This window comes from Hippoglossus hippoglossus, chromosome 14 (assembly GCF_009819705.1).
Source record: "Hippoglossus hippoglossus isolate fHipHip1 chromosome 14, fHipHip1.pri, whole genome shotgun sequence".
Lineage (NCBI taxonomy): Eukaryota > Metazoa > Chordata > Actinopteri > Pleuronectiformes > Pleuronectidae > Hippoglossus > Hippoglossus hippoglossus.
The window spans coordinates 18,964,741-19,238,939 of NC_047164.1; the positions used below are offsets into that span (position 1 = coordinate 18,964,741).

At 41.5% G+C, this 274,199-nt stretch overlaps 8 protein-coding genes across 36 annotated transcripts; 4 read left to right on the forward strand and 4 right to left on the reverse strand.

The window, feature by feature from the left end:
• Positions 1 to 2,897: 2,897 nt before the first annotated feature.
• Positions 2,898 to 11,350, reverse strand: ca4a (carbonic anhydrase IV a). Its single transcript, XM_034606133.1, has 8 exons — positions 11,193 to 11,350; positions 7,989 to 8,033; positions 7,226 to 7,390; positions 6,952 to 7,097; positions 5,727 to 5,819; positions 5,568 to 5,634; positions 5,315 to 5,478; positions 2,898 to 4,652 (listed from the first exon to the last, which is right to left on the reverse strand). Exons 1-8 carry the CDS (start codon positions 11,326 to 11,328, stop codon positions 4,473 to 4,475), a joined length of 996 nt encoding a protein of 331 aa, XP_034462024.1. The 5' UTR covers positions 11,329 to 11,350; the 3' UTR covers positions 2,898 to 4,472.
• A 2,755-nt stretch (positions 11,351 to 14,105) lies between these two features.
• Positions 14,106 to 54,082, reverse strand: mtmr4 (myotubularin related protein 4). 6 transcript variants are annotated; one of them, XM_034606127.1, is made up of 20 exons: positions 53,808 to 54,082; positions 49,045 to 49,145; positions 33,591 to 33,680; positions 28,145 to 28,261; positions 27,124 to 27,153; positions 25,776 to 25,858; positions 25,095 to 25,261; positions 24,814 to 24,910; positions 23,078 to 23,191; positions 22,529 to 22,728; positions 21,949 to 22,077; positions 20,893 to 21,004; positions 20,560 to 20,755; positions 20,251 to 20,436; positions 19,724 to 19,894; positions 19,143 to 19,297; positions 17,524 to 19,012; positions 17,252 to 17,362; positions 17,022 to 17,110; positions 15,742 to 15,919 (listed from the first exon to the last, which is right to left on the reverse strand). In XM_034606127.1, exons 2-20 carry the CDS (start codon positions 49,045 to 49,047, stop codon positions 15,742 to 15,744), a joined length of 3,717 nt encoding a protein of 1,238 aa, XP_034462018.1. In that variant the 5' UTR covers positions 49,048 to 49,145; positions 53,808 to 54,082. The 6 variants fall into 6 exon arrangements, with proteins under 6 accessions (XP_034462016.1, XP_034462020.1, XP_034462021.1 ...); XM_034606128.1 differs by lacking the exon at positions 53,808 to 54,082 and adding an exon at positions 50,175 to 50,303; XM_034606125.1 differs by lacking the exons at positions 49,045 to 49,145; positions 53,808 to 54,082 and adding an exon at positions 42,184 to 42,228 and having other exon boundaries at positions 14,106 to 15,919.
• Positions 54,083 to 55,658: 1,576 nt separating this feature from the next.
• Positions 55,659 to 61,822, forward strand: hpda (4-hydroxyphenylpyruvate dioxygenase a). The gene is made up of 14 exons (XM_034606132.1): positions 55,659 to 55,750; positions 56,179 to 56,205; positions 56,457 to 56,519; positions 57,381 to 57,485; positions 57,573 to 57,615; positions 57,719 to 57,801; positions 58,696 to 58,785; positions 58,879 to 58,985; positions 59,666 to 59,743; positions 59,943 to 60,105; positions 60,341 to 60,412; positions 60,526 to 60,648; positions 60,733 to 60,849; positions 61,534 to 61,822. Exons 1-14 carry the CDS (start codon positions 55,748 to 55,750, stop codon positions 61,645 to 61,647), a joined length of 1,188 nt encoding a protein of 395 aa, XP_034462023.1. The 5' UTR covers positions 55,659 to 55,747; the 3' UTR covers positions 61,648 to 61,822.
• A 1,686-nt stretch (positions 61,823 to 63,508) lies between these two features.
• Positions 63,509 to 151,180, reverse strand: LOC117774089 (E3 ubiquitin-protein ligase RNF43). 8 transcript variants are annotated; one of them, XM_034606177.1, is made up of 12 exons: positions 151,056 to 151,180; positions 149,412 to 149,691; positions 148,962 to 149,030; positions 148,524 to 148,780; positions 93,554 to 93,667; positions 70,299 to 70,373; positions 70,021 to 70,155; positions 69,502 to 69,603; positions 69,227 to 69,397; positions 68,496 to 68,598; positions 66,631 to 68,133; positions 63,509 to 65,922 (listed from the first exon to the last, which is right to left on the reverse strand). In XM_034606177.1, the coding sequence occupies exons 2-12, from the start codon at positions 149,665 to 149,667 to the stop codon at positions 65,897 to 65,899; spliced, it is 2,811 nt and encodes a 936-aa protein (XP_034462068.1). In that variant the 5' UTR covers positions 149,668 to 149,691; positions 151,056 to 151,180; the 3' UTR covers positions 63,509 to 65,896. The 8 variants fall into 8 exon arrangements, with proteins under 8 accessions (XP_034462068.1, XP_034462067.1, XP_034462065.1 ...); XM_034606176.1 differs by having other exon boundaries at positions 66,631 to 68,139; XM_034606174.1 differs by having other exon boundaries at positions 66,631 to 68,139; positions 68,475 to 68,598.
• A 3,344-nt stretch (positions 151,181 to 154,524) lies between these two features.
• supt4h1 (SPT4 homolog, DSIF elongation factor subunit) lies at positions 154,525 to 155,978 on the forward strand. Its single transcript, XM_034606226.1, has 5 exons — positions 154,525 to 154,712; positions 155,015 to 155,121; positions 155,226 to 155,281; positions 155,557 to 155,610; positions 155,724 to 155,978. Exons 1-5 carry the CDS (start codon positions 154,644 to 154,646, stop codon positions 155,789 to 155,791), a joined length of 354 nt encoding a protein of 117 aa, XP_034462117.1. The 5' UTR covers positions 154,525 to 154,643; the 3' UTR covers positions 155,792 to 155,978.
• An 11,474-nt stretch (positions 155,979 to 167,452) lies between these two features.
• LOC117774081 (peripheral-type benzodiazepine receptor-associated protein 1) lies at positions 167,453 to 230,835 on the reverse strand. Of its 15 annotated transcripts, XM_034606148.1 has the most exons (36): positions 230,641 to 230,835; positions 227,889 to 228,891; positions 221,931 to 222,188; positions 203,402 to 203,509; positions 202,310 to 202,438; positions 200,704 to 200,880; positions 199,770 to 199,952; positions 193,690 to 193,857; positions 191,305 to 191,388; positions 191,098 to 191,187; positions 190,769 to 190,891; positions 190,589 to 190,693; positions 190,311 to 190,361; positions 189,584 to 189,616; positions 189,169 to 189,189; positions 187,601 to 187,784; positions 186,879 to 186,983; positions 186,261 to 186,466; positions 183,481 to 183,587; positions 183,279 to 183,388; positions 182,321 to 183,202; positions 180,879 to 181,030; positions 180,288 to 180,767; positions 179,789 to 180,196; positions 178,621 to 178,776; positions 177,538 to 178,350; positions 176,106 to 176,205; positions 174,145 to 174,287; positions 173,555 to 173,723; positions 172,623 to 172,691; positions 171,907 to 171,954; positions 171,039 to 171,169; positions 170,874 to 170,945; positions 169,786 to 169,905; positions 169,532 to 169,566; positions 169,055 to 169,186 (listed from the first exon to the last, which is right to left on the reverse strand). In XM_034606148.1, exons 2-35 carry the CDS (start codon positions 228,729 to 228,731, stop codon positions 169,534 to 169,536), a joined length of 6,861 nt encoding a protein of 2,286 aa, XP_034462039.1. In that variant the 5' UTR covers positions 228,732 to 228,891; positions 230,641 to 230,835; the 3' UTR covers positions 169,055 to 169,186; positions 169,532 to 169,533. The 15 variants fall into 15 exon arrangements, with proteins under 15 accessions (XP_034462028.1, XP_034462029.1, XP_034462030.1 ...); XM_034606137.1 differs by lacking the exon at positions 169,532 to 169,566 and having other exon boundaries at positions 167,453 to 169,186; positions 227,889 to 228,736; XM_034606138.1 differs by lacking the exon at positions 169,532 to 169,566 and having other exon boundaries at positions 167,453 to 169,186; positions 186,894 to 186,983.
• A 5,929-nt stretch (positions 230,836 to 236,764) lies between these two features.
• On the forward strand, positions 236,765 to 248,376 carry LOC117774092 (scavenger receptor cysteine-rich domain-containing group B protein). 3 transcript variants are annotated; one of them, XM_034606190.1, is made up of 12 exons: positions 236,765 to 237,202; positions 239,739 to 239,878; positions 240,588 to 240,620; positions 242,097 to 242,135; positions 242,633 to 242,935; positions 243,039 to 243,107; positions 245,408 to 245,722; positions 246,232 to 246,300; positions 246,542 to 246,610; positions 246,756 to 247,070; positions 247,752 to 247,835; positions 247,919 to 248,376. In XM_034606190.1, exons 2-12 carry the CDS (start codon positions 239,743 to 239,745, stop codon positions 248,233 to 248,235), a joined length of 1,749 nt encoding a protein of 582 aa, XP_034462081.1. In that variant the 5' UTR covers positions 236,765 to 237,202; positions 239,739 to 239,742; the 3' UTR covers positions 248,236 to 248,376. The 3 variants fall into 3 exon arrangements, with proteins under 3 accessions (XP_034462081.1, XP_034462079.1, XP_034462080.1); XM_034606188.1 differs by lacking the exon at positions 236,765 to 237,202 and having other exon boundaries at positions 239,721 to 239,878; XM_034606189.1 differs by lacking the exon at positions 236,765 to 237,202 and having other exon boundaries at positions 239,721 to 239,878; positions 243,045 to 243,107.
• Positions 248,377 to 257,141: 8,765 nt separating this feature from the next.
• On the forward strand, positions 257,142 to 269,141 carry ywhag1 (3-monooxygenase/tryptophan 5-monooxygenase activation protein, gamma polypeptide 1). Its single transcript, XM_034606224.1, has 2 exons — positions 257,142 to 257,449; positions 267,972 to 269,141. The coding sequence occupies exons 1-2, from the start codon at positions 257,363 to 257,365 to the stop codon at positions 268,626 to 268,628; spliced, it is 744 nt and encodes a 247-aa protein (XP_034462115.1). The 5' UTR covers positions 257,142 to 257,362; the 3' UTR covers positions 268,629 to 269,141.
• The last annotated feature ends 5,058 nt before the right edge of the window (positions 269,142 to 274,199 follow it).

Consider the following 274,199-nt stretch of genomic DNA (forward strand, 5'->3'; position numbering starts at 1 on the left):
TTTTATTTGAGTGATTTTCTCCTTTCACTTTGGCAGAGTTTTGTGCATGCACCTCTCTCACTGTATCTCTCCAGGAATGACCACAGTGGGACAGACTAATCCAGATCCCTTTCCTAAAAGCTGCTGCTCCTGGACGGATTACTGTGGTTAACCTATCACTTCAGCTGAATCTGTCCGAGCAGCCTCAGAGCTGCTTTACTGACTCCTCTTTCAAGGGTCAGACACCGGGAGCAGCGAGCCGCCTCTTCATCTCACCGGCCCCTTACCAGACACCGTGGTGCTCCTTAAACACCTTAGACAACCTTGTCTTCAAGACGCTGTCAGACATGCACTGAACTCTGGATTATCTCCTGACTTTCTCCGGAGAGGCTGTATGTGAGAACACAAATGTCTGAGTGAAAGCGCCGGGACTTTCTCCTGTGTTTTTCCTGTCAGCCCCCATAGTAAAAACTTTGGATAATGTCTGAATGAGCCCATGTGAGAACACAGCAGGAGATCCCCCGCAGGATTTATTGCGAGTGAGTGGGTGTGATGATGATGTTTCTATCACAACGTCCCACCTTCGTTCTCTGACCCTTGTGTTAATTTGGACCAAGACGACCTTTCGACCTTCCCTGCAACTGGAGCTCAAGTGTCATTGAATGGGAGAATAAGGTTTTTGAAGAGGCTTTCCAATGATTTACTCGGTCAGATCAAAAGGCTTTTGGTCACTTTCATTTATCACAGAGCTTGATGTAAACGGATGTCAGCTGCTGTGTATAAATGACAGGATATTCCCCTCTGATCTGCGCTAACCACTGAAACATATAACATAAACATATATATGCTATATATATGCATATATATGGTCCCTTTGCTGTATTTATACGACTTGACTAAATACCATTGTGTGCTGTACTTTGAAGTAACATGAAAGTTCTGCTCATATCCTATCTCTTCTGAGGAAATGACCCTTTTTGATTGTGTCCTAAGGAGCATAATGCAAGAAATGATGGGTTATTGTCCACTGCTGGTACACGTTGCATCATGACCACGGTCGCTGACACACACCTCGGTGGGTTACAGGTGTTAGCAGGTGTGTGAATTTGATTAGAAGACAGTAGAAATATCTCTTGTTGACAGCTTTAGTGCGTATAGACACTCTTAGGGCAGCATCGATCAACATGCTGCGTTGGATTAATTTCAAAATGTGGATGCAGGAAGTAGGGGCATCACATAGATGGCCAGTTAAGGTGACAGTGTTTGTTTTTCATGGACAAAGAGCGGCCCAGTGACCTTTCACTCAGCTGGCTATCTGATGGGCTGCTGTGTGTGTTCCAGGGAGGGTCACATTCAATATGAGGATGCCTCTGGTTTCTCACAGGGAGAATGGTGCCCTTTGTCCTGCAGACCCCTGGGACAGGAGGCATTCGAGGGGAGATTTAGGAGTTAGTGGGGTTGTATGGGCGCTGCTGTCTGTTGACTAGAAGTCTGAGGTACCTCTGCGAGATATTAAGCATCCACCCTTTGATCCCCCAGTCTGTCCTGAAGAAGCTAAAGAAGCCAGGGGAATGAAGGGGAGGCTTTCATTCAAACTTTTGTGTACATTCTCTGTCCATGCATGTCTCTGTGAGAGGCTACTGTCTTCTTCTCAAGCCTGTCCATCACAGGCTTGAGAAGAAGCCTTTTGATTTCTTAATGACGAGGAGGGGGAGAAGTTTGAAAAAGCACCTGCTGTCTCAGAGGCCAGTTGCCTTATACCTTTATTGTGTTTGTGTTACTCCGGCAGCTTTGATAGTGAGCTGTGTATGATACAACATTGTTCAGTGTGTGTGTGTGTGTGTGTGTGTGTGTGTGTGTGTGTGTTTACATAGACTGTATGGAGTGAGGACATTTTGGTCGGTCCTTACTTCTGACTTCTTTCAAAGGGCTGTTTGAGGGTCAAGATTTGCTTTTAGAGTTAGGTTTAGGTTGTGTGTGTGTGTGTGTATGTGTGTGTGTGTGTGTGCGTGCGTGCGTGCGTGCGTGCGTGCGTGTGTGTGTGTGTGTGTGTGTGTGTGTGTGTGTGTGTGTGTGTGTGTGTGTGTGGTCAAGGTATTACTTTTGTTGTGGGGACGTAACTGAAGATACGTTTAAGGTTAGGTTTAGGTTAGATTTAAGTAGTAGCTATGGTTAAGGCTAGAATAAGTCTCCAGGAAATTAATGTAAGTCAATATAATGTCCACTGAAGTCATCGAGACATGACGGTTTGTGTGTGTATGTGTGTTTTCATTTGTGTTACCTCTTTAGGAGCTTTTGCAACATAAACTCGGACCTTGTTAGGACCAGTAGAGCTAATGGGGGTAGCAAATATGCTACCCTGAGGTCCTGGTTGAGGTTAGTGGTAAGATGTGTATTGGGGTTAGGTCAAAGTTAGGGTTAGGCATGAATTGGCCGTGGTAAAGGAGGTTAAGGTTTTGCTTAGGCTGTCCACAATGGATGGATGCCAATGCATAGTCCAAATAAGGATTGTTGCACAAACGTGTGTGTGTGTGTGTGTGTGTGTGTGTGTGTGTGTGTGTGTGTGTGTGTGTGTGTGTGTGTGTGTGTGTGTGTGTGTGTGCGCGTGCGCGTGCGCGTGCTTGTTTGTGTGATCTCTGGCCAATCACGGCCTCCATAACAACACGAACAAGTCAATTAGAAAAGGATTAAAGGCCTGAGATGCATCAGTGTTCTCTCCCGACAGTCTGATGGGGGAATCGGATAGGAAAGTGAGAAGCTGGTCTGTGCGTCTGATCCAGCAGACAAACAACAGAGCCAACACAGTGTGTTTTCTAATATCAGTTTTCACAGTGCAGAGACGCAGGGGCAGGGCCGGCACTGGGGCTGAACCCGGTTTTGATCAGTGGTTCAAACGGCTTGAATAATGCAGAGGAGACTGTGTTTAAAAAGGCATGTAGGTAGTTTATTGTTCAGTTGGAACACATTCTCCATATTATTAATGACATTTTCAAGCATTACAACCTGACAATCTCATCCACATCATAAGTAAACTCGATTGGTCGTGAACAACTTGATACTTCATATATGTATTCAATGCTATATAAACTTTGCAATACATAAATAACAATGACTGTGCGTCTCATATTAATATACACATTCAATACTTAAATACATGTGTACAATGACACAGCATAAAAATATAACTTGATAACTTATGAAACAATGGAAAATATACAGATTCCTTGCTTGATCATCACAATAAATCCTGCTGTCGAATTGCACAGATCTCTCACTAGAATACATGACGAGTCCCCCTGAATAAATGAGCGAGAACTCAGTGTTGTGTAATTCACAGTCGATAACATTCAGTGCATCCAAGACCCTGTAATACAAGCCATGAACACGGTCACATGCTCTCCAGATAAGCTCACTGAACTTTGCAGGTCAACAATGGGAAATGGGAGTGACAGAGGAGTGTGAGTTATGAATTTGGCGAGCATGGTTTTGTGTATGCAGCGTCACTCCAGCAGCCATGTGCATGTAGTCAATAATGAACATCTAGAACATCGAGACATGCGGATTTATGCGAGTGCTGATGTGCATGAGGATAATGTCGCTGGTTTGGAAAAGAGAAGTGACACACTTCGGTGGATTTTTCATAAGTGTTGCTGTGCCCTCTTCCCTGAGACATCACTCTGTGGCCCTCTGTTAGCATAAGCATCTCTGTAGCATCATGTTTGTCTCAGGTAGCCTCTGACTGTAGGAGGAGGCAGCCTGTAGCACTGCTCTCAGAACAGCGTGGCTGTTCATCATGGATTTTCATTTTCTGATTCCTGTAGAGAATGGCCCAAACCTACTGCTGACTGAGTGACTGTGAGGAGTTCACCTGACGGCTGTGCTGTGAGCTCCTGGACTTTGAAAAAAAAAAGTGCTGACTCCTTTGACCGCTGGCTTTGAAATGGAGCTTGACTCAGTTGTGCTATTAATAGCTCTGTGCCTTTCCCATGCCCCATTGAGAACGACACGTCACGTGCGGTGTCATGGGGCTGGCTGTTGTGCTCAGAGCACAAACCATCAGCTACTCACACTGACATTAGCGGAAACTAAATTAACCTGACATTGGACAAGGTGGATGTGTTTATGTGCTGGTGTTTAAAGGAGCAGACTGTGAAAAATTAAGGGCATGACTGAGGGTCTGTGGTGTTGAATTCAGCTGTCACTTTGAGTGCTTGTTTACCTGCTGCTTTATGGCACATTCATAATGTTAAAATAAGACCTACTTCTTCACTACGCATGCATGAATGCTGATCAAACCCTTACGGCACCTTTCATAAGGCATTTCTCCAACGCCTTTGTCATTTGTGTCGTAAGGGAAGACTACCAGGTGAGTTATGCCTGCACTACAATGTGGTTGATCATCTTAGCAACCATGCAATGATGAAGTTACAAACTGGGGGTTCAGCTGAAGAGTGATACAGACGTATTGTGTTCATGGATGTTGCAGAGCAGCTCTAGTTGGGACGGGACAGTCCCAGGGCCGTGGCCATGGCGGCGACAAGGAGGGCGGAGCTGGCCAGGATCACTGCACTTCCCGACCGGAACACCTGCCGGCCGTTCAAGGGCTGGACGGGCCTGAAAGTCCCAACCATTGGCTTTCCGTCGCGAAACTTGAGGTCGGAGAAGACCCGCAGCTGGAGGAACGAAAAATAAAGATGAATGTTTGGTCCCAGTCTTTTTTGTGTGAATTTGTCAATTTGTTTATGAACTGTACATGGGAGTCTGTGGGTCAGGAGATAAAGCGTGTGGTCCGCTAATCAGAAGGTTGGAGGATTGATCTCAGTCAACCTGACCCACCTGCCTGAGTCACATTTGGAAAGCTAAAAAGTTGTTAGCAATTCAATGAAAAGATTTTCCGTATAAACTTCTCCTTTGATTTCATTAAAATCACAGTTGGAAGCCCAAATGGTTAAAATTATCCCAATATTTCACAAAAGATTGTGGATCAAAAACAATCCCTCTGCAAACTCTAAACTTACTAACTGTGTATAAGGTAGTTGCCACTAGCTCCACCTTAAAAAGCAACAACTTTAAAATGCTACTCATGCATCTATACACCAGTAAATATATGATTATGTACAAAAATATATTGGTCACCGGGGACATTTTACATTTTGCAGATAATACTTCTTCAACTTGATGTAAAAGTTTGAATGTAGGACTTTTATATTGTTGTATTCGTAATTTTACCCTATGTGATGGGTGTGGTTTAAATTTTCCATCAAACACTGTACCATTGCAACAAAAATAGGGAAAACATATTAAACATAAACATATTATTATCTTTTTTCCTGACCTGGTCCATGCTCAGAGGGATGGGGGTCTCAAACAAAGTCCAGATCACAGCCTCGGTGCAGCCTGGGGTGGTCAGAGAGCCCTTGTAGCGGTAGTAGCTGGTCAGATTCTGCTCAGACGGGATCAGCTGTGTCAGGGAAATGCTAGACAGAGTTGTGTTGTCATCTGAAAACAGAGAAGCCACAGATGAAACTTCAGTACAATAATATGCTGCCATGTTTTTAAGCTGATCATATTGAACTGAAAATACCTACTTGTAGTTGTTATGCTTCGCAGAGCGTTGATGACTGGGTCGTACTTTCGGTTTCCACTGTTGGACCTCTGAATGTGGAAGGAAAAACATTTCATTTGGAGGTCTGGCGTGTAATATACTGTGAGTTTGATTTCAGCGATACAGAATTAAAAATGGTTACCTCATAGAAAAACCCAAGGACAGCAACTCCTTCTGGGTCTGACAGGGCTGTTGTCAGGTCAGTGTAATGGTGCTTCATGTGAACAATGTGCAGCTGTAGATAAAAGATCAACAGAGTTACACATTGTTCACACAAACTTCAGTCGCTATATCTTCTTTTAACAAAATATATGTAAAAAGTTAAGCATCAAAAACCTGTCTTTAAACAATAAACAATAATTGCCTCATCGATGTAAAGTCAACAAATTCCATTAAAAGATCAAACCACCAATAAATTGATCAAACTAACTTGTCCAAAAAACACACCAGTCTGCCTCACTGCTAGACTGGGTGACATCCAGGAGAATTGCAACAGGGCAGGCAAAGCAGGGCCCCTGAGAACAGCTGATTACGTTAATCCACAGAAATAAAAAATTTGTGAGAACCCCATTAAATTTACTTTGGTATTGTTATCATGTTATTCTTCTGGCAGTTTGGTTTGGTTTAATTAAGGGTCCCCTTGTTCCTTTTGCTTGAGGCCCCTAAAGTCCCTTGAAACACTCCTGATGACATATTTCTTCATTATAATGAACATGGGCTGTTGCTCCTACACCTCCCTTATGTAACAGTACACCTGCTGTACACACACACACACACACACACACACACACACACACACACACACACACACACACACACACACACACACACACACACACACACACACAGTTACCAAACCTTCAGTTTAAACACTGCTTGCAAACAGGCCAAAAGCCTTTTTATGTCTAATTTTTTTAGTTGACTCTCTTTTGAGTCAACTCTTTCTCAGTCAGTTTTGACAGATGAAATCAACAAGTTGGTTTAGTTTTTTTTAATGACATCCTTATCATTCAAATATAAGTTAGTGTATTCAAATGTTTATATATTTTATATATTCCTATATAATATATTTATTTTGTACATTTTTGAAAAGTTATGGAAATCAGCAGTTTTATGATTTAACAACTCATTACTGTTTAAGTGAAATGAAGGAGATTGTTATGTGAAACACAAGTTTTTAGATGACCCATTTTTTCCTGTAGTAAATGAAAAATATGATGTTTTTGTGCATCATGGTTTTTTATTTAAATCTTCTGCTTCATATAAACATATTTAATGTCTTTAAGATAAAAGAGCTGCCTTCATGTGATCAGATCAACAAAGACAGAGACAGTCTGTCTGTGTAGTGTACATGAAGCTGAAGATACCTCCATGGGATACTGCTCTCCATCGATGGTATGCTCAGAGCCAGGCCCTCCATTGTGGCCCCAGTGGAGGTGGAACTGTACGGCCTTGTAGATGGTCGGCAGGTGTCCACCTGAGATGGTGCTGATGTGGGGAACTCCAACCTGAACTGATGGACGCATACACATCAGATATTAAGAGTTCAAGCAACAGCTTCAAGCATGATTGGTTATATGGCTATTACGTCATATAAATTATATAAACGCATATTATATGTTCATCGGAAGATAAACTCACCTGAGTGGCCATTGTTCTTGAGTGTGCCTCTGAAGGTCTGCTGGTAGTTGTTGAACTGAAAAGGAGTCAGACGATCGTCTTTCAGAGTCTTTCTGGTGACGACGTTGATGGGCGACTGGAGTTTTCCCGCACAGTTGCTGTTAGCGTGGTTCCACTTTTCAGGTACTAGAGCAAAAAAAACAAAAAATGTTGAGATATTCCTGTGGCTTTTGATACAGACGGCCACTTGATTAGTTTAGGAGTTCCTCAGGGATCAGTCCTGAGTCCTCTACAATTCTTCATGTTCATGTGACATTTTGGACAAGGATTTCAAAATCATGCTGATTATTCTCAGATCTACATTTACACAATTAAAACTGCTTCTCTGCTTAAATTCTTTAAGCTTTTGAAAAATGTTGTCTGTGCTTTTATTAAATCCTTATTATATTACTTTAGTCTTTATATTCAACCACTGCATAAACAAAAATTACAAGATCCAGTAAAAAATACGTATACTGTGGAAACAAGGCCAAACACCAGAGTAGACTGGACTTGTCTGAGGAGAGACGTCTTTTTTATTTTTATTTCTCTCCTTAAACACGTTGTTTTGAGAATTACAGAACTACATTCTCTTAAGTTTTTTCATTCTGTACTTTTTACAGCGTTTATTCTTTTAATTCAATCCTTTAAATCACTCCTTGTTTGAGTCATATGTATTTGTATACACTTACAATCTGTTGGTATGATAGTTGCCTTTGAATTTTTTTTTTCAAAATAAGCTTACCATTGCACTGATGATCACAGGTAAACTGGGACTGATAGCACCATTCTGAAAAACAGAAAATGAAATACATTTAGTGAAGACAAGGTTTTCATGTTACACCTCTATCGTGAGTTATGATGTCACCAGCTAATAAATAGCAGGACTGTAATACAAATGATTGTGTGGCTGGCAGCTATCCAGCCAGATTTAATGTGTATTTACATTTGATTAATAGTTTCTTTTTCTTTCATTACTGCAAACTGAATTGAATTGTTTTCCCAATGGTTTAAGTCAACTGTTATTTCTGACCCAAACCCCTCAAAACACAGGAACTGTCTTCCTATTCACCCGAACCTTGGTGTTTGCACTTTATCTTTCCGTGCAATCATAATAAATAGCGAGACAATCTTTTGCATCAGCAAGGTCCCATTCTCACATGTTTGTCTGCGGGGGTTATTAATATTTCACAATTGGTTTGCATGTTACCATCCTGTTCTCAGAGACAAATATCTACAGCTATCACTCAAATCAAATATTTACGAAAAACACACATACCATTGAAAAAATATGGGGAGGGTTTCCCGCTCTGTTATTACAATTGTATGAGGACATGAAGGAAGTCAGTGCTTTTCTTCTTTGGTCAGTGCTTTTCCTTGGTGAGCCTTTTCCTCCTGCTCTGCCATGATAATGGGAACTGAAAATAAACGAAGCTGGGGGGGCAAACCTTTTGGGGGCATGGGGGTCAGATTGTGTTCACTGATACCATCACAGTGGTTCCTCTAATTTACAGGTTTGTATTTATTTATTAATGAAGCCTTTGTTGTGGTGTGTGTAAGAGGAGCGTGAAGAGGAGGACGAAAAACAATCTCACTAATCTCCTCTGTGCAGAATCAGGATTCATTTCAAACCTCCACTCACTTTTATTTGAAAAGTCTCACGGCGAAGATGTTGACTTTGACTTGAGGCCACAGTTTTACTTTACTAGAGTGTTTCCATTTCATACCACTTCATACTTTATCTGCAGTTTTCCAGAGGGAAAACAACATCACACTTTTCACTGCACTACTGTTTAGATTTGTTACTTAACCAAGATACCAACATTTGCATACAAAACATGTGATGACTTTATATTATAAATATTTAATTTATTCAAATAACACTTTTATAGATAAATACGAGATTGCAACATAACTAAATTACGAAATTACTAAATCACATTTATATACATTCATATATATATATATATATATATATATATATATATATATATATATATATATATATATATATATATATATATATGAATGTATATGTATATATATATATATATATATATAAATGTGTGTATGAGGTAATACTTTTACTAAAGTCAAATTTTAAACGCAGGACTTGTAAGGAATATTTTTACAGTGTGGTCCTGAAGTAAAGAATCTGAAACATCCCAGCCAATCAGATTCCTGTCCGCACTATTTCTGCCCAATCGACGCTGGGCTTTGATCCATCGTGGCGCAGAGCAGCTGAACGGTATGAATGAGATGATCAGAGCTCTGTCTGCAGTCAAGTGAGGGAAGTGTCAAGAAGACAAAGACACAAAAGAGGAAACTAATGGGCCACGCCCGCGTGCACGAGAGCTGAGCGCTGATGTTCACGTGAATACACATCGTGTGGAGTCAGACGTTCTTTCACACACACGAAACACGGAGCACAAGAGGAGGACAGATCAATGCTCTGACAGAACCTGCGCAGAAACACCAACTTCTGGATGTGGCGCTGAGAGTCCGGGTCTCCCACAAAGTCAGGATTGGTTTAATTGATTTAAGAGCCAGTGCGTCCTCACTCCCAGAGGACAGGTTCACTTAATGTGATCAGCTTCTCTCTCCCTCGCTGCAAACACACTGGTTTCTCACTGGCACGCTTCACCTGCAGCTGCCCCACACAGGCTGCACATGGCCGCGCAGGCGCACGGTGCGTCATTGGATGAGAGAGCGGAACATCCACTACACTGACTCCACACCTGAGAGTTCCATAGTGTCCAAGGTGCTTCTTTGCAAACTCTTATTAAAATATACTAAATTATTATCGCTAGTATATGGATGGCCCGTTGTGGAGGATTGTATTTGTCACTTTAAGGGTGTAATTGGATTCAACTGCGTAAAATGATTATGAAGCTAAATGGTTAAAAAGATGCATTTCGAATTTACAGCAAAAACAAACAGTGGAGCGTCAGTGAACGTCCTCTCGGTGCGCATCTGAAAACCGTAATGACTAACCACTGACCAAATGAGCCTGATAATTTAATTTGCGATCCCGACGGCTGTTAATTTACTTCATCACAGAGCTGGTGCCAAACCGAGAGGCTTTTATTTCTCTCAGTGGATTTCACGCCTCAGAATCTCCCCCCCCGCTGTGAACCTGGAGACGCAGCGCAGCTTCATTACCGCGCGCCTCTGCGGCAGCAACAACTACAAGGACGCACAAGTCTGTCACACACACACACACACACACACAGGCTCAGTTTGCGTCCGAGCAGGTGCACGAGAGAGAGAGAGAGAGAGAGAGAGAGAGAGAGAGAGAGAGAGAGAGAGAGAGAGAGAGAGAGAGAGAGAGAGATGTGCGTCCTGTCATTCTCTCTCTCGGAGCTCAGAGGTGTGAGGGCAGGTACGGAGGAGCAGCCCGGTGCCACATCGTGACGGACACGGTAGGTGGAGGACAGCGTCACGCACACGCGGGTTTAGTGCTGTTTTGGAGCATGGGTGGGGGTGGGGGTGGGGGGGAGGGGGGGCTTTAATTTGGGGAGCCTATTGCACTATAGTCTCTCTCTCTCTCCTATTCGATTCTGGGATTTGTCAATACACATTTCAATCTCAACTTTCTGATTGGTCGCATGAAGTGACTGTGAAAAACTTCAGCCTGCTGGTCTCACTGAGAAGATCGATTGATTCCATGTACAGTTTTGAAAGGAGGTAAATATAGTCATGTTCATACATCAGCAATCGATCAATTACACCATGTAGGATAAGCTCACAGATTTTGATCAGGAAAATGAAAAAGCCTGTGTAAGAATCACTCATGTCCAGATATTTATTAGTATTAGACATTTTGATATCAATTAGGCTGTTTAACCCATTTGTCACTGTATGCACAGAGGCAAGGGGAATTCAAATAGAGACAGCATTTTTTTTAAGTTTGTCCATATTTTGCATGGATGAATGAGAAGAGACTCACCTCCGGCTCCTGTGCACAGGGTCCACAGGCAGGATGCCAGCAGAGCGGGCACGATGAGCGGCTGCATGCTGGAGCGTCTCTGACTCGACCGACTGGAGGCGACACAACGACTTGTTTTTTTACTATGTGGTCGCATTCTTGCAGGGTGGGGGGTTCTTATACCTATCCATCAGCATAACCCCACAGGAAAGACACAGTGGTGGCCCCTCCCCCTCCAGGCATCGCCAATGAAGATACAACCATTGGGGGGGGGGGGGGGGGGGGGGGGGGGGGGGGGGGGGGCTATCAATGGGCTCCTGGTGAGCAGGAGCCTGTGGTGAGGGAAAACTCTTACTGATGATCTGAGGAGTCACTGTACAATAATGTGATTACAATAGTGATATTAACCCCATTAGTGGACTGAACATCAGCTTCACACCTGCCCTCATATTCAACCTTATTCCTTTACTGTTAAGGTTAGACAACAAATCACAGAGGCATTTCAGCCTGTTCCAGCTGTTCATTGAAGTTAAGGGATTTTTAATATTCATATGTCCCACGTTTATTATCACTGTCGTTATGATTATGATGATGGTGACTATTATTAGTACTAGCGTCATGGCTGCATCAATTTGTCTGATGGAACTATTCTCAATGTTTAAAGTTAAAGTAAAAGTAGCACAATATTGAAAAACAATACAATACAAAGTCCTGTATTCAAAATTGTACATACAGAAGTATACAGGCTTGTTAGTCACGTGTTCAACACTTTGAGTTGCACTAATCTGTACTAAATGTTCCACATAGATTAAGTTAAATTGATTGAAACAACCCAATGTGCACAAAATATCAAAATTAAGAGAAACTAACAACCCCTGTAAAGTCTTATATTATTACTCTATTGAACTTTTTTGATTGGTTAATAAGCAAGAGGGTTGTATTTGGGGAAAGTGGAATTAACTCATGTTAACAGTTGGGTATAGTCCATAATAGAATGATAGAATAAAGCAATAGGGTGATCTATAAAAACAGATTGTTAAACCCTATGAGGCAGATTGTGGTTAGTGAACATGGGCTGCATATATAAAAAAAAGTTTAATTGATTGAATAATGCATCATATTATGTAAAATTATCAAGGTTTCATTTATAAAAATATCAACGTGCTGTGGAATTTATTAATGGAATAAAGAAACAAACAGTGGAGGAGAAATATAATGTTGTATTAAGTAGAACTACTACAGTGTACCTCAAAATAGTACTTCGTTATAGAAGAGGAGATTTACTTTTCACCACTACATTTTCTCCCCAAAAGACAATTGGTCAAAGGGATATCTTATAGGGACAGCATGACACACACACACGCACACGCACACGCGCACGCACACACGCACACACACACACACACACACACGCACAAAGACAGCCTCATATCTAAAATAAGATATCAGGCGACATCTTTAAAAGGTTTTTTTTTTCCAGCTCAGTTCACCTTGTCCAGGAAAACCTATCAAAGTCCCAAAAATAAATAAATAAATCTGGACATCTCTCTTCAACTTTTTGGAGAAGTTGGAGCTGTCATCTTCATTTTCATTCAGTGAGTGGAAACGCTCAGTGTGAATTATTGATCCTGCTGAGTGAGGGACATCAGGGTTTTTCCCCCCAAAAAACTGTGAATCAGCTTGTGCTGCTCTTCTTGAAAACTCGGACCACACAATCAGCGAGTCTGAGAAACTGCAGCTGAGCATGATGAGGGGTTAAAGTTCTCGTCTCCATACAGACCGTGTGTGTGTGTGAGTGTGTGTGTGGGGGGGGGGCGGGGGGATATATAAGTGAGAAAGATATACGTTATATATAGTATAACTATGGGTTTTACTTCCACCCCGTATATGTTCCTGACTCAATGTCTCCTCCACCACTGTTTACAGAGAGGAAATGGCTTTAGGAACCTAATCAGAGAACAAGGATACTGTACTTGAAATATTCCACAGCAGGGGAATTATGCAACAATCCCTTGATATGATCGGCTCAAAGTGCTTAAGCCTTGTTGCAGGAGTAATGGCTGGTGTTTCTTTTGATGGAACAGCTCCATCTAGTGGACAGATGGAAGAATTTCATCTGTGTCCCAGGACTGGACTAAGTGTTCAAATACTTTAAAGCTTCTCATTATACATTTTAAAACCTGACTTTAAGTTATAGCAAGACCAGTTACACATTCAGTGTTACTTTAATGTGCTAAAGTGGAAAAAAACTGTAAATACTTCAGTGAATATACACAATATTTTCCTCTAGTTTCAGAAAGAACAAATAAATGAATATGAGCAAAATCACCCACAGGATATCTGTCACTGAGAGTTTGAATAATGAATAAAGCTGTGGTTTATAATCCTGTCTGTCTCACTTTAGGTCCATCTTGTGTTGTTCTGTGATGACATCTATATTTTGAACCTGTGCCAAGGAGTTTGTTTTTTTATCTGCATTTGATTGTTAGTTAGCAGGATTACGCAAAAACTACAGATCTGATATCTATGACATTTTGTGGAGTGGTGGGACATGACCCAGTGAAGAACGTGTAAAATTGTGGTGCGGATTGGGATCAGATTCAGGATTTCTTTTCACTTTCTTTAACATTGTGAGATAGGGCATTTTCAATATTTTCATTGTTTTCTCAGAGTATGATTCATGGATCGTGATGAAACAACATAAGACGTGTTTAGGGGATGGATCTAGTGAATTTAAATGAGGTTTCATAAGGAGACTTTTGGGCCTTGGCAGAGACATACACTCTTGTAAAGGTTTTTATTGCCTCTAATCCATTATCATTTACCACATCATTTACAGTGCAGTCCATCATTGTAAGGACAAAATAATCCACATGTTTAGACCCTTTAAATACTGTAACTCAAAAGGTAAATGATGAGGCTGAGAAACAGATGCATATGATATAATCTTTTATTTTAACCCATGGGATTTAACTTTTACAGTGCATTTCTTTACAACAATATATTCATTAAGTGACAGGGTTTAGCCACCACTACAGATCAGATAACTATGTATGTTACATTTCTGAACTCCTCTGAACGATTCTGACTTCATGAACACCTTGTGATAAAATCCCAGTGATCAGATGATGGATAACCACATGAGTTTAACTAATTCACTCACATCCAATCATCCATTTGAATAGTATCAGTATCAGATTGAAACATTTGTTAAAGTTTAGTTGCCTCAGTGTTATTGAACAGATGACTCTGTACCGTTAAAACATACAGAGGTGGCCAATTGGAAACCTGCTGCCATCCAGAAGAAAGAAAAAGGCTTTGAAAATAGACAAAACAAAATATGGCACCATTGTCTCAAGGAACAACCAGTAGACAAACACTTTTTTTTTTTTTTTTTTAAAGGGGACCGTGGCCAAACTCCCCTAAACAGAAAGAGAACTCCAAGCACTTTGTTCAGTCTTTTCCCCGAGCAGGCCTTACTGCTAGTTAGCGAGCAGTCGGAGGAGTCGTCAGTCAGATGGACATCAAGCTTTATACGGATGTTGAACCAGTCGTTCTCAAGCATCTCAGCAGAAAATATTCCCTCTGTCACGTCAAAGAAAACCAGCGCTACCTTCACTTCACTTCACTTCTCACATCAGGAGACACGAGACATCTGCAGTCTTCCAGCAGTGTTATATTCTCCTCCTTTCCACATATCAAGCACATGTCCCACAAAACAAACAACACGCAGCATTGCATCAATCCGTCCATACGTACATACGTACAATAACCCCCCACGAACCCCAGAGCATCGAATGTCGCAAAATGGCTATACTGGAGAAAAGCGTCGATAAAAGACAGAACCACATTGACTGTGCATATACATCATTTTGAGAACACATTGCAGCAATGAACACATATACAACCCACCAAATACACAAGAACATAAAGTCGATCCAGTTACCCATTACATATTACATTCAGGCTCTAAGAAAACAACAACAAAAAAGATGCGATGGCAAAGTAAACAGCAGATTTCTCCCTTTTGCTCAAGTTTGGTCTCAAATTCCCTCAAATACATGACAGCTAGTAGTGCACAAAATAAGAATACAAAATTAGACTTTTAAACACTGTAGCAGCAATTCTTTTCTTTTTGAATTTAGCCTCCGATAATAGTACTGGTGAAGGCTTTGGAGTCCCCGTCACGTGGAAGGGGGAGCGATTGTCCTCTGAAGCGCGAGACGGTGTCTGTCAGGAGGGTGCAGGAGTTTGGTACTAAAGGTGGGTGGGCTCTGCCTCGAACAGCAGGACGCTGCAGCGCTCCAGGCTGGAAATGTCTTTGAACAGAAAGGGGTTGTTCTGGAGGGAAACCCTCCTCCAGCTTTCACGACTCCATCTAAGACCTTCAAGTTCCTCGTCACCGCCGCTCAGACAGTCTCACAGTGCAAACTGAGCGTCACAAACAGTAACAATTCCTCCTCATATTTCACCCCCAAAACCCACGGCAGGTTTACAACGGGGCTCTCAGCTCATCCGTCCAAAGCGAGCAGGACAGAGCCGAGGCAGGCCACGCTACACGATAAGTCTCTCAGCTGGAGGCTGTGGCGATGGCCTTCTTGAGCTGCTGGCTGCGGATCTCGCGGGTGCGGGCCTCCAGGAGCAGGTCGTGGCAGGTGTTGCAGACCAGCACTGGGTCGTACAGCTGCTGGTCTGGGATGGGCAGCTTCAGATGACAACAGTCTTTACAGAACACATTGCCACAGTTCCTGTAGAACAGAGGACACAGAAAGTTTAGATCATTTGATAAATAGATTGGACGACTTACAGAGTATACAACTGCATCAATAAACTACCTCCGATGTCTGTTTATTACCAGCAATGTGTTGTAAGTCTGAGAGTCTTAAGTCTGAGAAAAACTGCTCATTTTAAACACTGATTCAAATCAAAATGAGACCTTACACCTCTTACTGTCTCATTTTCTCAGTGGAGCATATAAATAATTCTCTGACTAACAGAGGAGCTTTGATGCTGAAATCAAAGCTTCCCTTTAAAAATACAAAGCAAAGTGTTGAATCTCAGGCCGACACTTTGGCAAAACTGTGCTGCAACAAGAGTTGTGAGAAAAGTGGGATCCAAAAAAATTGCATTTTAAAAATTCATCAAGAAAAGAAAATATGAAACTACTCCATAATGAATGAGGATATTTGACAATCGACAGGATTTGATGTTTAGAATTGTGCTGTTACATGTTTCTTGATTCTCTCATATTTTCAAAGAAATCGATTTTGACGACTTCTGACCATTTTACATGGTATTTATTTGTAAACAGCTAATAGCTATTTCAATGTTGTAATATTATTTCAACATTGTCCGCTGGGATCCAGGCACGAACGCGATCAGAGAACATTTAGACTAAAAACACGGTGTAAATGACCCCGTTTAGAGTCGAATTTGAATGTCGGGCTTACGGACACTCGGATGACAAGACAGGAGCACTATGGAGGCATTTCATTTTTATTTTATATTTAAAGAATCGCTCACCATTTACTTAAATTCTATTGAATTTGGCTGCAACTTTGTTTACCCCTGAAATTCCGGAAGTGTTTTGTGGACTCAAACACTTCACCCACCCCTCCATCGGTATAGTGGAGGTTTACATTTTTCTGTAAACTATCCCTTTAATAGACTGTCCCAGTTTACCCAAAGCATTCTGTCCCACATTATCAATCATATTTGATAAAGTGAGACAAAAATAAATTTGTTTGAAAAAACCCCAAAACTAACTAAAACACATTTATAAAATATAATGTTTTACATTCAGAGTGTGGTGTATTTATTCATGTCAGAAAAAACACAGTGAAGCCCCACCTGCAGTGGTGACGTCTCTTGGCAATCCAGAACTCACAGTCACAGTTGAAACAATGGGAGGCCATGTGGTCAGGCACCCACCTCGTGACCTACACACACAGACACACAAATCTATCAGAACAGTGCGTGGCAATACGGGGTGCTCAAAGCCATACAGGTGAGGAGGAGGAAAGAGGGTGAGGGAGTAGAGTCTATATTAGAGTGACATTAAGCCTCTAAAGGCCTCTGACCTCAGTGTCCCTGGGCTCCACTCGATCCCAGCTGCCCTCAGACAGACGATCCTCACTGTGGGTGGACAAAGAATCCTCCTCGTTGCTGTTGTCCGATTCCCGAAGACACGTCTGAAACAGAGAGACCAGGGAGAGATCAGAAGACGGATGGAATTAATAGAAGAGCTGACACTTCTGGATATAATCTAAAGTAAATATTTTTGAACATGAAAGACAAAATAAAAACGTATAGGCTGTCAGACAATATTGTCATGACTGAACAAACTACTCACAATGTCATCCTCGTAGTCGATGTCTGGCTCTGAGGGAGGGGTGCCATACTGTTTACTCTCCAGCCTCATCTGCAGCTGTCGCACCTGCTGCCGCAGCACCTCCACCTCCTGCTTGTAACCTGCCTCGATTTGCCGCAGCCTCTGCTGGACGGCGTCCATGGGCACCGGCAGCCCGTCATCATCGAGGTAAGCTGGGGCCTGAGGTGGCGGAGGGGAGCTGGAAGCAGAGGGTGAGGTGTGGGACACCGGTAGGAGCTGATGGCCTGCTAGGGCGTAGCCATTGAGGGCAGCAGCGGCGGCAGCAGGCCCATACAGGCCGATGTATCCTGCAGTCCTGGCTGCAGATAGCCATCCAGGCTGCGTGTTGCTGCTGGGACAACCAAGAGCCTCCCTGGGGCAGCACTGGGACCCGTTAGCAATAGCAAAGCCCTGGGAGCGGAGCAGCTTGCTGGCAAGGCGGCGGCTCTGGTAAGAATTGGGCTGCAAGGCCCGGCTGACACCAGAGTGACTGGCACTGCTGCAGGCAGACTGGACTAGACCTCGAACACTTTCCCAGTGAGAGCCGAGCAGTGACAATTCTGAGAGCTGGCTCTGGGAGATCAGATGGCGAGCTGCTACCTGAGTGCAATCCACAGAAGCTGCTGCAGCTGTTAGCACACGCTCTCGTCCTTTCACTACATCTGTCCTCGTGTCCTCCTCCTCCTCCTCCTTCTGGGGTTGAACCTGGGGCTGTGACTCAGGCTGCTCCTCACTGTTAAAATTCTCAATGAGATCCTGGCTCACTGTGGGGGGCGGGGTGGGGGGAAGCTCTCCCTCATCTGTGATGGTTTCGGTGGAGTCTTCCATGGGAAGGAGTGGTGTTAGCTGCTTCAGAGCAAGCAGGCCTTCAGATTCTGGGAGGCCATTTGCCTGACTGTCAATGTGGCCGTTAAGCAGCAAGGTGGGTGTGGAGAATGCAGGTTGAGTGCCGTTGCAGGGAAGAGGTAAGCACGGCTCTGATTTGTGAGTGGGTGAAGTGGTGCTCTCAGCAGTCCTATGGGGGCTCTCAGCTTCCGGCGGAGGTGGTGGGAGTGGAGGGTTTGTGATCTGAGTCAAAGCCTGCTGGAGGACAGGTGTGGGGAGAGGAGTGTGAGCGAGTGTGACCTGCTTCCTGAGAGGGACAGGGGGGAGGGGCAGAGAGGGCAGAGGCTGTGTGGTCAGACAGGGCTCCTCCGAAGTCTCCTCCTCACAGCTCTCTGCACCTAGAACATCCTCCGGGGTCTTGGTAGGACTTTGTTGTAGAGGTTCCCCCTCAGCAATGTCCGGTCCAGTGTCAGGTGTGACCTCGTCAGAGTCTGAAGAGGTTTCTTCCATAGCAGGCGAAGGCTCCAGGGCAGAGCGACCCTCCTGGCAGTGCTTGTTGAGATTGGGGTCACTGGATGTGCGTGTCAGGGGTACCCCATTCTCAAAAGCTGTTAGCAGGTTGTCCATGGAGCGGGTCTTGGGAAGCCTGGAAATGAGACATATATGGGGATTTATTTGTAAAAATTATACAATTATGTGTTTGGGACTGAGAGCAGTCTGAAAAATTACTTTAAATCTCTGCACAAACACTACCAAGAACAGAAATGACAACATACCTGTCCAGGGAACGGGAGGTGAGTTCGTCTCCTGTGACATTTGGGGGGAGGTAGAGCTCCATTGAATCATCCACAGCTGTGCACGGGGAGGAGGTGGGCAGGTAAACAGCTGTCCACAGCTGTAATGCTCGAGTGTGGCAGACTGGCTGCAGCACCTGGCAGACAAATAAGTGATGAGGACTATCTTAGAAGGTCACCATGGACACATGATGATGCTCGTCAGGCTGTTATTCCACTTCTGTGTGTAATAATCACGTTGATGCTGTCTTTGACAGTGTGAATGAGGAAGTGGGATAGATTTAATCTTCGATGTCAAATCTTTGATCTAAAACACAGTTAAAGTTAAAATTGGAGTCACACTATTAATGAATCATTAATCAAGCCACTTATTCTGCTCAGGATAAAAAGAAGCAAGGCTAGAGATACTTCCCATAATTCATGTTATAGCCTGAAAATACAACTATTTCTTTCAACAAATCACCTTCTCATCACTAACAGTAGGAGCCGACCTCCAGTTGTTACTGTATTTAAGTGGTGGCTCTATTACAAAGCCATAAATAATAATGTAAATCTCTAGGTACCATATCATGACTGGGGATGTAGAGGAAGTTCTGGAAGTTCTTGTTTCCTGTGCGAAGTAGTGACCACACAGAGCAGGTGCGTTTGTAGATGTTCCGCGACTCCCTCTCGCGAGCGTTGTTACACAGAAATGTGCCGTAAAGACATGAGTATGTGTGCTGCACCAACTTGACCTGGACACACGGGAGGTGGAACATGAATTCAGGCATTTTATAACACTCAATTCCCAATTCAATGCAACAACTTATTGATTGAATAATATAACTAGTTATATACAACTAGTAACTAGATAGTTGTAAAACAACAGCATTAGATCAAAATTATTTTTCGATGGAGCAATTTCAAAGCACAGACTCAATGCAAAAAAGTAATTTACTAGTTAACTGGTAAGATAACTACTTAACTTTTAGCATGGTTTCATGTTATGTCCAGCAATATGTCTGACACTTCTGAGTTTACTGGCGAATTAGTCACAAGAAAATACATCGTGGAGACAGGGAGAAGTAACAAGTGCAGTATGACCACCCACCAGGAAGGCCTCGTTGAACTCAAACAGGCAGGGGAACTGTTTGAGCAGCTGGTGAACACAGTCCAGCCACTGCAGGAAGACGGGACACTGCTCGCTCACATCGTCAGCATTCTCCTGGTGGCCACAGCGGTCCCCGAACTTATGGCCATAGTCGAGCCACTCGGTCTCTACAAGCACCTGGAAACCCTGGGGATGACAAGCTAGTCAGTATTGAGGGTAATAAAATTACAGCTTTTATTCTACTTTTAAAAATATGCATTTACATTTAATCCAGACCAAATATACTTAAAACCCTGTGCAGACTCTCACCTCTAATGTTCTGTAGTAGGGGTCCAGCAGGACCTTGGCGAGGGCTATAATTTGGGGTGTGCGGTCCCACCCGTCCGAGCAGTGAACCAGGACCGGACGGCCGTCCCTCTCCACTGCTGAACACACCAGGGTGGCTGCCTTTAACATGACAGACAGGTGCTGCAGCCAGCGGGTGCTCTCGAGTGCTGAAAGCCAGCTGGAAGCAATAGATAGGACGGATTAGATGAGTACAAATCTATATAAATTAGGTACATCTCTGTGTGGTGTCGCACTACTGTGAGCAAGAGCCATTAAAATAGGGGGGGGTGAAGCTGCTCAGACAGATCGACTTACTTTGCCGGATCCGGAATCTGACTGCATACAGCCCTCAGAGCCTGGAAGCTGTTGCGGATGGCGTGGATGTTGGCCATTCCCATGAACATCACCTCACAGTTGGGGTAGTACTCTGAACACAAACAAACATCAACAAGTCAGATCAAGGTCATCAGACATAAATAATGCTTAGCTTGTAAGCTACGATAGCCTCTTGTTCTGATGTAGGCATTACCTCAGTCAGATGCAAAAATCATAGTCATAATAATGGTTTACGTTCCCATAGGAAAATACTTTAGCTGTCAACAGCCAACTGGAAAATTGACAGCCCTGTCAGCACTTAGTTTTTAGTTTAGTTTTTTGTCCTCATCGTTTTTAACTTTGACCTCTAAACAGATTGACCTTTATAAAGCATATCTAATGGTTTTCTAGGTCAGAGGAGTTATAATTGTTGTAGGTGACACACACCTTTGAAGCAAAATGAAGAATTAAATGCATTTGGAAACCTACAGTTGTATTATCTGCCCTGCAATCTTACAAAACTGGGTAAAAACATTTGTTGCATTAAACCGTTTAACCATCGTTTTTTTGTTGGCAGATTTGCAGGAAGAGAAAAAAGTGGAATTACAATGTGACATATTTATCGCATGACATATTTTATTGTGTTGATCCAACAGATGAGGTTAAACTTTAGGATTTATTGGAAGTTGCACATCTAAAGAATATAAGTTTAAAAAAAGTTCAACAACCAGCTGAATGTTGAACTTTTTTCAACAGCTAGTTGTGACATTTGTCTGTTTGTCATTTGGACTAGGAAGACACTGTCTAGTGGGTCATTTTGCAGAACACATCTGCCTGCTGCTGAGGTTTAAGAAACATATTACTCTTGCTGAGGGTTAAGGGCAGAGGATGTTGCACCTTATTAAGCCCTATCAGACAAACTGTGATTTGTGAATATGGACGATACAAATAAAATTGTATTGATTGATTGATGTTATTAGCGATGTGAAAATGATAACTGAATCTAAATATAGAAATTAGTTGTTGAGGGCTGTTTGAAAGTTCGATCACACTAACCTTCACATTCACAGCCTCCGCCCTTGGCTCTGTTAGCCACTGCAGCAGTGTATGAGCGAGCATCCAGAATCAGTAGCTTCTGTGGCACAGTGTTGTCATCGCAGCCAGAGCCACCTGTCAGAGAAGAGTCTGGAGACACAGAGATGTTTTTATCATTAGGAGAGGATGGTTTAGTTTGAACTGAATGGCAAAACACAGGAAGAGAAACAATGTGTGAAAGGAAACAGAGGGAATCAAAGAAGTGCCAGGGATATGATTAACATAAACTGCTGAATATCAGTATCTCCTCCTGATAACACAAACACCTTGTTGCTATGGGTAACCATCACAAGCGATTAGCTTTCAAACGGACAGAACAGCCGTCAGGGGCAATTTGAGGTTCAGCATCTTGCCAAAGGACACTGACATGTGGACTGGCACAGTCGAGGATCAAATCATTGACCTTCTAATGAGTGGACGACCTGCTCCTGAGCCACAGCAGCCTGCCTAAACAGCAACCTGACTGCAATCAACAAGCCACAATTGTCCAACAGTGCCCACATACATGAGTCAACATTCACAAATAAAGCTATAGTTTTACCAAAATCACTATCCGAGGAGTCAGGAGCTTCCCCACGTTGTCTGCAGGCTGGTGCTGCACAGGTACCCTTGGCTCCGGCGTCCATCTGACAGGCCTTGGCGATGGACGTCACCAAGTACTCATCATCCGTGTTCCTCCAGCCCCACCAGCTGATCTCAGGCTGGCTGCAACGAGCGATCACAGCCCCGTTCTTCTGGTGTCTGGAATTAAAGGATGTAGAAACAATAAGCAAAATAGGAAAATGTTCCTGTTCTTGTGTGAACAGGAGAAAATGTGTGTGTGCAGGTTTTATTCCGGCATAGAGAATTGCTGCCTCTGTCTAATTTCGTGCCGCCTCCCGACAAAATTCTATTAGAGTGGAAAATGCTTATAGAGATCAAGTTTGTCCCGGGCCAAATTGATCACTATAGGCGGTAGATTACTATAAAAGAAATGCGTAGCTTCTGTATGATAGTCCCGTACGCCCAGACTGAGTGGCTCCCTGGGTGTCTGCCCTGGAAGACAGGCCAGGAAAAACCCTGGTGTGTGTGTGTGTGTGTGTAAACCTACCTATAGACAACCACAGGGATCCTCTTCCAGGATCTGAAGGAGGCCACACTCTCCAGCTCCTTGTCTGTGATCCATATGGGAACCAGAAGCTTCTGTGGGTAGCTTGAGCACAGCCTGTGGACAGGAACAAGGAACATGACGTTAATGGAGGTTATAATCCTGCATTATACTGTCAGTCTGTTGGAGGTGACTTTAGTTAAGTTTGCAAGTAAGTCTTATAATGAGAAGAAATAGATTAGTGTTTTGATATTCAGCAAACACACATCTGAGACAAATATTGTGGTTTTCAGGATGATTGCTGCATCACTAACTCTCAGGGTCAGCAGAGAACAAATCACAATGTGCTACTGCCTCACTCCATCTGTCTCCTCCTCCTCTCTCATGATGCTTCCTTCAATTTCTATTCACCTCCTGACTGACACACCTGGGACCGTGTGTTTATGTGTGTGTGTGTGTGTTCCTGTACTTACACCTTTGTGAGGACCATTTTAAGCAGACCCGACAGAGTGACGACATTTTTGGAAAGTAAGGACATTTTGGCCGGTCCTAACTTCTTCACTTTCTCACTGCTAGGGAATGCATTATGCCAATGAGTGTCCTCACAAAGATAGAAGTACAAACGTGTGAGGGAAAGTAAAATACTGTGCTGAGTCACGAGCCTCAGCAGGCTGCGGCTTGTTTAATTAGTCAGTTGTCCTGTGAGTCTGTCTCCCTCAGCAGGATGTGCTCTCCTGGGCGCTCGGAGCAGACTGACCTTTTTTTATAGCATTTATTTGCCAAGACAGAAAAGGAGATGCAAAAGTCTGCAACATGCACACACACGCACACACTGCATTATTTCTGCTTCAGAGAGTGCCACAATGTTATTTTTGTGTGTGTATGTGTATGTGTGTTGGAGACTTGGCTTGGTGGAAGTGTTTCTGGCTTGAGACGAGGCAAAGGCAAGTGTACACATTAACTTGTGTTGTTGAAGATATTTAAAGGAACAGTCTGATATAAATGTGTCTTTTGGGTAATAAATATTCACCTACTGATGTGATTCAAGGAGCAAGTCAACTGTAGTCAGCTTGACTTTGTAACAGTTACGATTACTTGAGAATTATGTCCTAAATGTGTCAAAATGTCCGTAGAAACTTCTCAGATCACTTCTGTATTCCAAACAAGCCTAGACTCACATATAAATTACAAATTAAGATACATCATGTAGAGCTTCCGCACTCTGAGGATGCAATTGTGTGACATGGGTAGTGTTTTGTCCTTTATCGGTAAAGTGAAGATTGTCTAGAACATAATCCACATATTGATTATATGCAGAAAAGATGATTATGCTGCAGATGTGGTTTAAGAAGTTTCTCTGGGTGTCGTGATACATCTTGACGTTATTTTTTGCCGCAACTCTGGGTAACCACTAGAACCTAACCTCACTGCTCAGAATCTACACCAAGGGTCTCAAAGTCTGACAGTGGACTAGAGACAACTGCGCCTCCCCTCAGGAACCCCATCTGTGCTACTGACAAAAATATACTGACTGCAATATGAAAAAAGCTGATACGAAAAGATTTTGTCACTCATCCCTCATGGATCCAGTCCTGCCCGATTCTGGGCCTACTCTCACTCTCTACTCGTAACTCACCATTCACTTTCCAAACAACCATCATGACACCTTACAGTATTTTGTAGCTATCTGCAAAGAGAGAGGTGTCATGCTATTTATAGGTGACGTATCTGTGACATACTTGAAGTTGCAGTTTATGTCCGACACTCTCCAGATGTTCTGTGTGTCAAAACCCATCCTCTTGACCTCCATTTCCATTCTCTGACGCACATGATCACCTGCTCTCACACACACACACACACACACACACACACACACACACACACACACACAGAGAGAGAGAGAGAGAATGGAGGGAGTAGATTATTTCAGGAATGTTAATAGTTTAACAAACTACACAATGCCAGAGGCGCAACTGTTCTAAACTTTTGAGTCATTATCTGTTTGGATTGTTGTGTGTACCCGGGCGACAGAGATGAACGTGCTGGTCCTCATCGTCAGCGTTGCCTCCTAGACACCATGCATGGTAGGCCAGGGCGAACAGGTCCTCCAGCCGGGACGGGTGAGCTATGGCCCGGTTCAGACGCTTGACCCACTCCTGGCACTGCTTGAATGTTGCAAAGTGGCATCTGTGGTGAACCCAGTGTGACGATTAGAACAATAAAGTGACAACTTCATGCTTTGGCTGAAAAACTAAAGAAAAACTACTTTTTGTGATTTTCCAGCCTTTAAACAGGGGTAATATTGTGTCTGTTTATGATTAGGAACCAAGATGCCGCTGGCACATCTGCTGCTGAAAGACTGAAGGCTCCACTTGGTTTGACCTTTTCACTCTGCTGTGAAATTAAAGCAGGTCTTTTGTCTTTTGTCTTTTTTTCTTGAAACAGTTTTTAAGCTAAAAACCACTGGAATCATGTTCATTGTATCCCATTTTATAGCTATTAGAGTTGTAATGTAAATGTAGATATTGCAAATAAAATATTGATTATTGGTTAAATGTGGCAGTATATGATATTATTTTCCTCTTTAAGGGAAGACAAAGTTACACTATTGTACTATTAATTTAAAAGACAACGACAGCATTGTATTACATTTGATTAATAGCATGAATGGATAATATGGTCAGTCAGCTGCTTTCCTCACCTGACAACTTTGGAATCTTTGCAGATGATGTGCAGCTGGAACATATCTCTGCTCTCCACACCGTCTATCAGCCTGAGAGGGACCTGTAGGGGGAGACAGAGAACACGTGTGGATCAGCCTAATGGCCCACTGTCAGAGCAGTCAGCACATCTGCAAAGAGGTTACCACCCCCTGTCTAGTACAGACTGAATCCAGGTTAGATACACATGGCACAGTTTTAATCCCACTGCAGAGGAGAAGAGGAACTCTGCAGTATTTTAATCGTGTGTCTAGATCTCTGTTATGATGCCATACCACAGTCACAGACCTAGCATTGTTCACAGGATTGTCAATGGTAAATTAGGTAATTTTACATAGCACTTTTGTAGTCTTAAAGACCACTTTAAGTACTTTACTCTATGAGTCACATTCACACACACATGAATACAGCTTCTACGCTTTCTTTATATATTCATATAGTGCTTTTCTATTCCAGTCACACACTGGTGGCATAGCCATCAGGGGCAATTTAGGGTTCAGGATCTTGCCCAAAGACATTTCGAAAAGCAGAATGGAGGAGACAGGGATCGTCTACTCCGCTACTCTTTGTGGATTGACATATTAATGAAAGCACTTTTCAGATTTACAGAATCACCCATGCAGCTTAACCTTCTGACCAATATTTACAACTTCACAAGCTCCAGTGTGTGGGATTTAGAGAGATCTATCAGCAAAAATATGAATCATAATATTTGTAATTATGTTTTCATTGGTGTATAATTATCAGAAACTACTGTTTTCATTACGTTGGAATGAGTCATTTATACCTACATTGGGAGCTTGTCCTGTTCCAGAGGCCGCTATGATACACTGTTGTCTCTCTACGGTAGCCCAGAAAGGACAATCTAAACACTGGATCTAGATGTTTTTTTAAATGTTTCTATGTTACCTAAAGGCAACCATAGGTTATCCTCCATGCTTGGAAAAGGTTGGTTGGACGAGGGATATTTGGTTGTTTGTAATATGCAACTTCATCACAAGGTGTCACTAAATCCAACACACTGAACCTTTAAGCAACAAGGTGCCAATGTGCATCTTATATGAATGAGAGAATAACTATTATTTAACGTCATATGGCTGAAAAATTGCCTGTTTTTCTATGTTTCAAGGTCAGCCAACATTCTGCACTCCAATCATTTACCAGGAGCTTTCATGGAAAATTATTGTAATAAGTCCAGTGTAACCACTCCGTTGAATGTAAATTACAATTTGTCCTTAGAGCGCTGTAATCGTGTGGAGTGAAGAAGAGCTGAATGACTAAGCTGTCTAGACGGTAGCAGAGGGTGGTGTTTTATCATATGGTACTCACAGATATCTCATTGTCCACACCTGGGTAGGTCTAAAACACAATGACACCATGGAGCACACACATACACACAAACAAACAGAGAGGGAAAGAAGGAGGGAGGGAAGACAAAAGACAGAAGGAAATGGAAAAACTATTAAAACAAAAACACTTGGGAGACAAAGGGAAATGAAGAGTTAAAATGAAAGAAAAACATCAAAGAGAATGAAAGATAACCGGGTGGATCACGCAGTGAGCTACTTGCAGCACATGACCAAACCAAATGGAAATCATGGAGAGAAAGACAAACATGAACAGGAGCAAAGGGCATGAAAACAGCTTAGAAGTAAGGGATGAGTTGTGAAGGGGTTGGGTGGGGGGTTCTGGGTGAGAGGTTTTGGCCTGTTGGCATTCATACAGAGTTCATTCTGTGCAGCTGGGGTCAAGTAAGGACTCTGCCTAGGAAGAAATCTGTTTTAGGTTGTGCTGCCTGAACTCAATGCATTAATCAAACTCTTCTCTGATAAAGTAACTCCAGGTTAGTTGTCTACCTTCTCCTACTCATCAACCCAATGTCATATTTTCCACAAGGATTCAGCTTCTGGAATAAATGGCAGGGATTTGGGAAGGAGAGGGAATTTCTCTGCCAGTAAATGCAAACAATTGGCCCGTTTGTCTTTGAGTAAGGTCTGACGTCAGTCGGAGCAAGCTGGTGGACATGAGTGCCAGTGGGGGGCGGTTCTTTGGAGCCTCGATGTCACATTAAAACTCTCCTGCCTAAAGATCAGAACGCAACTCCTGAGGTACAAAGTGGTACAAACAACTTCACGCCAACTGTGCAGGGGTACCTCATTTAGACACTTATAGGTTCATTTGCTTTGCTTGTACAATTATGTGTTTATTAAAAAATGATATGGAGAAAAGGGGACAAAGCCTCAAACTAAACATCAAAACCTCCTCTTGCCTGCTGTTGGCTTCTGAGGTGGCGAAACATGGCAGCAGTAGTGACATTTGTGAAAATTTAGTGTCTTTGATGTGCACTCACATTGATGACAGAGTCTTTGAACTTGATGTGCAGCCTGTAGTTAGAAATGGCAATGATGGCTTCATCAGCACGGCCGAGATATTCCACCCCTTCCCCCTGAAGAACTGGGAATGGCACCTGGAGAGACACAAAAAACATTTTGTTTTATTGTATTCAAAAGTTAATTCTGCACCACAAAACATTGCACCAACAGCTTTTTCTTTTTACAGATTTGTCTGATGACAATGTTTATGTGTGTCAGTGTCTCAGCGTGAGTGAGGGAGAAAAAGAGGAAATGGAGCGAGCAGAGTCAGGAGGGACTGAATGAATAATATGCACAGCTATGAGGAAAGGCGTAGAAAGTTTTGACAAACAAATCGACGTATGGACACGCAGAAGCAAAAAAATATGATTAAACTATAGCAGGTCAGAGACGTCAGTTTATTAGGCGGTCCTTCATATCTGGCCAAGGATACATTTGCGTTCACACAGAAAATAATGTGGGCCATATGTGTCTCAGACCACCTCTGAATGTGGTAATCTGATCTCTGGACGCATGTTAGGGTTCAGCAAGTATAATCATAGGACATGAATGTTTGGTCCAACCTTCATGACAATAAATCCAAAATCTGTTGAGGCGACCAAATCTCAAACATCAAACTCACTGAGATGCCAGATCAAAAGTCTGGAATCACCAAAGGCAGGAGGATTCATCATCATGGAACCATGATTATCATCTTTGTACCAGTAGCACTAGAGGAAAGGTCAGGGGACCACAAAAGGCACCATGAATAGTTGTGGACCAACAAACTCGCTGTTGGACTGACCGCACTGGATGTCATTGGAACCCCTTTTAGCGACACTGCTGGTAGACCTAAAAAAACATTGTAACTAGTCCACAGATTAGCATTGGGATGCTTGAAAAGGGTAATTCTTAATGTTTACTTAGATTATTCATTTTTTAATTTGAAATAAAAAATGTGCATTTAAGACTGCATTTCACTCAGGCAAGGACCAGTACAGCTGCTTTGTTGAAAGACTAAATTAAGCACTGATCCATTTTTGGACTAAAGAGTCTTTTAATAGGAAAAGAAGGTTTTGTGGAACCATTCTGGTAATGTTATTGAAACGCAAGTATCATACTGGCAACAGCATAAAACATTTTCAAACAATACCCAGGCCAGCACTAAACATAATGACTGTTGTGCCATTACAGAGATGATAAAAAGGGGGGAACATGAGAAATTGTGTGCATGTGTCGATGTCCAATTAGCACATCGTAGTTTTACAGAAGGACCATTGTGAGTGCAAAGGGCTTGTTGGTGAGCCTGAATGAGCAGGCAGACAAGAGGCAGCCAGGACTGGGAGGGAGACTGTCTCCACCAGTGCTGGCGGTACACGGAGGGATCCCAAACTGTCCATTAACATTCTTACTCCAATTTTTATTATGGGCCCAGGCTTTGGCTCCAACAAGACTCCTGCATTAAGATAATTAAGAAATTAAAAGAACACATTTTTCTGTTAATTCTGAGACAGGGCATTATATTTAAAAGCCGACCACGTGGATGAGATGCATAGCTACAGTTGCCAGCTTCTAAACGATCCTGAAAATTGAGGCATCAAATCTATTTCACACTGGTAAAAGTTGTTGTACTGACTAGTGTAGCTACATTTTCAACTGATTTAAAAGGAATGGATTCATTGAGCTTTGAGATTTTATGAATGCTGCTAATCAGGGAGATTTCTAGGTAAGGTTGTCAAGTTGTTTTTTGAAACACTTTTTTAAAATCGTATTTGTTGGAATCTTCTTCACGTCCCAATAGCCATCAATAAATAAAGTGGTCAGAAAAACAAACACAACCGGAGTCTTCACAAGTCAAAGAGACATACACCTCTGAAGTAGAGAAGATGGTCAGAAGTTGGCGAGACGAGAGGGCCGATGGGAGGAGGTGGGTTGTATTGATTGCATTTTTTCCAAAGTGCTAATGCTTACTTTTCCAGGATTACCAACCCCGTCTTTAATATACAATGTTGAGGCTTACTTAGCAGACTATATATTATCACTCCAACATCACTTTTTCCCATCTGAAAAAATGAGAATTGTGTTATGCACATTCATTCCTTACTTAGGTGATCTCTTCACACTTGAGTTTCTCTTAGTCACTGCTGCTTAACCATGATAATTATCACTGGGGACCACGCACTGCGACCCAGCTCTCATTGTTTAGTTGCTGGTAGTGATGTTGCTTAGAGACAACATTACCTCATCCTACATCAGCATGCATTGCTGAGTCACGCAGAGGAGGACCCACTGGTGCATGTTAAAAGGGGCCATGCAGCCAGGCAGATGGGGGATTATGGTGAGATGCCAGGGAATCAGTCTCACTTGAAACAACATTAGCCAACATGGTTAAAAGCACAGACTTTGTTAGTGCACTTTGTTAGTGACTTTGTTTTTACCACTTGAGATAGAGGAGAAAATAAATTAAATAAATCAAAACTATTCCATTTTTTAAATTGAAATGCTACATTGTTGATTGGCAAGAGGTCAAAAGCCATCAGTACATTAGATTGTTGATGCCTCCTGGTCCAGAGTGCTTAAACAAAAAACAAAAAAACAAACAAACAAAACAAAAACAAAAACAAAAAAAGCCTTGACATTTATCACTGCAATTGCTGTTGCTCATCTCGGACTGAGAATGTGTGCGTGAGCCCGGACAGGAAGCACACCAAGGGAAAGAGTACAGCTTAAGCTGGGAAATGGGGCATGTAGTATCCGCACTTAGACACCATCAAAGCCAAATATCGGCAGCGGTCCCTCTGGCACCGTGTGCTTGGACTTCATAAAAGTGGAATATTTAAAATGCAACAGCTGTAAGTCAATCAACTTCAAATCTACAGGTGCAAAAGCAAACCTGAAAACCCTGAAGCTGTTGACTGTGACAGAAAAAGCTGTACAGATATTTTATCAACATGTCAAAGGAGAACAAAAACTGAAAAGCCCAATCATTTTTGCAGAAGTAGTCCATTTGTATTAGAGGCTGCCTTAACAGCAGCAGAAATGGCGGCAATGAGAATGTGCAACTGAGCCTGCGTGCTGCTTTGCTGTGGAACAGACCGAACACGTCCTGCAGAGACTGCCATAGTTAACATGCTGTACAGACCGGGAGCTGCATTAAACAAGCTGTGCTCCAAAAGTAGTAGCATGAATCACCGGCAGCCAGCAAGTGCAGCAGAAGATACTGTGTCACGTTTCCCCTGTGAAGCCTTCAGCGGCAGCATTATAGAGAAAAGGAGAGGGGAGGGGGAGCTGAAAGACCCATGAATAACACTCTGACTTGTGAGTCGTGACTTCCGGTTCAAGCAGCCTCTCTGTGAGGACATGCACATGTGCAAATTCACACACAACTCTGAGCATGCACCATGGCTTGCACGCACACAGGGGGGGAGAGTAACTTGCCTGCAGGAAAGCTGTGGTAAGAAACATCAGCTGTCAGTAAAACTATCATGGGAGCGCATAGAAAAAAAGAGACAATGTGTGCATGCAGGGGGGGGGGGGGGGAGTAGAAGTGAGCAGAAACAGAAGACGTTGCAAGGTGACTACAACAAGAACAATTACTAAGTATTTAGTAGAGATAGCTTTGCCTTTGGGCTCCTTAAGATGCCGCCTCATTAAGTCTGTTAGACACCGTGTTACAGATCCCTCCCAGTCTTCTGACGCTGCTTCTCATGAAATGAAGAAATCTACCATGACCGTTGACACACAAAATTAATCATAAAAGAGATAAACGCCTTTGAAAAGGTTGGTACACTCTGTAAGGTCGTTGCAACCCAAACGGATACAGGCTTAGAATGAAAACCACAAAAGAAGAAACAAAGGATAGTGACCCCAGGCTGGGCGTGACCCAAGGTTGGGCAACCCCCCCCCTTCCCTTTTTCCGGTTCTCTCCAGACACATGATGCTCAGCTCCATTAACCAACAGACAGCCAGAGCACAATCTCAAAACCATGGAGGCCACAGACCAAGTAGCCCATCACAATTTTGCTACTGGCGTCTTCACTGTGGAATAGACTTACAATCTGTCTCACTTCACTGACCGAAATGCTTTTTAGCATCCCGTTCTTTATCTGTTACTGTGACTCTGCTTTTTTAGTAGGGGCAGTGTATTTCTCCATAGATCTCAAACGGAAACAAACTAGTAAAATAATACTTGCTGATCTTAAATGCCCTGACAAACCGTCATTTTACATGTTGATAACATGTAAATCAAAACCGGGTAGTCTACAGCTATAAACAAGTTAAATTTAAGAATTTTAAGACCATTTAACACCACTTAAAATTAAATTAAAGACCAAACCTGCAATGGAAAAACACACCAAAAGTGAAAACCTATGTATGTCCATTAGATTCCACTACCAGTGTCCTAAATTTGAAATACTTTCCACTCACAGTGCAATTTGCTCATACCCAAGTCAATTATTGTTAAACTGGAATTTCCCAATGTTCAGAAACTAGCTAGCAGTCTGGCTAGAAAGGCATTATCCTAACACATAAACTTAAAGACACAGCGCATGCAGAAACTAATAATTCTCGTTTTTTCTCGTTGGCAGAGTAGAGAAATTTCGTGGGGATATGTAAAAAAATTAAGACTTATCCAAACTGAATTCAAGACAATTTAAGACTTTTTAAGGACCTCTGGCCACCCTGAGAGACACAATATTCATCAAAGAAGTTGTTAAAAAGGGGGTTCAACATAATACAGAGCCACTAATAGTTTTGTATGGGTGTTGTTGTACATGTACATGTGTGTTTACATATCAAGCATGTAGTTACATAATTTATTTTGTAGAAGTGTATCTGTTGATGCAATCTAGACATACTAATGTGTTTGTATTTCTATGGTTTAAATGGCAAAAAAAACAATCTGGACAACTTGAGAATAATGTAAATACTCTGGGTTCTTGTTATGTAGCATGCAGCTTTTCATTTTCCTGTATTTTTGAGAGCCACACATGTGAAAAGGAAGATTACTACAGAAAGGCGTGAATCACACCTTCATAATTTTTTTAATTCCTGGTTTCAAAACTTTCCCTCTGGTCATGGTAACGCTTTGTATAAATATTCTGTATCTATTGGCTAAATAATACTGAAGACAATTTGTTTCATTTATGATGCCTTATCTGTCCAGAGTTTGGGTAGAATGTTAGACTCCACCAACTTGCCTAATTCACGTTTTCCAATGTCGAATACTGATAAAGCAAAATGATGAGAAAAATGTTCTCCTCTAGGCCAATGTTTTTATCTCTCCTTCAGTGTCTGGCTTCAATCTTGGCAACTGCCATGACTCTTGGCAGTCGCAAGGCATTACCAGATACTACCAAGCTTCATCAAGGTGTTTCAGAGGAATGCTCTGATGGCACCTCTGGATCTAGGGCTGATCATCTGCTGATTCACAGTTCATCTCACCTGTAGGCTGTCATCCTCCTTCACCAGCTCCTTCTGGGGGAACAGGTCCTTGGCCTTGATGTACTCCAGACTGGGAGGCCCCTCTTCACCCTGTCGGACACAAACACAACGCAGATAAATACTTCAGTTATTATGTAGGTTGACACAACAGGATGGAAACACCACATAAATCTACATTAGAAAAAACTAAACACACAAACCCCTGAGCTAATATAGTTTAATGATAGCAGGTCGGACCACAAGGGAGAATACTGAGAAGGTTTATGCAAAAACAGTTCACATTGTGCTGAGCATTAATCAGGGTGGTAAAATACATGCCAGGTGGAATTTCACAATCCCCATCAGCTAACTCACAGACATCACGTAGCAGATTAAATATTGACTACAGGAGATCCAAAATTCTCTTTAAATAGGGACACACAACCTTGTGTAAGGTCAAAGAAACAAGCTATTTCAAAATGGTAGTTAAGATCAAGTAGTTAAGATCAACTACTTGATCTTAACAAGCATTTTCATGATGGATTGATAGATAATAATGCAGCAGGATATATTTATATTCTGTTTGCTTTGGCACTGTGCAGGCAGTTATTGCATATGAAAAATGATGAAATGACTGAACTCTGCAGTGGATACCTAAAAACCTGTAGACTTTGTGACTGGGTGTTACAGTCTTGAAAAAACACAGATACTGGGACTATTTCACACACATGACCAGTTTTTCACGAGGCTCGGGTAGGGCTGGGTGATATGGCCAAAAATCATATCAAGATAAAAACATTCATATCAGTCGATATCGATATTTATCACAATAAAAATAAATAAAGGACCAATTTTAGCTTCTGAGGGAAGGTTGTGGTTTTAAATTCTTCTTAATGAGCAGAGAATAACAAACCCTTGATAAACAGCAAAACATTTTACAAATCCAGGAGAGACCAACTACAGATATACCTCACTGTGTATCAATATATAATTGACCTTTGTTATATTGCTATTGATGAAAAAGATACTGCGATAATTAGCGATATTGTTTAATTGCCCAAAGCCCGAGGCATGGACATTGATTTCTATGGTTTAATATCTGGTATAATAAACTGGTTTAATGTGTTGTTTCAAAGGTTGCTAATAAATAAAAACATCCAAATGCAACCATATCAAGTGCACACCTGTTATAATGAAAGATTGGCTAATATTAGACTGCAACAACTCAAGGAGCAGCAGAGGCGAGAGTGAAATAGGAACAAAGAGGGTGGCAAAACCTGTCCTTGCAGCTAAGGGTGGCCAGTGCCCTTTCATCAGGTCACACTTCAATCACTGGAGAGAAAATGGGAACAAAGTAAATTGAATGATGAAACTGAAGGATGTGCCCTATCGGTAAAACTCCCCTGCACCACATAGACACTAATATCCTGATATTGAGTGACATCCTTGTTTTGCTCAAGAGATGTAATATATAAATGGAACATAAACTCTGTTCCCTATATTCAGTACACTATGTGACCCTAACTTTACTCAGGTTTCTGACCATCTGCTGTGAAATGTGCCGGCACGTCTTCAACCCCTCCATATCTAGTCCGTCTGTAATTTCTGTTGAACCCGAGATACCTCGGCATTTGGGGGTGAACCCAGTTAGGTTTCTGGCTGCCTGAACACCGATTGCTACTCTGCTGGACTTGGCTTCTCCAACCAAGTGTGACCGTATGTCGATGCCAGTTCTTAATGAAAATAAATATGGAGTCGTGAAGGGGAACCAGAGGGTTGCAGAAGACAGTCATCTGTAGTTTATTTCAGTGGACCACATCCATGGACTCGGGTTGGTCTTTTCTTATGTCCCAGAACAAAGGACACAGCAAAATAAATAATAAATACATTTATATAATAATATAATAATAATAAGCTCCAACGTGTGATTAAACCACATGATAAGCATACCCACTGGGCTGACTGGTAACAGATGGGGATGGATCCCTACAGTGACAGCCCCTCCCCTATAACTCACCAACTCACCATCTGATTTTCAGTGTGTGGATCATTAGAACCTGCTAAACAAAGTATAATTTATCTGCCTTTGTAGGGCTGGGCGATAAAAACAAAACGATTAATGAATTATAATTTTCTTTGATTGGGAATATAACTTAAGTTAAGCTTGAACAATTATTTAAAATGTAAGGGATGTGATGCTTTTCTATGTCCTTTATGTTAGTAAAACTAAAATCTGTGGTTTTTCAAAGAAAACATGAAGATGCCACCTTGGGCTCTGTTAAAATACAACATTTTTTTTATAAACAAAACAATTAATCACAAAAATACTTAGCTGAACAATAGATAGTAAAAATAATCATTAGCTGTAGCTCAAATCCAAGTATAGCGAGGACAGAGTACAGGTGCTAAGATCTTGGGGTCAGCGCAATGGAGAATAGTTTGCTGCTGCTGTCTTTGAACTGGTGGCTTATTATGGCTATGGGGAGTGTGTGTGTGTGTGTGTGTGTGTGTGTGTGTGTGTGTGTGTGTGTGTGTGTGGGGGGGGGGGATTAACACAGTATATCACTACACAAAGCCAGGCTAACTGCTACTTCTACAACAGTAATTGCAATAAATGGCAGTGCTGATGGCAGCCATGGTGGAAGGGTTCAAGGCTGTGCCGAAATGGGATGTCCCTCCAAAGTCCTTAAAAAGTTGCTCCTACATTAGTGCTGTCTGCTAAATCTTCCAAGCGATGCCATTATGTTTGTGCTACTGCTGTGTTTCTATCTGCACAGACATACTCAAGGTGAAGGTGAGTAGGAAGCTGGTTTCTAGCATAACACAGCCACTAAAATACTGCATTTACAACACAAATACTGGTGTATTTCTGAGAAGAATGAAACTTTGTAGTAAACTTGTCTGAAATCCCTCTGCATTGCAACACCCCTAATCTCTTGACCTATGACCCGAGTCAGCCGACGGCATCACACTGGCGAGGCAGCTGTGTATAATCAATTTGACTTATTTTTACCTGAGAATGGGCAGGCTATGACAGTGGCCATCTGTCAAAGGCATCCTGCGAGAAGGTTGGGTCATTACAGTTTGATCTCCCACACTGTTGCCGGGCAGTCTGAACCATCAGTCTGCCATCCAAGCACAGAATAATTTACTTTCCTTAAGGCAATAAAGTTTACCATAGCATGCCAGAACGCTGCCATAATTTACTCAAGAAGCTATCAATATAGTGTCTCCCACTTATTACGGCAATGCCAATAAGTAGAGTGGAGCATGCGCGCGCACACACGCGCGCACACACACACACACAAATCAATAATCCATCCATTTTCTTAGTTCCATTACATCTTGTTCTCTACTACCTGGTAGATACTTGGCATCTTTTACTCCCTTCTCTTATAAAGCACTCCTGACGTTGCACTCCTCAGAGGTCTGCTAGAACATAGTGTACTTTAAAAGGCAAAACTCAGCTGACTAAAAGATGAGTGTATGTTGTACTGCTCCATAAATCCAGTAAGACAGTCTATACACACAGACAAACGTATATAGATGTTTTAGTGTTAAACATCAGGAAGAAGATATTCCCAATTGTTTACCAGACAAGTTTATATGACAGAGGATGTCAGGTAGAGTAAAACACAGACGGAGCTGCACTAAAGCACAGACGTCAGTGTGGCAGTGTTCGGAGGAAGCCTTGTAGCATCGAAAGCTGGTAACCTTGATATTTGAGCCTCGCATGGCAGATAACACAGAAACAAGACGGGGCTTAAAAAGTCTGTCATTACATTTGCAAATGTACACAAGTGGTGAAGCACATCTGTTTTCAGATTTTTGGTTCATTTCAAGGTGTCCACAATCATCTTACAGGAGATTATAAGGAAAAGAGAAATGCTCTCACTTCCAGCCGACCCGTAAAGATGGAGCACAGCTTGTCCTGCGCGACACGTTTTTTGCTTTGTCACTGCTGTGAGCCCGCGCACCCTCCCCCACCTCCGTCCAACCAGCAATCAAAAAGCCGGAGCTGACAGGCATGCGCACACACATGCATACATCTCTATGCATATATCAAATACAGTATAAATGTCACAGTTGATGGCACATACAGTGTCTTGATAACGTGTATCGCCATATCAGTGACAGTATTGGCCAGCAGCTGAGTAGACAGCTCTCACATAGCTGATAAACAGTGTGCATGTGGATGTAAAAACATCTCACTTCAGTTTTTCATGCACTAAAATAAAGTTTTTAACAGTCTGGGGAAAACGTGTGTGAATGGAGAAGCGAATAAAGCAGATGGCAGGACAACACAAAGGTAGAAAAGGTGGAGAGATTGAAAAAAGACACTGGCACGGTCTTCATGGATAAGTGTCTGGTTGCCATGGATACAACAACCTCTTTTTGCAGCCAGAGTCCCTTTCTCTCCAAAGCTTCAGGAAATAATTTGCTGTCCTTACTCACCAGATTATTTAATCTCACTGCAGCTTTGTCCTAGAGTTGTGCAGATTAGAGAATCACTAGATGATGCAGAGGTGACCTCCTAAATTTGCCAGCTTATACGTCTGCTTTTATGTGTCCAGTTATTTACTGGGTGGCGCAGAGTAAAAATAAGGACGAGGTTGGAAACAGAGGAGGCAAGGACAGGGCAGAATGAAAGATGAAAAACAACTCTTCTCAGAGTCAAGTTAGGCAGGGCAGTTTAGGTAATCGGTCAAGATCAAAGCTGGCAGAGTATGACAGATCTCTTTGAATGCATTTCTTTCTGCCTGCCCTCTCTCCAACTTAATATTTCATAGACCACCGCGTTGTAAATGATCAGTTCCATTTTAGGCTGAACTTCGAGAGCTGAGGACAGGGCCAAGGTTTTCTACAAGTAAGCAGAATTCAGACATTCATATGCTGAGGTATGAGAAAACAGTATTAAAAGGGATAGTTCACCCACAAATGGTAATTCACTCATTATCTACTCACCCCTATGACAATGGAGGGGTAGGTGAAGTGTTTGAGTCCACAAAACACTTTTGGAGTTTTCAGGGGCAATATTTGACTTGAAACACTAAAAGTCCATCAGAAGTGGCTAAGCTAGCGGATGATAGCATTTCCGATGGTCCCTGAATGCGCATCGTCGGAAGATATCAGCGGACATTTAGGCTAAAAACACGGTGTAAATGAGGCCGTTTCGAGTCGAATATGAATGTCGGGGCTCGCGGACACTTGGATGACACCACACGAGCAGTATGGAGGCATGTTATGTTTTTTTTACGTCTGAAGATAGTTCACTAATATCGTCAAGTTGTAGGGGATTCGGCTGCTACACTGATTGCCCCTGAAACTCCAGAAGTGTTTTGTGGACTCAAACACTTCACCCACCCCTCCATCGGCTTAGGGGTGAGTAATGAGTGAATTATCATTTTTGGGTGAACTATCCCTTTAAGTGCCACCTCATCACCACTTTTCCCTTTAAAACTCTTCTTCTCAGTATTAAAATCCAAACTGCTCTGTCATTTTGCTGCCTTTAGTTCTCCGTCACGACGCTGTGGTCACGATAGCTCCCTTTATGTCGTAGCACACTGAATGTGTCACCTACTAAGTACTTCTTACGGGTGTTACTGCCTTGATGTCATGCAGAGTGGTGAAGCCCACTCAGCCTCACGTGTGGCTGAAGCACATCCCCCGAAAAAAAGCTTTTGGCTGTACTTGCACTCTTGATTCATTTAGCTGGTGGGTATAATAGAATCTGAGTCATGGAAAAATCTTACCCAATTCAATTAAGCTTTTTATAGTTCCATTTAGTTCAGACAACATATCACAGAGGGAGATAAACATGATATATTAGAACACTATCTGAAGATCTTTTTTGCTGCAGCTGGATCACAACAATAGTCACGGTGATGAAAACTTGGCAGAATGCTGCAGCCCTCTTCCACATGAGAAGACTGACAGAGCTGTGGTCCACTTAAGTTAACAGAGGGCCTGGATACTAAATTATACAGACTCTGACGCAGAAGAGGAACTGCCAACTCAGCTGCACTACAGACATAATAAAACGGAGATCATAAATTGTGTAGCGACTGACCAAGTCTGGTCACAGATAAAGAAGAAGAGGAACCGACTGAACCAACATGGCTCTCTGGAAGAACTGTGATGGAAACTTATGTAAAGCTTTCCTTATATTACTAACATCTATTGTTGTTAAAGATAGCAACATAAAAATGCAAAACAAATCTCTCAGTCAACATAGTGGGTTCTATTCTGTGACCTGAATATGTATAGTGCCTGTTGCAAGGCTTAGTGGTGAGAGATGGGAATAAACAACCCGTTCCAGTTGAGGACCAGGATCCAAATTGTCTGATGCATCAATTATCACCCCCCCTTTATGCTTACTGCTTTTCAATAATTTTTTCCCATGGGTACAATTGCATTAAATAATCTTTAATCCCATCGATGCTGGCTTGTTTTTCAGAGCTGGATGGCTCCAAATGCTCACTATGCAAGTTTGGTAATCCTCCCCCTGTCACAATGGGTGTCAATGTTTACAACTTTGATGAGTGGATGAATCTGTCTGTCACAAAAGGTTTAGTTAAGTTGATGTCTCGCTAACCTCACTGGATAATGTGTCTCCTCTTGGTCTGACTTTGTTTTGCCTGCCAGTCACTTCCTGTATTATCCTGTGACTTTATGCCCGACGAAAGTGAAATAAAACAATTGATCATGTTTGCTTAACACCAACAGTCATATTTCTTCATGAGCAGCAGCTCGTTAAAGATAACCATGTTGCACGTGGACATGCGTCCATATGCACATGCTTGAAAGGAAACTTGTGCCACCATAAAACGCTGTGGGGATATGTTCAGATGATAACAGGCTGTGTTGGCACTGCTTACAAGTGCATATCATTTTAAAACAAGACAATGATTATCTAGTATCTCAGTCAAAGTTTAGTTACAAATCTGGCTATTGCAAGATTGAAAGTAATGAATTAACACTAACTATTGATTAAATATTGAATTTAAAATGTTGATTAGATGGGCATATTGGGAAATATGGATTTAGCCAAGCCAAGCCAAATTATATTATTGGATACATGTTATTTAGTAATTCTGTTGCAAGTATTTGGCCCTGGTCCATTTGCATTGTAGAGTATGAATGATATGAACTATGAACTCTCTATGATAAAGTAGTTCTGGGTGCCAAAAGAGAATACTCAGTTCGTTAAGACACACACGTGATTTTTTAATGTTTTTTAATTGGTACATTGCATTGATTTCTTCATTAATGTGTTATCAACATTTTGGTTTAGAAAGAAACTGATGCTTAGGGGTGAATTTTGTCATAGGCTAAATGTTATTAGCACACATGCTCCTTAACATATTTCACAGATAGCAATCTATTTTTTGGTTTCTCTTTGGTGAGGTGTCTGATGTAAAATGGTAGTGAGGGTTATGATGATAATCCCATGCTTGAAAGATAGTCATATTAAAGATGTTCATATCAAACTCAGCAGTATCCTCATAAAAAAAGGAATGGCTAGTTGTTTCATTGCAGGCCACAAAGAGAAGCAGGACATTTTGTGTAGTCTTTCAGTATCTTGTGCCATATCAGTATTAAATTCTATCACAGTTTTATGAGACAAACCAGTCACTTGTCTGGTTCATCAGTGACAACAAGGTTCCTTACAAAGTCTCCTTCTGAAATAAGTTTAAGCTCCTTAGCTAATAGCTCATAGCCTTTGTAACATTGTCTGTCAGAATGTGGTCTGGTGAATGCTACATGTTTGGTGCACAAACTCTGCCAAACAGAGTTAACTTCATCCAAGAGCATTTGTTCTTGCAACTCATCCAGTTAAGCTGCAAGTTTCCAGCTGTAATGATGTTCAAGATTGGCATTTTTTATCACTGTGAGCATATCCAAACAAAACAGACACTGGCTTGTCCTCATAATTTTTCCATTTCTCTTGGAATACATGACAGTAACCATGATGCTTCACCCTGACAGTGAGCTGACAGGCATACAGCCAGGAGGGACCACCCTGAAGGACATGTCTGTCAACCAGCTTTTTTGTATTTCTGCATTGCTGTTTTGCATTTATGAATTGCCTTGCAGGCATTATATGGCTCCGAGGCCAGAGGGTCCGGATCCCTGCCCTACCATGTACAGCCCAGTACCATAACTACTACTCAATGCAGGTAGTCCACTGCAGTGAACACACTTCACTGCAACAGTGAGTGCACAGTGTTCTCACTCTCAGCAGCAGACGCTTTACATGTCGTACTCCTGATAGGCCCTTCTCTCCTCCTGCCAATCAATGTACTGACACCTCAGAGCACTTCATACAACACAGTTAAGTAATGATGGCAATAAAGTAGCTTTTCATCATCACATGTATGAGAGGACTCTGAGGAAATTAAATTATCTGTATGTGGAGTCTGTGTTGGTTATTTAATAACCGCAGCGATCACGTGTGTCGACCATACCCCTACGCCCCCCCATCACCCACTGATTGGCAGGCTAACACACTCGAGCCAAGGTAGAGAGAGGAGCACTTTAATACACACCCATCAGAAACCAGGGTAACACAAAAAAAATGAAAAAAAACACACAAAAAAACGTGTTGACTTACAAAGCAGTTGAGCATGGAGCAGGACACCCTTCCTACGACTCTCATGTCGAGGAGAGGCAGGGCTGTGCCAGAATGACACGCAGCCTATGGAGCAGCAGCACGACCAGAGCACGAGGAGCCGGCATAACCATTCTTCTCCTCGCCGGAGCCTCTCCACCCCTCGTCCACTCCGAACCCCTCTAACTGCCACCCCTCTCCTCCCCCTCACCACCTTTTGCACGTTTCCCCTTCTCAAGAGGTGCTATGGGACAACACGCCGGTCCCAGCTCTCATTCAGGAACTCTCCCCACCCCCCCACCACTCCCAGCGAGAGGAGAGAGCGAGCACACTGGTGTCTGAAGACAGCCCCTGTTGCACTGCTGAGAGAAGGATAATCCAAGGTGCAAACGCCAGCCGCAGTCCACCTGATCAGCCGATTTAGGACTAAAGGGGAAAGCAAAAGTGATGAAATGACCGCAGATGCTCCTTCTCAACTGTAGGGAGTGGATGAGGGGAAACTGCGAGAAGGGAAAGCAGGAGAAAAAGGAAGAGAGAGGGAACTGCCTGATGATAAGCTCCACCCTCTGCATGCGCATCTACCTCCCTCTCTCACATTCACATGCTCGCACACATTTCTTACCGTCTCCCTCTCATCCCTTACTCCTCCCCCACTCCCTCCTTGTTCACCCTTCACCGACATCTCCTCATGAATATGCCTCTCCCTCAGCAATGAGGTGGTAAAGCTTAGAGCGTACCGTTAGCAACCAGAGGATGCTCTGACTGCCATGCACGGTCCATCTGACATCAAACGCAGCCCACTGAAGCAATTGCCCAAGTACACACTGTGTGCTTATAGCTGTGTGTACAAGGTATGCTGAGCACAAAAACACAGCCTGGAGCAAATTCAGCCCCACAGACAGAGAGCAGAGGAATACTCCATCCAGGGGTTGGACGGTATCCCATCACAAACCCGTTGCACTGGCTGCAGCTGATCTAGTGCAGGAGGATATTACGTTGCAGAGGACAGATGAGGGAGGGTGCTGAGGAGAATGACTCTATGCGGAAATCTCTGATGACACAGCAATCTACAGACAAACTCTTCTTCAGTGTCTTCTTGGCACCGTCCGGCACAAATGCAGTACATATTTGAAATGCTAAGTCCTATGCTTGACATCTGGGATGGGCACTGCATGTACACAGTGTGTACATCGTCCTGTATACGATAGTGTGACATGCAGCCCCTCCCCCTCTTGCCCCCATCTCCTCGCTGATGGAGTCGTGACAGCCACTTGTGGGTATGACCCCATATTATATAACACGTTTAACGTAGTAGACACAGCACGGACTGGGTACAGAATACAGCAATTTTAGAATGGGATTAATTGTACTAAGGAAAGTCCCATTAAGAACCTCATTTTATATTTGATGGGATGAATTTTAATTTGTTGGCCGAGGGTGGGTGGGGGGGGGGGGGGGGGGGGGGGGGATTTACCTTTAATTATAGACATACTTCTTAATATCTGCCTGTGCTTGCAATATCATCTCTGTCTATAAAAAGGAAGGTGGACTGAAAGAATTTGATAATGAGATACTATACCTATACTGCACCTTCCCCTATAACGTACCATTGGAAAATGTTCAGAGAAATGTGTAAAATCACAAAGGAACAAAATTATCCCTAATATAGCATCTTCTTTATATCCGTTTTAACCTTATTACTGAAAATATGATACCCTGTAAAACCTGTATGTGCAAGCCATCAAATGACAATTCACTTTTCTGCTGGATTCAAAAAATGCAGATATCATGGAAACTTCAGTATGGATGAATTTTTCACATATCGGATATATCACAGTTTTTGTTTCATTTTGACCTCACTGCTTCAACATATTGCTTTTTATTTTGTTTCAGTTTCAGAATGAATTGGCTCAGCTGCATTCATACAACTATCCAGTGTTCAAATGTGCAACTTTTATAGCCTCCATCAATACATGATTACTAATAATTTCATTGTTACTTTATTGTATACATCACACTTTTCAATACAAAAACAATGATTATTTTATGCAGACTGAACGGATTCATTATTAATGCCTGTCATGCTCACATAACTCTTACATATTACGACGATGTCTATATTTCATAAAAGAGATCCTTATGTTGCAGGATTAATGATAAATTACACTCAAATGCACGATGACTTTAATTTATTAATAAATGAGCTCATGCATCTGCTGCTATAAAATGCACTTCCATTAATCAAGCAGAAGTTGAGTGAGAATCATTTTAATGTCACATAAAAAACCTCAGAGTTGTTAAATGTATATTCTTCTGGTTGTGACAGGTTGACACATAAGGCACATGGTGAAATGAAGTGAAATGGAGCATTAAGTATTACAGCGAAGCACAAACACATGAGCCTTACAAACATGTCCTGTTTGTCATTATTGAAACATTGTATTGAGATTGTGTTTCATCAACCTTTGTTGTTGTTTTTATAGTCACATTATTCAAACTTGTTTTTAAATGGAACATAATAGGCATGAATAAACTTGTCAAATATACCTGTTTTTACATTTGATCTCAGTGTAAACCTGTATATGCAGTTGGGAATTCTTTCAGGTTTTTTTCTATATTAAACAACAATCTTTGATTTAAGCACACCTTTCATGTCTTTTTTCCAGTTTTCAGTAGTCGTCCATAAAAAAGTATACATCATACATTCAGTATATCTGTAATGTATGATGAGTGGGTCCACAGTCCAAACACTGGGCTTTCAATTCCTCCTTCCTGCCTGCCCAGCACAGCCCCACCCAAACCAGCTGCAAAAGTGAGCACCAGATTTGGCCTCCTGTGTCTTACATTTTATTTTAGGAAAGGAGGGCAGCGTTTCACCAACACAGTGTCAGCCTACATGTTAACACACAGCTATAGAAGTAGGATATGAATAAGACATAGGAAACAGGAATGGTCTATAAATCTACTCATATTTATCTTCATCTTTTAAGTATCTGAAAATGCTGCAATGATTGCAGCACACAGGCTGCATATGTTTATTCGTTTTATTACAGTTATCTGGGGCGAACTGAGCCATTAGCTTGAAGAAGCTGAGTGCTGAATGATGCATTAAAAGCATTAAAAAGCAAGCTGTCCAATATTTCTTAACTCACAATTGATTAGCTGCAAGGTGACCATTAAAAAGTTGTACATCAGAACATCTCAAACATATGGTATGCTCTGATTAAAAGACACACACAGTACCCTGAACAAAACAACATTACCAGGAAGAATAGGGAACCAGACAATGACAGCCTGACCTCAGGAACCAGAGCAAGGTCAAACAGTACTAGAAGCAAGAGATACAGTCAAATCATTAAAGACAACCTGGAACAAAACACAGGTGACTTAATCCTTATGTAAGAAGGTGACATCATATTGGGCAGTGACACAAAGACCAATTTTTGCATGTTGTTGGTGGCACCACAAACTTCTCTTGCTAGTTCTGCACAGCACCTACAAGGTAGTATTACAGTGTATTGTGGGTACCGAGAGTAGGGTAAACCAATCCCATTGTCCTCATTTCTATGCTCGCATTATCCTGCTAACAAGATCGCAGCATGAGTGGACAACAGAATGAACTCAATACTTCCCAGTTTGTTTCAGCGAAGAAGCTGAAGGCTGAGAGGCAATTGAACACTGCTTCACACAAGATAAGATTAAAAGGATCATATTACCTGTGGAACAAACTGCAGGAGCAAATGTCTGACAAGCCGAACTGAGAAAATGACCCTTAGATCAACAGCAGCTAAGGACAGGTAGAAGTATAATTAGCTGTGGCCACAGGGCGACTTTAAAAAAAGGACCAGCTAATGGAGCTGCACATCTTACAAAACAATAGACACGTTTAAATGGACAGCAATATTCTGATATTACCCAGATTAAAACAATGGTCTGATTTCCTATTTCTGATTACCTTAACCTAAATAAGATCATACTCAGATTAAGCAACAATCAAATTTAGACATGGAGCACTCTGACCTTAGTCACATTTTGCAGACACAGTTTACGTCTTATTCCCATGAACATCCAGTTGGAGTTTTCACAGACTTTTGCTACATGAATGTATGGCAGTTACCAACTGTTTGATGGTGCGCGCCCTGCGTTTGAGTTTAAACAAGTAGTATCTTATACCGAATAAGGTCAATAGTTTGAAAATTGCCGTCCATGTGAACATACTGAAAATCGATCAATCAGAGTAACTTCAAATATGGGGTTTACTGATCCCTAGTGATTGAAGTAGTCTACAGTGTGTTCTGAGTGTGGCTGTGCTCTATCAGTTTCTTACCACACCCAAAATGCAACATGCTAAACATAAGGATGGGTCAGTCAAAAGATGCATTTTAGAGTCAACTCAAACAAAACTTCAACACAGGACTAGCCGAGGTCCACGTCCTCACTCTATGTGCATCAGTGGGCACATAATTTGTTCTTCAGTTCTGCCATTAATCAGGCCCATAGCTCGACCATGTGTCTCACAAAAAGTCAGAGCTGGGCATGTGGCCATGGTGGCATTCTGTGGACCCAGCTCACAAGAACCTCGGAACACACGTCCTCTAGTTACACTTCCTATTTCTGTCCCATAAAAGCTCATTAGTTTCAAGAGGAATTTGTCGCTGCTTCCCGTCTATTAGGGCTTAAGTACATTTGCTGTGGGTTCAGGAAAGAGCAAACAGACAGAACATATCTTGGATATTCTATGCTAGAATTACAGAATAATATGCATTTAACACCTAATTTGAGAAGCATTACATGGCTACACAGATCATAATCTTTGACAAATGGAGCACTTTGGTCAAATATTTGTGAGACACTGATCAAGTCACTGTAATGGCTGACGACAAATGCTAGTAGAGTTGTGAACTTAACATAACCCATCTCTCACATTATATATGCTATGCTTCAGTATAATTACAGTATAACCCTCTGGCCTTCAACAGCGGCAATGATTAGACAAACTATACACTTGTCTCACAAATAAATCTGAAAGTCAGCATTCCCACAGCAACACTCACATTCTAAAAAAATGCATGTGGCAACTTGAAGGTGCACAGATTTATTTAATGGATAAGTTACATTACACAAAAATGTTTGCCTCAGAAGTGAACAGTCTTCGACTTCCACTAGAGGGCAGATATCTATCCATTAACTCCTGTCGGACACTCAAGTCAAGGTCGTCTTGGGAGGGTGTGTACTTAAAAACCATCAGCACAACAGAGAGCTGTTCCAGAGACATGTGGCAGGAAGCTGCATCACACGTAACACATGTAACATCTGTTCCCTCTACAGAGCATGGTCCTGAATAAAACAATCTGTTACCCTGCTGCAAAACTACTTATGAAATGTAGAGAGATTCTGACTGGGGAAAGTCAATTTTCACTTAAACTGGGCTCAACTACAGGAATTTGGGCCAATTTAAGCCGGACTCAAGGCCCTGCCAAGGCTACCAAGGCTAACGTCAGCTAGCATGCTAATGTTGACAGATATTAATAAGTTACAGTTAAAATCTAACCTGAAGAATAGGTTACCAGCATTATGCACATCTCTCTGACCACTTTCTCATCCAGACTCTTTCAGCATTCTGCTTTTACATTAGAGGACGTTGTCGCTTCATGCCACTCTCCATTTTCGTTACATCTTCTTCACCATGAGGCCACATGAGAGGGCCTTTGAAGAAATAATCCTAGTGAAATCCTGTTTGTGTGATGCGTTATTATTTTTAAATATTTAAGAATATAGGGAAGAATATTTCTGAATTTTCTCCTTACTGGGATTGGGGCGGTCCGGCCAACCCCCCAAGAAAATAATAATAAATAAATGAATAATAAATAAAAAGGGAAGGCACTAAGGCTTCTGGGGTGAAAAACTCTTTTAGCCTTTACTCTATCTGGGTGGCCCCTTTGGCAGCATCCCTCTTGGCAGCACCACTGCATCCAGGTGCATTACGCAGCGCCGGTCAACAAGAGTCTCTGCTCCTCTGCTCTTTTCTAATCACTCACACTTTGCACTAACCTTTATAAAAAGCTGCTGAGTTCATAATTTTGTTCATAGATAAACGGGGCGTCACTTCTTCCCCAACAATAAAGTTAAAACACTGCGTTGTGTCATAATCTGCAGGAAGAATTTCTCTCCTGATCCTTCACTGGTTTCCCACCCAAATACATGGCCTAGCAGACTTGAACATGCTGGAGATACCATCTCTAAGAAGTTAACCCAGAGTTTCTGTGACGATAAACAAAGCATTGTTGGTCACTAATCATATTTAGCCTTGGCTAGCATAATCCAAAATATTTGTTTCACCTGCATTTATAAACTAAGAGCACAGACTGAAGTGGAAGCTGTGATTGAAGGTTTGTTTTTTTGTTATGTCTGACAAACAAATGAGACATGTACACTTCCAAGCCCAAAAGAGGGCAGGTGTTGAGCTTGTCTGTTTAAGAGCAACTGCGCACATTTTCACAATGACTGAAAATGTGAGTCCTGCAGTGTTTTTTTTTTATTTGATATGTGATAGATACATTTATATACTACTGTTTGTAAAGAAACATCTGCAGTGGTAAATGAGAATATTGTTTAAAATAATATGGAATCCTAAACCGCACTGTGGGGAGTTGAAACAGTGACAAAGGTTTGCTAAGTGTATCCTATTGTTAAGCATATTGCAACACCCTGCACTTGGTTAAGGCCTGTAACAGTATTGTGCCATTTCCTATGTGAGAGTTAAGAAATCCCAAATTGCCATTTCACCTTCATAAAGCAACTAGTTTACTATCAACCACAAATCTGCAATCTACAATCCCCAACCAAGTAGTGTGATTGGCTCACCATGCTGCCAGCCCGTGCTGTAGACAGTTGGTCTGGGTGCTCCTCTTCAGATCCCGCCCTCTCCTCCCGTCTACTGGGCTCTGCTGTGCCAGCGATGGCTCCTGCCAAGATAAAGACACACTACCTTTAGACATTGGGTGTGTATAGTGCGGGGGTGTTTGAGGGAGTGTGTGTGATTGTGAAAAATGGCAGGATTTCAAATCTGCTTGTAGTTAAGTACAGCATGCACAATGAATGCTGGCACTAAAATAATGTGTAATGTACTTTTCACTTTAATAGAACTGACCACAGTCCCAGCAGCTCTCAGAGGAATGTTGGGGTATACATAGTGATGGTTAGAGTGGCTGGGACAAGAAGTACTCTCGACAAATCAGGTCAAGTCAATGTAAACACTCCACACATGCAGCGCTGCAGACAGACGTGCATGCACAAGCAGGAAGTCTGTTGCCACATAGCAAACCTTGGAGTGGATCACATGACATGACCCGACGGGAGAAACTCCGATTTAGGGGAAACACAAACTCTACATTCCTCATCAGTTTATCGGCAGCCAATAAGATACCAGCAGGAGACGCAAGTACAACAGATGCAAACTCCACAACTCTTTTTACACACTCAGCACACCATGTCCTGATCCGCTTCAGACATGACCAAGAGTTTCTGACATTCATTCCAACACTGAATAGAAGCTTTGTCACAGTGGCTGCTCACATTATAAAGCAACAAGTCTAAATACTCAAAATAAAAGACGGTGAAACACGGAGCAGCCTGCACCTAATGAAATAACTAACTACGGTATGAAAAAGCAACACAAATAATGCACTGCCTTCTCTTCCTGTGTGCACGCAAGCTCTGTCAGGAGGGAGTGGCATTTACTACAAAGTCTGTGACAAATACACACAGGCAGCAAGACTAAACAGAGATATAATGTTCACTCCCTTGTGTTTATACTGAGTATACTGCAAAACATTGCTTCCAAGGACATGGATTGAAAAGCTCAATGTGCAGTGCTGTCATCTCACTTCCCCCACTGTTTATTTCAGACACACCCCCTTTTGCACACAGTCTCACAAAAAGAAAAGGAAAACTATTACTCTCAAAATAATATTTTCCACGTAACCTTCTCTTACCTGTGCAAAGTGGCGAATCACACTTTGTGCTGAAACTTCTCTCTGCCTTTTAAGCTTGAACAAAAGCTCAATGCCTTGCAGTAGTGGTAGTCTCATCTACCAAACACATACTGGTTGTAATCCACTGCATGACATACCGCCCTCCCTCCCTTCCTCCCTCCCTGGCTCCGTCTCTATTGCTTACTCTTTTTCCCTCCCACTCTCTAAGTGCCAGGCTTCTCAAAGTGAAAGGGGCCATACTACAGGGCACGGACATTTCACCCACCTACAATAAACTAATGACTCATTTTATCAAAAAGGGATGGTTCGATTGCTTACCAGTTATAAATAGAGAAATCTCCCCGTTTAAGAAACCAGTAAGGATTGTTTACAAAAAAAAAGGTTAAATGTTACACTCAAAGCAATGAGACAAAGTGTAGTGAAAAGGTAACAATCGGATTTGAATAACCTTTAATTAGCAAGTTACACATTTAGCAGAGAAACAATCTAGTTTAGAGTAAGGAGACCAAACCTTTAAAGGAACAGTGTGTGTGTGTAGGATTTTGGGGGGGGTCTACTTGACAAAATGTTTTCACCCCTGTCCGTTTGTTTGTAGATTGGTTTGCAGGATTACGCAAAATCAATGGAACCGATATTCATGACATTTTGTGGAGGGGTGGGACATGACCCAAGGAAGAACCTGTTACATTTTGATGGCCAGAGAAATGAGAAGGCGGATCCATAAACTTTTTTTTCCTTAACATTGTGAGATAGGTCATTTTTAAACATTTTCATTGATTTCTCAAAGAATAATTCATGAATCATAAGAAAAAAATCTGGATCTGGTGAATTTAAATGTGGTTTCAAGAGAGGACTGTTTGGCCTTGGCAGTGAGTGCCAATCTAGTTAATCATGTTTTTTTTTGTGTATAAACATCATTGTGCTTTCATTGCCTTAAAATGAACCTTTCGAAATGTACATAGTAGCAGGACCTCTTCCAAGGAGTCAGACGTTCACATGCTTTGTTTGCAGTATGGTGCTGGGAAGGTAATGTGCAGTGGGTTTATCAGAGGTTGTTTGCTGAGAATAGCTGCCCGCTGTTGCTGGAGACTGGGGTAAAGAGAAACGTGATGCTGTACCATGCACTGTGTACCATACAGTACATTTGTGCTCTGACAAAACAACAAACCAAAACAGGTCAAAATCCCTGCAAACTCATGTTTTAGTACCTCTTCTATCCAATTAGTGTACGTTATATTAGAAACCATTAATTTTTCAAAAGATGCAAAAATAACTTTCCCAAATACTGTTTTGGCAGCAGTTACAAAATAGCATAGTTATTTTTCCATCTAGGTAGGTACACATTTGGGTGGATTAATTTGTGCAAGAAATCACTTTGTCTAAAAGTATAAGCCAACATTTTGTCCCCTTCATTTACTCTGTCTTCATATGAAAACACAAACATACACTGATGCAAAAATTACAATTTGCAATCATTCTGCTTTAAAAAGATTCTGAAGAAATAATACATATGGAAAAAAATAAAAAGTAAAACTTGTGTGATCTAATCTGTGCCACAGCATTTGCCCTCAGTTGACACCAGCTTATAGGAAATTCTTTAGAAAATAAATGACACACCAGAGACCGCAGCTTGTGTGAGTTCAAATTTACCATGTGATTTTTTAAAATTAAATGTCTTGGCAAGAATTGGCTTATTAATAAAAGGTATCTACCACACCCACCTCTGTATTATGCAACAGGCATGCTCATGCATGTCAAATCCTGTGTGCACATAGGGACTGCTGTGTTCTGTACATGATACTGGTTCATTAAATGGTAAATTAGTCTCAATTTGATGGCCTTTTTAGCTTATTAAAAACTATTGTGTGATAACTCCCCACGCAGTTTTCTGCTTAATGAAGACTTCACAATATGCCACATTGATTTCACTCAATACCAGTCATATGCCTCCATGATACATAGCTACACTGTATGCTAGTAGTGATTGAATACCTGTTTCTGGGTAGGTGGTAGCATTGCAATGTTTTGAGTTATGATTAAAATAGGTAGTGATTATTGTTTATTAACATTCCAGCAATGTATTATTCCACCAACTAGTCAGTAACTTACTACAAAGACCCCGCTAGGCACCGTTCCCCTGTCTGCTCAGCTGAGACGTGTGGCAGACTGACAGGAGGGCTGCCTCTTAAAAGTCACAAATTTGAATCATTTTAAGAATCTCAGTGGAATGAGGGGTCTCTGTCAGTGTCCAGCTACTTCAGGAGAGATTTGGTTTCCTTGAGGCATGATGATATGTATGATGCTTGTATCTAGCCAATGCCTTGTTGCCATGGCATGAACACTCATTTACCAGCTCATTAGGTTCAGCTAAAACTAATGCAGGCTAAGACAGCAGTCCGGCAATATATATCCTACCTATCCTACACTTGTCCTCTATCCTATCCTACTTTATAACAGTTATAATGTTCAAAATATGTTGAAACAGCTTTAGAGAGGGGCTGATTCAACACTGGAGGCTATGATATGAACTCTATGGGACAGTGGATCTACAATTCAACAGGAACACAAACTGCATTATTCTGAACGGGTAGAATTTACTGAGAGGTACTGTAATATTAGAACGCATTGGTTTGAAATGTTTCATAATCTTTTACCCTCTTCATTTAGTTTTACTTCAGTCACGTGTTCAGTTGCATTCCATGTGCACTAATTACTGATAATGTAAACTTTTAACTAAAGTTGTACTTTAGTTCCTTGTGGTGATTTAAAATACAATAAATAAATCAATAACTTCCGCTTACGTGACAGCAAGTTAATCTTTGTTGAATAAGCAAAATAAAACAAAGGGGAAAAAAACGGGTGGCATCAAAAATGCATGATGGACTTCACTATTTTCACAATATCAGTGCAAATGCTTAAACAAGAAAACAGCCATTTACATCTAAAGTAAAAATTAAATGTCCGATTCCATAACTTTGTGGCCATTCGTGTTGATAAACCCTGACTAAAGCTACATTATGTGGATCAACAGAGTTGTTAGATAATAAGCACAAATACTCAAAGCAGCTGCAAATGAAGCATCACCAGAGACAGTAGCTGTGATGAAAGGACTTTTGCAATACCAGTTCCCTTTTCTCACTCCACGGTGATTTCCACTGATCTAAAAACAAACAATTTGAAATGTTCCATCCTCCCACTGCACTGCTCGCTCCTCTGGGCAGAGAATAACAGGTGACAACACAACAGGTGTTAACGACCTAACACACTCAAAGTTTAAAGTCGTGCTGAAATGGGGAAAGTGAAAGTGGACGACAGCCTCACTATGTAGAGAGCGGCTCGTTGACAAACCGAAAGTGTGTGTGTGGGAGTGGGAGTGTGTGTGTGTGTGTGTGTGAGAGAGAGAGAGAGAGAGAGAGAGAGAGAGCACTGTTTGCAAACGCTAGCATCCTGCTAGCTACCGGTTAGCACCACTATTAGAAGCTAGGGTGTAAATTCCTCCCTTTTTCCAACAGGAAACGGCAAAACGACTTAATGTTCAGATGTCCAACACATGTCCGACAACCCGAGGACATGTCAACCGCGATATATTAGACACAAGTTCGCTTATTTTAAAAATTAAACCGAGTTACTCACTCAGAAAGAATCAGCTGACACAACGGTGACTCAGTAGACTACGAGACTTCCGCATTCTTGCGTGATGACTACAGCGCCAACCAATCGTCGGGAAGGAAACTCAACCCTCTGGTCCAATGGCGTTAGAGAATGCGCACCAGCCAATGAGCGTCAACAACAGTCGAGAGAGCGGCTTGCACACACCCACAGCACAGCCAATCAGGTGCCAGAAAGCTCCTGAAGCGCACCAATGGAAAATCACAGCGCGGCACAAACTGGATGCACACGTACACTGAGCGGAGAGTGCGCACGTAGAGTTGTGTCAGGTCAGCAGGGAGTTCGAATACTGTGAACAATTAAAAAGTTAGTTTCAGTTTTCACACAAGACTAAATAGAGAAGCGTGAAAAGAGAAGTGAAAATGACATTTAAAGGTCATAACAGAAGGACAATACATTTGAATGCCTGATCAAAACAGCTTAACCTCCGCAGAGCACTGATCTGAATCTGAAGCCATTAATAACTGATCAATCCAACAGGAGAAAATTATATCACAACATCTTTTTTATTATTATAATTGATTAGCTGTCGAACAAGCAAATAAATAAACATTCCAGTTCCCATTGTTTTATCTAACCTGATGATTATCTGTGTTTAATTGCTATTTTGGATCACTGTAAATAAAATATCTGTTAGATAGATCTGTTTAGATATCTAAAGAACTTAGACTGTGTTCTGGGGGGATTTTGGGTGGATTTCTGACATGATGAACCAAAAAGATGAATCAGTTATTAGATCAATCAATGATCTGGTCACTTCATGTTTTGAATTTCCATGACAAACAGTATTCATGTAGACTTCAACAACACCCGTCTGCAGGATTCTGTTTTAGCTCCCTCACACAGACAGAGGACTGAATGTGTACATTGTGCAGCTGACGTGCCCGTGCAGTTTACAGTATACTGTCACTGGGGCCAGACACTATTTCTGTTCAGCAGCCTTGTCTGTCACAGCCTGGGCCTGACCTCACATGCTCTCCTGCACCAGTCAACAGCCACACAGCGACTCACCTCTTTGTTGCTTATGTTTGCACAGCAAGGAAAATATATAACTCTCCCTAATGTAAATGTTATTATTACCTGAAATCACATGCAGATTCAGCAATGTTCAGAATTATGCTGCAGTTAATCTAAGTGTTAGATCTTGATTCACTTGTGATCACAGCCCTCAGTGTGTAAATTATTCGTGATTAAAAATAAAAACATGCAATTAACAGGAGTGGTACACACTGTTCATATGCAGCAAGAACGTTGTGCCTCTTGTACACACTGACCTCACAGTGCATGGCTGCTGATCTTTTTCTATTTATGGTGGTTATATTAGACAGGGTTGCTCCCTCTGGTGGTGGAAGTCAGACACCAGAGAGGGAGAGGGTCTGTCCTGATAGAACAACATGAGTATTTGTCATTTTGTATCCTCAACCCTTTTACTTCTGACGTTTTTTCTCAGTGCAGAACTCTCAGGTCAGAGCATGTGCCATTTTTTCTCCATACTTCAATAAGCTTCTTTTACCTAACATTAAAAATTCTTCACCTGATCTGTAGTGCATGTTCACGTATGAACAAGAGGTATATGAAGTATCTCATCTAATCACTGTATTGTGATTGTAGTGTCTGTATTTCAATGTTTTCCCTAAGCTGTGGAGTGTCTGTCGATATGAGAATGGAGGCCCTGAGGACGATGGAGGGCGCCTAGAGAGAGAACCCTACACAGGGGCCACTGCTGTGGATCTTTGTAGCTCGAGTGCAGCGGGGAGCGAGGAGGTGGACAGGTGGGTGTAGATCCCAAAGGACCAATCACAGCTGGTCATCAGGTCAGTACTTATCTGCACAGCCTCAGGCCAGACTCTGATTTTGATCACTTTTTTTCTTTCTCTGGACTGTGGCCCATCTGTAATCACAGCATGGTAAGAGACTTCAGCATTATCACATGCAGTTATGATAATAATGATAAATATTTTTTAAACTTTATTTGTATAGCACCTTTCATACAATATGCGCAGCTCAAAGTGCTTACCATACAACATAGATACAAATAAAAACATGTTTAAATGTAATTCAGAGAACAGATTTAAGTAATATAAGAACATATAATAAAAAAAATAAATAAATAAAATTGAAAAAATGCATAGAAGTCATAGAGTTATGATGAGCAGGTGCCTTCTGATGTAAGACATAGGATTGTTTCACAGCCAAGTAATTTAGGACATAATTGGATTTTCCCTGGATAATAACCAATGAACTCATATTAAAGTATTAGATCTATCTGCTGCAGGTTAGTCTGAGCAACTGCTGATGAAATCATGATGACTTACATTCTTTTCTTTCTTTTCAGACCAGCTACACAGATAAAGGGGAGAAGGTAAAATTAAAACTGCTTCTGAAGGAGTCTGGTGTGTGGTAGTAGTTTAATGTGTAAACTTGACCGTTCTGTCAAGTTACTTGTTAAACGCATTGTATAAATCATATTGTTTTGCAGAAGAAAGGCCTGAAACATTAACAAAGAATAAATAAGTCATTTAAAACTTAAAGCTGAATTTCAGAAAAACAATCCTCTAAAACACATAAACTGATTAACTACTGATTTCTCCTGTTGTTTTTTTTGTCTTTTAGCATGAAAGGGGAAAGTTTGTCAGGTTTCATCACCTCACCTTCTGGGTCGGCAATGCTAAACAGGTCAGTATGCAAACACTGACATCAGCGAAGCAGCTAAACGTTCACATTGTTTTTCATCTGTGACATTGTCATGATCTCAGTGCAATCAAAGCTAAATCTATTAGGCAAATTATGCACTTTTTAGAATCAAAATTAGGTTTAAAAATAATTTTAAATAGTTGTATGAATTTTAATCTTTACAGAAACATCTACAGGTTTTGGTTTGTTAATTATATAATAATTCTAAATGTATTTCCCATATAAAGGTTTTGTATCTTTAGCCTCTGGAACATTTTTTTCCCTTGCTCTGTTTCTGCTTTTGTTTCTCAATAAGTCACAGTCTGCATTTTACAGCTCACACAATTAATCCAAATTAAACTACAAGAAAAAAACAATTCTTTTAATAACTTTTCAAACACGATTTCCAAACTAATAATATTTCTTTGTCCTAAATGGAAGTAAACTGAGTATCTTTGGGGTTAGGAGTGTTGGTCGTTCTGGTAAAATATAAAGGGGCATCTTTCATGATATTCTGACACTGACGGATAAAACAATTAATTTAGATTAGATTTAGTTTAGATTCTTAGGCCTATCTCCAATTATTATCCAATAGATATACATTTATTATGAACATCTTAGATTTAGAACAATGAAGTAGTTGCAGTGCTGTCAGATTTATACATTTGAACATAATATGGATGATATGTCAATTTACTGAACCCACCAGTTTCTCAGACTGGTAGTGTATTTGATCAGTCTGGCTCAGACGACACACATCCAGGGCTGGTTGATTGACACTGGACACATGTGACAGTGTGTCTCACTTTGTAAAATTCAATGAGAAATGCTCTTCACATTAAAGACAGTCTGATCACTTTGCAGGCGGCCTCGTTCTACTGTGATAAAATGGGCTTCGAGCCTTTCGCCTACAAGGGTCTGGAGACTGGCAGCCGAGAGGAGGTGTCTCATGCTATCAGACAGGATAAGGTAAGCAGTATAACATGCTAATGGCATTACTACACACTGATTTTACAGTTTATCTAAAAGCTGACCATCTTCCCTCTCTCCTCACAGATAATATTTGTTTTTGCAACTGCACTAAATCCTGGAAATGAAGGTGAGTTTTCACATAATAAAACTTGAGACTATATGAACATAACATACAAATATATGAAGCATATACATGTCTGAGTTTCTGAATGTCTTTCATCTTTTCTCAGAGATGGGAGAATACTTCATTAAACACGGAGACGCAGTCAAAGACATCGCTTTCCAAGTCGAGGACTGTGACTTCTTAATCAAGGTACACTGATACAGAGGGCCTGTGTTGGACGGTGATGTGCTGGTGGATGTTGTACAGGAGGAAGTAGAATTAGACAGAGATTTCATTGCAAGAAGCAGTCATGATTTTCATAGTTTCATTTTGTTTGACAGTTCTGGCCAGTGTGTTTTCTGGAACATTATATACTACACAGTTCTAACTATTTGACACAGTTCGTAAAAGAAGCACTTAAGTGTTTTAATTAAATAAGAGTAGCAATACCACAGGGTAGAAGTACAAAAATGTATTAGACTCAATGAAACTTCTTTTGAAAATTTGCATTGTGCAGAATGGCCTGTTCAGAAGCTATATATCTAATATTATTAGATTATAATTACTTATCTTATCTTATTTGAGCTAAACTTATAATACATATATTTTTATAATCTATAAAATAAATGTAGTTGAGTGAAAATACAATATGTAGAAGTATTAGTATTAGTAATAGAAGTAATAAGTAATAATAAAGTAATATGTGTAGGTAGTGGATTTGAGTCTCACTACATATAAATGCACTTACTTGTATTTTTTGAACATCTGAATCCCTGAAACAGGGGTAAACATGTTGATGTAACAGGCTCCACTAAAGGGCAGCCTTGATGTCAACTGGTTGATTTGATGTCATCAGTTCAGTCGAGGTCAGATTGCAGGTTTGGATAAACTCTCTGTGTTGACCCTCGTTTTCACAAAGAAACACAATTACTACTGATTTCATGCAAAGATCTACAGCAGCAGCAGATCACAACCGGCACTGAGTAGGGAGATATTCTGTCCCCAGCCACTGGAGGGCTTCCCGGAGCTGCGTACACACAGAAACACAGAGTGTGAGTTTGCTTCTGCTTATCTGATCTGATCCCAACACCCCTGTGCTTACAGACAGCTAAAGAGCGAGGAGCTGTGGTGGTCAGGGAGCCCTGGGTGGAGCAGGACAGCCATGGGAGGGTCAAGTATGCTGTGGTTCAGACGGTACGTAAAGACTGACGCACATGAGAGAGTCTCACGTAAATACACACATGAAACTGGAAATGATTAATTATTGTGTCAATGTTTGGTCCTCAGTATGGAGACACAACACACACACTCATTGAATACCTCGGACCCTACAAAGGCCTTTTCTTGCCCGGCTACAGAGAGCCTCTGTTCAGGGATCCTCTGTTAGCCACACTGTGAGTCAATAACATTTTATTATCACATAAAACGTAAACAAAATTTATTTGAGGGACCTTTCAGTATAAATTTGTAGCAAACAATTAAATACTTTAACATACCTTGTCTTTATACCTCCTCTTTCAGTCATACTGAAATTATTGTAAAGCTCCACTCAGAGTATATGTAGCAATACTACAATGTCAAATACTCCTCCACTGGTACATTTTAATATATTAAAATATTATATTAGGTTAATATTCATATTTTTAATATTAATATTAGGCTAACTTTACCCAGCACCCATGGCTAGAAAAGTAATCAATCAATCAATCAATCAATCAATCAATCAATCAATCAATCAAACCCAAGGCAAGAATGTATGTTTCAATGTTTGTGCTATTTTGTTTACTAATAATATGTTTTGTTTTCACTTGGTGTATGAGTTTTTTTTCCGATTTTGTTATTTTTCAAGTGGTAGAGTGAATGTACTTAGTTACTTATCACCACAAGTGTACTGGTCTAATTTGGCCTGACCTGCTGGAAAGTATAACGCTCGGTTCTTATAAACTGAATAGTGACTCAATAATGAATGAATAGTGACTTTTATTTTGTTTCCAGAGTCTTTTCCGTTTTTACACTCAAACAAAAACCAGTCATTTAAAAAGCTCATCCGTTCAGTGTTTTTCTATCTCTACAGTCCACCAGGAGGTTTGAACTTCATCGATCACATTGTGGGAAACCAGCCAGATGATGAGATGGTGCCAATTTCGGACTGGTAAGACTCCTGTTTGAGCGCACGTACACACTCGACGGCCAGTGGGGGACACACGGGGGCAAGAGGAAAAGCAAACACTCCGCCTCTGTCTCAGGGTCAAACCCAACATCACTGGTCAGCGAGAGGAGAGGACACATGTATTTCCACGTAAGTCCCAGTTAGCTTATCATCAAATCCTCTGCTGTTCTCCAAACTCCAGGTATCAGAAATGTCTGATGTTCCACCGGTTCTGGTCAATAGATGACAAGCAGATACACACACACTACAGTTCACTGAGGTCCATAGTGGTGGCCAACTATGAGGAAACCATCAAGATGCCCATCAATGAGCCGGCCAGGGGGAAGAAGAAGTCACAGATTCAGGTGCGTCGTCAGCTCATTTCATCAATAGAGCTCATTAAACACTTATCACAGCAGTTAGTTCTGGTAACTGGTCCTCAGGGGTCCACATGTGGGGCCCCAGCACAATAAGTTCTCATATATGGATCCATGGGTCCAGCTAATTGTGGTTTGTGACATTAGAAATTGTGACACATCCTGGTCTACAGCCCTGTCTCAGTGGCATTGTCATTCATGTCCCTCTTGTCCCTCTGCACAGGAATATGTGGACTATAACGGTGGAGCAGGTGTTCAGCACATCGCCCTCAACACGTCAAACATCATCCAAGCTGTGAGTCCCCCAACGTTTAATCATCATCAAAAGTTGATCCACAGACTTCGAACATCCTCCCCTAAATCTACAAGCAGAGGCAAGTTTTACGTTTTTTTTCTTTCTCAAAACAGATCGTGAACCTGCGAGCCCGAGGGATGGAGTTCCTCGCAGCGCCTGACACGTACTACGACAACCTGCGGGCGAATCTCAAAAACGCCAAGATCAAGGTGAAGGAGGACTTAGACCGTTTACAGGTGAGGAAGTGTCAAGTTGCAAATGATTCACAGGCCTTTTTTTTGCTCATGTTCTAAACTATTAAAAATCTGTTTCTTTTCAAGGAATTGAAAATCTTAGTTGACTTTGATGACAAGGGCTATCTCCTCCAAATCTTCACCAAGCCTGTGCAGGACAGACCGACCCTTTTCCTGGAGGTCATTCAGAGGAACAACCACTTTGTAAGTGACCAGTTATGCAATCAACAGGTAAACCTGAGAAGCTGGGGGAAAGCCTTTCAGCATTTCATCGCCTCACTGGTGGGACTCACAGGCCTGTGGTCTTGTTAAAGAAGCCAGAGCGGCCTGAACACCTGTTTAAAGCTCCCACCCAGTGTGAACAGAGTAACAGCAGCCCACTTGTAAAAGCTCAGTAAATCTATCACAGGCACAGATTAAAAGGCTCACATGCTTCTCAGTGAGGGGGATCTTTGGATTGTGTTGCACCCTGTGGCACTCAATTTATAACACCCGGCGCCCATTCTTGCTTGTCAGAACAGGCACGTCTTGTCACTCTCCAGCGTTTCAGCAAGCCTCCAGATGTGGAGACAATGCATGAAAGTAAGAAACCGAATCCGAACCACCGCAAAGAATCTCTCAGAGCAACCACCAGCACTTGATCTTTTTGATTTCCTATGAAAATATTTACATGATTAATTTCGCGAGCTGCCGGCGAGCTCAGCTCCCTGTCGGAGGGGCCCATGTGGACGTTTGAACCCTGTGAGAATATGTATCCGCTGTTCGTTATCCAACATCAAAGTGGTGAACTGCGTCTGGGAGAAGAATCCCCAGAGCCATAAGGAATGACACAGAAGACGGCAGATCTCTGGGTAATTAGCCATCTGTGTGTGCCTGTTCTCTCTCCAGGGCTTTGGGGCAGGGAACTTCAAGTCTCTCTTTGAGGCCATTGAGAAGGACCAGGATGCCCGGGGCAACCTCACTGTGCTGACACCCCAGGGCCAGGCCAAGGCCTTGTACTGACGCTCACCCTGCTGCCGCCGCCAGACCGCACTGAGGCCGTCGGATATGGATGTACATTTCAGCAACGCCAGCAGTATATCAAACACAGTCTTCATGTGACAAGCACCATCAGATAAGCTCAAAGCTGTCTGAAGATTTCATGCTGTATGGCTAAATAAAGAAACTCATGCTTGTGGCTTGTCGTCAGTGTGTAGAATTTAGTGATATCTAGTGGTGAAGTTGCATGTTGCAGCTGAATACCCCTCACCTCACCCTCCCCTTCCAAACATGAAAGAGAACCTGTGGTAGCCTTCAGTTGTCATAAAAACTCAAAAGGTGTTTAGTTTGTCCAGTCTGGGCTACTGTAAAAAACATGGCTGCCTCCATAGTGAGGACCCGCTCCCGATGTAAATATAAACTATTTAAATATAAAGGACCCATTCTAGGGTAAAGAAAACCATTGGTACAATTTAGATGTTTACACACTAGTTAAAACATAACTATTACTAACATAACTAAACATAACTATTCAATTTCTGACAATAGATTATTTCACCTAAATCTTACACACTGCACCTTAAAAACATGATGTTTTGAATGCAGGGATTCGCTGTTGCATCTCCATCACTTAAACATACGACTTAAGTAATATTTCTTCTAAAAATTTCAATTCAGTCATCATCTACTCTGCTTCGTGTCAGTCAACCTACAAGTGAAATTTATCCAGCCCTGTAAATTAGGCAATTGTCTATTTAACCTGTTGGCGTTGGGCTATCACAAATATATCGAATTAGCGTTTGATATGAAAACTTATACAACAATATACAGAAAAATATGCTGTTGGTAATTTAAGTGGTGAATGGTGACAATACCTGAATGGATAAATACAAAAATAAAAAAATAAAAAATTCCCTATTCCCTAATTTCTATTTGTGGTCCATGTACAGATACAACTTTTCCATCTACAAATACAGACAGAGTCTTATAACAGGTGAACACTGTTTCTCAGTTGAGTTACATGATGACTGAGTGTCATTTGAACACATGCGTCAGTGGAGGAGACACAACTCAAAAAAAGGAATTCTTAGCGTTTTGAACATTTTGAAAATTACGTTGGACAATTTGCCAAATCTTTTAAAATTCTACAGCCGACTTAGAAATATCTCTCCTTCATTTTAAATGACATCACACCTTGTGTTTTAAAATGTTTTTGAATCCTAAAACTTCCTATAATTTACAGGTTTAAATACTAGAGAATTTTAACCCTATAATAAACCATATAAACCCTGTAAATTATATCCAACATTCTTCTTCCAAGGTCTGATAAATTGGCCCAATTAAATTTAATACTTTGAAGGACACTTGTGTGTGTGGGGTAATTTTGGATTAACTATTCCACAGGAGCCCAAACAAAACACATAAGAAAAGATGTATGTAACACAGGTCTTATTTCAAAATAATTTATTTGCATATACTTGGAATGAAGACAGGTTGATACATCTGTGATGGCACTGGTCAGTTTCCACATAGGAACATTCAGTCTATACAGAAACCACTCTTTCAAACCTGGACAAAATGGATAAATATATTAGTAAATAAATATATTAGTGACATGTCACTATATTGAAATGTTCTATTATATATAAAATACAACACTATTTCATTTCTGTTTTTGTTGTTCTCGTTTTTGTACACAAAGTATCCAAAATATACTGACACATCCCTTAAAAGTTCTGGAGGGATTTGTTTTTACTCTATTAGAAAAGGCAGTTTCAGCTCATTATTCTTGCAAAACATAACAAAACAAAGACATGAACGATGTACAGAGAAAGAATGAAATCACATCAGATATTCTGCAGCATCAGTAGATGCTATTATTACTATGCTGGAGGTTTTGGGATTGTTTTTAAATTAATACTAGTAGATTTGCGTTTTTTTTATTTCTCCCCCCGCCCCAATATAAAATGTTCTATAACCAAAGTGCTGCTTGTGATTCAGTCATTTCCATCTCAGAGACTGTTTGGGCATAACAATAAAACTGGGATACTTTTGCTAGAGGACGCTGAGTTGATTCATTCAGAGTGAGGTATTATTTTTAAGGAAATGGATACGTTAAGTTCTGTATGATTGTCCAAAAAGGATTTCCACTTCGATTTTAGCATGTTCCCTCGTCTCAGTGAAAGTACATTTAATTCTGAGATTTCAGGATGGGAATGAAGCAGGAAAAAAAGGCATATCACAGACATACTGTGTTACAAGGCCACTGTGTTGACGATTTTGCGTCTTTGGTTAGACAGGTAAGAGCTTAGCGTGTTGGGAGTTTCCCGAATCAGGATTACGAACAGTTTTCAAAGAATAAGGCACATGGAAGTCTTTAGTAAGTGCTACTGGTTACATTGCAAAACCCATGCGTTCTCAGTGTGCTGTTTGTGCTGAGCTAAACTCTATCTGCAGTCTGGCTGCAAAGGAAAATCCTTTCACATTTTCACTGAGCCTTTCAGGGAAAGTCCACGATAAAGCTGAGATCCCAGTTACTCTGATCTCAGATTATTTAGTTGAGTACGTGCGTGCATGAAGACGTCTGTGGTGAAGCCAAATGTAAGAGAGCCATGTTTGATGGCATGATGATGGCTGACTTTTATCTACATAATTTAAATGTACAGAGTCGTTTTCTTGGAGCATGAGCAACGTTCTGTATCTGTCAGTCTGCCAGAGGCTAAATGGGAACAGAGGGGCGACTTGGTAAAGATCTAAACATAGATTCTGTCATTTATGGCTTTCTAACATTTTAAAAACTATTTATCAGAATGTAAAACATCTTTACTCAACACTGCATTCGATTTCTGGTAATCTTCCTTTAAGCGCTGAAAGTGACTGGAAATGCACATTTACCTCGACAAAGGATTTTTCACCATTCTGGATATCATTTCTGTGACTAACATGAATTCTTCCCATCTTTCCAGTGTTTGTTCCTGAGACATGTTCTCAGACTCGACTCATTAAAGTTTGAAATCATGGGATAAGCACAGCAAGCTCTCATCAGACTGTTGCTAATGCAGACAGACTCATCTGATGCTCAGGACTGTAAGGACCACTTGGCATGGCTTCACTCCATATAACATTATTATTATATAATCACTATGTGTTTTCTATGGTTGCAATGTAGAACATTTTTCTAGAGCTTTACTTGCTGGAAGACAGCGGGGGGGGGGGGGGGCATTGTGATGAATTGAGCAGCGGACATGATGTTGTCCTTCTGGTGGGGGGGGGGGGGGGGTAACAGCACAGACGTCACACATGTGATGAAACCGACAGAAATTATGCAAATGAGACAATAGCTTGTAAGGACGACAACATAATTCAGTCAAACAGGTTCATTTTGAAAGGTGAAAAAATAATTACAGGCTACAAAAAAATAAAAAATAAATGTTAAAAACAGCTGCCATTATTGAAATAATGAAAACAAGGCCCATGCATGGTTCAGCAACCTCAGTGAATGCTCATTGTTTGAGGGGCTGAGCATCAACCTTTCTCTCCATTTGGACAAGAGGATAACTTTTAGTTGGGTTTACGGGAGCTACATGGTTGTGAGAAAAAAAAAAAAGGAAAAGTCACTACAGCAGTACCTTTAAAGACCCCGTGTGAGGCGTGTTTAGGAATCTGTGCTGAGGTAGGCTGGAGAGAAGAGCTTCTCTCAGCTGAGACTGGACTCAGCGAAGGAAGAAGAGGAAGAAGTGAAAGTTAAGTACCTCAAAGATAAATCAAGTTGTAATAGAGTGAGTGATGCAGAGGTGGAGTCTCACTTCATTAGGGCTCCACACCCAAAGCAAGGATCATTCATTAGATGACATTAAGGAGCATGGAACTTGTGATGTCATGTCAGAAATGACTATTGTTCCTATAACTGATGAAAAGAAACACGGAAAAACAAAGATCAAAAACATTATTTCCCCTTTGTGGTGCATGAGCTGTTTCCCTAGTGACTCCCTCTCTCTACACATTTAAATCATTCACTGTATTCTGATATAAAACATTGTAAGCAAAATCTAATCCCAATAATTTCACTTTTAATGATAACCCAACTAAGTCAGCTAAAAGCACATTTCGGCGTGCGAGCGTTGAATCCTGGCGGGGAAGCATCGGGGCGTCATCTGAAAGAAAAGGCATTGCGGCGGAATCATGTGGAAGACATGAGAGCGATTGGCCAATGAGAGGCTTGTCCATTCTGGCTCCTGTGTAGCAGCGTGATAATGGGGATGCAACAAGTTTGTCAAACACCAGACTCCTCTTCTGATCCTGTGGACACAGACACAACTCAAGTCAGATTCAAAGTATGTCAATAAAAAACTAGTCCACAGGTTTTTGACGAGGTTAAAAAAACGTAAAAAGAAAGAAAAGTGAATTTACTGTTCTCATTGTTATTACAGCTATTCTAATTTACGAAGACTACCCTGCCTGCTACATGAAACACTCCACTCCAGTTTGCTGCTAAGCTCAAATAGCTCACAATTCTCCCTGCAACACACACATTGCATTATGCCAGTGCGCACTCTGCTCACTGTTTTGCTGTCATACTTGCTTACTGCTGCACCTCTCACCTGAAAACTATGCTGCTACTGTTGCTGCTGTTGACATAGCTTTTTAAAAGCCACCACCTCTACCCTACATCCACCCATAGACTCTGAGGCTACACAGTTATTGTTGGCACTCCTCACTCTGTGCTGTGTTAAGCCTGCTGTTTCATTTTAAGGAGCCTAGATACCAAATATCAAAGTTGTACATACCCTACAGCATATAATAATCCAGTTGGCTAATTGAGGTGGGTTTAGCTCAGGAAAAAGGATTTCAGATTTTGATTTGAGCATTTCATGATCTGACAACTTTTTGATGTAGTAAATTCATTTTTCCAAGATCTTACAAGATGTGTTATTAAAGTGTGAATAAAAAATAACTATCATTTGACACCTGGTCATGTTATTAAAGATAAATAAGTGAGACACTCACCCTGATTGTGGTGTAATGTTTGGCAGTATAAACAAATGTCTGTGTTGCAGTCAGCAGCAGGCCCGTGGTGGAGCCTGCAGGGTGGCCTGTCCATAGAAGTCCCAGGCCCCAGTAGCTGAGGCTCTGAGCGAGCCTGCTGCACCCGTTTTTGCCACACGACATGGGCCCCGGCACAGCAAGGCCACTCCTCCATCCCTCCGGAGTCCAGAATGAGGGGCACGGGGAGCAAAGCCGGGTGCAGCTCGGGGGGAGAGCAGCAGAAGCCTGGGCCCTGGCCGTAGTGAATGTGGATGCTACGGTCATCCGGCAGATCCAGGCTCTGGTGGAAGCGAACAGAGGGGCCATCAAGAACACAGCCACCAACTCGCCCAAGAGGAGCGGGGGGGTGTCCATGTCCCTGGTGGCAGCAGTGGGGTTGGAGCTGTAAGGGGATCGGGGACATCAGGACAGGAGGTCCTGAGGGACTGCTGGGGTCATGGTCATGACGCTCTCCCTGTCCTGGGCTGGGCCGATCTGTGGGGTCTGGCTTTGGGCACTGGCAGGGACTGTGCTTAGCAGGGCCCACAGGTGAGTCTTTGTCCAGGACAAGAGCAGCAGGTGCTGCAGCAGCAGCGGCCCCCTGCTCCTCGTCCGAGCCTCTGCTCGGGCCCTGGCTGTGCTCCCCCTCCTCATAGTGGTGGTGTCTGTGGCGGTGGTAGTGGATGTGGCTGAACACAGTCTGTGGCTGTTCTTCAGGGCAGCCCGCTTTGTTCACCACAGAATCCAGAGACCTGGGCCGGGCTTGCGCACCAGCCTCTAGGCTGTTTCTCCGAGGGCCCCGCCCAGGACCTGGCCCAAAATATACAAATGGATCGTAGTCACTACTCAGAGAGCTACGGAAGGTGGACCAGCTGCCATAAACTCCCTGCAGGGACACGTCAGTACAGTTAAGAACTGAGTCGCTGGAGGAGCCATGGCAGGGCCCTGAGCTGGAGTCACTTGCTGGCCCGTCAGCCAAATATCCACTGCGTTCTGTGTGGTAGCTGCCACCTGAGCAGCTGCCCTCATCCTGCCGACTGTGGGCAGGCGCTCCACGGGTCTGTGGCGTGCCAGAGGCAGTGTGATGCAGTCTTGAGCAGGATGCACTGCGCTGGGTCGGACAGGACAAACGATAGTTGTGGCAGGAGCGACGAGGCGTGTAGTGGTGAGTGGACGTCCTGCAGTTACCTCCAATCCTGTGGGGCCTCCCGGGACCCTCTGCAGGAAGGCGGTACCCACAGCCAGGGCCAAGCGGCCTGCTGGTGAGGAAACGCAGAGTTTGCGTGTCCATGGGAGAAGAGCCACTATAGTGGCCCAGAGAGGGATATGGTCCAGAGGGTCCACGAGGATAGTGGGGCCTCATAGAGAAGGGGATAGCATGTTGAGGGAAAGGGTGGTTGTGTGGGCTGCTGTAATGCTGAGGTTGGAGGAAGCCTTGACTTTGCTCTGGACTCTGCTGGAGTCTGCTCCTCTGGGGCTGCCGCTCTGTCCCTGTGGATTACAGCAGCAATTAGAATCGACACAGTACTATACACCTACAACAGTAACCTCTGCTTATAGAGCAATTATCAAGATTAAGTTCACTGAGCTGAATCTCAGTAAAACGTCTGAAACAAACCTAAATTGTCACTTACAAAAGTGTGAACATATTTAAAAAATGTTATTCTACATTTCAACATTTAAGCAAAAGATCTTCTATATTCTGCCTGTTCATATCATTTTGAAATGTGTCATGATTTGTTGATTAATGCAGTTATTGAAAACATATATATCCTTGCAGTCTACAGTTTGATGGGGCTTTTTATTAAAAAAACGAAAAACTTAACTGTAAATATGCTTGTCCTCACCCATGATGTTGTGCATGCAGAGGGGACAGGTGCGGTGCTGCACCAGCCAGGGGTCGACACAGTCTTTATGGAACTCATGAGCGCAGGAGATGATCCTCAGGTGCTGAGAAGAAAAGGAGACAGAAGTAAGATTTAAAAATATGTGACAAAAACAAACTGCACATTTCAATAAGTAAGTAGAATGGCACTCAGATGAACGCATAACTCTGCCAAGGCGCAGCAGTTCCCGTAAAATCCATACCAAATCTGTCATGTTCATTTGGACGTAGTTCTAAAACTACTGAAAAACTGTTGATTCCTCACTGAATCCACATTATCTCAGTTAAACAACGGTGGTAGTTATAGGCTGAAAAAAGCTCACCCTCTTATGATGCCACATTTACATCGAATAGATCCAGATTTTTATTTGGATCGGCACACTCACATTAATCAGTTCCCTAAATATGCCTGATTTTATTTTCATTAAGATCAATGTATCATTCACTAGGATATTGCCAAAAATGTCCTGTCTTTCAATGTTAATGATTAAATAATTTTAAGTTATTCATGCCAACATTTTATCAGTTCTTTCGTGTCCCAATGAACCAAGTTTCGTGGAAATTCATTCAGCAGCTTTTGCGTAATCCTGTAGACAAACAAACAAACCAACAGACTAACAAATGGACAGGGGTGAGGACATAACCTCCCTGGTGGAGGTAACTAACCACAGACATGTTCCTCTCTCCTCTTACCTGCCCGTCCTGGAACTCCTCCAGACAGATAGCACAGACGGGGCTCGAGTTGGAGCTGCTGGCTGAGCCCCAGGCCGCCCGGTGCCGCTGCGAGCCCGAGCAGCCCTGAGAGTTGTAGGTTTTGGTCTCCAGGCGATTGATGGCCCGCATGGTCTGCTGGTGGACAGAGTCCTGCACGCAAGAAGGGGAGACTTAGAAAAAACATTGAAAGACCTCCAACTGAGCTGCGTCTGTAAACTTGATACTTCCACTGATGCTATTATTGTTTCACTCACCCAGGTCCTGTTGGACTTGCACTTGTAACGGAAGGCAAAGATTAAGACGATGGTGAGAATAGCCAAGATGATGGTGAGCAGGATACCCATGTCATAATGGGGCTGACATTGGAAAAAAGATGGAAAAAGAGCAAATATTTATAATAATGTCAAGCCGACAGTTTTCCATATTTAAAATCTAGTTAATTTATTAAGTTAAGAAAATCCTAGATGCTCCTGGGCTCATGGATATAAAAATCAAGTTCTGTCTCTGATCCTCTCCTCTCTGTGCTTGATGGGCCATTTGCATCCTAACTCTCAGTCCACAATAAAGTCTGATGTATTTCACACCAAACCACCATTAAACACAGAGCCTCGAGTGGCCCCTCAGCTAACAGGACGTGAAATTTCCCCCCAGCTTCATTTCTGTTCTGCTACCTCCCAGAGGGGTTTCTTCCTTATTCTTCTCCCAGCCATTTAAAAGGGAAAGTCACAGCTCATGAGAGCTCATGACAGACGAGCGTGTGCGGCGGTGCTTACCCATCGAGACTGTTCCACCTTGATCTCAATGCGAACTTTGGCCTCCTCATTCTTGTTGACCAAACCCATCAGCTCCTCTGCATGCTCGGCCTCCACCAGCACGACTGGTCGCGGAAGGGCGTCTGTTTCTCGCAGCTGTGTGTGTCGTCCCAGCAGGTGTGTAAGCGAGAGGAGAAACAGACATCATAATGAGTGTGGTAGAAAATGGCCATCTTCTCAATGCTAATTAATCTAAAATGTTAATATTATTAAAGGTGTAGCTGTGGCTACACACTCACCTCAGCAGCAGCATTGGCATCATCACTGACGTCAAAGATAACAGCCTGAGCTCCTTTGTCCAGCGCCATGCGAGCCTGAAGGAGACAACACACCAGATGGATTCATTAACTCCTGTGATCTTTGTAATGGACCAAAGTGACAGAAGACATTGCTCCTTGAGGGGTCAGTTGACTATACAGTGGACAGGTGATAAAAACTTGTGTCAGTGTCTTAAAACCATCACTAGGTGGCAGTCATGCCACGAGCCTCTGGCCTTTCAACACAGACCAAAGTGCAGCTCCTCCTGCCGCTTTTCCACCTGACTCTGGAAGCCAGACACCCTGACTAGAAAGAGTGTTTTGAGGAGTAACACAACACTAATCTGCTGCCTCTGTCTAATGCTGGAGAGAGCGGCTAAATGAAACAGTGGAGAATTATCGAGTGAAAAGGAGAAATGCTGAGTGACTGAAAGAGGATGAGGCAATTAAGTCTACCAGGCAAATAAGTGATATTTTGTATTCGAATTAAGATCTGAAAATGTTCATTCATTTAATTGTGTCGTCTTACAGTGTGTCAATTATAATTCAAAGCTGAAAACCTGCTAACCTAGGAAACAGCCGGATAGGGGCATCAAAACACCATCGAATTACCATTTGATTATCAAGTTGTAGTAACTTACATGCAATAGTATGAGCCAACAGTTTCCTATTCCCACAGCCAGCTGATGTGGATCTACATTAATATTCACAATGTTTCTGATAAGTTCAATTCCTGCTCTGCTTGTAGCTCAGGTTTTGTTCTCCTGCATCTCCCAAGGAAAAAGCTTTGATTCTTTAGCTTCTAAATGCTCCACTGTGTTTCATCATCACTTCATCAATATGAGCTACTACTTTTATATACGTGGTCACGTACAGTTTCACTGTTTATTAAAACAAGTTAAGCACAAGTGACAGTAAATAAAAAAAAAACACAGTGTTATATAGTACAAGTAGATTAGAGTAGTCGAGTCAGTGCTTCGGTGGTCAGCTAACATTAGCCAATATTAGCCATCATTAACTACTGGTCACACCAGTCGAAGTTGTAACAGCAAAATGTACTGACTGGATAAGGCTTCATTTTGATTCAATTAGCTTTTTAGGGTTAGGGTTAGCTCTTTCTCAGAGGTTACACTTAAACATCCCATAGATTGAATTGTATTTAACAGGGATTTACATTTATATTTTTCTACTGAAAGCTGCAAATTGCACAAAATGTATAAGTGCTGTAGAAACAGTGCGCCTCAGACAAGTTGATCAGCAGGACAGCCAGTAAGTCAGTGAAACATTTTTGTGTGTCTGCTGGTTAATGGTTTCAGTTTTTTGAGTGTGTATAATAATACATATAAAGATATTTTCAGTTCTAAAGGCTGCGGTCCCTGCATACTTTATGTGTTGTGTGTGTGGGTGTGTGTGCTGCCACTGCTATTTTGTCTATTTTCGCCTGAATGTTGTTTTTGTTGTCAGCAGGCTCTTACAAAAATCCCAGAAATGCTTTCGCCAGCATCACCAGAAGACGAAGAGAAAACAAACAGCAGCCTTTTCATCAGTGTCTAATCATGAGCTTTCAAGCGTCTGGCATCTGCCATCGCTACAGAAGGAGCAGACACACGTTTAAACACCTAATCACCCAGGTCAAACAGAACACTAAACCGTGACTCCTCGCCTAATTCTCCAGGCACCAGGACAGGAAAGTGTGCACCCTCCCACACACAAAAGCAAATCAGGTAAAAGCATCACTCAGCATCCATTAATCAAGTTAATGGGAAAACACTCTATTGTGGAGTGGTGGCACTGATCTAGGATCAGTTTTTAACACTTCAGAAAGAGAAGGTCGACACATGACAAGGAAGAATCTGGCTTTTCCTTTGTATACATAAAATATCTAAAGCGTACCCCTGCTTTATTTATTCCCTCAAAGCAATGTGTACTCTGAATTGCCATGTGTATGTGCACACAATATGGATGTGTGTGTGTTTTTGTGCAGTTGTGAGTATGTAACATTGTCCCACTGAACCTCAGTTGGTATTCAAAGGCCACAGTATCAGTGGTCAGGGAGAGGTCAAATAAGAATTCATCATATCCCCTCTGATCTGGCTTCCAGCTCTCGAGCAGTAGCTTTTTTTCTGCCTTTCATCGGAACAGTAAATGTAGTCCGTGCGTGGGTCTAAATGGGGTGTGGTCACAGAGGAGAGGAAGAAAAAAAGAAGCTGGATCTTTGACATGTGGGATTTTGCTTTACCTGGGGTTCACAAGTTCTCTGTGCAGCGCTGTGCCCAATACGTCCTGTAGTGGTGGTAATAAATGCAACACACACACAAATACACACGTTTGTACTTTTATCTTAGTGAGGACACTCATTGGCATAATTCATTCCATAGCCCCTTACTCTAATCTTAACCATCACAAGTAAAGGCCTCACCCTTACCCTGACCCAAACCTAACCCTAACACTAAAACCAAGTCTTAACCCTCAAACAGCCCTTTGAAGAAGTGAGGACTGGCCAAAATGTCCTCACTTTCCAAAAAATGTAGGGTCTCTGTAGGGTCTATGCTTAAAATGGTTCTCACTAAGATATAAGTACAGTAGCACACACACACACACACACACACACACACACACACACACACACAAAAGAGAGTTCTCAAATAGCCTACTACAGTCCAGTTTAACAACGGCCAGTTCGAAAATATATCATCCTATATGTCTCTACTGGCTGCTGCTGCGGTCTTATTATATCACAGTATTAGCAGTAGCGGCACCAGTGTGGTTGCAGAGACATACGCCTCAACTGAGCCACAGACCTGAAAGAGGCCTGAGAGATCTCATTACATGATTAATGGGTGATATATTTAACTTTTAACACTGCGATGAAAAGTGCAGGTTCGGACGCTAACAAGACTAAGTGTTTCAACATCTCCGCTTTTGTTCTAGATGGAACTGAAACAGACATGACTAGACAATATTTGGCATTTCAGGAAAAACAACTGCGGCGTCGGAAATGACTGTGGTTTGCTGAGCTGAACAGTGCAGACGTCATCACTGGGAAACTAACAAACAATGCACAGGCCACAATGGAGTGTTGCTACTTTTATCGCTGTCGGGCTTTTGAAGGAGGGGAGGACATTCTGCTGAGAGTTCTGTGACACTGAGTGGGGATTATTTCAGTGAGGAGGAGGAGAACCAGGTTCATATAGAGCTGCTGACACAAACATAAACACACCTGAGGGCACAGAGATAGGAAGAGGCACCGTGAGGTCACAAACACATGCATGCGCGAGCGCACGCACGCACTCTCACACACACACAGTTTGACTTTTTTGGTGCTATTACACAGCACACACAAAAAAAACATGTGTTTTACAAAATGAATACTGACTTAGAGACTAATCAGTAACACTTTAAATCACAACCCACAACTTACAGTGTGTTTACCATCAATTTAAAGTATTTTTTGTAATAACTGGTTATAAATACTTAGAGTATAAGTGCTCTATATTTTATACTGTTGCTCAGTAAATCAGAGTGTAGCCTGTAATAATTGATTATTTATGTAGAGATTAAGTTCCCAGATTGTTAAGCCCACATTTCCGAACTTTACGTGTATGTATGTATTCATCTCTTGGACTTATGTATACATATTAGTACATATGGTACTGGTACATAAAGATAAATAGGAAAAAACTATAAGCTGTAGGGTTAGGTCACAATTTAAAGCATTACTCTTTAACTTGTGTGGCACACTGCATACTTAATTCCTGCTATACTAAAACTAAACTAAAGTAAACTCCATCTGCTGATGACGGCCATGAGCATGGATCAAAGCTCTGTTAAAAGTGGTTCTTGTTCTTATGGGGTAAGTTGGTTGAATGTTCCACATTTTCTGCATCACTTCTCACCAATAGTATTTCATGTTTCTACAAATCAAAGCATTTGCTATCAAGAGAGTTGAAATAAAAAAAAAACTCCAGCAGCTGACAGGAAGCAAAGATTCATAAAAACAGACCAATCAAGCATCTGCTCCACCTGCAGTGGGTGGCCTGCTTGGGGCCAGGCAGCCAGCGCTGTTTGTTTACATCGCTGGTGAAGTGCGGTGTGTGTGAGCCAGGCCTGGCATCACAGTGTGTTCCCGACCGAGCAGAAACAAACTACGCTGCTGTGATGACTTTATTTCACATGAGGGAAGGGACAAGCTTTTTTTCCCCATCGCCTGACAAGATCGCTCTGCTGGTTAATGCCACAGTGTTTGTCGTGAGTTTAATGTGGTGCGGATGGCACAGCCGGGCCAGCCGGCGGCTACCTGCCTTCATCTGCAGCCAAGTTCCGACGTAACAGGGAGGAAAAGGACAGGGCAATAATGATAATGTTACACACACATACACGCATTCGGTCTTACCTCGGAGAAACATCTGTTATATTATTCTGTAATTATGATTACAGAACAAAGTGACCCAGTAGCTTCATAACCTTTGACTTTTGACAGTGGGTTTTATGTGAGTCATACAATAAAAGGCCATAAACTGTAGCAGTGACCACAAATCAAGAGCTCAAATATGTATCTGCAAATTGAGCCATTGACATTTTTCATATTTTGAAAAGAATCTGTGAAACATTTCCACCAGAAGATGGAAAAAGAAAGAAAAACAATCTAACAAGAACATGAATGTTACGAGAAATTTATTGAAACTGTTGTTTTAAAGACATTTTTACTCTAAGGACCAAATGATGGCGCTATAACAGATTTTTGGCAATACACCCAGCAAGTTAAGACAATCTCAATCTCAATTTGTGAGCATTGCTGCTTTTATTTTGAAAATCTTTATTGCAGTTAATTACAAAGCACCACACACCAGGACAGAAAACTTTCCTGGGCTCTGAAAACTCCTCCTAACCCTCCTAAAACATGATGATGCTGAACCCTGTTTAACTAGGTCTAACTTTACTTGTGGGGACCCAGTTGGTCTGGTTTCCCAGCGTGACTCTCATTCACCATGACTAAATTATAGCATGGAATAATATGTGTGGGAATAAGGAGTGAGAGTGAAAGAGGTAAAGAAAAAAGAAAAGGACAGGGAGAGGAGGGAGGCGAGCACGCTGTGGTGCTGCTGCAGCATTAAAGCGTCTAATGACAGAGTACAGAGCTCCGGGCCTACAGGTCTGAGGGCGAGACTCTGCTCTGTCATTTCTCCTGAGCGGCCTGGCACACTGGAACCATTACTGAGGCACTGGAACAACACCGCATGGTTAAATGAGGAGCAGCCGGAGGCAGCCGAGGGGGTAACGATGACTGGTGACAATGATTTGGGAGCATATCATATCAGTTAGGAGGCTTGCCCTGCTGGTCAGCTTTAGCTTTTATTTGATGACAGCATGAACATCGCCATCATGTGTCCGTGGTACAAAGTTGACTCACCTCATGTTAACTTCTCAGTGAAGCGACAACCTGCTAATCATTAATCAACACTGAGAGTTTCCTGCCACGTGTTGATGCTTTGAGCTACATGCTATCGTCAGCATGCTAACATGCTCACAAGAGCAATCTAAATATTTTGTCAATTACATTTATAAAAAGTAGTGCAGTGCCTGTTCTAAACCTGCCTGTTTGTTTGACCTGTGTTAATGCCATTAGCTACTTCAGAATTATTCACTGTCCTCCTCAAACAGTTCTAGAATATATTGTCACTTTTTTATTTTGTGTGCTGGACTTTGTAGCTTTTTATAAACAGTCTATGGGACAGAATTAAGTTAGAAAACGTTGTGTTCATCCTACCTGGTTTATCTGCAATGAAGACTTTATAGTCGATGTTTTCATGAAATGAACTGAAAGTTTAACATTAGGAACACATCTCAGAATAACCCTGTACAACGGCACCGGAAACTGTACTGTAGCCTTCAAAATGACCATAACAATAAACCAATGGACTCAATAAAATCTAATCTTCGTTAAGAAAGGATTTATTGCAGGGCTGTTTTATTATTTATTTTCAAAGACCAGTGTATAATAATAAGTTGTGTTTGCACCTCCTTCACCATAAAACGTTGTGCCTAACCTGATGATAAACACACGGTAGATCATTTTCTAACCAATATAACATCAAAAAGGCTTAGAAGTTTACATCCATTCAAATCTAATGATTATTAAAGTATTTGAATTGTCCAAATACTCAGGTTTCAATAATACTGAGGCACAGACCTGTGTGTCAGACTCATGGCAACAAAAGGAAAACCTGCCCTATCAGATTTAATTGAGAATAATTGGACCTGGATAAACTTGAATCAGATCTCAAGTTACAACAGAGAGTCAGTGACCCACGAAGACCTCTGCCTTGCATTTGCACAAGTGAAAAAACAAACATGACTACCCTTATTTAGCTTTTTGTGTAGCCTACAGAAGAAATTCAGGGATTTGAACGCCTTACACACAAACAATGTAAGTGGCCCATCGCTAACATATTTAATCGTATTATATATTAGTAACCAAATCACAAAACTCAAATGGACAATTGAGAACCCAGGAATGATTTAGTTTTTTTGAGTATTAATCCTGTAACCTGATAAAAAATCCTGCTGGTACTACAGTAGGGCTCTTTAATATTAAATAAATACATTTGTGGGGTTAGTGTTGTTCGTGCTTTTTGACATACGTGTACACATCACATGTATGTTGACCAGACCAAAACGCAGGTTCAGCAGCTCAGTGGTTTGTCATCCTTCACCTATATTATTTTGTTTCACTTCTATGTAATTTATTTAAAATTATTTAGAATTGTTTTTGTAAAGAACATAAACAAACAAATATGGGTCAGGAAGAGTTTAAATTCTCTCACTGATATTCATTTAACATTTTACATGAAAAATAACACAGCCTCGCTTTAAATGTTGTGTCCATTTTGTTTAATATTTGGGAACAATTGTGTGTGAATAATTGCTGCATGTGTGTGTATGTGTGTGTTTGTATGTCCGCGCTGCTTGATTGCCGGGTGCTTGCCACTGGCTGTGCGGCAGCTAAGTTGGTTGGAAGGAGGGAAGGGTGTGGCCGGTGCTGGGTATCCATTACTCACAGGGGTACTTTGATGTGGGGCTGCTGGAGGGGTGGGGGGGCAAGAGAGAGAGGGGGGGGGGGCAAACAAGTCAGGGCAGGTGAGCAGATTCTACGCTCTCAGGAAAAGTATTGAGCCTGAGGGGGTGGACCTGAATCACATTCTCCTCCTCCTGCTGTCTCCCATTCATCCTGACACACACACACACAAACACACACGCACACGCACACGCACACTCACTGTTTTGCAGAGGAGAGAGAGACACACATACTGGAAAAAGTTATGAACCTGAGCGGGCTGTCTGGAGGTAAGAGGGGTCATTCAGAGAACTCACAGTATTGAAGCTCACCCCTCCTCTTCCCACTTTCCTTGTCTCTCACCCCCCCCCCCCCCCCCCCCCTGTTAGCAGGCACTGGCTGCCCTGTGACGCATTGGAAATGCAAAACACAGGTCGACAGAGAAGGACCAGTGTCATCTGATACACTGCCGTTTGCTAAACACATCCTGGAAACATCAAAGAGCTGGGCATCAAGTGCCGCACCCTCGGGGGCAGAGGAGACTGATGTGGCCTCCAGCGACGGCCGTGATGATGGAGCTGAGAGGCCCTCAATCACACACACACACACACACACACGCACACACACACACACACACACACACACACACACACACACACACACACACACACACACACACACACACACACACACACACACACACACACACACACACACACACACACACAGCAGCTCACTACCTCCTGGTTGTAGCTTATAATATAATAATGTTGCCATCAATTCACTCATCGAACAATTGTCAAGACAACAAATAAATGTATTTCCCAAAATACCAAACTATTATTTTGAACCCAGCTCGATGAGAGTGGTTTTAGCAAACTAAGTAGTGTGAGCATGCTTAGCTATCCAGGCTAAAAAATATGTTTTACATAAACATATGAATAATGCAGTGTGAAAACAGGGAAGAAATAATGAAAAAAGATAAAAATGGGCATTGATGCTTTGTTAAACATTGTTCAACATTATTCTATACAGAGACTAGAATATGAGAATATTAAGACACAACAAAATATGTTATACAATTGGGCTGAAAATAATTAAATGAAGTATCTGCACCATATTGCACACACTCATAAATATGTTCATCTAAACATACCAGATTTTTCAAGATCCATGAATTATTCACTGAGAAATCACAGAAAATGGTGAATAATGCCCTATCTCACAATGTTAAATAAAGCAACAACAAAAAAATCCTGAATCCGCCCCCTGATCTGGATCTTCACCAAAATTTTATGGATTTTCTCATGACCCATATTGTATCCTTACACCACGTTTCGTGCTAATCTGTCCAGTAGTTTTTGCGTACTCCTGCTAACTACCGTACAAACAAACAAATTCAAATGAAAACAAAACCTCCTCGGCGGAGGTGGTTTCGTGTATAAAATGTAAGCACGAGCCCACACTGACATTTTAAAATGTCTTACTTTGTCCGACCAACTGCACAAAAGCTTATAAAAATACATCTGATAACAAAGTGTGAACTTGTAACATACTGTTTGATTTTGTTATGAAATGGGAGAGAGCTCTGTTTCTGAATGTTTGGCACTGTAAGTTAGGATTTCCCAAAACCACAGACCTGGCTTCTCCAGAAAGAAATGAATTGAAAAACACCAGAGTCAGAGTATAGTTTTTCACATTGTCAGTCCAACGGTGTTTTACCAACACTGACTGCTGCCACACTGACATCACATAACTAAAGCTGCCTACGCATATGAAACTGTTCTAAAATTAATCACAGTGTTGACTATCATGATATACCTTAATTATGGCATCACTTGACTTTAATAAGTATAATTAAGTCAACCACCTGGATGTGATGGCAGCGAGTGAAATGTAAAGACAGGAGTTAAATCCCTGGATGTACAGACTCTTCTGATCTAGTGGGGGAACATAAACATACCGCACCCCACCTCCAACACTTTCTTCTCACTTCTTAAAAAAAAAAAAAAAACTTGGCTATGAAAGGTCCCACATGAGAAACCGTCTGATTTCCACAGAGCAGCAACTATCTCTTTTATTGTTTGTATTGCACCCAATGAAGAGATTCAGGTGGGAATAATCCTCCTTTGAGTGGCGAAGGACGCCCTTTTTATAGCCTCGGTATCAGTGTGATGATACATTCCTATAGTGCTGATGAAAGTAAAACTTAGAGGGAAAAGTGTCCTGTATGAAATCTCTCAGTCTGTGGCTGACAGAGGATTTTCTTTTCCTCTCACCAATGGGCGGCAACGCAGAGTCTCGGGGGAAGCCAATTAGAGGGCCTTTCCCGGCCTTTTAAGAGGCAGATAATGTTCTTGTTTTCATAAAGCATCCTGTTATTTAATCAGGCCTGTAAGTGAGAGCCTGACACCCCTCCTATAGTGTACAGCAGCCTCCCCCCCCCCCCCCCCCTCTCTCCCGCTCTCCCTCTCTCTCTCTCCCGCTCTCCCATCATTCCTGCCCTGAGCCCTCCATCTCATTCAACAGCCCTTGTAAGCCTCCAGGAATTCATTCTTGGAACAGGCCGTGCAGTAAGCCATGTCTTTCTGCAGAGCAAACGCACACTCACATGTACACACACTACTGACGACTAACGCTGCCTGTAGATGAGGGAGATATATATATAAAGACTTTGATTTGAAATTTCAGGCATATCACACGTTTCTACCATTGCACAACTACTGCGAATCAGTGCAAATCACATTTCACATAGACAAGGGAAAGTTGTTTATGAAAATCAGACCTGCCCCATCTTCAATGCTCATAGTCGATATAAACATACAGAGAGAAACAACTGATTTTACTAGTTCACACTTCAAGGCTTCTACATGGCACAGGTGTGTTTTTATCCTCTTAAATTCAAATCATTGACAAAGAAGACGAAAACAGCATGTAAATCATTTACTGGCATTGGTGGAACACGTGTCCACAGCCTTTACTTTTCTACACCACATTGTAGTAGCATAAATAAAGTTGCATTCAATGTAATATTTCAATGTATTACTTTGGAAATAGTATTATAAAAAATATAACTAAAGTGTTATATGTCATGTTAATGTAAAATAAGATTATTATTGATGTATGAAGAGGTGGAGCTTATTAACAGTTTTACATACTGTTGACTGTTAACAATGTATCATTTATAATAAAATGATAAGAGGCTAAAATATAAACATTACAATAATATAATATAATATATATAATATATCTCTAAATGTATAAAAAAACATCAAATATATAGAAATAGAATAGAAAAGAAGTATTCTTGTTGTTATGTTTCCCCACTGTTCATTAAGTATATTCATACATATAACTCTAACATGCTTATGTCACAGGAATATTTAGCATGAAACCATGTTATCATGCTAACACAATAAGCACAAAGGTAGATACGAGTGTCGGGAGTTTTACTGGTTTTTGGTCGTAAGTAAAAAATTTTACCTGACAATGATGCCAGATGAAGGTTTTGGAATCACCAAAGTCACTGAAAATTTATCCTGAGGGGAAAAGGAATGTCTGAGCAAAAGAAATTCATGAAAATCGTTCCACTTGTTGACACTTACCACTCTAAAACACAAATGTGAGCCTCAAGGTGGCGCTAGTGCAACAGTCAGGCGATCACCAAAGGTCAACAGAATTCCCCCCTTCATGAGGAACATGAATGCCTAAACTTCATGATGGTTGTTCAAATATTTCAGTCTGATCAACTGACCAACAACCCTTCAGCTACAGCACAAGTATGTATCCTTCCTTGTGTACTGTGTTTTTGTTGTTTGTTGTACCATGTACTGTTCTGCAGCTGCTGTAGCACTTTGGCCTAAGACAAATTTCCCTATGGGACAATAAATTAAAGGAAAAAAAAAAGAAGAAAAAAGTGTGCCTTGAAAAATAAAGAGTGACATGTTGGTTCATAGGCCTCTGAATGTAAGTTTAGCAGCTTCATCACCATCACCCAACACAAGGATGGCGTTTACTCATTACCAAAACAAGGTTCATGTGTAAGTTGACATGTACACCACAGTCTGACCTTTTGGATTTGAATTGGCATCCAGAACACCATCCTTGTGGGTCAACATAAAAAAATTATAATAATAAAAATAATAAAAACCCGCTTGATAGCTTTAGGGCATTTAATGCTTAAGAATAACTAGTCTCATTGTATCCTGGGTGAATTCCATACTGTAGAGGCACACTGTCTGCCCTGTGAGTCTGTTTTGTCAAACCCCTGTTAAAAGCAAGTGAGGGGGCAGTTGGCACTGTAACCAACCTGAGTCAGAGTTAAACAGGTTCATACTGCAGAGGAAAAACAAGAGCTCACTCCCTCCGCCTGCAGTGTCGGACTCACAAGACCTGTTTGCTGCTTCGCTTTAAACCCCTGGAAATGCAAAGTGCTCTCTCGCTTGCCTGGGGAAGTAGTTATTGGTAACACAAACCTGTCTTCTTTGCACTTTACTTTCAGCAGCAGCGTGCCCTTGCCCAAGCCTGAGGCGAGCCAGAGCTCACAAAAAAGGGAGAGGAAAAGAGACAGATGAAGAAAGAGAAGACAGGGAGAAAGTGAGACAGTGGTGGGTGAAGGGACAGGGGGGAAATGTCTTTTTTTTATGGGAATGTTTCACTTAATCTCATAAAGGCAGCGTGAAAACCTCCATCTGTTTGCCGAGCAGTTCAAAAGAGACTCCACATGCCTCCGCTTGCTGCTATATAAAAACAACATTCTAATGCAGATCTTAAAGAGGGCCAGCGGCTCAGCCTGCACAATGGGCGCTGGGATGTGCCAGACGAAGCCATGGAGGATGGGAGGGTGGAAGGAGAACTCGGTAAACAGAGGGGAGCAGCAGAGAGCGGGGGTCTGGCGGGGATGAAGAAGTGGGGCGAAAGACGTCAGAGGGTTAAATCAACGCAACACATTTTTTCCTGTCAACAGTCCTGTTTCTGACCTGCTAGATATGACCTTGAAGCGGTATAGACAGGACTGGTGCGGATCACCCTCTGGCCTCGCCTGCCACTCCTCCGAATCAACCCATTCACCTCTCCACCTCTCCCGACTCTCTCCTGCCTTCTGTTCCCTTCTCCTCTGCCTCTTCATGTTTCACCATGAGGCTTATACCATTCGCCTTTGTCATTAATGGAGGAATGTCCTGGCGCTGAGCAGGGATCCAAGGGCAGCACCTTCACATTAAGGGTCTGCAACGATAAAACCCTCCCTCTCAATAAAAGCTTCTACAGCAGGTGGAGGCACCATGAATCTCCCGACAGAGGAAATGAAGGAAAATCAGACACATCAGTTTAAATCATATGATGATAAATTATTCCGTCGATGTTATTCAAATACAGGGAACCAACGGTCCTCGAGACGGCAGCGTGATGCCTGTGCAGTCAGGTTTTCCTGCATGCTAGCGCCTCTGCACACCTCCAGGCCTGCTCTCCCCACAACCGGGGCAAGACCAGGCCCGATCCCGTCTGCAAAGCTATTCCGACAAGCCGCCCCTCTGAAAAACTCCAGGGTTCAAACTGCTGCGAGATCAAAGCGGCAATACTGCAGTAATAATACGTTACTACCCTATGAGCGTCTCATTCATCAGGGAGAGGCAGTGATATAGTACAGTTGTAACTGCAGGGCCACTAAGCACTCATCATATGATGCTAAACTTGCTGTGCCCGTGTGGAAAAACATCTTCAGCTCTGTAGGCAGATTGAGGACCAGGGATGGACTCTCACCAGTAACGCTCCCAAAACATTGATCTGATAAGGAAGGACACAAAAGTTGCACTCTCCGGCAGCTGTCCCAACTTTTCACACATCCTCCCTCACCCCAACTCATCATCAAGCTGCGACCACACCATCACCTCCCCCCCACACACGACACTCCTGCAGCCAGCTCGAGGTGTCTCCCAACCCTTTGGGATGATGGCGGTATTTTAATAGCAGCAATCTGGCACCGAACTGCATCATCTGGACTCCATCTCTCCTTATGAGCATGACATGGCATTCTATTTTTAGGTATGCATTCTTCTCAGATCATCTGCGCCGAGCGCCGACAACAGTCTGATGAAACCCTGACCTCCACACGCTCCCTTTGAAGTGACAAGTGAGAGATGTGCCGCCTTAAGAATGCCTAGAGATGCTTTCTCGAATGCCAGGAGCAGCTCTGCGAGACGGCGGCGTGCTCGCCCTGGGGGAGCAGATAAGCAGCCTTGCGTGCGTAGACGCTCACATGGGCCAACGTAAAAATGTTTGTAGGTGTGTGTGCAAAATCACAAACACACAATTGCTTGTGAGAAAAATGATTCTCTCCCTTCTTGAGGCTTCATTAGTGCCAGTCAGACAGCTGAGGTTAAACATAAATTACCCCATTACCACGAACTGTAAAGCATTCAAACCAGTTCAACTTGAGTTTAAACATTTCAAACAATGTAAGCTAACTGAATTTCAGCTGAATAATTCACCATCTCATCTCCTGAAAATGGGCAACTACTGATTTCAGTTAAGTTAATTTGATGTGAAAAGATTAATAAAGTTAAAACAGCTTGACATCAACAACTGTTCAATCACAGTGACAAATATAACTGTTGTATTCCTTTTCCATTTCCTCAGTTGCAAGAGTCAACAAGAGTGTAAAAGGATTGAGAAGGAGTTAACAACTAACCCTCATTACTGTTAGCACTGCTTTTATTATGAAAACCTCCATATCATCAGAGGTAGAGAGGCAAAGGCGCTGTATGACGTGAAAGAGGGAGGTTCATGCAGGTGTATTAAAAACAACGGAAAGTTAGTTGGATTTTTTAAATAACGGATGACTCTTTTCCCATTGCCAAAAGAGAAGTTTACATTTCTGTTTTTTATTCACCCCCAGTGTGTCGTCTTAAACATCAAGAATGCACTGACAACTGAGGCGCTTCTCACCTCGCTGCCTTGTCAAATTAGAGCGTTCACCCAGATGTCATGTTTCCATCGTGGATGCTGATTTTATCCATTCTCATTGCAGACAAAAGCCAGATTTTAGTGGGTGTTTGTGGGTTTTTTGAACAGTGGAAAAAGGGCTTGAGACAAAGGTCATTTGCGTCAGAAAGTCATACACCTTCTCAGAGTCATAACGCTGCTATTTCTAAATTCAAAAAGTTTGATCCTGCATCAAAAAAAATCTTGTGATAGTTCACTGTGCATCTACGACCTCAGTGCACACATGAGCTGCTCCACTCAATCATAATATAATGGTCTTAGTTTGCTCAAATGTAAACTAACAAGGCTAAAGCACAATGCTCAACTTATAACACCCCACCAGTGTAACTTAAAGCTTAGAGCATGACTATCCAAAAAGTAAGACAAAGGATTACAACATGAATACTATTAAAGAAATATTATGTATAGCATTTTTATTTAATAGACGAATAATAACATTTACATATTTAAGTGAGCATTGAATTAGTTTATCATAATTTTAATTCAACTGAACTGGAAATGTAGAGTTCAATTAAATAAATATACATATTTACTAAATTCACTAAGTTCCTTTATGTTTAAAAATATTGAAAATTTGTGAAACTGAATTGGGAACAATTCACACTTTCTTCACTTTTCATAAGAAAAACAGTGCTCTGTACAAAATATTAAGGCGGGCATATTTTGCAATCCAAACATATATACACGAGCATGTGATATTCCAGCTTCTATTTTGGAGAGGTACTTCCCACAAAGTGGCACAGCGGACATCTCACTGTTTGTGTATTGGAAGTTTTGTGGTGATGCTGCTGACAAACTAAACCATGCAGAGCCAGAAACGAGGAAGAGCAGAAAAGTGAGAAAGCGGGAGCAACACTCTGCTAATGGCCATGCAGCCACCGGGAAAAGACAGCCAGCATCTGAAAATCTCCTCTCACAGCAAGCGACACATCTCCCACATTGTCCGTACGTGTGGGGAGGACAGTTTGCCATCAGCTCAGAGTCAATGTTTAGCTTAGCAACGCTGGCATTAGCCGAGAAACTAACGAGAGATGTGGATGAGAACAGCAGCCGCAGCTGGGGCGTGTTAATGCTGCTGAAAATATCCTCCAGAAGTAGCACTTGCACCTTTAGGCTGGAGAATTTTCCACCTATTTAAGGTGACAGGATGAGTGCATAGTGCGCTGCAGAGAGCAGACCCTTCTGCAAATCATTCACACCTCATTGGTGGAAGTGATGACATCGCTGAACTGAGCTGAACGACAGCGGCGCTGCAGGTCAAGGTGACATCTGTTTAGCTGTGACCCGAAGGCCTCTCTAACCACCGGACTTTCAAGTCTCACTGTGTTGATGATCCTCTCAGCTTGACGACCTGCAGTTAAAATGCTCCTTGTCAGCTGCAGGTGGAATTGTGCATGACTGATTTTTGAATAAACAAACAAACAGATGTGGTCGCTCGCTTGCGCTCAAGTTTGCAGCAGCCTTGGGCCAGCAAGTGTGGTTTTTGGAGATATGTAGGAATGCAGCGGTGAGGTGGACCTACCTCAGAGGTAACATACAACAGGCATGTGATGGATTTTAACAGCCTCCTCGTGGCATTGAGTGATTTTACCTCTAATTCCTCCTCCATTTATCTTTGTGTAGACTCACCTTGTTGCTCCAGAGGTCAGAAATATATCACCAAGCATCCCAACCCACTTTCCTTCCCCCTCGGCAAGAAAACAGGACGTAATTCCTTCCATCCTCGGAAAATTCTGTGACCACCTGTCTTTTTGTTTCCCACCTGCTCACCTGAACAGACACATTCAATTCAGTGCTTGTTTTGCTGCACACAGACCTACTGTTTTTTTTTTTACAAAGCCAACACATGACTGCGAAATGCAAAGCACAGAAAGAGAAGAATGCACTTCATCCATCGAGGAAAGAAACCTGACATATTACTGTAAAGCCGTTTTCAGATGTGAACTCTGGAGAATGTCCACACAATTGGGTCCGGACTTCTCTGGAGTTTGCCTATTACACAAGAACGACACCGAAGGCGGTTCTCAGCTTAGACGCGTTCACAACAACACAGAAATCTCTGGAGCGTCCAGGTGAGGGATGGTGCAGCAAGCATACACAGGACATAATGTATTGATTTCGCTGTGAAGATCCCTTGTTTATAATACATAGACACAAGCATTGGACCATATCACCAAACACTCTCTTGACAACTTCGTCAGTGTCTTCTACGAGTATAGCCTTGCTTTTTCATCCTGAGATATTTGTATTCCTTTTGTGTCTTTTTCAGTTTCGTGCCTGTCACGTGTTAGAAACATCATCAACAAGGCCACTCGCAGCGAATTCTCCGGAGGATCTACCGCTCTATTCTCACACTGGCTCACTCTGACATTATCTGAAGTCTTTACAAAGGGGTTTGGCAGGAGAAACTCCGGAGCCTCTTACTTGGACATTTGCGTTCTCACATACAGTCCCTCCGGTGAATGTAAGGAGATTATCCGGAGTTCAATACATGTCTGAAAGAACTTTAATTTTTGAGCGGCTCACAAAGTCAATTGAACAAAAAAATATACTTCTGCACAGCATAGTTACTTCCTCGCCCCTGTCTACAGATCCATGTCTGCGAACTTGCACCTTAACCATCTGGTGACCTTGGCGGAAAACCAGGTTTCCCTCTGATAAAGAGCCGCTTGAGTGGTGAAGGCTGGACACCTGACAACAACAACAACACAGAGCAGTATGAATACAGCAACTATCTGGACCTAATGAGCAGAAAATCCTCCTGAAATTGTGTACAAGCCCTCCCACCCAGGCCGAGGTGAACAAGCAGCAACCCAAGGTAATTTTGGCGGCTGGAATGTGAATAACATTCCTGTTGCTCAGGACTCTTCCTCGTCCAAAATATTCTTTGGCCGAGTCCCATGGGAAAGCATACTCCAGCGTGTGTGACGACAACAGGCAAGACTTATCACCCTGTTTTCCTGTCCTTGGACTTCTGACACGGCAGATATCTCATGAACAGGCTGCTGCTTTTCACTCTCAAACCAACCACAGTGGGCTGAAGCTGCCTTAAAGAGTTTCACGAGTAAGAGAGGAGGGTCTGATTAAAAACAAAGTGTAAACCTCTAAGTGTAAACTGGCCTTCTTCACAGTTAGGAGTTTATCTTCTACAACATATTAGCACTCTATGCGTGACGTTTTTTTTTCATAAATATCTCTGCATTAAGTGAAATTCCTAAAATTCCTTAAGCTATTGCAAATCTCAATGTTAAAGAATGTTAAAAAAATAAATAATTGCAGGATCCACCCCCCACAATCGAATCTGCTCCAAAAGTTAATGGGTTCTTCCTCAGGTCATATCACACCGTTCCATCAGGTTTCAAGAAAAATACACAAATGTTTCAAAAATATACATTTGAAACATGGATGTATATTATATAACAATTCCTTACATACATAAAAATAATAATGAAATGGATAAATAAAAAGGTGTTACTATAAAACGTGCACTATGAGCTTTTTCTGTCATTTTTTAAGATGACTATTGAATGTTAACACACTGACTAATTTAGAAAGCCTGCTGCTCCACACACATTTAGTATATGTGTGTGGATACATGTACTGTACATACAAGAGTGCAGTACCAGCACTGTCACAACAGCAAAGGATAAAAGCTGACTGCAGCCAATGTTACCACTGTTTGCCGTGGAGTGTGGATGGGCGTGGGGGTTGATAGAATTCTGCTTGTGTAGGACGGTGGATATAAGGGAACAAACTGACAAAGGTGCCCATTGTTTGGCTCTATTAAAAACCCTGTGTGTGTGTGTGTGTGTGTGTGTGTGTGTGTGTGTGTGTGTGTGTGTGTGTGTGTGTGTGTGTGTGTGTGTGTGTGTGTGTGTGTTGGTGACACTTCCCTTTTAATATCTGAAAGGAAGAAGAGGGAGAGGACTGGAGGCCTCTACAGTCAGAATGAAATCTATCTCACAGACAAAATAAATACAACTGTCCTCAGAGACATGGCTATCAAACTACAAATTACATCATGGCTACAGTAAGAACCATAATGAGTGCACTGACTGAAATGAAGGCAGTCATTAGGCTGCTGGACCCAAAGCTAAGTACTTCCTACTGGGTTATCTTCACTGTGATATGGCGAGCTGAGACAGCGCCTAACTTTAGCAGCAGAGGAAATGGCAGGGAAGAGACTGCGTCGTCCGGGTCAAACAGGCACAAACAGTGGAACGTGGTGAGTTAGTCTCATCTTCTCTGAAGAGAGAAGGAACGATGCTGAAGGGAGGAAACAGTCGAAAGACACTTTCTCTCAGCAGTGAAAAGCGAGAAAATAATATTTGGTACACTTGTCAGAGCTTGACAGAAAGGGAGGCCTGAAAAATGAAAGCCCAGAGCGACTTTCTACATCACTTTTGAAGCAATTGCATTCAAGATGAGATGATCAAAGCAGTGTAAACCGATCTGACAGGGAGCATAAAGAATATGACCCTCAGGATAACAGGAAGAAAAAGGCTTGTACCTTTCGCTCAGATGAGTGAAAAACAGATTTTGAAATGTCCCTGCGTGGTTTGCAAACTTTTTATTCAGTGATTTATGGTTTATCTCATATTGAAAACAGTTAAAATGCTACGGTGTGTTTTTTTTGTACGCTTGGAAGATTAAAGGAATAATCTAAGGTGCATGCAATGGTTTAAGAGGAGCACGGTCCTTGCCGGTCGATTAGTGAGGCACGGCCGAGGTTGCATATGTTCGTGTCCACATTTGACTCGCAGAAGAAAGAAAGAGAGAGTCATATTTTATCCCTTTGAAGACAACCATGCAACTATCTGGCACAGACAAGCAAATAATGACTTTTCTTGGGAGAGAAATCAAAGTGAACCAATTCTTCTCACACTGACGCATTTCATACAGGCCAAAATGTCCATTGTGTACCTGCTGCTTTTTGCATTTGCTCTTAAAAGCTGAAATTTCCTCAGTTTTCCAGATGTTTCCCTGTGTTCCTCCTCCTCCTCAACTTGTCTCTGATGAACTGGAGATGTTGGACTCTGCTACTGGAGGAAAAGAAGCCAAAGGCAGCTGCCATTGCATTTCCAGCCCCTGTCTTTGCTGAAAAACAGCAGGCGGGAATAGCCTGAGGTCAGTGTCACCCCCTACAGATAATCAGACATGAGAGGACAAAAACATTGTCATGAGGGCCTTGATTTATTCCTCCCTGAATGGGCTTCCCTTGTTTTCAAGCACTTCCCATAGCTGGGACTATATTCTTCCTGGCCTAAGAGTTTAGGCCAAAGTGGATGACAGATTTCACCGCAGTTGGACTAGTTTTTAAGAGTTGTACTGGACAAAGTAGAGTGTTTTTCATTCTTTACTTAGTCATTCTGCAGTCACAGATGGAAGCTTTCACATTTGCTGTTTTAATATGCACGTCTGTTTCCTCAGGAGAAAACAGACTTTATTATGAATCAGAGGACTCACGAATATATGGTTGGAGTGCATTACACATTACTGCTTGGTATGATCACGGCTGTGGACCTTTGCTGCTCTGTTTTTATTTTTCCATTATTCCATATTATGCATCAACCTTTCTTTTCCCTTTGTGTTAATCTTTCATGAGCTCATTATTTAAATTTCAATTAAGTGTAATTAAGTGTATATATATATACTTAAGTGTATATATATTTATATTTAGTAAAATAATAAGCATAAGAGTGGCTCTGTGGGGTTGTAGGTGCAGTGCTTTGAGCTTCATGCTAACCAAGCTCACAATGACAATGCTAGCATGATTATGTTTAGAGGGCATAATGTTTATCAGGTTCACCATCTCCAAACTTATTATACTACATCCTCTGATCTTCTATAAAAAATATGGCACAAGACAGACTGATCCACATATAGAACTTCAACTTGATCTAAAGAGATTTCAAGCTTCAGGCTGTTTGGCACAATATTAACAACATGAATGTATCTTTAGTATTAGATGTATGCTGCCAATCATGTTGTTTAAGAGCATATTAATCTAAGGTATCATATTCAGTTTGACAATCACATTGTAAAAGGACATTACAAATACTAGACAGTGTTGTTTGCATCTCGATCCCTGTGTGACTGACGCTGGTCTTTGGAACGCCAAGCTTGCCTCCTCACAAAGTGGCCAACAGGTAGATTTGGGAGATTTGATGTAATGTGATCCAATGACACATATGCACAAATGCGGGCGTGTACACATGAAAAGCCCAGTTAAAGAAGCAGGATTAATGCACAATCAGGCCCAAACCCCCTTTTTTATCCGAGAGGAGCAGAATCAATAAGCGAGGCCCTCTGTGAGAGTCAACAAGTTCAGACACGGGCCAAAACTTCAATGACTGTAAAAGAGCTGTTTCCACAAAACCATGGATTCTTCATAGGTTGATGCAGTTTCACAGAACTGCAGTGTGAGTGGCAGAGAGTCAAGAAGCAGAGATTATTAAATCGGAGGTAAATAAGCTCCTGGCACTGCAGTGATGCTGTTTCTCGTCGAGTCATGTGTCGCTCTGTGACTTCGCTTGAGAACATTTTCCAGGGCTTTGGTATAAACAGAAAAAAACTGGCCGGCCGGCTGGTGGAAAGCAGACGGATCACGTCTACTGTAGCAAAACATGCTGGCAGAGAAAGCTTGTGGCCTCTGCTTGTGTTGTGTTGTGTAATGATGCAAAACCACTGGAGCAGAGGAGGGTTTTGATTCATGCATTTGCATAGAGAAAGATGTATCTGAAGCAAAGATCGGTCGGAAGAAACAGTGCGAAGTCTAGGTACTTTTTGGATTCTTCTGATTTGAAATGTTTAATACCTACAGTTTGTGTAAAAGTTAACTAGATTAAGCGAACTAACAACAACTTTTGCAGCATAGTTATTTGCTGACTTTTTTGCTGTCACCTAACCTGTTACTTACAGGCTAGCCTACTTTATTGATAGGGCGGATGTGGCTCAGGAGGTGGAGAGGGGCGTCCACCAACCAGAAGGTAAGTGGTTCGATCCCTGACTCCTCAAATTTGTATTCTGAAGATACTGAACCCCAAATTGCCCCAAATGACTGTGCTGACAGTGTTTGCATGGTGTGATAGAAAAACTGTTGCGTATGAAAGAACCAATCCCAGCTGACATTGGGCGAGAGGCAGGGTACATCCTGGACAGATTGCCAGTCCATCACAGGGCCTGGATGTGTGTGTGTGAATGGGTGAATGTGACTTGTACTTTAAAGTGCTTTGAGTGGTTGATAAGACTGTAAAAGATCTATATAAGTACAGTCCATTTAACATTGATAGAGGTTGTTTGGATTTTTGCCTGCAGGTGAAAAAATTTGATAAAACCTTAATCTAAGTGTGGTTAAGGTGTAGGGTTAAGGTAGTCTTACCACTTTAAAACCCAACCTACACCCTCATAATATTAAAAAGCCTCCTTAAATTCTTTTAAACATCAACATTTCTGAGAATTAAGAACTCCTACTTGAGAAAACAACTCATTTCATATGTATGTGTCAATCTGGGTGAGAGGTTGCCAGAAGGAGGGGGCGATGCTTACAGGCCTCACCAACCACTTTAATTTGAGGGTATCTGGAGAAAGTGTATGTTTTCCTCCTAATTTGTCCAACTTTCCAGTATGTTCAGAGATACTGTGAGACCCATCCAGTAAAACCAAGAGCAGCAGAGAGATGTGCCAGATCACTGCCAATCAGCAGAGGAATCTCCCCGCGCTGCCGGGGGTAGGAACCTCCGCAAACCCAAAATTCAAACAAAGGACAACAATGAAATCTTATCCTTGATGGTACTGCGTTTTTGCTTTGTTTGGTTTACAGCCTATTCTGAGTGTGTGCAGTGCAACACGAACCCTCTGTGGCCGTCAGGGTATCTATAGATCAGTTGGGCGGGCTGCTACAGTCAGGCTAAACTGTAAACAAGTCCCATTGAGAGAGAGCGAGGCCGACCCATGCACCGCACATCCCAAAGCGTCTGATTCATCGCCTTCAAACGGCCAAGAGCAAACTCCTCAACAGCTGCATGATGAATCCCCAATAAATCCACCACGACCTGAAGCTTTGAATCTTACTGAGGAAGCAGGGATGCAGGTGGCTGGAGCGGAGTTTATTGCAACACATACTTTCCAGGCAACCAAAACAACAAGAAGGATGCCCCCCCCTCGCTCCCTCTTCTTCCTCCCTCCTTCACTTCTAATTTCAAAGAGGATCTGCAGGGAGGGAGAAAGCACTCGGAAGCAGCAGCCTTTTGTCCGCGAGTTCTTTTGCATGAGGGAGAGCCGGTGTTTTGTTTACGGGACAACACAGTGTTGCCATTAAGGCTTTAATCAAAACTGTTTTTTAGAGCCGGCCCTGAGTGACAGCCCTCTCTCCCCCCGGTCGGCTCCCACTGAGGGAGAGCGAGCGACAGGAGGAGGAAGAAAGGAGCAGGGAAGTGTGGGAATGTCTCTACATCGTCGCCACGGCGGGAAGCTCCTAAACATGGCTTTAAATTAGGGGAAAAGAAAACACAGGCTAAAAAAAGGCAGTCGCCTAACTATACTCCTGCCTGCTAATTTGTCACCACTTGAAAAACAGGGAAAAAATAGCAACAGTTTTAAATCATACTGCTTTAAAGTTAGGATGTGCCAGTCTGTGTGTATGGTATAAAACTTAAACATAAGGGAGATTTAGGTCAACTCTGTTGCACTTATACATACATCTAAACCATTGTGGGTGGAATCTATGGAGCTCTGACTGCGCTCATATTAGAGGGGAGCAGAGACGGAGAGCACCAAGTGTCTGGTTCTGGCTGGCTGGCTGGGCTCGGACCAGTGACAGCTGCTGCTTGAAAGCCTCACATCCAAAGCCAGGGCTCACTGCCACTTGCTACATAGCAGTGCTGCGCTAAGCCCGTCCCCTCCTGTCCAAGCCCTCACTCTGAAAGATCAGTGTCCCGAACAAAACATTACACTCCTGCCAAATAATTCCCTCTAAAAACCATCTTGTCTTTAATGTCCGAATCCATGAGCGGAAGGGATACTGCGGGAGAAAGACAAGATGGCGAGATGGTTTATCTGTCTGCTGCCGTGTCTGAGATGGGATGGGTTCATGGAGAGGGACGTTTCTCAGAGTTTTAATTGGGGAGTAATGCGTGAAACACTCAAAGCCACGTGTGTAAGTGAGTGTGTGTGTGTTTACCTTATCGAGCAGCGGCAGGCAGCGGGGTACCCTGTGCTCCAGCTTGACAATGGTGATGAAGTCACTCTCTTGCCGTTCATCCTCGCTTGTGTTGCACAATGACAAAGGGTGATACTGCAAAGGAAGTGAAGGAGAGAGAGACAAAGGTTATGAGAGGAAAATTGGAAAATGTAAAGCTACACATGTGGTGGGAACATTTTTCTGTCCACAGTTTTAGGTGTATGGCGTTCAAGAGAAGCCCGAATGCCAAGGTACACAAACAGCACATCTGCAACTCCTTCCACCTCAGCACACTGACATTGTTCTTCTGACCCAATCCAACATGTTTGATTTATGTATAATCTTAAAAATACTCAGACATTCAAGGGATTTGCTTTTTTTAAACAGTGCCAGCAATAAAAAGTTACACAAAAGCTTCTTTTTTCAATGATAATAATCTAAAACAGCTGAACACAGTGATAGATCCTCCTAAGACCAAGAGACAGGACAGAACAAAAATAACAGCTGCTATTTTTAACATCACTTAAAGGAGGAAGAGAACATTTTTAGAGGAATAAATGTAGAAAGGAATAAAGATATTGTTCTCTGCTGAAAGGAGATGGAAACTACAAACCAAGGATAAGAACCAGATCACACTGACATCTATCTATTCAGTACATTTTAAATCCCTTCGATTTGTACCGAAACCACCACATGTAACCTGCAGTCTGTGACCGTACACATATCAAAGATTGGACCATAACCAAGAATTAAAAGAATGTTTGAGACAACCATTCAAAAGTCGGTCTAGACAGTGAATCCAAAGCTGGTTTTCACGCCATTAGAACACAACAGTTGCACTTGATAGAAGCTTTTATGTGTTCAATTAAGGCGTTTCCTTCCCAGTTAAAATCAAGAGGAAAACTTTGGCACCCAAGGTAATCAATTACATGGATGGTGATGTTCTCTCCCACTCAAAGCCTCGAGGACTGAAAGAATGGGAGATGGTTTTTTTGGGAGGAACATTTGATCCCCTCTGAAAGGCAGGAAATTCATAGCTGCTGAAAGGCTGCATTTAAGAGCTCAAGGGATAGTGGTGGTGTTTGCAAGTCACAGGCAAGCTGTCACGGGTACGAGGGGTTGCACGGCAGTCGAGGAGGAAGCGAGTGGCTCCGGAGACACCCCCTGTGCTTCGCTAATTTGCTCACATGACATCAGTGCGAGCAACTGCCAGTACACCAATGCTCCTGGATGACTCCTCTCATTGCTGCTCACAGATTTGCCCTGCTGCACCCTACTCTAGCTGCGCTCACCCACACACCAGCGGAGCGGTCCCACCCTGCCCTGCCCTGCCCTGCCCTATGTAGGCCCGTTCTGGCCCGGTTCAGCCCCGTTGGGCCTCTTCATGTGGCTGTGGGCTGACTTCGTGGGGCTCCCCCTCATCTCACCCAGCGGAAATCCCTAAATTAAAAAGACCCAAGGGTGACATCAACAGCTGGCACGCCGGGGCCTGGGGAATTGACGTAATGTGCTGCAAAGGGCTGTTGCATGTCTGTCAGAAGAGGAGAGGAGGAAGAAGAGGACTATGGGGGACCATGGTGGGGCGGGGACATAAAAGCCAACATTAGATGTGGGGTCAGTAGGAGGGAAGCACATTGTCCAGGGACTGTGCAGGGCAGGCGACTCACAAACCACTTATAATTAATGTGACAAGTTAAACCAATACTAATGATGAATCTTATTGAAGTAACCAAATATATTAATGAGCTATATATCAATAATTTCCTACCAGGGCTAGTTGTATCCCAGGGGGTATGTGAAAAAAAAGAGGAGTTTCTCAGCTAATTTTAAATGAATACTATTTATGAATGATCGTACATATATCCCCATGTTTTTGTCACAGTGCCCAAACTGTGCCAGAACACTAATGCAAATTGCAAGTTGAAATTTGACATATTATCTGTTAAACTATACTAAATATACAATAAAAAACAAGTGCACACCTGCAGTAATTTAACACTAAATACCAGTTTCAGTACTGAATACAGCCAAACAGTCTCACCTCCACACTTAATTGTCTCTCCACGGCTGGGGCCAGGGACGCCCACAATGACTGATTTGCTTGACAAGGATTTACACCAGCAGTCAAACATGGAGCATCACTCTGCCTTTGAATGTGTCCTGTGCGTAACCAGGCATTTTAATCTTTTTCTTCCTTGTGCCCGAGTCTGTTTGCCTGTGTTTCCTGTGAGTTTTTAGTTTGTTTGTTTTTGCCTGGCTGCAAAACAGTTTACCTTTAGGCATTTTGTTCGACTTGATTTTGAGGTAACTACTAGCTAACTGCAGGCTATGTTCCATCTTGTCAGGGCCAGAGTAGTATTAACCAGGGTAAGGTGGGGATGTTCATGTTGCAATCAGAGCAACTATTTCAGTACACAGCTCAGGCACGGGATTCTGTGTTGTGATTTGGCCCAGTAGTTACTGGCCATGTAGGAAGCGGTGCCTGACTGGCATTGATTTTGCTACCCAAGCCTAGAAGGGATGTGCGGGTACATCAGACAAAAAAAGCTCTGTGCCACCGCAGGGTCATATAGACTAAGGGGCTAAAACATTTTGGAATCAAATCTAAATACCTCCCTCTTCCAAAGGGGAAGGTGAAATAGAAAAACACTTGGTTGAGGATTGTGGCCTTAGTAAAGGCTTTTGAATAACAGCCCCTATGCAGGAGGGAAGGCACGCAGTGATGCAGCTTGAGCCCCTGGACTGGGCTCCATGCTGCTCTGCCAGCGGCCTCTACCAGTCTTCATTTACTAGGCCCAAATTAGAGGACTAGAGTTGAACTTGGCCCTTAACTTAGAAAAAAATATCCTTTTCAATGACGCTATTTCACTGATGCTATGACCTCTGCTCTTTTTCGCTGTAGCTTTGTGGGAAATGTTGGGAAAGAGCTACATTCAGTGAGAGGAATCAGGTTTTACAACACTTATTCTTTAGGCTTACTTGATTATGTGTGGATCTTTGTTGTGACATTGAACATGTTGATGCACGGGGCGGTGCAATCATAGCTAATAAAGCAGATAATAATCCGAAAGCTGAGCCAAACAGGCTCAGGAGGAGCGGCTGCGTTCAGTTTCTTCTGGCTTTCTGAGGCACAGCGTCAATGTTTTGCATCGTTGACAAGACTGAGCCTTATCTTCTATTTTAGATATGCCCACACCACTCACAATCAGAGGGCTGTGAACGCTCTCTGTGTGCCACCACTGGTGCCATCCACCACTTAGAAACACGCTGCCGCTGGACTATAAATGGCAACTAGGACAGACTGAAACTTCTTCATTTGGTTTTTGTATGGCCCTGAGAAAAAGGGGCCTGGGAAACCAAATCACTGAGTCTCCATTTCACAGAGACTAGTAACCACAGGGCACGCAAACAGTTCCCCACAGACTGTTAACAATGCTCACTCCTCCGTTCCTCCTCCTCATCTGTCTAGATCTGTTGCAAAACTGACGGGGACATGTCCCTCGGTTTCTTTGTAGCCACGATTAAAGGCATTCCTTTCCAGCTCAATCAAAGACTACCCCAAAAATATTCCAAGGCAAGAATCTAACAGCCTCAAAAACAAATACATGGACAGAAAAAGGGGAAAATAAATAGTAGCTGCGGTGAGAAGTCAATAATATTTTTTTCCCTTCGCTTAGCCCTGCAGATCTTCTTTTTTCATCTGCCAATAATCAGCAAGAGAGTTTTCTAGTTCATCTGCTGCCAGCAGGGAACCAGGCCCAGGCAGTTATGTCAGTGTGTTAGAGAGGGGGAAGCAAAAAGAGCTTGCACCTCTCATCAAGCTCCACCACTCAATTACCAGCCATTCAGGAAGGTCAGGAAGGCTTCAGAGGAGCTGTTGGCTGCATATGCAACATTATCATAAAGAAGCAGATTGGTTAAGGAGGGGATGAAAGAAATATTTCAGTATGTGATTATTCTATCATACAATATAAATCAAGACTCCGCGTCACAAGGGCAAAAGGATTCTTAAATGGAGCTCTGCCCTGAGGCCTGGAAAGTCTGCCAGGTTAGTACACATCAGGGGAAGGATTGAATCAACCCTGCAAGCTCACACACACACACACACACACACACACACGCACACACACACACACACACACACACACACACACACACACACACACACACACACACACACACACACACACGAACTCACAAAAATGCACATACTATCTGTTGCCTGCGTTCATGATTTACTGAGTGACTCAGCCTCCCACGTCTGGACTCTATATCTAATGAAATCTCTTTGTCTCTCTCGTTCTTTTGAAACCCCACCATTAAAGACGCACCTGCTCAGTACACTGCACACGTACACACACACACACACACACACACACTTATATTCTGCATAAAAAGTAGCGTGAGAAAAGGGCCCTGCATTAAGTTTTATGAATGCTCACCAAAAATTCCTCAAAGAGACATTCAGTACTTTTTATAATAGGTCTAATTGTCCTGTACAGGTCTAATTGTCCTGTATAATTAGACTAGAACATTCACGAATGTAATATCCAATATTGTGAAATTGTTTTGATTCTCTCTCAAACACGCATACTGAAGGTTCCAATAACGCAACACAAGTTCTGTCTATCTCACGATGTGCTGTCCCTGAAGGTGTAAATCAAAGCTTTTTTCTTTTTCAACTTGGCAACAAATTCTAAAACGGTGGCAAAAGTTTTTTTTTCTAAGCGCAGGAAAAGCGGTTGCCAACAAGACCGCATGTAATAGATAAAAGAGATTGGAATCTGGTTGCCCAGGTAACTGAGCAACACTTACTGCGGATCCCTACTAAGATGTTTGTTACGGGATGAGGGGGCCTGAGGTGAAAGGACACGTTGAGGTACTGACCCTTTGCACACATCAGGTAGTGGGTCTGCCAGTGTGTGAGAGTTTGTGTAAAGAACGCAGGTTAATGAGTGAGAGCGCAGCTATGTATTGTTGCTAGAGGCGCTTGAGCATGTGCTTGCATGTGGACATAATGTATGTGTGCATGATGAGGCTGAATCTGCTGATCTATTGGAGCAAAAAGTCCCTCTGTGGTCCTGCAGGGTACGGGAGTGTGTCTCTGGATCTCAGCAGTAACTTCAAGGGGGGCGCTCAAAGCCAAGGCACCAGGCCTTTTCTCAAATATCATATCCGCTCTTGGACCATTATTCAAGCAACGCTGGTTTCTACATACACATTGAGGTCCAGCTCTCTGTGCCACAGATGACACAGATACACACTCCTCATACCACACTCCTCAATCAAACAGGCCTATATCTCAAGACCCTACACTAAGTAGATTTACATGAAAGGCTGCTATAGTGATGCCGGACTGCCCCGGTGCCAAGGGAGTGGAGCAGAGGGTTTCTCTCTGTTGGAGCATCTGGAAAAGTCGGCTCTGAGGCCATCGCCTTCTCTCTTTGCAAATGCAAACGAACAGGACGCATTACTGCTTTAGTCCTGTCAAAACAAAAGGCGTGTCATCTTTCCCCCAGCTTTATTGACAGTGTCAGCCCCATATCCAGTAACGGTTACCACAGAGAATGACTTGAGGGAAACGTGATCCTATAATGAGGCCCAAATAATTACCACCAGCCCCAAATTTGCCCGGGCGCTTTCTTTAAGTAGCAGTGCTTCCCCCCAACTCCTGGGTCGTCAGACTGTCTCTGTTCTATAAAAGGGATTAGATGGAGAAGAAAGAACCTGGAGAGGGAAGAGGAGTTGTTCTTCAAGAAAGGGAAATGAGGAAAGAGCTAAGTACTTATATTGGTGGAATACCAGATGAGGAAATATATTTCACATTTTTATTGATGCAGCATACTGTAGATCAACAGGCCACAGCATTAATAATAATTACGGGTTTTAAAGTTGCGGCTGATGGGTGTATTACTACAGACCATTGATGCATGGCATCTTACATTTACTCCAATTCATCTGTTGCAAGTTTTTCATTGCCCTCCTCACTTGCTTTATCCCTTGTTTCTAGAAGACATGTCAAACTCAAAGCTTGTGGCACAATTACATCCTGTCTGTGGGAGGATTTATATTTATCTTAAAATATTGCCCTTCATATTCATTACATTACATATCATTTAGCTGACGCTTTTATTCAAAGCAACGTACGATAAGTGCATTCAACCGTGCTACATGTAATTTAATTTTGAACATTTATTTTATATAAACACCAAAGTTGACGATGGTTATTAGACATCATCTTCTTAACCAAGGTGTAGTTAGAGGAGATGTGTCTTTAGCCTGCGTTGGAAGATGTGTAGACTTTCTGCTGTCCTGATGCCAATGGGGAGCTCGTTCCACCATTTGGCAGCCAGGACAGCAAACAGTTGTGATTTTGTTGAGTGGCTAGGTGTCCCTTGCAGTGAGGGAGCAATAAGCCGATTGGCCGATGCAGAGTGGAGTGGATGGGCTGGGGTGTAAGGTTTGACCATGTCCTGGATGTAGACTGGACCCAATCCGTTCGCAGCACAGTACGCAAGTACTTGTGTCTTGAAGCGGATGCGGGCAGCCACTGATAACCAGTGAGGGGAGCGGAGGAGCTGTGTAGTGTGAGTGAACTTAGGTAGGTTAAAGACCAGTCGAGCTGCTGCATTCTGGATGAGCTGCAGAGGTCGGATGGCACTAGCAGGCAGACCAGCCAGGAGGGAGTTGCAGTAGTCTAGGCGTGAGATGACAAGAGCCTGGACCATAACCTGTGTTGCCTTCTGAGTGAGAAGGGGATGTATTCTCCTGATGTTGTGCAGCATGTATCTACACGAGCGGGTTGTTATTCCCCACAACATAAGTACTACAAGCCCCAACAATGCACTGCAACATCCTGTGTTGTCAAAACTGTAAATCACATGCATTTACGCTACTCCTGACAAGCTCATCAGCAGCCCAGATTACTTCCATCAAGACAGTTATTAACTAGCTAGCTTGTTAGCAATCCAGCCAAAAGCAATGCTTCATCAAAAAGTCGAAGAAATGTGCTTTTAATAGGTGGAATATAGATTTTTTTGCAGTCACAAGTTAACCAGCCAATATAATGTTCAGTATATTTTGGTTTAAAATAAAAACGACAAAATGTATAATGTATCAAACAAGTTCAACTGGGATGGACCTTGAGGACCATGGCCTCAAATGGTAAATGGTCTGTATTTATATAGCACTTTTCTAGTCTTAATAACCACTCAAAGAGATTTACGGTACAGTTTTGCGATCCACCCACATTCATACAGTGCTTCTATGTGCAGCACTTTCTCTATCACACATCATTTGTGCGCAGCCATCAGGGGACGACCAGCTCTACCTCACTGAGCCACAGCCTCAGTAAGTAAGCCACAGCCCCAAAGTAACATTTTCCAAAGTGTCAGTTTGTCACAAAGAGCAGAATGCTTGAGCAAGTTGTTTTGAGCATTATCATCATCAGTACCATCAGACATCAGATGCCTTGCCAAAGAGATGTGGTTTAAGCCATCACAATGGAGATATTAGTGTGATGTACAGTATGTGTTCAGTAATTTAATGTGGCCCTTGAAGGATCCTTTAAAAATTAAAATAACTTTTGATAGGAAAAAGGTTTGTGTTAATTGCAGTTGTCATAAACAAATGGACCAATGCTTACGAGCCTGTTCACGCACCCAACTCTAGTTTCACTGTTCCAATCATGTGACATGCCTCACTCTCCACAATCCTCTATCATACACACCCTCCCAATATGGCTGTCTAATTCAGCTACAAAGATTTCCCATCTCCCCCTTTGCTCGTCAATGCCCCTGCTGCCCTGCGTCAGTATCAACACGTACTGATTCAGCCCCTCAATCAAGATATCTCCTCATCACTCCCATTATGTGTAATCATATCTGGAAAAGGGATGAGGTTATAACCTAGATGCCAAACTCTAACTATGTTCTGCTGCTGCTATAAACATTTCAAATGTGAGTAATCTGACTGAAATATACATTATGCTCTTCTATCGAGTAGCAAAAACATAGTTGCAGAGTGCATGAGCACAACAAATTTTCTCTACTTTAGTGCCATGAAGCACATTACACCTCGGTACTTTTTAGTTGTCATTATTTGTATGACTGCTACAGCGAGTTGTAGCAGAATGACCTCACTGTGTCCCTGGTGACAAGGTGTTCACAGTCACTCAAGAGACAAAATATACTAGCGGTACTGGGATCAGCGTGGAAACGGTTTAAAGATGGAGCCCTGTGTGCTCTTCACATTCCCTGCACAGGTTCTGTTGCCTTACAAACACACACACACACACACACACACACACACACACACACACACACACACACACACACACACACACACACACACACACACACACACAGCATACACACAACCAACAACAAGGCCACTCCATCAGCCTCAGGCCAGTGCTACACTATACATTTCAAAGCTCTGAGTTAAACATAAACACAGCACTTCCCTGTCATAACAAGTCAGTGGCTTGGTAACCCAGCAGTTTGTTAGTATTGCAGTGATCCTTCTTCCCCCTAGACACAGGGGCCACATCCACACGTCCTCCAGGCTTCCTCCGGCCTGTCCCCGGCCCGCAGGACGACTCGCATATTCTCTCAGGTTCCACACCATCAGTTCGAGAGAAAACCTACACTTTTCTATGTGCCAATTACTTAAGGTTGGGAACCTAAGGGTCGGCCGCATGGAAAGAGATTAGCCAGGGGAATGTTGAAAGGCGTTTACGGAAGGGAACTCCAAATTATAGAATGAGAGACAAAGAGAAACAAAAGAGAGACAAAGGGTAAATGTGATGTGAACAAACAGAAGGGACGAGCCCGGTGCCATAAGGTCATACAGTATGTGCCCTATACTGTACACAGTGAGTTAGTTAATGGATCTTCTTCATTTAAAGCAACCCTTTCTAGTCTGGGATTTTGAAGATTAAGACTAATTTCAGAGACTGAAGCTCCAAAAAATAGTCATATCTCCTCCAAATCTATTACCTATAACAAGGAGGTTGTGTTTTCACCTCTGTCTGGTTGTTTGTAATGTGTTTGTTGGTAAGCAAGTTTAAGCAAAGACCACTGGATGGATTTCTAGGAAACTTGGAAGAACCCCTAAAATGTTGATGCAGATCGAGATTTTCTTTCAAGTGTTGGAGCTTAATTAAAAAATAGCAGGAACGTTTTTGGGGACATATATTTAAGAGTGAGCACAATTTGGAACAGCTCAATTGAATTTAAGGGGACTGCCGGGCCTTGACGGTGATATGTGCTCCAGAGTGCCATTCTAGTACATTATCAATTTTACGTGCTTTACATAATATACATAATTAATACCTGCTTGCATCTCTGAGTGGCTGTAATGAGGAGCAAAAGTGCTTTGAGCTAACTGCTAACATCATGTTAAATACAAATAATAATGTTAACATGCAGCTGCTTGACTCTTTTTTCTACTGTCACCATCTTTGTCAAGAACAACATTAACTAGTTAGCATGCTGATTGGGAGGTAATTTGTTTTGTGGGTATTCTTTGTTGACATGATGATCTTGCTCGAGGAAAGGTACGTTGATCATTGGCAAGATGTACAAATGTATATGATGCGATATTTCAGTCCAGACCAGTGGTGGATGAACACACCAAATAGAACCATGCTTCTACAATGGCTGAAAACATATGTGACCTACCCCAACCAGGGCTCATTTAAACACATGCAAACTGATGCTGTCACTGTTCAAAATAAAACTTCAGCATAGGACTGAAAAGTCACAGTGCACAGACAGTGAGGGGCACCAGCGGAGAGTTTCAGTTTGGTTTCTCTTTAACAAGAGACAGGTGCCTTTTTAACATGCTTGCACATAAAATAAGCTGCTAGGGGGGTTTAGGACCCCTCTTTTATTTGCGAATGCAATGTCCCCCCTGGAACCCACCAACATGTCTCTTTTGTAGCTTTTGTAGTCCTTGAAAAAAGAGGCCTTATCCAAGTTCATGCAGCTCTGTGTGAAAACAGGAACAGGCTGAAACCCCTCGTGAAAGTTTAACTAAACAGCTGCAATGAACAGAGAGCACAGATGCGTTTGAACAATTCCCTTTTTTATCATAATTTTTTCATATATTTCCCTACACTGGTGCCAGAGCATCATCACACATGTTTTACTAACAAGTAGAATCAATTTTAAGTGTTCTTTTAATTTGAATGTACTCTTTTTGATTTATTCACTGGCACTTTATATATATGTTGTGGAATGATTTTAATCATATTTGCAATATAAATCCTGGCATGTGGCTCTGTACTGTCATATATAATATTGTTTTTCATCTTGTCTACAAATTGGCCGCCGGTGTGTTTCACCTGTTGGCTGCAGCACACAATTCAAATGAAATCACTCCAAATGGCTTCAGAGAAACATAAAGCTCAGTCACTGAGTCAGAGTTCAGGTATACGCCATAAATCATTTTCCTGAAATGCCCTCCGAGGCATCCCCATCCTCCCATCTGCACCGAGCAAATGACAGACAAAAACTGACTTAACCCACTGACTTCCTCTTTTTTTCCCTTCATGCTTGATTCTTTTAACATCTGTCCCTATGTGAGTATACTTTGAAAATGATTTCAATACGAACAAGTCATGTTGTAGCTTGCTCAGCCTTGAATCGAGTTTTTGTGCAAAGGGGATATTCGTCATAAAATAAATCAGATTACTCAACTTGTGTTTAGAAATTAAACACCCACCCAGTGTCGGCCATTAATCATTTAAAATAATTGGGGGGGGGAATCTCAGAGGTAAAAAAACATGCTTTCAGATGTGTATTTTTTTTAATCAAATTTTAATTGTGTGGCCCATATTCACTAATCAAAATTTCCCTCATAGGGTTTAACAATCTGTACAAGGTGCGACGTCCTCTGTCCTTAACCCTCGACTCAGGAGATACTAAAACGTCTTGGCGGTGCAGTTGTTAGTGCCTTTAATATACTGTCATGGAAGATCTCTAATTAAATCCAGAGGAGGATCCCGTGGACAGAAACAGAAACACAGTGAGATATTTCTCCGTAGAAGTCTGCGTCTGCCCAATCCTGCCACTCAATCCCACAGGGAATCCCATAATCACCTGTGGCCGATGTCGGAGAAATGTAGTCATAAAGGCAAAGAGCGAGTAAACACAACAGCTAAATTAAGAGGTTTTATGTGTTATTTTTACTCTTTGCAAATGTTTATGTGACCTTATTGCCCGGGCACATACACATGCGGCATCCTTAGCAACCTCACCAGTAAACAGTCCCGAAAACATCAGCGGAGAGCTCCTCTGATGTGGCCGCTGACTGCTTGCGACACACCTTGTAATTGGCAACATAATTGTTTTCTTTTTCGTTGCTATATTTCACTCTGGCTCGGAGGTAGCCATCGCAGTAGCCTGATTTGTGGTCAGGGAACGCTGGGAGAGCTTTCGAGACATGGACTGACAGTTGTGCATCTGGATATCTACCCGAGTCCATCAATGGACTGGGGGGAGGAAAAGAACATTAGAGAGGAGGAAGGCTGGGAGGCAGAATCTCCTGCCCCCCTGCGGTGCTAGGGTGCAAGGATCCTTCTCTTCTCCTCCTCCTCCTTCTTTTCCCTGAAGTTACCCTGCATGCTGTGTCCTTGTGTTGTTTCAACGGTCACACTGAGTGTACAGTTGTGTGTACAGAAGCATGTATGTACCATAGGGGCAGGGGTGGAGGGTGGGGCAGCGGAGTAAATGTTGGTGGGCACAAAGCCAGCAGCACGGAGCTCCTTGTGGAATGCTGTGGAAAAATGAGACAGAGGAATGCAGACTCCACAGAGCAGTGTAAACAGGCCGGGCTGAGAGAATGCTGCCATGCCGCTTTGAAGTAGCTTCATCTCCCTATCACACACACACACCCACCCACACGCACACCCACGCGCACGCGCACACGCACACGCACACACACCCACTCCCACACGCACACGCACACGACCTACTGCACTGCTTTGTGATTAACAAAGACAGCATGATTTTGAAAGTAGTGCACAATAAGTTCAGCTTAGTTTAGGTGGTGACATGAATGCGACCTCAGCATGTGCAGTACATGTGCATAGCTCCAGCTTCATGTCTGCCAGGCCTGAACACATCACACTATTTATTACTAGAACACAGATGCACCCGATTCAACACATGAGCGCGTGTATGCACCCACACACATGCCTGTGCAGTCAAATACAGAACATACACACACACACACACACAAACATATACAGGAGCTCACACCTGCTCTCCCTCTGCAAGCTCTACACTTCCAGCCCTGCTGACGACAGTGAGTTTTATGAGGCGAGTCCGCCTCCTCGCTCCTCAGACTCTCCCTCCCTCCTTCCCTCCTGTCCCATCCACTCCTCCTCGTCCTGCTTCAATATGGCCTTTCAACATCTTTGTTGAGCATGTGGCAGTGATATCAGGCTAAGAATGCCTCCAGTGTAGACAGTAGACACACAGGCACCGGAGCCTCTACCTCAGCGTCTGAGCCAGCAGGCTGAGGAATCCACTCAAGTGGGCAGGTAAACACTGCTGCCCTTTGGAACGCCACTCTCCCTTACTACCTGTGTGCGTGCGGGTGAGAGTGTTTCACTGTAGACGTGAGCAAAGCTTTATATCAAAACTACTTTCTATTTGGTTTGTGATGGAAAAAAAGAAGAAAAAAAAAAAAAAGAATGTAGATTTAATGAAAAGACAAAAAATATAATTGTATTTGTAATTATTCGCTTATATTTGCATTTGTGTCTTTGAGTATTGTTAAAAGCCTTATATAAATGTAATTATATGCATTTCATTTGAATCATGTTCTTACAATATGCAAATGGTTGAACATGTATGAGCGGTCGCATTTACACAGGGACAGGAGATAGGGGATTAAAACATGTTTTCGGGTTTTACTATAACCCAGAGGTTAAATGACGGTGTATCACAGCACTGTCTATTGGTGTGTTTATCATTTTAAATTAATTTGAATGACGGCTGATTTGTCGCCGTCTTTGTTTATAACCATTATCTATCCAGTGGATGAGAACATTTTGAAAGCAACACAGTTGCACATATTCACACCTAAATGCTGCCCAGTACAACCTCAGCGTGTAGAGGCAGGTGGAGTTGCTGTAATAATGGTCTTACTCAAAGGTAGAGGTGGTAATGAGGGAGGGGCAAGTGCAGCTTTCTGCGCAGATTTATCCTGCCAATTTGGGAGTTGAACCAGCAACCAAATCAGTGTAGTTGTCTAAAATATGTCGATACCTTTCAGCCCAGTCCTGTGTCCCTTTATATGCATCATGGTGCAATAGCTTTGCACAAACCAGCCTGTTGGTCAAGCAGAGGATGTTTACAGTTTGGGGCTGAGCTGACTTGTCAAACTCAAAGTTGCCAACACAGACACACAACCAATACTTTTTCCCATTTACTTATATAAAGTTCCTCATCAGTCAAACCGTACACTGTATTAGATTGAGAGATTTTATTAATAAATAAAAATAAACTTTTGTTCTACAGTGCCTTTTCAAACCAGAGTTACAAGGAGCTTCCTGTGCAGATAGACCAAAAATCATAGAAAAGCCAGATCATACTCAGCAATGCAATTATACAAACAAAATATATATAAAAATATTATTACATTAAATACAAAATTTTAAACTATAAAAGTGCCAGTTCATTCAGGTGAGTTTTTAAGCACTTGTTAAACAGAGGCACTGATTCTGCTGATCTGATGTTGAGTTTGTTCCACGGTGTTGGAGCTAAAAACATAAAGCATAATCCCCTTTGTTTTAGGGATCGTGGGAAATCTGTTGCAGATCAGGAGACAGTGTAGTTCAGCTACAGGACTGGAGTGATATGTTCTCTATTTTAATTAAATCAAGTGATGAAGCAAAGTGCACATCCTGTACCAAGTAGTTCAGGTTAGTCTCACACGGAATATGAGGATCTGAGGAACCTCCTGCAGTCAAACAAATAAATGGTAATCTTCAGGTTGTCATGTTTTTTCACTTTTTTCACAAAATCGAAAACAAATTCCAACGAATAAATCTTTATATATGATCTGGGTTTACTGACATGTTAATAAGACCTGCTGCAGCTCAAGCTGTGGTGAGTTTTAAGAATGCCCTCTGCTGGACCACAAGGCGAGCTGCTTCAGATGATCTCATGCAATCTGACCAGGTCGTTACAGTTCAGAATATTGTTTTCTTATATTTGAACGAATGTTTGAATTTTTGATAAAAATACGGCAGCCTTAGTAAATACATGACAAACAGTGCTTATGTTCAGAGACAGATACAACAGCAGCACACACTCAACCCCACAACCACGCAACACTCAACACATCTATATAAACAGTCATAAAAGTCGCTATAGTGTATATACACATAAATCACTTGTCCTACTTGGAAACAGTGTGTATACAGTACAAACACAGACACTAACAAAGTAAAGCTGAGCCGTGGCTGCTGCTGCTGCTGCAGGATTTCTTTTTCACAGAGCCGTGACACCTTAGTAGTAAGAGCCTGAAGGTGTTTGAACGTCAGCGCCTGTCCCGAGCCCGATGAATGAACTCCGCAGCGTTCACCTACTGTACTTCTGTCTGGGCGCCAGTGGAAAAGAAACTATTTAGATAGAGCAACATGCAAGGAATGCTCAAAAGTCTCAAAATGGCTCAAAACAAAACGGCTATTATTTAGACATCATCCTCATTAAATTATATTTGGGCGCATAATTACAGAAGGGGAAGTGAATGTTAAGCGTAGTGAGCCTCAGACAACGAAACACAAGATGTCCTTGTACCGCAGCGGCAACATTACAGTGCTGTACTTCCTACTTTAAAGAGCACTCTTCCACTCTATGCTATGTTTTCTGCGGGATAAAAGGTAGGAGAGCCCGGAACAGAGCGTGGCCTGTCATCACCGCTGCGCTGTCATATCATAGGGAAGCTTTTAAATTGGTACTTCTGCTGCCTGGCAGGGTCGGTCTGCTAGTGTTTTCTGGTAGCCGCTAGATAAATCTCTTTAGCAGGGAGAGTCAAGTCTGTGATTTAGGGGCCAGCCGACGCCACAAGTAGGCACTGCTCCGCAACTCGGAGACCTCGGTCAGGTGGCTAAGGTGCATAAAACCCCAGCAGCAGCTCATCTACCTCAGCCCACTCTCCTCCTCCTAACCTGGAAGCTCTGGGGGCCTGCAGACAAAACATTCCTGTTTTTCTGCAGATTCTTGGCAGCAGCAGAGAAGAAGGCCTCCTGATTCAGTAACAGGAAAACACAGACTGTGCTGGAGTTTAGCGTGCATTTTTTCCCTTTTTACTATCATTGGCGGGAATTCATCGTAAACAGAGCTTCGGAATCCTCAGTGTTGTGTTCTCTGTAGAGAAGAGAGCGGGTATGTCCCTCACAGAGAGCGTGCGTTCCGCAGACTTTTAGCCTTTGGCAAATGACTAAACCAGTCTGGGGTCTGATACACTGAGCATGATATTGTTGTCTGGATGTTGCAGAGCTGCACAACGTGAGCACACAACTCACAACTCATTATGTTTTATCTATTTATTAATGAAATGATGAAAAATACTTACATTTTTTTTCTTAATTGTCTTATTGCAAAATGTGATGCAAGAATATTGGCACTACATTTAACCAATAACCCAAATCAGTTAGACAAACAAATATAACAGCTGTGGCCTTAGGTATGGTTCAGAATTTAGATGCAGCTCAAAAACTATGGGCTCCCCGAAAGAAAATCATCCTCTGTATCTGTCTTTTGTGTCTAGGTACTTTATTTACTTGCATCATTCAATTTCAAGTATATTGATTTCAGTCGAAGTCGCACAGATTTTGTCACGTTTTTCTCATTTAAACAACTCTTCATCAATGTACCTGTACAGTTAAATCAAACCGTATATGCATGGACTTTCAACCGTTTTTGCGTACGACTCAAACTGGCAGAGTGGGAGACCTGTTTGTAAGATGGAACATGTAGTTTAGAAACCTATCATGTGTGGGAAAACTGTAAAATACTTAAGTCAGATTATCTGCATTTGACACAGCTGATAACTGTACAATGACTCATCTTTACATCAATGAATCATCTTTATATCATAATGTCTCACTTTCCTGTTTGAATCCCATTCTAAAACAAATATTTGCAGTAACCTTAGGAACCTCTCTTATATTAGCTTTAAATTTGATTCAGTACATCCTCTCATTGTCAAAAAATGTCAGACCATGGAAAAAAAATTACGTCGTGAATAATTTTGCCCAGTATCTTTTTTCAAGTCAAACACTCATGAATGACATTCCTTTACAACACAAAGGAATTCAAATTTCCACTGAGGCATTCTGTGGTTATAGCCTACGGCGAGGTCAGGGGGGTCTCTCACACGAACAGGACCCTGCTGACGGAGACGAGCACATTCACTGAGACAGATTGACTCATCTTTACAATGCAGACCTGGCTGGCCCCGCAACCTGATCTAGTAGCCTTCCAGAGTCACTCAGCAGCCTCACATTGGACCTTTACACTTCCTCTGCTGGGTCTCCTTCCTCTGGCCCCGAGGGCGTGGGGACCATGGGTATCTGTGAGTCTCGGTGATGTGTTTGTGTGTGCACATGACACAAAAGACGGTGACCTCATGTGACATGAAAGGAGACTGGAGAATCCTGTCTCAACTGGAGTCAACTGGAGGGTCCACAATGCTGACGCTCCTGCAGTTTTCTATTAACTGCCACCGGAGTCAAGTTTTTCTGCCCACGGCACAGAGGAAAAAAAACTCTGTCTGGGGTTTTCCTGCATTTTGTCCGACAGATCAGATCATTCAAGTTTTGCACTAATTGAAGGCTTCTGCTCGACTAAGCATCGGGCAGGTGACAACAACAATGTGGTAATAACTTTTCACCACCTTTTCCCCCAGCTGTGGGCCGGTCTGGGGGTTGGTTTGCGGCATTTACTGCCATGCGAGGGGAGGGACTCGGCGCAAAGTGGAACCAGAATTTCCTGATCCATTTTTGTGCTGGAACCTTTGTACGCAAGCCAACACATCTCCACGGTCGATTGCACACACACCTGCACCCGACGGAAAAAAGGAGGAGAAAGAGAGAGGGAGAAAAAAGCGGTGGAACTCAACTGTAGACCGCAGTAAATAACCGCATAAAATTAAACTCCTGGCAGGGAAACGATAAAGGCTGAGGGGAAAGCACAGCGTTCCCTCACATAGGTCCATTCAAGCTGCGCCGCTATGTGGGTGGGCTGCAAATCAGAACCAGCTTTTTACAGGCCGGTCCCTCAGAGCAGGCGGTGCTGTGTGGCAAAGGCCAGCTGCCGCTCTGCCAAACTGCATCGCACTCCAGCTCTCGCCTTGTTAACCACATCACAGCCGAACCGATGGGCGACCATGACCTTTCAGATCACTCATCGCCTCCCAATTGTCACATCCCTCCCATTCCCATTCACACCTGCTTATCATTGCAGGATAATGGTAAAATAACAGAGCTGTGGGATAAGGGGGCAGTGCATCAACAGCTCAAAACAACCTCCTGTGGGTGTTCAGCTGATGTTGATGTGCATGCTGGTTTTTCTACAAAATATCCTATACTTTTGTACTGCATACTTCATTGCAGTTATTTTTATATTATCATAAAAATGACATGTCTTTAATCAAATATGTTTTTTTTTCTGCCATGCCACCAAGTGCTGCTTCTAAGGCTACATCCACATAACTATGTTTTTATTTCCAACTCTGCTACTGATACGCCTGGTGTCCATACCACTCTGGTGTTTCAGAGGCAATAAAAGACAGAAGTTTTGAAATGCTGCTCGTCCCATTTTAGTTCGGAAATTTAGGAGCCGTGTTTTAGTCTGGATGTGCAGAAACAATGACATTGACACACAACAGCTTGCTGATTGGATCCTTTAGGTTATGACGTAGCCTTCCCTGATTCGTCAAGTTCCTATCACATGACCCCCTTCCATTAGCCTCGAGTACCAGTCTAGAACGCAACATGTGGTCCTTGCCTACAGCTGTTGTGAAGCTGAATACCGCATTTTCCACTTCCTGTGCACTTGGGCACACGCATGCCTTCCTGTTTACACCGCCATGTGCATGTCCAGTTTACGAGAGTGGTCATGTGATATACGTTTTCAGGTGTGTTAATATGGACGGGGAATAAACTGATTGAGCCAAAACACTTGTGTGGACAGAGATCGTCTTCGTCTAAAAAACAGGTTTTAAAACGAAAACGTAGTGGTATAAATGTTATAAAGGTGTTCAAAGCGCTTTATGTTTACTACACACTGTGCAAAGACACATATAAAAATAATGAAAAGCAATCTTACTTTTCAGTGCAGAATTCCTCTAACGTGACTAATGGTCTCATGCTCACAATGTGAACATACTATTCCAACGTTTCGCTTCCAGCTCTACCCTCTATTTAGTTTAATTGATTTCATCTGCCTCCGTGAAGGTGTGACTCATGGGATTTAGTAAGCTTGGTAATTGCAGAGGAATTAATTCTGTCAAATACTCATGAGGCATTAGGTGTATAAGCAGTGTATAGGTGTGTCCCTGTGTGTATTTCAATATATTCACCCAGGCCAGTAGCCTGGAGTGAACTGTTAAATCAGTGCTATCAGCAGATGTGCATGATTCAAGCAGATTTTTAGTCATCCTGAAACTCTAGCCAGCCTGTTATCACCGTAAGCCTGACATGAATCACCCCAACAGCACAGACGTGTGTATTGTGTAAGCTAAGGGAGAATGACAATGAATTCAAACAGTTATCTTCACCTTCCTGGCACACAAACACACTTTGGACACTTTGTTTATTAGGGTGCTGCAGGAAGACGTCCCTCAGGTTGCCAAAAGCAGTTAGTTATCATAAGTCCTAATGTTCCTGTTCATTAATAAACAATACCAAAAGCATAATAATATTGTACTAACAGTTTCTTCTTCTAAGTAATTGTTTTGGGTGTGGGTGTGGGTGTGGGTGTGGGTGTGGTTTTCTTGTTCAGCATTTCCTGCTTAATTAAAAAAACCATTTTGGAAAATGACTGGTGGCTCTACAGAAGAGAGATGAAAAATAAATCATCAGGAGTTTCTTGACAAAGACCAGAAGACCGGGGCTCTAAAAGCGTTTCTTGTGTTGTGTTATTTAGTGCTGCATAACCCCAGGGTGTCTTTCACGTGACAGCTGTTTTTATTGGCACGGCTTAGTTCCTCAAAGCGGGACAGTCTAAGAGTAACTGATTTATGCCACAGAGAGGTCTCAACTCAGTCTCTCTCTCGTTTTAATTAATAAATTATTTATTTGAGATTTTTTTTTTTTTTCGATGGCTAGGGGCAGAATATCAGCCCAACCAAAGACCTCCCACACACTTCCCCTTGAATATTTACCACTAAAACCCCAGCTGCTAAAACTAAGTATAGTGGCTCATTTAGCTGAATATTAACAACCAAATTACTACAAAAAAAAACAGGTACATTTCAAGAAGAGACAAATTCCAACATATGTGTGGACTAGCTTATTCCAGGTGGACACCACCTTAACCGATAAGTTGTACATTTTGGTAGATACTCTCATTTGAGGAGATCAATAACACTCTCATGTCGGTCAATTTAATATGAAAGTGGAGCGAGCACATGTTTAGCTTAGCTTAGCATTAAGACTGGAACCAGGTGGAGACAGCTAGCCTGAAGGCAAAGAGCTCGCTGTGAGGAGGGGGTTCGCCTCTACCAAAAGAGGAGAAATGTCCGTCTGTTGATTCCAAGGTTGTTTAACTGACATGGTGGGTCCTGTTAGCTGGTTTGCTAATGTCAGCTACTAGTTAGCCTCCATTTAGGATACACATTTCCACTTGTTCGCTGCTGCAGTCACCAGAGTAAGCGATAAGCTAATAAACCCATTCTGCGTGTGAATATGCAGAATCTGTAGGCGAGGGACGCGCTTTAGGAGTTTGAATCCTTCTGGTTTCTGTTTCTAGTTTGACTAATCACGTTTGAACAGGCTTTGGTTGCCTGCAGGACATTATTCCACAGCAAAGTAGCCCAGTCTGAACTGCCAATCTGCCTTTTACATTCCAATACAAAATCTCTCCAAAATAAAATTAGCAACTTTTTTAACAGGAATACTTCATCTCTCTAATAATAAAATAATGTTAAAATAAATGTTCTTTTCTCGTTTAAAGTAAAATAAGGTTTGCATCAAAACATTTTTTAGAGCTTTTAAAAAAGGCATCTTAAAATAAAGTGCTTAATTTTTGAAAAAATTAATTACAAAATGTAGTTTGAGATTCCCCTTTTCTTCTTTTTTCTTAATATATAACTACATTTCACATATGCACAATCTCAACAAATAATCCCAATTTCTCTTGTTCAGTAAGGGAAGTAAAAATCTTCCTTGTCCTACCAGGATTTACTACCGTAATGACAAACAAAGCTGTGCAGGTTAAAATAAGACAACTGTAAATGCGAGAAGAGTTGCGCCAGTTAAAATAGAAACGATGATGATCTTTTCCCCCTCCAGCTTGCTCTTAGGGCGAATCCATGATTTGACTAGACGCTGCCACCTTCCATACGACGCGTCGACACACGTTGTGAAAATCGACGTATTTACTTTATCGATGACGTCGATTACATTGACGCATCGTCCCAGCCCTACTCATAGGAGATGTAAACAGTGTATGGCGAATGGAAGACGGAATACCGGCCCAGATGCTCACTATCTACACTGGCAGCTAATTTGTCATCAGAAGATAGCCGTTTGGGGTCCGAGATTGATGTTAGGCTTGTTGGTCAGTAAATACCTCCAGACTGATTACTGTCTCCTTGTCAAACCACAATGTCTAATTTTGTTATTGTGTATAAATACAGAATATGTCATGTATGTTGGATCAGGTTTGATGGAGCTAGCAAAATAATAGAATTATTCGTATTTTAAGCATTCATAGTTATTTTTCAATAAGTGATGACTTGTTGGTAACATTTTCATGTTACTTGCCCTCAATTACTTGAATAGGTATTTGTGCTGATGATGCACTACGCTCGCTACGGGCCAAACTGCCCTGTTATTAAAATCCTGTGTATTACACAATACAAGAATAATCCAAGTAGGAATGAGTCATAAAAATATCACGGATGACGTGTGAGCTACTTTCAGACTGTAGATAAGACAATGTAATTTAATATATACTATACAGGTACTGTGTAGATTAAGTTTAGCATCACTGCATGATGTAGTGAGATATCCATCCACTAGTCAATGCTGAGTTAGAACTAATCATCTGTGTCTACAGAGAACAACAACACTACAGAAAACGACTGCACTCTATTATTGGTCTACTTTAAATATTCAAACAACACACGCACGCACACGCACACACACACACACACACACACACACACACACAGTTATAGGAGCATGAGCGAGTCTACATTGTTTGAGTGGTGAAGTGATTGTGGCAGTGTTTTCCGATGAGTGTGTGCTCCCCTTGCTGTGTGGACCGACAGGCCTGTCGCCTCAGGTAAGATGGATGGGCTGAGAGTGTGCAAGGTGTGTGAAGGGAAGGCGGGAAGGGAAGGAGGGGAGGCGGGAGGGGTGTGTTTGAACATGCAGCCCCTCTGTGCAGACGGGCGATGACATCCAAAGCACTTCCGACCTTGCACTCCCTCCGAAGGAACATGTTGCGTTAATGTAGAGAGACAGACATTCATCAGAAGGGAGCGCCATATCAGTGGCACTGTGGTAAACATGCCGGCATGATTGTTGTTTATAAGGCCACACCTACTTGGTCACCAAGTTGTTGATGCATCACTTTATCAAACGCTTTGCAGTTTTACCGCAGGTGCAAATTAAGTAAAGTGTCCTTTAAAGCAGGCCTCACTTTGGGTGTAACAGTCTTGTTGTGAGAGTGTTCAAGAGCAAACTACTTATCTAAAATTACCTAATGTCTTATCTACTGCCAAGCTACATTTGTGGTTGATTTGATTCAAAATGAGCAGAACAAAATGTAATCCATATATTCTTCTTTGGAAAAAAAAGAAGTAACGATGGGGAAATATTTAACATAGCTAAGGTTGGATTTAGTGGAATAAACGACAAATCTCGAGAGGATTATAAAAACCAACTGGCATGTGAAACCCCTATCGTCTGAGGAGGAAATGGAGCCGGCCCAGGGTGTTTTCCACATTACATGCAGCCCTAATATCAAAGGAGATAACAATTCCAGCTGCATCGCTGTTGCTGCTATACACAGGATCATCTGGAGGAGTCATCCCCTACCAGTGGCTGCAGTCCACCATCCAGTACTAAACACGATTCAAAAGCACAATCCGATCGAAACACTCATACTTCTCCATGCAGAAATGTTACAGCGTAAAAATATTTTTCTGCATTAAGTCTACAAATGAGATACACAAAGCTACGCAGAGGTTAAGAACGCCTGCCCTCCGAGTTATATCTCTATTCTTAATAAAGGCTGTCGCTCCCTTCAGAAGCTTAATTAGAGGCTGAAGTGGTTGCACGCGATGGATCTGGCCCTTGGCATCAACCTGCGACAGCTGAGCTGCTGTGCTCTTTAGTGAGGATCTGCTCAGAAGCTTGCTGTCTATTTGGCCCTCCAGGCCAATCAGGCAGAATGTGGGAGAGGAGTAGGCAGGTAGATCAGGTATGAATCAAAAACATACCTGTCAAGGTGACAGACCCCCAAGGAGAACAAAATTGATGGTAGAAGCATCCTGTTTTCTCCTCACGCATTTGTGGTTCCGTTTGTAGTGAATGGCACAACTTGAAAGAGTGATTCGACATTCTGGCAAACATAATTATTTTCTTTTTTAATGTTAAGATTTAGATGAGAGGACCAACAGTGCTCATGTCTGTATATGAAGCTGAGGCCAGGAGACGTGCCATGTCCAAATTTGCATACTTCCATAATCATACTATTTTGAAGTGTAGAAGTGTGGTCACACTGACACGTTTTGCACTATACAATGGACAATTATATAGAAATATGTTGTGCAGCGATTTTCATGTTACATGACATTGTTGTTTTGATGTTGTTCTTTTATCAGATTTGTTTTATTGCGCTGCTGTGTATGATCTGGCTTTTCTATGATTTGCAATCTCGAGTCTCTGTTTTTGAGCAGAGCAGCTGACAGATATTTTTGTGGGTGACAACTATGGTCACTTGGTGTGATCGTCATTTCCAGCGAGTGTACAACAGCCATGTTTTGATTTGAAGCAAGCTACTCAGCCACAATTTATGCACCACACCAGTGAGTAAACACAGTGTGCTACATGTGAGTGTACTGAGTGAATATCCAGTTTGAGACACAGCAACATGTAGCTTAGCTTAGCATAGAGTCTGGAAACTGAGTGAGACTCAGCCTGACTGTTGAAATCGAACACAATTTTCCTGCTAACGTCTCTGAAGCTCATTAATTAACACACTATATGTCCCAGTTTAATCCATACAAAAAAGACGAGTTGTGTACCATACGTTTTCTGGACTGGTTGCATTAACTTCCTGCAGTCTTGTCACCATGAAGCTGCAGACTTAATATTCTTAACTACATAATGTTTTCAAAGACTGACTCCTAGACATGAATTCAAAAAGGGAGATTATCTTGAAGCAGTGTGAAATCTATTTTTAAGAGGCTATAAATCTGACTGATAATGTCATAAGACAAATGATTGATGTCGTTTCAATGTTGCCCTTATCAGACAGTCTCCAAACAGAACAGGAAATCATTTGTAATCATTACAGTCACAAATAGTGCATCTACACTCCACATGAGAGGAGACTGAATTGTGTCACAGTCTTTACAGAGCAAAGAACACAACACTATCTTTCTATTTAGCCTCAAACTGAGGTCAGTGCAATGATTTTTCTTCAAAGACCAAACTACCACAACATCTATTACAACAAAGGAAATTGTTTGATTAATAAACACATTATTTAATGTGTCTGGGTGGCGTTCTGGTTTTAAATTTGAGTAGAGTAGCACATCTGAGAGTTATATACTACATTCTATCAAATGTGGATTTAACAATGCAATGTATGTAAACATGGAGACCAACTGGTCCACAGAGAGAGGGCACCAGAGATCACACACGGTCAGTACAACCAAACCCAATGGAGAGTACAAGTGGATTTTTTTGGCCAGTAAATCCCTGTGGTTTGCCCTCACTGCACTGACTGAAGTCATGTAAAGAGGGACAAACATTATGCTCTGTGAACTGAAACACAGTGTACTGAGTGGGACAGTACACACAGCATGGTTGAATCAAGTGAACATATGGGTTTGTGTCGTTTGAGTTTGTCTCACAAAGCGACACAATTTTAAGACAATATGACACTTCAATGGACATCCTAAAGTATTATTATAAACGATGCATGCAGAAAAAAAGTATCCCCGGATACTTTCAAGCCGATTCCTTAATGTTACAGTGATGTTATGTTTTAAATGCTGCTGATGTTTAAAAGAAACATATTGGGGGGAAACTCCACTGATTTTACACATCAAAGTCTGTGTGGTAAGAGTACTACTGGGTATGTAAAAAGGTTGTGGTTCCAGAGGGAGCTGAGTCAAGTCCATTAAATGGCCGCAAGTGATGTCACTTGAGTCAGGGCTGAAGACTACTGTATGAAAATAAAAATAAATTTGAGGGGATAGAAAACAGTGACCTTACTAGACCTTGGTAACCTGCTCTTCATCTCTGCTTCAGGCTGGTGGCTGATATTAGCAAACAATTATCTGACTCTACTTGTGCATTCACATGGTGTGATTTTTTTCCCGACTGGAAAAATTATTGTGAATGCTACTTCAAGTCGGAACAACAATTTGTTAGGTCGGCGAAAATGTTGGTACACGAGTTAAAAGTGTTGTTGACGTCATCATCGTATATAAGCCAATCAACATAGTTTTACAATCAGCACGGAAATAATAATGTAAACTTGTCAAGTATTACAATAGTGTCAAGTGAAAACTGTATGTCCATCTCTCACAAGTGCCTAATACTACATTTTAATGAATACAATTTTTTTTTTTATCATTATCTTGCAAACGTTACACTCCTTTTCTTTGATCTTTAATGTGCAAATGTTGTTAAGAGGTGTCAATGTGTTGTTTAAACACTCTAAGTACAACACATTTTGTTTACAGCCACCATATCTTTCCATATTCTGACTTCAAAGCACAAGAACACACCAATGTCGGAACGACTGCCCAACTGTGGAATTGGGATCTCCCGAAAAGCACATGAAAGGACAATATTACCAAACTGTCTGCAGTCAAGTAAGACTGTGGGTATTGTGAGCGCCGGGTTTTGAAAAAGAAGGAGCATGGATAAAATAAAAAAAACATGACATCACTGGTTCTGCTGCATTGATTTTCTTTTTATTGTCCGCACAAATCTAATTCACTGGAGCACTGATGGAAACTTTCCAGCTATAGCTCTCCTGAAATTATACAGAACCTATAAAATAATGTATAAAGCAACACAAGAAAGCATTACAGAAAAGCTGGCAGTTTAAATAATTATAAAAATGTTAAATGTTAAAAAATACGTACATAAAAAAAAGTAGAGCAAGTGCCACCGAACCCAGTATTTTCATGAAGTTCAAACAGGTTAAAGATTCATACTGCAGTGCAGGACAAACTCTACTTTCTAAGAGCTACAATGTGAACATGACAGTTGTTTTTATGAGTCCACTTTTTATGTGAACCTCCAGACATCAAGTGTCCACACTGTGCCGCGTGTGTTTCTCATCTCTCAGTGAGCAGAGAAACATCACTAGCCTTGGAGCAGAACCTTCCTCTATTAAGGACTTTAGTATGAGGAACTGTGGAAAAATAAAAGCATGCCGACGACAGACAAGGAAAAAAAATACTTGTGCATAAAAGGGGAGTGATAAGAAAGGTAGATTGGCGATAAGACACAAAGACTGTACATGCAGAAACGGGCCAAGACCAGAGAGATGAGGGCTGATGATAAAACACACCGAGCTGAAGGTGGCAAAACACAAGCGTATGAAACAGAGAGACGGAAAGGGAAGGATACAGAGAGCAGGAGAAAGAGATTATGGGCGAAGATGGAAGTGTGTGTGTGTGCGTGTGTCTCATAGTTGCACCTGTGAGCAATCTTGGATTCGTCAGTGTGCTTCAACATCTCTGCAGGCTTCGCTTCCTCTAAATGGGCCAGATGAATATGTAATCTGTGCTCTTTCATCCTGATCCTTTATTTCCACCCTGGCCACTTGCAGCAGTCTGCACTGCTGCTGATCACAGTGTAATGAAAAGTGCACAGACACAATATGCTGCACACAAGCCACACAAAAGCAGGTCGCACGGTCAAATCTCCCCCTGGAGCCAATCCACTGAGCATGACGACAATCTAAAGACTTACTGGTATTTATGATGCCCATCCCTATATACAAACCCCCATGTATGGGCTGTAAAGAAGGGATGACAAAAAAGGGTCAACTTTAAGCGGCCCTTAAAATTGGACTTTTATTGCACTAAGCACAAAACATCTGTACTGACAAGTGCTTACTTTTCCAGGTGTTCTGATATTTTGGCTTTTAAAAAGAGCTTACTTGTCCAGCCCGCACTCTGTTCAGAGAGAAACAATAACCTCGGCTATTGGAATTTCAAGACTCTCCCAACACACATGTAAACACACTCCAGAAAGTGTTCAGTGAGATCCTCCTCAATTCATCTCCTGCTCCAGGTGTAGGCCATGTAGGACAATGAGACAAGTCAACAGTGTTAAAGGACATTACAATAATAAAGGCAAATCATTCCTCCAGGGCTAGCCAACCAGGTGTCAGGTTTTCAGTCAACGCTGAGAGAAAGGGCTGTCGTGTTTTAATCAGTTAACTACATCACCCATTTCAATTCAATAGGTGAATGCTTCAGTTTTTTCAAATTAAAGCAGTTTTTGTCAAATCTTTTTTGGAAAATATGACTGTTCAATTTAATTCCACCCAAATGTAACTCAAGAGGGGTGGAGGTTGTGCCTGGGCTTTCAGAATACTGCTCAGAGAGCTCAGTGGTGCTCAACAATAGATGACTTCACAGATTACGTATAAACTGATCGTGGTGTCTAATATGGGAGTTCCAAGACATCATCTATATCCTGCTAAGCTTCAGATGTAGCTCAGTGCGATGAGGACTGTGGGACCCTGAGCATCAGCTCAGGGTGTAGGTATAATAGTGCATTTTGTAGCAACAGGGGTTTAAAATGATAAGAGATGTTGGTGTTATGACTGTCAGCAGCATGTGCTGGGCCATGATAATGACTGTGGGGACAGTGAAACCCATAGGTGAAGGTAGAGTTTACACTGTAGTTTGATGTTGTCACGTTGCCCAGCATAAAGCCTGTACAAGCAGATTATATGGGCCAAGAAAAAAAGCAAAACAACACAGACAAAATATGGAAGAGCCACTGACTTTAAATGAATTGTTAAAATATTTTAACAGAGGTTTACTTTCACTTCAAAGCTCAGCTAGTCGAGTCTCGTCTAATGTAGCGCCCCCGTCCTTCGAGCATTTTGTTTCCATGGATTCCCATCTAAGCAGATTAGGAGAGCCGTCTTGTTTTTGTGGAGACATGGCAAGCTGTCTGCTGTCCATCAGTCCACATCATGCACATCCAATGTGCTGGCCTCGGCCTCCTCCTCCTCCTGTTACAATCTGAGGCCAAAGACGGGCGCCATGCCAAATACACCAGATAGTTTTATCCACAGCTGCAAGCAGGCGGCCAGCCCAAATAACAATGAAGTCCACTCATTAAAGCTAACCCGACTCACACAAAGACACGCAGAGAGAGGGCAGTTAATGGAAAAATGTATCAAAAACACGAAACATCTGATACAGAAAAACAATATGTTAAACTAATTCAGGAAGCTATGACGTCTTTAAACAGCCAGCTTGTTTCTGCAATAGAGAAAGACAGCTTGTGATAGACAAGACATAAGAATTGACATGAGCTGATATCAGATGCAAAAGATATCTAGTTTTGTGTCCTCGCGCTATTCAGAGCATGCCTTCCATGCGCGGAAATGAAACCAATCTCTCCACTCATAAACACCATCTCTACTGTCTGCTACAGCAGTGTGATATTGGTCTTCAATAAGCTGTCTTTTTGCCATGCATGATGTAATTAAAGCTACACACATTAAAGGTTCAGTGTGTAAGATTTAGGTGAAATGGATCTATTGGCAGAAATTGAATATAATATAATCCAATCTATGTTTTAACTAAATTGTATGAATTTTTGTTTTTTTTTACCTTTGAATGGGCTCTTTAAGTTTAAATACAATATATTTACATCAGGAGTGGGTCCTCTCTACGGTGGCTGCCATGTTTTTTACAGTGGTCCAGAGTGGACAAACTAAATATCTTTTGAGTTTTTATGAAAACTGAAGGCTACCACATGTTCTTTTTCATGTTTGGAAGGAGAGGGTGATGTGAGGGGTATTCAGCTGCAACATGCAACGTCACCTTTAGATGTCACTTAATTCTACACACTGAACCTTTAAAACAAAACCGCTATCTAGTGCTACCTGATCTTAACCTAAACAAGCAACTCTACATTTTAACACCTGTAAACAAAAAACTTACTGACAAGTGTTTCTGAAAGTTTGGTGTTTTAAACCAATTTTTTTGGGAGTGTAGCACTCAGTACTCTGTTGAAACCTGGTCTAGTAATAATGAAAAGTAATCATATTTTTGCAATATTTCTGTATAAATGCATTGATAACTTACACATGACTTATGTAGATGTGTGTCGAAATCTATCAAAGGTAGCAGAAATTGGCAAATATAATATACAGAATTTTTCATATTCAATTCATTAAAGCTAGGGTTGGTAATCCTGGAAAAGCTAGCCAGAGCCGGCAACACTTGAAAAATATGCAATCGCTGCATCACACCCCCTCCTGTCGGCCCTCTCGGCAAAGCTGCACCCCAAAACACAAGAATGCTCACTACCTGACAAATGCTAGTAGTCGACTTTTCCATGACTCGCTCACCAACTTCTGGCTATTGTCTCTGCTTCAATGGTGTATGACTCTACGGTTTGTGAATACCCCAGTCATGTGCAGCGAGAGCACGGGCATGGTGCACGAAGGAGGGCCGGTCAGTAGTGACAGGTTCGTAAGCCAATCATTTCATTCAGTCCAACTTTATTTATTGATGGCTATCAGGACGTGAAGGGGATTTCACCAAATGCGATAAACAGTGTTGCAGAAACACCTACCTACCTTTAACTATGAGATTTAAGAGCGTGTGAAGCGGTACTTGCTAACTGCTCACATCAGAATGCTAGTATGCTCACAGTTACAAAGCTAACAAAACTTTATTTACCAAGTGTAGTTTTTACCATGTTCACCATTGTTTATTTAACATTAGAAAATTACCATTAAACAAATTAGAGCTGAAGCTGATGGAAATGCTGTTAGTTTTATTGAAGCATTTAGCCATGATTCTAGCATAGCTATAAAAGCAAAATAAAGACAATTTACAAAGTGTATGGCTGCTTTTTCTGTGTGGTTGTGTGGTTGAGGCTGTCAGACTGAAAATGAGAGTGAACAACATGGTTAACATCAGCTGTAATTATATTTCATTTTCTGTAGCCTGTTATTCTCCACAGTAACATTCCTCCAAATCGTGTTTGATTAGCCGCTTTAAAACAGTCACTTGTCTTACTGTAAGAGAAAGAGACTGTAACTGTAACATATGAGCTGGCCACAAAACCCTTTATTTATTCTGAGGGGTCCAATTAACAGCCTGTTTCTCTCCAGGAGACTCAAACATTAAAGGCTGCTGTCTTCTATTTCTGTCATGTGGTCAAGTTTTAAAGAATTGTACTCCGACGACCACGGGCCTTCAGATCTGTGTGCAGTATATGCAGTATGAGTGAAGGGGAGAGTACATTCAACAGTGTCATGCTGGGAGTGCAGCTAGCTTGTAGCATAGGTTTCTCACCACATCCTTCGTTAGCAGTGTGGACATAGCTTGGTGCTGTGCCGACGTAACCTGAAGCCTGCTGGTAAAGGCATTTCATGCTTTCACACGGGCCTGGGCCGAGTGTGGGTGGGTTGGGGGGGGATTCGAACATAGAGACGATCATCTAACAGAGGCCTGGGCAGGCCGGTAGAGGGCGGGGAACAGCTGGCTTTTCATTGACAGGATTTGAGAGCTGGCAGTTAAGATTTCCCTCCAAAGAGAAGTGGGGACAGTGGTGGCAGGGGGGCATTGACATTGTTCCAACAGGAGCATACTGTGCTTGGAAAAAAATATAAATATATGCCAGGGAATGGAGTTGACTGGATGAGTATTGTTAGGAAATAGGAGATGATTGATGCTGCCTCTTTGGACAGCAGAGCTACTGGGGGAACTAAAGCTATAACCACAACGACAGTGCATGCTATTTATTCTAACTGTGCCAAAGCTGCACATCCCAGAACCAAGACTCTTATCTGCAGCATTATGCCAACATTGCACTGCCCAACCCACAATAAAGACTGGACTCTGTAGACCAGAGGGATGTTAGCAAAGCTAAATGTAAAATATGACATGACCCAGTGAGCAATGGCAGGAAATGCATGGTGTTACAACACAAATGCACACACCGGAAATGTTGAATGATTCATTTCCAAAAACGTAGTAAATGATTAAGGCGTGTGTCATATCAAATGTATAATGAACTTCTGAATCCACATGCTCCACATTGTCACTGATAAGTCTGGTGCCGGACTCCAGACATTCAGTACATGTGCCACCTCGTGGTCTTTTCACCTGCAAGGAATGAGCCTCAAAAGGAAAGCATAATGTAGAAGGTTCATAGTATTGCCTTGTTTACGTCATATTGTTGAGACAGTAACACCACTGGTTCTCAAAGTGTTTCCCTATTCTGTGTTCCCACCCCAAAACACAAACCATTAGAAACTGTTACAGTAATGAAAAGCATGAGAGCCCTTAGCAGCTGCCTATGTATGACACATTGGCAGGAACTGAACCCCAGATCCTTGATAAGTTCAAATTTAAAAGCAAATATGTCTATTCAGGTATGCTTCCACTAACTGCCTTCATTATTTCATAATAGAATTACTGAATAAATTATTTACTTTCGAACATAGATAGAAAATGTATGCAATCTACTAAGAAATGACAGTGCTGATACAATAATCTCAAAACACACTCACAACAACCCTCCAGTCCATTCACGTGCTGCATGTTGACGGATTCAGTATCGAGTGGACTACATATTTTGACACCGCATGGAATGATTCCATCTTGTTATTTTTAGCAGTGGGCGCAACACATCCATCATCCAGCAGGATGGTGCCGTTTGTCCCTGTTCATAGCGGCCACAGCACCCCAAGACCCAGCAACCTGGCCTGTCCTGTCGCCCCCATAGAACTAGGCCACCCAGTGAAGACATCAACATGCTGATTGTTGGACTCCAGAACATTTACCTCATCTTTTACCCCCACCCCCATCCTATGTGCACCAGCCAGTTGGTTCCCACACTCCCCCTCTGTAGCAGGCATCACTGCTCCCCAACCTTACCCCCACAAAGGGGCCAATGAGCAGTGATGTCACTATGTAGAGGCTCGACGCTCATGCACGACTTCACATGCACATGTTGTCACAAACATCTACATAAAAACAAATGTGTACACACATCCACACACCTACTACATCACTGCCACCATCCTCCTGTCCTACAATGCCAATGTCTTTTATCTGCTATAATCTCCAACCATATTCATTTCCTTTGGTTATGTCACAATGACATGCACAACCACAAAAGGAACAAGTAAAGATGCAAACATGACATCACCCGCAAATGTAGCAAACATGACTCGTGTGTCAAGTAACAAGAAGGTTCGTCCTAAAAAAAATCAAAACACCAAAATGTGGATTGCTTAACAAGTATTGCTGGGAGAAGAAACTGTATGGCATGACATTCCTGTGAGTTCATTATCGGGTGAGAAAATGTCTACACTGTGGCGTCCCTACTATATCCTCATGGAAACCCTGGGAAAAAAATCCTATCCATACCTTTTAATACCATCTACTTGGATAATCACCTGGTGAGGATCTGGTATATGCGGCTGTAGCTTCTTTTAGCACAATATCATGTATATGGTCACCATGTGCATATCTCAAATCCTTTCAAAGAATTATCTGATTGATAATTAGCATAAGCTAGCTAGATAAAATCTGCCAGAGACAGCAGTTATTTTAATCAACTTGAGGATAGAAATTAGAGCCCTGTTTTGGATCCCTTTATTGTAAAATTGAAGAGCTTTAATCTAAAAAAAAAATCACTAGGAATTTCCAGTGTAAAGTGCATATGTACCATGCAAAGCAACAAAAGGTGGGTAGGAATTACAATACAATAATAATGGACAATAATCAGATGTTATGTTGTCTGGACCAGGCATTATAGAGACTTCCAGCTCGATTTATTGAATCTTTACGAATAATTGTCCACTTTTCTTCTATCCTCACATTCAGACACACAACCGCTGCTCTTCTGGCTGCTTCATTGTTGCTTCAGCCCCCCTCCGAGCTCTTCAAGCTTCTTGGCAAAATAAAAGGCCTCTATGATCAAAGGATTTAGACACAGGTTCCAACTGAAAAACCTGCCGTTATCAAAACGGTTTGTTTATTCTGCATCGCCATGACAATATCAGATAAGAGATCTAAAAATATAAGGGGCTTAGGAAGCGGGTAGACGATTACAGAGTAAAGCGTGCAGCTTACAATGAATCTGAATCAATGTGGCGGAGGAAACATGGGGAGATAAAATGTGGAAATGCCTGTTTCCATTGCTACTGGATAAAAACAGTGGCAACAACAACAACAACACAGGTGTGGGGTCAGCTACTCAGTTAACTTTGCTATGAATTATCCTCTGGGAACTGAAGCTTCTGTATAACTTCGAACAATGTTATAGTATAATGTGATGCAAAAATTTCACCTAAATACCATTATGCTGTGCTTTATTTCTCTTTCTGGAAAAACACACTCTGGCTATGTTTAAAAAAAAACTGATATGAAAATCCTTTTATCTATGTACATTAGATAAGCCACATGAATAAGAAAAACAAACAATGCAAAGTTTCCGAGCCATATCTTGAGTACAGTTAACAAAAGGCTGTTATACGCACAATAACGTAATTAACGATCAACAATTAATGCATTTGGTTTTATTAGTATTTTTGTCAGTACAGTCTATAGCTTCTGCATTTTACAGGGATACAACTGCGTACATGTAAGAGACGAACATGCGTATGCCTTCCTGTGTACACCGGCACACCCATGCCCAGTGTATGTGAGTGCCCAGTGTGAGAGTTCAAGTGATATGCGTTTTCAGGCATGTTAGTTTGGACAGGGATTAAAACTGATACAGAGCCAAAATGCCCATATGGACAGAGATCAATTGGTTTGAAAACGCCATTTAACTTAGCAGTATGGATGTAGCCTCACTCTCGTACAGAGCCGCTACTAAAAAAAAACATTTCTAGCATTCAAATATACATTTCTCTCATGTGAGAAGTCAAAACAGACACAAGCAGGGAAACGGGCAGATCAGAAAAGCAGAGCGATGTTTTTCCATCATACCAGGTCATAAAGTGTCCAAGAGTTGACCCAAGCAAAAGGTGGGGTAGAGAGGGGGCGCTTGGAGTGGGCTGTCTAGTGGAACACATCCCTGCCCCTTGTGGCCAATGATCGCCTAGGAAAATGTCACCCTGAAAAATGATTGACAGGCCACAGCTTTGACTGTTGGTGAATGTTAAGGAGGGAACGAGTATTGCATAACCACACAGCTAGGGGAACATAACTCACAGCTATAGTTGCCTCCCATGTCTCCAATGCCTCCCATTCAGACCACAGCCATGCAATACTATACCTGCTAACAAGGCAGCCTGACATTCTGCCTCCAGTATTTACTTTCCACTGTATTTATGATCTCTTGTCTATTCTGGAACCAACCCGTGTTATATTCCCTTTGATTTGCCTGCCACAATTCCTTCCGTTAAAAATGGTATTGCTTCTCTGTGTCAATGATTGCCCAGCTCTGGATCTGAACTTTTGAACCTTTTGAACAACTACTCTTATACGCCGTGGGGAGGAGAGGCACGGAGAGAGAGTGATCTGGGTTGGGGGTTAACTTACGATTCGCACCATAAAGCTTCCTGAAAGGTTGGTCGGGCAGAACGACCAAGGATATGTTAACCTTTCACCTTCCCACACTGTAGATACACAAGAAACGGTTACATGTAGGTGTGTGTTTTTGTGAAACTGTGTTTGTGTGACACAGTGAGCGTGAAAAGGCAATCCAGACGTGTCTTTCTCCTCCTAAAGAGCAGGTGTTTGTGCAAGCTGTCCCACGAGAGGCAGCCTGGCTACAGTGTTGTGAGATCGCTCCCACCTGTGAAGATCAAATATGAGATATTTATTATACAGGGGGGACTTATCTAGTGTGCCCTATCAGATGGGCTATGTAATAGAGAAGCCCTGGGCAGATCTACTTTCACTGCCCTGAAAGGCACGAGAGGTGACCCAAAAGAAAATCATTATGCCAGAAAACAAAGGCGTGGAGGAGAAACCCTCTGAAGGGTACTGCCCTCTCTCCTGCCTGCTCGCAATGCAGACTGGGAACACTGGGTCGCTGCAGGGCATATTATGTCTCTGTGTTTGTGTGGGGGAAGTGTCTGGGTGGTGTGTTTGAGATCTCACTAGTCACCAATTTTCAAGTTGTGCATAATTAGACTGTTTAAAGCAGTGAATGAGTTAAGGGAGGTGGTGAGTAAGTAACTATATATTTTACACATAATTACGTACTGGCAGCGGCTGACATTTAAACTGGTGAGTTGGAATTTAACCATATTTAGGCCTATGCATCTTTGTGCATATTCTTTTATGAAGTCTTTAGTAATAACCAGCTGTAAAAGGCTGCAACTGTTTGTCCTCTGGGCACCAACCAGACACCAGTGAAATGACGTTGGCCTTCTCAAAGTCAAAGACAACGCTATTTGTAATTTCCAGTGTACCCAGCCTCTTGCCCAATGTCAGCTCAAATTAACCCCAGCTCCACCTGTGACCATAAAAGGATAAGTGGTGTAGATTATGGATGAATGGACAATTGAGAAAAAAAAACAAGTGCGAGAAGCTACTGTCTCTGGTGCTTTGACAGGGAGAACAAGGCCAGGACTGCTAGGGAGAGGAAGTGAGGTTGGGAGAAGAGAGGGGAAGCAGGCTCCAACGGAACAGAGTAGCGCATGGCCCGAGGATATCTGACATTACCATTTTAGACGGTCCACCACACACACTTCAAAGAGTTTTACATTTACATATCAATTATAAAGAATCCAAGTTCCCTTCAAAGTATGTTCTCCATCACGAGTACCATGTGTACTGACAGATTCAGCCTCAAATGAATAAGCACCTTGTCCAAGTATAATGAGGCAACCACCTGATCAAATAAGCAACATAATCCACAATAATTGACCCACATGGACACATACTGAGTATTGCAGTGTCTATCTGGCTGCCATCATCTCCTCTCACCTACATTTGTTTAAAATATCCTAACAATGAATACAAAAACTATATATCGGGAACAACATCGGTGTACTTTCACTCTCTATAAAGTTTAACTTTTGATGAACAATATGGCAGCTACTTTTCCAACAAGGGGCATAGCAAATACATTGCATTGTAAACTTTTTAAACTGAAACAATCTCTGTCCAATCTCAATGTGTTTTAGCTTCGTATCGTATGGTGAAAAGTAAGAGGGAATTACTTTGTTAGATAGACTCTTTGCCTTCACACAGCCCCAGAGTTTTCAAACTAAAACGGGGGGTTACAGTGTTTCCAAAATCCTCCTTAAAAACTAAAAGGAGCTGATGAATTTAAAACTAAAACACAGCAGTGTGGATGTAACCTAAATCTGGTTGATGATATTTGGTTCAAATGCCGTACATTCTTTAATATTAAGAACTGAAATGTGTCACTTGTGACACAAGACAAGATAAGATCTACCTTTACTCATCCCTCTGCATGGGAATTATTATTTGAAGCATGCACAATCAATTAAATCAAAACTGAAAGAGAAGGAAACAAAGCTGGACATGTAATGATCCAATTCAGGTCACAGCTCTGTCCATATTACTATAAAACAACTTTCTGAATTCAAAAAAGCAGATACATTTTTCATGGCTCTCATGTTTCATCTAGTTTTCCTACCACTTCTGTATTATTGTCACAATAACTCTCCTGTTCCCTGTTTACTGCCTGCTGGTCGCTCCACCCCAGCCCACACACCTGTCCCTATTTACCTGCTTGTCCCCTCTGCACCTCTACGTTTACAATGACCACTTGTCAGATTGCCTTCATGCTCATTGCCAAGCTCTTCAGACCTCCGTTTGCTTATCTACCTCATTCCTGTTCCTGTTTGCTTGCCTAACCATTCTGCCTGACACCCATTTGTACCGTTGCCTGGTTTGTCTGCCTTGTGAACATTAGTAAAGACCTCTTTTACCTGCCATCATGACTCTATTGTGCTTTTGGGTCTTCTTGAGTTTCTTGGCATATATTATTAGTGCAGTTCAGTTTTTGTACATTAATACCATGCAGTTATGGACACTGAAATTGGTTTCTCATAATGATTTCATCCATTTATGATCAATAGTTAAAGCATATGTTCTTTTCTTTTACTATTTGATGGGAATTCCCTGGTGCAATTATGTAATTACCTCCTAAGAAGGTAGTTTTTTTGTGATCAGTACCTATATTTCTCTACAGTATTAAAGCAAATTTACAGCTTTCGCGTTTTCAGTCGGATGGATCTATACAGCTCACTCATTAATCGGTCATTTGACTTCAATAACTGATCAAATTTGATTAGTTGATCAGTGGTGCTATCTCCTGTCTACTTCCTCCATGGGATAGACTCTTTCCAAATCAACTGAGCAGTCAGACTGGATCTCGCCTACCCATGAATTTGTCATCTCGTGATAACAAGTTAATAAAGTCATGATCATCATAAGATATTAATGTTTAATTATCTCGAGATTGTTATACAATTGATTCCTTATCTCAGAATAATGGGCTAATAGAATTAGTTAAATATGCACAAAATTGTAATTTGTTATCAGGATTAATTACATTAGAAATACGTGATAAGAGTTTCATGATGGTGATAGCAGTTTCCAGTCTTGTATTTCCGGTTCAGAAGGTGCTTTTAAATTTTAGATCACAGATGGTGTCTTTATGATGTTGTACAAGATAAGTGGCAAATATGATCAGCTACGTCCGCCCTCAGAATCTGTATAAAACAGAAACCATAAGAGCTTAACCACCTTTCTATCCTGCTGTTATCAATATCACTTTCTCAGCTGCAGATTTGACAAAAGGAACTTCTTGCACATTTGACATACTATCAATTATGGGTTCATTTATTGGCAGAAAAGTAAAAGGCAACAATAAATAATGAATTTCAATACATTTTTCTTAATGTTGTTAGTTTTTCACTTTACACTACACATCTGGTGGGTTAATGTCTTTTAAACCACTTTGTAACTTGCTTTTGAAAGGGGCTATGTAAAGAAAGTTATCAGTTGCATCATGGTGAACCGTATTAAATGTTGAGTTTCCAACAAGATAATGACTGATGTTGCTGTTATTGCTGGACTGCATTGAGAGTAGCAGCATGATTACAAATCAACAGGTACTTTCAATAATACAAAACTACAGCATGTCATTAAAAACTAAAAAAAAACAGTTATTTCAGGGATTGGGCTGAAAACATGGTGTTTTTGCTCTTTCAGTGTTTCATACTGTGACCACACCAAAGAAAATGAATCCAAACATAAAAAGGGTTTATAAAAACAAGTGTGAGTGGCTGAGGTACCTGCCAAGGACAGTTTAACCAACATGTGCATGTTCGAGCAAGGGGATTAGGACACAGAGGGAGAGAGCGAAAATGTGAAGAGGGAGAGAGCGAGAGAGAGAGAGAGAGAGAGAGAGAAGAGGGAGGAGGGAGTGCTCGGATAGTGCTGCAGCGCTGGGATAGGTCTTGAAGCAGAAACTGTAGCTGTGGCCCTTTTGGAAGGACTCCAGGGCTTGTAGTGCAGGTCTCCTTTGATAATGGGCCACAGTATGTGTAAGAGTGTTGGGCTCCAGCCAAGGTACACAGCCCTTTTGCTAATAGTTAACAGAGTGGGCAAACAGTGGAAGTCAGCGGCATGGAGGTAGGTCAGGGAACTGCAGTCAACACAGTGTGTATACCCTACACCCCCTCCCCTCTCTCTCTCTCGCTCCCTCTCTCCCTCTCTCCCTCTGACAGATCTCGGCTCAGTTCCTGACTTGTAGGTTTGAACTGACGCTTCATAAACATGCTGTTGACTCATGCAGGACAAAATGTTGTAATGAGCACTCAACAGGACATTCTTAATAAAATACTGCAGAATATAAACAGTCCTCCAACAGGGTGACAACCCTATCTAACTTCTTCCAAAACCTGTTCATTTCTAAATGTCATGTGTTGCAAATCTATTCCCGGAATCCAGAAAATAATCATAACACTGCAACATAGAAGCTGTGATGTCTATGACAGTTCAAATTTGGAAGAAGGTCGATAAAACTGTTAGACAACAAATATGCTTTCCTCTCCACTGTCAAGTGCTGTGAACACACAGATTTAAAAGTTACTAAATCCACACTACATATAATAAATTCACATTGAAAGCATGTGCAAACACAAGAATGCATAAAAGGATTAATTGACACTACATTAACCGAGTACATGAGGATGGAGATCAAATGCTTCAAATTAATGCATTCCTCTATTATAATGCTCAATACACAACTTGAACTACTGACACTGATAAGTTATCGAAACATTTTATTGAGCACTACAAATTTCATCTAATGTTCTACTGCTTTATTATTCAGTGTTATATACTTTCAAAGACTTAAAGCTTGTATATACATGTTCTTAATTAATATAGTAAGCAGCAACTATTTTCTATGTAATGTGCATGTGTGTGCATGTTAGAGCATGCGAGTCCCTCCCCTTAAAATTGTTGGCCCTCCCCATGTTTATAAATCAAAATGGCTCCAGATCAAATTGGGCGTGATGTAAACATGACACATGCATAATTTTTGTCCGTAATGTGGCGTCTTTCAGAGAACACTGTAAATACACCTGGCCACCACGGTGCTGTTAAACGCCTTATACCGTCTTTGGGCTACACACAGCACAGCACGACTATGCTAACAATATTAGCCATAATATGTAGCTGCTAGGTGCCATGCAGGGCCGCTGAAAGTGTCCTGCGCTAACTCTTGCAGCCCTGAAACAAGTTTTAAAAAAAAAAACACATGTTTATTGACTGAAGAGGAGCACAACTTTAAATTGTAGCAGTCTGCTGGATGGTTTTCTAATGGCTCTCTAGTACACAGGGTCACTTTATTCAGCTGTGACACTGGTTGTTTCTTTGAGGGCAGCTTTCATTTGGCAGAGTTCATGAATGTTTTGTTGTTTCTTTTACCACAATGTTAGCCTATCCTGGTGATTCTTCATGGTCAGACTTACTCTGGTGGTGGAAGACATGCTACGTTTGTGCGAGTTGTGTGTGTGAGTGTGCATGTGCCTCTTGCTTTTAAGTAGCCGTACAGTCCCAGACAGTCCAAGGACTCAAGAGCGGTAGACGTGTCATTACCCAATCCTCTGCCGAGCTGCTGCTCTAATCTCAGAGTGAGCAGACCAAACACCAAACCACACACAGCTCTGCTTTAGTCTTTAGAGCTGGCTTTCAGGGCTGCGCTGGTGTAATGCTGTGCTAACCCTAACCTAGGGCACAGAACAAAGAGCAACACCACGCTCCACCCCACTTCCCCAGAGCAATCTGGGGGTTTAAATAGCAGGCTGTGAGGGAATGAGGCTTGGCAGCTCCAGTCACCAACAGACCATCTCAAAGTAGAAAGGAGCCCATATAACTCCAAACAGCCCTAAAAGCATACCATGTTAGCTGTCAAGTACTACTTTCTGTTTTGGAGTGGCTCCCACAAAGGAGGTTATCAGGTGAACGGCCCTGATGAGATGGCCCCGCTCTCTCAAACACAGACTGCCTTTTGATCCGCCTACCTGATTCCAGTCAACGGCTGCACACTCACCAAGGGCAGCTGACATTGTAACAGCAAGGATCAGTTTTTTTACTTGGAGGCTGCAGGAAGCATTATGTTGGACTAAATGTAAACACACACGGTTTATGTAACCCAGATGTAGATGATGTTCCATTGCTCTATCACTACCCAACAAAGGCTATTTGAAGGGAATAATCAGAATGTATTTCTAGTGGAAAAGCAGCACAGCATGCTGGCATGAAAACGCAAAGATAGTAATGCATATTTTAAGTGACTTCAACAATGAGATCATTTGTGTTTCCGTTGCTGACTAGTGTTAGCTGATAGTGTTGGCTGCACCACACTCCAAAGCGTTAAACGTGAGGGGAGTCAGTGACTGTGCAAGCCTCTCTCAGAGCACCCTAAACAGCAGCATGTCAGCATTCCTACTGGGTGCCAACATATTTACTTTGGAACACAGAGGGAGGTGCTGTGAGGGACTGCCTCTAATTAGGAATAGCCAGTCAGGAGGTCATGGCCAATTGGAAAGTGTCTCCAAATTTGTGGTCCTTTGGACAGCACAATCAAGGACAGTCCAGTGTGGGTTTAGTTGTTTTTGGAAAGTGCAACACGGTGAGGGGCATGACTATGCTGAATCAGATATTTCACCAAGAGTAAAACTAACAAACCGCTGGTGGCAGCATTGTTGCCACATATTTAAATACAAAGTCTTACCTGCCTTGACCTGCATTCCTCGGACAGTTATAGGGTCTGTGTGATATTTGTCTTCACTATCACAAGAGAATTAAAACTGTAGTGTCCATTTGAGTATAGCTATTTGGTGATTCAGATGCCAGCCCTTGAAACCAATTTGATGTTTGCCCTTATTTTTATCGAAGTAAATTAACTAGATGAACTGGGCAGTCCAATTCAATTTGTGATTAAACAAGTTGTGAGCTTTGATGTGGATTTTATCAGTCCCCTTATTTAGGACACATCCTCTAGGGTTTGCCAATTTGAGTTGCTCCACCCTTCACATGTCCTAAGTATCAAAATGATCCAAAGTGGATCCCAATGGATCCTAATGTATTAAAGTACGCTTTGATCCATTTGTCTCTATTTAGGTATTAAACACAGAACTGCCAGGAGGATGACACTGTACCTGACCTCAATCATACACAGTATAATTTAGCTCCAGTCCAGACTTTGGTCCTGAACTGGGTCTCTGTTCCACAGAAGCAAAAGAGCCCATAATATTTATAAAAATAATCTTCATTTAAGATAAATTTGAGCTCTTATTAAAAAAATTCAAATTACAAAGGGCATCACAAGGAGGCAATCAACATAAATAAGTCATAAAATCGTCAGGATAAAAAAAAACATATATAAAAGGTTAAAAGAAAGTAAAAAAAAAAAAAATTCAAGTATCAAGGCTCTCTGATAAAAGTGTGTCTTAAGAAGAGACTTAAAAGAAATTATTGAGTCAGCTCATTCCAGAGCCTCAGGGTCCTGACTGCAAACACTATGTCACCTTTTGTTTTTGGTCCCAGCATGTATGATAAAAAAACTTCTCAGAACTGACCCTAGGGGCACACCAAGGTTAATAGTAGAAAACGGGTCCACTTTTGCAAACTCACAACTGCCCGCAAAAAATAAACATACTTCACTTCTCACCCGCTTTCTCCCTGTGTATTTTTACAAATACATTTTTTTACCCAATAAACAAACTGTGGGTGCCCGAGCTGTTGCTGGACTCTACACGTTGCCTCCTGTTTGACAGTAGGTACTGTGTATCAGTAAATAAAGATCTCTACAGCTAATTCACTCTAAGTGCCTGAAGAACTCCCCTCTAATGAGACTTATTTAGAGAGTTCGATTTGGACCACTGTGCTGTGGTGTAACATTCACTCAAATGAACAAGTAGAAGCAGGGTGATCAGTGGTACTGGTGGTAGTGGACAGGAAAGGTGTGTGAAATGAATTTGTGATCATGTATATATGCATATACAGTGACCATGTGACAGCAGCTCAAATTCTCTCAGCAGGTCACATGGGACTGTCTCTGCAGCACTGAGTTAGCATTTTCATCAAAAACTCGCTGAAGGGGAAGAGGAACACTCTCCCTCCCTGCAGGTGAAGTGAGATGAACACATCAGTTAAACACTCGTCTGGCAGATAAACTAGCCCTTTGTCTAATTCAAAAGCATGCAACTTCCATTTAGTCCAACTGAGAGAACAGCCGTCCATCATGCTGCCAGGCATGTGACAGGAAGTATGATGATCAGTCATGTTCACAGAGAACAATCATTCACCTCCTGCTCACAGAGTAGTAATTAGGAGAAGACTACAAAGGGGCGAAAACACAGTCCACATTCAAGACAAAAAAGAAAGGGGAAAGAGTTTTTTCAATTTACAGATTATATAGCAGAAAACTACCTGTTTTATTTAAAACAGAGTTAACTGTTGAGAAGTTAGCTCCTAGTCTGCATCAGGCTTTGCCCACGACATTTTGGGATGTGCAGAATCAAACTATTATAGGGTCCTTCTGTGTTCACTAGTGAGTTACAGTCTATAGTCTGCTTTTCATTTTTCATTTTTCATTTCTGCTCGAATAGCAGGTGAATGGACAGTCAAGGAGTGAGAGAGTGCTGCTGACTTGCCTTCCCACATTCAAAATGCCAGAGAAGATAAATGACCAGCTCCGCTCATTATATAGGGTGGAAATAATAATTTACTAACTTATATCATATGTTGTAGTGTGATCCAAATAATCATTACAGAAAGACATTGAAATGATTTGAGAGGCACTGGATTATTTACACGGTATTAACACATATGTATTTTCAACATGATTTAATTTTTTTAAAGATCACAGTTATTGTCAATACCCCTTGTCTTAAACCATTCATCTCATCGTTGGCAATAAGGCTTAATCAGACCTTGTTGTAGAGAATACATACAGTAACCTTTATGTTAAGCATTTCTAATTAAGTAAATTAATCTTAACACGAAGCAGGAACGTATGAGGCCCATTAACGCAACACTGAGGGCTTTCTGAGAAGAAGGCAAAGAGAGGTCAGAAGGGGACATGCTGCTTGTTGCTCGGAAGTGACCATGTGACTTTTGGAGACATAAAGAATTTTTTGTCAGCTGAGTTATCTTCCTGGTTCTGAGGTTACAATATGGCTTTTGTAGTCAAGCAGCACGGAAAGATCTAAGTCACTTTGATCCCGCTTAATAGAGTTTGGTAAATGATCTCTGTATGGGAGCTCCGCCTCCTGCTCACACACACACACAGGCTCACTTATGCTTGTACACATACATAAAGAATCAGACGGTCACACAGGTAAAAGCTCTTCTTGCGGATCGCTGAGCTGAGCGTTCGAGCAGAAAAGTAGAAAATTTGCTTCCTCTCACAAGACTACTCTGTGCTCACTGCAAATCCTGCTTTCGCTGTGCCGCTCTGGCGCAAACTAATCAAAGACACGCCATACATACAAGTATTTGCCTTGTCATACAGGAACAAAATAACTTACGTCAATTTACAATGCATGAAATTAAATTGCTGGGAGGTGCTATAGCTACACATTTGCCAAAGCAGTGGCCACAAAGCCAAATACGAATAAAAGGTCTGAAAGAGTGACTGGGGGAGCCACAGGGAGCCCGAGAGAGGGAGGGAGTTTGTCAGAGAGCATTTATCTGTGGTATGGTGATGACTCTTTTCCTCCGACCTCTCAGCAAACTAAGCGCTTCCTGCCTTTTGAGTACATGTCGCCAATTTTGTCCTCCAAACTAAAGCACATGCAATGAATTACAACCGTTTTAAAGAGCTATCAAGAAACAAGAGAGAGCTGGTTAAAGGAGAGGAGGTGAGGAGGTGGAGGAGGAGGTGAGGAGGTGGAGGAGGAGGAGGAATTTGAAGCTGCGTTCCTGGGAGAAAGAGGAGCGAGACGAGCAGAGAAAAGATAAACTGAGGAGAAGGATCTGAGTCTTTGATCTTAGAGGGAGCAGAAAAGGCTGCTCCTGCCATTACAGCAAGTTAATACTGAGTGACTGCATGATTAAGTCAACACTGACACCATCTATGATGACATTTGGCTGAAAGGCACAGAACTATCTATTAACTGTCTGATAATATGACAGCAAGGACAAATAAGGTCCCAGATAATTACAAACAGTGGAGGAGTTCAAATCAACACCAGATCTCAAACTGAAATTTATAAAAGAAACGTAGGAGAGCCAAACCAAACCATTAGTCCAAAGTCCATTAAAGTTGAGCTTTTATTAAACTAAAGTATGGTTGAAAAATATTTTGGCAAAAGCAAAAGGAGGGACACACATGCTTATTAAACAATGGCTTGACCATAAAGCATGTCAAAACTCATTTATCTAGAAGACAGAGATCTTAAGTTGCACTTGTTGAAAACTGTTCTTCAGATGGTGTGAGCTGGGATTTGGAGGGAGAGGAAAAGGAGCCCTATTCTCTTTTGTAATTTAACAAAAAGTTCCATGAAACTGTCAGAAAAACACAAAATTCAGGTGTCGAGATAATCAACAAAACCAAAGGTCACAGCCATGCTAGCAGCTCTGTAAAGCTTATACCCCTTAACACCAAAATTAGTGGGTATACGCGGCTTTCTTCAAACAAAGGTAAATCCATCCAATCGTTTTCTGAGACATTTTACTCAAAGCAAAAATGTCAACCTGGTGTCCCAACACAAAAAGTAAGAGGGTCACCGAAGACATTAGGATATATTGTCGAGGAAGCCTCATAAGCTATGTGGGGGCCACGCAGACTGCAAAGGCCAAACCAAATGAGGTGGTCTGGTCCAAGGAGGATTTTCATGATTGGTTTCACGAGCTTGTCCTGCCCTTATAGCTGTTGCCTAACAACATATTGGCCAACAATTTGGCCACGATGAGAAAGTTTTATGATACAGCCCTTTAAATTCAAACAAACCTTTTGTCTGTATATAAGTTTGTGCCAATGTGTTAGTTAGATTAAAATAGATATTTCCCAGGACAAGAGAAAACTTTGAAACTGCTGGTGGTGCGAGATAAAAAGTCAGTGGTCCACCGATAGCTACACTATATTCAATGGTAATCCATCCCATAGCTGTTGACATATTTCAGTCTGGTACAAAGTGGCAGAGAGATCAATACAGCTATTCCGAGAGCCAAGTTGCTACCACAGCTAGAGTGGTTAATTTTAATATGTTTCATTTGCTACTTTTGTCTTTTGAGGTTAGCAACTTAAAACAGATCAACAGAACAATATCTGGAAGCACTTAACTTACAGTTATCAGTTATTCAGTCATCGCATCAAATCTGCCCCTTCGTGATCGGCCCGATCAGTATGAGGATAGATTGAAATCTATCTGAATGAGAGGGAGCTAGACCCAGGAGCAAGAGCGAATTAACCTGACCTCCCTGATTGGTCTGATGGTATCATTGTTTATAAAAATAAGAATTTAACCTATCCCTGTAATCATAACCTTTCATCTGGAGGGGAATACAAATCAGACACTGCCAACTTTCCCACAAGTAGCATCTGAACTCTCCACCTATATGGTGCCATTGTCATCTGTTGCAACATGGTTCTATGTAAATCTCTATAAGTGTGACCTTGATCCCCAGGGAAGGGTCAGCTTGACCTCCATGCCAGCTATGGATCAGCAGCCTTTTCTATGTGCTCCCAGTGGATCGATTTCAACTGGAAAGAGACAGGTGCTCCACTTGACATGCACTGTCTGGACAGATTCAGAAAAGGTCACGCGTGATGCCAGTCTCCCTGGGAATGCAAAAATGTCAGGGTACTCTCGACTGTTTATCGCTTTTTTACATAATTGAATTCCACTCAACTGGAACGTACCCCCTCCCCAACTGGTGCTGTCAGGTACGGTGCCAACAAAGAAAAATATAGGCAGGTGTGAGAATGTTTGTATTTGGTCTTTCATAGCCAGCACTGACTCATTCCTCCCCATTGTAATGGATGCCACATTATAGCACAACTTTAAAAAGCTGAGTAAAGTGCTGCTCTTTCAGTGCAATGGTGGTTTCTCAGAGGGACAGACGATAAAAGTGCTCAGAAAGAGGAGCGGGAAAAAGACTATCATTAACATTTCATTTACGTGTGCGATATTAAATGTGTATTTAAATTCTTCAACCACTCCTTGTGAGACCGATGAATTTAAAAAGCATGCACACACAACCTTGTACTTCTATCATATTGAGAACTCTCATTGGCATAATGCATTTCCTAGCCCCTTACCCTAGCTATAACCATCACAACTACATGCCTTACCCTAACCTAAACCTGAGTCTAACCCTTACCCTACGAGCAAGTCATAACCCTTAAGAATCCCATTGAAATTGGTTCAGAGAGTGAGGACTGGCCAAAATGTCCTCACTTTCCCAAAATGTACTCACTCCATAAGGTAGGGTCTCAAAATGGTCCTCAAAGATATCTGAACAATTAAACACACACACAGTTGTGAGGACAATCCCTCACTTTAATGTGAAATTTTCTAATGCTTGTTTCTGCTCTGATGTTCCTTTTTTCCTTCTCTGTTCTCTCCAACTCACCCTTTCTGTGGGCCGGTTCAAGGATTAATCCAGTAGTAATGCCTTTAGCATGTGTCTGTGTGCATGTGTGTTTGCATTCTCTACGTGTGTGCTACAGAAACATGGAATTAAGTATGCTACTCTTTTGTGTCTGAAGGAGTGAGTGAAGCAGTGATAGGGACTGTCTACAGAAGTAGCAGAGGCCTTCCTCTGTTATTTGCACGAGGAGAGCTATGAAAAGTTGACAAGAATGTGTTGTATAACATTCAAGAATTCCAGACCTGGGCTAATGACTTAAAAAGAAGGGGGCCGGCAGGATTAAGGGACTTGCCATGTTTCCCTGACCTGCCTCTCCCATCTTCCCAGTGCTGCCGCGATGGTAAGAAACATCTCAACAGCCATCTCTTGTGGAAGAGGGTGGGCAAGACAGCACTAGCCCCTGCTTCCTGTGCTGCAGGCTGCAGCTTTGTCAGATGCCTGCCCAGGAGAAACCATTACTCCAGAGCTCGTCTGATAGCTTGGACACACATGGGGGTGTGTTCGAGGAGGGTGCCAGAGGCAACACAGAACAGTGGTCTCACATCGCTATAGAGGAAGGAGATGGCAGAAAAGCAATAGCAAACAGGTTGAGCTGATGAACATATGGAAATACAAAAGACAAACACGTCTTGACTGTGGGCCACATAAAAGAACGTGAAGACTTCCATTGACAGCAGTGAGCATGTTTCGTTGTTATATGCTGGATTTCAAGGCGACGACTGACCCTGAACGTCCTCCATTTCTACACAAACAGCACTTAATTACTCTTCTTTAACCGTCACTGTGGCGAAGCAGACGGAAATTGTGAGCTTATAGAGATTTGATTCATTCCTTTATGTAACTGCCAATTTCACTAAGTGCCAGAAAGGATGGATGGGGACGTGACTCTGCTGCTGTGTGTGTTGAGGTCTCATATGGCGTCCATACCAGCGGACATGGCAGAGCTTTGCATGATAGACATAGTTGCTGTGCATGTAAACTGGGCACTGCAGCAAAACTCAGAGCATGATCCCTTCCCGTCTTACTGTTACTATACTGTAAAAGTCAGACCTCAGTGAGTGCAGCTGCTTGCCAGACTTGAAACTAGTTCCAGATTCATAAGCAAGCAAATAACTGGAGGACAATAAAGTGACAGCAAAGCACTAACTTCAATGTGAAAATTTAGCAGTAAACATTAGCTTTAATCCCATATGCAGCCGTTTTACTGAAAATATGTTCCTGTCAATGTTACAAATCATCCACACGCCCATTATGGGATACATATCAAACTATGTCCCGAAACTGAAAAAAAGCCTTTGAAAGCTTATCTAATAAAAAAGGTTGTGCATGAGTGAAACTAAGTTTTGAACCATTGCATAATGTTGCAAAATCCCAAATAACCCAGTATGAAACATGTGATGGGACTGTACTTCAGCGACGAGCAAACAGAGTAAATGCCCTTGCCTCCAGGATCCCAACTTTTTTTCCAGACTATCAGTTTTGGCTTTTCAGATCAGCAGGACAACGCTGCCAATAATTACGTGATTTGCACGTTGACCTAAAGATTAGCCCTTTCAAAACTCAAGTTTGAATGTTTGTGAATATACGTGCACCAGTTTTCAGATCACCCTTTACAAAGTTTCAAACCCAAAAAACAAAAGCAATTGGGAGAACAGTGAAAACACTTTTTTTTTAGCTTATCAAAATATTATGCAAGGCTTCAAATCTTTGTTTCAATCATGCAAAATCTTTTTTCTTAAATTTCAAACATTCCAACAGAGTTTCAACCTTTTTTTCGGTTTCAGAGTATGGTATGATATTTATCCCATAGCCGATTGCTACACACTGTCTATCAAATCCTCCAAAAGTTTGATCGATTTTGGGACACGTTCAAAGAACATTGAGTAACCCCAAGCAAACCAGAAATATGAGCGAAATATTCCAGTATTTACTTACACAACAGTTACAAGGAGTTGATATGAAACTAAAAACACTCCAGGCTACTGCACACACTTCAGGAAAACCTTCAAAATCTATTTGTCACAGGTACAGACTGTGCACAGCAGTTAGCCCAGCAATGTAAAGCAGCGAGGAGCCCCAAGGAGCCTTGGACAGGATGTTATCTCATCCAGGGAGATAGGAAGTATGTACAAAAAAATCTAGAGGGAGGGGGAGGAGAGGGCCCATTTGGGAAGTGCAGAGTAAACAGTCTCGGTTTTTAATCATCCCGGCTCACGTTCGGAACTGGACTCGCTTTGATGTTCTCCCTCAGCGCCCCCCCTCCGCCCTCCCATCCCTCGATCCCAAACGGCTGTGGTGAGGGCCAGCCAGGGGGGAAACATGCAGAAAGTGTCCTCGGACAGTCGAGGGAGGCACACAGTGTCTTGTGGGACACCGAGAAGGGAGATGAAAGAATGCAAAGTGCAGCGTTAACTGGTGTTCAGTCAATTGCTAGGCCTGCCTTAATTATAGCTGGTGTATTTAAGTGAGCTCTCAAAGGTCAATGCAAAATTTCAAAGTACAAAGCTACAAAAATACGACATGAGGGAGAAAAGAAAAAGTCAAAACGTCTTTAAATGAAAACAGGTGGAATCTTTATGATGTCTTTTAATCGGGTACAATGCCTGTATGAAGATAAACAATTTACAATCCTTTATAGTTTGAAGTTATCCTTCAAGCCTTTGCACTTCTCTTGTACTTGTATTTGTCCAAATAGTTCTGGCCAGACCCCAGCCAGTGTTCCAATGAACGTGTTCATTCAGAGGACAGGGCAAACTTCCAGGGAGTTCACAGTTTTAATAGATCAGAGGGAAATGCGCACCAAAGCAAAGCCTCATCGCTTGAACACACAGACGGAGACTCTTTCCTACACCCTCTACTTTGAGTTTTTACCTTACATGCATTGCCAAACAGGATTACAACAATACCTCGTGGTAAGAGCAACAGCTCCGACTCTACCTTTAGAAAATGTTATACTTCCCAAATAAAATGTTGCTAAAATGCCAAGTAACTGTGGCTTATCAAAACTGGTTGCCATGCTTCAGCATGGTCCAGAGAAAAATCTGTAGACGAAACCAGACGAAACTACAGCCCCACAATAGACATCTAGAGCTTTGGTTTCATGGTTATTATGATGCATTAATCGGCTGGACAGTTTTATCACAGTGGAGAGATCGTAATCTGTAATTGAAAGGGGACATTGTGAGGCAGCGTATATATGTATGGAACTCCACCTCCTTTACAGCCTTCAACCCCCTCGTCCACTGGAAGACAAGAACATTAAAGCAGAGCAGCTTGCCGAGGCAATGAGGACCTGTTCGAACAGGCCTGCCCTGCACAAAGAGCATCCTGCAGCACAACACCACCTCTGTGCAATGTGGGAAGAGAGAGTTGGACAAAACTATACCTTCCTAACCTTGAACAGAACCACAATCACTGGTCTGACTAAGAGAAACAAGAAAGCAAAGGTTCAGACAAAACCAACTCTGCTGACATTTTAGCCTGCAAAAGGAAAAAAGGGGGGGAAAAAGGGATCTTATCAGTGGAGGATTAGACTGTCGCCATTCTGACTGTGGTATAGATGAAAGTATTAGCTGGCCCTGTTGCACTTTCCTTCACACCTGCAGGGGAGTATGTGCAGATATCCCTTCTACAATCTTGATCAAGTCTCATCAACCATATGCCAGCTTAATATGCACTGTATCTTAGTATGTACAGTATGTTGCTGAAGCGTTCTTCTGAGACCTGGTGAAATTGGGTTAATATCTTTTTGTGAATTTACAGAAAATGTGTATTTTGTCCTTCAGATCTGTACAAAAACTGTGCAAGGTTTTACTGAGGGAAATATAAAGAATTCTGGAAATCCCAGAAGTGTCTCTGATCTCAGCTGCTCAGTGTTTCACCTCAACTACATGTTTCCAAGATCCCACACAGGCCCATTAAAGTTGCATTTTTTTAACTGGAGAGGCAAACAGCACCAACGTTTCACCATCCCTAATACTGGGCTTTCTCTGTGGAGAAGCCATGTAAATCCTTATCAATTATGGGAAACTGACGCATCTGGCTCACCATTCACAAAACCTCCCACACCTGGTGAGTGAAGAGAGACAAGATCCTACAGTGCCGCGTATCTGTCGTCCTCTTTCTTTGGAAACAGCAAATAAATTGACGCAAGCGGGCTTTATGGCCCAGGACCCTTAATCCACTCCTGAATCCTAAATATGCACAGTGAATAGACTACATACTTTACATTAACATGGTAGTGACATGCTGTGTTTAAAATGATTTGCGGTGTTGATTAATATTCCTCGACCACACCTTGGTATCAAAAAATGTTGGGAGAACATTAGAAGTCATAAATAGTAACTGCAAAACAAGGCTGTCGCCTCAGAAAAGATACACCTACAAAAGTTGGCAACCTTAATCAAACCGTAAGTAAAAATAGACTGAAAACAACCTAACCTCAATAACAGCTGTGTGTCATCACTATTGTTCAAGGAATTTAGATATTCTGTCATCACACGCTGAGGGCTGAGTGGAAAGGGTAGTACTGTGTACTGTAACCCATAGTCACTGCAGTATTTTGATGGCATAGAGCAACAATTCAGGTGTTAACATCATCTAGTTCTAATCAGACAGTGGATGCTGTGTAAACAGCCTTTTTTAGCTTAGAGAAACATGTGGCGCCAACAGTCCCTCCACAGAGGGATGGAGGCACTGAAAGACAGGACAGTGTGGCAGCGAAAACTAATTGTCGAAATGATGCTTTTTACATGGAGCCCCAATAAAATGGGATTTTAATGTTGAATTATGTCTCCCCAGTTGGCATCGAACAGCAGTGATGGGAGTAGGGACGAGTCCAGTGGATCTCTTGACAGTTCAATATTTGTTAAATACTCTACCATGAGAGAACAGTCTAGTAATAATGTACTGATCTGTGCAGAGTCTCTGTTATGTGTCCACACAGAAGAACTTAAGTCAAACACATGATCAACTCTACAACAGGTGCGCACCCCCACCCTGTACGCACCAACAACCTTCAGGAATCGACTTTTCAGGTGTTTGGACATTAATCAGGTGTGAGGATGAGAAGCCGTGTTGTGATCATACAGAGTAGATTAAGACATCTTACCTGCATTAGTTTCCCATCCGCGTAGCCGGCGCTTCCTCCCACGAACACCCCCTCCAGGGTGATGGGCTTCCCCGTCGGCTCGTTCTTCAGCAGTGTCACCTTGATGACCGCTCGGAGGGCCGGCCGCTCGGACTCCAGGCCCGGCTGGCCCAGCACCACCTGCAGGGCCGCCATGAGCAGCCACGGCCAGAGCCCGGCCAGGCGCCGCTGGGGGACGGTCATGGCCTCGGCTGCAGCGGCGGTGCCCGGCCGCACATGGTGGACTTCAAAGCAGGCAAGCACCGCGGATCAAAACAAGACAAATATGTACACACGTCCCACTTCTTCTTTTCTGCCTCGGCGACTACTGCGAAGTAGATGCGATCCAAGCGTTTACAGCTGGAGGACTGCCAGCATAACTCAAAGTCATAACTCAAACTCCCATTCAGCACCAGAGTTAATATTCAAACTGTACAGGGTGCAGAAGTGCGCGTCGCTCAGTGCCCACATGGAGCCGGCCGCATCGCCTCCACTAAACTGATCCGTTCCCTGATTTAACGGCGAACTTTTATCCAGTGTCATTAATGTGGGCGACGGAGCAGTGCACGCACACATGCACCGTGAAGACGCGTCGTGTTGTGTTAGGAGCTTGAAGTTTGCACTGGTTTCCCGCAGACGCACAACGAATGTCCTCATGTGGAACGCGTTGGCCTTACGCTTCAACAAGTATCCTTTACGCAGAAGGAGGGCAGGTCCCGGCGAACAGCGATGCGTCGATCTTCACCCGTATCCCGACTGCTGCGTGTTATTGATCGTTATTTAAAAAAAACAGTGCGCACCGGCCACTGTGCCGCGCGGTCACGTCTGCGGACCGGACACGAGTTGACAAACGGCGTCAGAAGGCAGCTCGTCCCGGCGGCGCCACATTTTCTAGATAAATCCAGAGAAAACGCAGTGGGGCTTGAACTTCAAAGGCTTGGTTACAGGTTGCCGCCGGAAACTGATGAGGCGTGTTGACCCACAATGGAGAGACAGAGGGTCCGATTCAACTTGTACAACCATGGGGAACGAGAAGAATAAAACCCTCGCCGTCAGTACATCGTAGTAGCAGATGGACAGTTGACTCACTTGACTTGTATCTTAGTAACTACGCTGACCCCTGTCGCAGAGCCATCAACTCTCCATTTAAACCTGATCACTGCCAAAAACAAAGAGAACACGGGAGGAGGAGAAGACAGGACGGACAGAGGAGGAGGAAAAAAAGGACATTCCCGAGTCCAGCGGCTCCGCTGCGCTGAGAGAGAGAATTGGATACGATCCTCCAGAGGACAGAAAATGAGTCGCTTGTCAAAACAATCTTCAGCGAGAACGGAGAAGAAACTCTGGAGGAAAAAGTGAAGTGGAAGTTCTCCAAACTCCTCGTGATTCCCAAGTTGATAAAGTGGAGAGACGCAGTGTGCAGATCTCTCTCTCTCCCTCTTTCTCTCCCTCTCTTTCTCTTTCTCTCCCTCTCTCTCTTTCTCTCTCTCTCCTGGGAGCTCATTGACGGCCTCTACCTGCTCACTGTCCTGATGCCTTCATGTGTTGTAGGAGTTTGGGAATTCTTAAAAAAAAAAGAAACTGGACCAAAAAAGTAACAATGCGTTTGGAAAGGTCTGAGAAGTCATCTGAATCGATTGTGATGCTGGGTGTTCATATATGCTGCTGACAGTGATGCAAAGTGAGACACAGCTGAAATTCGCCTTCTCTGTCTCCAGTCAAACTTACTTCCTACGGGCTTCGATTTGCAGGCTGCGCCACACAACACTGAAGTCCAACAAGAAAAACAAAAGTTGTAGAAATGTAATAATGGAGCTTCCGAGTAGCACGTGAAGGCAGCATTAAATGCGGAGGGAGGAGCAGCAGCGCGGAGCAAGAACTAGTGAGTGGCTCCCTCTAGCGTCTAAAATCCTACACAACCACCATAGGTCTCCTGTACCCAGCTGTCAACAAGACATTAGGAAATACACATAAAAACCACAAACCACCTGATGATCTAATCTATATCTCATTTATAAAAAATACTTTAACACTTGTGCCTTTAAAGCCAAGCAATTAAATATTTAAAAACACAGCAGCTACGATAGAGATATATTAAAAACTAAAAGCTGGAAAATGAAAACCGACATCATCTGGTCACTACCACAAACAATCGTAAATATCGTATAACTTGTTATGACAACTCAGTTGTGATAGTAAAATGCAAGTAAAAACTGTGCATATTAAAATGGGGCGAGGAGTTTAAGTAAGCTCCATGCTGCAAATATATAGATATACTTTAAATACTTTAAAAACATCAAAAGTTGGTAAAATATTAAGACTAAAAATGTAGGTCATCTTTTGCTTCACCCTTTAAAAATGTTAAATGGTACATATGTACCATGGTTCAAGCAAATCTAATTCTTAGAGAAGCAAAAGACTTAAATGAATGTATTCTACAAAGTCATTAATAACAAAACGTACATGTAACTACTCTTGCACAATGTTTTAATTACAAACTTAATGACAGTCCTCAAACTGACACAACAAACAGACACAACAAATCATTTGAGCGAGGAATGAAGTCTGGTAATAGTGTAAACTTCCCTATGACACATCCTGAAGACTCCCTGTCCCTTTCCAACATGTTGAGATCTAAAATGAGAAACAGGACCAACTATCAGTGAACCTGATGCAGTGATGACTTGTAAAAAAATTTCCCTGTACTAATTTTACCCTGAACACACTTCCTAAATATTCATCAGTGTCTTACCTAAAGGATTGGAGCACTCCATCTGTAGCTGATGTCCGTAAACTGACTGAGATCAGGGTGAAAGTCTCCAACCTTGGCAACTAGGATCTCATTGTCCTTTGCATCAACAATGGTAACCTTGCCAGAACACAGAGGAAAGCACAGCAAATAATGTGCAGCTCTTCTACTGAGCTGTTACACACCCTGTATTACATGTAAATGCCATATCAAATATAAAGGTTGCAAACTTCTGCGCAGACCACGTCCAGTCTTTCTGGGCAAAGTTTCTTGCCTTTAGAAAAGATGAGGCCAAATGTCTTCAGGAAATCTACAACGTTGAAGCTTACCTCATACATGGCATCTTCCGGCATGAGTTCAGTCACTGAAGTCACAGACTCCTTGTGCTCACTGTACGTAGATCCATCAGCATTGCTCGACCTATCTATTATGATGGTTTGAGGGTTGGCTGTCCTGGTGCTGGCAAAGCTGTTGCTCAGAATGGTAAAACTGGTGCTGGAGGACAGCTCTGACACAGGGACCGGCTTCTCTGAGCTCACAACTCTACTCGGTGGAGCTTGAATCACTTCATTCGCAGCCTGGAAAATGGTGTTCAAGTTAATGTCACATTATTTCACCCCCTGGTTTTTCTAATTCTGTAACTCCTGGATCTCTTCAACATGACAGAGCATAGAGTGAAATAAAAGTGTAAGTTTTAAACACTTAAAAAATATACTTATCTTTCTTGATTGATCACAGGTTTGACAGAGTGGATTCACCTACCTGGAAACCATGGGTCCTGGGTAGCCATGTCAGAAGCCCATTATCCACATGGTTCAGCTGGTAGCACTCCAAGACTTCGAAGAAAAAGAACAAAGAATTACAATCATAAATTAAATCCTAAAATGTCGTCCGGGGTGTTGCACATTGGGTTGGGTTAACTGAAGACTTTAAATTGACCATATGTGTAAGAAAAAAATGATTTGTCTCTATACATTGGTCCTGCGATACACCGACCCTCAAAAAGTATCAGTGGTATAGATAATGGATGGATAGATGGTTTAGCCTGTTACAATTGGAGTTGAAATCTAAAAATGTTTGCATACATAATCAAAAACATTTTTTCTCAACATACAGATACATACTAATGCATTTTAGAGTATCATGTACAATTGAAGTGATGTAACAAAGTCTGGTCATAACTCGCTTTCTAACAGGTTAACTCAAGTCTTGCTCACATGTGGGAACAGAGTCAGGCAGATACTGTGCAGCTTGAGCATAAAAAGTGCTGAAGTTTGGATTCCCATGGTTCGCACAGGCCATGAAATCCTCGTGCAGGTGCGTGGCATCGGAGCTTGAGGATACTTCTGCGTGGCTTGGAAATACTAGTCCAGTCGGTAAAGGTGCATCATCACCGTGGGCCCTGGTCAGGTGTCGTGGTGGGACTGAGGTTCCAGTGTGTGGATCGTGGGAATGAGTTGGCTCCTGATGCATGGGGCTCGGTAGGGAAGTGACTGCAGAGACAGGGAAACACAAGCAACTTTTCAGACAGTATCAGTCATTATCATGGTGTAATTGACATCAATAGTAACATGACAAAAGCCCAATATATATATATATTGATGGAATGCTTAAGCATTGTGCAAGCAGTTTGGAAATCTGAGCTACCTCAGATTTTATAAGTTTTAAAGAGGACTTTAAAACCCCAACCTTCAATACTGCAACACACACACACGATACAATATATACAATATACAATAATTCCGAAGATGTCAAATCCCCTTATGACAAAGAAATGTAGCTGAGGCTTTTATAGGATATATTTTATAGGATATTAAATAGTTTAAGCATCAACTTTATTATAAATAACTAATTAAAAAGAAAACACAAATACAAGCGAATATATGGAACTTGGATGAAAACTAACTGTGGAGGTGGCTCCTGGATTCAAAGACGGAGGAAGAGAGAGACACGAGATGCACATGGGCAACACAGAGACCCTGAGAGGCACTTAGCTGAGCTGCAAAGCTGACAAATAATAACAAAAGTTGGATTGGATTCTCGAGGACGGACAAAGTGCACATGCATCCATCAAGGTAAACTGTTAATCACTTCTTCCTAATTGTTTTATGTACAGGCCATTTAAAACGCATTCCTGATGGCAGCAGCTGAATATCAACATGGAAGAGGTGTGGGGTCATTGATAATCGTATATGACGTAATCTTTGTGTTTGCCCAATAATTTACGAGGCCGAGGTTAACAACACTGTGGCATAGGATGATGCCACCGGGGTCTCACCCAAACAGCCAGAGACAAACCATTCACTTTTCAGCATAAACTCAAACCTAGAAACTTAAACACACCAGTCAGCTTTGCAGCTCAGCTAAGTGTCTCTCAGGGTGTCCGTGTCTCCCATGTGCCTCGTCTCTGTCTCCTCCCTCTGCCTTTTGAATCCAGAGAGCGTTCATTGGCCAACTAGTCTCAGCTGTGCCAATCCCCTCTCCCTGGTTCACCTGAAGGTTCTCACTAAGCCACCTCCACACTAACATTCTCTTTTATGCAACATGTGAGCATAAATGCACATATTCTTTGCACTGTGTATTCTGTAAAATAAAAGTTTTCTTACCAGAGTATATTGGCAAACATAAACTGATACCGATATGTCTATGAAAGGTTAATATCAGCTGATATCATGAGCCCACCAGGCTTCAACTTAAATTTAAAAAGTAATGTGACATGATAATTATTCTTCATATTAATTAATTTGAACATTTTGGGTCATATTGCCCAGTCCTAATTGGTTTGAATGGAAAGTTATGAGTTAAGCTTAATAAATAATTTAACTTCAAAATTGTATTCACTTGCCTTTTTTCCCACCTTTGTTTCTGCCACCATGATTTTCTATGTGTCTATTCAAGGGCCTGCATGTCACAGTCTGACCAGCTCGTAGCTTGGCCTTATTGTTCAAAGTGAGTCTCCTCAGAGTGGAAACAAGTTCAGGATGGCTTCTCTTGAAGTTGCTGTGGTAGAAGTGACGGAAGTGCCCATGTACAGCGGGAGGATGAATTCTGTATATAACGGCCTGGTGTGGTTTCCTGAAGCCGTACAGGTTCAGCTGACGGGTAAAACTGCAGAAGCTGGTTGCTTTGAATGTGACAGCGTTGTGCGAGGTCCTGATGGTGCGGCTGCTGCAGCCGGTGGTGCTGATGTTGGTGCTGATGTTGGTGCTGATGTTGGTGCTGATGTTGGTGCTGAAGTTGGTGCTGATGTTGGTGGGGGAGGAGGATGGAGACAGGGTCTGCCCCTCGAAGAGCTTCTGGTCAATGATGATGACCTCGCCCAGTCTGTCCCAGTAGATGGCTTCATTGGCCGGGTTGTTCACCAGACGCCATAGTTTGCCAGGGAAATACCGAGGATCGACATTATCAGCGAGTGAAAGTCCACCAGCATCCATGCTGTAGTATGTAGACCTGGAAGTGGAGGCGATACTAGTTAACATGGGCTTATCAGGTCAACTGTCAGCAGTTAGCTTTAGTTAGCTTATAATCCAACACAACACACTAACTACCAGTCCTACAGCTAACTATGAAGTAGCACAATTTAGCTCAGATGCTACACCTTCAAAACATTAACCAGGAGTGGTTTACGTTTAAAAAAACAATACAATATATTCTAGATTTTTAACAAGATGGAAACCCCATTAAGTTAACCCACCAGTATCATTAAAACTCATCATATTAATGGCTATTGACTAAAAAGATTAATAGTGTAAATTATTAGCTGTACTCAAAGGCAAAAGATGTAAAAATGCTAACTTGTGACGTTAGCTTAACTCAGTTAGCATTAGCTAGCGACAACGTTAGCTCATCAATAACTCGCTGTGTATCTGGATTTATCTTTGCACAGTAACGTTGGAGAACATTCTGTCCACATTCTGTTTTATTTCTGCGTCAAATGATGCTGAATAGAAAATAAAAACTAACTATGATCGTACCTGGGTCACAAGTGCAGCCTCCGTCCTGATCCTGCAGAGCTGTGGGAAGTTCAGGCGCCGTTGAAGCAGTTGAGGTCCAAACGCTTCTTCTCCACAGTCAACTGTCATGGCTGCATCCATTGGACCTGTAATCAGCTGCGACACACTTTAACTACATGACGACGTGTTGCATTCAACATGATAACGTGTCATATCAGCAGCAAACATCAGCAGCAAAGTAAATAAGTAGCACATATTTTCATGTGATTAGATTATTATACACGAAATTATGAGCCATCGGTTGATCAGGTGATAGCTAGATAGCTAGATAGCTAGATAGATAGATAGATAGATAGCCATTCAGACTCAAAAGCACAAAAATATATAAACATATACATTTATATAAACATATAACTAATGCTAATATTTGACAACACCAAGATGATTTAATTAAGTTTTCTGAATTGAGTCAGCAAATAAATGTATACATAACATTTCTTATGGACACGTTGGAAGGTGTTAAATCCTGCAGCCACAAACATTTCACATCTCATACTGGACTAGACCATAATATGTCTCTTAAGTAACATCCTTATAAGCAATTTACACGTTTCTTTAAGCTTGCGTTTTAGTTGTTTGACCAAGAGTGAGCTGCTGACTCAGTGAGGATGGATGGAGGGATGCTTGGATGGGTGGTTGGACAGATGGAGGTATTGATGCATGGATGCATGGATGGATGGGTGGATGGATGGGTGGATGGATGGATGGGTGGATGGGTGGATGGATGGATGGATGGGTGGATGGATGGGTGGATGGGTGGATGGATGGATGGATGGGTGGATGGATGGATGGATGGGTGGATGGATGGGTGGATGGGTGGATGGATGGATGGATGTTTGGATGGATGCTTGGATGGATGGTTGGATGAATGGTATGGAGTATTTTCCACAGTAGACATGTAACCTCTTCATAACGGAGACAGCACAGAAGTTACCAATAACTGTAATGATCTTTCTGTTCCACTGAATTGAACACATAGACTATAATGAGGATTTAAGCAGCCATAATTTAACAAATTAAAAATTCCTTATCCTTTTTTGGGCAATGTGAATATAGTTGACAGTGTGGACATTTTATTTGTATTTTTTAAAAGAAAGGTCAATGGAAAATACTAACCAGTGCCATTATCTACACCGCACCACTAATATCCAAATTGTTTTTACACCCAGAAGTTTGAATGATTTTGAAATGTGTTTAGGTTGAAGCTCAAGTCAAAACCAACCACACATCAGCTTCCACCAGAACAACAAACTGCACTCGAGAATCTATAAAATCTCCTCTCTGTGTTCTGGCAATAATTTGTTATTATTGTTTATATCTTCTTCTTCTACTTCTTATTATTATCCTTAGTGCTTCTTCTTTATCACCTCCTTCTTACTTAGTCACAGGAAGAGTGACAGATGACCACAAATATCTAATTTAGCTGAAACGGAACTTGTCAGAAACATTGAACATAATCTATTTCTGAATGTTTTTGGATAACATTGCTGAGTCGTATAAAAACACAACAAATAGGTCAATTATTAAAATCACAAACGAACAAAGAAGAGAAAGAAACAACAGCTGTATGATTTGGGCATATTTCTTCACCCAAGGTTTTCCAGGAGGTAAATCTTAAACAAGAATATGCAATATGTGTGTTTTTAAAAACGGTTTTAAATAATACAGTATCCAAAGTTAAACGTAAACTTCAAGAGAAATCTGTGAATTGTGGGACTATAATATACTTTGAACGTGCTATACCTGTCATATATTAGTTGAGGTTCTTAATGTACTGGGATTAAAAATTGCATCATTGAATAGATCCTAACAAATTTCACTTTGTTTTAGTGTTTCTTTTGATATGTGTTTATTAATTCTATATCTGTTGTTGTGAGTTTGGGAGGATGTACTGTTGTGTTTTGTGTCATAGTGTCATGTGTGCTGTGTATTGTATGCCTGTATCTAATAAAATGAATTTGTAAATGTGTGCATTATGGAATGTTATTATAATAATACTATTACCTCAAAGTAAGGATTACCAAGGAATTTACACAGGGAAATTTGTATTTATTTTTATTTTCCAATTTTGTGAATATCTCAGCAGTAGCTGTTGAAGATTGATGTTTGATTTGACATTTCATATTTTGGTAAAACTGAAAAGTAGTTTTTAGTGGAATGGAGATGTTTTAAATATATAAAATAAACCTGTGACTGCGCAGAATATTGACGATAAGTTTTCTTGACAATTTGCAACAACACAATCCCTCTAAGTTCATGCATTTCATGATTATTTGTATACAGGCGCAGACGCGGACACCTCTGTGCTGGTGGCTGGTTCTCTCCTAGTACCCCACAGATGACGTAGTTCCTTCAGCGACAGTAATACATTCAAAACATTGATCTGTTGGACTGTTACACCTTTTATCGCCTGTTTTACTGCAGGAATTTAACACAATGGCGCTGGAGACGGTTCCTAAAGACCTGCGACACCTGAGAGCTTGTCTCCTGTGTTCGCTGGTGAAGGTAAATCAGGGACAGTTGGAAAGAAACGATGGAGCTAGCTTCAATGCTAACATGTAACCGCTCTCTGTGCAGCGTTTTCTATCTGCTGTCACAAACATGGAGTGAAGGTTTCAAGTCACGATTTCACGATGAACTTTATTTACTGAATATTATTGAAATACTGGGGAACGCTTAAGAAACTGTGTTCGCGTTACAACAAACAGCGTTTTCGTAGCTACACCAACAGAGACCGAGCATGTCTGCATGTATCTGAATCACATCTTAATTCTCGTTTCATTTCATCGTCCTCTTTTCTTCCTCAGACCATTGACCAGTTTGAGTATGACGGCTGTGACAACTGTGAGTCGTACCTCCAGATGAAGGGGAACCGAGAGATGGTGTATGAATGCACAAGTTCCTCGTTTGACGGGTAAACATCCACGTACACTGATCGTCCCTAAAGGTTCACATGGAGAGAGAGAGAGTGTGTGTGTGTACTATACGTTTACCATGACTCTGTGTGTATGTTCACAGTGTGATAAGCATGATGAGTCCAGAAGACAGCTGGGTAGCTAAATGGCAGAGGATAGGTAAGGATGTGTTCCTCCACTTAAAGGTGCAGTGATCAATTACTGACCATTGGGAAGAAGAGAAAACACACACACACACACACACACAGACACACAACTATTCACACACAGGGTTTATGACTCAATAGGCTTTCATTAAGGATATTGTCTTGTTAGTAACAAGCTAGCATACCCCAATGCTGTAGAGAACAATGTTAATTACACCCTTGTCCCAACACTCAAGTATTGCCTCATTGTTTAAGTCTTTACGCTTGTGTACATTTTCCCTCCTACAGGAAACTTCAAGCCAGGCGTATATGCTGTGTCAGTGACAGGCAGACTACCTCCAGGTAACTAATCTGTCCTGACTCAATATGTAACATAACATACATGTGGAAAATACTTTTTTGGCTGTTTTCTTCATTGGAGTTCCTTACTAATTTTCCTCTCTCCTTTTCTAAAGGCGTGGTGCGAGAGTTGAAAAGCAGAGGAGTGATATACAAATCCAGAGATACAGCAGTGAAGACATAAATCCAACAGCTTCCAGTTGATGTCGTGTCGAGTGATATCGTACTGCAGCAACCCCAAGACGAGAAACTACAACATCAATTCTTCTTTTTTGTTGGGATTAGCTATATTAGCGTAATGATTATTGTCAGAAAAAGGCGGTGTTTTGTATTTCTTTGAGTTGTTGAGAAAAATAAAAGTCTGTTTTATAAGAAATTGTCATAATATCATTGTTTATTTTTACGCTTCTGTATGATGTAAACACACGAAACATGAACCATGAAGGAGCACAACTCTTCATCTTCTCTCTTATCTTCTTCAGATTGTTATTCTGTAGAGAATGGGTTACCCAGCATGTCAGACATGTTCCAGGATGTCTGAGGTTGATACAGTCTGCGGGTGTTTATTGAATAAATGTACAGTGATAAAAAAAAATTGTTATCACATCCACACCAGGATGCAGGTATACAAAAGTAGAAGAAATCAGGAAAGAGGAAAATACTTTTTCACAGCACTTTAACACCACGACTGAACTGAGAGATTGTGTATACTTTTTGGTTTGAACAAACTTCATGAAACATTCCTGTACTTAATTATTTGCGCCACAAGACGGTGCTTTTTACCTAGTACCTGAATTGTTTGCAGAACCTTTTACTGCCACTAGGGGGAAATAAACGCCAAACTATCAGTGGAGTAGGCACATTCTCATCTACTGTCTCCAGTTGAATCTCAAAGCTTGTTTCATTCCCAGTAACCGCTGTAGCTACTGTTTCATTGCACAATAGCCTGTAAGGTATAGCTCGTCCTCCTGTGATGTGTGTATCAGGTAGAGCACTCTGCTTTTGTCTTGCGTTGCTATTTAGGGAGAACGTCATTATTCCCAGAGGCTCCAGGCTTTGTCTAATTTCACTGTAACCTGATGGAGCGGGGTCATGCACATCAAAGACTCTTTAAATCTCTGTAAGTGAGCACAGTGAGCTCTCGCTGTCGTCTTATTAGATCTTATTAGTTGAGATTTTATTACACCTGGGGTCTGATATTTTGTTACAAAGGTGTGGTTGGTGAAATCGCCCTGATTAAAAAAACACGCTGAGGTTGTGGTTCAGTGACGTGAAGCAGATGGTTTAATCTCAGGATCCTCAACTCACCGGGTTCTCATAATAAAAGTAAATCCAAAATAAATAGATATTCAATGATTGCAGGGGGTTTGAAATCAGCAAAATGAGTTTAAAACAGTATAAGAAAGGTATATGTATCAGTCATATCATACACAGGGCAGCTGTCCCAGTTTCATGTGTCTCACTTTATGTTTCTGGACAGACTTCAGTCGAGAAAGAGATGAAATGATGTGCAACGTGCCACTGAAGAAACAATTCATTAAATATCATCAGGAGGATTTCTTTTGCATCTTTTTTTAATGGAGGACAGAATCTTTATTTTTTACCTTACGCCTCTATACTCACTTCTAAACAAAAATAAAAAGGCCTCAAACAGAGAATCATACAGTACAAATATAATCTGACACACTCATATATCACACTGCAACTTGAAAGTGTCTAACACTGCACCCTCTGGTGTGATGCACTGCAGGATGTGCACGAGGGCCTCACGTTAGTCTGCCCTTTGTGTCGTTTGACACTGTAACTGGATCTGTATTAGAAGCAGCTTACAATAGAGGGAGACGTCTCTCTATCACCACAGAGGAATCACTCTGTCTCTTCATCCTTTCGGACAAATTGCACTCAACTATAGAAGAGTGGCCTGTGCTAAAAGACAGAAAGTGTTCAAAAGTATTAATACAACACAGTGAAAATACTTTAAAGTCCTGCTTTCAAAAGTTTACTTGAAATTCAATTCAATTTTATAAGTGTAGCACCAAATCACAACATACATTATCTCAAGGTATTTTAGACAGTTAGGTTTAGACCTGACAGAAATTTAGAGAAACCCCTCAGTTCCCACAGCGAACAAACACTGTGGAGAAAAAAAACTCCCTCATTAACTGGAGGAAACCACGAGCAGAACCAGACTCAGTGTGGGCGGCCATCTGCCTTGGCTGGTTGGGGTGAGTAGAGAAAAATAGAGGACAGAAGAAAGAGAGAGAGGGGGGGGGGATGTTATATAAAAAAGAAAGAAGAAAAGTATCAGAAGAAAAAAACAACTTCAGATATCAAAGTAAAAATACCAGAACGGCTTCTCTCATTTTTTTATTTATTCATATCAACTATAGTTTAATTCATCAACCCAATAATCGTTTCTCTTATTCATTTTGAGGATCAAGATTTAGTCTGTAAGTTAACTTGTCACTATATCTGTCAGAGAAATGCAATAAAATAAAAAAATATATGAAAATATGTCCTTGGACTGTGGTGGAGTAAAAATATAAAGCAAAAGATAATCAAAATACTAAATACGTCAAAATTGTACATAACTTAGTACTTCAATAAAAACACCAAGTTATGTTTCACTGTTGTGAAGCTACAGTGTCGATAACTGACTCAAAGATACAGTTCAGAAATGAGTATGGTAAAAAAAAGAAAAGTTTAAAGTTTAAATTGATAAACCAGTGTTTATTTTAACATCTTTCTTTCCTGCTGCTGCCACAATGAGGTTAGAGACTCTGTAGCAATGACCTTTATTAATATTATCTGTAGCTATGAGTAATCTTGTTGCATTTTAGTTGTCCTACTATTTTATTTTTCACTCCATTCTTCCACTCTCGGTTACAAAGATGAAGCGTTATCACCAACAATGTTCAGACAGACATAACGGATTTTAATGTAAATATGACTTTAAGCTCAATCAAATTAAATGAACAGGCTGACCAGTCACTGTTTAAACTGATGTGTCAGGTGAAACATCTCTTCATTCATTTGGCAAGGACCCATGCTTCCTCTTACACAGTTAGCGGCAACTTACATTTGTTTTACACAAAAACTAAATTCAAATCAATCATCACAGTTATTCAAATGGTAAGCATTTTGAACAGAGTGTAAAGTCTTTAGTGACAGTTGATGATCAAATCAGAAGTGTCTGTGCCTCCATGTGGCTTTTTAACTCTCAGTGCACATACAGACGAGTCCATTTTTACAGTTTCACACTAAAGTGCAGTTTCTGGCACTTCTCCTCGTGTTCTCCTCAGATGAAGCTGAAGTTGTTTCATGAAAACTGCAAACTAAAAACAAAACTGAGAACTGGGCTCGCTGCTGTGAGACTTCCACAACCACAAGCATGTGTCAGGAAGACTCCGCCCAGGCTCTCTACTCTGCACAGCAAGTGTCATACTGGCATTTTATTTTCTCTCACATGCACACACGCACACGCACACAAACACACACACACACACACATTGGTGCCTGCAACTACACTTTAGGGTTTTGCCCATATTTGGATATGTCAGGGATTAAAACTGAAGGGAAAGTATTAGATTAGAAACTGAGGTGTCGACTCAAGGTTTGTTCTAGAAAATATGATCTGCATGTGAGGATAAAGAGGAGATAGAGATGAAGGACGATGTATTTCACACACACACCCTCACAGTGAGTGTGTAAGTGTTTCCTAAGGCTGACAAAACTTCCTCTCCTCTGTAGAGTAGAAAGCAGAGACAGAACTGAGAGCAGCTCGTCATAGTTGGGGATTTCAATTCCTTTCGCAAAGGAGGGTTCATCCTCTGCAGCACTGACATGTGCACATGTGACCTTTGGGGCTCAGCAGTGTTGGAAGATGTTCTCTGATCCTTTAAGTACGAGCACAACAACAAAATACTACAAGTCAATACTACAAGGGCTACATTTAAAAAAGAATTATCTGTATTGTCAATTTACTTTAAGTATTAAATACAATAAATACCCCTGGGACTTATATTTCAATTACATACAACATATTTTATTTCACTTAGCAAAACATGTGATCTCCTCTTGTGCTCTATGAATTATTACCTCCGCTCCACTTTATGTTTTCACCCCTGTCTGTTTGTTTCTTGGTTGGTTTGCTTTTAATGAAGATTACGCAAAAACTATTGGAGTGATTACCACAAAACATGTGTCATGGATCAGGGAGGAACCCATTAAATGTAAGTGTGAATCTGGATCAGGGGGCGAATTCCAGTAACTTTTTTCTTGTTTAATAGGTGTCAGTCTTTTCATCAGTGACTATTGAGAATATTTTATTTATAGTAACTTTATTTGTTCATGTAGAGACAGGCTGAAAACAATAGATGAAGGTGCTGAAATTATTTTTAAAAGGACATTTTTATTTATATTCATATTTTCATAAATTTACAGGCAAACACTAACATTCAGTGATAAAGGCCTCAAAATAAGTTGGAATATTTCAGTTTCTGGTCAATAGGTTGTGTATCATTGCTTCAACATTTTGTTGTGTTTTGGAAGCTTAGTGATGTAATATGCTATAATTTGTAAAAATGAAATGAATAACGTGGTGGAGCTAAAAGTATAAAGAAGCATACAAATAAATTACTGAAGTATAAGCACTTGAAAATGTGACTTTTAAATCTACTTTCCGTCGGTGCTCTGCAGAAGGCGGTTCAGAGCAGCTCAGGCCTCTGGGGAGTTTTCAGGCCTGGGAGGCGTCTGAGCTTCTGGGCGGCTCGGTGGTGTCGACACACGGCCGAGGGTTACAGGCAGGGAGGGGGAAATGGCTGTGGGCCCAGATAAGGTCTATCACCAGAGGCAGCAAGGGCCTCGGCTTTGGAGTTAGGATCACTTCCTCATTGGTGGAGCAGTGGCTGGTGTCGGTGGTGGCTGGGGACTCAATTAGCTGGAGAGGGCAGGGATTAGAAACTGGCAGGGAAGGGGTCAGGAGATTGGAGGGTTTAAACAATACGTGACCGTAAACTGGATCTTTTCAACAAGTCGTCATTTGAATGGCTGGTTATATCTGTAACTGGAGCATCATATATTGTATCATAGTATTAAGTATTCAGCAGTATTCCTTTAATGTACTTGTATATACGCATACAGTCGTCACTTTGTTTTCCCCCAACATCCATCTGGTTCACACGCTGACGCCATCTTTCCCATACTTTTGTGTAAATTCAGTATTATAACTATCTCCCCCGCACACACACACACACACACACACACACACACACACACACACACACACACACACACACACACACACAGAGACAGGTGGATGGATTTGTTTCCCACATTCACTCACCCTCAGAGATATTGATGTCAGATGACGTTTGTTCCTTTTCTCACGACAGGAGCTAATGTCGTGGGAAATAAGTTTGACTTTACATAACCATGTCACACATTTCTGTACACACACACACCCAGGTTGTTCATGGTTCTCACTGGGAAAGTGTGTGAGCAAGGTTCCACATACAGAGAGAGTAACCTGTGTTGTAAATGTTTCACTTCTCCTTCCACTGCATTGGAATCACAGGTATATTCACTGCTCAGAGTCAGATTTAAACTCAAAAGATTCAGTCCATGAGGCTGCAGAACTCTCAGGACCTCTCATATGTAGCTGGTGACCCTGTGGAGGGGCATGACCCAGATTGGGCAACACTGGACTGAATAGTGAAACGTTAAAATGCTGCTTTCACATACACACTTCAGTATTAAGAATCTAATAGCATCATATCTAACAGCACAACATGGACACTGTCAGATTTCGCTTGCGGGACTTGTAATGTAACTTGTAACAGAGTATTTTTAGAGTGTTGTACTGATACTTTCAACCCAGTAAAGGATCTGAAAACGTCTTCCACCACCTCCACACTGAAACCACACACAGTGGATTCCCTTTTCATCGCACACGTTCAACATCCACACACAGTTCACAAGAAGAGAATGCAAATACCAGTGATGGAAAGAATAACACCTGAAGGAAAGAGTTAGCTTGAGAACTAAAAAGTAATGGAACAGGCAGCATTCATACACAGTGCACAAATATTTCAATAGATTATAAACAATAAGAATAATAAATCATTTCTAATGCATTATTATAGCATATGCCATAAACGCATATGAGACTATTTTGTAGTTTTTATTAATGTACTATTTTTTACTATAATGTCATTTATTATCTGTCTACAAATGTGTTATAGTTTTTGGATAATAACAAGGGCTATTATCTGCTTATTATTATATGTATAAATATTTATTCATACCTGTATTCATTGTTCATAATTACTACGTAGCAACACTAATTGCAGAGTGTTACCCTCATCACCAGTGTCAGTTCAGTATGTAAGCAAAAGTAATACAGACTTATTATAGAATTGAATAAACTAAGCTTTTTGTTTTTATTTATATAAAAAACAAATCACTGTCAGAGAGCTCGTACAGCTCAGAGCTGCTGTGTAAAACATTCAGTGAATTAAACTGTTAAACTACCAGAGAGAGAGAGAGGAATGAAGGCAACACAAGTTTTGGTTCTCTGCTGATTTGAGTTAAGTCTGTAAAAGGCTGAACGTTTATACTCAGTGCTTGTTGACTTGTTCAGATCCTTCAACTGAGTAAACACATCATTACAACACTGTAATAATATTTGTTTCCAAGTTAAGGTCCTTTATTTAGTGTTGATCAACTTATATGTAAATATTCTCTGTAAAAAATGTACTTAAACATGCAGGAAGATGAACTGTATGTGATACTATTATGTTTTTTTTTAATTACTGATGTATTATTGAGAGGCATCTTAATATTATACTGAATTCATTCTGTGCAGTCTGCACTATAAAAATCATCATGCTCATCATGTTATATACATTACATTTTTAAAGGAAGTAGTACCTATAGCTGTCAATATATGTACTGGAGTAAAATTTCAAAAATTTCCCTCAACATGTAGTGAAGTAGAAGTATAATGTAGCATAATGTAAACTTGAAATACTTGAGTAAAGTACTTCAAAATTGTATATAAGTGAATGTGTTTCCACCACAGCCTGTGCTCTATATAAAGAACACTCAGAGCTCTCTGAGGCTGATGTTTCCACATCACTAAATGTCAGCGGTGCAGCTTCGTTGCATCATTTTCACGGTGCCGACCTGACGTCTGTGGACTCTGTGGGCTACAGTTGGACATTTGCATTTACAGGGAATTGAAACCTGTGGCCTTTTACTTTTGAAAAACAACAGAAAAGAAACAGTAGTCCCTACACCTGCCTACAAGAGAACACAGTTCAAGTTTAATTTCACATTACTGCACGTGTATAAGTACATGGAGTTTTTTTTTCCACTATAATTGTTTAATCAAGGGTTGGATCCTTCTTACTGGCCTGAAAGAAATCCCATTAAAAGTGATTTGAGTGAAACAGAGAGGGAGAAAGTTCTCATTGTTCCCTGTGTTATAAAAAAAAGTGTCCTGACATGAGGACTGTGGATCAGTTGGAGTGAAACAGCTCCAGGAAGCATTGTGACACTTTCAGTGTTTATATGAGCACAAGGACACATTTAAACATGTGAAACTTCCCTTTACCGATGCAGCTTCACAACCACCTTCAGTTAGAGCGGTTTCATTCTGAGCACACCTCTATTGTTTCTGCATTTGGCTGAGGCGACAGGCTTTGGTTGCTAAGAACAAACACCGACCATCTGTGTTCAGCTCATCTTACAGTAAACTATACTTTATACTGGAAAACCTTTAGTGTTTCTTGTAAAAGAAAGAAAAGTTCCACACACACACACAGGAAGTGTTCCTCTGCGTTCATCAGGTAGCTTCCTGTAGCACTCTGACATCTAAGCAGCAACTCTGAGAACATGATCTCAGGATGTGCACGTCATATAGGTACCACCCAAACTGAAGTTAATGCAGAAAATAAATATAAACAGCTAATGTGAACAATATTAACAGTTCACATTTGTATAAAGATGAGCTCATATCGTGTGTTGCAATCTTTCCTTTTACCAAACATCACATTCTATAGTTTAAATGACACCATAATGTGCACAGCAGTACAGACACAGAAAGTCTTGAAGGGATTTCATTTTAGTGTGATTAAGAAAGCAGAAATTATTAAAAAGAAAGCTATCAAAAGACGCTCTGGTGTTTGTAGTCGACACAATTATGTGTTTGTGTCATATTGTCAACGTGGCGTCTTCTGGTTGCTTTTAAAAAGGCGCCTGCAGAAAGCAGCATGGAGAAGAGGCGGAAGTGGCGAATGAGAGCGGCTGTGACTGTTAGACCTCTTCCTGTGGTTACATCACGTGATCATGGAGGGTTCAAAAGGAGACGGCTTCTTCTTCTTCTTCTTCACCCACTCCTCGGACAGAGAGAAGACACCTGTGAGAGGCTGCCGGAGAAGCTTCACGTCCAACAGAGAAAAACCACGAAGGTAGAGGTACAGTATGATGGAGGGCATTGTGTCTTTAATGTTCAAATGATCTGTGACGACGTGGTAAGAATTCTGTGTCAGATAATACAAGATGAGTCAATATTACAGCTTTTACTTCATTTATTCAACTTTTTTGAATCTATTGTTTTGTCAAAGAAGTATTCTATTCAATGTCAATTAGAATTTGGATGGAAACATTGAAACTTATTACTTGAAGCTGAACTCATTCTTCAAACTATGTTTTTTATTTAAGCTTTAAATGTTTCTACAGGATCTTTGCATTTGTTTTCCGATGTTATTCTAACCTGCTCACAGACGTCTGCGATCTTATTCTCTGTGACTTTTGAAAGTTATTGCTCGGACAGAAAAGCTAACTCATGCCAGACAAAATGGCTTCCACAAGATAGCGCTTCCTCTGCCTGTTAAGTTCTGACTTCAGCTTAAAAAAAACGGCACTGAGGCCCAATTCGTGACAGATCTTTGTCGTGTGTAAAACTTTACATGCAAATGTTTCACGAACAAATCAGGAAGTGTGTTTTTTCTGGTTTGAGAAAAAAGTGAAGTCTGTGTAAGCGTTGGGTGTGCACTGGGTCGAGAGGTTTCAGTTTGGGGCACAACTGGGCGTGGGGTGTTGGTGTGTGTGTGTGTGTGTGCAGCTGCGAACCCAGGTGCAGAAGAAGAGAAGAGAAGCGGGGAAGGACACAAGACGGAAGAAGAAGAGCGTGGATGTACAGTGCAGTCATCCATAAAGTAGAAAGCACTACTAAACTCCTTGCCACAGTGTAGTGTTTCCTACTTTATGGATGAGTGTACTGTTGGCTTCAGGGGAGAGGAGAGATCTGTCATGCAACCCACACAGGAAGTCACCAAAAGAGGAAGCTGCTTTGTCTCGCAAGGCCACACATTCACCCAGAGTGTCGCCCCAGTCTCTTCACATGGGCGGTGTGTGGTGCGGAGCAAAGTCTGCAACTCTTTCCTTCATTTTCTAATCTATCGCTTTCAACTGTACCTGTGACGTTTAAACTGTAAATATATTCAATAAAGTCGAACATGAAGAAGTATTTTGTTTAAGACTCGTGTTTTCTGTGAAAATAAACATACTTTATTCCTGTAAAAAGATCCATATGGAAAGAAACCATCACATTTTCAAGTCAACGAGTCCTCTGTGTTCTACATCTTTAGTTCATGTTCCTCCGGCGACACTGCCTGGACATGCAAAAACAAAACAGCAACTGAAAAAACAAGATTAACAAAATATTTACACATGAGCTTTCAAATGGATATTGATAAAAACAGTGACATATATAAAAATGTTCATCTTCCACTGGTTTCAAACAGTGAATGCAGATCAGGAAAGACGAAGAAAAAAAAAAAAGAAAAAGAAAAAAAAAAAGTTTCCCGCACTGCATGAAAATATAGCACAAGCCCCAACACTGTTCATTATATACACAAAGCTCCTACAGCTTCTCTCCCACTACTGCGGCCATCTACATATATTGTAGACGAGTCAGCCTAGAAAAACAGAAACGTGACGAGAACGTAAATAAGGCCAAACATGGGTATAACATTGTTCTGCATGCAGTCAATAAACATCCTGTAAACAACAGATTAAGACTAAACAAGGTCGTCTCGTAAGGCTAAATATGATCAGCAGAGCTAAAATGATACCTACACGGGTCGAGGTCCTACTACCCAGCGGAGCCGCCTACTCGCTACACAGCAGGTCGAGGAATACTTGTGCATTAAAGGCCGTCAAATACGAGATCAGTACAAATATTCACTGTACATTTCGGCAACTTTTGAGCATCCACTCCCCTTTAAGAAAAACATGAAACAGACAAAACACTGTACAGCCTCAGTCTCGGCCCTATCCTAAAGTGTCTTTGTCAACCTGCCCTCAATTTTACTCTCTCTGCCATCGTGCTCCCTTTATGTAACACTGACAAACGATTCAAAACATTCATGACATTAACGAAAAAAGTATGTTATGACTCTGTCTGCCCATGTGGGGGAACTTCAGCGACACGCTCCTCTCCCCCACTCTGCTGGATGCTGCGCTAACAGGCAAAGCACCAAAGAGTTTGGCATAATTGTGCAGCTTTTCAACAGCCAGAGTCCACAGGTGGCTCAGCGTGAACGACTACGATTTAAAACCTGAGACGTGACCCCAACAGCGATTCCGCCACACAGATCCAGAGAGATCCAATCAGACAGAGTGAATAACCACTGCACGTGTTGTAACTGAAAACTAAGGCCTGGTCCACACATTCACAGCACAACCTCTACATCTTCATCTAAAGCGTCAACAGACACGACACGCTTCTGTTTTTGTTCCAGTATTGCAGGTCACAATACGCTATATTGCCAAAATGGTTTTACTTAGCTTTAAGTGTCAAAGTGTTATGACGTTAGTGTGTGAACACAAAAAAAAACTGCTTGGGCTGATGAAGATGTTTTAACACTGTTTAGCCTTAACCCAATATTCACACACTGCAATTTCCCTCCTGACATGGAGGCCAAAGAATAGCAGAGTCCCTCACAGCCCAGTGGAGCCACAGGCCACCTGACTGAAAGCTGTTCAGTTTAACAGCCCGCTCTCACATGTGTGAACTTTCGCCTCCCTTTCACTTCCTGTCTGAGCAAGCGAGGGAGCGAATAAACCATTTGCTTTCAGATGTATAGCAAATCGCAGCGCGGCTTCACATGGAGTTTAACTTTGGTGAAGTTTGACCCACGATATTCACTTTGCATTCACGTATGTGTGACATGTACACAAAATACAGTGTTGTTAGTGTTAGCTGGTTTTACATGCAGAGATCCGTTACTGCATTCAAACCACAGGGAATCCCAAAGGCTGACAGACTGTATGTGGAGCTGTTAACTGCTCACTGTAGCATCAGGCTGCTGCAAATTGTTTTAATATGAAAATGTCAAATATTTTATGGTTCTCAAATATGAGAATTTATGAATTCAAATGAAATGATAGTGAAGTGAATATCTTTGGGTTTTGAAGACAAAATGATAATGTCACCACGAGGTGGAAACTGGGATGGGCATGTTTTACAGACTGAATAAATTAAGTTATTAATTAAGAGAGGCTATGGTTGTATTATATTAATTAGTGGCCTTTAAGCTACTCATCATCTGATACTACATCATTTTACAAACACTGCAGGTCTCTCTTACACACACATACGTGTAATATGCAACATTTAAGCCAATTATGACTGTGGTCAAAAACATCAAGAGTTCCTGTATACATTTTTGAGAAAGGCATGTGTTTTCAGTCTCATCACCAGTGGACTGGGCAGCTTCACACACACACACACACACACACACACACACACACACACACACACACACACACACACACACACACACACACACACACACACACACACACACACACACACACACACACACACACACACACACACGAAGTGCAATCCTCCACATTCTTTACATCTAACAGCTCGTTCCACTCTGACAGTCACGACCCCAAATAAATTAGATCCAAACTACAAAAGCATGAAAGTGGATCATCACCGTCTCTGACAGCTTTCTATGACTAAACCTTCTGCCCCAATGTCACTTCATGCAACGTCGTGATGACCAGGGCTAGAGTGTACAAATAAATAACATGTTCTGTACAAAGTATAAATACTACTAAAGACGAGAAACACACGAGGAACTAGCAGACATATTTAGAATACATCCATTAAGGATGGATAGTGCATTTTCATATTTATAGTCACACAGAACATATAGACTGCAGCTTCTATTTGTTTGCTTCAAATATGTAAAGTGGCACCAGTACATGAGCATTAAAGCTGATGTTAAATAATTAGCTGTGTCCGGAGCTGTTGTTCAGCATTATTTTCTAACAGACTATTTTAAATAGATATGATCCATTGTTTTATATCAAGCATCAAAGGTACTATATGTAAGAATGTGAAGCAGTTTACATATATTAATCGCTTCTTTACTGCAAATGTGCAAACTGCCTTAACTTAAAATACAAGATATTCCACGACTTTCTCGGTTGCTCGTGCACCAATTTTTAAATAAACGACTTGGGCCACATTTTTCTGGGAAACTCTAAGCAATGTGACGCTAACACTCGTTTTGGGGTGGTTGCCTCAAAGCCTCTCTTCTGTTCCCCTACACTGGGACAGCACTGTTGGTGCTGGCTAATATTAGCTGTCAGCAATCAAGCAGCTCCCGGCATAACTCCAACACAAACTCCACGTAAGCACAAAAAAAAGGGGTTATCCTCTGAAGCGTTTGTAAACATGTCAAAGGAAAGTAACTTCCTATCAACATGATGCTGGTAAACCAAGTTCGGTCTCATGCCTACCTACGGAGTTTGAGCATGCGCTTGAGCAACAGGATGTGGACTGCAGTTCACTACCTGTGTCATTAATACCAAGGGTTTTCTGACCTTTACACATAGAACCTTTAAAGCCTCTGTTAAGCCAATGCTTAGATAGTTAGGAAGTATCTGGAGAGTATATTTGGACACTTCAACATGCTCCTCTACATGCTCTGATGCTGCAAGCTGTATGTTGCTGTTTGAACGTACTCTATATCTAACAGCTGGTTTTGCAGTGCTCGAAGGCAAATGTACAGTTACTGGCGGTTAAAGCATCAGTTATTAGACCTGATACTGACAGCCAATAACCGCACAGCCTACCAACTGAGACTTACAGAGAAGACAGAAAAAAAGTGCATTTGATGCGATGCAAATCCTGAGTCAGGGGTCCCGACTCTCATTCTTTCTTGCTGGATCCCAGCTTTTTGAATAGCTTCCTGCCTTTGGAGAAAAAGCCTTTCTTCTTCTTGCCTTGTGCAGAGCAGTCTGTCTTTGTTGAGCTGTCTGGTGGAACCGGGGCTGGAGGAGAACAGTGGACCTCCACTGCAGCTGGAGTAACAGCTGGACCAGGAGCAGGGCTCCGGTCTGACGGGAGGCCTACAGAGGCGGCTGGTTTGGCTGGTATGTCGGTGCGCTCCTTTGGGTCAGGGCGAGGAGGTCCTGTTTGGGCGTGCAAAGATACCTCTGCTGTTGAGCATCCAGGATGTTGTGATTCTGTAGAAGACGTCACAGTAACCTTCAGGAGGAAATTAAGAGTGTTAGAATGACCAACAAAAATAATACTACATCCTAAAACAATATCTAAAGCTGAGATGAGTACATGTCATTTGGCAGACGCTTTTATCCAAAGCGACTTACAACTAGTGCATTCAACATCTATGAGGTGATGATCATACAACAGGGGGACACTAGTATAGGAAACACACAAGGGAGGAGGCTTTGTGTTTCAGTAAACTAGATCCGAGGTGGGAGTAGGAGTGGTGTGGAACTATTGTTGAAGGAAGTGGACATATACTGGGAGGGAACAGGAGTAACTAGAATGGACCATTGAGCAGCTGCAGTTCTGTTTGAAAACACTTACAATCAAGTCTCAAAGTGCACACTTCGTTTGTGCTTCTGTACAAGGCCATGCAGGAATCAGTGTGGCAGAGGAAATGCGACAGGGCAAAATTAAAGAAACAGAACAGAAAATGATAGAATGCAGTCACTAGAAATACAAGTGATGGAAAAATAAAGTTAAAAATACTTGTTTATGTCAGTGAACATGACACATTATGTAAGAGGAGGACGTCCACAGTTCCATATCCAGCAGCGTGTAGTTATAGACAGAAGTACCTGTGATTCTTTCTTGGATTCTGTTGCAGGCTGAGCAGAGAGAGGTTCTGCTGGACCGTCTTCTGGTAAAGCCTGCAGGAAGTTGGACGGGACCAAGCCTCTGTGTCCATTCAAATCTCCCTGCAGAAAAAATTGATCAGATTTAAAGATTAATTATATATATATATATAATTAATTTATAGTGTGTGTATGCTGCAACACTATATTCTTTAATATATAATGTCTATATTGTGTCCATGTATATTTGGAGTATTTTCCATACTCATCGTGCTGGATCTCTTTTGCATAAAGATTTTCACTATTTACTTTGCCTAGTGCAGTGCCCGTTCTAAACCTGCCTGTTTGGAATGGGCTGTTTTCTTAGTCTGTGGTGATGCTGGTTGCAGTTTTCTTTCTGAACTGCTCCAGGACCACAGAACCCTGAAGCTGCAGCACTGCTGCACAAAGAGCTGTTCACCTGTTTATTTAAAGCCCAGTGAAGCTCGACTCATTACGCAGAACCAAGAACTGGACAATCAGTTGTTGTTGCTGTTGTTGTGAATGTGCTGTTATCATGAACGACAACAACACTTACGCTAATGAGTCCCAGCCGCCAATGCTACAGAGTCCTGGTGCGCTGTTCATTCAAAGCTTATTAATATTGAACGTATCACATGTCTAAATCGCACCAAATCTGACCTTGCACTTCCATGTGCCCTTAACAATACACATGCCGAACGTGAAGCAGATAAGACAAAAAAGAAAACAGTTCTTGAGATATGCGAGCCTCATACACACAGATATTTCTATAATTATTAGATAGATAATGTTAATAGTGTCAATTATCTTTGATGTCATCTCTGAAACTTACTTAATTTATTTTATTTGTATTATTTCATCCAGTTAGTTCTACACCTGTTGCTGTAAAGTAAGACCAGGAAAGTCAGATCTTGTCTTGTGTTAATGTGTTTTATAGAGAAACCGCTCTTGCACACAGGAATGAAATGTATGAAAATTTCTCAGTCTTTTCAACAATGACAAAATATATTGGATTTTTTGAAGTGAAGTACAAAGACTATAACTACTAAAAAAGACATGTTAATACTCACGTAGAAGAAGCCATCTTCATCCATGTCACCAAACACATGTATGACGTCTCCTGCACTGAAGGTCAGCTCAGCCTGAACAGAAGCAGAAAAGATGCTGAACAAAAACCACCACTAAACACACAGCATGTTCCCTCCAATAAAAACATGAGCCTGTGTAAGCCTGACCTCTATGTCAGTGTTGGGGGAGCTCTCTCGTGGGTCATAATCAAAGATGGCGACCATCCTGCGAGCTCCTGGGGCTGCGCTCCCTCCAGCTGCAGCAACAGCAGCAGCAGCAGCAGCAGACTGGCTGGGATCTGTCAGTCGAACAGAGAGGGACAAACAATTCAGTTTAATAATGAGAGGAGTGAGATGTCTCTGCAATCCCAGTCAGCTCATCGTGCCTGCATGTCCAACTCACTCAGCCTCATGCTAAGCTGAGGAAAAGTCACAGCACTGCAGTCAAACAGAAAAATAAAGACAACAGGAAGTTAGCACAGAGTCGTAGCAGCCGGAGCTGTGCTGCTGTTTCAAACATCATTCAGAGGAAACATTTGTCAGGAGCTGAGGAGTGAACTCTTTCCTTCACTGTTAGTGTAGATGAAGACAAAAAGTAAATATTTGATTAAACTTAAACTGTGAAATGAAAAGAGGAGTTAGCAGGAGAAACTGTTTGACATTTATAACTGGGGGTAAACAAAGAGCTTAGGGATACTACAAAAGTTGGGGTTGAATTTATTCTCCTCTCAAGAAAAACATTATGTCTTTCCCATATTTTAACAATATCCATCCCAGATGAAAAAGTCGATATTTGTCAGTATACCCCGAATTAATCAAACAGTTCCTCATGAGGATGTTTAAAGGTGAGTTGTGATGTTATCAGCAACTACAACACAGTTCATGTGATCATAACCATTAAAAATAACCATAAGGTCACAAAATGTACAGAAATGATCCAGTAGACACATGCTGGCCTCCAGTGGACAGTGGTGGCGGTCGTTCGAACATGCAGGGACAAACAGAGAGGCAGAAGGTCAAAGGGCTAACCACAAACCTTGGCTGGAGGAGTCTACGCTCTCCTCCCAGAGTGCTGCAGACTCCACTGGAAGAGACGTGGTGGGGTGGGGGGGTGGAAGAGCATGAGCATCAAATCGCAGCAACGGCAGAAAATACACATTAGACCTCAAAAGCCAGAATCTGAAGTTAAAGTACGTCTCGGAGCCACAGATGGAGATCAGAGGGGATGGACGAGTGATTTTCAGGTTTATGTGATCATGTAATGCATTTGGGACAGAGCAGCAGAACACTGGCAAAATGACTGTTGGAAGAGATTATCGTTCAATAAGCGACACGCTGCCACGTTCTGCTGCTCTGCCTTCTGTGTATTACATGAACAGCCAATGGAAGCTGACCAGAGGGACTCAGTACTCATGCATGTGCAGTGTAACAGTTGTGAAGATGTTGCACAAACGTTAACAAAATCATAAAATGTTAACCTGCTACCCTGAGTAACCGTTTAACACCGAGGTAGCAAGAAGAAGGCCTTAAAATATAGAATATGAAACTATTGTAAAGGGAGAACTGGTAATATATTCACGATGGTAATATTTGACTATAACTGATTTTATTACAACAGCAGCTGACCTTAAATTCCCCCTCACTGAAAAACCAATAGCTACATTGAAATAGACATAAAGACAAGCAAACCAGAAAACCAGAGAGGAGCAGAAAGGATGACGGTGGGAAGCTGCAATCTGCAGCCAGACACACCTTTCTTGGATCGCCTCGGTTTCGGTGGTGGAACAGGGCGGCGTGGAAGCTGTGCGTGTGTGCGAGTGCCTTTATGGAGTTTTAGACAGGAAAACCAAAAAAAAAAACAACAACCAAAAAGAAACACAGAGGTGCAATTTTTGAGATAAGCAGACACCAGACAAAATAGACAATGAGAAGCCAAAGTGGAGAGCAATTCAAAAATGACAACCAGCGAGCAGCAGTGAGAACAAGTGGAAGTGAACAGGTTAACCCATCTGCAAATATCGCTCTGGGTTGAAAGCTGGAAACAGAAGCAAAGTGAATGCTGGATTTTACTGGGTGTCTCACTGCGACTCACCACAGGCAAACACTTTGTGATAAATGTATTCTTTAGAGACCTGCATTTAAATGCAGTCACTGAGAATATGTAGATGGTTATGATTTTCTTAATAGCAACACAGTGAACAAGAATCCATGAAAGCAAAAAAGAATGTCTTTAGAGAAGATTTTGGTTCCATTTTATAAACTGAATCTGATCTGAGACATGTGTTTGTGCCTCCGGCTGGGTCAAGTGGTCTCAGAGTTTTACCTTCATGTCCTATCGTAAGAAAAACATTTATATTTTCCTCCTATGGACTGCAGGCAAAAATATGCCAACATGTGTCAATAAATCACAGGTAAATATCAAGTCCATATTTTACAACAGTGGATTCTGCTACACATGTGCTGCTATTTTCACTTGCCACTTAAACATGAACAGTGGTGATGTTATGGGTAAAACATTCACCTACAACAAGAACGCCCAAATATACTCATTTCCAAGTGTAACACATCAAATATCACATGACACAATTACAGTATGTGTACAGTTGACAGAGAATTTGGTCTGAAATCTGCTGACAAACACATCTTCAGGTAGCTGCTAAATCTTTGACTGGCAGTGAACATACCTATCTTCTCCATGGAAGCGGCTGTGGACAGGAAGCCCTGCTGCAGGAGCTGCTCCCGGGTCTCCTCGTCCTCCACCTGGATCTCAGACACCATGTTACACGGCACATAACCCAGACGACCAGCGGACTCCCCTTGGTAGAACCCGTCTGCGTCTTTATCTCCGTAAACCTGAGAAAAGGAGTGTATAGACGTATGAATCAAAAAATAATGGGGGAAGCACCTTTTCCACTGGTCAAAAACCCCACTAACATCTGGCTTTTGTCTTGGCTCTGGATCGGATCTGCAGTGATGGAAACGTGACATCGCGGGAAGCAGTCAATCGCCTTTTTTAGGGAGTTTACCCACGTTTAAAAGCCTGCGTATACCAGCTAGTTTTGGTGTAAAAGAGGTGTGTAAGTGTGTAACTGTAATGTTTGCGCTTTCAAAGGACAGTTTACAGTAATGTTCAAAAATGTCTTGTGAGAGATCCATTACACATATTTATTGTCCCTACAGTCTGCATACTAAACCCTGGGCATACTTTAGTCTTTCTGTTACAGTGAACCTGTCAAGGTTGCTGTGTGTGGTGTGTGAGCAGTGAAGGACATACTTTGATGATCTGTCCTTCAGTGAAGGGCAGCTCCTCCTCAGCAGCATCAGGATTGGGTGACATGGAGGTGGGATCATAAGGGAAGAGGGCCACAAAGATGCGTATGTCACCGTCTCCTTTGACCTTTGTTGAATCGACCCCACCTGCGTGTGTATGCATACACACACACACACACACACACACACACACACACACACACACACACACACACACACACACACACACACACACACACACACACACACACACACACACACACACACACACACACACACACACACACACACACACACAAACAGGATTAAGACACAGTGTTAAACCGACATAGATCTGAGCTTTCACACACATCTCTCCTTTTGATTAGAGACTGACAATGTTGTGAGCATTGGTTATGTAACTATCACGATACTAAATCAGTTACTTCTTACAAGTATGTATTTAAGAGGATCAACTTGATTCTTATAAGAAATAAAATTGTATGAAGAAACAAATAGTCAATCAATTAATCAACAGCAAATACATCAGCCACTATTTTTATAATCCAATAGTCGTTTTGGTAATTTTCTTTTAGGAAAAATAGCTGGTTCTCAAATGGGATGATTTGATAATGTCTTTGATGTACATGAGAATATTTTTGTATGTTGAACAAAACATATTTAAAGATGTGGCACTGGGCTGATGAATCAAGAACTGATTCTGCAAATTAATCAATAATGAGAATGATTATTACTCGCAGCCATTATTTTACTTAAACATTTGTTTTTATGCAATTCATTTCCTCTTCTTGTTTGTTCGTATGCTGCTATTTTAACTTTGTTTCTCTATAATTCAACTGTTTCGATTATTTCAATGCATCGGATCCTTTGCAAAGGAGCCATGCATGGCTTGCAACGAGTTCTGCAAAAAGTACAGCCAGTGCGCCCCACCCCCACCGCCCACCAGCAGCAGTACAGCACAGGCATGTCCTTAAAACAGGTAATCAAGCTAAACCACTGATCCTAAGCTGTGTGAGCCGTTTGAAAAAAAACGTGCACTCGTTCATGATCTGAAGCCACCGAGCAACAGGGGAAACATTGTGGGTCAACCTCTCACTCCGATCTGACAACACAGCTACAAGCCACCATATAAAAATAATAACAAAATTATCAAAATGTGCTTTTATTACATTCCATGTCACAGATCATGCACAGCAACATATAAATGTGACTTGTAGCACTGCCTACATCAGAGCAGACGTGAGGCATGACACCAGTGTGACTAAAGGCATTACAACTGTAACCTGTTTGACAGTGAGACAAATTTGAAGAGCTGTAGTGAGACTTTAAGCTGCACTAAAGAGACGTGTTCTCTATCTCATTATAGAGAATCAGCCCATCTGTGGCAAGAGTCACGGGCCGACAACACACTTTCACATCCTCACTGATTCTCTAGTCGATAGCGCAGAACTTCTGCCTGCTCCCTTCCTCTATCTGTGTGCACATGTAACACTTGTGCACTGGTCTGTGTTGTCAATAGAAACGTTTATTGAAGGAGTGTGCAGTCTGTGTCATTCAGACAAATGAGGAGAGGCAAGTGAAGGAACATGTTGAGAGAGGAAGAGAAAAAGAGAGAGGCGCTTGCACGTTCACACCGCAGCCTAGTTCTCTGCTTGCTAATCGAGGTTACTATTTTAATGTCTGTCACTTCCTCCTGTCATGACAAGCCACTTTGGGTTAAGCCGGTTCTCAGCTTAGCAGGCTCTCTCCCACTTCTCCACTGCAGCTACAGCACCTCCTCCTCTCTGACAACCCCCCCCTTCCTACACAAGGTGCTAATCTCACTGCCATCATGTGAGACAAGGGGGTGGAGGCTTTACAACGGAGAGCACAGGTGTGTCAGCATCGCCTCATACATTTCAACTGCATTTGACAAACAACACACAGAGCAACACAGGAGGAGGAAAAGAGCAAAGCATATCTGACCTTTCAATTGCTTGGCCTGCAAGCATGCTGGTTTAGAGGAGGGCTCAGCCTGGCCCCCCCACGATGGACCTGCCACAGCTGGAGGGACTTGGCCGGGCTCCTGTTAAACATAGAGAAAAATAAACAGGTCAAAGGGAAAAAAATGTATTCTCAAACAGAAACACAGATTTTTAGGGAGGAGAGGACACCTCAGGGGTTCAGAGGAAAATGAGTGTAGCTGTTAATTTTTTCAAGACAATATTTCAATATCTATGCTTTAAGTAGTTATGATGTACTGAGCTCTTACGTATATCAATACTTGAGATCATCAACAAATGCAAAAAACACTGGGTTTTCTAACATCCTACTGTTTCAACATTAACATGTTCCGTTTTTTGCATTGTAACCTCAGCAGATTCAGACACACATCAATGCACATTCACTGTGATGCCTGGGCCGCTCTGGGTGCATTTGCAGCGTGTGATGGCTGCTTCGCTGATCTGCTGTTGTTCACACCAGGAGCATGTCTGCTGTGTACCTGCTGCGGAGCTGCTACACCCACCCCACGTTTTACATGGCCATAAATTAAATAATTTTTTATATGATGTCATTGTACAAGTTGTTTTGACAAAAATAATTGTTAAGAAGTTTTTGGTCAATTATAATTAACAGCAATACGAATAATAAGTAGATTAAAAAATACATACAGATATCTGTCTTCACTTTTCAGGTTTCCAGGGTTGAGCAAATTTTCTTATTTATATTAGGAGCAAGACGTTAATTAACATACATGCCAAGAGAACTGTATTTAGATGTGTCTGGGTTTAGTATCTGCTTAAATGCTGTGTGTTGCTTTGGGATTGTTTTCCTCTTTCCAATGGCTAGAGTGCTTTTACTTTGAAACGGGTACAGGAAGTGTTGCAGATATTTATGTTTGAGACATATTGATTTGATGATTGAAACGTTAGAGGAGCAGCGTCTAACGCAGGCAGTGTGGCTGCTCTAGCGTGATAATGGAAGCCGAAATGAAAAGCCAGAAGTTTTGCTCATGCATCCAGTGAGGCCCAGGCATAAGGAAGCACTAACTAGTTTAGGACAAAAGATTAGTGGTTTTCAAGGAGAATAGAGGATAATGTGACGGTGGTGTGAATTAGTGCAGTCAGATAGAGGGAGATCAGATTCAGTTATGCATAGATTGTAGCAGAATTAGAAATCTGAAGAAAGACAGTATTGATGAACTGGTTCAGATGTTTAGCAGTGACTCTGGCCCCATGTTAAAATACTGTGTGGTGTTTGCTTTTTAAGACAAAACTACCTGACCTCCCTCTGTGCACTGCAGTTATGATAAAGGAAAGTAAGTATGGTTATTTTTCTACTGAGTGCTGGGGGACTGTCCACTATGGGTTAGATCCACACAGCTACAGGGAGAGAGGAGTGGGCTGGGACAACACACCCATTGTGGCTGGCCTGCAGAGACATTTACAGGTGGATCAGTCTTCAGCTCACGGCGGAGAGGAGGCCTGCCGTGCTCCGTCTGAGCCCCTTCCACCCACCACTCGGAGCTCATCTGCTCCATCGCCACCTCCCCAGGACCGTACTTCGCGGGCTCCTCACTATCATCTGTGCCGTACTCCAAGTCAATCTCCGCCGCACGACCAGCAGGTGACTTAACAGTCCGTCCTGTTTTGCTGACTGGGTAGGGTCTTTGCGGGGGAGGGCCATGGCTGAGGTTGCCTGCTGCAGCACCAGTCCTCTGACTCCTCAACATGGCCTCCCTCCTAAGGCGGTCCCCTAGCCCTTTTAGCAGCGATTTCTCTCTGCTGACCCGCCTGCTGGTCGGACCCTCGTATAAACTCTCTTCTTCTTCAGGATAACTGATGGTGTCCACTGTGTCTGCGTAGCGCACCCTGTGCTGCATCTTAGGCTTCACCTGCGAGGGTCCGTGTCTGAGTAAAGGCTCTTTGGTTAGGGATCTTGGATCCCTGTTGAAGTGGTGATGGTTAGGGGGAACATTCGGGCGTGGGTTGGGTTGATGTTGGTGATGCTGGGGGGCATGACGGAGGCGCTCTGAGTCTCTCTGGTGAACGTGGCTGGGCCTGGGCCGAGGTTGACTGCGGCGGGTTAAAGGATCCTCTTGACTACTGTCGTCTTCCTCTGTCAGCTCAGGAATGCTGAACAGCTGCTTGCTGGTGTTGACCTGTGGGGGCAACTTCAGGATCCTCTCAACAACATCCTCATCACTGTCCGAAGGCTCCCAATTGCAAGACTGCAAGGGCCACAGGTCAAAGCAAGCAAGAGTGGGTTGGTGAAGGTAATAATCAATATCATATTGTTCAGTGAAAATAACGGTGGAGATAAAACAGATGACAACCCGGTCATGCAAATAAAAGAGAAAAGAAAGAAGAAAAAATCAAACACATGAGGAATATGACAACAGAAAACAAGGCCACAAAATGAAAATGTATGTGTGCATGGCAGTGAAGAAGCAGAATTTATAAAAAAAAAAGCAGAACACAGCGTGCACTCATTCCTTTACCCTGTTAGCGCGAACTGTATATCCCCGTGCCTGTGATTCTCCAAGGTGGTCAGAATAGAAATCCTCCTCCTCCTCCTCCAGGATGTCGGACAGGTCTGATCGGCTGTTGTCTGCATTGTAGTCACTGGGAGGTTCCACAAGCCCTCTGCCATAACTCTGTAAATACGATATGTGAACACCATCCAGTGAGAATTTATTTAGTGAATTTATCTTTATCTTTTAAATTCTTTCTTGATCACTTTCAATGTTTATAGTAGTGTATAACAAGAGATCTGAAAAGGAACATTTTAATTAACAAACTGTTGCTTTCTGCTCTAAGATTTGTTTGTGCAACAACCCTGTCGAAGTTCCCCAACCAATAAAATGCCAGGTGTAGTGTTGACCACTGGTCAACCAATGAAATGAATGCAATGATCCCTGCCTCGTTGCGGGCGAGTTCGCTTTACTTCAGAGCGTTGCATGCGGGCGGTAACTCTTTAACCGGGTTCCTCCACTCCCGCCCTCCACTGCTTTATTATATTGACTTCCCCTTGCTTTCTCTATGACTTTTGGAATAAAAGGAGGGCGGGAGTGGATGAACCTATGGGATGAACCCGGTTTTGCATCATGTATTGTCTCCATGAAATTAATGTGACAGGCTGCATTACAAGCACCAAATAACTTGTCAACTAAAAAAGTATCATTTAAAGGGGAAATGATTTTCATAAGCTGAATCAGGCTTTAAGCCCAGTGCTAATCTTTATCATATTGCTGCAATGAATGTGACTTCTGAAATCAGCGGATTCCTGCTGTACTATACCCTTCCTTCAAATCTGAAAGCTTAGACTCACTCATGACCACAACTGGACATTATGACATTTCCTCAGGTCAGCAGCTGCTCAAATGACTGAACATAATCAAGACAGATAAAGGACAAACTGTTCGAGGCTCTAGAAGAAATCATCAACTTTATATGTGGATTATTTGATGTACTTTCGATCCTACACCTTTTGCCGTATAAAACTACTAGTGCGGGTGAAATCGACAACATCTAGACCAAATGATCTTCCTACTTTCAGACAAGCTCTCAGTTGTGATCAGACTCAGCTGTACCTACAGCACATACTACATTTATCTTTCTAGGGATGAGTCGACTATTTTGAAGTAATAGCTGATTGTCAGGACTGACCTGCTGCCTCCCGCTGTACACCGGCTCCTGGTCCTGTCTCAGGAACTCTTCGATAGACACCAGGCGGGTATTCTCCTGCTCCTCCTCTACCTCTGACTCCAGTGGGGAAGTGCTGAGAGGTCGGTGGACGTTTGTGTCCTGAGGGTTAAGGAGGTGTGTGATCGGGGCTTTGGGTGGGGTAGGGATGCGCTCATGGATGCCGAGCTTGGCACTGGGGTCCTCGATGAAGTCTGTGATGGATGGGAAAGGACGTATCGTTCCAGGGCTGTTGGTGTCTCTGCGCTGCTCCAACATTGCTGCTGCTGCTGCTGTCATTGGTGCTTGTGCAGGTGCTGGTACTGCTACTGGAGATAGTTGAGGTGCTGAGGTTGTGGGGGAGGTCACATTAACCTGGAAAGGAGAAAGAGTCTGTGCAGCATGAAATAATGTATTTATTTACTTAATTATTGTAGAAAATAAAACACTTGCATTCTCTTCTAGACAATAGAGTGAGGATTACCACTGGAATGATGGAGGGGACGACTGGTGATGTGGTCTCACACACGGCTAAGGCAGCAGCAGATGAGGGGTTGGCCCAGGCCTTCACATATGAGGCAGATGAGAGAAGGTCTTCTGAGTGGAGAGCAGTAGGAAAGTTGGCAGCAGCCTCCACTGTGAGGCCAGTGTAGTGTGTGTCTGATGGCAAGGTGCTGGGCAGCACAGAGACTTTGGCAGCAGAGTTCATGTAGGACTGCGGTGAGGGCAGGTTACTGGGACCTACAGGGGCACAGGGCAGAGGGGGTGGCACAGCTGGGGCGGTGATAGCTGGGCCCGCCATGATGGCAACCAGCTTGGAGGGCACATTGACTGGCAAAGAGTCACAGGACTCGCCATGGGCAGACATTGTGCGGACAGTGAGCTCCTGTGCTGCCTGCAGGGACTGGATCTGAGAGGGCCCCAGCAGGGCACTGCCTGCTGTTGGGGAAGACACCTCCAGCACCTTTGGATAAGAGAACGACAGGTACACAGGTCAAATTTTCCACGTGAAGTTGAAATGATCAAACTCAGCTTCATCTTATAGAAAACTTAAGACGGATAAAACCCTTCTTACCTTTTTCTTATCAGCATATATGGTGTATCCAGTGACACGGACTCCGTTGGAGGTCCCGGTAGCATCTATAGTGACTGGCAGCCAGCTGATGAGGGCGATCCCCGGAGAGGGGCCGTGCTCCAGCTGTACGTCCAGAGGAGCATCAGGTGGACCTGCAGGGGTGGAAGGCATCACACAAGGGAAAGCAAAAGATACAAAAAGCATGATTTTATATTAATATATGATGAAGTGAATTGCTCATACTGAAAATACAAAGTTTGGGATTAGAATTAATGATCACAAAGAGCACATGTTTTTAACAAGGAAACTGCTGTCTACTCCACTCTACAGGGACACTAGGAAATTCAGAAACCATATACCTGAGTCCCCAGTGTGTGGGCATGGAACTTAAGCACATTTGAATGAATGTTTAGAGAAATTCAATTTACATCTCATAAATATACATCTTAAAGGCCTAAGGTGCCTCAAACTGACAAAAAGATTGAAATTACTCCTACACAGTCTTCAGCAAAACACCACAAGCTCAAACTGAGCAGATCTTTGTTTCTTCGAGCCAGAAGACAATTTTAGGTCAGTGCTTTTTAAGAAGGGTGGAAAAATATCAATCAAATGGAAAAGATGCACAGAAAATAACCAGTAGTTACGATAATACAAGCCAGTTGGTGCAGTAGAAAAATGAACTCTGACATGACCGATCAAATCGGATATTTCCCTTTCGTTTTCAAGCAATGCATTCTGTGCCAAGGTGCCCTGGTGTTAATATAAAGGCAATGTGAGTCAGAGCAGCTAATAAAAGCAGTTCTCATGAATTAATTGATGACCTTGTGTTGGGAGGTAGAGACTCGACACGACTTAAGATGAAACATCTTCATTTGCACATCAAGATACAAGACACTGGGTTAACAAGCACTGTAGCTCTGAGAAGTAACTGTGCTGCTGTACTTCATCAAAGGTTCAGTGAGATTATGTGAAGAGCTGGACTCTAGGAACTGTGTAGCTATGGGAGGAGTTAGCACACTGGTCCCTGACATAAATGGTGAATGAGTTATTAATACAACATACACACTGGAGTGTTTTGCGAATTAAATCATAACGAAAATGTTATTATACACATTTTTGATTTTTGCAGTACTTAGCTCATTGTACCCAATCCATAGTTTTTTTTAGATCCAGCCATTTTATTGTTCTTCTTTGTAGTAGATATATCTGATTCACACATCCTTTAACAATAGTGCCCTTTCAGAATACAACACTGATAGTAAAATGTGTGTATCTGAATGACCTGATGGAATAAGCCATTTTCATTACTTTTAATAATGATCAAATTAATCAAATTAAAATGTTTGATTTAATTTTTAGTTGACAAAAATAGTAACAAAATGAATACATATAACTTCTTCTTCAGAGAGCCTTTGATAATATAGAAAATACTTAATCCTGACCTGCCATCAGTGTGCTGAAGGTGATTGTAGTGTTTCTGTGTTCACGTCGCTCCACAGGTAACTCCCAAGGTGTGCGGTGCGGCCGCGCCTCCACTTTGACGGTGTAGTGCAGGCTGGGCAAGAGGTTATTGAGGCACAGTGAGTAGCAGCCAGCCTTCACCAGCTCACACTCCTCCTCATTCAAGGACACAATGTGCACATAGTTACTGTTGCTGGGCAGCCAGGTCAGGTTGGCAGAGGTGGCGGTGATCCTCTCCATACGCAGCTGTGTGGGCGCCACACAAACGTCCCGACCGACCAGCATGCTGCAGCGCAGCTGGTCTGACGGGCCCTTCTCTGTCAGGCTCTGCACTGACACACGGTAGGCCTTGAGGTTTATGTCCAGCCGCTCCAGCACTGCTTTGGTCTGGGAACCGAAGGGCACATTGATCCGCAGCTCCTGGTCCACATACACGTTATAGCTCCACACATTGCCCCACCCAGCCGGCACCAGCGGTGGATCCCAGCCAATGATGATGCTCTTGGCGAGCTGCTTGATGAGGGTAAGCTTACGTGGGTAAGGCACAATGTCCACTCCCACCTCCTCCAAATCCAAGTCCAGGCCGTTGGTGAGGGGGGCTGGGACAGCCAAGGCTGATGCTGAATCTGTGGGGGCTGAGGCAGGGCCAGGGCCAGAGGGAGCAGGTGCCTCTGTCCTTTCTGAGGTGCTGGCGCCGAGGTGGATGTGATGCTGGTGGCTGGCACTGTGCAGGCTGCTGTCTAGCAGGGAGTTATGGGTCATGTCCCCTGTCTCTGGATGGTGACTGCTCATGACGTCGTCGTCCGATACACGCTCCACAAAGTTAGAGGGGACCAGCCCTCTTCGTCCGTCCATCAGCTCGCCTGATAGGGACCACAGTAAACAAGTGAATTCCACGAACAGACAGGAGCATGAAAACAAATTAGACTGCGGATTTACCTTCATAGAAGCCATCGTCATCCATGTCTCCATACACATAGATGTACTCTCCAGCAGTAAGTGGTAGCTCCACTTCAGGGTTGTCATTGGGGCCATCATAAGGATTATAGCTGTTTAAAGTTAAATGTTTAATTAAATTATTTTCTTCACACATCAGCAAACTGTGGATGTAGTGACTTGACCTCCTCAGTATAAAGCTCACCTATATCTTGCAATGAAAACCTGAAGTTTTGCTGCTCCTCTGCTGGCTGTGTAAGGTGCTGGGGCCACGTCAATGTCTAACTCCTCTACTTCACTGGCAGTGTCCACCTGAGAACAACAAGTACAGACCAATGAATCACTGATAAACTTGATACATTTTATTTCAGTGAAAAGTAAAAGTACATAAATGGTTGTGAAATGGCTTGAATAAAGCATCTGACAACCAAATCAGTTACCAGTTTATTAAGTACACCTAGCGAAAACGAATGAAATATAATACCACAGTCCTTGGTTATAATGTTCTTATATGTTGTATCTTAATGTTATCACCTCAGCCAAGGAGGTTATGTTTTCATTGCTGTTTCTTTGTCTGATAGCAAGATTAGCAAAAACGTTGGATGAGAAAGGTATCTGTCAAAGAAGAACCCATTACATTTTGGAGTGGATTCTATTAATGTTGCAGATCCAGGAAATGTTTTCACATTATTTAACATTGTGAGATTTTCCTACGTTTTTGTGAATTTCACAAGAAATAATACAGACATTTTTAGACATATATAGACATTTTAGAGTATTAACATCAATGTTAATCAGTTTGCAGAAAATAACATATGTCAACACATGTATATGCAATAAGTTTATAATGTGGCCAATTAGCCTTGGAGTGGTCTTCTAGTTAAAGGTGCTTTAGAGTTGTTGATTCTGCAGTATGACCATTTTACAGGCTTGTATTACATCACACAGGGAAGAGTCTCCTTCATTGATATAGAGGGATTATCCAAAAATAAAAATAACATCTGGACACCACAGTGGGCAATAACAGACTTTATGTAGCTGTAGTTTAATGTAGGTATATGTGTTGCTCTAAATTTTAACACCAAGATTTTAATTTTTACTACAAATTAAATATTGGTTCTTAATACCATTTATCAACCTCCTTGATTACCAATAATGAGTATCTGTAATGTTACCGAAAAGCCATACTGGTCGACCCCATACTTCCTGGTTTTATATCATCTGCCTGTGTTAACTTTAATTAATTCAGAGGATACATGCTGGCTACCTTTGTTAAACGTTTCTCGGCAATGTCAGCAAATTTGGGATTGGATGAGTTTGGATTTTACACATATGAACTGTTAACTTGAAAGGCCATGAGGTAAAGTCCATGACGGTCATTATCTTAAACAGTAAATTATTCAAATTTTTTGGGGGGACGTTAAATCTGACTGAAGAACAGAACAAAATATATTGAATGTAAATACAAAACTAGCTGTAAGTCACAATAAATTACTGCTCGTGTAAAAATATAATATTTGTATTATATAATGAATAAAATTAGTCACTGTTGCTGGTAGAATCATAATCACACCTGATGCAGAGTAAGAATTCCATTCATACCCACGACACATAATACAATAGGAGAGCCTGTATATTTATAGCTCCCTGGGAAAACCTTTTTAAGGATAATGACTTACAACTACTACTGTATAACCTTTATAATCCACGGTGGCCAGAGGATTATTTCACTAAAAATGAGCTTTGCAGAACTGTGTGCAGACGAGTGACGAGATGAAAAGATCACCAACCTGTCTGCTATGCAAGACCAGAGACTGACTCTTTGGAGACATGGCACAATTAAAAGACTAAATCCTGGCAGCAGATCCAAATTATTTCTCCTATATATAAGCAAAGGGGGCTCTAGTGTATTCAGCTGTAGTCTGTGAGACTACTCGCGTGAGATGACAGAGAGGGTTAAGGAGGGCTTTTTAATCCATTAAATCCAAACAAGCAATGTGCTCGTGCATAGCTGTCTCGGTAATCTTGATGAGTGATCTGCCTGTCTATGCTCGCACAAAGAAAGCAGACATGTTTGCGAGTAGGAGTCCCGCATAAAGGATACATTTAATACATACATACATCTAACACTAACCAACAAATCAAACGTTGGACAAAAGCAAACCATTCTGGACAACAGTTATCCAGAGGTTTCAAATGTCAAAGCAATATTAGTTTCAGTTTGAAAATGGTCAGTTCAAGCCATGATAACAAACTGTATTGGTTTAGGTGACTTCTGTTTTAGCGGTGTTAAACAGTGCAATAAGTATATAACAACAATAACAGTAATAACTGCATGCAGTGTAAGTCAACTTAACCAGAAGCGGCAGTGTTAACGACAATCCTTATGGTAAAACATTGTTGATCCATTGTATTTAAGTATAATACAATAAATAATACGATAATTCTTCCACCAGCAAATAAACATTTAATTTATAGTTTGAGAAATAAGACTGTAACAGTGACTATATTTACATGGACACCAATATTCTGACTATTGACCTTATTCAGTACAAGACATAATTTTCATTATGGTGTTTACATGAGTTGCTCATAAATGTATTCATAAATATTTCTGTTTATATGTTACAGAGACTCATTACATCTTAGTTTGATTGTTACTTATTGGGTATGACCTTATTTGGGTTGAGGTTATCAGAAAATGCTGTTTAAATTGCATAATCCACTCAATATCGGAATATTGGTGACCATGTAAATTTAGTAACGTTCAAGTCAACAGGGATTCACAATTTTAGGTCAAACTAAAACTGTTATTTGTGCTTTAAGGTGTTTTTTTAGTTCTTTGTATGTCTGCTTATCTTCTTTTTAAATTTACGACACCAGCCTACGCTTAAAAAAAAGCCTTTAGGCAACAAAAAAATCTGATCCAAGTGTAGAAATAAATAACAAGAACAAAACAATAAATAGAAATTCTGCGGGTTGTACCTCATGTGTTGGGCTTGATTTGTGCGGACTGAGGTGGGAATCAGACTTGGGGGTGAGGTGTGTGGTCTCTGACTTGCTGTGGGAAGAGCCTGACTTGCTGACGCTGATGGTGGGCAGCTCTCGATGCTTGGTGACAGGCGAGCGCTCCACCCTGGACAGCCCTGCGGCGTGAGGGGTGGCCCCCATCCGCAGTGCAGCCGCCACATCTAGCAGGAGACAGAGGGGAAGAGGAAAATACATAATCCATGACTTTAGCAAACACCTCCAGCCCTCTCACTGGTTAACCTGCTTGAATCCGTGAGCAGCTAGGTGGGTGAGGTCACTGGTTGACATGCAGGAGGCTCAAGGTTGAACCTGGCTGATTAAACAGTGGAGGGTAAAATCCTGTCTCCATCTGTCTGAGGTCAGAGGTCATGCTAAGTTGTGGCAACGTGTGTCACACCAGCACTGTTAACGGGCTTAACTGGTTCCGCGGTCCACACACATTTCCCCGACCCTCATGTGATGGCGAGCAATATACACAAGCTCTGTTACAGTGTTGGACGGTGTAGGTGGGATGACGGGTTAGAACATGCCGTGCCCAACACATATTATGGGTAACAGAGACAGAGAGCATACCGAGCGGATCATTACCCTCGGGGCAGGAGAGAGTGTCACCTCCCTCGAGACTCCAGAAGGCTATTTCACCCAGAGACACCATATCCCATGAGCCATCAGTGCAGTCTAAAACACATGAACAGTGTAGGAGAAAGAGGTTGGATACACACAGTAGGAAAGTATAAGAATAGGGACTACTGTAGATTTGCACTGTTGTTATGTTTAGCTTTGGATGGGATTGTGTTATAATGGATATTTATAAAACCTTTCTTGTTTTGTGACATCATTTGTGCATGGAAGTCAAAGCACGCACACACACACACATACATACACGTGAAATGAAATGAAAGCAATCGTGCTTAATCTATTTTACTGATACAAAATTAAAATACACTGACACCATAATCATTTTTGGCATTATTTTATGGAAACTACGAAGTCAATAATAAAATATCCCTGTAAATAACACAAAAACACTTAAACCTGAAAAGACACATTCCTGATGGAACAGTTAAAGGACTTGGATGCTTTTGTCCATGTGAGGACCGATGCTGTTGGGCTGTGTTTGATTCTAAAGCCATGCTCTTTATCCAGGACTCTGTAAGTCCCAAGATTATCTTTGGAACTGAAACAATCCAATTATTAAACACTATAGAAGTTAAATTAAACTTAGCCAATGATTTAGGTTGCTTCCTTTTCACCTGGTTGTCACAACAGTACATATCCGTGGTGGCATGGCTCACCTCGCTCAGTCGTCAGGCCCACCCCGTTGGTCAGAAGAGAGAGGTTGGCTGGGTTGTGGAGGAGGGGAGAGCCGGCCAGATCCACCTTCGACGCCTGCAGTCGAAACTTCTCCAGCTCCTGGGACAGCAAGCCGAACTGTTCGCTCTGGCTGCGACATTTATCCTCCAGGTCTCGCACCTTTGACTACACATGAGGCGTAACAAACACACGGTGAACAGATACAGACAAAGTAGAAACATCCATCTTTCCACACTATTACATAGGATATAATCAATATGTGATCATGAATATATTTCAGTGGTAACTGTATGATAAAGTGCTATAATTAAAATTTCTTCTGTGCCTGTGTTTAAAGTGAATTTATCCTTATGATACAATCACAAATAGTTTACAGTATTACATGACATGTGGAGGGATCTGACCACTTGAGAATAAAATTAATTAATCTTGTTTATAAATTGTAAAATGTCATGTAGAAACATTTTGTTGCCATTTACTTGTTCCATTTCTAACTAGGAAAACCGTTTATAATCATTCATGTACATGTCAAATTCCAGATCAGATTTTACACCTTTATGGTTATTTTTATAATATAAACACACAGTTTATAATATTAAACCATTACATTCAGAGGTTAGGGTTCTGCAAGACAAACAGCTGTTACTAAAACACACTTTACAGCTGCAAACACACATGGAAAGCAGAACTCAGACTCAAAGGGAAGAAGATGGGAGGGAAACAGAGGCAGGTAGTTTTCTGCTAAGATGTGAAACAGCAGTAAAAACAGAGCTGGAAAGTAACATAGGTTGTGAGAAGTTGCACATTATGCTTCTGCTTTACATGGCAATCACTTTAACAAAGTGACAGCAGACAGCAGTGTTATTTGCCAGAACACTACAGAGGTTGGCTTCACTGAATGTCTTTATGCGGCGGATTTCACTTCCGGTTGTGGTGGGAGTTTCCTGGCAGCCTGATCTGACAAAGGCCTCTGTACGAAACTGTCTGAGCAACATTTCCTGTTAGCTCTCACCTACGCAAACCAGAGCCTGCAGTCAACTGTATTCTGGTGACGCTGGGCTGAAGTGGTGATGAGAACTAAAACACTGAGAAATATCACCTACAGACCTCAAATTAATACTTGGCTATGTGCCAGATTTACGGAAAAGTCAATTCTACTTTACTGAAAGAAGAGCAAAAAACAATCCAGCATGACGACCATGGTGAACGTGCTCAGTGCAGCTGGAAGCGGTAACTGTGCCACAGCTGTAACACTGTTATCTGGACTGGTGTGAATGACCCAATTTACTCTACATTAAACCTAAAAAACTGCCTTATATTGGCTTCAATGGCCACAAACATTTATGAAAGACTGCAGGTAAAGCGGTTCCAATATATGTATATTTACATGTCACAAATGTTGTAAAAACCTGGTTAAGATCTATAAATGTTTTGTATTCAAATAAAAGGAAGAGGGATTTTCTGGTTCTATCTACAGGGGCTAGGGAAGGCTTTGTGGCACATACATAATTTGGCAGAGGAGGTCAAGCAGGCTAAAGGTTAACAGTACCTGCATGCAGTCCAGTGTACTCTGGTTAGCAAAGAGATAACACAAAGCGCAAAGGTAAACACATGCTTGAATCTGGGACAGAAAACAATAAATATTAATAAAGTAGAAACACAGCAGTCTGAGTCCAGGACGATGAGAAAACCCCTGTCAGGAGGCCGTGTCACCAGAATGTCTCTTGGTCTTCAGTAGCCAACACCTGCCTTCTGCATGAACACACATATTCCTTATAATCTTCAAAGAAATGGTTTAAACAGACTGAGAGAGGTTGTGTGTCGACTTGGTGACAAAGCTCAGACTATTGGAGGCAAAGAGACTTTCTCCTGTGACGCTCTGGGGTTAAACTGAGAGAAGGAAAGTGAGTGAAACAAAGCAAGTGGAAGGAAACAAGCAGTTACAAGGAGCAGCTATACTCTACCAGCTCCCTCCGCAACACAAGCTGAGTCAAATCCTAAAATGAAATACACACTTCTTTTAGGAACAAATAAGGAAATATTGAGCACAAACCGCAGATATATTCAGTCATCAACACAGCCATCAACTGTGGATGATGATATGTGATGAAAGGAGTTCTTGCTGTTGGCTCTTTAGTCTTTTGCTTTTTTTTTCAGTTTTAAATTAAATCAGAACGAGACCGACTGTCTGCACTCATTTTAAATACATGATGTGTTACACTTACACTGAGAGCAAACACAAAAGTCCCACAATAGCAGAGCAGCCATCTGTTCAAACGGTTTTCCAGGCCCTTCAGTGCTACAAAAATACAAGTATTTTCTGCCACAGCTTCTCCGCCAGGTGTTTAGATAAGCAGAAACAGCTCATTGCACTGTATGTCCCCACCGCTTCTGCTGCAATGTAATGTCTTTTGTGTACTTTAATTGTCAACTATTACTAATAATCATATTCTTTTGGTTTGGTGTAAAGAAGATAAGAAACACCTTTAATGAATAGTTATAAGTTTCACTCTTTTGTGTGACTTTACAAAAACTCTGGAAGCTTTGATTCTTATTTTGGCAACTCAGTCTAAAGTGCTGGAAGCCTCTCAAGCTTTAATGTATCGTGATAGAAGCACTGCATGGTATAAAACAACATTTATTTGCTTTTCTCCTTTGATGAGCAGTCACAGTGGTGTAATATAAACTCACCTCCAGCATCTGTACCACTCCCTCATGCTCCCTCTTGGCAAATAACTGAGCCTGATGATTAAAAAGATATTAAAGTCAGTGTAATGTTGGTTATTTGCTCATAAAAGCCTAGTTCATAGCACGGCAAGAATAGTCAGCACTTTATAGGTGCCCAGAGGTTGCCTCCTGCTGGACAAACCCCCCATTTCTCATAATATGGTTGAAATTAACCAAAGGGTCATAAGTGCTTCACTTGAGCAAGAAAAAAATTTCTGTTAAAGATGGAGAAAGGTTCTTACCCGCTGTAACCGTTTGATTTCATCCTGTTTGAACTTAAGGATAGCCAGTGCCTGCTCATGTTCCAATTCCAGCTGCTGCCTTCGCTCGGCGACCTCTCGCATATGCTATTCGGGGAAAATAAATATGATCAGAATACAGTTTTTACAAGTAGCATGGTGAGGATCGGACCCGCTCTGTACCTGAAGGACCTGCTCTAGGTTCTCCAGTTTGGCACGGAGTCTCTGGTTCTCCTCGAGAACTGAATTGTGTTGAGCAGTCACTTCAGAGAGATCTTCCCTCAGCTCCTCATTCTCAGCCCGAGTCTTGAGAAACAACAGTGGGTTAGATGACCGGATTACTTTAAGGAACATTTTTCAGTTTACACTAAAACTAAATTAAGCTGAAAGTTGTTCACAATCCCTTAAATTATATCATTGCAATATATTATCACTGCATCCCCAAATTTCAGCTTTGTTGTAAAAAAAAAAAAGACATAGGATGGAGTTCGGCAGGGTGGGGAGACACTGACCTGGTCGAGCAGCTGTGCCTTCCTCCTGAGGAGATCTGCCTCCTCCTTTAGTTGCTCATTTTCGCCTCGCTCATCCTCAAGCTGGCTCTCCTATGAAGAAAGCACAAGTTCAGATAAAAATGAACTCTCAAATCATCACTACGTCCACTATAATAACCAGCTACACAGCACATTAGAGGGAAATACCAGAGGAAGAAGATTGCTTACCAAATCCAGACATCTCTTCTGTCGCTTCTTTACTTCATGCTCGAGGTTTTCACATTCTTTTCTCTTCTTGCTCAGCTCACTTTCCTGAACCAACAATGATAACAAAGCAAAGATAGTTACATTTAATTCATATTTTCAAATCTGTCCCTGGCTCGAAAAACAACATCTAGTTCTTTACACGGTTTTAAAAAGAGCTATCCCTCAAAGAGCAGGACACATACTGTATAAAGGCAAAATCATGAGGAACAATATATAATATAATGGCACATGATCTGCATTTACATTCAGCAATGCTTAATACATTGGCTTTAGTTTCCATATTGACCTCTGACACACATCAATGAGGTATTACAAAGCTTAGCATCCTTTAATTATTCTAAATGCAGCTTACATGCAGGACCAGCATAGGAGAAATCAGCTTATTTCAGCATGGCCACAGGACCTTAATCAAGTATTACCACTGGGACTGTACGGGGGGAAGCAACAGAACAGACAGGCTAATTGCAAACCACCTGCAGGAGAGACATTTTACTCTCACCACAGATGACACATTAAGACAATAACGATAATTAAACTGCAATCTGTGTTCTTATTCGTTTGCCTGTGAATCTGTCACAGCTTTAAAGACCTGAATAATGTGAATCAAGTAAAGATGTTCTGTAGTATCGTCAAACTATGACTGTGAAGGTAAACTGGAATTTACCATTTAACACAGACACTCACTTAACTGTTCACTTATTGTGACTACAACTTATTATATATTTTTTTACAGATATTGATTGTCAAGTTCACCAAACCGACCTATAGGATGTTTTTTTCTGATACACATTGTTCCCAGTCAATGTTCTTGATTGCAACTGAAAAGACGATGGAAATTTAAAACATGGAGGCACATGGGGTCGTGTTTTAAGGTTAAACAGCATGTTTGATAGCTCGCTAGCTACCATTAGACAAACATGTTGGCGTCCGTGCTTCCCACCCTGAGCGTGATGTCAGAGAGAATAAAGTCTATATTAAGAGAGTACTATCTTTTATGGGTCTTTCAAAAATCAGCAAGGTTGAAATTGTTTTATGAGGATGCAGGTGACATCTTCACACTGAAATCTGGTGTGTAAACTGGAGTAAGAGTCTAACAGCCATGCTACTGAATGCTGCACTTATAGTGGGCACTGTGGCTAACATGCTGATGTTTAGCATGAATTAACAATAAACACATAGTCATTGGTGACAAAAATCCATCCACTTGGCACCATGAATGTTTATATTTGTATAGAAATCTGTCCAAACATTGTTGAGATATTTCAGTCTGGACCAAACCAACCAACCCTAGCAGCTAAAAATATTACTTGGATGCTTTGTGGGCTAATTTCAGCTCAGTGTTTACTCAGCTGATGGGCTTTGTCCTATATTGTATCTCATTAAACTCATCTAAGAAATCCCATTGTCGGAGATCCCACTTTTCTCCGTGACTCAGTCATGCTCAAGGAAAGATAGCTAGTTAATCTATGATGTAAGTTTGAGATCCTCTTAACAAACCAAAGATTTAAAAAAAAACACAGTCAAGCTATTTTCAGCATTCTTTGTTAAACTAAAATGACAAAGTTTGAATGAATTGGGGTACTCCTTGTCCAGTCATGTTGTGTATTCAATGTAAAAGTCTAGAATCGCCAGCCATCAGAAATTAAAAGCAGAACATTACTGCCTGAAGAAATATACAGTGGTGTGTTGGCACAATGAGTAGTGACTTTTTCCACACTGCTGGAAAAATCTGCAACCAGTGAGTCATGAAATCCTCAAATGATGGTGAATTAAGCTTTCCGTGTTCTTGTGAATTACAAACACACAAAAAGGATGATGACACACATCCTGTTAATGACACCATTGCTATTTTATAGTCAATTCTGCTTGTACCATTATTGATGCTCAAACAATAAACAAAACAACATCTATATTTGTCTGTAATCTCCATTTTGCATTCTGACCAAGTCAATACAGAGCTCAGAGAGACTGTGGTCTATTTAAGCCACGAGACCCACTTGTAGAATCAGTGAGGCCAATGTGCTATTCTTCTGTTTCCAAGGGACAAGATCAAAATAATCCCTGCATTACATAACAAATCTGACCCTGGTTTTTCCTTTAGAGGCAGTCAGTTCAGCCACAGCACTGAAATTCAGGCTGCAGTTTCACATGAAAATGCACAGTGGAGAGCAAACTCCCGTCCCTGCAATTAGGCATAATATGCAATTAGTGTTGCTCAGAGATGTATACGACTCTCATGAATGACTGTTTGGAGGAAAGCACCAGTTTGAAAATGTTTGCAGTGGAAAACCACTGATCTCCAGGTCTGGAGTATTTTGAAGCATCAGCTCAGCACGGTGCTCTCACCAGAAACTGTAGGCGCTGCTCCTCTGTGTGATCCTCCTGACCAGAGGGGTTCGGGCAGAGGCCCGGTGTGGGCGTCACTCGCAGCCCCAACTCCTCCTCCTCTCCGGGAGTCTTCTCACACCTGGATGGAGCTTCATCTAATGCCACACACGGGGTCTCTCCTCCAACCTGACAGGGAAAGGAAGAACTATTCAGTCAGTCACTTTACATTTACAGAGATTATTTAAAAAAAGTTTCAAGGTAGTCTTAATAAAAAGCTTCTGCTCTGATCGTAAAGCAGGGAGAAAGTGTGTGATGTAATACTGTTTTGACATTAAACATAACCCCCTGCTGCGAGTGAGGGATTAGCGGCAAGCCCCCTTCCCAGTGGTCCAACCACAAATCAATGAATAATCCAGGGGAAATCCCTGTAGCCTGCAACACGACTGGAACTCATTAGCAGGAACTTGTCCTTGCTAATTAGGTTGCGTGTTAATGACTCAAATGTTTCAGAGTATGTTTTTTAATCAATTACAGCTACACAATCATCTTCATAACTTGTATCACTGGTCGAACTGGGATGCAGGTGGGGGACAGGCTGACATTGGTGGGGGGTTAAGAGTCGGGAATCAGTATCTAATTTTAGAGCAAACCTACTTATGCTCGGAGTAGAACTGTGCTAGTGCAGCCAAGGCCATGACCCAATAACAGGATCAAAAGCACTGTGCCACGTGCTGCAGAGGGGATCTCAACTTAACACTCTACTTTCCTTTACATTTTTAATCACTACAAGGCACATTACTGTACACCTAACAGTTAGGTATAGTCACAACAATGAACAGAGAAGAATTATAATCTGCAATGACAAAGGGATACCCTTAACTGACTTAATTTTACTTGTGTTGTAAAATTGTCACGAAAGAGAAAATAAATAATCAAACCTGGGAGCACTGGTTTCTTTTATATAAGTGTTTTACATTTGTCTAGTCATATAAACAGGGTTTGGCCCTTTCACGACAGACGCATAAATCAAATATTCAACGATGGAACAGCTAAACTGCCAAATCTATCATGTTAGAGTTGATACATACAGGAGAGATTGAAGGTTCAGAGAGAAATGCAGTTATAGCCTCTATCCAATAAGAAACTGAATTATAACAGTACTTATTTGGACTGATGTGTCCAGTCATTGTTATTTTTACAAAGCTCTCACTTCCAGCAACCTGTCAATAACAAGACAGAATTCCCTTTATGGAAGACAACACTTAATTTCTTAAAACAGAGGATTTTTACTGGTATTATTCAATACTATATTTTAAAAGATTTAATTTTCCCACCAAACATTTAATTGATCCTTATTACATTCACATGCAGCATAGAAAAAATCATGTAAAAGTGTTCCTGCATCACAGTTAAAAGCCTGTTAAGTGCCTGTGTGTTGAATGTGCAGGTGCTTAATGTAAGTTCTTCTTCCTTACACACGTGTCACAGTTCACATCAAGGACAGGTTTAGGGTTGTTCTTAAATAGTGTGTTCACAGTAGATGACAGACAACCTCAACATAGTTTGATAACTCATTTTGACTGTTCAGCACAGAGTCGGTGGCATGCCTGTGAAGTTAAGCGAGGCCATCCCTGGTTTATCTTTTGGATAGGGGACCAGATGGTGTGAGTAGTGGTGAGGAAAGGCCAGCAGGAGGCACTAATTCCATTGGCCCCTTTACAAAAACAGCACACAGGAATGAGTGCCTTAAACAAGTGCTCTGCGTTTTTTTTTTCCTGTTTCTGATTCCTTTTTGTGGTCAAACATAAAGAATGGGATCATCCCATTTCGTGATCCAAGCATCTTTACAAAGTGTCTTTGGTTAGTCATTTGGTTAGTTGTTAAAACAGTCGCCCTTCTTGTGATTCCTAATTAGCTTGTAGCTCTTCATACCAATCCACTGGGCTGGCTTAAGCGTGTGGAGTTAGTTGCTACAATCTGGCAGCCATGCAGCGAGGTGGGAGTGACACATTAGTCAGGTAAGATCCCACAAGTAAATTTGAACAAACCACATCCTTTTAATGATTACTTCACTTGTGTAGCTCTCCTCCTTCGCTTTACTCCTTCTTTGGAGTTTAGAGCCAACTTTCACCATGAATCGAACAATTAAACATATCGACGTAGTGATAAAATTGTTGTTTTTATGTTTGAGATAGTTTAGTGGGACTAACTACACAGTGGTAATATTTTAAAATCAGTATGTCATACATCAGCCTGCAGGTCAAATCCCTTAAAAAAAGAGCAATCCTTTTTGTAAAGGGAGCTCACAATGATGAGCAGATATAATCAGGGTTAAGGCAACGTGTGATATAATTCTAACATGGTTTTGACGAATAAGCACGAGGGGGAATATTACATAATGCTTCATTTATATGATGTTATGAGGACTAAAGGGACTGTCATAGAGAGAATTAGACCAGGGCTTACAGCTATTAAGAATCATTTGCAGTCAATGTTTGAGATTCTATTCTGATGTGTAGCTCAGCTGAATGTTGATGCTCCAAAACATTTGTTATATGCCTCATATACAGGAGCAAATTATTATATATTTGGAAAACTAAATCAAGACATGGAAGCACTTTATGTGATTGCAACTAAATATTTTTAAATATTTTTAATAGTCTAAAATACCTTAAACCCACGAGGCATTGCTGTACCTGCTAAATATTGCCAGAATTCAACTCGTGTCTAAGAAGCAATATAGAATCTTTCCACTGATAATTGGTGTAGTACAAACACAGATGTGCATATGGCTTGCAGATAATTTGGGTTGAATTATTGTCAACAAATTTTTAACTTATAATTTTCTCTTTTGTCAGATTTGAGCAGTGATTCTTCTTTAAAATTATATAAATCAAAATTGATCCTGCAAACAGAAGAATCTTTCAGAGGATAACATGAACCTTGACCAGGGAAGGAATAATTTAAGAATGTAACATGTTATAATGAAGGTGAAACGGTGAATCATGTCATAGCATTACTACAATATAACATGTAAATAGTTTAAGTACCCAAAGCTTCACTCAAAAATACAATGGTCAATAGGAAACTATTGACCATTGTATTTTTATATGAAGTATATTTAAAATAGACCATAAATTGATTTAATGAGAATGTTGTACTTGTATTGGCCTAAACTGGTCACAAACAGTCAAATGATGAAAATTACCAATTTATAAGCAATAAGTGCATCAAGATAAAGGCTCATTTTAAGAAATATGGGAGTGAGTATAAAGCTGCTTGGTATATATATATATATATATATATATATTTATTGTGTCCATATTGGTCTTTCAATAAAAATGAATTATAACCAGCAAGTCAACATTGTTTCGGAATTTCTGAGCAAATAAATGTTTATATTCAGGGATGCTACAGTTAGCATTAGCTTAAATTCTAATATGTTGGTACTAGCTTTGATAAGGTAATAGTGAAACAGAGATGAATAGGACATACTGACATGCATTTGTTTTCATTAATTAAAAGGATGCAATCTATCATCTTTTACCTTAAGTTGACCTTTAGCTTGAACATGGAATTCATAGAGTACATATGAGCGTTCTCCCCATTTAGTATGCAATCAAGCACTGGGTTCAAAGTCAGACAGTATAAATGTAGTTATTTATAAGTTATTTATAGTTATTTAAGAACAGTTCCAGCATGAAAGAATATTTTTGATTAGTCCCTACATCCCCTTGATGTTTTTCTCTCTGTGCAGCTTTTCAGTAACATTTTACAGACTATACCTGGTGGAAGTATCTTACTTTATGTCCTTTGGCTTGACTGTGTTATGACAGATCGGACAAAAAGTCATAATGTGAAAACTGAAAACAGCAGCACTTGTTTAACCTCTGAAAACACAGAAACAATAATTATATATAAATATATATCATACTATTATATATTATATATCTACCATTGTAGTCTTTGAGAATGGAAAGTCATTTAAAATTGCAAAATGTGATTGTCTGCAACCAGGTTCAGTAACAAACATTAACAGCTGTGTCACGTGAATGAGACTAGGGGGTGTAATTTTGGCTGCATAAAAATGTAATTATAGTGGTAGATATTATAAATATTGAGTAAAGACAGTCATATGCATCATTATAAATAAATGACCTGATAAAGAATGCAGCCATGTCTTCAGGTTATCCTCCGGCTGAGGTCACGACGTGTGGTTTTGTCGGATGAGGTCCATGTTTAGAGGCTCACCTCTACTTGCACACTGCTTCACACAGTCAGGTGCAATTGTGGACACTTCACACTGATGTGGTCCATATATACTAAAGGATCAAGTACACCCTGGGCCCATGCATACTAAAGCAGGGTCAGATCCCATGCAGCAGGCCCTGAACGCCATAAGCACATTGGTATAATCCCTGCAGACTACTGAAACGGGTAACTGGATCACTTCTTTTAAAAGCACCTTAATGGATTGGCCTGGCCGTTGATTTTCTTTTTAATACGAAGCATATCAATGTCCGCCAATCAAACGCTCTACCACCCTGTCGCTAAGTCGGTTTGTCCAAATTCTACATCTGGACGCTCCAAAATATGACTGAGGATAGAAAACTGACCGGCTGTCCTTGACCAGGCCTCATGTGTGTGCCATCTCTCTAACGTGTAAGAAAGTGGCAGTGTCATCACACACAAGCTTAGATTTACTTTAACTGAATTTAATTTGAAAACAGCAGCCATAAGACCTTGATGAACAATCTCCTTCGCTGCACGGAAGTACTGCATGTAAAATACTGATAATCTTTCAGAATGAGCTGCTGGTTCAATCATATAACACAAATACAGCTCCCGCAGTTTGGTGCCAATTCCCTCACACCCCAGATTCGTCATGACACTGATTTGTTTTCAGTGCCAAGTCCCAAGTTTGAGTCCTGCACAGCTTCATTCTCACATCCAAGCAGACACATATGAAGTTAGCCAAGGAGAACTGCGCAGGACCACAGACACCTAGACACAGAGATAATGAAACCATAAACAACGACCTACCCCTTTCGTGTGATCTGTGGCAACGTCAAGGCTTCCCTTGGCCTGCTAGTTATCCAGAGCAGGGCGAGATAGAAAAGTCTTTAGTGCGGCTGGAGTCTTACCTACCACCCAAAACCCTCTCACCGCTGCCACAGCAACAGAGAGCGGATTACTGGACTGTACCATTCTGTTGTTAGAGGGGATTAGAGTTCACACAACATGGCCCCTTTCTGGGTGTGCGCGTGCCACTGGCAGTGCGTGTGTTCGTCCCACAAACGAGAGATTACCACAATCGGCGTTCTCATTTGAGCTCAGCAGGCATATAATTTTACTCCATTCGCAGGCAGAGGAGAATTTGACAAAAAAAGAATGGATGTTCGCCTTCATAGTGATATAAACTGACAATAATAATTAAAAAAATTCTTTAAAATCAAAGGACACCAGTAAAATTATATTTTTCCATATTTCTCCATTATAAAAAATATGAGCCAAACTAAATTATTATTATTATGGATTTGTATTAAATTAATTTACACATTCATATATATGTGACACTGTATCCAGTATGTGCATGTTAAACATTTTGGCCAGTGACTGACATCTCTGAGCATCACTTCAGCGGTGAAGAACTGCTTCTAAGAACTGAATACCGAGCAGATCAGTATGACATGCAGAGAGGATCAGAGTGTGTGACTTTGGTATCTTTGATCAGGCCCAAGTTCAAGACAGGGAATCATCTCATTATGGCTTGAGGCAGATTAGTATCAGGTCCAACGACAAGCCATTATATAACACTGTGAAACAGCAATCATGCCAACATAAACAAGGTTTCAGAATGATTTTTTTTAGATTACCAACAAAAAGTATAATCCCAATTTAACAGTTGTAGCACCACCATCAATGCTCCTTGGTGTAAATGCATGATCTCCTTATCTGTGCATGTTTGTAATCACACAGAAATTACAGTTAAACTGAAGTTTGAGTGGGCTTGGACAAGGTTTTGAGTCCAACAGAGGTCAGTGTAGAGTTGAGCTGTGCTTTGATATGAGGGTGGGGGGGGGGGGGGGTGAGTTTACCTTCTCCTCCACCTCCTCCTCCTCTGTTTCTTCACACTTCTCCAGGCCGCTGGGGTCGGGACTGTGGTTGTGTTGCTGTGTGGACGATGTGATGGACAATTGCCTCTGGAGCCGCAGCACCTCCCTCTGAGACTCTCTAAGAAGCCTCTCAAATTCCACTCTGCCAGATGGAACAGGGGAATCCTGCGCAGACATATAGACATGCATTAGAGACAGCCATAAAGGTTATTTCAATTTTTGTTATAACACTGTCTGTATCTCAAACTACTAAACTGATTCAAAGAAAGTTCATCTCAAATAAAGATATAAAGCAATCTCGAATCATGTGCATTGTGATCTAATTGTAGTTTTTAGAACTGACTTTGTTTAATTTTCTAATCTTTTCGATTTAAAATGTATCTTGCGTGCTTCACCCTTCCTCACTGTCACCCTCGTGACATAATGAAATGTGTTTTGGTTGCATTAGAGATTTAGCAGTCATTCTAATCAAATCAATACTCAGCTCATACAGTAAGACCCTTCACTGTTTAACACAGCACATGTTCACAGTATGAGCTGTTAAGTCACTGTACCAGTAATTAAAAACAGGCACTTAGAAAGGCAGCCTATTCCTGCACTGTCATCTAGACATCAGCAGTGACGCAGCCTTTGTAATACGGGCTTAGGAGGGAGTTAGGATGAGCAGTGCCCATGTTGTCCAGCAGAGGGCGAGCTTGTGGCGTAATGAGCCTTTGGCAGGGATGGTCAATAGTGGAATAGGTTAATGTGGCACAGTAGAGCAAAAACTCACAAAATCAGTGATGGTCAGATATGTTACGAAGCACTGTGATCTTAACTTGATCCGTCTTTCAGGCAAGACTGAGCTCAGGTTCTAATTCCTAACCACAGTTCAATGTTTGCTGAGAAACTAGTTAATGGGGAAGTGTTTGAATACCTTGGTGGTGCCCAGCCGTGCCTCCAGCTCTCTGCACTCCTGCTGCAGGGCAGCAATCTCTTTGTCCTTAGACAGTAGTGCATCAGCGTGCTGGGCGAGGTCACGAGCTCGCTGACGGGCAAACGCCCTCTTGTACTGTTCCACTGACCCGGGTCTCATCAGTGACGGGGAGTTCACCTGTACAAGTGCAAGAAGGAAACATACTGAATGTACTAATCAGCAGAGAGGACACCAGAGGTGAAGTCTCACTGAGGCTTCAAACAATAACTGAAGCAAACTAACTCAGTTTCTAAAAAATCCATATACATCAGCCTGTGACCTAAGCAGTCGGGACAGAGACAGATGGCCCTTGAGATGACTGCTGTACTGTAGCTAACTGAGAGGCAGGCGACTGATTGCCTTTCATAAGATATAATATATTTAAATATAAAATGTGTGCATCACACAGCTTTTCATTAGAACAGATTTGATCACAGTGATAGTGTAATTTTTAAGAGATATTTCATCGTCAATAGATTTGTGACTTGTGGCAAGACACTTTTTATGTTGTGTTTTCATCACACATGGATCTCCTGGGAAAAATGTGGATGTAAACCTCCACTAATACTGCATAACCATTTCAACACACTAGGGATTAAAGACACAAACTGAGCGGAAGCTACTGTAGATTGTAATATTTTACACTCAGTTCAGAAAGTAGCACCCTGCATATAACATGTTGTCTTCTCAGCCATCCTCAATTTCTGTTGCACACATGGAGAGAGAATTTACCAGAATATAACTTCTAAATATCTATTCAGTTGACTACTACTAAACAATTCTTCCTCCACAAGAGGCAATTCACTCAAACTCTGTATGGTTCTTTCCTCAGAATAGAGTCTGATACGTGTGATGATGTGGTGCTGATGTACTTGAGTACTTGAGAAAACTATACTAAAATAAAACTAAACAAGATGCACATTCCTTATTTCAACACAGGCAACAAGGTAATCAACTGATATTCCCCCTCTAACACGACATGCAAATTTATGACTTAATTCTCCTAAAATTCAGACTTTATTCTTTAAGAACTACGACTTTATTCCCATAAAACTACAACTATATTCTCGACATCCCAGGGTTTTATTTCCGTTTGAGTGGCCCTCATACTATATCGTAAGATGATACCTAACTAGAGAGCAATGTTGCAAAACAAGTCAACCATAACAATACTTAGTTCAAGAAGTGCTACATGAAGAATGTAAATGTTTTAAACTGCTAATAATAGTGTTTGATATTTGTTCTGCTTTATATAATCTTTGTTGTCTTTGCTGCATCTCTTTTGTAAGATATTTTCTTAACTTCCTATTGAGTTCTTGTGACTATTCTAGTGATGCATTAAATTATTCAGTAGGGTGCTGGTATTTAACAACAAGGCTCCCATTCATCACATGCTCAACTATTCCATTAAACTCATTACCGGACATTATGATGATGTGGTGATTTGGATGGTGGTGCTTGATAATGAATCACTCCCAGCATTTGGGTCAGAGTGCAGACAAATAGGCTTGGCAGTTCAGTGTGAAATTGTTTTGAGGCTTTTTTGTTGTTAATTTGTGTGTTATACCACTTTGAGATTTGCCTCCTGCAGTTTCCGAGCTCTTTCTTCCAGCCTCTTAGCGAGAACAGCCAGCTCTGTGTTCTTCCTCCTCAGCCGCCTGACCTTCTCCTCGGTCTCTGGGGCGCTGCTCTTTCGCTAAACACAAGGGAAACAAAAACTCATCATCAGACAATGCCAGCAGCAAATAGTAACACAGCAATGCACAACAAGACGGTCGCAGAAAATGTTATTGGGGAGTCGTTATTCAACAGGGAGTCAGAAACACTTCCTGGTAGGGCTTTGGGTATGTGATACGATATTCAGCATTTTAAAGATTATCTGAATCGTTGTTTTTTATTCCATTACCCCAAAAATAGAATGAATTTTAAAATGTGATATTTTGGCTCTGATGCAGTTGTCTCTTTCTGTCTTCAGTCCCATTCTGTGGGGATTTAATTAAATAAAGTTACATTTATACATAAATATATACATTAAACACACAATTTAGTTATTTGATTTATTCACACTTACTCAACATGATAGCGAACACTTAATTAAATGTGACCATTTACATTGAACAAAAAAATTGAATATAAAGTTACATGGAAGTTTAATATGAAATTGAACTACAAAAGTCATAGTTTTAGATTTTCTTTTTACTGTAAATGTATATTGGTTCTAAATATTGTTTATCAGCCTGTTTCATTACTAATAATCAGGGTCAGAATTGTCCTCATGCCCTTACTTATCTGTATAACATATACCAATTATGTTATTCCTCTTATTGTGAATTTTACCAATTTATTTTACCAATTGACTTATATGTGTATATATATGCAAAAATGTTGTATATTTCCTCGTTCAATCATTTTATTTGATCTTATCCTACGGTTTTATATATGCCTGTGTAACCTGCATGGGAGGAATTTCAGAAGACAGATGTGGAAAGGACAACATGCAAACTTTTTATAAACTGAATAAATGTGAAATAACGACACATAGCAAGTTACAGCTCCTAACAGACACAATGCTCATAAAGATGTTGTATTCAACGTGTCTGTGCACCTGGCCTACTTTCTAGGAAGCTTTGTGTCAAGACTAACTTATTTTTAGTCTTACCAGCAGGCAATTTTCCTCCCTCAGTGTGGTGCAAGTCTTTTCCAGCTCATCAAGGGCTCGCAGGAGTTCAGAGTTCTGACGAACCAGGAACCCATAGTCAGTGCCATTCTGAAAGAGGAGGACAACAACAACATATTCAGTTAACTGACTACTTCTTTTTTGCTTTGCATAATAAACAAAAGACCCACATACATTTTTACAGTGAAACAGGGATTGATTTGTATCTCTACAACATTGCTTCAATCATGTCCCATCTGTCGGCCGCATCAAAAGCCCTTCTCTGCTTGTCAGCATGTGTTTACATAGCAACTACTTGTAATGGCAACTAATTGTGGCTGACAGATGACAGCACAGTGAAAAGACTTTTCATTAGACAAACTCAATTAGTCTACCAGCAGCTCTGAACACCTATTACTCCACAATAACTCAGCATAAAGAGAGGAACAGCTCTGCTCGCACGTCACACAATGGAGAGAGGAAGAGAGGGGAAGATAGAAACCACATCACACATCACAGAGATAAATCAGACTAAACTATTCCTTTTTGAATCGTTCTGTTGTTTTATAGGCTTAATTGTGTTATGGCGTTTAGAACATTTTGGCAACATACTGTCATAACAGTTGTACCCTGGTCACACATATGCAAATGTGAAATTAATATCGATGGTTGAAGTTTGCCAGAGTGGAACTCCACATGAACCTACATTGCAATTTGCTTTGTGTGTAGTAGTGATGGAGTAATAATCTTGTTACGTTGTTTTTTTATTGTGAAGGGACAGCTGAACAAAGCAGCAGCCAGCATGGCAGATAGTCAATGTGCTGATCAGGACTGTCATTGGTGCTAATCATCCATGTGGAGGATAGCTGGAGGTGGTGATGCTGCTGTGCCTCAGTGCCTCTGTGTCAGGGATGCTCTAAATGAGCTCTCAGGCACAAGGGGACAGGTTGAGAGAAGACCTGGCACACATGGACTGAAGTGAGAGCAGATGGACAGACAGACAGGGGAACAGATAAGCTGGAGGTGAGGGGATGGTTCTGCCCTCAGACTAAAACACACTAGACACAACAGTCACCTGGGCCCACTGTGGCTGGTATGGCTAAATATATTTGTCAGGTCAATCTGCACACAGATGTGACACACCAGTAAACCTGTTTAGATGTCATTGCTGTTTGGAACCTCTTTAATAACTTGAAATATCCCTTTGCCATAGAATCACTTTTCTAACTGAACAAAGACTAATGTCGTATTAAACATCTTGATTATATGGTGCACTCAAAAAAATACATGTAACCATCATCTTGTGAGATTATGTTGTCTTGGCAACTGCAGATGATGGGCGATCTGGTGTCTCCTCTGGAGGGTCTTTAATGCCCTTGTACCTGTGTTTTAAGTCAACGCTAATGACCAGCTGTTTACTGAACCAGCAGCTGAGGCTCCCGTGTGTTTATCTTTCAGTACTATTATGATGGTGACAGGGGACATCCTGAGTGTCTACTTAGCGGGTCCCAAACTAGTGCCAGAAATACCATATGGTTTCAGCTTAAAACCATGCAGAGCAGCAGACACAATATTGTGAATGAAATTATTAACACATTCTGCTGAGGAAAGTCCTTAACAAGAAAGAAATACAAAAATAAAGTAGCATGAATAAATAAATGATGTGCAAAAAGACGCAATCTGCACACACTTCCATCAAGTTGGCAGAATTAGAGGAAAACTATTTCAAATGCTATATTATATAGTGACAATAAATACATGTTTTAGTAATTTGCCAATACTCTCTAAATTTGTTGTAAATCTCCTGCAATCAAAACAAAAATTGAACTACTATTTGACACTGCAGGCAATAAAAGTTGCTTCATGGACGACACTTATAATCAATGCAGGTGCTGAGTAAGCAGGTACATTGTCATTCAATGTGATTGCTCTCTTCAAGCACAGCTCGGCACCAGCTAAAATACTGACACACAAAATGTTGTCCTTTTATTCTGGTTAACAATAGCTGCACCTTATAAGGAAACTACTGACCCTCTGACATCAACAGACATGACTTATCCTTGAGATTTTCACACGATTTAAATATAATTGATATTATATGGTTGAAATTTCTTCTGAAATAGACATTTAATGTATTTTAAATAGCAATTATCCTTCTACGTGTTTGCCTTTATTGGTAGTGGTGGAGTCCCCACGCTAGATTCAGACTGCCTACTTAAACTTGGGATGAAAACAAAAACTACACAAACATATAATATAGTGCAATTCTGTCTCATTGATATCAGCCTCACTCTTCACACCACATTATATTAAGTTCCTGCTGATCATCCACCTGCTGCTGCTGCTACAAATTAAAAGCATACTACTGGCAAAACACAAGGGCCTTTTAAGCAGCACTTTCTGCTAAGGATAACACTCACTCACTCATCACTCACTCACACACAAACACAAACACACACACACACACACACACACACACACACACACACACACACAACCCTATAACAGGCACACAGTTTGCAGGACATTCTCTTCTCACCCTCATTACATGATGTATTGGGGTACACTGAAAAACTGCAAACCAAAGCTTGTCATAAAATCCTGTGAACAGCACATCATGAACAGATATTTGCTATTTGTTCACGATGAATGCATTTTCCAGGGACAGATGGAAACTGCTTATTCAACTATCTTGGCTTGATTTATTTGTTGCATGGTATAATTGCCGGTATAAGAGCTTTCAGTCAAAATTTCAGTTATTTCCTTAAACAGTTAAATGCTATGATTCTTTCATGTGAACATGGTACATTTTAGACACATATAAATAGCAACAAAACAATTTACTCCTTCTCTTAACAATATCGCATCGTATTTATGCATCACTCAGAGCAAGTAGCAATCACTCAAAAGAGACACAAAAAAAATGCATTGTACTAGAAAACAGATTTTTCACACACAATATTGAATTTCCTTATGGTTAGGGAAACAACATAAGCTGTGTTGTAAGCACAAGGAATGGTCCAGGAAAGTAGGAACAGGAATTGTAGAGTTAAATGTATGGTTTTGTAAAAGTTCTGGCTGTGGATACAGAGGCTGTTTCTCTATTTCTACTCCTGTTATACATATAATGATCTGCTGACAAATATTAATATGAAACAATTTTTAATCAAACAAGAGGTCAGTCACTAAACTGTGGTTATATCAATAATTCCTGTAGTTCAGTAACAATTGGCTGTCAGTGGTTTACTCGTTCAGTGCTTTTCAGCTCAATTTGTACTGCACGGGAGTTTTGATGCAGAGCAAGGCTAAAACAGATCTAACGAAACTGACACTCAGTAGAGTGCAGACCTCCGCCAAGGTCTAACAGTCCCCTCATGAAACCACATAAAAATTCCCTAAATCCAGATTTTTATTTAGATTTGGATTCGCACCAAATTGCTCACACTTTAGTCCCTTTAGTTTCTTCATCAAGATCCAATAAATCTGGTAATTACCGCTACAGTACATGCAGCCATTATGACACACACACACACAGATTTCCCAAGGCGTTGTTTTGACGGCATGATTTTTGTCTTTCCTCAACATAAAAAGGGCAATTCCCTCAGAATTCAAGGAGGGGTACTGTGGGCTCAGCTCTAAGATGAACCTTTGTGTCTTTGAGTGTTACTTTGCCATCAGTCAGATGTGTCTGCCGGTCCCAGTGAATCAGTCCTTCTCTCAGGACGGCGATACTAAAGCCCAATCTATCACATCAGAGGAAGGCCTGCCAGAATGAACTTAGCCTCTGCCTTCTTCCATTCTGATTCTAATGATCTTGGAGTCCATCCATGTCTTGTAATTGTTCCCCGTGAATCATACTGAAACACCGGAAGCTTTTCCTGAAGCATGAGGTAATGCTGGCTCCTTGTAAACTAAAGCCAACCCTGCTGCCACAGAAAAGAGCTGCAGGTGGTGAGGTCTACTCAAGGCCAGTGTATTAGCATTCAGACATGTGCTCCTTCTCTCTCAGTGGTGCTGTTTTCACATGGGTCTGGCTCAGTGAGCAAGGCAGATGTAACTCAGTAGCAGGAGGGCAGGGGTCTCCAAACAAACGTCTGTCAGAGGAGCCAGAGCCGTGGGCAGGGCAGATGGGCCTAATGGAGCCATCTTCCAATGCTCTGTTTGAATCTGTCTGCAATAATTGCGGTGACAAGCAGATTATAATACAAACACACATACACACACGCATGGATAAAACACACACACACACTATACTGACACCTATAATGATACTGTCTGCAGCCTGCAGGGTCTAGACAAAACTGATATGCACCATGGATTATTAACTTTTTAGCATTTTTAATTTATTTTTGTCACTATCAAAATGAAAAATCAAATGATTTGATTTGATTGTAAAGCTGAAAAAAGAATACATAATAATAAAAGAAGTTATTTTGATTCCCACATATCTTTTTACGAGATACTGAACCCCAAATTGTGAATTATTGTCACAGTCTTTACTGATTGGTGGTGGGTGTAATATCTTTTTTTGCGCTTTGAAAAGCCTCTATGACATCTGGGTCAGCTTTTCATCATAACACAATTCTCTGCTTTTCCTTCCTCAGAAGAGGATGTGAATCAAAGTGGGATTTTCAAATGATCACAAAGCATAGTTTGCTTTCAGGGCTGCAAATCAGCTTGTCAAACACAAATTCTTTCACCTACACTGATATTGAATTTTCACCAGAAACTGCTCTACATCTAACCTTACTGTAACCCCACTTCATGTCTCTGACCACTTCTGTATCGCTTACTCTCTCCCACTCTCACAAACTGACAACCCTACCACATCAACAAACTCTGTACCTGTCCGTCGGAACATTCGCTCCCTCTCTCCCTCCTCTCTGGCCTCCTCTGTTCTATCAGCCCTCCCTTCAACTGAGACTTTCTCACTCATGCATCCTAACTTTGCCACAGACGCTCTCCTTTCTACTCTGTCCTACTCTCTCAATTGTCTCTGTCCTCTTACGTCACGACAGGACGGCAAGTCCTCCCCAGCTCCATGGTTGTCTGACTCGGTGCGCGCCGACAGAGCCACTATGTGAGCATCAGAAAGATAATGGCGAAAATCTAAATCATCTACCCTGATGACCTGCTCACTTATCAATCTCTTCTCGCCTCGTTCTCTGCCTCTATTTCTACAGCCAAAAGCTCTTTTTACCAAACTAGAATTCCATCCTCATTTTCAAACCCCCAAAAGCTGTTCTCCATCTTTTCCAACCCTTGAACCTCCCAGTCCCCCTCCTCCTTCCACCCTTCTACCAAGCCACTTTGTCAACTACTTTACAAAAAAGATAGATGACATATGCTTCTCATTTTCAAATCCACCTTCTTTAACTACATTTCCATCAACATCTTCGTCCCCTTCCTCTTTCACCCCCCTGTCTCCCAATCAAGTTCTTACCTTGGTAACCTCTGACCGCCCAACCACCTGCCCCCTTGACCCCATCCCATCTCACATTCTCCAGTCTTTTGCTCCTGACCTTCTTCCTTTTCTCAACCATCTTATAAACACTTCCCTGTCAACTGGCTGTTTTCCTAACTCTCTGAAGGAGGCAAGAGTAGACCCTCTCCTGAAGAAACACACCCTCAACTCATCTGAAGTAAACAACTACAGACCTGTCTCTCTTCTTCCCTTTCTTTCCAAAACTCTCGAGCGAGCTATCTTTAATCAACTCTCCTCCTATCTCCACCACAACAACCTTCTTGACCCTCACCAGTCTGGTTTCAAGGCAGGCCACTCAACTGAGACTGCCCTCCTTGCTGTCTCTGAGCAACTTCACCTGCTAGAGCAGCCTCTCTCTCCTCTGTCCTTACCCTTCTAGACCTCTGCTGCATTTGACACAATGAACCACCAGATCCTTATTTCCTCCCTTCAGGATCTGGGTGTCTCAGGCTCTGCTCTCTCCCTGCTCTCATCCTACCTCAACGACCGCACTTACCGGGTAACTTGGAGAGGATCTGTGTCTGAACCTTGTCCTCTCACTACTGGGGTCCCTCAAGGTTCCGTCCTGGGTCCCCTCCTCTTCTCTCTGTACACCAACTCTCTCGGCTCTGTCATTCACTCACATGGCTTTTCCTACCACAGCTATGCTGATGACACCCAACTAATCCTCTCTTTTCCCCAATCAGAAACACAGGTAGCAGCACAAATCTCTGCCTGTCTGACTGAAATCTCTCAGTGGATGTCAGCACACCACCTGAAAATCAACCTTGACAAGACTGAACTACTTTTCCTTCCAGGGAAAGGCTCTCCCACCCACGACCTGACTATTACCTTTGACAACTCTGTGTTAGACCCCAACCAGACTGCTAGGAACCTGGGTGTGACACTCAACAGTCAACTCTCCCTTACTGCCAACATTACTGCAACAACCCGTTCCTGTAGATTCATGCTGCACAACATCAGGAGAATACGTCCCCTTCTCACTCAGAAGGCGGCGCAGGTTCTGGTCCAGGCCCTGGTCATCTCACGCCTAGACTATTGCAACTCCCTCCTGGCAGGTCCGCCTGCTAGTGCCATCCCACCTCTGCAGCTCATCCAGAATGCAGCAGTTCGACTTTAACCTACCTAAATACACTCACACTACTCCGCTCCTCCGCTCCCTTCACTGGTTACCAGTAGCAGCCTGCATCCGTTTCAAAACACTAGTACTTGCATACCGTGCTGCGAACGGATCGGGTCCAGTCTACATCCAGGACATGGTCAAACCTTACTATACAGCCCGTCCACTACGCTCTGCATCTGCCAATCGGCTTGTTGCTCCCTCACTGCGAGCTAACCACTCAACAAAATCACGACTCTTTGCTGTCCTGGCTCCTTAATGGTGGAACAAGCTTTCCCATTGACATCAGGACAGCATAAAGTCTACACATCTTCCGCCGCAGACTAAAAACACATCTCTTCCAACTTTACCTTGAATAAAAAAACTAAACAAAAAAGTAGCGATTAGTAGCACTTATATGGAACTTACATGTAGCACTTTGTAGTTTGGCTTTCTTGAAGAAAATTGTACTTTCTTGATTCTTGTTGTTCTGGGTTTGTACCCTCATGGTTGAATGCACTTATTGTAAGTCGCTTTGGATAAAAGCGTCAGCTGAATGAAATGTAATGTAAAAATGTAATGTAAAATGAGAATATGGGTGGAATGTTTTATTAGCAACTCGTGTACATATCATTATCTGGGTAATGTCTTATTCAGAATAAGGTCAATGGTCAGATTATTGGTGGTAAACCTAGTCAATATTTGCAGGTTCCATTTGTGACAGGAACTAAACTTATATTTCAAAGTCAAAGTGGGCCCACACAAGGACAAATTATTCTAGAATTACATGGCTGTTGGGCTACACGGCAGGTGGTTCTTGGACCAGCATATGTTACTGACCTTGAACGTACAAACATCCTCAGCCATGACTAATTTCAATCTCAATTATCATAAAACAAAGATTTAGAGACAAGCAAAACAACCTCAGTTTTTGACAAATTTTAGGAGTAACAGTGTTTTGTTTCAAATGATGTTCTATTACTTAGAGTAAGGCAAGCTGATACTGAAAAATCTGAGCTTTGTAAAGAGAGCAGTCTAACATGCCTCATGACTATCTGGGTCAGTAGCTGTTTTATATGCCTCTGAGGACCTAAATTAGATGTCTGAAGGGTTTTTTGAAATTCATCCTCTTTGTGGGCATCTTATTGGCAGCCTGATAAAGTCGAGAGTTAACACAGATACAAAGTCTATGTCTTATTTAGAGATTATAAAGCTGCTCTTACAAAAAATATATATGGATGTTAAAGGTTTAGAAAAGATTAGACTGACATATTTAAATGGTTAGTTCCCTGAAAAATGAAAATTCACTCATTATCTACTCACCACGATACGTTCTGCAGTCTCAGGGGTAAAGAGCGTTGCAGCCAAATCCAATACAATTGAAGTCAATTGGGACCTCTTCTTCAGACGTAATAAAACAACAGAAAAACATAATGCCTCCATACTGCTCCTGTGGTGTCATTCAAGTTTCCCCAAGCCTTGACATTCATATTCGACTGGAAACGGCGTTATTTACACCATTAGCCTAAATGTGCCAAGGGCACATGCAGGGTGTACGTTCATATAGCTACGTCTGCTAGCTTCGCCACTTCCGGTAGTGGACTTTTAGGCTTAAAAAACAGTGTAAATTACGTTGTTTCGAGTCGAATATGAATGTCGGGGCTTGCAGACACTTGGATGACACCACACGTGCAGGATGGAGGCATGTTGTGTTTTTTTTCTGTTGTTTTATTACGTCTGAAATAGAGGTCACTTTGGCCGAAACACTGTTTACCCCTGAAACTTCTAGTGTTTTGTGGACTCAACCCCTTCACCCACCCCTCCATTGGCATCGTAGTGAGTAGATAATGAGTGAATTTGAATTGTTTGGTGAACTATCCCTTTAATTAATCAAATGAGAAAGTATCTGTAAATGCTCTGACTGTGCATTTAAAGCATGAGAGAAAACAAAGACGTAGACACTGGCAGAAGATTCGTTTGTTTTGTCAGAAAGTGCAAGTAGACTTAACTTCAGTTTTTTATATTCAAGTCATTCCTATTATCCTACCAAAAACTTCTATTTATCCTGTGTCTGTGATTCACCAAATCACAGTGAATGTCAGATGAGTTTCATCACTCTTTTCACCACTGTAATGTTATGAATGTATAAGAAACAGACACAAGAACTGCTGACAAAAAAAAATCTAACAACCCTGAAAATGGCTGCATAGAGGGGAAAAGAGCGGATAATTTTTGTTACATTTGTGACATAGAAATTTTGATAAATCATTAAATGTTTGGAGGCTTGTTCATACATATTCATGAGGTCACACAACCAGATTATCCCTTTGTCTGAGGTCTATGTGAGCTTTTGTACAGCGTATGGAAATATCTTCAGTCTGGTTTCACAGAAACACCAACATCAGCATTTTTAGCTGACAGCTAGAAATCCCCCACTGGAGTATAAGCCTCCGAGGAGACAGCAAGACAAAGGCACAGACATGCACATAGAAGCACACAAACACATGGTTTGCCTTTGTTAAGTCTGTGTGACATGATAGTTAAAGTAGCAGTATAAAAGCTAGAATCTGCCATTGGTGTGCAACATCATTTCAACAAAAGTCAATTTTATCACCATGAAGGTCGTGTGTTAAAGCAATACATCAAAACGCCACTAATTATACCTAGTGTAGATTGGGAGTTAAGAAATATGAAAACCATTATTTACACTGGTTTAGCTGTTGGCCAGTGTTCCTCTGACATTCCCAGGGAAAGAAAAAAACATTATGCTGGATGGAAAAAAGGATAATACAGAATGGAAACATAAATAAACAAGTCACATACACTGCAATTCAATAGTTCTGCTTCCTTTAGTTAAAGAAAGCAAGTCTCAACAGCAAAACAGTATTTACACATTAGAAATAATTTAATAATAATAATTATTGTTTTTATTGCAATGCATCTTAACACTGGTATACCGTCCCAATTCTACTGGAGGCAGCTTCTTTCAAACAAGAGTGACCCTGAATAAGATCATCTGCATATTTATCTACTCAGTATTTTTAGACTGCAGATACATATTTCTAAAAGCATAAACACTGTACACAATTTGAAAGTACTTGCTGCTGAATTTCATTCAACAGTGTGTCTCAGAGGATTGGTATTAAGGAGCCAGTCAGCTGAATCTGGAAATGTTCCTTAATTAGTCCGGGCCTTGTCTGCTCTTAGCAATAATGAAAAGGGAAAGGCCTCCTCCCATTGACCCGGTCCTAAAACACCACATGGTCGAAGAAATGACTCCTGAACACAGTTTTAATTACAACGAGAGGCGAGGAAAAGCAACACCCAGCAAAGACTGGGAACGGCTGCCCTGTCAATGAAGTAGATACTGACGGACTTGACGATATCGGTGAAGTGTTACAATTTAGAGCCAAATCAATGACACTCTCTATCTCTGTCTCCTGCATCAGTGGTTTTCTAATGATATTACCTGAAGTGCTCGGCTGTCAAACATCCTCAAAAGACACATAAAAGTTAGAAGAATTTCATCTTCTACAGTAAACCTTATTTTTTAGTCTTATGTTGTTACCACATATCTTGTGATTTAGAAATGCTAAAATATTTTTTTTATAAGCTGTTTTCAAACCCCCTTTCCAAGCCTGTTTTGCCTGCAGCAATATCCACATTATTCCTTAAAAAACAGAGGCTTTGGAAATACTTTCATATCTTTAAATAGTGAAAAAAGTAAGGCTGTTATCTACAACAGTCTAAAACTAAACAGAGAAATATTTCCATAAACAAATTACATATAAAAAGAACCACAAAGCTGTTTGTGGCCAGAATTATTTTATTAACAGCGTGTCTCTCCCCCTCTACTCATATATAAATCATGAAGAAGCTCTCAAGAGTCCTCTCAAATCCTCCCATGTATTTATCACGACTCATCTCCCCGGGGTACATGATGGTGACAGATTAGGGGGTCTAACATAGAGCGTTAGAGAACAAAGAGCCAACACGAGACACCCCTTTACTCCCCCTGCAGGCATCCGATACTACCTCCAACGCACCTCTTGCAAAAACGTCCTCTGGGTGAGGTTGTGCACAAATAAAATGGACTGTGGAAATGCTTGTTAGTGCCTTCTGCCTTTCATGTCTTAGAGTATACAATGTGCATAAATTACAGGTGATGTGAGTGATCTAAAGGATGATGAGATGTAAACGAAATAGCTCATAATGTCTTTTGACGCTCAAAGTCATGGTGCAGTCACGTGTTACAATGTTTTCTTATGAAGCGATGGGCAGATTCTTAAAGATTTTATGCTTAATCCAAGTTAAGAAATTTACATGGAGACATGGTTACTATGTGTTTTAGCATCTGCATTAAATAAATCATCCCTTCAGCTTTCAGATTGTATTTCTGTTAAGATTTGGAGCCATCTCAGCCCTCTCCCTTACAAAGCCAATATAACCCTGTCCTACAAACACAGCAATTAAATCCATACGAGAATGGCTGCCTCATCATCTCATGGTCCGCATATAATAATGTCACAATCCCGTGAGCCTCCGAGGGCTTAATAAGGTGTCAGACATGCAGCCAACATCTGGCTTTTTAAAAGTGAAAAGACGAAACAGAAGGAGGGGTCGTCGGATTATTCCTTTTAGTGCAGTGTCAGCAGAAATGATTTGTTTCACCCCCGACAGGCTCAACCCTAAGAGCTTCTGAAGAATATAACCCTTAATCTTGTCAGAGAAAATTGCAAATGCATACAAGCTCCCGCAACAACCCCCACATTGTACATTGTAACAGAAACAACTTAATTTGTGGTCTTACACAACAGATGCACTTAGAAACAGTTTAGTCATCAAGTCAAGACGACATATTCGATTACTCCTCCTCTGCATTGCTTATGTACTACAATGGATAATATTATTAAGTCAAACATTGAATCACATATTGAATAATGTGTTTCTCCTAAAACACAAATTTAGCTGTCTTTCTTTGTCAACCAGTCCCATGTAGAAGCAATATTAAAGCAACACACCAACCAAATCACATGACATCTAGATATTGTGGCTGCTTCTCTGTAGTGGTTAAAAAAGGCTGAGGATAAACAGCCTTTGTTAACTGGAGCTTTTTTCAAAACAATCAAAATGCGATGCCATTCAGCCAATTTCATTCTACAGATTGGGCTGACCTCATCAAGCAACTGTGCTCGCAGACAGAGATGGAAGTGCCTAAAATTAATTGGAAAAAAAACAAAAATACTCACAAGGTCCCATGAGGACCTTGTCGCCACTGGTAATGTTGCCAAAAAAAAAATTACTCCGTCACTGTCATCACTACGGGCCAGCATCTCATCACCCGGAGCTCAAGTGATAAAAGGCTGAAATATTTCCCCCGGATGTTTTCACCGTGGAGATACATTCTTAGTGGGAATTCCCCTGTATTACCAGCCCTGACCCAACATAATGAACTATTGTTAGTTACATACTTGTTTTAATGGAACATCAGACTAAATGTCTGCTATCACACTTGTGTCTTCTCAAGAGTCTACAGCTGTTGATGGGTTTGTGTTTTGCACAGCGACGTAACAAAATATTCTATCCTTCACACGGAGTTAACACTTCCTTTAAACTATGTTATTCAATCAGGTAGCATCTTGTTTAAGGGGAACAATCCAAACAAAGAAAACAGGCTGTCACAAAAACACATAATATCTCTCTATGTTGAACAGATCATGTGATATCATAATCTCAAAGTAGACTTAGCCAAGAGGAAGACAGATCTAACATAGTCTTCAGGAGGTGTACAAGTGTGCAAGGCAACTGGACTGGCTTGTGTTTCTTGAAGACATTTCACCTCTCATCCAAGAGTCCCATTGCCTTGTACACTTGAACAACTCCTGAAGATACCATTACCTGGATGACTGAAAATCTACATAGTTATTACATATTGAGAGATGAGGGCACCAGGCTTAGACATTTATTCCTACACAACAGAACCCTTACCACTGTAACCCCCAAATTAGACAGGTCTTTTAAACACAGGTAAACTAGCTGAAAAAAGGCGACTGACTCCTTTCCCATTGCTAGTAAAGGAATTCCCTCGGTGCCTATTATTAGACATCATGAACACTGCAAAAAGTGAGATGCTCTCTCACCTCACTGTTTTGCTCAATGAACGCATTCACCCTGTTTACGCGTTTCCATCACTGCCGATGTTTTTTACCAGTGAAAAAGGGGCTTAGGACTGGCTATCAGAGGGTATATGCGGTTGATAAGTTTCTAACTATAATGTATAGTGTTAAACAACAAACATTTACAAGTCACATTCAATAAATGTAGGGTATCTGGTAGAGGTACTTGAGTAATGAAAGGCCAGAGTAACCTTCACTGACATTCAGTGTGTCAACAGAATGATTCTCCCTTTCTTCCTCCAGGCAGAAAGCATTTCCCATTAGGGGCGAGAACAGAGGCCATCATGGGTTTTATCTCACCAGCAGCCTGGGACCAGGACTAAATATCACAGGCATGTGACATACACAGCAGACAGCTGCTGGAGGACTCCACATATGTATCAGCCTGTGCACAACAGAGAATGGTTTTCAACAAAATCTTTATTCAGATCTTAGTCACAGCAAATCAGTGAAACAATGAGTGACACTTTAAATTAATGCCTAAGAATCGGCTCTACAATATTCAGTACATTCTGTCACACACACAGTGTATGGTGTGACAGTGATGCCTAAAGGTCATGACTCCACACTGCAATTGAACGTGACAATGAACAGAATGTCTGACCCTTGTTCCAGAGAGACACTCTGCACCTCGTGCTGCCAGACAGCAGACACAACAGACAGGGATGTTTGGGCTTGGATATGGTGAGATGAAAACACTCCAGAGATTCCTCTCTCACTGCCCCATCAATTATTCACAAGTCATAACATGGCTGGTCAATAAAATACACTCATATGTGCACGCACACACACACACACACAAACACACACATACACACAAGCACACACACAGGAAAAAAAAAATATATACTATAGTAATTTAAGCGATAAATTAAATTCTAAAATATTTTGATAAGAAATTTATTTAAGGAATAAATGTCTAATTTTGACAGTTTTTCTGAGGTCTGAAGACGTCAGATTGTATTCAGGAGAACTTAGATGAACATTTTTCACTATTTTCTGATGGTTGAAACAGTACACGGTTAATCACCTCAATCAAAAAAAACAACAGAGGAATAAGCAGTGGAATAGTTAACTAATCATTAACTGTAGTTCTTCCCTTCATGTAAGTCCTGCAAAATAGATACAGTGCTTACTATGTAGAAATATCTAATTTTTACAGAATATGAGAAAGAAAACCAAACAAATCCTTAGAGGATTGTGTGTGAGAATAAAGTGTTTTGTATAAAATTGTATAGAGAAATACATCACATCTTCACCAATACTAATATAAAGTAAATCGATCCTTTTATCTACTTTATACATTTCTCTCTGGATGCAAGATTCAACATCACATGCTACATCAGAAGTAGGGCTGGGTGATATAGCTTCAAATCAATATCCTGATTATTTCAATTTTAACATACATTTTCCCTTAATTGCCCATTCCTAATCAGAAGTAGAACAAATATGGCATCCACTTTGAGATGTACGATTAATTTTAGAAAATTACAGAGCAAGTTATGCTCAAATCTGACTGCCAGGTGTTCTATACAGACACAGCGCTCCACTTTCTGTTCTCCCTAAGGTACCAACTAGGTCAGTCTTCTCAGTACCACAACCTCTAGCCATCAGCACCAGTGATTGAGAATTCTGATGCAAATAGTTTGATCTGCCCTGTGGGTTGCATATAAGACATAACCTCCACAACACAAAACCTTTGCTTTTATACTTTCAGGCAATGCTGAGTCCAGTTCACCTGACAAGTATGTCTTCAGCTTGAGAGGAAACTCACTCAAACACAGAGAGAACATGTTAACAACAAACACATTTTCTCCACATAGACTTTGATAATGGCTTTTACTCAAATTGATTTGCTGAGATCCACTATGGAAATGATGGAAGAACTTGAAAACCTGGCCTTTAAAACAGCCTTTACCTAGATAAATCTGACTGCACTTTATATAGAGCCTCTCTAAGCAGTGAGAAATAGTGCTCCAGATTTTTTCTGCTGAGCATCAGTCATGCCATTTTATCCACAGCTGGGGAAATGACATGGTGACAAGGTAACAAGACTGTCAACAGATTGAGCGACAAGTTCTCTTATTTTACAAGGCAGGAAATGCCCTTGCTGACTGGACCAAGTAAATATAGTTGTGTGAACAGCAGCATCAGCACAAATACAGAAATAACAAAGAGTAGCTTCAGTGTGTTGACAGAGCTCAAACATATTTGTACACAAGAAAAACTGACCAGTCTGACCAGTCTGGATCCGCCCCCTCATCCAGATCTGGTTCTTTCATGGTAAGCCATCCTATAGTTTTTGCGTAATCGTGCTCACAGACAAACAGACAGGGGTGAAAATATAACCTCCTTGGAGGAGGTAACAAAACTAGCATGAAGCTAAACTTGGGACAGATGAGTTGATAAAACACTGAAAAAGATGACTTCCAAAGGCTCTCTGATAGTGCCCGCCTAGCCTTAGCTGCATAATGTCCTTTAAGCCGTAACTATGTGATCAAGGCTATGTAAATATTGGGTCATCAGATGAAATAGATGTATTCAGATCAGTGATTCAGTTTTTTTCTCTGTATAGTAGCTCCATTTGGAACACACACTGTGTGAACCCAACATTCATTAGACAAGCAGCCATATGGCATCCAGACATGTGTTGAGTGTAGGTCATAGAGGACCACACACTCAACAAGCTCATCAGTCTTAGAAAGACTGACATTAACAACTGCTCTACACATTCACCCTCTATCACGGTTCTACTGTAAATGACAGATACAACTGTGGCTAACAAAATACTGATACACATTTGTGTTAAATTTAACACAATTGTCATCATCCAGACTCACCTGGAAAGTGAAATCAGATAATCTAAGATTCTTGGTAACTGTTCATTGTGTCTTGTCAGCATAAAGCTGAATGGAGTGTACTTTATGAATGAGTATTTCAAACATTTTAAAAGTAGTAGTAACAGTATTTACTTCATTCTCATCTTATCCAAGATTGTGTCTAAATATCTTTAAATGAATGATAAAAAAATTAATTAATTAATTAATTAATAAGGATACATTTCCCTAAGAAACTGCCAGTCAGAAAACTGAACCAAAATAGTTCACAAAAGCTTTAGAACACAACACATGGAATAAGTCTCTGCTCTATGGCCTAAGCCACACTGGATCATGGAGATCTGAGGAAAAATGTCACTTACACAGTAAAGCCTACTCTATAAAGATTCTATTTATAACCCAGTCTGTTCATTTGGGTTTTAGCGGAACATGAACTCAATTTCACCCACTTTCCTTCTGCTGTATAACACCTGCTTAGCCTCTTATAACAACGTTCTACTATTATTACAGTGGACTAGCATTCATCATATTCTTAAAAACATGTATCCTGTTGTACAATATACACATTCACACACAATCATCCCTTATTCTTCATTAAGGAAATAGAAGAACGGCCGTGGTACCCCACAGCAATTAATGGTGCAATCATAAACAAAGAGTATTGGCCCCACTGGTCTGAAAGAGCAAAATAATAATTTCTAATGCATCATTTAATGCTCCCTCTCAGCTCCTGTAGCCACGGATCCTCTCCCAGGTTGTGTGTTGACAGTTCATTAGGGGTTTTCACTACACTGTGATTGTGGTGTTTAGCTAATGAGCTGGCGGGGGTTGGAAAGACAGGAGGCAATGTTGCACACCGATTAATTCTGAATGATGAAATCCTGTCTCCGGTAACGATGCTTTCAAGCCATGAGGAAAAGGAAAAGGAACTGAGGTTTTATTTTACAGAATATGAGAAAGAAAACCAAATAAATCCTTAGAGGATTGTGTGTGAGAATAAAGTGTTTTGTATAAAATTGTATAGAGAAATACATCACATCTTCACCAATACTAATATAAAGTAAATCGATCCTTTTATCTACTTTATACATTTCTCTCTGGATGCAAGATTCAACATTACATGCTACATCAGAAGTAGGGCTGGGTGATATAGCTTCAAATCAATATCCTGATTATTTCAATTTTAACATACATTTTCCCTTAATTTCCCATTCCTAATCAGAAGTAGAACAAATATGGCATCCACTTTGAGATGTACGATTAATTTTAGAAAATTACAGAGCAAGTTATGCTTTCAAACCATGAGGAAAAGGAAAAGGAACTGAGGTTTAACAAAAGAATTGGTGGTTAAACATTCTGTAGTTCCTTTTCTTTAGTAGAAGCTGAACATACAAATTACTGCCCTACGGTTGTATCCCTCTGACAACCAGGGCTGTTTTAGTCTACATCCGGTCAGGTCACTGTGACATTTACCTTTGACCACTGAAATCTCTTTTAGCCCAAGTGACAACTGGTTAAACTGTGAAGAAATTCCCTGAAGGCAGACTTGAGATATGTTCAAGAGGCTATAATCATGTTTTGTTAGACTCCCATGACCTTGGCCTTTGACCACCCAAATCAAATCACTTAGTCTGGGAGCCTAATTGACCATTTGTGCCAAATTTGATAGGATTCTCTCGGAGATGTTGTGTTCATAAGGATGGACAGACAGACAACCCCAAAACATAATGCTTTGGGCCACTGACTGTTGCCAGCATGGCGGCATAAAAAGGTAAACATTGTGCCAGGTCTCTGAACAGCACCCCTTATCAGAATAAGAATCAGAAATACTTTATTGATCCCAGGGGGAAATTGTGTTTGTTCCAATAGCTCCATGCAAGATTAGAAATATAAGCTTATAAGATTTACAAAATATATCAAATAAAATAAAATGAAATATGAAATATGTACAATATGTGCGTTCTGTACATTGAGTGTTTATTTTAAGCATTGATATGTCAGATATTGTTGGCATTAAAATGAGTCAAGTCGGTAGACTCAGAGTATCTGATACTCAGAGGGTCTGACACTCAGAGGGAGGAGTTGTGTAGTTTGATGGCCACAGGCAGGAATGACTTCCTGTGGCGCTCTGTGGTGCATCTTGGTGTTCTCAGTCTTGCACTGAACGTGTTCCTGTGTTTGACCAGCACGTCATGGAGAGGGTGGGAGACCTTATGCTGCCTTCATAAGTTGATCTTCATATTCTATGATGAAAACACTGTACAATCTGTTAGGTCCACAGTACCAAGGCACTGTGTGTTACCTTTAAACAGTATCTTTTAACTGTTCAGAAGAAAACACTTGCAATCCATTACCCCAGATGTCTTTGAATATAAACATTGCATATCTCTTGTTAATTGTACTTGGCAATTTAAATAAGTTGTTTTGACATGTCCTCCCATTGTTCCATCGAAATCTCAAACATTCTCTATTGATTTTTGACTTGCCACCATTAAATGGTTGAGCTGTCTGACCAGGATATGAAATTAGAAACAAGGTTGTTATAGGTCAGCATAATAACTGCCAACCGTCCGATTTACAGCGGCACTGTTCCAGTAAACATGTGCAGAAAACATGCTGAACACTTAAGTTCAATGTAACATGACCGTTATCCAATACAATCGATAATCCAACTACCTGTTTCAGCTTAATAGGACATCTTTAAAATCCCTTTAAATTTCATATAAGAACCAGATAATATGGTAAAGTTTGCAATGAAAAAGTCACAAAACCACAACCATGGTATTGAGAGGGCTAGTGATACTCAAGACACTATGAAATGATTGTTACTCTAATGATGGTGGGACTGCACACTTCTCATGTCTCCAGGCCCAAACAGTTTTATGTCAAGCATCTTGAATATTTCTGGAAGACACAGCAAATCCTCCACGCTTACCTTACGTACCCTTTCCACTTCAAAGCCATTGAGGTTTGCATACAGTGAGTGATGCCTCTTTCCTAAGAGTGATGTTGAAGTGATATTAGCCGTGGTTGGGACTGCCTTGTCCAAGAGCCCGTGTTGTGTCTTAACCTGCTCCTCCGACCTCCTAAACTCCTGCTGCTGTCCAGGAGCCTCGGTGTCACGGACCTCCATTTCTGTAGCCGGTACAGGCTCGGGCTGCTCAGGCCGAGTGAACAGGTCATACATCACTCTCTGTCAAAGTCAAACAGTGCAGATGGGGTCAATATGACCGTATGAGGTGCCCAGCCGAGACCAAGCCATCACAGGCTTTTCATTTGCTGGAGGAGAATAACACAGATCAGCCGGGAGAGGTTGACTTCAGAAGGATAAAGATGTGATGTTCCTCCCGTTCTCCAACAGTTTATAAACGGCAGTTTTCTACATGGCTAAGGTGAAGTGTCTGAAAACAAGCAGTTTTTGCCATGGTTTTCAGTAACAAAACAGTCTCTTCACTATGCAGTGGGAGTTTAAGCTAACAAAAATGGCACTGCTGGACTGTCACAGTCGAAGTTAGTGTGTCATATCCAAGAGAAAGCCAGTGACATATAAACCAAGAGTTATACAGTACCTCCTAATCCTTCTCACTGTGACGTTTTGAAAAAAATACATTCAGCCTTAAAAGGATCTCACATATTTTTGGCCTTGGTTTCTCACTGTAATAATTGTCATCATCCCGATAGCGTTCTTCAGCATCCTGATGTTAGACTTTATCACAGTGTAGCATTCAGATTCAGAGACCTGCTCACCGCTCTGATACAGCATGTTTCATCATGCCTTACCGCTCTGTCGTCTGGGCTTTTTCATAGGTGCTTGTCCAGACCATGAAAAATACAAACGGTTCCAGCTCCTGTCCTACATAGCGCTGAAAGAGCGTGTGTAGGCCCAGCTGAGATAGCAAACAAGAAGAGACGTGCGATGGAGAAAGAAATACCAGAAAAGGATTTAACTAACAGGTCTCCCCTCCAGTTGCCAATCTCTCAGTAAGACTGGGCTGCGGGTGGCATGTTGACTCTTCAGCCGCGAGTCCATCCTCATTGATGCGGCTGAGACAAAAAGCGTATGATCCAGATGCGACAAGACTCGACAGGGCTGCTTAATCCTATCTCGCTTGCAGCGCCATAAAGGTGAAGAAAGAGGACGAAGGGAAAAATGTGTGTGTGTGTGTTTTTGCGTGTGTGTGTGTGTGAGGCGAGTGTCGCTGAGAGGAGGGGGTAGGGAGGACTGCTTCAATCGTCCTATCACAAAAAGGCAGTCTTTGAGACGGGGCCCAATCATTACCGCGACCAGAGCTCGTTTCCATGGAGATGACGCTGGAATGATGTTGGCTGCCTATTGATTGTTCAAGAGGCAGTACACACTGCAACACAGGCAGGCTGCAGGAGGCAGACAGGGGATGAAGTGTGTCCAGTCCAGACTACTTCTAATGTTTTATTGCAGTTGTCCACTATAGAAACTAATTGCGTCTGACAATGTAATAAATCCTACTCATGGTTTAAAAAAAGACAATAAAAAGACATGTAAACAGGTCTGAAGCAGCAAAAGATCTGTGTTACAACTTAATGCAGATTTATTTAGCCTTACTGCCCTCCTTTTCACTAGCAGGTGATATAAAGTACTCCAGCTATTTGTCTATCAAATGAGCAAGGCAGCCTAATGAATCCCATTAACAAGCAGTGGCTTGAATCCAAGCCAAGAGATAGAGGGGTTATTTGGGCATCTAGTTAAATCCTCACTCAACCTTGACAAACTATACATTACCTAAAAGCACAGACCGTTAATTTGGCTGTTGCTCATTTCAAAGCAAGTGTGTATACAAAGCCCAACAGTAATAATATAGAATAAAAATAATAAAGATGCAGTGATCAATCAGCCGGTTTGATTGGCCATTACTGATGACCTTTCAACTGGTTCACATAGTGCACACAGCAGCACAGACACAATCACAGACACAACATGCTGGTAGTTCTTCACAGTGACTGAAGAAGATGCAAGCTTGCACTTTGTAATACCTGTAAGGCCAAACTAAGCAGTGGTGGAATAACCACAAAAACATTCAGAGTAACAAAGTTAATGAGATACTTAAAACACCATCAATCCACTGAAAATGCCCAATGATAAGATGTTAGCAAAGGCAAAGTGGCTATATATAGTATTTAGTTTTTAGTATTGTATTTGACTTTTTTATAATAACCTCTTACAACATTGCTTTTATTTGAATGTAATCATCTAACACTTTTCATTGTATTGTTGACCCTGTGTTAACTTGCACAAGACAAATAAAACTTGAAACATGAAAATTAAAAAGGTAGCAAGAACGCAGAGCCATTCACAAGTCTGCAGCCTCTGCTTTCTATTCTCAACAATAAAATCAGTAAATGGCACTGGTAATTTTTTGTAGTTGAGGAAAGAGACTGAAGAAATTTTATACATAACCAGAGTCCAAGATACACACTTACCAAGTAGACCATACTTCTCCGACGTCACATTACCAGTCTTTATAAAGCTCATGTTACGCCACACACACAGCTTGCTTCAAGCCAATTCCAGAGCAGCAATTAGATTTCCAACTGACTAAGTTTTATGTTAATGTGAAGTCTGACTGCTCAGTGGGTTGACAAAGATTTCCAGCAACACAGATTATTTTACACTGTTAAGAAATGCCAGGGTCCCACAGTGCTGACAATCTTACTGCCACATTAGACACAATGGCCTCAACTGTAGGACATTGACAAGACCATGGTTCATGTGGTGTTGGAAACAATCCTAAAAATATGACCAAAGCACTGGATGAGGGAAACCTGACAGGCTTGCCCTGCATGTAACACACACTACACTACACATTAGTTGATGGAGAATGAGGACCTGCTGTCCCAGTGAAACATTGCTGATGCAGTGCCAACCTGAAGGGAGAGTGTTTGGCATTTTAGACACTCTTCGCTCAACTATTCACAACTTCACAACATCCAGGCACAGTTGGGTCAGCCTAATGCTGCTTTCAGACATGCACTGAACTCCGGATAGTCTCCTGAAATCATCCAGAAGGGATCATGTATGTAAGAATACAGTCAGATGCTCCAGACTTCCTCTGGAGTCTTTCCTGTTAGTCAGCTAGTAAAATCTCAGGAGAATGGCCAAATGAGCCCATGTGAGAAAGAAGTAGGAATTCCCCTTGAGTGGGTGTGTTGATGACATTTTTAACACACAATAGACACAAAACTGAAAAAAAAAAATGAATACAAAAACAGCATCTGAGGTTGAACAACAGGTAGAAGACGCTGAAGAAGATATCAACTTGGAAAGATGAAGATCTTTTGGTGATACGGTCCAACGCCGGTGTCGATGTGCAATAAATAAAACATGTTATTTACGCAGCAGAATTCATACTTTCTGCATTATTTACCCAGGCACCACCCCTCACCTGAATGCTCCAGAAATGTTCACCCTTGACATGAACGTGTCATGTCTGAAAACGGCTTAAGAAACTATTTCAAGCCAGATGTTCCATTCCACACAGCAGGCTACAGCGAGCAAGCTGGGATGAACCTGGCCTACTTTTTCTCTACCAATATCAATTTGGACACCTCAACTTAAAGTATTTGCCATTTCTCAAACTCAGTACACACAATAAGGTTGTATTATGGAAGTACAGGTCTTAGAAATCAAATCAGTGCATCCCTAGTTGCAAGCTCAAACAAACGTTACACTATTTTCATCACAGTAGGGCAATACTTAGTCAGCAGTTTTCCTTTAGTGGCAGCTGACCCCTCTCTCCTTGCCTGGCAGCAACTGCTTGGTGGCTAAAAGTATCTTTTGAGTCACAATTGTGTAAACACACTAGGAATGGGACAAAGACAGAGATTTGTTAACCAGAACGTATTTTAAATAGAATGGCACTCAGTAGAGCACAATCACCGGTTCCCTAAATGTGCCAGATTTCTATCATCAAGATCTGTGAATTCTGGGAAAATGGTGAAAATGTAAAAAAATCAAATAAGTCCTGTATCAGGGGGCTGATCCGCACCACACTTTATTGGGTTCTTCCCTGCCCCATACCACATGCTTATACCAACTTTGGTGGTAATCTATCCAGTAGTTTCTGTGTAATCTTGTTTACCCACAAACAAACGGACAGGGGTGACAAAATAACATCCTTGGCAGATGTAATATAGTGTTTACTTGATATATTGTCCCTGTTTTAGGCAACATTGTGGGCCTGTTGCAAATGAATGAAAATGCATTTTTATCTGATTATTCTATCAATTGTTCAAAGTCACTCTGAACACACTTCAAACCAATGTGAGAATATGATATGGATTTCAATTAACTGTCTGTCATGTACAGAATGAAACGGTTTTTGATTTAAAAAAATGAGGAGCCTCAACCAGACAGATCAAGCTCATACATATCCCCTGTCTCTCACAGACATAAGCTTCTTGTTTTGTGCTAACACAGCATTTCAGTCCTTCCCATTCATAATTCCTGTGTGCTCACAAGACCATGGCTTCAGGAGCTGAATGACTGAAACCAACCCTGGTGTGAACAGAGGTGCCTACAGCAAAACCACTGCCACCAGCAACGGTGCTAATCACAGGCTGCACACAGCACACATAAACTAAATATATAAACTTTGACTGAGCATTAAATAAAGAGAAACATCCAGTCAGCATTCATGTCAAATTGCCTTTCCTCTGCACAGAAATTCAATGATATTGACATCCTATCACACTGACCCTGTTAACCATGTGACTCAGTAGCAGGCTGGTGGTCAAATATACATCAGACACGAACTATATCCATTAAATTAGGACAAAGAAATGAACATCTCTGAAATATCATTTAGATTTTTTCCAAAGAAACTTGCAAATGCTAAAATACAAATACGGCTGTCTGTCCTTCCTTAAGTTTGTTTGTAAGTTTTGTGAGGCCTTACATTTTTGGCCAATCTATTCTCAAATCTGAGAAGAGCCTCTAACTTTTTTATGGTAAACATGTTTCTCCTATTGAATTGCATATGCACATTTTATTCTACAGTATAATACAGTATATATATCTTTGAAAATCAAACACTGTATGGCACAAATTGTCAGAAGAATGAAACATTTGTGTTATCTATAGCACAAACATTGTATATATATACTGTATATATAGAGAAAGATATATCTCTCTGCTTCATTATCCATACAACAAAGGGTGATGCTTTCTTAGTGACGTGAAAGATACCCAAAGAAAAATGAGGCTGGGCAAGTAGGCATTGCTGATTGCATTACTTTGATGAATTATTCATTTCCATTTTCATTATTAATTTTCCTCCCAATGAAAACTTGATCCAAAATTTAGGAGACAGGAGCACATTGACCCACTTCTGCCACTCTTAAAACAGAATTGATGCACCAGCACATAACCCCTACTCTCTGCTCACATCCCACATGACTCACCACCACAACACTGACAACAAAAGAACTTCACAGAGATGTTTTTACACAAAACCACATCAGTCTTTTCAACATCATTGCATTATTGACAACAGATAAGCCTGCACAGCCAACCAGTGTTTGGTTCTCCTGTCTGTATATAATTAGAAACTGAGAAAACAATAAACTTCTCCTTAGTTTGAGTAGGGGGAAATTATCTGTGGTCTTCACTGTCTTCACAATATTGGAGTTGTTTTGTTTAAATCCACTTGCAATTTTTTTATGAGGGATGACACAAATGTGTTGTTGAGCAACATTAAATGTAATAGTAACTTGTTTGTTTGCAAGTCAATAGGAAGCCTTCAAGAAAACAAAGGAAATAATAAAGTATTGTTTTCCTTAAACATACTGTATATTTTCAGTATATATTCAAGCACCAGTGAGCATGTTTTTAGGAATATGTAAATATGAAATATCTTACCTCCATGTTTCTCTCCATGCATTTGGAGGGCGAGGACTCAGTGCAGGAGGGGGGCTGGTCGTCCCAGCCGGCATGGGGAGTGTTGTTAGGGTGACAAATTTTCAGAGAGCCACTCCGACAGGTGTCCACGACTGCAGCAGCGGTGCTGGGGTCAGATTCACACAAGTCCCTGCCTGAAGGCTGCTTTTGCTGATCTTCTTTGCTGCTCTTCTTCGATGAGTGAGATGCACTCTGAGATCTCTGAAGTCTCTGACAGGATTTATCGCCGTCTTCCTGAGTAGGCTTTCTTGAGAGACTATCAAAAATGTTGCTGGGGTGTCCTGCTCTCTGTATCCCCTGCAACGGCCGTCCGTGGGTCTCTAGCAGGTGGCAGAGGAAGATGGCTTTTTCTAGCTCAATGTCCTGCCGCTGATGCAATTTATAGACTGCCTGCTCACCATTTATCTCCTCATACAGTGTCAGCAGCAACAGCTCCAGCTTTCTATAGGTTTCTCCTCTGCTTAAACGAAAAGCCTCTTTCCCTGACGACTCATCCTTACTGCATTGTCCAGTGTGTTTATTGTTCACCTCTTTAGCCACCAAACCCCTGCGTCTGTCAGAGTGCAAGTGCTTTTGGGTCCCACGCCTTGCCGTCAGCTCCCTCACGGCCCTCTTCTGTTCCCTCTCTGCTTCTTCTCGCAGGCGCCTTAGCTCCACACTGAGGTGTCCGCGGGCCCGCTGCGTCTGGCTCTTCTCCGTCTCCAATTCAGCACGCAGCCTCTCAAGCTCTCGCCCATAGTCCGCCTGACTCTGGCAGTATTTCTTGGATGAGAGTGCCAGAGGGTTATCCCTGTCTTTCCTCATGATGCCTCATTCACAGCACAACATGCAAGGAAAGGCAGGACACATGCGTATCTAAAGAAGGGCCTGTGCATCAGACCTGAGAGGGAGTGCAGGTGGGTGATGGATGCATGGTTATCACAGACATGCAGCATGCAGTTATCACACCAGGTCACAGGCCACACTGGAAAGATGAGACAGTGGAGGGTTTGAAAGACAATGGCAGGAGTTATTGTTTTAGTGCACTGACAAAAAAATACAGTGCTTCTAGTTTGGTGAAAGATCCATCTCAGAAAATTACAATATCTTGGAAAATATATATATTTTTTCATCAAAAAGTGAAACTTTCATATATTCATCACATGTATAGTGAAATATTTCAAGCCTTTTTTGTTTTAATTTCGATGATTATGACTTACAGCTCACGGAAATCTAAATTCCATTATTGGCATGTCCATAAAGCTTGTCAGCAGTAAGGGGCATGTACTGTAGTGCTTACAAATGTCATGGTTAGACAGCTGCGTGGACCAACACCAGCAGATGACATGGCACCCCAGATCCTCACAGACTGCAGAAACTGCCCTCTGGACTTCAATTAACTTGGAATCTGTGCCTCTCCACTTTTTCACCTGACTCTGGGACGTTGATTTCCAAATGAAATGCTAAATTTACTTGCACTTGAAAAGAGGACTTTGGACCACTGAGCAATGGACTAATCCCAGGTAAGACGCTTCTGACATTGCCTGACATTTCCTGAAGACGTCTGTGCGTGGTGGCTCTTGATGCAGTGACTCCAGCCTCAGTCTACTCCTAAAAGCTCTCCCAAGTTCTTGAATCGGCTTTGGTTGACAATCGTCTCAAGGCTGTGGTCATCCATGTTGCTTGAGCACCTATTCCCATTACAGTTTCTCCCTATCCATTCAACTTTTATTGAATATGCTTTGATATAACCCTCTGCGAGCAGCCAACCCTTTCTGTAGTGACCTTCTGTGGCTTACCCTCTGGACATGCAGTCAAGTCAGCGGTCTACCCCATGACTGTGGTTGAATGTACTGAAGTAGACCGAGAGATACACGGTATTTACACTGTACGAATAGTAATTCACCGGAAATAACTCATATTTTAAGATACTTTCATTGAGCTGTAGGCCGTTATTATCAAATTAAATAAAAAAATACTTGAAACATTTGAATTTACGTGTAATAAGTCTAGAATATATAAAGATTTTACATTGTTAAAAAAAACGGACATTTAACTTTTTCACGATAATGTAAAGTTTTGAGATGCACATGTACAAGTGATGATCTCCTCACTCTGTTGGGAGGAGGATGCAGAAAGCAATGATGGAAAAAAAAATGATTTTGAATTATGAAAGAAAGGATATTAAACACACAGAATGGATGTGATACTCTAAATAAAATGGAAAAGAAAAATTGCAGAAATCATATCTGTGTCCAAGTCCAAACGCAACAATTGAACTGCTTACATGGACACCTCGACATGACAGTGTTTATAGGTGTTTATTAGCTTATTATCGCATGATGATGAGTGACAGAACTAATCACCATTACACACATGAGACCATAATAAGACTCGGTCGCCTCTCAGCGTTAATGGAGGCCATGTTTATGGGCAGGGGTCTGACCTCCAGCTGAGGATGCAACAGGTGACCCGTTAGCTTTCATCACTTCTACCATCACGAGCTCTACTCAGCGGTCCCCACACCCGGTTCGTGTTACACGGAGGGTGGAGACTCCTTCTGCAAATGGCTAATTACCAACTCTAACTCCAGCATACTGTCACAGGCCCCAGTGGGCGATGCTACGCCAGGCGACGCTATTTTAACAACACGACCCAACAAGTCCTGACTAGCTAACTAGGTCTCGCTAGCCGCTGTTAGCTCGCAGTGAAGTTTTCCAGCATTTAAACTCACCTCTCAGCAGGACTCTACTCTCATGCTTCACTTGTTATCAATGGAGTCACTTCACTTTGAGCCCAGGTTTCTTCTGTCGCCATTAACATTGTCCATGTGGTGACACGGAGGCAGCGGAGGCGTGTGGTTAAAGGTCCCTGAAGCCATGCAGGCGGTTTGTTTATGTGTCTGCTGAGTCTCACCCTGTGTCCGCCGTCACTCTGCTGGTCAGGGGGCTGCGTTCACTTACCCTTGTCTCAGCACATAACAACCCAACACGTTTCAATGGCTCACGGTATGTGTGGCGGCTTTCAATCGACAATTTCAGTAATTTTTGCCCCTGCCGTCCTCACCATTCCTTCTAATTTATTTTTTTCTTTGACTCTAAACTCCAAATGTCCACGATTTGCTGTTGCATTCATCCTACAGATTCTTTTGAGTTGTTCGAGTGCTTTTTAGTAACGATTACAACATTACCGACAGTCCCTGAAGGCAACATCATCATTGAGTCCAACCAACTTGTGCGAGACGGGCGACTACTAGTGGTGACAAGGTGTAAGTGCAGAATTGACCAGTTGTGTGGAGGCTTTATGTAGAAATATATTTAAACTCGGATCTGAGGGGTTGTTGAAGGATTTTCGACTCATCTTGAAAAAATACTTTAAAAAACTTAAATTATGATAAAGTGACACATTCTCCTAATGCTCCTGAGCCACTCAATTGATGTTCAGCAAAGTGCAGGGCACTGGAGTGTTGTATCGGGTTTTGATCAACAGATCAGTATATTTTTAGGATCCCTGGAGATGAACTCCATCCTAAGAAACCAGTATATTCATGTACTCTGAGAGGAATGATTGAGAAAATGGCTGCAAAAAGTTATAGTAAAATAATAAATAATAATTTCTTAGTCTAAAAACTGGGGAATTAACAGTGCATTATAGACTAACATTTTTATAAAACAAAGAAACATCAGTAAAAGTCATGCAAATTAAACACAAAGAAATTAATAATAGATAGATAGATAGATAGATAGATAGATAGATAGGAAAAATAATCAACAGACTCTTAATAAGTGACATTACCATAAATATGCTTGATACATGCTTATCTTGTCCTGCCCCAACAGTCAAATGATGAATCGACCCAATACAATCATCCTCCTCCATGTCCATCACACCTAATATACGCAATTGAAAATGCATAGAAATAAACAACAACATTATCAAAATTAACAGCATTCTCTTTTCTCATTTTCTCAAGTACTGTAAGTACTTTTTTCATCTTTTTGAACTGTATTATATTATTACAGATTTTTTACATGTTAGAATCCGGTATAATTTATGCTGACTCACTGTCACACTGCCAAGTCTCATGGGAATAACAACAAAGCCAATGTTAATGTTACAAGTATAAATTCACTTGTGTTTTTCCTGTTTTTCATGTTATGTTAGTGAAAATGTTTCCTGTCCTACAGATTCCAATCTCACCATAGATTTCAATATTAACACACTCAATTGGATGATATTCCAATCTCACCATAGAGTTCAATATTAACACACTCAATTGGATGATTTAGTATGTCATCTCTTACCTATATAATTTTTTCAGTGCAGTATCACATGTCAGCGGAGTGTTTGATGAGAGAGAATGAACTGTAGTGTGTGTCGAAACATAAACAAAACACCACTTGTCTCATGCAGTGTATTAATGACCCCTGAGACCTTGAGGAATTCTTTCTGAGAGATCATTGTTTGGCAAAGGCAATGATATTGAAATGTATAAATCCTCAAAGGTATGTACATCCCTGTTCACTCTGCCAAAAGCCATCACAGAGGGAAAGCACAGAGTACGTCTGACCACAGGGGGGCATGTGCTCAGTACACCTTCTTAAAACACGTTTCTCAGAACATTTACTTTTTCCTCTGAGTTTTTGCTCTTGTGTTTCCAGCAAACATTAAACATAAATTCACCCTGCACCTTGCTTTTCTATTTATTTTTTCTCACCGTCATCAGTGCTGCAAGTGCATCGGCTGAAAGCATCTCTAGTGGCCTGTGTTCATTGTGAGGGGGAGAGAGACAGAAAGAGAGAGATCTAACATACCACTCTCTGTTATCAGGGTGTCCTTGGGCTGCTCCCTCTCTCATTTCCATCTCTATCTGCTAACGTGTGGCCGACAGTTGGGAAGAGGCAGAAACACAGAGAGGTTTAGGAAGAGAAAATGCCCTGAAAATTCTTCCTGCTAATTCTGCTTAATCATTTAACACATTTTACCTTCGGTTTGTGTTTTTTTTAGCCATGCACATAACGTGACAATATTTATTTACCTATATTTTCGTAGACAACACTTTATGGAACTTCTGTACACACCTCAGTACTATCTGTGAATACTATCAAATCCCATTTGTGTGTCCTGACTAATTCATATATCACATTCTGACCTTCTGAGTGTATATTAATCCTGTCTATGATAATCATTTAGTCTTTATTTCAACTCAGGAATACATGGCAGAGACCTTATTTACGGTATAGCCAAGTACAGAGGATAAACAAAACATTCCAAGACACCAAGAAAACACAAAGAAGAAACAGTAAAATTTGCTAAATAGCCAAAGCAAGACCAAAAATAAACTCCTCAGGAATAAATACAACAGTTTCAGGGTGGCAGCTGAAGCATGCATGTATAAAATGTCACCATCATCTAAAACAGAAATTAATATATAATATATAATATAATATATATACAACTTTCTGTAGTTTCAGTGGATCACTTCTGATTTTAAAGTGTCATTTGTATCCATTTGTGTTGTGTCATGCATACGTCAGTACTTCAAATGAATTATATATATGCCACAATATTCTGAATATATATGAGAATTGAAATAACTAAAAGCAGGCAGCTTAGTCTATGAAATATGTGTTCTATATAAACTTGATCTGACATGTTTGTCAAAGTAAAACATGCTGCTGCTACATACTCCAGAACCTTGAGCATATTATATTTATTAAAAACGGCACTGTAAGGATACACCTGTGTTATGACACGTTTAAATGTTCGGCTTATATTCCTGTTATGCAAATAGTGATAATGCATAACAGGCAAAAGCATGATATCTGCCTCTTTGTCATTTTGCTTTTGTGAATGTTATTGATAAACCATGTCACAGTTTTCAACACCTGAGTGATTTAATACCACCTGTCTTTGTGACCCAAATAGAATAGTCGTCAATAAAGGTGTCAGGATGTCATGTTGCACAACTTGTGTCGAGTTCAAATTCATGACTCTCGTATCTTATGCAACAAAAGCGTTTAGATAACCCATGTCCCGGACTCTGTGACATCTATGTTTATCTATAGGTGAGGAATACACAACCTCTGTGCACCTTCAGCGTTACATAAAATAGACTCCAATGACATGAACAACATATGATGTCACCAAATTATCAACTTTCTATTCGCAAAATTGCCTAATTGCCTATTGAGAGTAGCCAGTTTGCTCACATTGTATGTGTGTCTGCTCAGAAATTCAAACGGATATGTTTATGTATTTCTTATGTGTATGTGTGTATGCTTATGCTTTTGTGTGTATGTGTATGTGTATGTGTATGTGTATGTGAACATGTATATGCATATGTGTATGTGTATTTATGTGAACATGTATATGCATATGTGTATGTGTAGGCTATATGTATGTATATGTATATGTATATGTATATGTATGGACAATGGCAACTTAACAAGAAATACAAGCAAGTCCAGTTGCCCGTGTACACTTTTGCAACCTCTGTGTCCTTCCATCATCTATTCTCGTCATCCTTTGAGGGTCGGGGGGATGAGAGGTCAGGTCCTCCCTGGACAGGTCTTTACAGATTCTTTACAAAGCACATGAAAAGGAGGCCTTTTGAGGGACAGTCAGAGTCATAAATCAGCCAGGTCAGGTTTGTGCTGCAGCTAATCACCACTTACCATCTCTGCGTCATTGTATGTCTTAGCACAGGTGGGACCACTTATGATATGTGTTTGGAAGAGTCCAGTAACACGTGAATATTCACACGATGTCACAAACTGGGTAAGAAAGGTCACTTTGATTGTGTGCTGTTGTTGTAAAAAAAATAAAAATAATTGCAGACTCAAAATCATTACTTTGTTCACCGTGGGTTCAATAAGCTTTGACAGTGGTAATGAAGAAAATATTAGCCAATCTTCAGCTTCCCCTAGTTCTATGGGGCATTTTAGCCTCTTTCAGCTGATTGTATTGGTTTTAACAAAAAATCATTCAATGCAGGTGTAAAGATTTAAAAGTTACAGAAAGTATTAACTTATGGCTACCTACTACTAATGCCATGGTATAGCTATTTTACTCAGTGGGTACACCTCTTTAGTTGTATCCAAGTGTGATTTATACATTTTCATATTTTCCCAACCTCCCACCTTCTTACCGTTGAATATAAGCACTTGTTCTCTGAAGGAAATGCAAATGGTGCAATGGTGCCTATGAATGGGAACAACCTTTCCATTGAATTAGCATGTTGAGAAAGTCACTTTTAACCAAACCAATCAATAACTGAACACATACGGTGACTATGAAAAGCTCCAAACAGGTTTTTGTCGATATCGTAGAACTGAATCTGCTCTCATAGAGGCACTAGATGACATTCACATAAATGCAGACTTGTTTAAAATAAATATCCTGGTATCGCCAAATCTTAGGAGAGCTTTCGATACTGTTGGTCACAAAATATAACGATTCTGATTGAACTGGATTGAAATCTGGAACAGTTCTCATTTGGTTCATGACCTACTTAGAGGTCAGGGGTTGTTTTGTTTCTATTGGCACTCATAAATAACAAAAGCCACAATAATCCCACTGGGATCAATTCTTGGGCCCCTCCTTTTTAACATCTATATGCTCCCTTTGGCCATATCCTCAATTTCCTCTGTAGGAGTCGATCAGCTATGGTGCCTGGAGTTAATACTTAACAGGTTCAAATGGCATTTGGAAACTATGCTGCCCAGAGCTGGTACCATCTGCAGCTATAGATATCTAATCTGCCCCAAACTGCTTTAAAAATGAATTAAAACTTCTCTATTTTCTAGTGCCTTCACTTAATCACATGAACCTGCACATCATGAATTACCTGTTTTAGGTTCTGATCCATACCTTGATGCTTCTTTTATTTCTGTGCAGCCAAATGAATGACCCCTGCATATGATAATGTGTTATACAAATAAATGTGCCTTGCCTTGCAAACACAAAAAAGCAATTCACGCTTTAAGGGCAAGACAGAGTTTAGCAGATCTGCCGCTTTGTCGTTGAGCTGTTGTGGTTTCTTAATCGTATCCTGGAGGTTCAGAAAATTTGCTCGGTGTAACAAAATCCCCCATATTTTGACTCGACCACTGTTGCGGGTGACATTGCAGAAGAGAGCCCTGAATTGGTCCTGGAGAACCGTGACAATGGCCACAGACAGCCCGCATGTTTCTCCGCAGCTCAGGAAGGATTAGTGTGAGGAAGTAATCGCTGTGAGTCGGCTGCACAATCTAAAGAGGCCCCGGGCTTTTCCATGTTGGATGACATGAGATTGCAGAAGTATAGATTATCTTGTATGCCTGGAGTATAAGCACACTGACAAATATTAAGCTACTTTTTCAGAGAGTGCAAGAATTCATGGAAATAGAAGTTAATGTTAAGAAACAGTATTTCTTTCAAGGGATGTACTGTACATGTTGAATTATCGTAAAGACAGTATTTAGTTTATTATGTTAGTAAAAAGATTTTGGATGTTTTTAAAGGTCACTCTAAGCTCAACTATGTCAACAAACAAAAACTTGTTTAAAACTGCATTTTTAAGCACTCAACCAAGATGTTTGTTTGGAACTTAGCCAGTGCTGGTATTTTTGTGGGATTAATTGAAGAGGGGAGGATTATTTAAACCTTAAACATTTTCAGAGAGCTTCTGTTCTCTGAGAACTTCATAACTTTCATTGTCTTCTGTGTGGAAAAGTGCCACACACACACACACACACACACACACACACACACACACACACACACACACACACACACACACACACACACACAGGACCCAAGCCACAGCCTCGTCTCCCTCTGTGAGTGAGTGTGTGCAGAGATGAGCAGGACCGCACCTTCTGTGAGCTCTACCTGAAACTGGAGATGCAGGGTTACCAGTGAAGGGTTGGCTTTCATTATCTTTGTCTTTTTGTTTTTGCCCCTCCCGCAGCTTCTTTTTAAGTATAGACAGACACAGGGCGTTAAAATATTACTATACAATGCTGCGGTATTTAGTGTTTTACGTAATCTCTGTCACTGAAGCCAGGTACTTATAGTGAAGCTGGGTTATAAGGAGATGAAAGACCAGACACATGCATCATTGGATGCACTGAATTTCCTGCCACATTTCTACACAAAGTATCTGTGGTTTTTGAGTGACTTGTGGAATTAAGCTGCCTGCTCTTCAAGCTCCGAGGACAATTTTTTTGTACTTATTCTGGTGGAAGGAAACAAGTTTACAATTGTTTTTTTATATTTTTTTATTCTGGCAGAAGATAAATACTTCATAACAGGTATGTATATTATTTAATTATATAAAATATTGAGTTGCACATTTGTTTGCTTTATTCGACTAAAATTTTCATTTTGATGAACCTGTGACAAATTACAGGTTTGTAATTTAAGACACTAAAGCTGTTTAGTTTAGAAATGTAACTTTATTTCAATGTGAAAACGTTCAACCTCTCGGACAGAACTTAATTAAGATGTATAGCCTTTATATACTTTATATATTTTTAGATAAAATTCACAAGTGTATATATAATACCCATATTCTATGAATTGTTTAAACACTGATATTGATCAAGGTCATTTCCATATTTTTCTGTTATATTTTGTCACATTTTACAAGAACACATGCTGACATTTCTATTGATTCTTTGTTTAAATGGATCAGGATTCTCTCCATTTAAGATACTAACAGTGTTATTTTCTGGTTTATCCCAGACATTAAGGGGTATTATTTGTGAGGCTGAGCTCTTTCAGCTATTTCTCAGTGCAGGGAAGTGAGAAGGGAGGGGAAGCAGAGACGACACAAAAGGCAACATTATTCCCCAGCGGATCTGCGCTACATCCTACCATGAATGGAGTATTGAAAAACATAACATTGGGGACTAGATTATTTTTCAACCCTAATAACTGAGCCATTTGTCCCAGAGTTTCGAGTGGTTTGTTGGTGCGGCCCGCACCTGAGACAGCCGTGGTTCTGGAGCGCTGTGCTGGTGTTAAGATCCCCACCTCCCAATTTGATGCACAATTAGTTCTCTGTGGACTGTTGGCCCCTATGTGCTGAACCTATGACAATGAAACAGTCAAGTGAAAACGGGCCTGGATGAAAACTAGGGCAAGAGTTGTTGCGTTGACTGTTGTTTAGTGCTGTCATGGCACCAATGACCCAAAAGGGTGACAGTGTGTTAACTTTACCTCCATGGACTGGAGATAATTTTTTGTACACTCTTCAATGGCTCAAGATTTTAACACCACTCCAGCCCCTACTCCTCCTGCCTCCTGCTCACCAAGGAGACGAGAGGCGCCCCTGCAGTCAGTGTCATCAGGTGCCTAAGCGTTTTGGAGGGTTCTAGTGACAGATTGCAGGAAGCAGCAGTTTATGCCTGACGATGGGGACCACAGAAAGCAGAAATGTCTTTTTGTGCCCCCTGGGCTCGGAATGTCCACTATCTCGAGGGGCCAATATCAAATTCTCCCCTCATCATCCCCTAATACACATTCCTGTGTAAGGTCAGGGGGAATTCTGCACGAGTGAAGAGACAAACAACACGAGGCTGAACAACACACCATCGTCTCTTAGCAGCAATATGCTTAATAACACTCCCCAATTAATTTCTTGGACATTTATGCAAAATGAATGTATAACATTTTGAAGAAGTAATTCCAATATCCCCCACTTTCCCCCCACAATTCAATTAAAAAATTCAAATTAATAAAAAAAATGTTATGTAAAAAGTATGTGGTCTGCACTAAAAAAAGAAAATTACCTCTTTAGGTAAAACAAAAATGAAACAAGTCCTTTCAAATTTAAGTCAGCAATTGTGTTAATATAACTTTTGATTTAAAGTTGAAGAAATTTAAGTGATGGTGTTTTACCAATTGAAGTATATTTTATGTTGGTTTAACATTTCTTTTTCAGTGAATAATACTCAGTGTTAAAACATGTCAAAAATGCCCAAAATGCCCCATTTTCAATTACATCCTGACACTTACTTTTTCTTAAACATTACAATAAATTTGAATCCATTTGCAGTATAATATAAATGTCCTTCATCCCAGTTTCTCAGTGGTAAAGAATGCAGGGTATTGAGTGTCTGCTATATTCCTATCTAACACTGATTATTGAGTGATTGACTGTGAATCCCAATATTCTCTGTCTGGAGGAAAATCCCCTTGAAAAGCACAAAGGAAGGTGCCGGCCTCTGTCTGTAACACAAGCCTCCCCCAGCTGTTGATGATGCTGGCCAGCTCGGACGTTAACCTTCCTCAGCTCTCGAACTCTCAGTGTAGCAGACTCCACCCTGATCCTCTTGTTGCAGACTCCGTTACCCGCTGCCAGGTCGGTGCACGGCAGCCATTTTGTGTTTTCAAAACACCAATGAAACTCGACTCCCTGTTCCTGGTGTTTTATTGGCAATAGCACAAAGAGTTGGTAGCACATCCTCATGTCTGGTGAAACACAGGCAACAACTCATTATCACATGTTCCCGGTTTGCTCCCAGAAGTGCTTGTATGCCTTGAGAACATCCAAACAACTTCATCTGGAGTTATGTACACGACATCCCTTTTTTTTTTTTTTTGGGGAGGTACACATTTCCCAAAGCCTGGCCCCAGATTTCACCATCAATACTCACTACAGCACAATAACAATAGCTGCAGGCTCCATCAGCGAAAACAATCCAATACTATAATTAGGCTACTCTGAAACAGGACGCAAATAGTGATTGCTTTGTAGTAGTAGTGCATTCTGGTCTACTACTTTTAGAAGTGTGTGAGGACTTTGAGGAGCCGGATGAGAGTGTGTGAAGGTGTGTGTTGCAGGCGGATGGTCAGTCAGGCAGCCATGCGAAGCCAGCGTGTGGTGGAGAGCGAGTGGAGGTGCTGGAACCCGGCCGTCTGGCTCCTGGTAACTCTGCTGGGATCCCTGATCTTGGTGGCCGTCAGTGTGCTGCTGCGACTCGGTGAGTGAGTGGGCTCACATCTAATCAAAATACTGGCTGTGATTAAAAGTGATCAGGGGAGAAGTGATTTTTCATTGTATTTTTATCATTTAAGAGACAAATATATATATATAGGGGCAAGTCAGTTTATTAAAGTATATAATTTTTTAAGGAGTCTTTTTCTATTCATTGGCCGAGGACCAAATGTGTGTTACACAAAGATTGAAAGTGATTCTCGAGGTACTGTTTCATTCACTATCTCCTGTGCCCTTGTTTTTTAAATAAGACTTTTTGAATAAGACCCATCAACATTTCCCAGGTAAATCCAGTCAATGGACTAAATATACTTTGAGAAGCATCATATTTAAGAAATCGGGTTTAAGGAGAAAACAGTGACTACAGAATGTGACATATGAGACGATTCCTTGTGTGTCAGTGCTCATCCACATGTTGGAGGCGTTAATAATGCTTAAGAACTGGGTGTACCTGGACACGAACTCCCTGTAGATCACTGCCTTTGTGTCCACAGTTACTGGCTGGCTGAAAGCCCTGCGGTTACTTTGAAGGGCGCCAGGGTCAATTCCACTCACTGGACATTTCTGGATCAACATATAGAGAGAGACATCTATCCAGATGTGCGGACATCAGCACATTGGTTCTGTCTCTTCACAGAGCCAGCAGCTATCCAAATATGTGTCTTACTAACATTTTTTTTGTCTTCTAATTTCAGGGGATGTGAAAATAAACAAGCGTGCTGTATCCAGTAAGTGACATTTTATATTGACTTCACAGATTCTTTGTAAAATAGGAACAACGTCTTTCCAGAATATAAACTGGAGCGGAAACTGCATGTGAAACTGGAAATAGGTGTATCAACATAACCTGGGTTTAAAAAAGCGATAGACACAAACAATTTGGAGAAGCCTGTGAATTGACCCACATTGGATGTGATCATTGAAAATAAATCCCTCTGGTGTCTTTGTGAGCTGTTGAAACCTGAGATATTAGTCTTCAGGCGCTGGGATGTCCTCTTTAGAAGCTCAAAAACAGTTTCCAGTATGACATCTTGGGAAAATATGTGTTGAAACAATCAAATCTCAAACATGTATATGACTCATATATGTTTTGAATGAAAGCATCTTATTCCCTTTGGATTGGGATTGTCATGTTAATTCTGTGTGTAATTGGTCATAAACTGGACAAATAAAACTGTATGACCAGATGATGGAGGTATAGGGGAGAAGTTAGGAATCACCAAATTTAGTAGCTCTATAGTGCAGTGCTCGCTCTGAACCTGCCTGTTTGGAATGAACTGTTTGCTTGTCCTTTGTTGATGCTCTGGACCTACTTCAGGATTATTCCTTGTCATTAGTGAGTCCTCCTCAAACATTTCTACAATATACTGTCACTTTTTATTGTTTGTGTGCACAGATTCTTATAAACAGTCTATGGTGCAGAGTGAAGTTAGAAAACTTTGTGTTCATCCTACCTGGTTTATCTGTAATGAAGACTTTTAGTCAATGTTTTTCATAAAATGAAAAAAAAAAAAAAATAGAATGAATTTGCTTTATTACTGTTCACGTGTGTGGTAAATATATAAGTTTGAATGATTAAATTAACTGGTGTTGTGTTTTCATACATTGCATGTCGGCTATATCAGAGATGTGTCAAGCAACGTTGTGCTTTTACTTTGAAGACAAATTGCCATACAGGTTATATTTTTGAAGATTGTTGCTATGATGGAAATCAGCATCCGTGAATGTCTGTGTGTCAGTCCGATGTGGTGAAATAAAAAAATCCAACTATCAAAAGTATCTGGTGGCGATTTTGGCCCACGTTGTGACCCAGTTGCCGACTGCTGCTGTAGTTTATCCGAGGACATAGAAGAAGACATGTTAACTCGGTCCATAGACAGTTTTTGAGATATGTGCTTCAAATACAGACAGACATTTGTGGAATTATAAGTAGTTGTTCATGTTCCCTCCCTTTCCTTGTTGCTAACATGGCCTAAAATTAAAAGGAACAAGTTAGCATATTCTGTTGTAACTGGTGAAGTGAACGGTCTGAACAGGCCTCCTGTTGTGGCTTCGCTCTGTGTCTAGTGTTACAGGAAAATAGATATAGTAGATATAGAGTACAGTAACTATAGAAGGCCAAGATCCTCCTTTCAACAAATAATTTGGCCATACTCTCTCTCTCTCTCCCTCTCTCCCATATCCCCTCCTCCCTCTTGATTCAGCCAATGGCGTGCAAACCTCAGCGAAGACACCGTTTCAAGGTAAGAACGAGCTCTATAGTAAAAACTCCAGCTGCCCAGACACACGCGATCAGTCGAAAACATGTCTGCATCCAGGTCACGGTAAGGATCAGTAGCAGGCTGTGTGTCAGTGAAAGAGAGTACAGTAGGTAGATCAGCGCCTGGGGCTTTTTTTAACAAGGTCACTTTCCCAGCTCTCCATTTCCATAATCCCCACTTATTTGCTATGCAACCTCCCACCCTCCTGCATCCACCTCTCTCAATTCCAAGGAGTCATGTGGCTTATTGTGTGGCTTAACCTGGTAGGAATAGACTCATTTCAGAGGGATGTATTTCTTGCTATTTGCTATCATTACATTAGAGCTTACTAGTCATTTTCTGTTTCAAATGCCAAAGATCTTAACCACACAACCTGAACCTCCTCACCTCACTCAAAGACAGAAATTGCAGTTTTGTTGAGCAAAATGAATCAGAAAGAGAGAGGCCCTGACAGATTTTGCCTGCTCATGTCTTCAAAGTGCAACTGGCGAATGGACGCAACAGGTGTGAGGGCAGAGTGGAGGTGCTCTCCTTCGACGAGTGGGGCACAGTGTGTGACGACGACTGGGACATGGTGGACGCTAACGTGGTGTGTAGGCAGCTGGACTGCGGGGTGGCCGTGGAGATGGGCAGCAGCTCCAGATTTAGACAAGGCGTGGGGCTCATAGCGCTGGACAACGTGGACTGCAGAGGACATGAAGCAGACCTCAGCCAGTGCGGAAGTCTGGGCTGGGGCATTCACAACTGTTACCACTATGAGGATGTGGGTGTCACCTGCAGAGGTAGGGCCTTCACCCAACTTTAGTTTGGCTGAGACAGTGTAGAAGTCCATTTCATTTCATTTACTGCATCTTCTTTGTCTTTTTTCTTTTTTGTTGCTGCCAGAACCAGCATTGGTGGGGGCAAACAGCTTTGGGGGTCCTGCCACGCCACCCGGGGACAAATTTGGTTCAAGTAAGTGCCCCCTGCTTTTATCTAAGTGAGACTGGGCTTCCACTTTGAATATCAGACTGATGGATTAGTCTTTTTTTTTAAAGCACAAAAGCAAATGGTCAAAATTCAAAAACAAATATGGCATATGTGAAAATGTATACTCAAACAAAATGCAGTATAACTTGACGAAGATGATTATATAAACAGATGCACTAATAAACATTTGAACAAAGTATTACATAACTACTTGTATGTGAAAAGGTCGATTGTACAGCAGTGCCCACCTGTAATTTTTTTAGTTCACTCTCACTGCTCCCATATTGTCATTTTTGGCAGCAGACGGCTGTTTTAAGCTCTGGATATCCACTATGCTGCAGCAACAAACACATCACGTGACCTCTCGCGCACTGGGCATTCGCGTGCCGATATGAACACAGGAAGCATATTGTTGTTAGTTGCAGAAAGAGTTAGGCTACAAACGAGAAGTTTGAATAATACCTCATCTACTACACATTTAAGCAGTTGTATCAATGAAAAATGCAGAATTCAACTGCACAACTGCTGTTAGCAAGACAACATGGTCAGCAACGCTTGTAATTGATAATCCATGTTGCATTCTACACTGGTTGCCGAGGTTAATGCCAGTTGTTTCATTACGGAAAGTGGTCATGTGACAGGACCCTGATGAATCAGCGAAGGATACGTCATGACATAAACATCCAATCAGCAAGTGGTTTTGAGTGTCTACCTTATAGTTTCCAGAAATCTCAGTTTCTGCTTCTCCAAAATTCCCTGTTTAAGAGGCTCTAAAACTCCAGAGTAGTGTGGATGCCAGGTGCCAGCAGAGTTGATACATTTTCACACAAAAACTTAGTAGTGTGGATTCAGCCAGAGTTGACCATGAGCTGTTAAAGATCCAGATATTTCCTTTAATGAGTAATTGGAGACCAAATCAGAACCTAAACTTTTCTGGACGTCATTCATCAGGTGACCAGAAACACTCTGAACGCTAATAGGCAACTGTTTGCTAACGTAGTAGCCACATCCACATAAAAGGTGTCAGTGCTTTTTCTCCTTTTTGTTTCCACTGCCTCCTAGTGGTCAAACAAATCTGTTTTGGCAGGTCTATAAACGTTTGACCCAGTATCAAATTTGCTCTCTGCAAATCACAAAGCTCACGTGCATGTGACATTAATCAACAGTTAAAACAAGTAAATCAATTTGTCTACCTGCACTGAGACATTGGAATCATGCCATCAGGCTTATTAGCATAAAGGCATAAAGACAGAATTGTTCCTGTGCTAAATAAGATCAGAGCATTATTCTTGTGTTCATCTCTTTCCAACGCAAATTAGAAAATGCATATACCTCTTTTTTGACAGTAGAGAAAACTATGTTGTATATTCAGAGGAATTAAATGTCAGGACAGTTTGATTAAATAGTTTTTTATGCTCCAGGGTCAAAATCAAATGCGCACATATCCCTAAAAAAATAGCTCACAGGTGGCACAACAGATGTCGCCACAAAATACAAGGACATTTTCACTTTCAATAAATAATGAACGGTGGCTTATTTTGTCAGGGGGATTTCAAAACGCAGGAAGCCTTGTGGAATAATCACACACAGTCAATATCTAGGTTTATTTAAGAAACTAAAAAAGTTGAATTGAAGAGGGCAAAACTGTCATCAAATGTTACACTGCATCAAAGCCTTTTCAGCTCAGTGGAAAGTATCTTTTGTACGTTTTGGGAGTAACTAGTAAATACACCGTGCCTCTTTAGTTCCAGGCCATACTCATTGTTTTCTGGATTTGCTTTGTTGCATTCGCACTCTTGTTTTTTTCCCTTTAGGGAGTCTATTTAGTTAACATGTGATGCATCTCGCTAGATGTTTGGTGAAACCTACTGGGAATGTGTGTAGCTTTCCATATTAATGACTTCCTTAAATGATGGTCATATGAGAATTTCTATTGTCTCTTCTAAAGGTGTGTTTTTGTCTGTGCTGAGGCATAAGGTGACAACATCTGTGCTAGTGCAATATCAGATGTTCACCTTAACTCTGTCTTTTTTAATTCTGGATCCAAAGTATGTGTTGTATAGTCCCACGCCCTTCTCCATTCTCCGTATCAGTGTTTCTTAGTCATATCCTCTGTCTTCCACTCACACACAATCTGAACAGCTATAGTTAACCCTGTTACCTCAAAATCACCACATTTGACATTAACATAGATTTTTTTTAAACCACAGAGTCTAAAAATGTAGTAGAGAAACATTTGCTAAACATCAGTCTCTATAAATCCCTCCCTTTCCCTCTTGGTGTAGGAGATGGCACCGTCCGATTGGTGAATGGAGACCACGAGTGTCAAGGGCGGGTCGAGGTCTACTTCCAGGGAAACTGGGGGACAGTGTGTGATGATGACTGGAACATAAATAATGCCATGGTGGTGTGTAGACAGTTGGGCTGTGGTGTGCAAATCCACGCTCACAGCAACTCCTACTTTGGTTACGGTACTGGCCTGATTCTCCTGGACAATGTCAACTGCTTTGGCTACGAGTCAGACCTGTCTAAATGCAAAAGGCTGGGCTGGGGACAACACAACTGTGGCCATCATGAGGACGCTGGAGTCACCTGCACTGGTACGCTGCTCCCATAGTCATAGAATATGATGAACAATAAACCAGGATTAACAAGAACAACAACAAGAATAATAATCATAATTATAATAATCATCATCATCATTATCATAATAATCAGAATCATTATAATACAATATAATCGAGAAAAAGAGCAACTCTCAACAGGCCGCACTACATCTACTTGCACTTCAAACTAAACGCTGATGCAGTTGTTGGGATATTTCACTTAGAAACACAAGTGTGAATCTGGTAGTGTTGCTATTAGAGAACAGTCAGGCGATCACCAAATTTGATTCTTGATCAAAGTGGCAGCAAAACATAGGGACATTTCTGTACTTAGAGCCATGCTTACACTTTACCATATTTAGAGAATAAGTCAGTTAGTAATTATGTTGAGCAGCAATAGTACTAATAGAAATTTCAAGAAAATTTATTTCGTAAGAAAGTCATAGAAATTGTGCTGCATATGAAACTGAGCTGCTGATCCTTTCCATTTCTATCCACTTCAGGATTAACCTCTGAGGCTCCCGTGGTGACACAAAACCCGAGAGGGCACTGGAGAACGTTTAACACTGAAGGTATACGATCATACTGCACAGAGGTGTAGCTGTATATTTTCCCCTTGTCGAAAAGAATTTGCACTTTTACCAATTCACCAACAGGGTGAGCCATTTCTCCCTAAATTGTCTTTCATTGTGTAGCGCCACAGTGCTGCAGAACATGGTGGGTGGGGAAAGTTTGCGACAGATAACCCCTCAATAATCTTTATACACAGATATTAATAAGGTCATTTTGTCTTGTATTACATTTCTCCTCCAGCAACAGAAACTATTCCAGCCACTGACACACCAACTACGACAACTGTTACCACAATTGCCCAGACAAAAGGTACCAAAACTCAGATTTCTGCTTCGTAAACCAAAATACATATTATTATATTTAATGATTTAAACTGTTCATAATAGACTTTTTTTAGCAGAGAGACCCATATTCTAAAATTTGAAGTGATGTACAAACCTGTTTATTCTTGCAGGCAAACCAGCCATCCGTGTGGCGAGTGGAAACAGTAGCTGCCAGGGTCGTGTCGAGGTCAACTACAAAGGTTTTTGGGGGACGGTGTGTGACGATGGCTGGGATATGCCTAATGCCCAAGTGGTATGTAGGCAGCTCGGCTGTGGCTCTGCCATCGCCGCCAAGCCCAAGGCCTACTTTGGCTACGGCAAAGGTCCGATCCTGCTGGACAACGTGGAATGTTCTGGCTTTGAACCGGATCTCACCCAGTGCTTCCACCTGGGCTGGGGTCAACACAACTGTGGTCATCATGAGGACGCTGGTGTTATCTGTCTACGTAAGACCTGACTCTAAGCCGCTTCATGACGTGTGCAACATAAAACAATGATACTCTTCAATCTGAAAAACACTCATATTCAGTCATCAGTTCCACTATAAGATCATATTTCCTACTCACCCAGTCGTCTGAGCCTGCCCTGCTGAGCTGTGCGGTTGCAATGCATGACTGTAGTACTCTGAGAAGGAGACAACCCAGAGAATATAAACAAATTCAGTAGATGAGTCAGGGCACATCAGTGTCACTGCAGGCCCTCAGGTCAAATCTCAATTCTTTGAGGCTAAATCACATACACAACTCCCCTTTCCTTAGGTGACACATCTTTGGCTTCAGGTCGAAAGGAAAATATGGTTGTACATTTGTTTTTTAATGCAGCAGTTTTAATCAGTGCTCTAGAGTAATTCTGCCTTTAGCAGGTAATTAGAATTGGAACGAGGACATAACGTATGCTTCTGTGTGACAATGATGGCTGTAAGCATTAAGACCATTACAAAAACACATGTCTCTGCAAAGTGCAGTGCGTCGGTCCTCGTGGGAACCAGGCAAGAGGCTTCCTATATTGATCAGTGGAGTAATTATAAAAGAGCTTTGCTAATGCTTTTGAGATCAGATATTTCCTGAGTATGCCCAGGACTCAAAAGGATCAGAGGTTTTGATCTACTTTCTCTCTTCTTCTCCTAGCTTTTGACTACTACAGCGGAGTTCAACGTGACTTTGGAGCGACAGAACACACAGCCTTTGCCAGCACCACACAGCCCTCTGAAGGTAGGTCAAATATATTTTCAAACAATTTCCTTAAGACTGGGTTTATCCTAGACTGGATGTGACTCTCCTTTGCTTTTTTGAAGGAATGGTGAGACTGGTGGGTGGCCTGCACAGGTGTGAAGGTCGGGTGGAGATGTACTTAAATTCGACATGGGGTACGGTGTGTGATGATGCCTGGGACCTCCCTGACGCTCAGGTCGTGTGTCGCCAGCTGGGCTGCGGAGAGGCTGCGGCAGCCCGGATAGAGGCTTTCTTTGGGCCCGGGACTGGAACAATCCTGCTGGACAATCTGAAGTGCACAGGTGAAGAGGCGTCTCTGCAGCAGTGCTCCCATATATCCTGGGAAGTGCACAACTGTGATCACACTGAAGATGCCGGCGCCACCTGCTCGATGTCGTGATTTCCGCTGAACCACACTCCCATTTCCACCATGGGTAGGAGGAGGTTGAGTCACCAACATGGGACTTGTATATATAATGTAAATAACAGCTTTCGCGTTGCTGAAGGAATACTCCACCACCCCCAACATGATTATATATTATTACTATCTATGCCTATTAAGCACTTTATAAATAAATATATGATATAAAATACAGTGTACACAGTTTTTTATTTGATAAACAAGGGAAACTTAAAAAATGGAAATGCGTGTCTCTTTTTTTTGCCCGTGTTAGGATATTAACTGAATATGTATATACTAACTACATCAGATCGACAATTCGGTAAGAAATATACTACACACCAGAGAAGTGCAACAGAAACATCCACAAATAAATGTGTTACATCTTGTGAATATACAGTATCTATTAATGTGTTAATTGTGTCCCGTGAACCCTCATATAAAGAACTAAGTAACTAATCATACATGTGAAAAAATAAATGTTATTTTTCAGTATATGATATATTTTTGGAGAGTTTAAGTCAATAGCTGCTATTATCATTGTACTAAACATGCACATCTATTATTTTTATTCTTTACATAGCACATGCAAATCGGGAGACTCGACTATTTGAATTTATTGAAAGAAGGTAATTTTTGAAAATGCAAGATGTCTTCATTTATAAGAGAGAGAATAAGAATGAGAAGAATCAGAATTAGAGAGGAGGAGCTATCTTACACTGACAAACTACAAACAAGGTAATCATTGAGCGATGTTAGCTTGGTCAGTACATGTGAGAAAGAAAAAAAATATATTCATTAAGTATATATATATATATAGTTCTCAAATTAAGCAAGACAATTGTAATATTATAAAAACAATAATAAAATGAAGGTGGTTAATAACATACAGATTTTAGGTTAGTAACAGTTGCCACTTGTTATGTCTCAAATCAGCGGCTGCATCCTTCAGAGGACATGGTCCACCCGACTGCCCCCTTTGTGAGCTGTGTAGACCACAAAGGCTGAACTGAAATGAGATGGTGTGGACTACAGAAGATTTCTGTGATCTGCATCACCCACTCGTCCCGCCCTTGTTACGGGTGCCTAGCTAACGTTGGACACAATGAGGGCAGTTTTAATGCAACCTGTTTTTTTTAACAGGTGTACTGTTAAGTGTTCAGTTGAGTTGAAGTATAATACTAAAGCATTGGATTCCAGATCGTCATTACCTCTTTGAAAAACGGTTCATCGCCGGAGGTCGATCAGAGAAGGATATATCCGCTGCAGCCTTCCCTTCTCAAGGATGGAAGGACGCATTTGTAGGCTGCATTTGAAGGAGCCTTCAAAATGGGACAGCCATACTTTACCTAGGATCATAAATTAGCATTTTTGACAAGTAAAATACAATCACAGATACAATATTTAAAGTTGCTCTTTTGACGTCTACATGAAATATACGCCACATTCAGACACTTATGAAGGAGGTAAAGAGGAAAAAAAGACCAAAGTAAGAGCTGATTGATCCATTTCATAACTGTTCAGTGTCTGTGGGAACAGACAGGCAGAATGACCTGCAGGGTGTGTTTGATGACTCGTGATAAAATGACTCAGCATATCAGCATTATGACCCTGCTTCACACCTACTATATCTACAAGCAACAGAAATATTAGGAAAATGGTATATCCATGGTTACAAAGGCGGTTTCTCAAACAATTCAGTTGTACATACACAGTTGTATGACAATAAACTATATTCTAATCATAGACTCAAAAAATTATGGTTTGGGATTATGTAAAAAAACACATTAAAATGTATAATTTCACAGTGAAAAGTGTAAATGTTATGATAAATTCTTTAATTTTAAAGGACAATTTGCTTGCTGTTTCTCTTCCGTATGATACTGTTGCAGTTATGTCAGACATAAGATAAGAACCGCTCTGAGGGTACAGGTGTCCTTTCTTAATCAGCTACACATGCTAAGTCTGTGTGATGTGATTTCTGGGAAATCTGTTTCATTAATTATAATCATTATTATAAATATCCAACATTAAAATTCATTCATCCACCAATTATCTATGCTGCTTATCCTTTAAGGGTCGCGGGGGACTGGTGCCAATCCCAGCTGACATTGGCCAAGAGGCAGGGTACACTACACCATGTAGAAGTCGACATACAGAGACAAATATTCACTCTCACAATCACACCTACGAGCATTTTCGAGTCTCCAGTTAACCTGCAATCTTTGAACTGTGGGAGGGAACCTGAGGAAACCCAGAGAACATGCAACGTAACATGCACACTCCACAGAGAAGGGCCTGGTTTATTGACCGTATATAAAGATAGACGAAATGACTGCTTCCCAAAAGTGAAGCCAAAGTGCCTCAACTGACCCCTGCTGGGTGACTGCAGTGCAGGCCACACATCTTCAATGTCATTATAAACTAAAAAGTTTTAAAAAATGTTTCCCAAAGATGATGTTTATCATTTTAAATGATTCTTATCACACCGATGCATGTTCAAGTGTTTTCCTTGAAATTGTTTTATTAGTTATTTGATGACATAAAAAGAGAGTGAAATGACATGATTGACAGCTGAGACTGACTGGAAACTTATTGAGTCCGTGTATCAGCGAGATAGCTTCTGAGCAGACTTTGGACTGCTCAGAAACTTTAGGTCCAGATGACGTTGTCGGTGCAAGATGGCATCTCTGGGTATTGGAAGGGAGTGGAGACGTGTCGTCCATCTTTATTTACAGACTATGGTTCAAACCCACAACCCTCTTGCTGTGAGGCGACAGTAACCATCCACTCCACCACCGCGCTGCCCATGACATTAAATGTATATTCTTACATGCGTGTTGCATTTAAACATAGAGTAGTTGCATAGGCCCTCTAGTGGCTCACTTTAAGCTTCACATTCATTAAAGCAACCACAAGATTTGTGCATCCCCTGGAAGTAAGCTTTTATAATCTGCAAATAACATTTAACAGTTTCTGGTTAACATTGTGAAAGCATTTTATATGTTGGTCATGTGAACATATTGTATTATTTCAGTACATCCTGGCTACACCTGGAATTACCTGGAGGGAGGCCAATGGAAAGAAATGAACTGGGCCCCATTAACTCCCCCAGTCTATCCCTATCTTTACCCTGTGCTCTTTGGCAGATTGTTACATGACAAGGTTGCTGTTTAGCAATCTGTCGGGTCGGTCGGTCCAGCTGTTCGTCTGTCGTTCGGCCCGTCATTCGGTCCGTCCGTCCATCCATCTAGGTATAAAAGCAAGTAAAACTGTTTCATATTCTGTCCCACTTGTTCAATCCTTACAATTGAAATTGTAAGGATTATTTTTTTTTTTTTTTTCAGGCAAATGAATTGGCTTTTTGAGGGCTTTAATTATACATGCTTCTGTGCTATGTCTCCACACAATGGATCTGAAAGACTGTACAGCGTTTAATGTCCTGCGGTCTCCGAGCCCGAGTGTGTCATCTTCAGCTAGCGCTAGTAGCCCCTCGCTAGCACCTCCAGTAGAGCTAGGAAGAGCGAGCCGCGACACACCGTTCTCGCTGGCATTCAAGGGAAAGCTGACTAACATTCCACTGTGTCGTTATTTATTATTATTATATTAGATTTGTCTCTTCCCAGTGGGGAGAGTACAGGTGCATTCAGTTCGTGAGTTTTAAAGAGTTTTAAACATATAATTAAATAGCATTAATAACATTATATAATATTTAGTTATTATTCATAACATTATTATTTCAAATGTAAATCAAATATAGTCATCAAAATATCTAAGTAAGAAAAAAAGTATTTACTGAAATAAATGATCGCAAAACTTCGTCATCAGTAGGTGTTTTCATCACCATAGCAACCAGATGCTAAGATTTGAAATAGAAGCTGATTTTGATTGACAGGGACACTCCCTCAATACCCCCATTGTTGCTGTGACAACAGGATGATTTTGATTGGACAATTTTGATAGGAGACCCCTGATTGGCTGTTGATTGCCTTAAATACTGTTAAAGTTTCTATTGCACTCTGACCTTGACTGAGGTAAGTCATGTCTCACTCTCTCTCTGTATTTACCCAGCATGCTAACCGATACAATTCAGGCTCAGAATTTAAGTTTGAAATGAGACCACTGTATAATATGAAGTTGCTGCTGTTACCTGCTGCTGTTAAATGTTGATAATGTGCTGGTTTCTGTGCTGGTTTCTGTTGCTTCTATGACAAATGTGGGAATATTGTTGCTGGCTTGTTTTGTGTTTTCTGCTGCTTATCTTTGATTCCTGTGGTATTCTTGTCATTTTATGTTGTGATACGTGATAATGAATGAGTGATACGTGATAGCGTGATGCTAAGTAGCGTTAGGTCGCCTAGGCCAGGCAGAGCGAGGCATTGTGGAAAACACATCTTTAGCACCAGGATATTTTCACATTTCACATCTTATTCTACCAAACAATGTGATTTTTGTAACAGTGGGAAGATTAACCTTGGTATTTAACTATAGTATTGCAGAGAAAGTAATAAAAAAACAACTGCCATCACTGCCAATCAAATTCAGATTCAAATTCATATCAAAGCATCTGGTTGCCATGGTGATTGATGAGGGAAGTTTTCCCAGTCATTTATTTCAGAAAATGCTTTTTTTTTACTGGTGAGTTTTAATTGGTTTATGGGGAGTTTGAATGTGTTTAAGGACAAGTTGACGGGAGCTTAAGCTAATGCTAGGAGCACATTACATGTGGTGTGTAGCTCCTTTAAGGAAAAACCAATCCCTCTCCATTGGGTCTAATGTTATTTCAGAGAAAACATTTCTGGAAGGAGCATCAACTCGCATTACTCGCTCCCACGGTCCCATTTTTTAACTCTCAAAAATCCCAAATATATCTGTGTGTTCGGCAACGTCTTGGGATTCTCACGGTGTCTTTATTTCACAGATAGGACTTATAGTTTTTGAATTATAGTTGTTTGAGTGCTGCACTCAGAGTTTAGATTTGTCTCTTCCCAGTGGGGAGAGAACAGGTGCATTCAGTTGAGTTTCCATGGCAACCAGATACACACATAGTAGGAGAGGAGGGGACTCTCTCTCTCTCTCTCTCTCTCTCTCTCTCTCTCTCTCTCTCTCTCTCTCTCTCTCTCTCTCTCAAACCAGCCAGTCTGTCTCTCTTTTTCTGTCTTTCTCTCTTTCTGTGTCTCACTCTCTGGGTGTCTCTGTGTCTCTCTCACTCTCTGGGTCTCTCTGTGTGTCTCTCTCTCTGTGTCTCTCTGTGTGTCTCACTCTTTCTGTGTCTCTCTCTCTCTCTCTCTTAAACCAGCCAGTCTGTCTCTCTCTATCTCTCTGTGTCTCACTCTCTGGGTGTCTCTGTATGTCTCACTCTCGCTTAAACCAGCCAGTCTGTCTCTCTTCCTCTCTCTCCTTCTCTCTGCGTGTCTCTCTCTGGGTCTCTCTGTGTGTCTCTCTCTCTGTGTCAATTGTTTTATATTGAATGTTTGTCAATAGATCAATTTCACCTAAATATTACACACTATTTAATCCTGTCACCTGCAGACAAACGTCATTTGACTTCTAGATCCAGACGAGAACGGAAACTTCTTGTGAGAACGATCCTCGACGACCACAAACCAACATAAAGACAACAAACTACTCAGCAGATAAGAGAAAATAGAGCATCAACTGTTCCAAGAGCTTCATCAACAAATAGATCTGCTCTCTGTTGTAAACATGCAGCAACCAGACATTGTGTTGAGCCTCAGAGCCGAACTCCTCCGAGCCAACAGGGAGATTATGGCTCTTAAAAATGGAAACTTGTCTCTGAAGGAGCAGGTGGAGCAGCTGGAACACCAGCTAAAAGACAAAGATGGTATCATAAAGAAGGAGACCAAGAAACGGCGTGCTCGACTCAGGGCCTACATTGACTGCATGGCCGAGCTCACTGAGTGTCAGGCCAAGGCTAAGAATATGGAGGCAAGTCTGCACCAGGAGCCACCTCAGCCTGAGACAAGCTGGAGCAGAAAGGTGGAGAAGGAGAAGGAGAAGGAGATCCAGGCTCTGAAGGAGCAGTTGGAGCAGCTGCAACATCAGTTGAATGACAAAGATGGTCTCATAAAGAAAGAGACCACGAAACGGCGTGCTTGCTTGGGGGCCTACATTGACTGCATGGCCGAGCTCACTGAGTGTCAGGCCAAGTCCAAGAGTATGGAGGCGAGTCTGCAGCAGGAGCCACCTCAGCCTGAGACAAGCTGGAGCAGAGAGGTGGAGGTCGACAAGGAAAAACAGGCTCCGAAGGGGCAGGTCAACCTGCTGGAGGTCGGACAGAGGAGGCCGATGGGTAAGCTCATTAACAAGAACCAGCTCATCACATGCGAAACCAAAAAAAGGAGAACTCCCTACATCAGCTGCCTGGGCTTGCGCACTACAAAAGAAAAGGAGCATAGGAAGAGTCGGGGCTGGAGGTGAAGCAGGAGGAGACGACTCCAACTATGGGACTGAGCTGCAGAAAGGTGGAGGCCGAGATGAGCTGGAGCAGAGAGAAGAGGTGGAGAAGGAGAAAAAGGCGAATCCCTTCACCCATTCTTACCTCACCCACTCCTTCCCTCCTTGGCCCCGCCACCCTCACCCTTTTCCTACTCCTCAAAACAAACCCCTCCCCCGTTCCCCCTTTGTACAATATTCTAAATATTTTAATGATGTGAATGTTGTAAATATGTTAAATTTTGTGAATAAATATAACTAGTACAGTAACATCTACCTCTGTCTTTCTGAATATAGATACAGGATTCATGGCCCTGATCAATTAACACAGTGTTGGAGTGAAACAAATCAGTGTGATTCATTTAATTTGCCACTATTCATAGCAACACAGCACAGCAACAGAAGACAAACAATGTTTCTTTACTTTTTTACATTTGGTCTAATCTATATATTAATTATGACAACAATACAATAATAATAATAATAATTAATAACCTTGTCATCAGTTAGTTTTCATATTTAATTTAACTGTTTGCTGATGATAAATGTAAAAATCACAAAATTAGGCAAATATCTGTTCTGTAAATCGTGAAGATTTCACAGCATCTTTTGGGTAACAATGTCTATTTTAAGTTGTTCTCTTGTTTACAAATGATACAAAGATTTGTTGGAACCATTTTGAAACAAATGAATAAGTGGAGCTGTAATCATTATGATGGAATGACCAGAGGTAATAGAATCAAACTGCTGAGCTTTTTTGAGTGGACTTCAATCTGACAAACAGCTGGAAACCGCTGCAGGTGTCAAGAGGGAAATCCTTGGCAGTGGTCTCAGGAAAATCTGTGCATCCAGGATTTCAGATCATTTCATGATCTGCTCCATCTTTTAACAGGTGGAATCAGAGCCAGAAAAACGATTTTTCTTCGTCCTGGTCCCGAGCAACACAAACTCGCTGTTGGCAAGTAGGAATGTTAAAGGCTCATGCTGTCAGGTTTAGTTAAAGCAGGAGGACCCAAGATGCAGAGACAAAAAAGTTGAAACAAAAAGTCTCCTTTTAATGAGGCAGAGTTCTTTACAAAACAAAATCCAAAAAGGCCACAGTTCTCAAAATACACAAAAGAGCAAAACAGAAAAAGCAAGGGAACACTAGAAGACACTAACAAGTGAGGGATGATGGAGGAGAAATGACAATGGGTGGAGAGACTTATATACACAGGGGAGGCAGGGGTTATTGGACACAGGTGAAACACGTGCAGACAAACACAAGGTCGGGAAACAGGACAAAGACAGGAAGTAAAAGGTGGAAACGCACAAGGAGCAGAAACCACAAAAATGATATTATTGTTGGTATTATTATTATTATTTCATTTCTGGTTGCTTGTGAGTTTCATATTGTTTATTGAACAGCACTTTCACTGGATGAAAAAAAGAATTTGTGTCAGTTAATGCCCCTGTAAATTTCGGAGGATGTTCAGGTTAACGACTGTTCACAGGAATCTGCAGGCAGCACAGAAAACTGCCAGGTACTGCAGGGAATTGAGGTGGGGTTCCAGTTTTGGCAGTTTTACAAGCCTGACAAGCTTGGCAGTTGACCCCCCTGCTCCTAGGTCTCTAGGGGGGCTTTTTCACATGTAAATGAAAAAACTGTGATCTTAACAAATGCAAATCCGGATAGTTTCACTCAGTGGTGCAGAGGTTACACCTTTTTCTAAAAGGTACTAACTCCCTTTTAAGAAAATCTCTCCTATAAATACATCAGGCTTAGTATAATTATAGAATCATAAATGCCTTATATAAGTAAGTATGCTATAATGAGTGTAAGCAGTGATACCATTTTCCGGGTAGATCTGATGATACATCTAAGAGAAGTCTTTCTGCTGACACCAAAACACTGTGCTTCACATAAAGCATATCAGCTGTGTCATCGCGTGACAAAGTCCCAACCATTTGTCCTCCCAAACTACTGGGAAAAACTCAGCACCATATTCACATGTCCATGGCATACTAAGCTGTTGACTCCGCTGAAATTGCCTCATAATTTGGACTTCAATTGTCCTACTGTTGTCATTAAACTTTCCCAGTATTCCATTAAAACACTCAACACTTTTTTCCAAAGCAACTTACAGTAAGTGCATTCAACTCTGAGGGTACAAACACAAAACAGCAAGAATCATGTAAGTACATTAACTTAACACCAGAACGAATAAACTGGTCGTCAGTCACATACTCATCCTATATAAATGTAAATACTACTGTTATTATTACTACTATTATTATTACTCATTTCATTGTTATTATTATTATTATTACGTTTGAACTGAAGTCAGTGTTATAATTCTCATCTTGTAAATGTGTAATAACGTCTGAGGCTGCTGTCACTCAGTGTGAGGACACGCCTCCTGTGGGCGGTGACTCCACCGGGGGGGAGAGAGCTGGGAGGGGGAGGGGCGTCAGACAGACGGACAGACAGCAGCTGCAGCGCGAGGAGCTTCTATCTCCGCTCCGCTTCAAACACGTTCACATTACGACGTCCAGCTCCACACACACAGCACAGCCACACGCGCACACGCACACACACACACACACACACACTCACACTCACACTCTCTCTCACAGATACGCTCTCTGTGTCACACACACTCCACACACACACACGACGACGACGACCACAATGGTAGACCGCGAGCAACTGGTGCAGAAAGCCCGGCTGGCCGAGCAGGCGGAGCGGTATGATGATATGGCAGCTGCCATGAAGTCGGTAAGTAGCTTCCTTTGTCACCAACTTTCTCCTCCACACTGCTGTCATGTCTGTGCCAGCATGAGGGCAGTGACACGCGCACAGGAGACGGCGGCTCCGTGTGGAGACGCTCGCGTTTGACAGTAGAGGGGGAAGCGTCAGTGAGGCGGTGTATGGGAGCACACGACATGTGAGAAGAAGACATGACTGGGATAAACCACCGCTGTGCTGGGGTTTGTCTGACCAGCATCGTTCTGGGAGTGCGAGGCCCAGAAAAGCCCGTGTTCACATTCTCCCCCCCCCTCCCCTCCCAGACATTTGCCTCACTTCACCTCCACGGCTCAGATGGAGCGAGGTGCGGTTGATTCATTCACGGCGAGGCGGCGGGGGGCTGCGGTGGATTGTGGTTGTGTGTGAAATGCGGACTGTTTGATCTTGGGGCGGTGCCTTTGGCCGGGCTCCTCTCTACAAGGCTGCAAACAAGCGATGGAAACAACGCACAGAAATAACGCACAGCCCCGTTGTTTAACTGTGTGCGTGGCGCAAATGGAGCTTTGAGAATAGGAGGGACCGCGGAGAAAGATGCGCAGAGGACGAGGTGTATAGCTGGGTACCATGATGATGAGGGGCATCATAGGCTGAGGTGATGGTGATGGTCGTGTTCGGGTTGGCTCGATGCTGAGCACCACATCGTGTGTGTGTGTGTGTGTGTGTGTGTGTGTGTGTGTGTGTGTGTGTGTGTGTGTGTGTGTGTGTGTGTGTGTGTGTGTGTGTGTGTGTGTGTGTGTGTGTGTGTGTGTGTGTGTGTGTTACACCAGCCACACACTCTGTCCTCCTATTCGTGCGCATCGGAAACAGCTGAAGGTTGATGATCGCAATCGATTAGTGCAGAAGGAAACGCGCAAACGACGAAGCGTTCACCCCTCAGACGTGGGTGTAGGGACAGCTTTCCAGAAAGCTCAGTAGATGTCATATTGCAGCAAATGCAGTTTTTTTTTTTGTTGCTGTGCGAGCTGTGGCATGACGAGCTGCCTGTTGTCTAATCGATGCTGTGCAGCAGCAGCAGCAGCCGCATCCCTGCGTCCTCGGCCTCCTCCAGCAGGTCTCCACACACAGAGGCGTGCCGCAGCATCTGCCAAGATGCAGCACAGGCCCACCCGTAGTGCACCATTTCACAGGCAGCCTTTTCATCACAGCCCCACAAAAGGCTGCATCTCCCCATATCATCAGTTATCTGGACAATGGCATCACACAGGGATGGACACATTGGCAGGGGAAGAGTAGGGGTGGCGGGATGTGAGGTGTGACAAGGCCCACTCTCCTTTTATCACAAAGATTGGTCTTAATATCCTAATGGAGGCTCATATTGTGGCTGTGGACACCAATGGTGGCTTCAAAGTGCTAATATAAGAATTTATATTAGCTTTATCCTCTATTTTCATTTTATATTCAAAGGCCTTAGTTTTGGTGTCATATTTCTATAATTTGAATCTATATATGATCAGATTTGTATGACTCCTATCTGTTTGCCACCAGCAGCAGTGTCAGCATATGCCAAAGCTGTAAGCAGCTTTCAAGACAAAATAAGTGGGAAGCTCCTGTCTCTACATCAGCTTCAACTCTAGGAGTCAACAAGTAAGCTGTCAGCGTATTTAAAGGCCATGGTGTGCACTGCACTTTAGGACCAGGGTGTAGTGGTAATACCAGAGGGGGCCGAGCTCCACCCCTTCCAATTTATGCCGAGTCAGAGAGAGCGAGCGAGGGAGAGAGCTGCCCCTCACCCAGCCAGTCTCTCTGCAGCACTGGGCAGCGGGGTGTGTCTGCTGCCTCGCCCATCATTTGAGGGGAATCCCTTGCCACTGCAGGCATGGTAACCGTGCCAACGGAACCAAATAACCAGGATCACAGCACGCGGCACTGCTCCCATCCTCCAAGGGATTGTAACGCTTCAGAGAACAGGAACCAGGCACAACCAAAAAATAATGATAATGTTGGTGGGCCGCTCTTAGCACTGTAATTTAAATTCTTTTATCACCGTAAATTGTAAGATTATAGTGAACTAGTTGTACAGCAGGTCACATCAGTTATAAGCTTAAAGCTTCAATAACTGAGCCACAACTTTCTTTACCAAGAGATAAAGGACAAATGATAAGATTTATCAAAAATCATCAGGGGCTGTGTGTGTGTGACTCATGAACTCTGCTTGTCTTCTGGGGTCAGCTGTGGGTGTAAGTATTTATTTGTAACCCAGTACCAGGGTTTAAATCTATAAAGCACAAAACCTAGGTCCCCAGCTTACATTACATTCACTTGGTGTCTTTCTATTCACCTTAGACCTTGAGTTAGGACATAGAACTAGGAAAAAATAAAATAAGATTTAAGAAATACGTTTTTTTAATGTTTTGACCCTATATTGTTCACACGGAATGATTGAAGTCCATTGAAATCACAAAAAAAAGCTTCAAAATGTGTGATTTGTGCTACAGGAATGGGGTAAATGTTACCACTTCTGTAAATTGGGTGTCTCTTAGCAACTCAAACATCCTTCTCTCAATACTGAGGATGAAGATGATGTCATCACAAAATTGCCCCAGAGTTAAAGTCCTTGCTTTCAAGGGTTTTGCCTGGAAAGTATTACCAAAATATTACTAAATCAACAACATGCCACAAAATACTATCTATTTCTATGCAATATATTATGTATTTCTACTCTGCAGTGTGCAACTGTATATTGTACTTAGACTGTATTTATTAAAAATGGTCATGCAGTTAACCATTGTTCTTAAGAGCCATTTTTTAGAGTGATTGTGAATATTACCTGTACTACAGTTTGCATATTTCATGAAACCATTGCATCCACATTGGGCACAGTAATGATTTATTCTTAAGGTTGGCCTCACAAAGCTAAATCAATACACTCATTTTATTGTAATAAATACATTTCCAGTATTTGGAGAATGTTCAGTGTTTTTCACCAGTGTCTCTTAAAAGAGCACACAAGTATTTTTGTGTTGTAGCCCAGTCACTTTAAACTAAACACATTTTGTTTTCTTTAGTTATAATATTACTGATAAAAGAAGATAAAGACATTTTTTTAACTCATTCACCAAATCAAAGGTTTAATAATAAGATCAATGACGTACTAAGTTCCATAACATTTTGAATTTGGTGACGTTATCTTTTTAAACCTTCAGAGTACTTATTAGTGTGAGGAGCGATAAAAGTCTACTTGGCCATTTGTGGTATAAAATTCTACTTCTGCTCTCACAAAACAAAAAATCACTAATTGTCAAGTCATTTTAAAACGTTCTGAACAGAAAAATCTAACACAATGTTTGCTTTCATACCACACTTGTTCTCCTTTCACAGCCCAGGTCTGACCTGTGTTCAAACCAGGTTTGACTGCATTCACAAGTTAATACCTGGGCATGATCATTGTCAGAGATAACAGTCTGCACCTGGAGCTGAATACAAATCCCTGATAACATAGAGAGTTACACAGAATTGTATTACATAAAGCTACTGCACAATAAAGATTACATTTCAATTACTTTCCCTCTCTGCCTCTTTCTATCTCATTAGCTTTTCTTTAAAACTGCCAGTCATACATGAATGTTCAAAATACAAGTTATTAAAACCCCTTGTTTGATTACCAAATCAGTGACAGGCAATGTCCGATTCAAGTTTGGTCCAAATGGGGAGCGAGGCTACGAAACCACTTGGAATGATGGTTACTGGGCCTTTTCAAACCATTTGACATCCAACAGCAGCTGAGACTGTTGTTGTGTTTGTCTTTTTTTACACAGTTTCTATGTCAAAAATCTTAATTATAAATAACTATAGATAAAAAGAATACACAAATCCAACAATACATACTGAACTTGAATTAAAAAAATAAACATTTTTTACGTAAAATATACACTGGAATGCACATCTATTCAAACGATAAATCAGTCCGGTTCTTGTAACAAATTCAGGAAATACTGCAGCAACATCCACGTTGTGAATGCAACCTCTTCACAAACATGACAACATTCCTATCTGTGCCATTCTTCACACATGACGTGAACAGTCACACACTCATCCAGCTGCAGAGCTGTGAACTATGTGTCTCAGGAAGTGCATGGCACAGTGAGCCAGGGCTTCCGTCACACACAATAAACTGAGAACATTGCTCTGCCATGGAAGTTCGTTCAATACATTAACAGATAGCCTGCACTGCAGCTGCTCCATAGTATCTGTGTTTCATATGTATTTACTATGTGATGAAGTTTTTACTGAATTGAATGAAGAAATTGCAGTGTTATTGCTGTTCATATGCTGTAAATGTAGCGTATGGAACCATACACAACCACATACTGATAAACCAAATAACTACTGGTTTCTTCTGTTGTACGTTATATTTAAATGTCAGTGTCAACCCTTCTTAAAATTGCCAGAAAAACACCATAACTGTTTCTCTGAAGTCAAGGGCATCTGATTTGTCTGTTGCTAGGGAAACAACATACATAGAGAAATAAGGACCTGAACCATAATATATGTTGACACCTGACGTTCTCACAGTTTAAATCAAAATCATTCGGCTACCTGTGTCTTTGCAGCAAGACACATTTTCACACAGAAATCATTGTTGTGTGCACTGTACAGGAGTGATCAAAATCTCCACAGGAGTGGGTGTGAGTGGGATGCTGCATCTTTAGGGACATACCTTCAAGTTAAAATGAGAGTCATAGTCTCTAAATGTGCACATAATGTAACTGGAGGACTGTTTTTTTTTTGTATTTGACACATGCTGAGCTTTATTTTAGATGCAATCAGTGCACAAAACTAGGAAATGGGGCTATAGCCCCAGCAAATGTCTGTCTCCTCTCAGTCTCTGCTTCCTGTTCCAGTTTATCCTCATCTTCCTCTTTCAGTATTTGTCTAGGGGGCATAGGAAGCATCAATCTTATATTGCTTTATTTCTGAGGTAGGAGCGTTCTCCTAAATCTCAGTCCAATTACAAATGCAATGCAGCCAATGTCATCTGAGGACATTCGAGGATGTCCTGCGATGTGTCCTGACTCGGTGGTGAGTCACATAGGCACGACGTACACCCACCCCGCTACACCTACCATATTTACAGCAATATGTGAACTGTGTGATATTGCTCAACAGTACTTATCGTGATGCATCATTCAGTTCTGCTGATGTCTACTTTTTCTTACTCATTTTAAACGAGTGCAGGGGCACTAATGCAAGCAGCATCACATTGTCATTGACCTGCAGTTGTATTATAGTTCATAAGAAGGGAAGGACAGCTTAAGATGAAAAAGAAGAAAGGATTCACGTACATTAGTTATTGAAAACCTCTTCTCAGTGTGGAGTGTGAACAAGAACATGTAGGATTTTTACATTTCTCTACCAGGTGTTGTCCCTGACAATAACCCTGCTTTTATTAAAACCAAATTCTCAACTGCACCACAGGAGTGAGGCTTCTCAAGGCAAAATCTAATGTTAAAGATAGAAGTGAAAGCGATCTGCAGATATTGAGCTGATACTCATCTTTTTCTTTTTGTCAAATAATCAGTGTGATCTTTAAAATGGGTGTTGTCACAAGTTCATTATTCTATGGGGAAAACACATGACTAACCTACTGATAAGCCTTCAAAGGCATTAACCTTTAAACTGGACTTCCTGGATTTTGTATCTCACAACACACACTTGCATTTTTTAATCCTCCTAGTTCCACAATGTTCTCTTTCAGCATTCAAACACCATTTACTTCATAGACAGATTAGAAGCGATGTGGCAGGATCCAGCAGACACAGATGTTGAATAACTGCACAATTGTCTTTGAGGAGAGACAGTCACTCCTCAGTAATACTGCCGTAGTGACAGTGACACAATAACCAGAGCACAGTAAGCTAGGTAATGGCTTGGTCAGCAGTGGTTCTGGGCCAGACAAGGACACTGCTCTACGATCTTAAGAAGGGCTTTTAAAAATGTTAGATGTTGCTGAACTGTAATTCTTTCTAGCTTGTAAAAAAAATTCCTCCATACTCTAAGCTTTTTTGTTTGGGTTCTGTGTTTTTGATTCTTGGTTCAATACATACATTTTCACTTGAAGCTATTTAATGTTACAGGAATGGTTGAAGTTGGTTCATATTGCCTCAGCACCATGATGGTGGTTATATATTGGGAATTGTATGCACCTGAATGAGTTAGCAGGGTTATTGTCTGGGAAGAGCAGGGACTAATGAAAAGAGTGATTTTTGAGAAGATCTGGGTTCTGAGAAGATGGACCAACTCTAAAAATACAAGTGTGAAACTAAATCCTGTGGCATCGAGACAGTCTATGACCAACTATTAGTCATGCTATTACCCAATAATCTCAGTAGTGTCATTGTTATTAATGCAATTAGTCAACATGTGATGACACTAGTGAAACCAAGTTGTCATCTGGAATTGCAAAAACACAACTGTGATGTTGTTATAGCCAGCCACAGCAGGTATTGTTCTTTCTATGTTGTCATGGAATTGCATGGGCGACCCAATGGTCTTATACTGTACATCCATTATATCTTTTAATAAGCCAACTACTTTCTAGATAATATTTGAACCATTATGTAACTTTTTTTTTTTTTTTTTTTTCACTTTTGGTTACATTGTGTGTTGCCTGTTTATTTAATCACAGTAGAATACCAACAGAGTGCCCCCCAGCTCACATTAACGAGTGTTTGGCCTCTCTGCATACCAGTCCGGTCGCCTCATTAGGTCTACGCATCTTTCTCATTCTGTTTGAGTGATCAGCCTTTAGTGCATCTTATTTTTGGCTCTCTGCTTTAATTATGGGAAAGCTACTGTCATAGGTGGTAGCTTAGCAACAAACAGCTACCTGAGGCTTCCTCTTCATTACTAAGACACTCGCATACACTGCCATGCATCCATCCTTTTTTTTAGTACCAGGCTCATTGAAGCTAAACCAGCTAGCCCCATTCACACCGCCAGTGACGTCAGGTAGACCACGGTGCCTTTGTGCTGTGCTGCCTGAAAGAGGGTCAGTAGGGGGGCAGGAGGGGGGTTGTCACATCAAGTTAGGAGACCGGGGAGTGACAGCAAATGAGCAGGGAAAAGAAGGAAGTAAAGCCAGGAACAGGAAGAAAAATGGGGAGCTGTGGGACTGTGGCAAGCCTCTACCATGTGGGTGTGGATTGTAACCTATTTCATGAAAATGTAAAGTGGTGGGAATAACCTGGCCTCCACTCAGATCCTCTCACACCCCCAGCCATGCAGCTCTTACTGTGGATATTAATGGCCATGCAGTAAGGCTGTCAAAGACGGAGTTATTGATTGTCCTTGCTGGCCTTTTGTTTGTATTAACACTCAGTTGTATGGAATTTTGACCGCCTAGTGCAAGGATGAGTCATGAGAGAGCAGGCGCAATTGATGAGCTTTATGGGTAGACAGAGCTCTATTGTCATCCCTGCACCAGAGCTTCCGTCAGGGCTTTCTGCTCACCCTGCAGCCCTCTGAAACAATTGCAGCCATGTTTGTACAGATGGGTTGTTTAGAATTGTTTTTTCTGACCTCTCTGTTGCTCAAGTGCTGACCCAGTCTTCTTGTTGCATTTTCTGCAGCTAAGCTACTCATTTAGACTAATTGTAATTTAATGAACTGAGGCATAGAGCAGTGTAGAGTAGAGGTTTTTCTTCAGGAATGACTAATGGGGGGGGGGGGGGGGGTCAATTTTTAGATTGATATTTTCGGTGTAATTATATCAAAAATTGGTAGCGGTCATCATCTGGTCATCATGAATAAAAACAAACTGGAATCTACAGCCTTGCAAGCAACTTTGGGAAGCTGTTGTTTTAAACAATGGTGCTTTGAGCTAAATGCTAAAATCAGCATGCTAAATTACATATAGTCAACATGCTATTACATTTAGCAGGTATTTACAAATTTCAAAACCCTAGCTTAACTTTCTATCATTGCTAATTAGCAGTGCTGCAGAGGCTGATGGAAATTACATCAGTTTTGCTAGTATTTGATCACAAAGTTGTCAGAAAAATAGACATTTTGACTCAATAAGAGGCACATATGGAAAGTTAGTGGATGAGCAAAGTCCGAACACTTTCTTCCCCTGGGACCTCAACTAGCGCTAGAAAATTTGACACTAATCTATCAAACAGATGTTGAGACATTGTGTAGGAATCTTAAATGTCTTTACATGATGTTCTGCCAATCTAGCAGCATATGTCAAGATATCCAGTGGTTAACTAAAAACATTTACCTTCTAATTGCATTAGAGGAAAAGTCAGGTATCATAAAAATCTATAGAATTAATCTTTAAGGGACATTAAATATCTGTACCAAATCTCATACCAATCCTTTTAATCATAGTCATTGTCACAACATTTCACATAGGTTTGTCTCATGATCCCGATAGTTGTAAAGTCAGGGACCTCCAAAGTCAGGAGGTATCATCCTCTTGGGACCATGAATTTAATAGCCATCTATCCAATACTTGTTGAGATATTTCTGTCAGGAGGTGTTGGACAGAATGATATTCAGAATGTCATGGACTGAAGAGCTGGCAGTTTGATGGTGATTAGGAAAGCTCTTGAATTTTTTTAAGATTCGGGTTCATTCAGCATGGGCATGTTCACTAAACAGACTGGATAGACAGATCAACTGACTGACTTCCCTATCCTCAGGCCTGTACGGCACAAGATGAAACATGTCTGAAGTTAAAAGATTGCTTGTGGATTTAGGGTCCACCCATGTGTCTCGGTGTATAGGTCACTATAAAGGTGCAATACATGAGGTAGCTTGTTAGCACTAGTCCACAGTGCTGCATCTTTCTCCATACCATCCACTACATCAGCATCCTAAGTATTAGCAGCTTGTGGCCACTGTCTCCAGCAGAGATAATTCACTCCTCACAAACAAAGCAGATTTTGCAGTCACCATGGAAACAGGAGATTGCATCAGAGATTGCTGTTTGCCCTCTACTGCCTCCCTTTAACAGTTCAAGCAATCCTATTGATGAACATGGTCAGCTCTGCTGCTTTAAATTCGACTAGCACATAGAATGAAAGTGAAGATGGGCGTGGACGTACATATAAGGGTAAATGCATACTGAGAACAAAATTGTTTGATGAGGACATAATGAGTCATGCATATGTGTCAATCGAGACTGTAAAAACAACAGCAACATGGATTAGCAGCTTGTGTTTGCTATTGTAGAGTAACACTGCTGCGAGTTCGTTGTGACTGCAAAGCACCTCAAAGGTTAGAGGATTAAGCTTTCTACTGTGTCAGTGTGCTTGAGCAAGATGCTGTGGCTCTGCCATGTGTCCTTTGCACCCCATCATGCAGTTCAACCTCTTTGAACACAGTGTGACCCCACCTGCATGTTGAGGACAAAGATGATGATACATAAACTTTTTTTGACTGTAATGAAGCAAATAACAAGCAAATATTGCAGCAAATAAGAAAATAAGAAATGAAATATCTATCATTGTCTCCATAAGATGAATCCTGTCTACCTAGTTGATTCTCCATTTTTTGTTTAGCATTTGTCATGGGACTGACATTTAAAAGATCTATTGTATGGATTGCGGTGTTTCTCCTAACATTGCCTATGTGTAATTATCAACTGGGAATATCCCCCAGTCCAAAGTGTCCAGGGTAAAATATGTAAATATGTGACAACATTTTGAAAATTCATTCATGTAAATTTCCAACAATTATTGAAGAAGTGTTGTTTTGATTAACTTTCCTCAACCTTATTTACTTCCATTGCTGCAGAAAAGCTGTATGTTTGTCCCCTTTGTTTTTTGAAAACAAATGATTGACTGAAACATGATTCCCCACTTTTAGTGAATTTTCTTTTACCTTGTGCAGTTAGCCACTTCTTCAATGCACAACTTCAATTTAAACTGAGAGATATTTGTGTGTCAATATAAAGTATATCAGTTTTAAACCCAAAGTGTAAAGTTATGTTGACCGACATAGTGTTCAGTAAAAGCATTGTGAAGAGCTGTTCCACGTGATCTGCAGGGGCCCCCCTGCTCATGGAACTGAAATCTGTGCTGAAAAAGAAAGTAACAACAGGCTTTACACTCAGAAAAGGTCTGTAAAGATGCCTCTGCTGCACAGTCCCAGTGGGGTATAAAGGATTAAATCCTCCAGCCAGACACAGGCCTGTCAAAACAAAAGCAGCTTTCAGACCTTTGGACAGCCAATCAGGAGTCACCTGACGGGATGATGTCATAGTGGTGGGGGCGTGTCTGACTCTTCTGGATGCAGTGGATCTTGTCTTGGATGTTGTAGAGTTTGTTGGGAGCTATTCGTGACAGTTGTAGCTTTGTATTTCTTTACGTATTCTGTTGTCTTGTAATTGTTGTAGCTGGATGTGCTGTATTTAACACACTTTAGCGTGGATGGTCATATTTTATTATCAGCTTTTGAATTTTTGATACCTTTCCTAAAATTTTACATAAATGAGACAATTCAATTGCTAATGCCTGCATATATATCTCTCTGTTGTTTTTTTTAGGTCACAGAGCTGAATGAAGCACTATCCAATGAGGAGAGGAACCTGCTCTCTGTGGCCTATAAGAACGTGGTCGGAGCGAGGCGCTCATCCTGGCGCGTCATCTCTAGTATTGAGCAGAAGACGTCGGCTGATGGCAATGAGAAGAAGATCGAGATGGTGAGGGCCTACCGGGAAAAGATAGAGAAGGAGCTGGAGACCGTCTGCCAGGATGTGCTCAACCTCCTTGACAACTTCCTGATCAAGAATTGCAATGAAGAGCAGCAGGAGAGCAAGGTGTTCTACCTGAAGATGAAGGGCGACTACTACCGCTATCTGGCCGAGGTGGCCACGGGGGAGAAGAGAGCCGCGGTGGTTGAGTCCTCTGAGAAGTCCTACAGTGAGGCCCATGAGATCAGCAAGGAGCACATGCAGCCCACCCATCCCATCCGCCTGGGCCTGGCTCTCAACTACTCCGTCTTCTACTACGAGATCCAGAACGCCCCCGAGCAGGCGTGCCACCTGGCCAAGACCGCTTTCGATGACGCCATCGCCGAGCTGGACACCCTCAACGAGGACTCCTACAAAGACTCCACTCTCATCATGCAGCTGCTACGAGACAACTTGACGCTGTGGACAAGTGACCAGCAGGATGACGAGGGCGGCGAGGGCAACAATTAAAGAGTCCAAAACCTCATTCTGCCAAAACAACACAACACGCGCGCTCACAAATGATGACAAAATAAAAATAGTTTGAAAAAAGTTCTTAGAAACAAAAAAAGGGAGGGTGGGATGGGGCGGTTGAACATCGGCAGCCAATTTAGCTGATGGTACTAACGTGGCTGCTGTTCTTTATTTTTCCAGTTAAAAGTGAAAAAAGTAGGAGGAGGGAAGACAATTTTAGTTTGAGAAATAACCTTAAATTAAAAAAAAAGAAGGAAGCCCCCTACTTGATAGCCTCTGCAGCATTTGCCAAAATACCACTGTAGAAGCAAGAGGTATGTTGTTCATCACAGTGTGACTGTCAGGTTACGATACCTTCACACTGGCAGAGACTGGTCTTATCGCGCAAATGAAGCTGAGCTGTCTTATTGTATTTTGTGAGGGGAGTTCAGAAATTGAGTTCCGATGCTTGAGCAACTAGAAAATTAGGGTAACCTTGAATGTCATGGCCTTGTTTAGAGAGAGAGAGAGAGAGAGAGAGAGAGAGAGAGAGAGAGAGAGAGAGAGAGAGAGAGAGAGAGAGAGATCGAGAATGAGTGGGGGAGCAGACAGGTTACAGAAGTGAAGACATGCTTTTCGGGGTGTCGAACTTCATTACGTAACAAACGTACCCGGCATCTTTAGTTGCACCACATTATGATCGCTGAGTGAGAAGCAGGTTGTGTCTGTTATTGAAGATAACATTAAAAAAATAATGTTTTTGTTTGCTTTGTGTCAGGTATGTGTCACACAGTCATACTGTAACTTAAAATACAAATCCATGAAGTAAAGTTAGTGCAGCTTGTCCCTCTCATGTGCTGATGTGCTTTATTGAATAAATGAACTGTTTTTGGACACACAATTCTTATTGTCAGTATTGTTGTTACTATAACAACTTCTATTGGGTCCTTATGCTCATATGAAATGATTTGAAAATCTGGATAGCAGAAAAATGAATTTTAACTAATGTGATGTTTGAAAATTATTAAACAATAAACGAGTCCACCCTTAAACTCCAGTTATGCTATCTTCATAACAAGAAGTAGGATCTCTGAAACGGCACCTGTAACCACAGACTTGATTTGAGACCCAAGTACAATTTGTGGATAGAGCACATGCAATGTTAAGTGGAAGCTCTAAAAGCAGATTTGAGATTTGTGGATTTACTTCGTCTTCAGTTTCTTCTTGGTCAAGAAATGCACTTGCCTATTATACTGTTTCTTCAGTGTAAGATGATAACTGCTCCAATATTCTCCATAATACAATATTGTGCATGCTGGTGATGTATTTATACAGTAGCTTCAATTTATTAACTTATACTGTAGATGTTATGTATTCATATGAACATGGAATTACTAGACTTTAATCAGATTATTTTCTATTTATTTCTTTTTATTGCAATTGTTAGCTAGCTTATTTTAATCTGTGTTTTCTTTACTCCATTTGCTGAAGTACGCTATACCAAAACAGTGATTGTTAACAATAAATTGATCTGTTACAGACATCGCTATGGTGACATGCAGTTCTTGGCAAGGGTGACAGAAAGTGAAGAAAACTTGACATTTGATGTCTGAAGCTGAAATGGGCTGTTCACAACACAGAATGGCTGCTTTCAGAGTTTTTAAATTACACAGTGCAAGTTTCTCAAAACTGCACTTTATTAAATTCATCCATTCATTTATTATATATACACTGCTTATTCTTTTGAGGGTGGCAGGGGAGCTGGAGCCAATAGCTGACATTGGCAGACAGGAAGGGTCTACCCTGGAGAGGTAACCAGTATATCACAGGGCCAATTTACAGAGATAACCATTCACAATATTAACGTCTATGGTCAATTTAGGGTCTCCAATTAACCTAACCCCAATCTTTGGACTGGAAACCCACAAACATAGAGAGGACATGCAAAATTCACAAAGAAAGGCCCCTACCAAACCGGGATACAAACCTGAAACCTTGCTGACAGAATGCAAACAGAAGCGATAGCCATAGCTAAATTATTCAATTTCAACAGTGAAATTGAATAATTTAGATTTGGTCATCCGACTTGTATCTGTTTCTAACTCTGGAAAAAAAACCAAAGACACATTTCGGAAGAAGAAAACAGGTGTAAAGTCAAATCCGATTTATTTCTATGGCACATTGAAAACCACGAGTTGAACTGAAGAGCTTTACAATCATAGCAAAGGAAAAGCAACACAAGCAGGGATATAAAAGTATGAGAAGTGCAGAGGTAGAATCTAAATCTATGTAAGAGAAATACAGTAAAAAAAATAAATTGAATAAGGCAAGAAATCAAAAAATAACAAACAGAATCATCAAACAAAGTCACTGTGTTAAAATCCACATTAAAAAGGTGACACTAACCCAGTACTTAATTAGCTCCTGTGTCTCCACACATGATTTAATATCAGCTTGGCAGATATAGGGTATTGCATCATGCTAAAAGAATAAGGCTAAAAGCTGACATGGGTAAGGTCATGGAATAACATGCTAATAGACTAAGGCTAACGCTAACAGATACTAAGTTTTTACATCACGCTAACAGACTGAGTGTAAAGCTAACAGGTCCAAGGTCATCACATCATGCTAACAGACAGAGGTTAAAGCTAACAGGTCCAAGGTCATTAAATCTTGCTAACAGACTGAGGCTAAAGCTAAAAGTTACTTTTACAGCATGCTAAAAGACTAAGGCTTAAACTAACAGGCCTTATGTCATGGATTATCATGCCAACAGACTTAGGCTAAAGCTAAAGCTGACAGGTCGTAGGTCATTGGATATAATGTTAACAGACTGAGCTACATACTGAACACGTACTAGGTCATGACACTTGGGTTGTGGTTCTATTTTGTGTGCCAAAATATATTTTTAAATGACCACCCTATTATCTCTATAGAAAAAATATATAACAACAATAAAATTTAGACTATAGGTTGTGTCTGAAATCGCTGCCAGATTATGGACTAACATGACCAGATTAACCCTGGGCAAAAGAAATAGTAGTTGACGTCAAAAATATGCAGACGTGGTGGACTGAGACAGAACTTTATCATACATAAGCAAGATTGGAATCGGATTACCAAAGTATAGGGGGGACATAAATACCAAAAATGTGCACCTTAAATCTCAGTGGTCAAATCTCACAAAATTTGCATTGCATAAGTATTAACCAAAATCTTTAGTGCCATATTGATTGATGCAAGTGGGAGTGGCCTGTTACTTATTTTGTCATAATTTAAGAAAACTTCGAACTTTTGAACAAGATGCACGACTGCGTGTAGAGCCGTTCAAAGGTGATTTCCCCCTCTGAATCATCGAATCTATTACATCCCTGAAGCCAATTTCATGACACTACATCCAAAACATTATTAAGATTCATCCATTCGGGATCATTCATCTTTGTACAACCTCTACTGATCATCAATCCAATAGTTTTAGATGTTTAAAATGTGACAGTATTAAAGGAATTTACATCAAGCACAGATTTAGTCTGAATGTGGATCACCTCTGAGAATATTGTTTCCTCATTATCTCAATATACCCAAGGCCTTGATTACTTTTGATGTCAAAGTGAAACAAATAGTTATCATCGGAGTCAGAAAATGAATTCATGAATCAGTCTATTAAACTCACATTGATAAAACAATGTCAGGACAAGGACAGCATCACTAATATAAATCAAGGTTAGTTTTAAAGTTTGCTTTAATGATGATTAGTTTTGAAATAGTAAATGCCATTAAAATAACTGTTAGCAATTCAGCTGCACAACACAGAACTCTATTTCACGTTAAATGTGTTTACATCTCCATCAAATGCTTTTTACAGCTCTTCCTATTTAATCATCAGATTTAGGCAACTGCATGATGGTGGGACAAAAAAAACGTAGCTTTTTTCTATTCAGCATGTTGATGTGTCAGACCAGGCAAAACAAAGTTTAGCTCACAACTTGCAGGGAAAACTAAATGACAAAGATATTTAGTTTATGTTTAATTTTTGTTCTGTACTCTCTAATGTCAGGTTCAAACTACCACAGCATGTATGTTTGAAAAGATATTGGTTGTGTTAGGGGAGTGTCGAGTCATAAATTCTTACTTTGACTCAGTCATGAGACATCCCTGACCAATCACAGTTTGCCGTCTTTCACAACCTGCCTGATGTCATCATGAAGCAGTCCTCAGGGACGGACTTCAGGGAACAACATAAAGAAACAATGGCATCCGAGATGCTGAGATACTGGCCGTCTGCGTGTACCACGGAAAATGTAGGGCCACTTGTCATCCACTATGGTACAGACTGTCCTACATCTGTATATCAAGCTGATATGGTGTCATATGTACCTGTCAAATAAGATTGAACTGAGTGACTCACAGTGAGTAAAGATAGAACAAGCATTACAATCAGCACCGTTTAAAAGATGAAAAACTGATGATCATCAATAATTGATCGGAGCGATGATTGTTGTGTTTGTGCTGTAGAATAGTTATCAATCTCTTTGAGAGTTTCTGCCATATCATGGAGTGTAACTTGCTCTTATCTCAGGCTCTAAATGTTTCGCTTTTATTATGGTCAGACTTTGGTCTCTTCTTCTTTGTTGGGTTAAGGTGCGTTACCGCCATCCACTGTGTTTCAATATCCTACTTCTTATTCGTCCCCATTCAGTACTGTATCTCTTATTACCCTTGATATTTGATAGATTCTCCTTCCTCGTTCGGTCAAGTAGCGGCTCTCTTTTTTGGTCCCTGCTTATGCTATAGCAGCAGCCTATCAGCAGGTCTCATCAATGGACACAGTGTATTCAGACAAATCAGTGGGGGAGTGGTTATTATTACAAGCAGAAACACTTTGCTGTTACAGAGGACACAGTTTATTATTTACTCGTTTAAATGTGGTAAGAAATGTTAGCTCACTACCATGAGTACGGCTCACTGACTTTCAGATTCCACCACCATCAGTTATCACATCAGAATCAGTAATGCATTTTAAGGGGACGGCTATGTTTCATCCATTGCAGGAATAGCAACTCTATACAAAAGAAAGATTACCACTAAGCAGGCTCCTTACTGCGATGCGTTCAGTAAAGGATCCACGAGTCCATGATACATTTTGTAACATGGACAATATGGGAGCCAGAAAATATGGGAGCCGTACTCTCGTCTTTGTCTATAACCCACCAAACAAATTTAACAGCTGAAATAGAGACAAAATACCACACCCCTTGCCCCTCTTACCCAGCACTTATAATATACCAAATATCTGCAAACTAAAAACACAAAGACAGGCTAAATGTTAACTTTGGCTCCTACAGCAGGGTTATGTGCCATATGATGCACCAACACTAAAATGGCTTTCTCTGTCTTACTTCTACTGAAGAAGTTATATTTTCTTTGCATTGTGTGACACAAACACTACGGTACTGTTTTTCGTGAAATTTGGAGGAAGGGTGGGGTATGGGCAATGGAAGAACCAATTAACTTTGGGAGCAGGTTTCATTAAGGAGGGCAGAACCAGGATTTAGTTTTTTAACTTAACATTGTAAGATTCATCATTTT

Bases quoted from the DNA above. Each gene is read 5' to 3' on its own strand.
- hpda (XM_034606132.1), top strand. The intron at 57,616-57,718 runs GTGAGTTTTCAC...ATCTTTTCTCAG, and splicing joins ACTAAATCCTGGAAATGAAG to AGATGGGAGAATACTTCATT. The intron at 58,786-58,878 runs GTACGTAAAGAC...TTTGGTCCTCAG, and splicing joins AGTATGCTGTGGTTCAGACG to TATGGAGACACAACACACAC.
- ywhag1 (XM_034606224.1), top strand. From the start codon at position 257,363: ATGGTAGACCGCGAGCAACTGGTGCAGAAAGCCCGGCTGGCCGAGCAG. The intron at 257,450-267,971 runs GTAAGTAGCTTC...TGTTTTTTTTAG, and splicing joins TGGCAGCTGCCATGAAGTCG to GTCACAGAGCTGAATGAAGC.
- LOC117774092 (XM_034606190.1), top strand. From the start codon at position 239,743: ATGGTCAGTCAGGCAGCCATGCGAAGCCAGCGTGTGGTGGAGAGCGAG. The intron at 239,879-240,587 runs GTGAGTGAGTGG...TTCTAATTTCAG, and splicing joins CAGTGTGCTGCTGCGACTCG to GGGATGTGAAAATAAACAAG. The intron at 246,301-246,541 runs GTATACGATCAT...TTTCTCCTCCAG, and splicing joins GAGAACGTTTAACACTGAAG to CAACAGAAACTATTCCAGCC.
- supt4h1 (XM_034606226.1), top strand. From the start codon at position 154,644: ATGGCGCTGGAGACGGTTCCTAAAGACCTGCGACACCTGAGAGCTTGT. The intron at 155,122-155,225 runs GTAAACATCCAC...GTATGTTCACAG, and splicing joins ACAAGTTCCTCGTTTGACGG to TGTGATAAGCATGATGAGTC. The intron at 155,611-155,723 runs GTAACTAATCTG...CCTTTTCTAAAG, and splicing joins GACAGGCAGACTACCTCCAG to GCGTGGTGCGAGAGTTGAAA.
- LOC117774089 (XM_034606174.1), bottom strand. From the start codon at position 149,667: ATGCATCAGGAGCCAACTCATTCCCACGATCCACACACTGGAACCTCA. The intron at 70,374-93,553 runs GTAAACACACAC...TGTCTCCTTCAG, and splicing joins GCCTGCCGCTGCTCGATAAG to GCTCGCATGGCGCTGGACAA. The intron at 69,604-70,020 runs GTAAGCACCGCC...TTCCAATGTCAG, and splicing joins AGGTGGAACAGTCTCGATGG to CCCCATTATGACATGGGTAT.
- mtmr4 (XM_034606125.1), bottom strand. From the start codon at position 42,228: ATGAGAGTCGTAGGAAGGGTGTCCTGCTCCATGCTCAACTGCTTT. The intron at 25,262-25,775 runs GTGAGGAAAGCA...GGTTCACCACAG, and splicing joins AAAGATTCCAAAGTTGTCAG to ATGCCACTTTGCAACATTCA. The intron at 20,437-20,559 runs GTGAGAGTCTGC...TGTCATCCCCAG, and splicing joins CCTACTACAGAACATTAGAG to GGTTTCCAGGTGCTTGTAGA.
- ca4a (XM_034606133.1), bottom strand. From the start codon at position 11,328: ATGCGACCACATAGTAAAAAAACAAGTCGTTGTGTCGCCTCCAGTCGG. The intron at 8,034-11,192 runs GTGAGTCTCTTC...TCTGTTTTTCAG, and splicing joins CCTGTGCACAGGAGCCGGAG to AATGGTGCTATCAGTCCCAG. The intron at 5,820-6,951 runs GTATCTTCAGCT...TTTTATCTACAG, and splicing joins GAGAGCAGTATCCCATGGAG to CTGCACATTGTTCACATGAA.
- LOC117774081 (XM_034606137.1), bottom strand. From the start codon at position 228,731: ATGAGGAAAGACAGGGATAACCCTCTGGCACTCTCATCCAAGAAATAC. The intron at 203,510-221,930 runs GTAAGCGTGGAG...CTCCTCTTTCAG, and splicing joins AAGTGGAAAGGGTACGTAAG to AATGGCACTGACTATGGGTT. The intron at 178,777-179,788 runs GTCAGTCCTGAC...TCGTATTTACAG, and splicing joins TGTACAGCGGGAGGCAGCAG to AGTTATGGCAGAGGGCTTGT.